The sequence below is a fragment of the Episyrphus balteatus genome, chromosome 1 (genome assembly GCF_945859705.1).
Source record: "Episyrphus balteatus chromosome 1, idEpiBalt1.1, whole genome shotgun sequence".
Taxonomy (NCBI): domain Eukaryota; kingdom Metazoa; phylum Arthropoda; class Insecta; order Diptera; family Syrphidae; genus Episyrphus; species Episyrphus balteatus.
In genome coordinates, this window is record NC_079134.1 from 122,265,883 (window position 1) to 122,500,516 (window position 234,634).

General features: G+C 31.4%; 10 protein-coding genes across 12 annotated transcripts; 4 read left to right on the plus strand and 6 right to left on the minus strand.

Annotated features, from left to right (window-relative positions):
* The first annotated feature begins 3,065 nt into the window (after positions 1-3,065).
* On the plus strand, positions 3,066-8,722 carry LOC129914763 (polyadenylate-binding protein). The gene is made up of 2 exons (XM_055994153.1): positions 3,066-3,926; positions 7,418-8,722. The coding sequence occupies exons 1-2, from the start codon at positions 3,375-3,377 to the stop codon at positions 7,640-7,642; spliced, it is 777 nt and encodes a 258-aa protein (XP_055850128.1). The 5' UTR covers positions 3,066-3,374; the 3' UTR covers positions 7,643-8,722.
* Positions 8,723-11,182: 2,460 nt separating this feature from the next.
* LOC129914737 (ribonuclease H2 subunit B) lies at positions 11,183-12,237 on the minus strand. The gene has a single exon (XM_055994091.1). It carries the CDS (start codon positions 12,140-12,142, stop codon positions 11,207-11,209), a length of 936 nt encoding a protein of 311 aa, XP_055850066.1. The 5' UTR covers positions 12,143-12,237; the 3' UTR covers positions 11,183-11,206.
* Positions 12,238-13,152: 915 nt separating this feature from the next.
* On the plus strand, positions 13,153-17,501 carry LOC129914662 (kinesin-like protein subito). Its single transcript, XM_055993996.1, has 3 exons — positions 13,153-14,765; positions 17,065-17,254; positions 17,328-17,501. The coding sequence occupies exons 1-3, from the start codon at positions 13,258-13,260 to the stop codon at positions 17,421-17,423; spliced, it is 1,794 nt and encodes a 597-aa protein (XP_055849971.1). The 5' UTR covers positions 13,153-13,257; the 3' UTR covers positions 17,424-17,501.
* Positions 17,502-17,617: 116 nt separating this feature from the next.
* LOC129914752 (clavesin-1) lies at positions 17,618-21,047 on the minus strand. The gene is made up of 6 exons (XM_055994115.1): positions 20,916-21,047; positions 20,397-20,591; positions 20,239-20,333; positions 18,122-18,466; positions 17,890-18,068; positions 17,618-17,818 (listed from the first exon to the last, which is right to left on the minus strand). The coding sequence occupies exons 2-6, from the start codon at positions 20,530-20,532 to the stop codon at positions 17,698-17,700; spliced, it is 876 nt and encodes a 291-aa protein (XP_055850090.1). The 5' UTR covers positions 20,533-20,591; positions 20,916-21,047; the 3' UTR covers positions 17,618-17,697.
* Positions 21,048-30,705: 9,658 nt separating this feature from the next.
* On the plus strand, positions 30,706-40,776 carry LOC129910573 (pickpocket protein 28). Its single transcript, XM_055988001.1, has 8 exons — positions 30,706-31,334; positions 31,405-31,659; positions 31,723-31,986; positions 34,458-34,704; positions 34,771-34,910; positions 34,969-35,099; positions 35,182-35,428; positions 40,472-40,776. Exons 1-8 carry the CDS (start codon positions 31,093-31,095, stop codon positions 40,686-40,688), a joined length of 1,743 nt encoding a protein of 580 aa, XP_055843976.1. The 5' UTR covers positions 30,706-31,092; the 3' UTR covers positions 40,689-40,776.
* A 1,770-nt stretch (positions 40,777-42,546) lies between these two features.
* Positions 42,547-76,552, minus strand: LOC129914708 (V-type proton ATPase subunit C). Of its 3 annotated transcripts, XM_055994071.1 has the most exons (10): positions 63,246-63,388; positions 63,027-63,180; positions 56,991-57,267; positions 49,401-49,570; positions 45,937-46,123; positions 45,773-45,871; positions 45,458-45,713; positions 45,290-45,387; positions 45,095-45,233; positions 42,547-42,951 (listed from the first exon to the last, which is right to left on the minus strand). In XM_055994071.1, exons 1-10 carry the CDS (start codon positions 63,375-63,377, stop codon positions 42,853-42,855), a joined length of 1,611 nt encoding a protein of 536 aa, XP_055850046.1. In that variant the 5' UTR covers positions 63,378-63,388; the 3' UTR covers positions 42,547-42,852. The 3 variants fall into 3 exon arrangements, with proteins under 3 accessions (XP_055850046.1, XP_055850036.1, XP_055850028.1); XM_055994061.1 differs by lacking the exons at positions 49,401-49,570; positions 56,991-57,267 and adding an exon at positions 76,353-76,552; XM_055994053.1 differs by lacking the exons at positions 49,401-49,570; positions 56,991-57,267 and adding an exon at positions 75,008-75,047.
* Positions 76,553-82,148: 5,596 nt separating this feature from the next.
* On the minus strand, positions 82,149-206,318 carry LOC129914743 (protein N-terminal asparagine amidohydrolase). The gene is made up of 7 exons (XM_055994105.1): positions 206,061-206,318; positions 131,958-132,028; positions 85,965-86,244; positions 85,666-85,848; positions 82,739-82,947; positions 82,470-82,631; positions 82,149-82,397 (listed from the first exon to the last, which is right to left on the minus strand). Exons 3-7 carry the CDS (start codon positions 86,215-86,217, stop codon positions 82,272-82,274), a joined length of 933 nt encoding a protein of 310 aa, XP_055850080.1. The 5' UTR covers positions 86,218-86,244; positions 131,958-132,028; positions 206,061-206,318; the 3' UTR covers positions 82,149-82,271.
* LOC129910583 (uncharacterized) lies at positions 91,489-97,494 on the plus strand. Its single transcript, XM_055988013.1, is given in 12 exon segments — positions 91,489-92,341; positions 92,401-92,611; positions 92,677-92,858; positions 92,917-93,055; positions 93,117-93,249; positions 93,319-93,544; positions 95,429-96,277; positions 96,338-96,548; positions 96,615-96,796; positions 96,855-96,993; positions 97,056-97,188; positions 97,251-97,494. Coding segments are annotated over 12 exon segments (3,450 nt in total). The 5' UTR covers positions 91,489-91,525; the 3' UTR covers positions 97,480-97,494.
* A 5,862-nt stretch (positions 206,319-212,180) lies between the features above and the next one.
* LOC129905117 (uncharacterized) lies at positions 212,181-216,385 on the minus strand. The gene is made up of 5 exons (XM_055980505.1): positions 216,291-216,385; positions 216,187-216,234; positions 216,006-216,122; positions 212,527-212,680; positions 212,181-212,457 (listed from the first exon to the last, which is right to left on the minus strand). The coding sequence occupies exons 1-5, from the start codon at positions 216,357-216,359 to the stop codon at positions 212,261-212,263; spliced, it is 585 nt and encodes a 194-aa protein (XP_055836480.1). The 5' UTR covers positions 216,360-216,385; the 3' UTR covers positions 212,181-212,260.
* Positions 216,386-223,324: 6,939 nt separating this feature from the next.
* On the minus strand, positions 223,325-230,883 carry LOC129907231 (cilia- and flagella-associated protein 61-like). Its single transcript, XM_055983331.1, has 17 exons — positions 230,770-230,883; positions 230,392-230,649; positions 230,170-230,324; positions 229,888-230,023; positions 229,690-229,822; positions 229,047-229,195; positions 228,890-228,985; positions 228,705-228,817; positions 228,393-228,643; positions 228,055-228,329; positions 227,792-227,987; positions 225,966-226,174; positions 225,702-225,911; positions 225,107-225,648; positions 223,901-224,073; positions 223,559-223,843; positions 223,325-223,468 (listed from the first exon to the last, which is right to left on the minus strand). The coding sequence occupies exons 1-17, from the start codon at positions 230,796-230,798 to the stop codon at positions 223,451-223,453; spliced, it is 3,228 nt and encodes a 1,075-aa protein (XP_055839306.1). The 5' UTR covers positions 230,799-230,883; the 3' UTR covers positions 223,325-223,450.
* Between the last annotated feature and the right edge of the window lie 3,751 nt (positions 230,884-234,634).

Genomic DNA, 234,634 nt, shown 5'->3' on the forward strand with positions numbered 1-234,634 from the left:
AAAATTGTTTTTTCACAAAAAACCAAAAATTATCTGTATATTCTTAGCTACATTTTAAGACCATGACCATTAACATTAGTTGCGTCGTTCTTGTGTTATAAGCGTTTGAAGGTAGCCATATTGAATTTTTTTTCGATTTTTTAAAAATCAAATGTGAAAACTTTTTTATTTTTATTTCTAATTTTTCGAAAAAACTTTGGTAATTTTATATACATATCTGTTCAACAATCTTATCAGGATCCATTTAAGACTTTTATCTGAAAAGTGCATTGAGTATATCTCGAGATATTAACATTTCAATGCAACCATGTCAAACAAATTTTTGATTATTTTTTTCTATGAGAGTTTTTTTCAAACCTCGTTTTCTCCGCTTTTTTTTTTTTGTTAATATTTTCAGATATTTTTGTATGAACACAACAAATAAAGTACCTTGGCACTACTGTTTTTATCGAGAGAAAGTAAAATCTGGATAATTATCTGGATTTTTCAAAAATCTATACAGATAAAGTTTTTGTTGTTTTTAACACGTAAATTGTTTTGATTTCAAAAATCTCGATGTCGTTTTTTTGCACAAAATCTATATAGATAAACAAAAAAACACACCTATTTATTCAAAAAATTATGTGTTTATTCAATAAATTTTGTATAATTTGTCAGCTATTACATGAAGCCTCAAGAGTCTTGACTCTTTTTTCGAATTTTCTTTTGATAATCATTCTGTGAGGCGCGTACTATTACACGATGCCTCTTGAGTCAAAGACTCAAATTTGACATTTCTCTTGATTTAAGTATTGTTGTTGTTGTATTCCACCAAGAAGCAAAAAGAAATGAAAGAGAATGTTGAAAAAAGAAAGAGTGGAAAAAGAAACGTCAAAAAAGAGTCTCAGAATTTTGGCCCACGACTCTCCGGTCGGATATTTTTTTGTTTTATCTTCTTTCTCTTTTGCACTCATTAGTTTTGAAAAGAGGCGCGCCTCTTGAGGCTTCATGTAATAGCTGACTTTGCATTTATCTTTATTTTTCACATGGATGTAATGGCCTTCCCACTTCGGAGCTAAAGCCTGGTACGCTGCTCGCGCTAAATTTTAGCCAAGATAAAATTCCCATACAAGTTATCGATAATTTGTATGGGACTCATTTTAGCTCAGCTAAAATTTTTCGATAATTTGTATGGGAGCTAAAATTTAGCGCGAGCAGCGTACCAGGCTTAAAATAAAAAAAAACAAAAGCAACTTTTTTGACAGACAAGCCTGGTACGCTGCTCGCGCTAAATTTTAGCTCCCATACAAATTATCGAAAAATTTTAGCTGAGCTAAAATGAGTCCCATACAAATTATCGATAACTTGTATGGGAATTTTATCTTGGCTAAAATTTAGCGCGAGCAGCGTACCAGGCTACAGCTGCCAAAGTATATGTACAGTGGTGCCAAATGTTTGCATGGATTTCAAAAATCCCGATGTCGTTTTTTTGCACAAAATCTATATAGATAAACAAAAAAACACACCTAATATCAGATCAAAAGATAAAATACATGATTTGAAACCAGTTAAAAAAGAATTCTTTTTTGTTTTTGTAGTTGTTTTTTTAATTTCGATAAGACATATATATTAAAGAGCTATACAAGCTCTTCCGAAGCTATCTGTCAAATCTCAAAGCTTCGGTAGAGCTTCGGTAAAGCTTCGTTTAAGATCCTTATAGAGGGTGAAACTTGTATAACGTTCTCCTTTTTCCATGCCCAACAACCTTACTAAAGTTTAAAAGAAGCTGAAATGTAACTTTTGTAATACCTTAACCGAAGCTGAAATGTTAGTTGGGATCTGACCACCCTATCGATAATTTTTATAGGAACTAAAATTTAACTCGGATCTGCATACCAGGCTACCTTTTTCTGGTAGGTTTTCGCTGCTCCGACTCGGGTACGACTTCGGCTCCGTTTTTTCGGAGTGAAGATTTTCACCACACCAATACATATACAATCGTCTCCGCGGTGATTATAATTTCCATACTAATTTCAGCCGCCGTGGAGCCCATTTCGTTGTCGAGCTCGGACTCACTTCGGAGACGATTCGGACCGAGGTCGGACTCGTTTGCTTGAAGGGATTTGCATTGAAAACAAAAAATATTTATTGCAACTGAAAAATATTTGCATTGAAAAAAAAATATTTATTGCAACTAAAAATATTTTGCATAAAAAAAATGTTTATTGCAAAAGCCTGGTACGCTGCTCGCGCTAAATTTTAGCTGAGATAAAATTCCCATACAAGTTATCGATAATTTGTATGGGATCCATTTTATCTCGGCTAAAAATTTTCGATAATTTGTATGGGAGCTAAAATTTAGCGCGAGCAGCGTACCAGGCTAAATGAAAAAAAAAATTGCATTGAAAATAAAATTTTTATTGCAAATAAAAATATTTTGCATTGAAAAAAAAAATGTTATTGCAAATAAATATTTTTTTTAATAAGTCATGGAGAGCAAAAATGCAGTCAAAATACAATGATTTTTTAGAACCGACCCTGGTTCAAATATTAGCCGTTTTTTATTATCACTTGATCCATATAGATCATTAATTAAAATGTATTACAACAACTACATGAGATCTTGCTTTTCATCAGGATCACGAATCGTGATCTTGCTTTTCATCAGGATCACGAATCGTGATCTTGCAAGATCTCATGTAGTTGTTGTAATACATTTTAATTAATGATCTATATGGATCAAGTGATAATAAAAAACGGCTATTATAAGCAGAAATTATTTTAATAAATTAAAAATTTCTGAATATGAACAAAAATATTCTTAATTTATGGAATAAATTGGATTTATAACAATTCAAATATGTTTATCACCTGTGATAAACGTTATAGAATAAGCCTACCTGGAAAAGCGAATGTCTCGTTGTCGCATCGAATATTTCGCGTTGGTTTACAACAGTCGCCATCCTACCGAACACACCCAAGTTCCACGCAATATTTCATACTCTTTCAACACATCCGTTTTTATTTATGAACTCACTCCACGAACAACACGAGAAAAGAAAATTGAAAATTAAGAAAATCGACCACATAGGAAAAGGCTAAAACCAATTTTTTTTGTGTTGGAGAGGTGGAAAATTTGTGCAGAAAATTTTCCAAACAAAATTCTACACTTATCAATAATGTTAAACTAATAAAAAACATTAAAAACCATAAGCAATATTATTAAAGTTTAATAATTTAACAAAAAAACCATCAAAACCATTCGAAAAATACCCAGAAAAAGTCTGCACATCATTTTCCAACTCCCCGAACAGAGAGCCACTACCAACGAGTAAATTTGTGTGGAAACACTGAAAACTGAAAAACAAGAGAAAGCCCCCCGCTGCAGCAAGAAAATGTTCGTAAATTCGATGACGTTTCGCGGAAACCCATCCAACCATCACCATCATCTGCAACCGCATCAATTGCACCATCACGTCAACAGCCATCATCACCACCAGCAGCACGCAAGTGGTCATAACAATAACAACCATCATAGCAATAATCATCATAACGCAAGTAGCCACCAGAAATCCTCGGATGCTGGCAAAATCTATATCAAGAATTTGGAGCGATCCATTGACAATGAGGCGTTGTGCGACACGTTCTCGATTTTCGGAAAGATTCTGAATTGCAACGTGGCCAAGGATGAGGAGGGCAATTCACGTGGCTATGGGTTTGTCCATTTCGAGACGGAGGGAGCGGCGAAAATGGCCATTGAGAGGGTGAACGGGATGCTCTGTAATAATCAGAAGGTTCATGTTGTGAAGTTCATACCACGACGGGATCGTGAACAGGAAAAAGCTACGCACTTTAAGAATCTCTATGTGAAGAATCTCAATGATGACTTTAATGATAATAATTTGCGCGAAATGTTCGAGCCTTACGGAAGAATAACTAGCCACAAGGTAAGTTTTTTATTTGATTGGAAAACTATGTTATCTACCATTCCTTCTATCATATAAAAAGTATATATAAAATATTTTAAAATATTTATAAAAGAGTTCAAGGGTTACAGTTATATTTTTTCAGCTGCTTGGTCAATGGGTTCACATATTTAGCTATCTAATTTTTTGCCTTCTTTTGTCTAGTATGCAGATCGCGCTAAATTTTAGCTGACATTTTTTTTCTCCGTTTTTCTTTTCTTCCCTTTTTTTCGTGCGCTAAATTTGGACACTTACAGTAGGAAACGCAAATACGTTTTATTTTTTTAGTTGGAGCTGCGCACAACTCGGCGAAATAGTCGTGAATACATTTTCGCTCGGATAAGCTTTCAGGAGATTTGTTTATAGTAGCTTAAATATCTGCATTCAAGACTTTAAGAACTAATTGTTATATAGGTATAATATATAGGTACGTATAGATATTTCAACCCTTAGCTAATAAAATTACCTATAAAATTTGAGTCTAAAAACGTCAACGTGCACTTAACTAATTTTGTCAAAATCGAATATATTCTCAAAAATTCATTTTTAACACATTTAGTTAGTTCAGTGAGTCTACATGTTTTAATATTGACTCATATGGGAACTGCAATTTATCTTAAGGGTAAGCTCGATCCACCATTTTGGATAAAAAAAATGCAAAATAGTGCACTTAATCAAATAACAAAAAATAAAAACAAGCGGATTCATATCAATTTATTTTTTGAAAATTGTGCATTTTTGCAAAATATTTTTTCATCTTAACAAGGATTTTTCTTAATAGATATTTAAAAAAAAAAGTATGAATACGATTTTTTAACACAGAGAGAGGTTGTCAATATTATGCAAAGTTCTGGATAATAAGTTTGAGGCTTAAATCGCGTTTTTGAAAACCGGATAAATAAAAAAAAAAAAAACAAAAACTTTACACACACGAGCTTCTTAAAGTTCTGTATAATACACAAACTTTAAATGCACTTGAACCATTATTATTTTGAACGCCTCATATATAAATGTCTATGGTGAAGACATTCAGGATAAACCCATAAATAAAATAGGTTTTTTTTTTCAAATTTTTCATCAAATAATTTTTGGCACACATGTCGTAAATACCTTATAATGAGGAGTGTGAATTTGGCTCATGTATTATCATTACTAATATACTAAATTTTCGTACGTTTCATCCCCCTTCCCCGAAAATAACCGTGTGTTTTGGCAATCTGATTTTTTTCGTGAGCAAAGATGTGAAAAGCAACAACAAAGTAACGTGGTGAATCGCTAAGTTTTGCCTCGTTTTTTTTTTTTTAATTTCAACTGGAGTAACTATTTCAGTAGAATAATGTCGTTTTCCAAAATTATGGGAGTGAATCACTCCTTTTTCGTGCAATTTTGGAATTTGTTCACGAAGAATTTGACAAGTGGAGTGATTTGACGTTTGCTTTGCATGTGTTTGTAATACGAAATAATGAATAAAATAATAACACAATCTTTTAAATTCACTTTTAGTGATTTTTTACAATACTTTATTGAATTTTTTTGTAAATAAATATAATTTCCTTCACAAAAAAAAGTTAAAGCAACCACCCAACAATTTGACAAGCAGTCCATGAAGTCAAATGTAGAAGTATTGGTATAGGTCGTTTCATATCAAAAGTCCCATGGAAAATTGAGCAAAAATAAAAAAAAACTCATTCGCTTACTGGAAGGAAGCATTTATGAGGCAGCTATACTTTTTCTAAAATTACGATAAAATAATGAAGAACAGTTCTTGATATCCCTATTTTAATTAATTTATCTGTCTATGAGGTTCACTGGGTTAGCCTAAGAAAGCAGAGGCAAGTCTCCCGGGCTTGCATCACTCCATATCCGCGGACAATACAAAAAAACATACAATTATTTAATTATTTATCATTTGAAGGCAGTTGGGATAACTTTGCCGAAGATATTATTATAGGACTAGGTGAATATGGACCAGAAATGTCCAGTTTATATGATAGCAATTCATAACTTAAAATTCTATTCACATCTTTTCATTTGTATAATTGGGCAGTAAATATCTTATTTTTATTTTTCTATTATTTTGGAGTCGTCACCACAGAAATCATAAATAAACAAATTCAGATTTTTCATTTGCTTATTTTTTTCTCTAGCATTTCTTTCATTCAAACAAGCATGATTTGTTGTTATAGGTCGTTTCAAATCAAAAGTCCCATGGAAAATTGAGCAAAAATAAAAAGAACTCATTCGCTTACTGGAAGGAAGCATTTATGAGGCAGCTGAACTTTTTCTAAAGTTACTATAAAATAATGAAGAACAGTTTTAATTTTATTAATTGATCCGTCTGTGAGATTCACTGGGTTAGTTTCAGAATGCGGAGGCAAGTCTCCCGGGCTTGCATCACTTCATATTGGCGGGCAACACAAAAAAAAACATACAATTATTTAATTATTTATCATTTGAAGGCAGTTGGGATAACTTTGCCGAAGATATTTTTATAAGACTAGGTGAAGATGGACCAGAAATGTCCAGTTTATATGATAGCAATTCATAACTTAAAATTCTATTCACATCTTTTCATTTGTATAATTGGGCAGTAAATATCTTATTTTTATTTTTCAATTATTTTGGAGTCGTCACCATAGAAATCATTAATAAACAAATTCAGATTTTTCGTTTGTTTATTTTTTCTCTAGCATTTCTTTCATTCGAACAAGCCTGATTTGTTGTTATTTTTGAGTTGACTTGTCGCAATGAGCCAATAAAATTGAGTTTTTTGTTTATTTGTTCTCAATTTTATTGGAAGGGAGAAAATAAACTCTGAGTCAGGACTTTTGATTTGAAACGACCTATATTTTTGAGTTGATTTGTCGCAATGAGCCAATAAAATTGAGTTTTTTGTTTATTTGTTCTCAATTTTATTGGAAGGGAAAAAATAAACTCTGAGTCAGGACTTTTGATTTGAAACGACCTATAATCACTCCGTCACTCCTTCAAAATTTTGGGAGTGAAGAATTCACTCCAAAAATTCACTCCATTTTCAATTTTGGAATTTGAAATCACTCCTTTTGGAGTGATTATATAGCTAGGAGTGTCACTCCTTGAATTTTGGAAAACGACATAAACAATGTGTTTCATTTGTCCAATAGTTAGGTAGAGAAATCTTACAGGTCAATGAAATGGTTCATTTATTCTTTCTATCCAACGGTTGCTGATGAAAGTAATTCGGACACTCAGTTTCTTTTCTAACTTTTACTAATTTCTGAAAAAAAAAAAAATGTTTTTAATTGGTCGGGGTTGGAATACGAAACCAGGCCTCTGGCGTCATAGTCCATTTAGCTTACTAAGTAACTACCTTAAAGAAAATTTGAAACAAAATCACACAAGAACATACAATTCCAATTATGTTGGGAGTATATGAAAAATGTGTTAACAGATTCTTCTTCTGCCATTTTATTTAATATTTATTTGGTTTTCAGGTTATGCTCGATGAAGAAGGACGCTCTAGAAGATTCGGCTTCGTTGCCTTTGAAAATTCGCAATCAGCTCTGGCAGCAGTTATTGCTCTCAATGGAAAGCAACTTGCCGAGAATAAAGTTCTTTACGTTGCTCGTGCTCTAAACAAGGCTGAGCGCCAGCAAGAGATTCAACGAAAATTCGAAGAAAGAAAACGTCAAAAACAAGCCCACGTTTTCTACTATTAAAAGGAAAAGGGGATTTCTACTTCCTTCTTCTGTATCTTGTAGTAAAAACGTAAACGTATTCAAACAAAAAAAAAAAAATAAATAAAATAAAAAAAAAAATAAAACACTTTTAACAAAATATTAAGCATTTTAAACATAAAAAACACAATACACACATTGCAGCAAAGTACTAGGAGTATTTACAAAACAAATTTTATTTTATTAAATATTTGAACATAGAAAAATGTAATAAAAACTTAACTTAACAAAAACCATTTGATACTGCAACAAATAAGAAAAAAAAGACAACATTTGTTGATCTGAGTTCATCATTATTATTGATTATTGTAAACAATTATTATGAAAAAGCGAAAACAAAACAAAAATTTAACTAAAAGAAATCAAGTATTATTGTAAAATTGCAACAAAACAAAAAAAAAAACATAAAAACAAATGAAATTATAAAGTAATAAGTTCATCAAATTTATTATTCAAGCAATGAACTTTTAAAACCAGAGAGAATATAAAATTCAACTCAGAATTAAAGTTTAATTAAATAAAAAAAAATACACTATATAAAAAAATATAAATCGTAATTTAAGGCAAAAACAAAAATATGAACAAATGAAAAACAAAAAAAAATATTAAATTTACTTGTAGTTAATGTTTATAATTTGAAAGAGAAAACAAAACAAATCAACAAAAGAAAACAAAACAAAAAATATAAATGCAAAGTGCAAGAAAAAGTAATGTTAAATCGATTTGTCGATTGATTGAGAAGAGATGGCAACAAAAAAAAAATATTATACCCACAGTTATGGTGAAACAAAAAATAGGGAAATATCCAATTTTAGAATTATATTTTTATTACATAGCGTTTATGTTAAGATACCTTATGAATTTATTTGTTTTATTTTTTACCTTATTATACACATGCAACAAAAAAAAAAACAAGATTTAACATTAACCATGTTTTATTTGGCAAACTGATAAATATCTCGAAAAAATAAATAAGAACACTTTTTAAATTATAATTTGTTAATATTTGAATGAAGAAAAGAAGAGGAAAGGAAACCGAATAAAATAATGCTTATATCCTTATTGAACGTTGTTTACGTTATTTATTTGTCTTTGTGTTGTTTTTTATTTTTATTTAAGATATAGTATACACATTATAATTATGTACCTAATCCGAGGTACGCACCAGCCCGAAGAATTTTCGTGTCGAACCCAGATGGACAACGTAGAAGAGGAAGACCTCATCTTAGGCGCGCTCAATTAAGGGGACCGATTTGGGGGTCTATTACGTATACGAAACGAGCGGCAAGTCAACGATACTGAAGTAAACGATAGTCACGACAAAGAGCGGTTATGTAAAACGAGAAAGTAGTTTGGCCAAACTAAACCAAAAAAAATATTTTTTTGATGCTCACATGAATTCTACCAGCAAACGCAATAATATTATGACAGCTAAACGAAAACGAAAGTTAAACGATAGGTAAATGGCAGTTAAACGATTATCGTAATACGTAGTCGCTTTTCAACGAAAACGAAGTAGTTTCAACGATAATCGTTTTACAAAATAGGGCCCCTGACTGGAGAGGTTTGAGGGTTGAGGCCCATATTCATCCTGGACTGTGAGCGCCTTATACCTTATGGCCTGTTTTCGGCGAAAAACTCGAAAAAGAGGAAAAACAATTGGGCCAGATATTAATTCATTTCTGGAAAAAAATGAGAGAATTGTTAAAGACTTGTTTGCCCAGCACCTACATATGGTTTGAAAATGTTTTACAATGTAAAATATGTTTATAAGTATAAATTGATATGGCAGCAGGAGTACCAAAGCTTGATCAAATAAGAAGCAAGGAGTGCAAGCCCAGTCCTTGTCTTAACAAAATACAACACAGTAGAATATGCTTCAGCCAAGTAACGTGCTTTAACCCCCTGGTATTGTAATGTACAAAGAAAATAACCTGTTAAACCATACAACCTTCGACCATAACTGCAAAGAATAGGAATGCATTGAAACTTCTGGAAAAAGCAAATAAAACGAGAGTTGCCTAAATTGATCTCATGCATGCAGCAATTCAAAATCGAGACACTTTCCGATGTTGTTTGAGGCCAATGCTGCGAACCCTCTAGGTGGAACCTTAGGGCCAAGCAGTGACATAAAAGTTATCATCATAGCAGAGTTGACCTCATAAAGCGGCAGCAAGCCTCCCGGTTCGATTTCTGAGGCGAACTGAATGTCTGGTGTTTTTGCATTTGCTTGTAGCAGTAGTTTTTAGGCCTACCTTCCTTCTTAGTTGGCGGTCGTTAATAGGTTAACTGAATTCTATATAGTATAGTTCTATAAATCTTTGTGAGCGAGAGCCTTGTCATTTGATGGAATTTCATTGTGACCATGCTTTGGAACCGAGGACGATGACCTCATCCTCCTCGGTTCCAATGCGAACCAAACCAATTTTAATTTCTTTGGGATATGGCAGATTTTGTTTTGGTCATGTAGACTTGGCTATTCAAATATGGGAATGGGCGTTTTATTTTATAATTAATTATTTATAATTACCGCGTTAAGGGGCTATGAATACTCTTAAGATGTTATAAAAACACAGTGCGAGCTTTTAAGAAAAGACGAGAGAATTGAGTAGAAGACACCGATATATCAATTTTACCTTAGGTTTGGACGAACGTAGGTCTTACAGATGGAAGGCAAATCGGAAGAAGTAAAGAATTTCCTTCACATTTTGAGCAAACCTAACAATTTAGACCATTGATTCTTTATTGAGACTTATAAAAAACTTTTACAAATAAAAGCTTTTTAAATTACGAAAGTATTTTTTTACCTGTTAGTAACATTGAATAGAGTATATGAGACTTTAATGTATGGCTCTCTCTTGTTTAAATGAATATGCCAACATGGCTATGGTTTTACATTTTTGTTAAAGTGAAAGCTCTTGCTCATGCAGCTATTATTTGTTCTTTTTGATGCGCATGGTCACATGAAAACGAATATGAGAAGCCTGAGTATTGAGTACGAGTAGTCGGCGAAAAAATTCAGTTTATTAGTGGTTTTGGATAAGAGATCATTTATGAATATGAGATATAGAGTCGCAGACAAAACCGAACTCTGGGACACACCAGCATTTTTGCAGTGAATATCAGGGCTTTCTAGTTTGTTTAAAAATTATAGGCTATTCCTTAGTTAAACATCCGAAGCTTACTTCTCTGACCATTCCATTTCTTATGCTTGATACTTTTTTATCATCAAACCTGCGTCACTATCAAGAAAGCATATTGACCAGTTAACGTTCCTAAAGATACTATTGTTGTTAGGCAAAATAATCTATTCTAAAAAGAGACCTAGACAGTGATATCCGCAGTATTGCTGTTTGTGCTTTTAAATCAATCTTCCAAATCGAAAAAGAAACTTCACAATGGTCTACATAAAACTAAAGATTACCTTTAACAAGTTAACAATAATTACCTAGCTACAATTACAAAGACAACAGCCAGCAGACAACATTTTCAAACATCAAAAATAATAAGTTAACGGTTTTTTTTTAATAATAAATATTTATTTTTCTATTTCTTAAAAAATGAAGATATACTCTTCGTTCCTTTGGCACCTTTTGCAAGTGCCTTATCCTTCGCAGTGACTTTTTTCTCTTTCACTGGTGCAGCTGCTTTAGGTGACTCTTCTATGTTATTCTCTGAACTGCTATCTTCCAATTTGATTTTCTTAGCCAAACCATTTTCAGAGTTGATAGACTTTCTTTTATTATTAGCAGCTTTGATCTCCATTTCTTTAATACCAAGATATTCCTTAAGTTCCTCGTGCACATTCAAATCCACATACGATCCAACAATATCACATGCATTCCTCAAATAGTCTACTTCTTCGACAGTTTGTGTGACTTCACTTTTCTTGTAGTTTTGTGATAGCGAACTAAAACCACAATATATTGATTCCTTTTTTAAACGCTCAGCTAAATTTTTTACTTTAACTGCCATCCATGCAATTGTCCTCTGTGGATTGTATTTGAAATAATTCATTCCAGATGCTGTTTTAACATCTGCAACGATTTCCAGATGATCTTTGATTACATACTGAGATAGGAACTTATGTACCGAAGGATCATCATCATCGATAATGTCATCCAGAGCCATGGCTCGTTCAGAACAAAACTTCTTTAGATAAAACAATGCCAAGAAGGTACTGTCAATGGGAATAGTTAAATAGGCTTTGCCATTGGAACAAACTTTATTATTAATTAACCAACTACGATGTGGTTCTGAGAATTGTTGAATTTCAAAAAGCTTTTTTGTCTTAATATCGACAATGAAGAGGGCACGTTTACCTTTTCCCGGGTGATGGAAAAATTCGAATTTCAAATTTTCGGAATCTTTGAGGAGATCCTTTTCAAAAAAGAATACTTTTTGTTTTGCATCTAGTTTTTTTAATTTTTTTGCTGAAGAAATTTCTTCAGATTTTTTTGTTGATTTTGATCGGGTGGTCATTTTTATAATTGTAATTAATAAAAAATAATTTAAACAAAAACTAGAAATAAAATAACAAATCAACAAACGAAATTTATTTCGCGGGAAGTGAAATGTCAGCAAGGTGTCATTTTGAAAGCTGTGTTCAGTGATGATGCTGCGTTGTGTTCAGCATAGAGGATATAAAGTTGTTCATTGATCAGTTCCTATGTTCTGTTAAATCTGCTCAAAAGTAGCCCTGTTTTTCATTTGGGAGGTGGCAAAGTACTACTAGCGCTTTTCAAAGGAACGCACTTTGAACGAATTCAATACAAATCGTATCTACTCGGGAAGAAGAACATGACCCCACTAACACAACAGCTTCTTTAAATTGAAATATCGCAGGTATTACTTGTTGTTTAAATACTGTTAACGAAACTTAACCGAAAAGAACTTGTTTTTCGGATAAGCTTGTTTAATGAATGTATAGAAGTATTACGGAAATTACCAAGTTGTATTTGATTTTTGGTTTTGATATTGAATAATCTAAAAAAATGATATAATTTTAAAATTATTATTAATAGATATCCCAAAAACTAATGGAATGTTATGTATAATTTCAGATTAAAGTCATCCCGGGGAGTTCACAGATTGAAATTTGATTCGGTTGCGGATCGAGTAGATTCCCGGGGACTGAGTCACTGCGTCTTCTGTAATAGGCATGATTACCTTATTGTAGCTGCGTTCCTTTGGAAATATTTATCTACTTTTTAGTACTTAAAACTACTTTGAACTACTTTTGCTATATTGAAAAAGTAGTTCAAAGCAGCTCTAAGTACTAAAAAGTAGATAAATATTTCCAAAGGAACGCAGCTTATGTGTACTGTGATACAAGTTGGCTCATTCGATAAATTTGTGAACGCACCTTTCAACTTGAATACACCTTAAAATTAACCAACATTTTCACAACCTACATTTCCATGAAAACCAAACCGATTCCTTGAACCGGTTAGGATTTTTCAAATGTCAAAAAATTCCCATTTTCAGTTTTTAAATTTAAAATTAAAATTGAAATTGCGCGTCTTTGTGTACTGTTGTTTTTTTTAATCAAGAATTTTATTTCAATTTTATTACAAATTTTGAAAAAAACAAAAATCATGCCTAATCCTGTTGATCCGGAAAAACGAGAAGTCCGTTCATTTCTCGTCTCCAGAGATCCAAGTATTGATAGGCGCTATCGTCCGTGTCCCGAACGTCAAGTAGCCCTATTCCAGAATTTAGAAGAAGAAGAGGAAGATGAAGATGATCAAGCTTCCGATGATAGTGTCTCTGTTGCTAGCACAGTTGCTGAACAAGAGGGTGCCCTAATTTACCTCCGCATGCGTCCTCTACCCAACGAAACACCCTGCACAAGTTACAGAATTCTAGGTAATGTTTTGGTCACCTCTCAACTAGACAATAGTGGCAATACTGTAAAAAATCAAATGGAAAAACATTTCACTTTTAGTGAAATATTTGACAATGCCATTGACCAACATGCAATATATGAGAAATGTATAAGAAATAAAATTGAGCTAGAAGAAAGCTTTACTATTTTTACATATGGAACTTCGGGTTCGGGGAAGACACACACTTTGCTCGGTGATTTAGACAAACCGGGTATAATTCCACGAGCTATTGAAAATGTATTCACTTTGTATGCTAGCAATTTGTATCCCCAACCAGCTGCCAAAGTGGTTAACGCTGTTGTAACAATTCTCGATGATGAATCGATGCGGAAAGAAATGCTTCTCCGTCAGACTATTATCTCTGCATGCAACGACGTTCAGTCGGTTTATAATCGTGTTCAGCAAAAGATTGCTTCTGAACATGGCTTTAGCACAACGGTGTTGGAAAATAACTCGGTAATAATATGGGTTTCCTTTGTGGAAATCTACAATGAGTTGGTTTATGATCTTTTGAGTCCTATTGCCCCATCGGCAACGACCAGAAGACAAAGTCACAAGATTGTCTCAAATGATGGAAAAGTATTTATTAAAGATCTTACTTCTGTCCATGCCAAAATGGCATCAGACGCTTATAAACTGCTTACATTTGGTTTGCAAAAGGTTAAATATGCATCGACAGCGATTAATTCGAATTCAAGTCGATCGCATTGTATATTTTTCCTTGATATTATTAAGTTTTCCCATCCGGGAACATTTACTTTGACTTCGTATAAATTTTGTGATTTAGCTGGTTCGGAGCGGCTAAGTAAAACGGGAAATGTTGGAAATCGTCTTAAAGAAGCTCAACGTATTAATACTTCTTTGATGGTCTTGGGACGTTGTTTAGATGCAGCTAATAATAATCAAAAGAAGAAAAATGCAGATGTGATTCCATTTAGAGAATCTAAATTAACAATGTTATTGCAATCTGCACTTTTGGGTAAAGAGAAATTATGCATGGTTGTGAATATTAATCCGTCGGATAAATATTTTGAGGAAAATATGAAAGTATTGGGTTTCGCATCGATTGCAAAGAATATTGTTTTTAAACAACCTATATCGAAGACTGAACGTAGTGCAAGGTATTCATGGTTTGTTGTGCATGCTGCACAGGATAAGAGATCGACAGCGGCAGAAGATACGAGTCAGTTGGATGCACTATTGGAGGAGAATTTTACGTGAGTATTTTTTTTTTTATGAATTCAAATGTTTTAGGTATCATTTTTTACTTTTACAAACTTGTTTCTTTTCTTATTTGCTTAGTTAAAGAGTAGGTTTGATTCGATTCCAAAGAGAGCCTTGTGCAAACTTTAATTTTTCCCCCTTTGTATTTGTTCAGTAACTAATATCTTATAAAACAAATTCTGAATTTATTATAGATTGTAAATCAGCACCACCTAAACCAACCTCTAATATTGCTCGTCTTGTGAATACTTACTAGAAACGTTGATTGTAGCCTTTTCAGCCAGTATAGTGCTTTCTGAGAGACCTCTTTTGCCAAAAAAAATCGTTTTGAAGGAATTATTCTTCTTTTGGTGTCTGCACTCTGCACTAATGTCATTTTGCCATATTTTAGTGGATTCCAGATAAATAAAATCTCAGATTATTTCAAAGTTGATTAATATATATTTAAATGTTTTAAAGATTTTATTTGTTTAACTTCCTATAAAATGTTTTTTTTGATACCAACATTTAAACCATTACTTAAATGATTTAATTTAAAATAAATGTTATTTATTTATTTTTAAATATCATCAGTAGGAACCTTCATCGGAAAGTTACCTACAACACGTAACTTAACTTCGAGAAAGATAAATTGCTAGATAAGTTCCATCTGAACTTAAAAAAAAAAATTTCAAAGTTATGTATGTCTCGGAACAGCGAGAAGATTCCATAGTCAATGGTTCCAAGCAAGGGAACGACTTTTTTCCTATTTCCTTTTTTAACACAAAGCTCACTTTTCTACATAGTGGATTTATAGGCAGCAATCCTCGGCTGCAAATGCTTGTCTAAATTCTAAATCGAAATAAGATACACATATTAATGATGGCTTTTTTTTTCACCTTTTAAAGAAAATCTCTACATTTGATCTTGTTGTTGGTCTTCCAGGAGATTAAGAGTAATAGTTATTTTCATAAAAGTTTATTGTCGTCAAATTTGGTGACCCCTTGCTCTAATTCTGAATCGATATGAAGGTCTATTTCAAAATGAACTTTAAAACATGGATATCGTTCAAGTCAAAAAAAAGAAGTCTAAGAGCCCACAGCAAATTTTGGGAGTAGAGGTATAACCAAAATATGAGTATGCGTTCCTGGTAACGAGTTCAAAAGTCTGGCAGATTTAATTCGCGGCTTCATATGGTTTTTATGGATGCAAAACATTGCTACTATTCCCAATTAACGTGAGTGGGCTAAATTCACAATACTTCGAGTTATAAACATAAGACCTCAATTTTGTCAATGCGATCAATAGAACTCAAGATATGGGCTGTTTGAGCAATTATGTTTTGCAGACTTTTCTGTTAAATTTTTTGTTTGTTGATTTGAAAACTCTCCAAAAGTAGAGCTATAAATAAAATTACAGGCTATAAATAAAATTACTAATACAATTCAATTCAAATTGCATAATATGTACATGGACAAGTTTTCCTAAAGAAAGCCTGTGCAGACTGATCACGAAAGTCGTATTTATTGGAAGCTTAGGCTTCGGCTGAAAATCGACCTTCGGTCGGACACTACTTCAAACACTCAAACATAGCACTAACTGAGCCGTAAATAATCAGCTTTAAGATTATTCTTTGTGACCTTTGAGGTCTTAATTTTAATTTTTGATTGTTATTCAATAAAAAAATTATTATTTTCAAATAATTTTGAAATTTTTCGGCACCAATTTTTACCAACTTTGTGAATTTAGGCAGGATATTTTGGCTAGTTTGAATTTAAATGCAAATAAAAAAAATTATTTCATCTTTTCCCAACGTATAGTCGTTATTTACGACTTCTTCAGGCGTTTTTATTGATCTTTTCACACGTTAGCAACATATTCTTCACATTTATTCATATTGCATTTTTTTCAACTGTAACAACCACTGATTCTTTCCATGTTTCAAGAGAATAGAACCGATTTTTTGGATTGATTGATTAAAACTATTGTCAAGAATTTACTCTGACTTAAGTGAGCAAAATTTATCTGATGTTCTACTCACCATGTTTGCAGACCATTCTATATTCTTTCTCTACTGAAAATTTGCATCGCGAGTAACTGGAGCTATATAATAGTTTGCATTAATCTAAGTGAACTCACTGAAAAACCGGCCCTAATTGTTAGAACTCATACTTAATTGTTTATTGTAATTAAAAAGTGAAGGCTTTTACACTTCGACTATAGTTTATTGATACTGAAAAAGTCTCCGAAGCTCTTCGGTCCCTGATTTTAAGCAAATTAAAAAAAAACTAATTATCTATTAAAATATTCCAGACTACGAAATGAAATTGAAAGTCTGACGGCTAAAGTGTCGCGCTTAGAAAAAGCACTGAGTCAACAAGAATACGATTTACGTAATCAATTAGTAAATAACTTCCAAAAATCTTTGGAACATAGAAATCGTGCTTGGGAAGATCGACTAGCAACAGAAATCGAAATGGTAAAGCAGAGATATGAGAACAAGGTGAGTAAAACAGTCGTTCATAGAATTACAAATCTTACAAGCATAATTTTGTTCATTTTTTTTTTTATCGCAGATTGAAGCTCTAAAAGCTGAACATGCTCGTGATTTGGAAGATTTGAACGAAGAAGAAGGTCAACCGAAGAAACGGAGAGCTACTTTGGGCGATTAGTATTGAAAATTGTCCTTAATTTTAATTTTATCAATGTTTTGTTTTATTTTGAATAAAAAATATATTTATTATTCATTATTACTGTGTTATTTCTTATTGTCCGTTCAGTTAATGTTGCTTTTAAGCTTAATTTTTAACTTTAAAACTTTGTATAGGTTTCATTATGTGTTATATTTGAGGCGATTAAACAAGTGTACAAATTAAATATCATATTTATTTTCAAAAAATGTTTAAATTCTTAATCTAACCTACATCTAATGTAAATTAGTGTTCATTAGCATTCGGAAACATTGTATCCAAGTGTTTCTAGCTCCCACCTAACCTTTTCGTCTGCTTTTAAGGAGTCTGTCCACAGCGATAATGGAAAGACGGAATGTTCCTGAAGACCGCCATATCTGAAAAAAAAAAAAAATTATACAAAATATAATTGTTTTCAAAATATGAACAAATTTAAGTTTAAAACAACCTTTTTGGTAAATATTTCGGGTTAATATGTTCATGAAGTGAGTTCATATCATTGCCATGAACAAATAATTTTTCTCTCATCCTTGCATTCAGGAATGGCTTGAAGACCTTTATTATAGTGCTAAATAACCAGCTTTGATTTACTATATGGATTGCGGCTGTTCTCAAAGGGCTGGAAGTCTTAAATTTGTATGAATTTTAAAGTATATACAAATACAAAAAATTTTGCTTACCACAATTAATGCAATTATTTTTTGTGCAATACTTGGAGTTAAATAACGAGCCTGATTTATAGTTAGTCCACTTAAATCGAATATTCCAATTCCTCCACCTATCTGCGATATAGGTTCCATTGAACCCAGCTCAAGAATTATCAATGTCAATCTTAGGATATCATCAATTGGCATATTATTTGGATCCCAAGTTCCGAAGCGTAAAATCATAATACGTCTGCCATTTTTTTCTCTATATGGAGTGACAGTAACAATTTCCTGTTCAGCAAGACTCATTAGATCTACACAACGAACGTCATCGTAGAGATTTTTGTTAGCATTTCGAAATGAATAATAATTGCTGAGCTAGAATTTAAGTATTGAAGGCAAAAATTTTATTATCCTTTTAAAAAAGTAAGTGAATTTTTATTATAAATAAAACATTAAACTGTTGTAGTAGCAGTGAGAGTCATTTTTTGTAACCTTTAAGTGTATTTTTGCTAAATAGAGTTTATAATAAAATTTAAGCTCAAACGGATCAAAAGCTTAGAATAAGAAATTTATGCCAAATAAATGTTGGTACCGAAAGTTTTACTTATAATTTGAAAAATGGAGACGGTAAAAAGTTTTTTTACGAGGAAAAATCTAAATCTTGAAAAGCACAAACTTGCTCTCAGAATTCAAGTAGCTAAACATTTTAAGACTTTTTATATATGAAGAGGTTCACTTCTGTAGGGTGTTCATATTCATTTTGACTTATGTGTGTGTATAATCACGAAATCAATCAATCAAATCTTCATAGAGATAGGATTTTTTGATTGTTTTTTTTCGGGAATCGTACAAAACTTCCGATGCGAATGGAACTCGTGATAATGCCGTTTATTTTTCAAATAATACATGTTAGTTTATGATGTACAAACATTTTTCAACAAATTTAATTTGTGGTTTTCATAGAATAACAACTTCGTCTGAAATATCTTGAGAATACAAAATTTTAATTCAGCTCTCTAAGTACAGATGTTATGGAATTTATAAAGCGTGAATCAACTGACAGTTTTTCTCTTAAAAGCTAGTTTGCAATAAAACTGACTAAAAACTTTGGTATGTATGCCAAGTCGCCCAATGTTTTATACATAGTATTATATTTCAAAGTTCTTTCAAGGTTCGTTGACGTACAACTGACAGCACGTTTCATGCTTTTTCACTTACCAATTAATGCAAAAGACTAAGAATGTAATTTAAAAATTACAATTTTGCTTGCAAAAATTTTCTTGCATGCAAGTAAATTAACTTTTATTTTTAGTTTCTTACTCTAATTGGTATTGGACAAGCATACAATTTACATTCGTGTTGATTACTGTGAATCGAAGACATTTATTAAAAATTAAAAAAAAAAAAATTTAACTACCTACTACAGTTTTGCAATTAATCCTTCAATGTAAGCAATGGGTCACTACGGTGTATGCGTATCTTTTTTATATAGAAAAATTTAATTTAAAGACGAAACAAATCAAGCCAATTGATTTTCTTACTTTTTCAAATGATATTCATAACTGTTCATAACAAAAAATTACCTGTTAGGTGTAAAAAATCGTAAAGCCAGACTTATGTAGGTAAATGCTTTATTTCCATAAAAAATATCGCAACGAAATTTTAAACGAAAAATTTCGTTATGATTTTCGTTTTTCAGTACAGATCATTGTACTTTAGTTGTACACAGTTATTTGGAGGAGAGTTTGAACTCATTTGTCACTTTTTACTTTTTAATGTCCTCGATATTTGCTTGATCCAAAAGAGCAGTGTTGGCGTTTTATCATTTTCTATTAAATTTTTTTTCAAAATTATTTTCTGATTTTTTTTTCCTGATCTTAATTTAATTTGGAAGTTTTGACCGGATTCTTGTATTAGTGGTTCCACTGTGCGGTAAATAAGCTACATTGAGTTTCATTAAACAGTTGTCAAAAAAATACAACTTAAGTAATGGAAATTAAGTGACCTTAAGAATAATAAATTCATATCTGTGTGATCCTATTAATGCTTCATTGTCATCAAAAAACTTGTTCTCTTGATTCACTAGACTTTCTTGCTCGCATCATAATAAGCTTCAACTACAATAGATTAAAAATAATAAAACTCACCAATTTGTAAGCCAATTCCACATTCCAATACCTAGCTCGAAGAAATTTAATGAGGTATTCGTCATCTGTCCGATGTGCGGTAAAGTCACCTTTCTCTGTAAACTTAACAATAACAAACATCATTCAAATAACGGTAAAGGTAAGTTATTGAAACCTACCAAAAATTAAATTTCGAAGTTGTTCAACCAGCTCACATTTGATATCATCATTCTCTCCCTGTGCGATGGCAACATCTTTTACAGCTGCAGGCAATTCAGGACTTAAATTTAATTGGTGTAAAACTTCTTCAGCCATGTTAAACTGCAATGCTCATCCTATAGCAAACACTTTTTTTGAATGGCTAACGTATTTTGCTATGAAGAATTTCAAGTATTTAATTTAGTTTATGAGATAGTCGTATGCAATACGTCAATAATAATATTATTTGAAACTAGTTCTAATGCTTTTTCATCTCGCACTGATATAGAAATAACATTAATTTTATATTTAATCGGGTGTAATTATATTCGATTTTGCCAGCTGAATCACAAACGAATCTCTAATCAATGCTGTTACCCTTGAATGACTAAGAACAGCATTCGCGTTTAAGATTTTTAATACTTTTTTTGTTTTAAATCATATTGATGATGAGTTTGTTCTAACACAACATAGACGCTAAGAAATCATTTAAGACTAACCTTTAATATTTGCAATTTATTGTCTGATGTCAAATTAATTCTTATATCAAATTTTAATCAGTAATGTTCAAAATTAAAATCGAGTTATCTTCTGTCAATGACTGATGTTGAAACTTGACTGAATTGATATATTTACAATCATTTCAAACTAATAAGAACTGGTATAATTCTTTGTGAGTGATATCGTGCTCTAAAAAAAATATTTTTTTCATTTTTATGATAACCTTTGGCAAGTACCAGTCTAGATCAGAATTCTAACAACAAAATTTAGAAGCTGGTAAAAAGATATTGAACTTGAAACAGTGGCGCCCGTTTGAATGAATATAAGTTTTTTTTTTATAAATCATTGCAATCAAGTTTTTTTTTTTAATTTTTAATTACTACGTGCATATTTGTTACTATGTAACAAATTTAAAACTTAAAAATTCATCATTTTGTTATTAAAGCATGATATTTTCAATATAAGAGTAGTAATTTGGAGATATTGCATCTGTGGAAGGGTAGATGTAAGAATTTAAATCTTTTGCACATACTTGGCTTCTTTTCAAAGTATAAGTTATGAAACTTTCTTACTCATATTATACAAGTTTTCAAGATATCTTTTATGGCAATCAATTTTGTAAAACGATTAGTATCCTTGAAATTACTTCGTTATCGTTGAAATCGATTACTTACGTATATTAATAACACTGGTCAACAAGGTTTTTGCCACAAGAACCAAAATATACTTTTACTTTTACTAGGAGTTTTTGGGGTGCTGAATCCGAATCTGAAGACAGAAAAGTTTGATTGGCCTTCGTTTTTGAAATATTACCGTTAGAAAATGTCAAAAAATGTAATTTTGGCTGTTTTCGAGGTTATGTTTTTATGTGGAGTAATTAATTTTGAATAAATTTGTCACGTTGCCTATAACAGCTAGTTTTATTCCTTCAAAAAATGTTTTAATCTTTCCGATATCTCTTTTATTGCCCGAGATATTTAAAATTTAAGTAGCGGTCTTTGAATCAGGAACAACACTGGCCAACCAAATTAAAATTTTTTTGCCACAAGAATCAAAATATACTTTTCTAAAGGTTTTTGCGTTGCTGAACTCGAATCCACAATCAGAAAAATTCTATTAGCCTTCGTTCTTGAAATATTACCGTTATAAAATGCAAAAAAATGATTTTTTTTATAACGGTTATATTTCAAGAACGGAGGCTGATAGAATTTTTCCATTTGCGGATTTGAGTTCAGTAACTCGAAAACCTTGAGAAAGTTATATTTTGGTTCTTGTGGCAAAAATTTTGTGACCAGTGACTTAAGCTTTAGATTAAGTTTAGTTTCTCTTTGGCTTATTAAATGAAACTTAAGATATCTCGAGCAATAAAAGAGATATCGGGAAAATTTAAACAGTTTTTGAAAGAAGAATATCTGTTCTTATTATAACCGTTACAAATTTGTTTAGGTATAATGAATTACCCTACATAAAAATAAAATCTCGAAAACAGCCAAAATGACGTTTTTTAGCATTTTATAACGGTAATATTTAAAAAACGGAAGCCAATCAAATTTTTCTGACTTCAGATTCGGATTCAGCACCCCAAAAACTACTAGAAAAGTATATTTTGGTTCTTTTGGCAAAAAAAAGTTAAATTTTGTTTACCAGTGTAATCGATTTATTTCTACGATACTCGATCTTTAATTGACAGATATTTTCTCAAGTTTTGTTGAAGAATAGAAAAACAGTTAAGAGGAAAATGTTAATACAATTATAGGAATTTTATAGTGACCTCTTCAAATAGTATATGTATATTAGACTGATTCAAAAATTTTTGTTTTGAATCAGTGTAATATACGGGGTGATTCAAGAGTAGAAATTGCAATCCCGGGATAATTTTCCGATCCCCGGATTTGAAAAATTGAATCCCGGGATCCCGGGATAATCCCGGGATTTGAAAAATATTTTCAGACTCAATTTCGGGATCCAAAAAAAAACAAGTTTTTTGGATTAAAATTAATGATTAATTTTTATTATTGAACAAACAAAGTTCAAAAAAATAATATTCTTCATAAAAAACAAACAAAACAAGTAAAACAAAAACAATATACATAGCTAACAAAAACTAATAGCGTTTGCGTTTGGGAATTCTTAGAAGCGTCCGGGACTGTCCGATCCGGAATGCCAAACGATCTGAGTTAGATACTTCTTTTTTATTCTGAAGTTTGAGTTTCTTTGTATTTGTGAAACATCAAATGCGAACGTCTGATGAAAGTTTTGTTTTGTTTATTTTTTTTTTATTATCATTAAGTTATCTATTTTTGTTTTCTTTCTTCACATTATTTTAATATAGTTTAAAGTTTGTGCATAGTTAAAAATCTTGAAATTGAGAAATGAATAACAAAGAATGACATTTCATTACTTTGACGTCTTAAGTGTTAACATGTGTGCGTGATTCTGGTTTTGATTCTGCCTCAAAATTCGGAATCGATTTTCTCTTTTTTTCAGAATTAGAACTGTCATTGAGTGCCAAACGATCAGTTTCAGAATCGTTCGGGAGAATTCCGGACAGTCCCGGACGACCAAACGAAAACGCTATAAATAAATATTTCTAATGGAATAAAATATATACATACATACTCTGAACATTAACTAATTGTACAAAGTACAAACTGAATGAAGTTTATTTAAGAAGTATTTAAAAAAATAAATAAATATTAAATTAACATAAAATAACACATTAACAATTTAGTGTTAATAAATCACATTTGGAATTATTTTTATATTTTTTGAGACTATTTTTATTTCATTTTCTAATTTTTCTTTCAAGAAAGATGTTCTTCGCAGCTTGGAACAGCAACAGGTTCATTTTCTTGAATATTGACAGCACACACACGTTTTAAAATTGATGTACATAATTTGCCCTATTTTATTTTGTTAGGACTCGAAAATAAATTTCTTACTTCTGGGCTTGAGTTTTCGAAAATTACTTTTTATTTGGCTTCTGTAGGTAAGCAACATTGACTTAATATATATGGACTGCTAGAAGCATATTCAAATTGGTTCCACTTGTTTCTTCGCGATACTAGCGCCCTAAAAAAAAGCGTAGAATAAGTGCAACATTTTTGACGAAGTGCGAAAGGAACAAATTATTATTATTATTATAACTGTCGTGCCTGGGCGAAACGCTTTAAAAATTTGGAGTTGAGGTCACTTGAACTTTAAAATTGAATTATATATAAATATATATAAAATTGGGATCTCGGAAACGGCTCTAACGATTTCGATGAAATTTTCAGGGTGTGTTCATCTAAGCGAGTAAAAAATTTTGGAAGTATTTTTGGAAAAATCCGCCCACTGCCACGCCCACTTTTTTAACATATAAGTTTTTTCGGGAACGGCTCTAACGATTTCGATGAAATTTTCAGGGTTTGTTTATCTAAGCGAATAAAAAGTTTTGGAAGTATTTTTGGAAAAATCCGCCCACTGCCACGCCCACTTTTTTAACATATAAGTTTTTTCGGGAACGGCTCTAACGATTTCGATGACATTTTCAGGGTTTGTTTATCTAAGCGAATAATAAGTTTTGGAAGTATTTTTGGACAAAATCCGCCCACTGCCACGCCCACTTTTTTAACATATAAGTTTTTTCGGCAACGGCTCTAACGATTTCGATGAAATTTTCAGGGTTTGTTTATCTAAGCGAGTAAAAATGTTTGGAAGTTTTTTTTGGGAAAAATCTGCCCACTGCCACGCGCACTTTTTTAACATATAAGTTTTTTCGGCAACGGCTCTAACGATTTTGATGAAATTTTCAGGGTTTGTTCATCTAAGCGAGTAAAAAAATTTGGAAGTATTTTTGGAAAAATCCGCCCACTGCCACGCCCACTTTTTTAACATATAAGTTTTTTCGGGAACGGCTCTAACGATTTCGATGAAATTTTCAGGGTTTGTTTATCTAAGCGAATAAAAAGTTTTGGAAGTATTTTTGGAAAAATCCGCCCACTGCCACGCCCACTTTTTTAACATATAAGTTTTTTCGGGAACGGCTCTAACGATTTCGATGAAATTTTCAGGGTTTGTTTCTCTAAGCGAGTAAAATGTTTTGGAAGTTTTTTTTTTGAAAAATCCGCGCACTGCCACGCCCACTTTTTTAACATATAAGTTTTTTCGGTAACGGCTCTAACGAGATCGATAACATTTTCAGGGTTTGTTTATCTAAGCGAGTAAAAAGTTTTGGAATTTTTTTTTGGGAAAAATCCGCCCACTGCCACGCCCACTTTTTTAACATCGAATTTTTTTTGGTAACAACTTTAAAGATTTCGATGAAATTTTGATGGTTTGGTCCTCTAGGCAAATACAACATTTTGGAAGTATTTGGAACGATTTCAATAAAATTTTGAGGGATGGTTCCATGTTTTACGCATTATTCTTTTTCATTTTGTTACTTCATGACTTTTTGATCATGTATTCAAACTTTGAAGTAATTTGTTGATTTGGTATCACTATGAACAAGGTTCCAAATTCTGAGAGCCCTTAAGTTCCACAATCAGCATATTTCGTTTGATCCATTACTTTTGGGACACCCTGTATAAGAAAGAAAAAAAAGAAATAAAGCAAAGCATCCACTGCTACAGAACAAAACAGAGACAGGGATAAAAATAGTATTTCTTCATACTAAGCTTTGCCGACAAGGCTAAACTTGAAAAAAGATTAACTTTATATTCACCATCCAAAACTTTCTGACCTGTAAATGAAAATTTGAACAAAAAGGGATCTCATTGCTGTAACATTTTCGATAATGCAGATTCCTGTTACCCTTCTATTCATTGCTGATCGTATATTCCAACTTAAATAAACTGGATTATAAAGTGGGAATGTGGTGTTTTGTAACCCGCGAAAAAACTGGTCATTGCAAACTCAAACCTACTCCAAAAAATTGTTTACATTTGACTTTTTTCACTGAAAGTTATATCATTTAAGGATACCGAGCAAAGCTCGGTCACCCAGGTACTTATAACTTTAAACGAGCTAAAATTGTTTATATATATATATATATATATATAAATATATATAAAATTGGGATCTCGGAAACGGCTCTAACGATTTCGATGAAATTTTCAGGGTGTGTTCATCTAAGCGAGTAAAAAATTTTGGAAGTATTTTTGGAAAAATCCGCCCACTGCCACGCCCACTTTTTTAACATATAAGTTTTTTCGGGAACGGCTCTAACGATTTCGATGAAATTTTCAGGGTTTGTTTATCTAAGCGAATAAAAAGTTTTGGAAGTATTTTTGGAAAAATCCGCCCACTGCCACGCCCACTTTTTTAACATATAAGTTTTTTCGGGAACGGCTCTAACGATTTCGATGACATTTTCAGGGTTTGTTTATCTAAGCGAATAATAAGTTTTGGAAGTATTTTTGGACAAAATCCGCCCACTGCCACGCCCACTTTTTTAACATATAAGTTTTTTCGGCAACGGCTCTAACGATTTCGATGAAATTTTCAGGGTTTGTTTATCTAAGCGAGTAAAAATGTTTGGAAGTTTTTTTTGGGAAAAATCTGCCCACTGCCACGCGCACTTTTTTAACATATAAGTTTTTTCGGCAACGGCTCTAACGATTTTGATGAAATTTTCAGGGTTTGTTCATCTAAGCGAGTAAAAAAATTTGGAAGTATTTTTGGAAAAATCCGCCCACTGCCACGCCCACTTTTTTAACATATAAGTTTTTTCGGGAACGGCTCTAACGATTTCGATGAAATTTTCAGGGTTTGTTTATCTAAGCGAATAAAAAGTTTTGGAAGTATTTTTGGAAAAATCCGCCCACTGCCACGCCCACTTTTTTAACATATAAGTTTTTTCGGGAACGGCTCTAACGATTTCGATGAAATTTTCAGGGTTTGTTTCTCTAAGCGAGTAAAATGTTTTGGAAGTTTTTTTTTTGAAAAATCCGCGCACTGCCACGCCCACTTTTTTAACATATAAGTTTTTTCGGTAACGGCTCTAACGAGATCGATAACATTTTCAGGGTTTGTTTATCTAAGCGAGTAAAAAGTTTTGGAATTTTTTTTTGGGAAAAATCCGCCCACTGCCACGCCCACTTTTTTAACATCGAATTTTTTTTGGTAACAACTTTAAAGATTTCGATGAAATTTTGATGGTTTGGTCCTCTAGGCAAATACAACATTTTGGAAGTATTTGGAACGATTTCAATAAAATTTTGAGGGATGGTTCCATGTTTTACGCATTATTCTTTTTCATTTTGTTACTTCATGACTTTTTGATCATGTATTCAAACTTTGAAGTAATTTGTTGATTTGGTATCACTATGAACAAGGTTCCAAATTCTGAGAGCCCTTAAGTTCCACAATCAGCATATTTCGTTTGATCCATTACTTTTGGGACACCCTGTATAAGAAAGAAAAAAAAGAAATAAAGCAAAGCATCCACTGCTACAGAACAAAACAGAGACAGGGATAAAAATAGTATTTCTTCATACTAAGCTTTGCCGACAAGGCTAAACTTGAAAAAAGATTAACTTTATATTCACCATCCAAAACTTTCTGACCTGTAAATGAAAATTTGAACAAAAAGGGATCTCATTGCTGTAACATTTTCGATAATGCAGATTCCTGTTACCCTTCTATTCATTGCTGATCGTATATTCCAACTTAAATAAACTGGATTATAAAGTGGGAATGTGGTGTTTTGTAACCCGCGAAAAAACTGGTCATTGCAAACTCAAACCTACTCCAAAAAATTGTTTACATTTGACTTTTTTCACTGAAAGTTATATCATTTAAGGATACCGAGCAAAGCTCGGTCACCCAGGTACTATAGAAAAACAGAGAAAGCACTACCTTTTAACGACAGATGTCATTCACTAAAAGTTTCCTCTTTTCGCCGTCTAAGGTTATACCGCTAGTAGAGCTAGAAAGATGTGGAATCATTTTTTTTCAATTTTTGTATGGAAAAGTCAAACGACTAGCAGTCCATATATAGTAGGTCAATGGTAAGCAAGAACACCAGATTTCTCTGCTCGCTGCCGTAAGCTCAATCGATTAATTAAAGCTCTCTTCAATTTGTTACTTATTGAAGTGAAGTTTTTGACTCTATAGCTGCTAAAAGAAATTTTAGAGCACCATCAGCCTGCTGTACACAAGTTAGAATCAGAACGGCAAAGAGATTTAAATGTTTTTTTTTGGAGCCAGTACTTGAATAGTCTCATTTATTAAATCAAAATCTGCATCTTCAAACCTTATAGGGTGATTCAGATCGATAAGCGATTTTTGAAAGCGATTTTAAAATGCAAAGCGGTTTATCATCGCAAGAAGGCTATTACACCTTGTTTTGCAATAAAGTAATAAAGAAAGTTATTTCCCATGTTCCATTTTTACATATTTTTGCAGAATTGTGTCATTTTTTGTATGCAAATATTTAGCCACCATTCCCGAAAATCCCGGGATTATAGCTGTCCAATCCCAGGATTTTCGGGATCAAAAAATGAGCCGGGATCCCGAATCCCGGGATTGCAATCTCTATTCAGGAGTAATGTGCCAAGAAGCTAGAGCGTATAGGTTGGGTCGAGACAAGAAAAAAATCGTATGGGAGGGGGGGCCTATATCCCCTCGTTCAGCAGGGAGGGGCAGTTAAAAAAAAAAGTCATGTGTTCAACTCACACGTGGTAGAAGTGAAACCTTAAAAAAAAAATTTCTTGCAAAAAAAAAGAAAAAATCTACCTATTTTTTATTCTATCTCCTTTAAATACATGTTTTTTATATGACAAACTACATTAATTTTATATCATCTGAAAGCTTATTGTTTCAGCTCAAAATATTTATATCGTCCATGTCTATACAAAATCTACAAAAAGAGCTTATTTTTTTCAATCACTTTTCATCAAAAAAGCAAAAACATCAATCTTTTTTCTCTTTTAACACTATTAAATATATTTTTTTAAATGACAACCTATAGTAAATTTTATATCATCTGAAAGGTTATTTCACCTTTTATATGGCGTATAAATCATATTTCTACACCATGCCTAGAAAAAAATAAGAATTTTTTAAAGCCAACTATGTCGAAAATTCAAGCTGGAGATTACGGTACTTCCTACCCTGGTCATCGTCAACAGATCTCCACAGGTGTTTTGAGGTATTTTTCAAGTTTTTCAATTTAAGATTGTGTAACTTGAAGAGCTCGTACAGTTAATTGTTATACACTTAAGAGCAAAAAAAACGGAATCAAAAAAGATAATTTTTATTTAAAACAAAAATTGCAATGGATAAAATAATGTTTCTTCAAGTTTTATGGTCTCATTTAAAAGCTTGAATTTTTTACTTTTAATTGTTGGTAAAAACTTCAAAATGCATACGATAGTATCATAGCTATCTGTCAATAAATTGCACTTCATTTTTTTCTAAATGTTAAATTTTCTTGATATTCTCTGCTTCAATTTCAGTTTTTTTTTCCTACCGTTACTATTGAAGTTATCTGTCAATAAATTGCACTTTATTTTTTTAAAATGTTAAATTTTCCAGATACTCTCTGTTTCAGTTTCAGTCTTTTTTGCTTACATGCTTCATTTATGTTGATTGGATCCTTATAAAGTGAACGGGTTTTAAAGTTCCTAGTATTGATTTAAAGCCTTTGTTTCAAGCTTTTTAATGGTGCAATTAACATTCATGTATGTCAATTACATCCTGGCCAATTAACGTTTTAAAAAAACGCAAAAGTTTGATTCCATATTTTTGCTCCTAAGTGTATATCAAATGAAAGGTTATGCTATCAGCATGCTTATTAAAGTCTCTCAGAATTTTGAATATGAAATTAATTGAAATTTTGTACATTTATAGTTTATTTAATTACCTATCTACAGTACAAATTTCATATATCTATCTATAAAAACAAAAAATTATAACAAGTTGAATGTTCGTGTCGCGTTTTCGTTTCATCTTGTTTCAAATCACTACGATACTAAAGAAGTTTTCACTTCAAAAATTGACTTAATTTGGAAAAAAAAAATTATTAAAAATCAACGGTTATACCTACAATAACGTGTTATACCTTTTTGTAAAGCTAAAATAGTTTGAAATTTTTTTTTCCAAATTTTTTTTCAAAATTTTGATTTTGAAAATTAATTTTTCAAAAACTATGGTATAAAATGGCTTAACTTAATTTTTTTTGTAAAAGACTAGGTTTACTCGTATGTAGGTATGTACCTACATACATTTTTTTTTATAAAAAAATTACTATAAATTTGGACTGCTCTTTGTAGGAACTTATCAAACGTAAAAATAAAATTTTGAAAAAACAATGTCCCATTTTCAAAAATTTAATTTAAAAAAAAAAATTATTTTTTCAAACCTTTTTTTTATCATTTATATTAATATTATTATTAAAAAAAAAAAAAACAAATTTTGGTCACTACTGCTTAACCCGTAAGACAGAGAGTTCAGAAAGTTTTGGTCCTTTATTTCTTTCTAAAAAGTTTTTGATTTTCGGGCATCTTTCTCCTGTTACTAAAGAAAAAAGGAAGTTGCTTTTTTCAAACATTACAATACTCTTACATTAACTTTGCCGATATTTCCTCTTTTAATTTTACTATTCCCCTCCTCCTCCCAAATATGAGAAATCAGACACCTGTCGCCATGGACTCTTTTTTTTTTTTGTTATTTCAATCTAACTAAAATAATTGCTAATTAAGACTTGAATCAACTCAAAAAGGATTCCCAATAGCAATTCATTATTATTCAACATGGGAGTGTTTTGTTGATATACAACTTTTTTTATGTCTTGGCTAAGCTCAAATCCCTTTCGTTTGGTTTAATAAAAATAATTTTTCGAAAACATCAGTAATTTCAATGATAACGTAAAGGTATCTGGAATGAACCAACAATATGAAATATCTCAAAGGACTAATTTAATTTATAAACATCATCAACCAACACACCGCCTTATCTACAAGTGCTCAGCGTCAGTTGCTTTATTCCGGTAATTGATTAACTTGCGATACATTCTAAAAGCTACTACAACAACCTAACACTAATTAAATGAATCCTCTCAGGGACATTCCCTACATTACACTTTTCACAGAATACAAAAGTTCAAAGTAGAAGAAAAGTCCTGACAAAGTTCATTGTTCAACAAGTATTCGAAGTGAAAACAAGTGTTCTCTAAAATTTTATTATAAAATGGAAATGAAAGTTAGTGATCCGAGTATTGCAAGGAGTACGGAATCAGTTTATTCTGACTTTGGTTCCAGCATTCCGACTGATGTTTTGAGTGATGTCCCTAGTGATGTGATTATTGAGTCACGCATTAAGTATGGCACAAAGTTGCAAATGTTTCAAGGATTCATGATGGAATACTCGAAGAAATCCTCACTTCATGGAGTCCGGTATATTTTTCAAAGGAAAAGGCCATTAATCGAAAGGTTAAGTCATCGATGAAAGTGATTTTGTGAATTATGAAAAAAAATATTAAAAGACTAAAATTGTGTCTAGGCTTTTCTGGGCTGTTATGTTTATATCATCTGTAATTTTCAGCTGCGTGGTTATCAGGCAGATACACATTAAATTTTTGGAATCTCCGGTAATAGTCAGTTTTGATGAAACTTTGATTCCTATCAACAGAGTTCCCTTTCCGACCATTACAATTTGTCCAGAATCAAAAATGGAAACGGAAGTATTCAATTTTTCCAATGTTATTGAAAGGTTCAATTTTGGAAATGATAGCGCGCAAAACATAACATTTGAAGAGTAAGTATTTCTGAAATTACAATGCCTTTTGCTAATTAAAAGAGTATTTGTGTGAAAAATCAGAATGGAAAAACTTTCGGCGACGCTTCACATTTGTGATTTAGAGGTTGCTGAAACAATAGCTGCATTTTTGCCAAAAGATTATGAACCTAATATTGGCGATGTCTTGAGAGAAATAGCAGTTTCAAAGAACATTACTGCACCTTTCTGCAAATGGAGCAATCGATTTTATTTCTGTGAGCATATTTTCTCATTGGTAGCTACGGACGATGGAATATGTTATCAATTCAATGGAATGCAACCAGCTGATATCTATCGAAATGAAAGGTAGGAATAAAATTTGTATGACAAATAATGTTTAAATTTATATTTGATATTTAATGTGCGGTTTTTGAAGGCCTTGCAAAGCCAGGTTTTTAGGATAACAGAGCGTACAAATCTATAGAAACGTTCAAAAATGCTGTGCAATAACACCTAAACCCTAAATCAAAAGGAATAATTATCCTCTGCGGGGTTTCCTCCATTTTTAACGATTTACTGCCGGTCGGGAAGTCTCGGCTGGTTTATGACTCTTCTTGTTTTAATGAAAATCCGCAAGGAAAATTAATTTGTTACCAAAGTCTGAGAGCCAACAAACAATATCCCTTCTATAAAGCTTTACAGGAGCTACATTACCACCTGTAAAGCTTTATAGAAGCAAATTTGTTAGTCGGGCCTTTAGTTGGTTTTTCAGCATACTTCTTTTGAACCATTACTTTTGGGACACACTATATGAGGCTATGAGAACAATAGTGGCGTAAGCCATAAAATTCAGTTTTGAGCTACGAGAGATTTAAGTTACACGGTTTTTTAAAACAACACTTTTCTAGTTTTGAGTGTATCTAGCTGCATAAATTTACTTTTTGTATTAAAAAAGTAATGTTAAGAGACCCATGTTTATCAAAAACTTGAAAAAAAGTGGGTTACGCCACTATTGTTCTCATAGCCTCATATATGTAGTTACTTTAGGCAAAGTTTAGGATTATTAAAAAAAATCGAACTCTAGATAACAATCGTTGATGGAGAATTTAAAAAAAACCCGTTAATTTTTAGTAATTTTGTATACATTTTTTTTAGATTCTTTCCAAATTAAGTCTTTTTTTTAGAAAATTGCTCCTCCTGTCTCGATCCAATGTTGAAGGTATAGCTTTTTGGCACAATCATCCTGTGTATACAAAATCATTTAAAAAAAAAAAAAACGGCTATAAAGATTTTCCAATTTGTTTCCTAAAAATTCCTTTTCCAAATGGAATACTTATTTCCGTGGTCAGAATCATTTAAAACGGAGTTTAAGTATAGTTTTAAAAACAAATTATATATAATATATAAAAAAGTAGGTATTACTTTTGAAATTTCTTAAAAAAATGAAATTATAATTTTACCTTAGGTTTGTTTTATAAAAACGTTTTAAATTAAAGTAACTTTTGCCACAAAAGCAAGTGCGTGCCACCCAGTTGTGCATTTTACTTTTTTATTGAGGATGAGTAAATAGAACGTTTGTTTTTATTGAACATTTATTGAAAATGTTTGGAAGTTTGTAACATTTTCGTGACGCACGATACTCATTTGTACCATGTAATTTATACTTTTTAAAATGTCGTATGTCCTGTAAAAAAATACAAATGATTAAGCTTAAGGTCTTTTTTTCATTCTTGATGCCAATAATCACCATCGAAATATTTAAAAAAAAATTTTTAATCAACCATTTTAACAAACGAAATAGAGTTTTTAACTTCAAATGATTATAAAAATTTGGGTCACTGTGACGTATACGTAACTTTTTTTTTATAAAAAAACAAACTTATGTCGTTTTCGATTGGCTCTCCGGAAGCGTCCGGAATCATTCAGAAGCCTTCTGAAAGCACGAATATGACAGGCAGAATGCTTCTCAGAAGAGAACTTCTCTTCTCGATTTGAAATCGGAATTCACTCAAGAAGCACTAATACATGAATATTTAAAAGTCAAATTAATCACTCAACTAATGTTTTTTTTTATTTTTTGAAATAAATTATTGTTTTCCGAATTAAATTTTTTAATTAATTTTCAAACTTACTTAAAATATTTTGAAAACCAACTTCCCCATTAATTTCTTGAAAATTACCAATTTTTTAACAATTTAAAATATTTCGTTTGAAAGAAAAATAAATTAATATAAATATTTGACATTTGAAATTTCATAGAAAAACACACAAACACAAAAAAAAAACAGAATTGAGTGGAAGCGATTTGACGTGTTCCATTCGATTTCAGAATGAGTGAATCCAATCGAAAACGACATTAAATATTTTTCAAAGAATTCGTTTTTTTTTATGATCATTTCATTTATGACTTACATAATTAAATTATATAACGAAAGAATATTTTCAACTTCAAATGATTATAAAAAGTTGGGTCACTGTGACGTATACGTAACTTTTTTTTTAATAAAAAAACACTTAAATATTTTTAAAGAATACGTTTTTTTATGAACATTTAATTATTCCTACAAAACATAAACATTACATTACATTTTATTCGTTTACCACTTACACGTGGAGGCTTTTATCACTGAGCCATCAGTAATTGATTTATTTATTGTTGACATAAAATGCACAAATACTAAAATAGGTAAAATCTGTTCTTGCTAAGTGATTTTATAAGATTTATGAATGTATTGCACTACAATAGGGTAAAATGTATTGGTGAAACGTTACAATATTTGCCAATGAACTCATGAAAGAAGTTTCAATTCAATCCGTTTATACATTATGTTTTATAGCTACGCAACTCAAATACCAGATGATATTGAAGTTGATTTCAACAAAAATGTTGATCGCAAACCGAATGATCCTCCTATTCAATACCAAGGATCTTGGTCAATAGAAGAAGGTTATATTAACCAGACCGAAGAGTCTTACCCACTTAGGACTATAATTTCATCAGCAAGAACTGCATTTGTTGCATTGCTTCAAGGCCTTGGCCATAATTTGGATTATAAGTGTAGAAGTTTGAGACAAGGTTATAAGGTAAGGTACCAAGAAAATTAATACTAAATGCTATCATGTAGTTCATGACACTGGGATTCCTTCTAGGTTTACTTAAATTCACCCCAAAACGTTGTATTTTCTACTAGCAATTACTTTCTAGTTCGACATAAACAGGAACTGATTGTACAAATTTATCCTGTTTATACAACGACTTCAAAAGGTGTGCGGAAACTCAATCCAGAAATGTAAGATAGATCGCTAAAAAAATGATTAATTTTTGATACCATTTATTTTATATTGAAGGCGGCAGTGCTTTTTCAACAGTGAACGTTACTTGAGATTTTTTAAACACTATTCGGAGAGTAATTGCCAGTTTGAATGCTTAACTAATTTTACCATTGCGAAATGTGGATGTGTCAAGTTTTCTATGCCACGTAAATAAATAAATAATATATCTATTTCCCTATATTTTTCAAAACTAAAAATAAAATTTATCTACATTCCTTTTTTTTTTAGAACCTGAGGGAATAAGAGTGTGCAGTCACTCAGACATTGCATGTTATCACGAAGCTGAAGATGACCTTCTCAAGGTGCAGCAAATGGAAATCCAACAATCACTCAAGGATTCTGCAATGTTAAAGAGTGGGTGCAACTGTCTACCGGGGTGTACATCACTGAGCTATAATTTTGATATATCCCAGGCACGCATGGCAGGATTGGGCACAATTCAGGCAACGAACGACTCATATGATGAGCATCCTGAGTATGTACCTTTTCTCAAACATTTTGTATACAGGGTGTTCTAAAGTCACCGCCTAAGACGTTTTGTTCTCCGCCTAAGTTTGTATATTTGTTGGTGTAGTTTTCTTTAAACAGTTCTATTTTTGCTAAACCTATGGTTTGCATCTGTGGCGGTGACTGAAGGACCCTGTATACATATATAATGTTTTTTTTTTTTAATAAATCTGTGTGTGGATTAAAACAAAAAGCTTCAGCTTAAACAGATGGGTCGAAGAGTTTTTGGGTTGGGATTGGCTTTTTTTATTGCCGCCCGTAATTTGGTACCTGCCATAATAGTAGATTAACTAAAACTCAAAAAATGACATTATTAGGGGACCCGGCCGAACAGCTCTGATTTAGATGATCTTTTTTTTTTCAAACGTCGGTAATTAAAAATACTTTAAAGTCTATAGATTAAAATTTGCCGCTGTTGCCGTTTTGATTTTTTAAATTGAATTGAAGTCTTTTGTGAACAAAAAAAAGAATTTTTTCCAAAAATTTTGCTTAAATTTCATTAATTTATTTATGCCAAAAGATTGTCTAGGCCAGGGATGGCGAATGGGATAAAATATTTCCGGCACGCCACCAATTGAGTAATCCAATTGCAATTTGAGCGACATTCAACGATTTTTCTTGAGATTTTGTTAAACTGTCTTCTTCTCAGAAGAAGATACTCACGTCTCTGAACAACGGATTTAATTTGCATGAAAAACCAGACGAAGTAAAATTAACTGAACAGTTTTTTATCGGTAATTAGGTTTTCACAAATTAAAGAATTATCGGAATTGCTAGATCTACTATGGACCCTGATACGACATCCTTTGATAAACTTGTCTAAATTTTACTGGTTGGAAATTGAAGAAATAGAAATGCAGCTGAACGAATTTCACACCTGTTTGATATGGAGCCAAAAAATTCGTCGAAACAAGGAAAGAGTTTAAATCTATCGAATTATAGAGAAGGGGGGCAATACGACGAACAAATTAATGGAAACATGGAATTGAAAAAGTTGGAGATCTTGACAATATTTTCACCTACTTACGCCTGTGAGTCATAAATTGTCCAAATGAATAACATTAAAGATTCGCTTAGAAGCAGATTGTCAGATGATTCCAAATTTTTCTTTCAGTTCAGCCTGCATTTTGATTTCATTTTTTGGTTTAAAAAACATTTTTTTGTAATTTTTTTTTTTAAACAAATAGCGCTAGAAAGAAAAATTTTGTAAATGTCCCACTTATTGCAAAAAGTGGCCATTGTAGTTATACCTAGTTATACCTAACCTAGGTCGCAGCTGAAGCGAAACGAAAAAAAGCAGCGAAGATGTTAATGAAAAAATACAATCGGTATTATAACAAAGTAAAAATAATATAAATACAAAAACTTAAGAAAAAACATCAGAAAATAAGTTTTAAAGCAAAAACAAAACAAATTTCATTTCGTTCAAGATTTCGTTAACAAAATTTTGTATGAAAATTTGGTTTCGCTTCAGCTGCGTAATAGGCTTTAATCTGGAATGTTGTTATGTTTTTTAAAACTAACTACAATAAAAAACTGTTACTTTCAAATTTTATTTAATGCGTAGTTTAAAATTACTTAATTAATTAATTAATTGCTTCTACTGGTCACAAAAAAACTAGTTTGAGGACCATTTTTTCAAAACTGTATGGCACGCAGAAGGCACCTCAAGTTGAAAGTAAAATAGCAAAAGTTTAATGTTCTTATTTGCAAAAGTCTTTGATTAAATCAATTATTTCAATGCAAAAGTTCAGTTTTTATCGAAAAATCCAATGAAGAAATGGGAGGAATTTTTAAATTTTTTTTTTTCAAAAATATCATATCACATTTTCTTCTTTGGACTTTAACTAATCATATCTATGGCCAAAATATTTTAAAAAATAAATTCATATTTTATTACGAAAAAGTTTGAAAAAAAGTCATTTAAATTTTTTTAATAAAATTTTTTTTTTTTAATTCTGAGTTTAAGGACCATTTTTTCAAAAACTATTCATTAAATTTTGTGGATGTAAATTTTATAGATAGAAATGAGCTTTTGGCTTTTTTAAAATGTGTTTTTTAATATTGTAGGTGTTGCCGTTGTGTTCAAAATATGTTTTTTGTGTTTGAAGTCAGTTTGTAAGAAAATTGCATTTATCGCTTAAACGATGGAAGATTGTCTTTTACTTCCATAAATATTTTTTCCTTAAATTACCTAGAGAATCTTTTGGTATAATTTTTTTTATGAAATTTAAGCAAACAAAATGGTTATGTTCAAAAAAATTTTATTTTAATTTAAAAAAACAATACGGCAACATCGGTAATTTTTAACCTATAGACTTTAAAGTATTTTTAATTACCGACGTTTGAAAAAAAAGATCATCAAAATCAGAGCTGTCCGTGTTTCCTAATAATTTGCTTTAGTAACTCCACTATACATCTATTTTGTAAAAACTATTTTTTTTCAAAGACGGGTTCAACTATTTAAATACAAATTCTTTGAATCAAGACTATCTCTCTTAATTTTTTTTTGTCTCTAAAAACAACTGATTAAATTAAAAGTAAATTTTTAAGACAAAAGCAAAGGCAATCGAAAAATACTTTTTTCAGGAGTGGGCACAAAGCCAAAACCACGAATCTGCAAAATTGTGTTTTGAGAAAAACGGCTTCAAAGTTTTGGAAACAGATATCTTCAGATCCAGGGGGTCAATTTCCGATCTCTGGAACTGTGAAGTGATAAGTTTTATCACGTTTTCATAATAAATTCGATTCTGGGGAGCTATTCAAAAATTTAAGACAAAAATTTTTCATATGAAAACTGAAATGATAAATTTTGTATCACTTCACAGTTTCACAGATCGGGAATTGACCCCCAGGCCTCGAAACAAATTTTAGTTCTAAGATATGAGTTTTTAGTGAGCATGCCTATCTATTAAGGTAAAAAATAAAATATATAATTTTTTTTTAATTTTCGAAAAATATACATTTCCTCCAAATACATCGAGCGAAACATCAAAAGATAGGTTTTTTAAGCTTAATTAACATAAAATATCCAAAAGTTCTTTTGAGGTCTAGTTACAGAGTTATTTGAAATCCAAATATTTTTTTTTAATTCGGAATGGGATATCTTCGAAACAAGTTTTTGTTTGAATATATAAGTTTGTAGTGCAACCAAGTGGAAGGGGACCTCAATCAACTTGGCGCGCGAAACTGGAAGCAGCTAGATAAAGATAGAGCTGGCTGGCGAAGCTTATTGGTTGAGGCCTAAATCCACAGCCGATTGTAGCCGCCTTACGGCGCACTGTTGTCCAAAATGACTTATCTCGTTGCAAAAATCATAACTTTTGAACGGATTGAGGTAGCGGTACAGTTTTTTTTTTAATTTGAAGGAAATTTCCAGGGCTGTTACACAAATGAATTTCAAGAAAATTGTTTTACAGGGTGTTTAGGAATCATCGGCCGAAAACCGATTTTCTTAAAAAAAAAAATATTTATATTAAAATTGGTATGCCATTTTGTAGAAATCACTAATTCACATCTAAAAAAAGTTCAGATTACACTTTTCCATGATATTACGATTATAGAGAATGCCAAAAAAGTTGGTCCCGGAAGTCCGTCTGTTTGTCTGTCTGTATAAGGATCTACAGCCTAAACGGATGGACCGATTGACTTCAAATTTGGTATGTAGCATTTTTTGGAGACCCTCCAGAGGGGTTTTTGGAATTAATTTTTTTGGGCCAAAAATAACGGTACTTGTCATACACCAATTTCAGTAAAGCTGTAATTGCTCAAAAACGGCTCCAACGATTTTGTTTAAAAAATTCAAATGTAAGTTTGAAAACAAGGTCTATCTTCTAATGAAAAAAATTTTTTTGGAAAATCATTATTAACGGTACCTGCCATAGAACGGTTTTTTTTAAATCCGATATTCTCCGAAACGGCTTATTCGATATCAACGAAACTTTTTTTGAAGAAGCACTTATATAACTCAAATATAGGCCAAAAATAAAATTTCAAAAAAAATAATTTTTGGATTTTTAAAAAAATTTTGAAATTTTTTTTTGAAAAATAAAATTTTCGGAAACGGGACATTGTATTTTTTTGAAATTTTGTTTTTAAATGTGGATTAGTGATTTCTACAAAATGGCATACCAATTTTAATTTAAACATTTTTTTTAAAGAAAATCTGTTCCTTCTGCCTTCATTTTTTTTTCAAAGTACAAAATCTCGGCAGTGCGCAAGCATGCGCAGCTAAATATTTTTATTTTGGATCAACAATTGATTGGTACACATACCCTATTCGGCTTAATGCATGGAACCGAATGGATTTTTTACGGTACCTGCCATAAAACCGTTTTTTTTTTCAAATCCGATATTCTCCGAAACGGCTTATTCGATTTCAACGAAATTTTTTGTGAAGAAGCACTTATATAACTCAAATATAAGCCAAAAATAAAATTTAAAAAAAAATAAATTTTGGATTTTTAAAAAAATTTTGAAATTTTTTTTTGAAAAATAAAATTTTCGAAAACGGGACATTGTATTTTTTTGAAATTTTGTTTTTAAATGTGGATTAGTGATTTCTACAAAATGGCATACCAATTTTAATTTAAACTTTTTTTTTAAAGAAAATCTGTTTTTGGCCGATGATTCCGAAACACCCTGTGAAATAATTTTATTGAAATTCATTGGTATAACAGCCTTAGAAATGTCCTTCAAATAAAAAAAAAAATTGTACCGCTAACTCAATCCGTTCAAAAGTTATGATTTTTGCAACGAGATAAGTCATTTTGGACAACAGTGCGGCGCTCGTCACCCCCTTAGTTTATATCTAAACTTATCGGTTGAAAACTAACGAAGCTGGAACTTTTGCTTTGACTGAAGGTCTAATATAACGTTTTTTCTCCTAGATCCAGACATTGGGGGTTTAAAGAAATTTGTACATGCCATTTCGTTTTCGGTGAATCGATACTTCATTTATTCAGAAATAAAAACGATAAACTTTTTATTCTTCTTATTTTTTCTTTTTTAGCTTCATGTGGTCAAGACTTACAGTTTATTTTAAGGAGAAACAATTCACAGCTATGAAACGAAGTGAACTATATGCCGTGACAACGCTTATTGCCAACTACGGAGGAGTTTTGAGCCTTTCTATTGGATTCTCTCTTTTAAGTATAGTTGAATTACTATATTTTATTACAATACGTCTGAAGAACAGCTTGAACAAAAGATCGTCTAAAGCTAATTAATAAATCATAAAATGAAATTAAAGTGCTTTTAGCTCATAACTTTTTATTAAAACATAATAAATTAAATAAACCTAATATTTTATTTTAATTTTTAAAATTGAATGAGAAAGTTATTTCGAATATTCTAAACTACATAAATCTATTTACTACCCCAACATAGTTCAAAATGAAGAGAACACAAAAATGTGGGTTTTCCTTAAGCGAACTTGCATAGAAAAAGGCAAAACACTATTAGGGGCTTCAAAAGGGGGCAAGTAACAAAAATATTCAGGACCAACTTCTTGTGAAACACGACAAGATTCTTCACAGCTGGTGACAATACAGTGACGTATACATATATACTTTCCAAGAGTTTCACCTAACGTAACAGTTGAAGAAGTAAGCGAAGCGGTTAAACACACCAAAAAAAGACAAAATCTAAATTTTTGGAAAAATTAAAAAAGATGGCTGATATTCGTGTATCCAAACCAAACGTAACACCTTTATATTAATGTCAGCGATGGTACCTAAATTATTATTTAAACGACTCCATTCTTTAACTTTCAAAACTTGAACATCTCATAAAATTCAAAGACCTTCACGAAAATTCCAATAGTAATAGTATTCTATCACTCACTCCCTAAGCTTGCCGACGGTTCTTAAACTATCAGAATATACTTACTTACACAATTCCGCACTCAAAACAAAATTCCAACTACTTCATATAAAAAACAACAAAATGTGGAATGTCTTTTTTCATATAATTATTTACAAGGATGGATTTTTACATATATTCAATTATCCTTTTCATATTTGTTTTGTTTGTTTGTATTCTCATGTAGAATTTTGTAATAATTATTATTGTTTCGATTTTTGTTTCTCACTTTTACAAAATATGTATGTAAGCATGCAAATATATCTTATTGTTCTTTTCTTTTCTTGTATGTTTTGTATGCTTGATTAATTAAATAATAAAATATCTTCTCTGAATTTATTATTGCAGTTATAAATCTAAAACATTGAAACTAAAATTTAAAATTTAAACAAAAATAGAAAAAGAAAAACAATGGCTAGTACAATTTAGTTTAAATTTGTTTTTAACAAACTTAATTTGTGCTTTGGGCGAAACAATAAAACAAAATGGGGTAAATTAAACAAGTGAAACAAGAAAAAATAAAATAAATTAAATTAAAAAAGATGACTAACAGAGAAAATACTTTTTAACATCAAGATAAATCTACATAACTTTTTGAGTCGTAATTTTTTTTGTTTTAGGTTTTTTTTCAAAAGTTAACTTCCGGTTCTTTTCATATACATGTATATAAATATATATAATAAATTTCATTTAACAGCGAACAACATCAATAGAAACGCTATAAACACTTGATTTTTATTTTTATAATTTTGCTCACTGAATGGTTTAGTTTGGTTTATTTTTTTAAGAGAAACTTTGTTTCGCGTAAATAAGCTAGAGTTTACTAACCAATATTTATATACACTGGTCATTTGAATGATTTTGAAAGAACATGACCAGGGGAATTACTGAGTTTATTGTATTGCATGCGGCATAAACGATTTATTATTTTTTTTTAAATTTAATTAATTGTTTTTATTTATTAATCTTAATTAATTGTAAAGTATGTATGTATATTCTCGAAAAAAGACACAAAGAAAAAAAAACAATGTTTGTAAAACGATAAAATACTGTATAACAACTTTTAAGAAATATCATTAACAAAGCGTTGGATTGTTAGGATATATCTTTTACATTTGTTCGTTTACCTGATCAACAGGATGACGAAAACATTTAACAAATAAGAATTTTTTTTTATAATTTTTTTTAAACAAAGGAAAATATTGGATTTTTGACTGTTGTTGGTGGAATTTTAAATTAGAACGGAGAGTTAGTTAGTGAGGAAAGTATTGGTTTTGTTTTTTTTTTTTTTGGGTATGGAATAAGAAAAGAAAATGTGTATAACTTTAACTTGGTTGAAACTGCAACGCACACACACTATTTTTTAAATATATTTTTTTTTATAGGAAATCCTTTAGTTGTTTGTTTTTTTCTGCTTCTGTTTGTTGTTATTGAAATTAAAATACCACTACGATAACAATTAAATTGGAGAGCGCACACAAATGACTCGCTTATGGTGGGAAGGGAGAGAATTAAGTGTGCTGTTTCCTTTTAGATCTTTGCTGTTTCCACCATGTCAATGTTCAGTTTATAGAACACATATGGATAGTATTCAGCTTGGCCGAATCCTAATCCGGGGATGTCCACATTCTAGAATTGAAACAAAAAAACACAAATTAGTTTTAAACAAGTCATTGTACAAGTCATAATTGTGATTTACAACTATCAATCGATAGTTGATAAATACTGAAATTTAGGATTTTTAAACCTAATTTATAGGAAAACTGGTTATATAATAACGGTTAGGACCATTTTCTGCTTTCAAAACTTTTCCTAATTAAGTAATAAGATATCGAAATTCAATTTGATTTGATTGATAGTTGCAAATCGCAATAAGGCTGTTAGATTAAATATAAAAACAGTAAAATGCTTTTCAAAATCGACTTTCTTCTGCTTAAGTAGATTCAATTAGCGACTTTATACTTCCCAGCATTTTTTCAACACACGATTGCTTATAAGTTCTGTCTTATACATTAAGCTTAAGCTTTTTCGCCAGTTCAATTTTCGTTGTTATAAGGTTTTCTGCAACTTTTCGCTTAGAAACTTTTCACAACACAAACAGGACATAATCCTTTCTTTAACATAACAAAACAACCCATGTTTTTCAATCAATAGTTAGTCAGATATATGAAAAATTTTTATTTTTTGCGAGACACCCGTCGACTTTGTCCAAGCTTAAAATTGAATTTAAACAAATGACGGGTCTCATTTCAATATCATTTTTTAAATAATTTTACTACGAATAGGTCTATTCTTGGTAATTTTTGGTTAGGATTAGTAATAAATGGAGCCCACAAATCCAAACAAATTTATTTTTATGAAAACGGCGTACATCCGAACACATTCCATGAACAAAAAAAAAATTGCCCCGCAAAAAATGCTATTTCATTTAAGTTGACTGGGCTATAGGGCGTATACGTAATATAAGCGTAGAAAAAGAGAAATTCAATCAAAATTTTCGTTTTTCATTTCTTATTTGAAATATATTTGTAAAATGTTCCCAGATTTCGGTTATGTTCCATTTTTCTTTCTGAATAATGATAAAAAACTATTGTTGTTTGTAAGACCCATCTTTAAATGAAGCGTTCAGAATAATAATGAGCCAAGTCCATTTCATATTTGTCCATTATGCACAACTTTGAGAAACTCTATTTTAGAAACTAAAGTATTTTATTTAAAAAAAGACCAATAGCTTTTTGTCTTTTATTTAATTTCTGAATTTATTTAATTCTAATCAATGTTAAGAGAAAAAAACTAAATTTATTTATAAAAACTCAGCAAAATATATACATAACTTATAGAGAAATGGACTTGACCTAATATTATTCTTTTGAGATATGTAGTTAGTTAACACTTATATTAATAGTGTTTTCGTTTGGTAAAAAAATAAATTTATTTTTTGATCTAAATCAAAACAGATTTAGATCAAAAAAATAAATTGATTTTTTTACCAAACGAAAACACCATAAGGGAGCATTTTATAGATTCTAAAGATATATTTGCTTGTCAGCGCCGACTGCTCGTAGTCGATTATTTTGTGTTGATTGCTTTTGAATTAGAAATGATTTTATTTAAAATTATTTCTCTCTTTATTGCTATTATAAATTTACTTTACTTATCTCGCTTCTTACCCTCGTATGGGCATTATGATAGCAGACGAAGAAACACTTTAAGTATTTTCGGTACACTTGCTTATGAAGCCTTTAGATGTCATAGTTTTTGTTACAACAAAGCAACTGCTGATCGTGCCAACTATCAAGTAATTTACTTTAGAAGTTTATTTTTTGTTTATTTTACTTTTTAACTCATGCACTAAGCGTGGCAATGTTGAAAGTGATACATTTTGTACGTTAATTGTGAGTATATAATTTTTTTTATCACATCAAGCCAATGCAATGGATAAGTACTACGAGTGTCAAGCTTTGAAGCGGGCTGGTTTTTATTAATTATTTAATTGTTTTGCAGCAATTAGTTAAGTGGTCATTGGTGCGAAACCTTCATATATGATTTCCACTTAATATACTTTCAGCACTCGAATTTTTTTTCTATGAAACATTGTGACTTGTTTTATTCGACAAATACCGACTCAAGTTTGGTATACACATTTCGGACATGTGGAACTACGATTTAGTCTGAGATGCCTTTGAGATCCTATCACCCATTTAAATTTTCTTCATTAATTACGGGAGATTAAAATATCCTTGTAAAGTTTAAAAATGTTTAATTAACTTACATCAACACTTCCACCAGCTGGATTCGCAGCAGAGCCATCCAAATGACCATAAAGTTGGTTAAGGCAATCCCTAAGACGTTTAATACTTTTCTTGTTTGGCTGGATAAGAATAGCTTGGAAATTAACTGGTAGTCCGTACCTAGAAAAAAATTAACTTTCAGATTTTGTTTATGCTTAGGTCAAATAAATATTTACCTCAAAACGGATTCCACGAAGACACGGAGGGCCTTAACGTGCACCAAAGCGCAAAAGGATTCGCTGAAATTAACCTTCAGCCATCTAACGAGAGGACCCTATCAAAATAAAGGAATTCAAATATTTTGTAGAAAGTTAAATCAAATCAATGGACATTCAGCAGCTTACAAATTGCTTTTTCTTATCAGTGACCAGCTTGGTTATTTCGTTTTTACCAGCAGCTAGTTCTTCTTCGTTGTACACGAAATCCCTCACCACGAATTTCTTCTCACGGGCGTGCAATTTAAATTCTTCAACAACCTTCTTGAACAAAGTCACATTGAATAAAGCATAATCTTGATCTTGGGTTATCAACGTGGAGGAACGTGGAACAATCATGTCTGTGATTTTTTCATAACCAACAATCCAATCATTGGAAAGAGCCCTAAGATAGATTTTTTAAATTAATAAAATATTTAAATAAATCAAAAATAAGAATATTACTTAGGTACGATGACCAAAAGTGTGGTCAAATACTCAGAGTCCAGAATAAAATGTTCCTTCTTCACTAAATCAGCCAAGTTACGTGTTAGCAAACTTCCACTGTTGGTAATAGTTTTGAATTAGTATCGCAAAAAATATTTAATATTCCGATCCGCACAACTTACGTTTGCTTTTTCTCCAAGTTTTGTAGACTTCCTTTAAGATTGTTGTAAGCGGTGGATTTCGTTTTTAAATCGGCATCGATTTGACCAACTTGTTTAGAAATAATATCAGCGATATTTCTAAGCGATTGCTTAATTGGATACTTGGCCATATCCCATTGAAATCGGGTAATGTACGATGGAAGATCGGCTGTTAATATAGGAATAATATATTGAGTAATGTTTAAATTATTAAAATTGTTAAAGGAATATGCTCTAAATATCCTAAGCTGCATACAAATGTTGTCAAGTTTTATATATGTCTTCAGAACGAATTTTATATTTAAGACGTTTGAAGTTTATATTCAATAGCGGAGAAAATACAAAATTAACAGTTAAAAATTTTCAAATTTTGTGGCCAAATTTATTGGGGTAAGCTACAAGTTTTCGAGCATAGGTTACGGAGGCTGATATTCTTCGTAAATTAAATTTATCCCACAATAAAAATAAAACGTTGACGAAATTTTTCCATCGTACCCGAATATAAATTGATTTCTGGAATGTAAGGGCTCTTCTCGAAAACGAGAGTGCCTCCTCCAATTTAAAAACAAATATTTAAACAATAAAATGTGGTAATTTGGAGGAAATGCGATGTTTTTGTTTTACCAGGTACAAAGCAATATCTACATCTCGAACTCGGAACAGGCTAATTTTGTCCAAGTGGCTTGGTAGCCATGCATATTCAGAAAGATATATAACGAAATTCATTTAGAGGGATTTGGTGGCCAACGTTTAACAAAGCCGAGAACTTAGTTAGCTCAGTGCCAAGAATAAGCCCAAAGTCGCGAACAAAGCCAACAACAGGAGCATAATAGATCCGGTATTGTCTTGGTGTTAGGGAGGAACGTTTGAGGCAGGAAAATTATGGATTGCTATTTGTTAATGTTCAGCTCAAGAAAAATTTTTGGGACCATCTTGATCCGCGTCTAGAACAACAAAAATTCTGCGTTTTAAATTTATTTTGAAATAATTTGTTTTAAGTGTGCCATAAGTCAGTGGAAAACGAGAGTTTTTACTTGTGCGTTGAATATTTGTTTGCCTAAACAAATACTTGCGCCAAAAGCGCAAAACTGCGGTTTCAAAAAGAATTTTAGATCTGCTTGCAAGAATAGCAAATGTTGAGAAGATGTCATTTGTTTTGATATTCTCATATCTTCTGGAGAATAAAGGTCAGAATAAAGGTCAGAAACACTAAATGGTGACCCTTGGGTACTTCGGAGAGAGCAGTAATAGATTTTCAAATTTTAAAAATCATTCGGTAATGTTGGCCAACTAAGTAAGAATAAAGGGCAAAAGCTATTAGCTGCGTTCCTTTGGAAATATTTATCTACTGCTAAGTACTTAAAACTACTTTGAACTACTTTTGCTATACTGAAAAAGTAGTTCAAAGCTGCTTTAAGTACTAAGCAGTAGATAAATATTTCCAAAGGAACGCAGCTATTAACGTTGGAAAGCTTTAAATAATAAAATTAATATATTAATATATAAATTTTTTTTTACAATTGCAAGAAGACCATTAGGTCTAGAAGAGCATATCTTTTATTTTATTGATTTTGTTGGTCATTGTAGTTAGGGAAATTTTGAGTTGCTAAAATGTATGTCTGAAAAGAAAAATTGGTCAGAGAACACCTATAGCTGAAAAAAAATGAAGATTTGCCATGTTATTAGAATCTAAGGACAGGAAATAATGAAGTTTTAGTGCAATCTGAATTTTTCTTGAATTAAAAAAATGGCCAAACTTAAAGGAGCTGATTTAAGGTCAGAGTTAGTAAAAAGTTCAGAACATTATGTACACGGAAGGTTTGAGTTTTTTGTATGGAATCGGACGCAAACTTTGATTTTATAATTTATACTGTAAAAAAAGCAATGCATTTTGTACAAATGTAGTTCATCTTTAGAATATAATATGAACTGCATTTTAATTCGTATTAATCTACGAATATTGAGGGATTAGAGGAGGGGTAAATCGTATATTAAGGATCATTCAACTGGGCCTTTAAGATTTTATAAAAAAGGATATTATAGTAATAGAGCTATAAACAAAAAATATTCTGAACAACCGCATTTATTCAAGACACGAAAATATAAAATACGCGTTTATGAAAACCAAAGTTGTGTGTCACGAGACAGTTTTTCAATTTATTAAATACTTTAAAACCCTGACACATTTAAGGCGAAATAACATTGTCTTTGAAAATGAAATTCAATATTATTTTGAATAAAGCAAAAACCAACTAAAAAATTTTATGTTTCAATAACGACGATTTTCAGTCATTTAAGCAGCAGATTCAAGATAATCGCCATCGGAAGCCTTTGACCGAATTTTTTTGCTGAATGTCGATAATTTCATAATTCAACATGGTTTTTCTAACTTTAAGGATTCTAAATAAATAATTCAAAACTTTGGTTTTCATAACTGCTTCAGTTTTCTGTGTGAAAAAAAGTTACAATTAAAATTTAATTAAATTTTCATTTCTATAGATTTTTCTAATATTAAAGACAACATTTTGGAACACTTTGCAGCTTAAGATTTTTAAAACCTTTTTTCCATTTTTTCATATTCAAAAATCTTAATATTATTAATTTTGTTTTACTCTTAATTTTTTTTTAAATAAAAATCGTAAGCAATTAGGCAGTATTTTGATGCAACATGTATGTATCAGTGTGTAAAAAAAGCTATTTTAACATAAATTATGCTAGCTAAGCGTACGCAAGCAGGATTAAATGTAGTGTATTAGTAGTGGTGTAAGACAAATCATCAGAGATATAAAACAAAATACAACGTTAATCTAAATCGATACATACACACACATTTACAAACGAAAAAAATCAATACACATTAATTTCTAAAAATAAAGTAGAAGATCGTTTTCATTGTTTGTTCATGTTGTTGTTGTTGTTGTTTTTTTTTTTAAATTAATTAATTTTTTTTTGTGAGGAAAGAATACACTATTCAGAAAGCATATTTACGCAGACAACAGTACCTGTAAAGTTTTTTTTTATATTTTAATCTCTCTGGGACACATTTATGTTCAATTCTTTTGCACACATTGAGCACCTTTTGTATAAGTTAACAATAAAATAAAAAAATTGGTGTAAAAAAAGGACACTGATACAAATTCTATGTTTTTTTTTTTTTGCTTATTCAGAAATTTTAAAACTCAACTAAAAAATAATAATTATTATTATTGTAAGGAAGGAAATAAAAATCGTGATCAGCAGCTTTTTATTTCTGATAGCAAGTTTGAATTCTTTATTAAAAAAAAAGAAAATAGAAAAAAAAAATTATAAATTAAATAAATAAAAATTCTTTTAAATAAAAAACACATCATAGATATATTTATAGAATATTATATAATAATAATTATGTATAAAAGAAACAGAATAGAAGTCTAGAGTATAGAGTGTTATTACAACCAGGGCCTAACCTGGACTTAGTGGCATTGCTGGCGGTTCAGCCCCCAATCCGTCGCCGTTTATGTCAGTGTCCGGACTTGATCGGCCTTGGCTACTACCACAACAACTACTCACTGGAGACGATCTATGAGTTGATGAATTAAATCCATTTGTTATATTTAATTGACTCGATGAACGACTTCTAGTTTATTTTTGATACAATGTAAAGTTTACGTGTTAAATTAGTCGTTTTGTAATTTATTTTTGAAATTTTTTTTGTTTGTTTGTTCTTTTTGTATTATGTTTTTTATTAATTTTTATGTGTTAATGGGATTATATATTTCAAATAATATTGGTGATACGTTCGATATTCATTTAATTTTTTTTTCTTGATTGTTTTTTGATTCGAAAATGAAAATGAAATTGGTAAAGTCTTGTAAACGGGCTGTTAAAATGTAAAATTGCTAAGTATTAGTGCAGAGAACGATGGGATGACAAGTGACTGATTTGAAACTAAGTGAATTTTGGGAATGTTTTTCTGGGCTGCTTTAGATTTTTGATTTCAATGTGATTAATGCAGTTAATTTTTTTAAATTTCGTATTGAATGCTCACGTTTGTTGAAAAATAAATTTCTTTTTGCTCCATGTTAAAATTATACAAAATATTCGTATCACTTCACGAAACATGATTTTTTTTTAAATACACAAGGCATTTTTATATAGGTACCTCTTTATAGGGAAGACAAGTCTTAAATACTTTGAACTTGTGTGCACGCCAAAAACTTTAAATGCTTGCAGTAAGAATTGTTTCACGGACACCAACCCGAATATCAAAATCCTTTAGCGATACTGTTACATTTGTTTGAAAAGACATGCCCTACATCATCGCTTCAACACTGCCACATGATAAATCCAAACCCATTACAAGATTTATTATAATTAAAAGTTTAAAGTATATTAAACCTACTAGAAGTTTAACAAGCTCAAACAATTCCTCCTTTTTTTCATTTTTGTATTGATTGATAATAACAAATTCAAATGGTTTCAAACGCAAATTTTAAAATTATCGCTTCCAGAGAGTTGTACAAATATTGAAATCATTGTTCAGCAAGTTGTACATATCTTCTGAAATCGGGAATATTTTTTAGGTGTAGCAATGGTTCAAGTTTCACATTATGATTTAAAGATATGAATCAAGGTAGAACCGTGTTTGTTTTACAAAAGGCAGTTACAGTGACACAAACGCTTGCGACAGATTGGACTTTATGGTTTAATGGTCATTGGAATTATCATAAGCCGCTGTGTAACGCGACTACCAAAAAGCGTTGGTTCTGGAGAGCCTTTAACTTTGACTTATCTTACAAACAAAAGTTCTGTTTTGACTTTATTCAGTCACCACACTGCTTTTCTGTGACACCAGTATCCCTGTTTTTTTTTTTTCAATTTGAATCCCTATTAGCGAGGAGCAATCAATTAAAACAAAATCATTTTGCAATCAATTGAAATAAAATCATTTTGTTTTTAATTTATTAGAGTTTTTGAAAACACCAAGCTAGCGCAATTGGTTTGTGAAAAAGAGTATGCATTTTTTCTTTCGTTCTAGGAAATCATCACAAAATAAGTTTGAAAATTTTCACTTTTAAACTATTTCACTGTAGTTAAGGACTTTCCATCGCCAAATAGTCATTTCTGGAAGGCTTTTTTTTTTTATCTCATTTTGATGTTTTTTCGTTCTGCAAAATTTATTGAATTTGAATATCATCTCGGAAGTCGGAAATTTATCCAACAAAGGAGATGAGCAAAAATTATATGACACTAGGGCCTAAGGCGAACAGAAATGAGACTTTTGTCATATCCAAGCAGAACGTTACGGTATAATAACTGTGAAGACTTATGAAAATCATTTGAGGGTATATTGAAGTGAAGGTTCCAGGAGGAAAACAGCACAAGTCCATTCCAACTCATTCTGAGAAAAACGAAAATTTTTTTTTTGCCCAGTAAATACTACAAGACCTCATCATTAGTCTATTTTTTGACTAAAAGTGGACATGAGCCATTTTTCCTTTGGACCCTATAAGTATTGCCATGTGAATTTCACAATGCGAATGCTTTTTCATTAGCAGCGTAAAATGCACAGTTCACACAGGTCTTTCGAAGCTGCAAACTTGGTTTTATAAAATTGGTTTCTTTCATAGCAAAACAACATCCACACAAAATTGGTCGATGCATGTGAACTAGGATAGTTAATTTTTAATTTTTTTATGTATTACCCTAATCGGAAAACGTAGGTCCATTCCTCATATTAAAGAACTAAAAAGCCAGTAATTTTTTGTTTGTTGGTGTCATTTAACACTTTGTGTTAAAAGACGCGAAAGAAAAATTATGTTAAATACATTTTTAAATAGTTGCTTCCGTTATATTTAAAGTTTGAAGACTTCAGTATTGAAGATCCGACCAATAAAGAATTCGTAATGCATATTATGGAACCATAGATATGTAGATAGATATATTAATTTGTTTATAAGCTTTGCTTTTACAAATAATGTAACCATATTTTAATTTATTTTGTGGTTTGTTTGATTCAGAACCGAAAAAAAAACGAAATAGTTCATTCAAAAAGCTTATAATATCTTAAGCTCTAAGGTCGAATCTTCCCCGTTTCTGCCTGAACCACGTATCTACATAGAAAATTTTGTTCAGTTCTTAAAATAAATATACATTTTTCTCAATATTAAAAAATATGAATTGAACAAAGGGAAATCAAGTTATGTTTAAGACATATTGATTGAGTTGTTTCTACACTTAAAGCTTTGTATCTATTATTCAATTTTAAAGTTCAAGTGACCTCAACTCCAAATTTATAAAGCGTTTCGCCCAGGTACGACGAAACGCTTTATAAATTTGGAGTTGAGGTCACTTGAACTTTAAAATTGAATTATATTCAATCGCTCCACTTAAAATAGAAATAATTTAAATAATTTTTATTATTTTTGTTATTTTTTTCTTCGTTACTTTGTATCTATTCTTCCTCTAAGTTTTAGAGCAATGTTTAACAGAAAAAAAAATCTTTCAAAAAAATGTACATACGAGGTTCAAGCAGAAACGGGACGATATAACATTTTGTGCCGGACGGTGCACATGAGGTAGACCCTTTTTTCTAAATTTTAAGCCTTGAGGTGGAATTGTACAATAGTATTTTGGAGTTCGAAATTTCGTTCAGCTTCAGAATAAAACTATATCATTAATATATAATGTCATCACTTTATACTTCTTTTCAAATGAACCAGACTAGAATTATATTAGATTTATATAAGATACCATTTTTTAAACATTTTTAATTTCAGAACTTAGAACTTTTCATTATTTTAGATTTTGGTAAAAGATTGACCTAAAGATTTCTTAATATTAAGAATACCTTTTTTGTTCACAAAATAAGATTATTTATATTTTTTTTTAAATACCACACGGCAATCCAGTGAAAGCGTTAGATGCCAAACGCTTAAGCAATTTACATTTAAAATATAGCTCACAAAATATATAGTATAGAAAAATTGTTGTCAAAAAATTTTATTTTCAAAGTAGAGAAACAGGAACTGCATTTTTATATAAAGCATAGTTCAAGTTCAACTTAATTTCAATGTTATCGACATAACAAAGAGTTTTTTGATAAAAGAAGTAAGCAAATTTTTGGCGAAAAAATTATTATTTTATTTAATGTACTATAGGGTTGTAGTTGTAGTAGGTAGTATTGATTTGTAACGTTTTGGAAGTAGTTACGGTTAGATTATATAGCAGTAAATGCGGTAGTAAAAAAATGAGTAATTTAATTTTTTGTAAAAAACTTACCCGCTATTACTTTTGGCGCCGATGCTTTGTTTTCTTTTTAATTCGATTTGCAAGGCAAACAAGAAGGAAAAATAAATGAGAAATTCAAAAATATTTATTTTTGTTTTTAGGGGGAAAAAAAAATGTATGACTTTTGTAAAATTAAATGAGCTGCAAGGAAAACAAGAAACTGGCGGCAAAGAAGCCAAAAATCTTCGGGGCTTAGGTTTTAAAGTTGTTTTTTTTTTTTAATTTTTTTTATCAAGCATAAAACGGTCGCCTGAGGGCAGTCAAAAATTCGATTAGTTAAAAACAATTCTTACAAATATGTATTTTTTTTTGTATTAGTTGCTAAGATTTCAATAATCCTACTCAAGCACGCCAACTTGGAAAACAGTTTCTTATAAAATATAGACTTTAACTAAACACTACCAAAGGGAAAATTATTTTAAAATCAAGTGCTTACTAATAAATAGCTATCTAAGATATGTTAAAATATTGTCTAGCATCTAGATTAATTAAAAATATTGTTTTGTTGATATTTTCATTTTAATTGCATAATCGATAAGGAATAGATTTGCGAAAAGGGCTTTTTTTAAACGGTGTCATACGTATTTGAGTCACATGCGTTTTTAAAGCGTCTTTTCTAGCTTTCTACTCGAGCATTTGATACTTTCGGAAACAAGTCCATATTTTGTTTATATCTGATATTGCGATATTATGTTTCAAAGTGATAATATTTGTTGTCGTTTTCTTTGTGAGTTATCCATAAGCTGAGTCATATATCGAAAAATAATTTTTATTATCAGTGGACCTAATTTATTTCATACCAAAGTAAGTGATCGTCAGGTGTTAGCAATAGTTGATATATACTTTTGTAAATAAAATAAATATAATAAATTACCATTAGTTTCCTCTTTGTTGTTTTTAAATAAATCTAACTTACAATACTTGAACAATATTGGGCAAGTCACTAAGAATATTTAACAAAATAAACAAATTTAAATAAAATTAAAATGTTCTAAAACAAGGACTCTTAGAATACATTTTTCAAATTTTTCCTATTTTTTACTTAAAAAAAAATTAAAAAGCAGGTGCGTCGATTTAATTTGTTTGATATTTTTATTGGTGGTTACAAAAGAAGTAGAAAAAAAAATTATCCATTTTATCTTTATAGTCGTTTTTTGTAGAAATTAGTTTTCACGTCATTAACTTAAAATCTTCTTATTTTAAGTAGTGAAACAGGCACACACATATGATTTTATAAATAATTGAATTAAGATGTTCGAAAAAGCGAATCAGGGAACCAAATTCCAGCAATGAATTATTTTCATGGCAAAATAGTCGTCATTTTGCAGACTTATTAGAATTCAATTTGTCTATGAAATAACGGTAAGTTGAAAATGGGTGTTTCCATGGAAGGGTTTTGTCAGATTTTTGCATGTTTTTCACTCTTATTTATTTAACTATTCACTAAGTTAAGTATTTCAATACTTTAACACTACATCATTAAGTTTTTTCATTGTTTTTAATTTTGAATGTATACAACTATTGTGCTATTGTATTGCTATTGTACTTCTTTTTAATCCATTTTTTAAGTTCTAATGGTATGTAAAGTGTTTTAACACATAAGACTCATTTCAATAATTGTATGAACTAACAAAAAAATATCAAGTATATCATTGTCAGCACTCAAATTAAGTTTAAAGATGAATAAAAATGACAGTTATTTTGAAAAAGTTCTGAAAATATTGCACATACGAACATTTTTAGAAAATGTCACCTGGAACATGGTCAATATGAATCTCACACATTGACTTTCTATAAAATCAAATATGAGTCCACCATCAACATTTAATACTCGCCATCTAGAATTTTTTTAAACAAAAAAGTTAAAATTGCCACTGAAATAGTTTGTTTCGTAAAGTTAACTCTGCACTGTATTTTATGAATTGTATCAACTTTCAATACTTTTAAAAATTTAATACACAAGAATTGTGCAATAATTAAAAAAAAAAGTATTCTCAAAGATTTAGGTATAAGTAAAACAACAAAATTACCTAACAGTTATTTTGAACTGCATAAACTTTATAGTTCTACTAATTTACTCTCTGAGAATGTTGGCTAATTTTGGAATGTTGGAAAATTTTCAACTTTTAAAGTTTTACCGTTTTTTAAACTATCTGTCAAATCTGAAGATGGGGTAGTCGTTTCTCGTTTGTTCACAAGTTAGGCTATCATACTTTGTTGGTTTTGTACAAAACATCTATACTTCATTTTTCTACAGCCCAAAAATTAATAGACCAGGGTCGATAATTTTTTAAACCAAAAAAATCTTAGTAGGATGAAACCCATTGGATTAATCAATGTTACATGAAATCTTAAGTTTTTTGAGTAATTAAAGTGTAAATTTGAATAAATAGGCCAAAATTGTAAACAATGATAAAAATTTTTTTTCGAATTCAAGCTTTTTTCATTTTTTGAATTTTACTAGAACATGTTCTATAGTATACTAATGTAAAATTTTTTTTACACCATCAGAAAATAGACATTTTAACGAACGAAATGCCCACCGACTTTTTGAAAAAAGCTGATATTTTGACACGTGAATTTTCGATTGAAAATTAGGGTGTTTTTTTGGTATTAAGTCAAAATAAGGTGAACAAATTAATATTTTAAATCAAATAAATTACAGTGTATTTGGGACATAATAAGGTAAGTTTTCACCAAATTTCGTAGAAAAAAACATTTTTTTGAAAAAGATAAAAATAAAAAACCAAAAACTCGGTTTTTTTGAATTTTTCACATAAATTTTGAGGTTATGTGAAAAAATTGTTGATACAAAAGTTGTAGATCTTTTTATTACCTACAACTTTGCCATACAACTTTTTTCTATAGGATTTGTAGTTTTGCCGGAAATCGAGATATACCATTTTTTACCATTAAAAACTCAACCCACCCACTTCCCGAACTCGGCTCGCCCGTAATTTATTTTTCCTTTCATTCTTATCATATTCCCCTCCTTTTCCAATGGGTTTCATCCTACTATGATTTTTTTGTACTTTTTAATGTTTTTGAAGGCATCGGCACTGGTCTATAAATTGAATCTTGTAACAATTTTTTGGTTTCGTTATATTTTGCGAATCTCGTGATTTCAAATAATACATATTAAAAAAAGTTTTTGTAAAACACTTTACAAAATAGTTGATTGGTTCAAACAATAATTTTGAGTTTATGACCCATTATTATGGTTAAAATTTTAAAACACATGGTTTACGCAGGTGTGTTAAACACAATTTTTAACTAATCATCTTTTGAATTCGGAAAAACTATTGAACGTGGATTTTTTCAACAACTTCAGCAGGATAGTTCACACAACACGACTCAAATAATTTTTTTTCGCTTAACTTATAATAATGTTTAGTTTCCCTGCCGTTCACAAAAAAAGCTGTTTCCAAAGCTGACAAAAGCCAAACAACAGAATTAATCTCAAATATTTAAAAACTTATTAATACATTTAATTAAACATTTATATCCAACATCACTAAATTACCCTTCAGTAGTTCGACTAAATATTACACAAGGACATTTTTAACAGTAAATACTTTCTAAAACTTTACCAATTTCATCCCATAAATCAATCTGTCTATTATTATTTAAAAAATTTCATTCTTCAAAATGGTTCTTCCGTTCTATTATTTTCTTAGTTTTTACAATTTTGTGTTTTTCTTTACCAAAAAAAAAATAATAATAAAGACAAAAAAAAAAGAAGTATTTTGCTATTTTATTTTTAATACCTGCTCTTATTCGAACCTCTATGCCTATGAAACCACCAATCGAATGTATCACTAAAACTAGTGTTATTTTTTAAAGCGCAATTATTCGTTGAACAATCACAATCACAATTGCACGAAGTAGTGTCAAATTCACGTTCGGAGGACTCTGAAGAATTGTTAAGGCTCCCGCCGTGGCATGCTGAACAAGTGGTTGTTGTTGTGTCACGACTATTTGATAAATTTGATGATTTACCCGTTAAATCCGAATGAGTATTTTCATCGGGCGGACCAGGACCTTCTGGGGCGGGCATATAACACAATTACACATTTTCGGGTACACATTGTTTTTGAATTGTTTGGATTTGGTTTTTTGTTTTTGTTAAGTTAACAAGTACATTTTTTTTGTTTTATTTGGTTTTTTTTTTTTTTTTAATTTTTTGTGAGGAGAAAACATTAAAGAAAAAAAATAAACATTATTCATGGTATTCTTGGCATTCAACATATCCTGTTTAAGTTCTGCATTAAATAAATTAAATATAAATTTGTTTCAAAACAAACTTAAAGTAAAATAAAAAAAAAGTTATAAATTTAAATATAATTAAAAAAAAAAACTCAAAAAGATAATAATGATGAGTTGGAAGCATTATTAAACAAAAAGAAAATTGTTTACTAAGCGGCACATTGACACAGACTTTATACAAAATTCACGATAGTCTTTAAGATTTTTTTTTACAAAATTTAAAAATAAATTTTAAGAACAAAAAAAAATACACTAGACAAATGCCACAAAAGCACAAACACAAAAAAAGATTTGAAGAAAAAAAAAACAACAAAAACAAAATTGTATGGATGCAAATTAAATCTGAAGACGTGTTACACCTGTTGTAAGATCGGCAAGCCTAAAAACATAAATTATTAGAAGCGTAATCTAATCGCGGTTTGAAATTGCAGAATTTGATAAGAAGATTTAAAAACTAATTGGTTTTCTCTCCATCTAAAAGGATTTTGATGTTAATATCATAATTATTTTGATTTTGATTAAAATTGAATATGGTGGATGGATCATGCAATGAAATTATTGAAATGAAAAGAGAATCAACACAAAATTTAATTTAAGTAAATAATTTATATATATATTTATGTTTAGTGTTGCGTGTTAAGAATTTAATAATTGCGATACATATTATTATGTGAATATGGTGAGAAGTAAAAATGCATAAACTACGAGTAGGTTCTAACATTGCAATTGAGAAAGTCATCGATTTCTACGCAAAAAGATGAATTTAAGGAATTATTAAGAAGAGTAAAGAGAACTTCTTTGACGGTTTTTGTGGCCTGTTTATCACTAAATAACTTTTAAAGTCGGCACAAGAAATTCCCATGTGACGCTTGAAAAAGAAATGACTGAACTTAATGACTGCGTCAACAAACACGAGCGACTGAATCCAAGTGGTTTATTTTTGTGTTAAAATAAAGTTTCAGAAAAGTATAATAATCGGATAAGTTTTCTGGAAAATTGTGCACAGGACAATGACTGCCGGATCAAATAATATTATAAAATTCAAGTGTTTATGGAATGTTCTCCATGTGTTGGCCAAAGGAACAATATGCCCGCCTACTAAAAAAAAGGTTAATCTGGTTCATAAATTCACTGCTTTACTTATTTTGCTACATTAGGTTGTGGAGATCTATTAAAATAGTACCTACATTTATTTTCCTAAAAAACCATTACAAATCTATTGGCGGATCGTTGTCAGGCGCCACTATTCTCTGGCAAAAATTTAAAAGCTTAATAAATATCTTTTTTTTCACCCCTATGCTTTCCTTTATGCTCGGAGGCGCCGAGTTTAATGGAGCTTGCATAAACAGATTATGGTGAACAGAAAAAAGTCTAAAATCTAAAATAAACTAGGTTTAAGACAAGATGTGTGTTGGCCAGTTCAAGCCATGTGATTTAAAATAAAAACTGCTGCATTGTCCAAGCTTTTTGATTGCAATGAATATCAAAAAAAAAAAATGTCATTCGACATTGCTTTAAAACAAAAAAAAAATGACAAATAAAACTAAGCATTGTATGCATAAAATGTATGCAAAAAAGTTGGCATTATTAAAATCTCAGAACGAGATTGAATGCAGAATATGTGCAGTAAAACATCTTCTTGTTTAAGACCTTGGAAGTTTCAGCTAAGGTTTTGTAATTTTCTGACCCAAAGTACAACACATCCAAATACTTTTGTGACGAACATATTTGTCGTCATCATCAGGCAGTGCAATAAAATAATTAAACAAAATTTTAAATCGTCTATTAACCCTGTTATTTCGTTAGCATTTAGACTTTTTTACTTGCGATATAGGTACTATAGGGCAAGTTTAGGATTCGTAAAAAAAATCGAACTCGAGATAACAATTTTACATGACATTACGATGATGGAGAATGCCAAAAAAGTGGGTCCGGCAATTCTGTCTGTCTGTCTGTCTGTCTGTAAGAACCTCGAGCTACAGCCTAAACTACTGAAGCGATTTTGTTCAAACTTGGTAGTTAGCAGTTTTAGGTGATTCCCTAGAGGGGAAATTGAAATTTTTTTTTTATGATCAAAACTAACGGTACCTGCCATATAACGGAAATAGAAAAGTTAATTTTTTTCAAAAACGGCTCTAACGATTTTGATTAAAATTTTTATGTGTGGTATTACACATAAGAGCCAACTTTTGAAATAAAAAAAATATTTTTTGTACCGTTATTAACGGTACCTCTCATAGAACGGTTTTTTTGGTTTCTGAATATCTCGTACAAAATTAACCCGATTTCAACGAAAATTTTTATGCAAAAGCAATTAAATAATAATAATATTAAAATTTTAGAAAATTTTCAAAAAGTGCATTTTTGGATTTTTAAAAAATATTTCAAAATTTTTTTTTGAAAAATCAATTTTTTGAAAACGGGTTGGTGAAAAATTTTGAAATTTCGTTTTTATGTGTAAATTAATTATTTCTTTAAAATGGCATACCAACTTTTTTTTTGAAAAATGTTAGAAATTTTTTATATATAAAAAATTATTTTTTTAAAAAACGGCTCTAACGATTTTGGAAATTTTTTTTTTAAAAATACCTTTTTATGCAAGTAATAAAATGGCATACTTGGTTTTTTGTAAAACATAATTTAAAACGGTGTTTTTTGAATAAAAAGCTTTAACATTAGAGTTACTTTTAGCATAAGAGCAAGTACGTGCGACCCCAGTCGTGCATTTTATTTCATCAAGTACATTTCTTTACACTTTAGATGCCAGTGGCAAAACATCGTTTGAAAAAAAAGTTAACGAAATACAAAACTACCTGAAGTCGCACAACGAGCAACTACAAACCTATTAATTCTCCCCTAAAGATATAAGGGGTATTCACGATCCGATGCAACTGGTCTAGTATCATTGCAAAAGTGCAAAAGTGTAAAATCTTGCAACACTACAACAACAAAATATATGGATTGAAATTTTACAATGGTCTTGCACTTTTGCTATACCCTAACCCTATTGCAAAATAAAAATACAATGGTGTAAAATTTTTTTGACAGATTGCAGCTCGCCGTCGCGTGTCGCCCATGATGAACAGTTTATCTTTTTTATTCTTATTCTTTTTTATTTTGTTTCTTTTGATGTAATTTGTGAAAATAAATTAACCCGAACACAACAAAGAATGAAATTATAAAAAAATTGAAAAAAATAGAAGAAGCATCGGTGGAAAGACAACTCCGTAAAAAAATGAGTGAAGCTGATATAAATCAGATCATGGATTCCATTCAATATTTACTATAGATAAGAAGAGGTGCGTTCACGATCTATTGTAAAAAAATAAAATTTTACACTTTTACTAGGCCTGTTGCACCAGATCGTGAATACCCCTATAGAGTCGATTGAGAATTCATAAAAAATGCATTAAATGAGAAATTGAGTTTTATTACAAGAATAATGGACATTATGAAGTACATCGAGCACATCGACAAAAAGCTTCTGCTTTTGAATAAAGCTACACTAAATTATAAAAATTTGAAATACAATTAAACTTGGAAGAAGTTCTTGAACTACATTGTTCTATTTTATTTACATCGATTATAAGTAAATATAACTTATTACCAAAAAGTAGATCGCATGGAGAATTCAAGGACTTTTGATATTAGGACAAGGTTTACAAATAGAACGAAATCTTATCATAGAACACTTGGGCTATTATTGATATGGAGGCACTAATATCTTTTTTACAGAGCTTCAAATAAGTAACTTCTGACATAAAAAAAACTTCAAAATTAACAACATCTTTTCGCTTTAAATACAAAAAACAAAAATAAAATTTTTGTGAGCTCCATTATCTCATATTAAAAAAAAAAAAAAACAGAACCATCAATTTCTTAAAGCTTGAATTCTATGTGCACTGACTACTTTAATAATAATACATTGAACCGGCCATTCCAAGCACTACATCCACTGCACACCTATAGTCTATCTTATTATTTGTGAATGCTATCTTAATATTTTGTCTTTTGAGACTAAAGTCAAAATTTTTTAATACCACACATTTCGGCATGAAAATGGAGTTTATACAATAATTTAAATTAGTTCTTTTTATCAAAGGTAATTTCAACTGATTAATCAAATTGCAAATTTTGCTTAAATATTATGTTAAATGAAAAGGAGAGTCTATACCGACACTACACATCAAAAGCATTGACACAAATTATTTAGGAAGGCCAAAATAAACCCTGAAAAACCGGTGAGAAATAAGGAAATAGAAATGCCGTTTAAAAAAACAATGAAATTTGTTTTGCATACAAAGAACTGATTTTATATCTCAGGAAGAATTTATCTTTCAAAAAGTGACCCAAGCAACAAAAGTGACAAAAAAATATTGAAAACCAAAGAAGGTTTTTTATCAGCCTCTAAAATTGACTCGATATGCATTTTGGAATTTGTTTATCATTTGAGCAGGCTCATTACATTGTCAGTACATAAATCCAAATATTTCCTAAATCACTAAAAGCTTTGATTCTCTTTATATCTAGCTTGTGAAGTAAAAGTTAAATAAAATTTAACATATTAATGCAAATGAAATAAATGTATGTTAATGTTAGTTATGTTTTTTTTTCTTTTTTTTTTTGAAATTAACATTTCTTTTTTCCTCAAAGACAGTTTTTATAAATGTACTAGAATAAAATTCTGCTTATAGTATGTATTTTAGTGTGTCAGCTTCAACAAAAAAAATTGTTTGTTAAAATCAAAAAACATTAATTTAAAAAGCTTTCTCTAACTAAAGAGACATGAATTTGCTGTGATAAATTAAGATTTCAAAAAATTAAAATTAAATTAAATTATAAAATAAAAACATATAATAAATAAAATATAAAAAAATAAAAGATAACCAAAACAAAACATACAAATAAATGAAAAAATAAATAAATAAAATAAATTATTAAGAGGGGATAGAGTATATATCAATATATAATTAAAGATAATACAGAAAATCGATTAGTTTTTAAATCCATTTCTAAAAGTGTAATGAATCACAAATCGATGTCATTGCAATTTTAGATTTCCATTCACAAAATTTGCAAAGTCGCACTTTGAGTTTAATTTAGATCTAAGGATATATTGTGTTAGCATTCCCAAAAAAACTACTTTTTAATGTAATGTTTGTAAGTAAGGCACTGCTTGGAAACATCAGCAAAAAACAACATTCACCAAAAAATGACAACAAAATGTTTGCAATTTAATAAAAAACAAAAAATCTCGTAAAGTATTGAATTTGGAGACTTTTCATTTTGCAAATTTCATTGTCATTTCTGATGTCTCCAAACAAATCCACTATAATAATAAATTGATGGGAAGTTAAGAATATATATTTATATAAAAATGTATATATATTTATGTATAACATATGAATGTCTTAGTATTCGAAAGCATATTCTGAATTTATAGGAAAAATGGACTGCCTGCTTTAAATATTTATGCGGATTCGGTTTGGAAGTATATATTTTTTTTATATTTAAAATTTCACACAAAATCAACTCACTATTGTTGGCGAGCAGATTCTCGTGCAATTTATCCCTCTGATCCTCGAGTACTTCACCCAAATAAGTGGCAACTTTTCGGGTGATTTGCTCAACATAGACATCCAATTTACCCAAATCATCAGAAAGACCAACCAGCTGATCCAAAGTACCGACCTAAACGAAAGATCAACAACATAATTTACAATGATGCATATTAAATCTTTTGCATTCTAACTTACCTTCAAGTCGGGAATATGAAATTTAAAATTGACACACAGATTATTCTGTTTGTGGGTGAGATTGTTCATTGTTTCATAGGTTTGCTGGCAGGTTTTATCCCCAGGAGCGGAAATGAGCCAATATTCAGACATGTTGGTGTTTTCTATAAATAAATATAAAAATAATTAAACATAATTTCTTAAAAAAAAAATATTCTTTATAAATTCTAAAAATAATACAAATGACAGAGATAGTGAATACACGCGAGTCATTTATCGTTAACTCTATTCATTTATCACTGGGAAATTCAATTAAGAAAGTAGGTATGCATTAATCACCAATATTTACACTGAAACCAATGTTCTTCTGGGATTGACAGGAACTACTACACATGTTTTATCAAAATTGTGTTAAAACATTATACATTTTGAGGGAGATATTTAGAATAATATGTAGTTCTTAGGTTGGTCGCGTTGAACGTAAGAAATAATTAAGTTTTTAATTGACCAAGCAAATACTATAAATGATTTTATAACATTTTCTCAGAATCAAATTAAACCTAATTAATAGTAGATATATCTACTATATTTTTTCAAATTGAATTCGCTCTTTGGCAATAAGACAAGTCTATAAAGAGATACAATATTTTAACAACTAAAGTTTTCAAAGCTGTACTTGACCATTACTGAGGAATCCTTGTTCGAGCTGGAATGTGCTCAGATAGAAAAAAGGAGATGGTGGGAAACCGCTTTTTTTTAAAGAAAAAATCAGCATGAACACCGCGGGAATTACTTGAACAGACAAGTGATTAAATCAAAATAAAGAGTTACTATTGCCCATGATCAATACTAACTACTAAATGACAAAATAAAAAAAATAATTAAACCAGTCAGCAGCCAGATCACCTACACCAAAACTAAGGTAGTCATAAAGAGAGTAGTACCATTTACTACAAACACATTTTGTATGGAAGAAGAATTTACAATTTATTTGTAAAAAGTATGCCGGGTTAATGGAACCTTAATATCACTGACTTTATTTACCTCAAAAAAACTCTTTGTAGGTCGATTACTCAGAAAATTTTGGGAGTGATTTTTGGGTAGGCCTTTGTAGGTTATTAATGAAATGTGAAATTTTTCAAGACTCTCTTGGGGGCAATAGCCATTTACTGCAAAATCAAATTAATTTTTTGATATAATTAAATTAATAAAAAAATTTCGAAAAGGATTCGTTTTTTTCGAGGTTTTTGCAGTATATGGTGTTAAGAACTTTATTATACTCTTTTTACACTTTTTGGGACTACTTATACATACACAAAAATTTCAACCGTGACTAAAGTTTCAATCTTTCTGGTGCGTGGGATCCGCTGCTACATAGATTAAAACAAAAATCAAACAATAGAACAAGCTGATGCTATAAGTTTTGTCTGCTCTCAAGCTAACATAAACGCACAACAACAATTAACAGCACAACAAACAATAACAGATCAATTACAACAACAATCAACATCTCAAATGCAATTGCCTCTACAGTCAGCACCCCGGTACAATTTACGTAGAAGAGAATGAAGAAAAAGAAAAAAAAAAGAAGAAACAACAACCACCCACAAGCCATCAGTCTACCCGTGGCCACGATAAGTGGAATCTTGTCGAAACGTCGTCGGGAATAAGTCCGTTAAGTTAATAAAATAAATACATATATGTACATATTTGAGTCCAGAAAAAATCTACCATCGCAGGGATAAGGCACATAATGCTCCATGGAAAAACACGAAGTTTGAATAACTAAATGAATTTGATTACTATCATGCAATGGTTGAATACCTACTATTTTCAATTACACTGGGCAACAAGGTTTTTGCCACAAGAACCAAAATATACTTTTCTATATGTTTTTGATGTGCTGAACTCGAATCTGAAGTCAGAAAATTTTTATTGGCCTCCATTTTTGAAATATTACCGTTAGAAAATGCCGAAAAACGTCATTCTGGCTGTTTTCGAGGTAATGTTTTTATGTGGCGTAATTCATTATGAAAAAAATTATAACTTATGAGAACTGGTTTTATTCTTCCAAAAAATGTTCTCTCTTTTACTGCCCGAGATATTAAAATTTTAAATACCGGTCTTTGACTCAGAAACATCACTGGCCAATCAAATTAAACTTTTTTTGCCACAAGAACCAAAATATACTTTTCTAGAAGTTTTTGGGTTGATGAACTCGAATCCGCAATCAGAAAAATTCTATTGGTCTCCGTTCTTGAAATATTACAGTTATAAAATGCAAAAAAAAAGGTTTTTTTATAACGGTAATATTTCAAGAACGGAAGCTAACAGAGTTTTTTTGATTGCGGATTCGAGTTTAACGACCCAAAAACCTCTAGAAAAGTATATCTTGGTTCTTGTGGCAAAAAAAAGTTCAATTTTGTTGACCAGTGTTATCAATCTTTGCTAAGTCAAGTAAATATTCGAAGTTTCATTATGTAAATCAATAATTCCATGTAAATCATTGTTACTTTTGTCATTCATAAATTGGGTGAACTACTTCTGGTTTCAATAAAAGTATACATATACATATAGGTGCAAATGACTTTTTGTCATAACCTCGTTCTTAATATGCATATCAGTACTTTTATTGGTAATACCTATTTGAAGTTAAATAAAATTATGTTTGTTTTGTACAGATATTATTATTAGACATTGGAGTGAACGGATTTTGTCTTCAAAAAATCCATTCAATATGTTGATGAATGAAAACGACGTTATGGTAAGAAAGAACTTGCTATTTATGAATGCGCTTTTTCAACCATAGAGTTGTTCAGTGACAAGAAGACAAGGCTTGGACATAAACGCTATCATCAATTAGAATTATTGTTTTCATTTATGCATGACTATATACATAGGAATAAATTCGATATGATAGAAGAAGTTGGCTTTCAAGACTATCCGAAAATTCTATCAACGTGAAAATCTACGATCATGAACATAATGATAAAAAAAAAAACAAAAAATTGCGAAATTTGAGATAGTTGGCTAGAGATCAAAGTAGCTGGAAGAGGTTATAGAATGCTGCTTATGGAGTTGTGCCACTCAAAAGTTAATTATGCATTTGTTCTATACTAAACTGCACTATTTTTATATTCATGCAATCGATCCCTTTACGCCATTGAATTGTCAGCGAAATTATCCTAAATGACAAGAGTTTCCAGAAAAATATCTTTTACTTTTTGTTCTTAACAATTTTTTTGCGCTTACGATAAATTACCGGAAAGTTATCAAAATGGCTTCATTGCAAAAAAAAAATGTTATTGTTATTGTAAAGCTTTGACCTCTTTGGTCAAGTTGATAAATTATTTTATTCGTTTTATTTAAAAATCTTATCATTTTGTTTTTCACTAAAAAAAGATAGGTTTTAAAGATTAGATTACAGTCTTGTCATCAAAAATCTTATAAAGGTACAAGGAAAAGAATTAAGAAATTTGAAAGTGTGTCACATTTAAAATATCTTGAACGCTGACGTATATACAAGCATAATATAAATCGCTGCAATCACCCTCTTACATAATTTTCCACACAGATATATAAAAACTTCTAATAGTTCTCTTGAACGTCTTTAGTTATTGTCTACAAAATGTCGGTTTGTGTGGTACAGCAACATCTTCAAAAAAAAAAAAAGTAGACCAGATTCTTATTTTATCGTCCTTACAGTAACTTTTTTTTGTTATGAAAAATCAATGCGTGACCTTTCTCTCCCACTACATATCTTTGTTTTCGTGTGTAAATACAAATTTAATGTACCCTAACTTCAAACCGGATGAATCGATTTTCTTCAAATGATGTTGATGTTTTGAACTTTTTTCATCTTAATTTAAGGGAAGTTTTGCAAAGTGTAACTTATAAGAAAGCACAATAGTTCAATGTATCTAGGTCATCTGTTTTGACATTAATAGACAACAAAAAAAAATAAAGTTTTAAGAAAACGTCGCAATTTTACAAAATGATAATCGTAAAAATCCTTTATACGTTATGTAAACACTGGCGTCATTTAAAAAAAAAACCTAGGATTTTGCATCAGAGTCATGGTATTCTTCGTGGAGTTATGAAACGATTTTGTGTTTAATTTTTTAAGGGAGTTATTTTTAAAGAATTTAAAATGAAAACATGAATATAGTTTTCACATTCCTTTATAGAAAGCACAAAGTTACGAATTTTCATTAAAGAAACAAAAGCAAAAATCAATCAAGACATTCAAATCTGGAATTTAGTAGGCACAATTTCTTTGTAGGCCAGTTTTGATTTGTTTTCGTAAAATTTGGTACAAAGGATGTTTTTTTTCAATAAGACTCTTACGATTGATTTAAAAACGTGTATTATGGCAAATAAGGTCCTACTTAAAAAAAAAAATGTTTTCTTGACCGTTGTTAAGGGTACCTGCAATAGAACCGTTTTCTTGCCAAATGGGGCAAAAGTCTAAAAAGTTGGCATTTAATCAAATCAAGAAGTTGAGCTTTGTTTTTTATAACATCATTACTCGCTCAATAATGCTTAATCCGCGGTTTTTATAGTCAACTTCAACTTTTAGTTTCAAAAAAATATTAACAATAAAAATAAAACAAAAACTGCTACAAAGGGGCGGTTGGAATGGCTAGCACAGTCTCTATAGCTGAAAACTCAATTGAAAGCCTTGCGTGCGATGTCAAAAACAAAGAAAGACTACAAACAATAGTAAACGGGAACCTTAAATGGAAAAAATGCAATATTATCACCTGTACTTATTTCTTAAACAGTTACCATTGCATTTGTAATCAAATTCGGAACGAATTTTCAACTGGGTTATCTTTGAACATGTTGCAAAAAATACCTTCAGCTCTATCTGAGATACGAGTTTATTGCAATGGTAAACAATGTTTAAAGAGGTTCGAGAAAGTAAGGAATTTTGATTACTGTTTTGCTTTTGTCCCAACTTTATAAATCTCCAATTTTACTCAAACCTTAGACAAATCTTTTCTATAAATGTAAGGGATTTTTAAAAAAATTTGGTTGAATGTCGACTAAATTTTTTTTAAGTCTTTGACAAATATAAACAAAAAATAATAACCGGACTTCGAAAGTTAGTTCTTAATGAAATTGCTCATTTTCAAACTATCCCTACTGTAAATTAAAGAAAAGTAGCATTCACAATTTTCTCAACCAAATTTGCATAAATTCTATTTCAAGTTCACATAAAAAACAAAAACACTATCGTTACAAATAATCGTAATTTAATTAAAATTAATTCCAAAAATAATAATAATTATTAAAAGTAATACATATTCCTTTTTGCAACATTATGTTAATTTGGTTAAAGTTGGTAAATAATTAATTACACACAGTAATCAACCTACTACATTTACAAGGCTACTCATTTTTTAATTATTCAAAATATGTACTCATCAATGATTCAATTCTAGGCCATACCATTCTAATATTATTATCGATTGGAATTCGATGCACTTCAATGAACTTTTTTTTTTAAAACTCTTTTTCAAATTTCAATAAGCCACATAAATTCGAGTATATTTTTTAAGATAAACAAAAAATACTTAATTATTGAATTCCACAGTATTTTTTTTCATATTCACACCACAAACATAAATTAATGTACATGAACTTGAACAAAAATTCCGATTACATTAAAATGGAAAAATTCTTTGAAGCAAAATTTAAAAAACGAAAACACGAACGAACTGTTTCACATCGAACAAATCCCACAAAACTGAACTGAACTGAAACCACATTTGACCGGAAGCATGGAGTTCACTTACTATACAGAAAAGAGAAACAACATGTTTTCATCTATTTTTAACCTACAAAAGTTCGTTGTTGTTGTTTGCCAACCCTTTTTTTCTGTTCATAGCCTTCACTTTCGACCGTTTCGAGCAAGGAAGAGCATATGGTAGAAAGCTAGAGCCAGCCCCTGACCAAGAACTTTATCCTGCCTTTGCATCGACATCAACATCGACACAGTTGTTGTTATAGTATTGTGGTAGGCTAATTAATTAATAATGTTTGATTTGGGAAGCATTGAAAGACAAACGGCTGCATAACATTGAAAAGAAAAACAAAACATTTTCAAGGACAATTCCGTCTGTTTCGTTTAATATAATGATTCACATCGGAGCAGAGCATTAAAAACATCAGTCATTGATATACTCACGTTAGCCCCGGCCACGGCCCGGCATATTAACGAAATGCGTATATTTATTACCAAAAGATGACAACAAATTACAACTCACAACAACAACCCTTATAACATACAATTGGGCAATGGGGATGTGAATGAGAATGTGGGAAGTTCAGGAAAAACTTGCATGTCGAGTAGTAGTTTCTTGCGCAACGTGGGATGTTATATACAACAGTGAAACACACACAGCTGATTATCTCATTTGCTAGGCTAATTGAAGTTTAAGTAGAGAATTCTGAGAGAATGGCGATGGCGAGGCCATCATCAAGTCAAGTTGGAAAACTTTTTGGGAGCACGCATTAGTAGCAGGTTATCACATGAAAATCTCCACACTTTGGTATCGATTGGTGAAATTTCTTTTCAACAATCCTGAACTGAAATGTGAAAAAAATATTATATATTTGCCATTGAATATGAAAATGAATTCCAAAAAGAGATATTGGGTCACACACAGCCAAGGTAATGACTCTTTTCTTTTTTAGTGGTTTTTAGGTTTGGCCAAGGCGTGGCTGCACAAAATAGTTTGATAGATAGACTAATGACGTAACGGAGCGGAGCAGGAGTAGGAGCTTTCTGAAGGTCGAAACGAGGCGAGGTCCTAACTCAGATGACTTATGTACTATGTGTAAGGAAAATAATTAAAAATGGACATTTAATCTACAAAATTGTTTAAATCAATGAACCTGTTGTATTTGTGATTCTATTCATGTTAAATAAATACAAATCTGTACTATGTATAGAGAAATGTAAATACAAATATTATTTTCCTATCCAAACGTTAAGTGAACGGAGGAGGAGATATTATTATGGACCCAAGTTTCTTCGTTCTGGTTGGAGGAATGAATTTCTCAAAAGGATAATAATAAAAGAGATTGCGTGGTGCTTTATTTGTGGAGAGATTATGACATCGTTGTTATGATATCGTTCTGAAAACAAGATTGAGTAAGCAGAAAAATATGTGAATTATTTTATTTGTTTTATTTTAAGACATAGAAAGAAACCATTCACTTTTCAAAACCTTATATGTTCTCAAAAGAAAAAGTTTTTTTTATCAAATCACGTAAGCAAGGAAATATGTTCAAGTAGAAGTATGAGCGTTTTTACTGTTTGGAATCAAATAAATACCAGTATTAAAATTTGTATTCATTGCTACTAAAACGCACGTTTATGAAGAAAGCTCTATAGAAAACAACAGTTTTCTTAGATTCCGGCACAATCAGCAGTTGGATATTGAAAGGACAACGAGTTCTAAGCGAGTTCAGTTGCCAATAAAATTAAAAATTCTGATAAACATAAAATCAAAAAAATAAACTTTTCATTGGAATTCGAAAAGGAAAATGTGGAACTTTGACTAGACTTTAATTTCGAAGATTATGAACTTTTAAATCCGATCACCTTCAAATCTTCGTTTTATCAAAACTAGACTGCCGGAGAGATATTTCAACCGGGATATAAAGGTTCTTGCAGCCAAAAACTCATTTTTAATGTAAAATATAGCAGTGTTTCATTGGTACTCAGTATTTTACTGAGTTGACATTTAATGCTGTAAACAACACACGATTACTTTTATTTATTATTAATAATCTGTTTTTGTTGAAGGGTAAAAAATGTATGAGTTTAGAAAAAAAATTCTTTTATGATATATTTGATAACAATTCCTTAAAGGTTTTTAAATTTAAATTTTTCTTTACGTTCACCAAAGTCGAATTCGAGTAGTTGAAGAGTTCGAATTAAGTTCTCGGCTTTGTTGATGTGGAAGTTAAAAACCACGCAGTTATTAATCCTGCAAAAAGTGTTTAGTTCCAAAGTTAGTTTCAGTGTTCGATTTTTTCCTTTTCTATAATTTTGTTTTTGGCAAAATTCCCATTGCATCCACGCAATTTGTACAAGATAATATATACATTTAAGAAATTTTAGAAGTTTATCGTTTTAAAATCTACGACAACGAGATAGGATGATATAATTGTAATGCTTTTGAAACTTATTTTTTATTTCCAATTTTATGTTACATAAATCAAGAAAAATCGAATTTTTGTTAATTAGAACTTAACGGTTTATTGGCAAATCCTAATCGTTTTGTAGATTATCACTACTTGTGTTTATAAGAAGAACAACAACAACCCCCATTTGGTGTCGGCTTCTCTATCATATTTGTTAATTTTGTTTTTCTTTTGCATTTTGTTGACATTGAATGTTGTGGCAGTGAATTGCATATTCTATCAAGAACATTGCCAAGAACAAGGAAGCGTTGGTTGTATTGTTTTACTATTCATGGCTTTTTGTAAATTCATGCTGGTGCAATTAATCTTTCGATTTTAAATTATAAAGCATGTTGTTTACAAAAAAATCTTTATATTCCAAGCTTGTTGAATTAATTTTCGATTGAGAACTCCTATTGAATTTCAGTAGGACAGAATGGTAACTGAGAATAATTGCAATTTGCTTTTTTTTAATGATTAGCTAATGGGCGTTTTTGACAGTTTAAAACTTATTGATATAAATTAAATATCAAATTAGCACCAACTGCCAACAGTTTGTTTATCCATTCAGCTACAAAAAAATGAGCCTCTTCAATGCGATAATCCATCGACTCGAATATACGTTTTGAATTTGGTATCTTTTACCGAAAATAGCAAATAACAATATACAATACAGAGAAAAGCGCTTTCTGATGTTCCGTTATTCGGTTGCTTTTTTATAATCCAAGTGCTCGATATTTTTGGACTATCGATCCATAACTAAAGAAGGGAAATAATTGATTTGCGAAAAAGCTATCCGTTAGGAATTAGATATTCTATACGACAGAAGCTCTAAGCTCATATTGTACAATTTTTTTTTTTTTCGTTTCACTGCTTATTCAGATCAGAGGGTAAATTCTCGTTCTGTGAAGCTGTGAAGTGATAAAAATAATATCATTTCAGTTTTCACAGCGTTTCTTCATTTTATCACTTCACAGACAACCCTAAGGCGATTCTTAAATTCAATGTGATAAATCCTTGAAAAAGTTTGTACTAAAAAAAGTACTAAATATAAACAGGTTTTCAACAAGAAACATTTTGAAAAAAAAAAAAAAATAAAAAAACTGAGTTTTGTGCAAAAGTAAACAATGACTTCTAGTATTTTTTAATTTCAAATTAAGGTAAGAGACATTTTTATTCCATCTTGTCATTTAATAACACAAATGTTTTTGGTTATTAATTTTGTATCTACATTTAAATCTGAACATTTATATTTTCGTTACCATTCTTAGCCTTAAACTTATAACAACATCAATGCTTCGATATATCGGTATTTATTTTACGTCGTTTGCATCCCTATTTTCACCAATAGAAAAGTCGTAAAAATAACTTTGGTAGGTTTCATCTTTTCATTGAATTGAACAAACTACGATTTCCTAAGATACGTATGGGAATAACAGGCTGTTTGGCATTTTAATATATTTGACAGTTCGGGAGAAGGGTATTTAAGATACAAGGTGTTCGAGTCACCCTCTCAGACGAAAACTTTGGATTCACGAGATGTTTGTAAGCTGACAAATCTTTGAAAAATCATTTTTTCAAATTTTCCAAATGGTAAAATGACTTGTTTGCTGTGTTACGTTTTCTATTGTCCGGAAAAAAGAAGATCTGTGTGATCTAGAATTAGAATTTCGTGACATGAAAATGAAATTTATAGTCATCTCATAACTGTGAAACGTAAATGAAAATTTTTGTTGGTAGACGAGTTCGGAATTTGATACCATATTGAACATTTAAACACGGTTTCAATCGTACTTAACAAATAGACGCAGTATACAATCTTCAAAAATACAAAATCTGATGACATGAGAGTAAATAAAGAAGTCCCACAATGATCCCTTTTTGAGACATTACACTATAATATTTTTGAAATGAGTATTGTTATTCGATGTGCGAAATTGAGATTTTTTCTCTGATGACTCGTTAGTTTATGTATATTTTCCGACAGCGATATTCAGTTAATGTGTGTTTTCAATCACCTATCGGACAGGCTATCTGAGATACCCGTATATCTTTTTGAACGAAACAGATATCTTTTATCCATAGCTTGACAAAGCAACTAAAAAAAATGTATTATAGTGAAAATAGAAAATTGTTTTATTTGAGAAAATTATATTTCTTTTTTCTAACAATAGTCAACTATGGTTGTTATGTCAAAAAATATTGTTGATGTGTCATTGTTTAAAATTTTTGGGGTTTTTACAAATCATTTAACGATTTATTGTTAGATATTGTTAAACTGTCAAACCACCAGCTAAAATTTTTTTGAGAATATTTTTATTTCCATTATTATAACAAAAAATCATGTTTTTTATTCAAAACAAATTCTCTTTCATCAAAAAATACAAAACTCTTTTTTTTTAATTTTATTTTTTTTTCGCTTATTTCAAAAAGAAAAAAATCTTTGAGTTTGTTTTGTAAACAAAACATACACTTTTGACACATCAACAATCTCATCAGGGTTCAACTCACATCATGGAGGTGAGTTGGAAATAGTTACGATTTGTAACTATTTGACACTTCAAAACGAGTTACAAATCGTAACTATTTTGTAGTTAAGGAACGACAAAAGTTAACGATAGTTAACAATAATTGTCTAAACGTCTAAATGTTCAAATTTGAATGTTTACATTCAGTTAAGTAAAACCAAATAAACGCATTGAATTTAAATTTCATGAGAGATGAGTAATAGTTTTTCTATAATACACCACAGTGACCGACAAAATATTTAGTAACAGGAATGACAATTTCAGTGAGATTGACTTAAATTCAATTTTAACATTAATTGTTATCATTTTTAGTACTAAAGAGTCAATATAAGACAGACGCATTTTTCTTTATTTATAAAATCATGGATTGGGAAACAAATGATAGACGAGTTGATAAAATTTAAATTTTAGAGTTTATTCTTACGTAAAGCTTAGCTATTACTGTGGATATCATGTAATAAGACCATTTCAGATCATTTATAACTACATTAGTTTTGTATAGTTTTAAATTCATTTATTGGATTTCAAAACTTTTGGCACTCATAGTCTTTTCTTTTTTTTATGCTTCAGAATATCATTTTATAAAAACGCTGGAATTGCCGAATTCCTCAGAAAAAAAAGGATTTAAATCTACGTCATCTCTTTGGTGACAAGGAGGAGCCAGAATTGCGTAACTATTATCAACAACGCATATAAAAGCAATTACTACATCTCGATTCGTCAGATTGTCAGTTAACTTGAACGTCATTAGCAGGCCCTAAGGTAATAACAGTTAAATCAAATAGAAAAAATAAGAACTCCAGGTAATCTATTTACCGAATTTTTTGTCATTGCTTATTGATGTCAATAAATAACATTGACAAAAACGAGGATACCTTACACGTTTACTGCAATATTACATAAAAATTACAAAAAAAAACATTCAAATGGGTCAACCATCTGGACACTATCCAAATATTACCAATTCTCTAAAATTAAATTTAAAAAAATTTAAAAATACCTCATCCCTTAACAAAAATAAATAGGTACTCTTGAAAAAAATGCTTCCATATTTACCATGTTTATGAGGAAACATATTCATTTTGAATGATGTTGATGATGACGTCCTCCGGAAGAAAAAAGGTTTTTGTGTACCCAGGCTTTGTGTCGTCGTCGGCGCCCGTTAATGGTAATCAGAAATAAAAAAAAAATAAATAAAACAAAAACAACAACAAAAATAGGTACAATAAAAACGGAGATAACACGCTTTTATTTTCTCAACAGAAGCTCAAAAACGTTGTCGTCGTCGTCGATGATTATAATATATCAATAAATCCATCAGCACCTCTCAATCCTATTGACGATGATGTCCCATATCAACTGCACTATCTACATTTCGCACAGAAAAAACACCAAAAACGTTGGTGGAGGAGGCCCCACAGATCTCACGTATATAATTTGGAATTAAATTATATTACACATCAATTATAATTGCCTTTTTTTTTGGTATTCTAACAAAAATATGAACAGAAAACAACAAAGTTCTTCAAACGAGCGAGTAGCAAAAATGAATAATAAAAAAAACCAACCACTTGGCAGAAAATTGGGGAGCACACAAAAATGCGTGTTCGTCGACACCGAGCCCCAGCAAAACTTTGACATTATAGTCAAACTATCTTTGTCCACAATCCCTACATCATCATCATCATCATTCAGATTCACCCAACAACCACCCTCTGTCGACTTGTAGACGCCGCGCAAAGCAAAAACCAAAACCAAAAGCAAAGCAAGGCAAGTCGACTATTACGAGTAACGAATACGAATACGAGTAGAACCAGAGTCAGCTGTTTGATGACAGTCACATGACAGCTTCGATCGATAAAATTTTGCTCACGGGTTCATGAAAATTTCTTAACAAATTGTAATTTCGGGACTCAGAGTCTCAAAATGTTGTAGATTTTTTATCATTCAACATTCCAATCAGATTGTTTACCTTTTGGTAAAATATCCTTGAAGAGAAAACAGGGATTTTAGGGAATATTAATTGGACCTAACGTCACTTTTTTCTATGAGCTAAATTGCAGTCGATTGTGATTTTGCAAGGGAAACTATAGAGTGACAATTTATTTAATTTTGAGACATCTACAAGGAAGACCATAATAATTCCAAGGACAAAACAATCAAGAGAAAAAAATTATCAAAAAATGTTTAAATAAAATTTTTGAACTACAGCGCGACGATGGCTATGGAATAGAAAAAAAAAGCAACCTTTCTTCGTTTTTTCTTTTTTGGCAAAGTTCGTGTCTCGACGAATATAATAAAAAAATATAATTTCACTTGAAGGAACGACGAAGAAACGCACGCAGTTAATACATTTTTTTATTTGCATCTTATTTTCTTTTTGTTTCACAAAAACACTTACGGTTTTTTTAAGTTTTCAGTTTGAATTTGATGTTTTTTTTTCGAGTTAATTTCCAACGTTAATTATTTGTGCAGAGGAAACGAAGGAAAATTACTTTTTTAGAGAATTTTTGTAACTTTTTTTCTGCTCAAAATCAATCACCATACAGCCTTCTTCCAACACAAAAAAAATCTTTTTTTTTTTTTCTGAGAAAATTCACGTGATAATGAGTCTGCGCACTCTGCTGCCAAATAGAAGAAATAGTTTTTTCTTACATTACGTTTTTGACAGTTATATTTGATGTATACATAAAGTTTGAGAGGTTTAGGTGGTTTTTTGGTTTGTGTATTGGATGGTTTACGTTATGTTATGTTATTACTTTGTGGAAAAGTATACTGCTGAGAAAAAAATTAGTGTCGATTTTTAATTATAAGCCCTGTTCCTTTCGGAGGTGGCAAAGTTCTACTAGTAGTTTACTAGCGATTTCCAATGGAACGCACTTTTAACGAATGCAATACAAATCGTATCTACTCGGTAAGAGGAGCATGAGTAGATGATAGTACTAGATTACGAAATATCTACTATTAGTAGACTACCTCCAATGGAACAGAGGCTTTGTCTTTTTCCTTTCTATCATAACTGTTTATTAAAAATGTACAATAAAAAACCAACCAATCAAATCAAATCAATTCTGAGGAAAACAAATGCATACATGCATAATACATAAACACATGCATGTACAAGCATATACATATACGCCACTTTTCTTCAAAATTGAAATGTCAAAAGTTTTTTTTGTTGTTTTTTTTCTTCGACACTGACGTTTGGCTTAAAAGCCCAATGGTTTTGCTTTTTCACAAGCCTCAAAAAAACTAATTGCATCTAAGTAAGTTTGTTTAGTCCAACAACAATTTAGACCCAAGTGATAAGTTATGGTGTTTTCGTTTGGTAAAAAAATCAATTTATTTTTTGATCTAAATTTGTCAAAAAAACAATTTTTAATCTGTTCAACTACAATTAAGTAGTCACAACAACAGTTTTTTGACAGATTTAGATCAAAAAATAAATTGATTTTTTTACCAAACGAAAACACCATTACTAAAACACAAGAAATCTCGGGGCCTAAATTTTTGTACATGGAAGAATCTGTGCTAGGCATTAAAATTTCGTTATGTTATCGATTAATTGTATAGAAGCTTTAATAATATCGATGAATTGCATGAAAACCCGAAGTTGGGGGGAAAGTTTAGATGTGCGGTTCAGAGTGCATGTTCCATATGCTTAACGAAAGTTAACGAATTGCGCATATGCACAATATAGCTATCCCATAAGAGTTGTGTCTTGTGTGTGTTCGACAACTCACTCATGCCATTTTGACTTAAGCCCATATGCGATATAAGCCTTTTTTTTATTATCCCACTTGATCAGAGATCAGAAATAACAGTAAACCTTTATTTTCAATTGGTTTCTCTCTGAGAATTACCACATTACTTTAAATAGTTTCGGTTAAGGTTTGAGATTTATTTTAAAAAATCAAAAATAAAGGTTATCGGTTGAGATTTATTTTTTATTTCTTAAAATATCTCTCAATGGTTGAGATTTTTACCAAAAAATAAATGGAAAAGGTCAACCTTTAACCGTTTGCGCTGAAAATAAATCAAACATGGTCAATTCATAGGAAAATGTCGAATAGGTCAAGAATGTCTTTATTTTGCAAAAATAAATATAAAGAGCATGTTTTTTCGCCCGCCCAACTTCAAACGGCTATATCTCTAATTTTGATAAAATGAAAAAAAAAATTGTTTTGATGCCAAAAGGTAGCGGGGACTCTAACCTAAATTTATGTACAACTCCTATCCCTGTAGGTGCACGCATTCTCAAACAGGGAGAACTTAAAGTTAAACAAAAAGTTAAGCCTGATTCTGAAAAAATAGGCATGATGTGGCGGTTTAATAGGAAGATGATTTTTTAAAAATCTGACAATGTGCAAAGCGTAGGCCCATGACACAAGCTATCATTTGGCATAACTCCCAAAAATTGCTCTCAAGCGGTTTAGCTTTCAGGAGCGTTCAAAGATTCGGGGATCTTGCGAAAAAAAATTTTACCCCAACTTTCAAACGCGATTTTCTCGAAATTTTGAAAAAAATCCAAAAACCCGATTATACCAGTATCTGGTAGCTGACAATATAAGCTTTCATATGGCACCACTCCCATGTCTCTAGGAAAAGAATTGATACATTTGCAGATGAGATTTATTTTTTTCTCTCAGCGATAAATCTCAGTGGTTGACCGAAACATAAAAAAATACAAAATGAAGGTTTCTCTCAGACCTTGACCGAAATTTTTCTTTTTTAAAAATAAAGGTTATTTTATGACCTTTATTGAAAATGGCGACAAATAAGAGTTATTAAGGAACCTTTCAAAAGGTTGAGATTTATTTCTGATCTCTGCTTGTGATGACGATATCAATCATCGCGTAAGCGTAGGGTGGATGAAGTGGCGGGAAAATTCTGCCATCTTCTGTGATCGAAAAATGCCATCTAAGCTGAAAGGAAGACTACACCGCAGTTGTGCGTCCAGTGCCCATGTTCTGTAACTTTTATCACTGGCGATAAAATATTTGAATGACTTGAAAATCCATTTTATCTCATCGAAATAAAAGAAATTTCGTTCAAAATCCTAATTTCTTAATTCAAAAACTCCGAATTTGAAAGAAATTTTGCTTTATATATGGGAGAAAATGGATTTTAGAGACGTTGAAAAACGCTTATCGCCAGTGATAAAGTTACAGTACCGGGGCCCAGCACTCACATACGGTTCACAATGTTGGACAATGTACAAAAAGTATGAGAGTAAGTTAACGGCAGCTGAGATGAAGATGCTTACGAAAACCTACGAAAAGATGTCCTAGCGTGAACAACTATTCGCCCGGAAATTACAATAGGGGAATAGTGAAATTAAATTTTTCGGGGTGGAATATTGTTCAGGTGAAACTCACGATAGGGCTGAATAAAATTAATTGTTATAGCCTGGTACGCAGATCGAGCTTAATTTTAGCTCCCATACAAATTATCTATAATTTGTATGGGATACATTTTAGCTCTCAAGCCTGGTACGCTGCTCGCGCTAAATTTTAGCCGAGATAAAATTAAAATAAAGTTATCGATAATTTGTATGGGATCCATTTTAGTTCAAATAAATTTTTTCGATAATTTGTATGGGAGCTAAAATTTAGCTCGATCTGCGTACCAGGCTTATATGACAAACCCTACATTTGCTAAGGCTTACAATATAAACGGCTGCCTACATATAAAGGTTAATGTATGAAAAAAGTCACAATTTGATATGTTTTCAGTCCAACTACTGTTAAAATAAAATGCACGACTGGGGTCGCACGTACTTGCTCTTGCAGTTTAAAGCACTTTTATGTTTGTCTACTTGTAGATTTTATAAGCTGGTTCAAAATTTAAAAAAAAATTGATATTGGGGAAGAGCCGACATTTAGGGCATGAAAAAAAAAATTTTTTTTTTTATTTGACTTTTTTGAGAAAAAATAAAAATGCAGTTTTATTTCCACTGCTTTAAATATTACGTATACAAAGTTTAATCAAAATCGTTAGAGCCGTTTTCGAGAAATTCGCAATATCGTATTTTTTTGTATGGGAGGTATACGTTCTAAACGAGATATAAAAAAACAAAAAAAAACCAACTTTCAGAATTCCATAAAAATCATCTGTACCAAGTTTGAAGAAAATCCGTCCACCCGTTTAGGCTGTGGAAATGTGTACAGATGGACGCACAGACGCACAGACGTACAGACGCACGGACGGAATTGCGAGACCCACTTTTTTGGAATTCTCCATAATCGTAATGTTGGTTTTGATTAAAACCTCAAATTTTTTTTTCGACACGAAACCAATACTTGCCCTATAGAGCAAGTAAAAAGTCTGGAAGTACAGTTCTTTAAAATTTGTAATATTTTTTGGTTTGAAAAGAAGATGCATAATTGGAGTTATATCAATTGTAGAGGACACAATTATACAACTATTTCTTACAAAAAGTAATTTTTCGAAGTATTAATGAGAAAAATGTAGTTTTTTATTTGATTCCATACTAAAATAAAATGCACGACTAGGTCGCACGTACTTGCTCCTGCAATTCAAAACACTTGTATGTTATAGTTTACTTGTAGGTTTTAAGAGCTGCCTCTATATAAATTTTAAAGAAATTTTGTTGATGTTGGGGAAGAGCCGACATTAAGAGCAAAATTTTTTTAAATGAAAAAAAAAAAATTTTTATTTGATTTTTTTTGGAAAAAATAAGAATGCAATTATTGCAATCGCTTCGAATATTACGTCTGCAAAGTGAATTCAAAATCGGTAGAGCCGTTTTCGAGTTATTTGGTATACATTGAAAAATTTGTATGGGAGGTTCTAAGCGAGATATAAAAAAACAAAAAAAAAAACAACTTTCAGAATTCCATAAAAATCATCTGTATCAAATTTTAAGACAATCAATCCACCCGTTAAGCTGTGGAAATGTGTACAGATGGACGCACGGACGGAATTGCGAGACCCACTTTTTTGGAATTCTCCATCATCGTAATGTTGGTTTTGATTAAAACCTCAATTTTTTTTTCGACGCGAGCAAGTAAAAGTAAAAGAAAGGTCTTCGAGTAACAATAAATTATTTCCTAGAGTCTAGACTTTGCATCGGTTCATATTAGATTTTAAAACTTTATATGTTATGGCCATCAAGTCATGTCATTAGGTCATGTTTTTTTTGTCATTCTCCTTTTAGCTACATATGTATATCAATATATAAATAAATTTTAGCATTTCAATAACTTTCGATTAAAAAAATATGGTGTATGAGTAATTTTTATAGTATAAAATTAATTCCTCCGAAAATTCTTGGCTCCAAAACAGTGGCATCCAATTTTATTTGCATTAACTAAAGTTGTCCTATGTGCGACGAAGACAGCAATTGCACAGCTGGAAAATAAATCTTAAACAATAATGAAACAAATAAAAATTAATCGATTTTCGTTTATATAATAATAATGATTTATTTAATTCAATTTACTTAAATCATAGTAGCCAAGCCATATATTATTTAGTGTATAAGTTATCTTCACATAGTATATATGTATAGGGGATTGTTTTTGTTTTTTTTTTTTTGTTAATAACAGTGTCAAGTAATTTTTATATTATTTTAATTGCATGTCATTTTTTTCGAAATCTCCTATCGTCTTCATTTTTTTCTTTAAAAGTAATTGATTAAACTTCAAAGTTGTAAATATATAAAAATTCAATTCGAATTCTTACATTATTTTTATGTATTAATGTTCGTCGCATCGCATTTACATTATCACGTTTTATAGATAAATTCACTATAAAGCAGTTGTGGGAAAATAAAGTTTCAATTCAAATATTTTTTTGCAATTCATTTTTTTAGGAGTTAAAAGTTATAACTATGAAAATTAAGAGATAAACAGCATTTCAAACTGTATTTACAGATCGATATTAGCAATAACATTAATCAGTTAACAAATACTGAGTTCAAAATTTAATTAATTTAATTATTACTTCAACAGAGCTTTGCTAAAAACTTTAGGAAAGTACAAAAAAAAAACTAAATCAACAACAGCTAACAAATTCAATTATTCTGCTCATCCAATAGATTAAAGTTATACATAGATCCAATAACAAAAAGAAATCTTTAATTCATTTGCAATTCATTTTTTTTTTTCAGTGTAATAGTTGTTTTTTTTTTTACTTTTTTGTTTTATTTTTATAAATAAATATCACCTTGCGCTTTGCAAAACAACAATTTCGCTGGCTTTAGTTTTTATTTTAGTTTTCTGTTTTTTTTTTTTTTAATTAATTAATAGATGTCACACAAAGACGCCTCGTTTTTTGTCGCAAGCGTCGTCATCTTTCAGTATCTAACAGGGGACCAGCAGCCAGTGGTTTCGTCGCGCCGATAATAGCGTGGACGATTGTCCCGAAACACAGTGATGGCGGGAAATTGATTCTCTTGAATGAATTTAATCGTTGACCGCATCTACAAATGGAACGCAGTACAGATATTGATTAATTATTGCGGGCAAAGGTTCGGACAGATTCTTTAACTCACCTGCATAGCAAAGTGGGCAGGCTCAACATCAGGACTCGATGATAAATGCTGCAAGAGGAATTCATCGGTTTGCGCTAGCCATAGATCGACACCACGCAACGGGTCATAGTTGAATGGGCCAATACGCAACATGCCAATTGATGAATCATAAATATCTAAAACCTGTTAACATGGAAGAGAAATGTAGAATTTTTTGTTAGTTTCATTAATTATTTGGATTTGTACTGTATGGAATTTTTTTTTCAAGGAAGAAGAAAGTAATATTTTACCGTTTGAGCTCCCAAGAATGTTCTTGCCTCCCTCAGCTGTAGGTCTGGTCCTCGTTCGGGGAATGTAGCTGGGAAGATTTCACCGGTTTTTATATTAACGCCTATGCCATAGATAATTGGGAAATTGATGTCACCGCGAAGAATTGTGTTTAATTCACCAACGCAGGCTTGAGTTAGATCGATCTCAAGATGATGTTTGTGGAATGATTCTAAAAAGGAAAGAAAGAAAGAAAAAATAATAAATAATCCAACAATAAAATTCTAATATCTGAATTAATTTCTAACAATCTACATAATCAAATAACGAACCAAAGAACAATTTTATTGTTGCCATTCGACATGAACTGCCGAATATTGACTAATTGTGATGGACATAAAGTCACTTAATACGATTCCAATAAAGGTAATTAATTTGAAAAAAAAAAAAAAAAAAAATTACACTGTTTTACAAAATAAAAATCATGTCAATTACTTTGGAAGCGACCTAGCAGAGGTTGTAGGTATTACTGAGTACATCATATTTCGGCACTTGAAATTTTTCGTAGACCCTCAAAATTTCAAGTTATGGTCAAAAAACCGTTTTTCAATGTTTTCAGATTTCAACTATTTTTTACACATTTTTCGGTCAATTTCAGGTTTTTTTACAGTTATAAACAGAGGAGTACTTGTTCTTTTTGAAAATATTTTTTTATTATTCTCAAGCACCAAATTTGGTGTAGATTTTATGGGCTGAAACTCAAAGTACAACATTTTTTCACCGTTTTTTAGAGTTCGGAGACCTTTTTAAGCTACATTTTGTGTTTTGAAAATTTTTCTTTATAAACAGTTTTATTGTTCTATTTATGCTGAATAAAAAAAGTTTTAATTTATCAAAATAAGTTAGACATTGTGGAAGTTGTGATTTTTTTACTCGAGAAAGAAATTTCAATTTTTTGGGACAATGAAAGAAATTAAAAATTAATTTCTCTGTTCATAATAATGGTAGAAAATTTATTATGGTCTTAATTTTTAGAAAAAATTTTATTCTTTGTAACTACGTTTGATAAATTTTGATATCATTTTTGGTTGCTTAGATATAAATTTTAAATACTGTTCATTTTTTCTTGCCCAAAAAAAAAGTGCCAATACTTTTGACCGGACCTACCTATCTTTATGTATTTTGACGTGCTAAATCTGAGGTCAGTTTTGCCCAAACACCCTCAAAATTTTGATAAAATTTCAAAAAATCATGAAAATTGGGTTTTTTTTGCAATAAATTGAAATTTCTTTCTCGAGTAAAAACACCATAACTTCCACAATTTCCAACTGATTTTAATGAATAAAAGCTTTTTTGATTCAGTATAAATAGAACAATAAAACAAATAAACAATAAAAATTTCAAGTGCCGAAATATGATGTACTCAGTAATACCTACAATCTCTGCTAGGTCACTTCCAAAGTAATTGGCATGATTCTTATTTTTTAACACAGTGTTATTATTATTTAGATTTAATGGAAATCTTGTCAGATTAATATTAATGTAAGATGTATTTTTCTTGGCATGGAGTGGAACCTTTTTATCGGATAAAAAGAACAGCTCCTGACAGGTTTTACGTCGGAAACATATTGCAAAGTTTCATATTGATGTAAGAACAGAATAATATTCCTTTTAGCTTTTAGGTGGGTCTTCCATAAGGATAATGATCCAAAGCATACTGCAGCCGCTTTAAAAAACATTTTTAACTCTAATTAAATTGATATTATGTTTTTCCAGGTACAGCCACCGACCTTATACCCACTAAGAATTTGTATAGCTATGTCACAAATCGTATTCGAAAAGAAAAATTTAGAAATCAAGATAATTTCTGGAAAAGAATTCAGAAAACATGGGGAGCAGAAATTTGTCTACGGTTTTTTTTTTGGGATTTTACCTCGTAGGTGTCAAGCTTTTATTTTGCGAAATCGTGCACATAGTGTGAGTGAGAAATATATACACTCAAAATCATTTATTAGTTGCGATCATTTTTCAAAGAAAGTTATTAATTTCATGTATTTTTTTTTAGTGATTTTGAGGTTACTTTTATTATATGGTGAGCTTAGCAAAATGTTTTTGACAAAAATTCAATTTTGGAAAATGAATCTTTGGAAATCCAACGCCACTTTCAAGTCTTTACTAACCTTAAAAATATGACCGCCACTAATTAAGTACGTCTTTGTACCAAACTGTTGAGGAAAAAAATGATTTAAGATCAAAGACAATCCGAAAGTCTAATTTTTTTATTTATCCCTACAGTACTCCGGACCAAACAATTTTCTAAAAAAAAAAAAAAAATAAAACGAAAAGCTTATCTTCAATGGGGAACTGAACATATAGCTCGGTACATTGCTTTTATTTAAATGAAAGGGTGTAAGCTTGTTTAAAAATTGAGGTTCGGAATTATGTAGGAATATGAATACATTTTTATAAAATTCTAACTCATAAAATAAACTCTTTTTTTATATATCTCTCTTTTTTTTTTATATATCTCGTTTTGAACCTCCCAAATTTCTAACTTGTTAAGCTCAACTGCTTTTAATCAAACTTTGTTAAGCTTAATTTTTAGTCTTTGTACATAAAAATAAAATTCTGAGTGGAGGTTTAGAAAGGTTAAAATATGGTCCGGAAATATTTTTTTTTTAGAAAAACGCTCTGCGTTTCTATAGTAATAAATAAAAGCAATCGTTTGTTGTTGTTCACAGTATATGTAATACAACAAAAACACGGCTACTATTGTTAATGGGCAATAACAATAATATTGAATAATAACAAATACCTATAGCAACCTTTTACATTTTGAAGTAAAGACTCGTCGTTTATGATATTCTACATTTCAGAATAGGAAACCCAATACATCAGTGCACATTGCACATAAAGATACAAAATCTTAATTAAATATGTATGTACGTACGCATTATACTAAAGAAGACATCCTCTCCATATCCTTGTGGATCTCTGTATCCTCCAATTAATTGAAGTTCAATTCGTCCTTCCGGATAGCCCAAAGCCAATTCTTGGACACGAGTTACCATTGCAGTAACTGCCTCATCGACACCCGTTCCATCAAAATGTGCCAAAGCAACTGCACCCGATCCTTAAAATAAATAAAGAAAAATAAGGATATTGAAAGATTCTTGGTATAAAAGATATAAAATTCATATCTAAGGAAAACTCTTTGACAAACTCAGTATCTTAAACTTCTTTGCTTACCGGAATGTCTTACAACAACAATTATACAAGTAGTTGCATCATCAGCTCCAATTATGTTAACATTCTTGTCATGAGGTGCCACCGCAGCCATTTCTCTTTGCCCAACATACAAAAGACCACAAGGACCGATTGGTTTTGTAGGTATCGACAAAAGCTGTGATGCATAATCTCTATAAACTGGATGTTGAAGGAAGAGCGTATTCGTATCCATGGGGCAGTCATCTTGTATAACTCCGTTTAGTACTAGAACCATTTTGTTTTCGACTTTTTTCTATTTAATCTGCAAAATAATAAGAAAACTTTAATTAAATTTTGAAAATTTGAGATTATAAAGAAAGTTATCATATAATTTAAGTTTGTTGCAGGAAGAGTTGATCAATGTAATCTCGGTTTATGCAAAAATTATTATTGGCTTGATACAAGCAATTTGCCACAAGGAAACACCTAATAATCCAAAACTACAACATGATAAATGGTTACTTAAGTCCCAGCGGGAGGTCTAGTGTCGTCAAAGACCAGTGGAGAGCTTTGCACCAGTGTGTTTTTTGCCAAAACTCGAAAGGATAATCTTTATGGGTGTCGAATGTCAGAGATAAATTTAGTACAGTATGTTTAGCAAAAATCCTACAACTTACAGTTTTCTGTTATACGAATTTTCAAATAAACCTCCTCGGGAGTGTTGACTGTTCCTTGATTATAAACAATTATTGCAGCCTATGGTTCCAGAATTAGAATATTTTCTGTGCGATATGTGGTTATGAGAGAGCAAGTTTGTCAAAAAAAACTCTTGATTTTGATTTACGATGACGAACTTTTGCTTATCATTACCATTGACCAAAAACTCTAAAAATACCACGGAACAATTACTTTATGTTCCGGATGATTGGATTATTTAAGTATAATTAACGTATCAGACCGTGTTCAAATCTGGTAGTTCGGATTTTTGGCAGAGTTGTTTGTAGTTAGGTATGATCCATTAAACATCCTTAAATGGTCAAAATTCCAAAAACAGTTAAAAAATACCTGATATATTTCTTTAAACTTTAGCTTTTAAAAACGGTTTTTTTGACAAATTGCACCTATGTGGCGGGCTATTGATTTATATATGTACATAGGTCTCGTTTATGGAAGAAATTTGAACCAATTTTATCTTTTAACCGGTTAAATCGTTAGATCGTTAAAAACCACAGAAATTTAATTTTAATTTAATTTACTCTGAACTATGGAGAAACTCCTTGAAACCAGTGCGTGGCCCAATTCCTCAAGATTGAGTTTCTCTGTCTACACGAAAAAAAAGTGTAAACTACCTTGCAAACAAGGCATAAAAAAACTCACACAGAAAAATTCACTCTTGCAGAATTGGGCCCCAGTAACCAGATTTTTAATGTTAGTGTACAAAAAGTACGTTTTTGTACATCATAATGTTTTCTTTCAAAACATACTGTTTTTTTTTTTTTGTATGAATAAGGAGTAAGTTTCTTTTTGTATATCTGCGAGTCTCATGTAATTTGTCATATTCGACAAATTCGACCCTTGAAAAAAAGATCGGGTACTGTACTTGCACCCATTGTACACCGTTCCAAGATAATTAATTAGTGTTTTACATTTTGTGGCATCTACCACCATTCGTACCACACCGAACAGGTCGAGCAGCTTTTTAAAGGCAGCACAGCACCCAGCAGCATGCAGTGGGTGATGCTGATAGATAAATGTACGTTTGGGTCAAACTTTTATCCAAGTGCCATTTTATTAGGACGCAAAAATCGAATCCGTGTCTCTGTGCATTATGATTAACGCCCCTTCTGTGTGTATGTGCCTCTATGTAGTTACTTGATCGAATTCAAAGTTGGAACACACTCTTGGCCAACTATACCATCAACATCATCGATTGTATAGTTTTTTTTTTTTTTTAACGTCATTTGCCGTGTTGGTCGTAAATAATTTCATGCAGATGATTTGTATTTATACCTCGGGACACGGGAGTGGGCTTTATTAAATGTGAATTTTGAAAAAGGGACAACACAAGAAGGAACATAAAAGAACTTTAAGCCTGGGCCACGAGAACCAATATTGGTAATTTGAAAATTTCAATTTGTTTTTTTTTTTTCGGATGTGGGTGCGTGCTGGAGACACAGTTGTTATTGTTGTTTTGTTCAGAGGAAATGTATTTGGTTTGTTCAGCAGGGCAGTGGCTGGCAAAGAACTTATATAAAACGCATCCCAAAGTAGAGATGAGCAAAAAATCACGACCTGTGATTTTTAACCTGTGATTGACAAATCACAATCACTACCTGTGAACAGTCTTCAAATAACCTGTGATTACCTTAACCGTGAATTGGATATTCACTTTTTACTTTACAGTTCGCACTGAAGTGAGGCAAATTTTTTTGTTAAAAGTTAATTAAAGTGCATTTGCGGGTTCAAAACAATTCCCTTTTATACTAGAACTGTTGTAAAAAGTTATTTTTAAAAAGTCATTTTCAATGCGTTTTCGTGAATTCCGCGTAAAATAATTCACGTTTACACTTGACCTGTTGCAAAAATTTTCCAAAATCACAGGTCAAAAGTCATTTTCAATGCGTTTTCTTGAATTCCGCGTAAAATAATTCACGTTACACAAGTGCTTTAGAAATTCAAATTATAACCTGCGATTTTTCAAAACAGCTATTGCAACAGTTCTTTATTAAAAGTGAATTGGTTTGACTGGAATTCACGCAATTGCTTTGGATTTTTTTTTTGACCTGTGATTTTTCCCAAAACAACTTTTTAACAGTTCTTTATTAAACGTGAACTGGTTTGACTGGAATTCACGCATTTGCTTTCCAATTTTTTTTAACCTGTGATTTTTCCCAAAACAACTTTTGCAATAATTCTTTTGTAAACGTGAATTGTTTTGACTGGAATTCACGCAAATGTTAAGGATTTTTTTTAAACCCGTGATTTTGTTCAAAATAACTTTTGCACCAATTCTTATGGAAACGTGAATTGTTTTTATCGGAATTTACACAAGTACATTGGAAATTATAACCTGTGATTTTTCCCAAAACAACTTTTCAACAGTTCTTCTGTAAACGTGGATTGGTTTGACCGGAATTCACTTCACAAATGCTTTGGAATTATTTCTAACCTGTGATTTTTCCCAAAACAACTTTTCAACAGTTCTTGTGTAAATGTGAATTGTTTTTTACCGGAATTCACGCAAGTTCGGTAAAATTAATGTTTTGTTTACCCCTCGCAATCACGTATGGCTCCAGAAGAATCACGGTTTGCCCGCAAATATTGGCTGTGAAATCGCAGGTTGCCCTGATTAGAATAAGGGTTTTCAACGCTACTTTTCCCGTGATATAATAAATTTCTCCCGTAAAATCAAGAGTCGCTTAGACAAAATAATGTTTTCCCCAGTATAATCACGGATGGCTTTGGTAAATCGCGGATCTGTTTGCTTAAACCAGGAGTTTTCCTCGTAAAATCAGCTTCATTGTTTCAAATACACTCGTATTTGAGCTTCATTAGTACTTCCTACGTGAAAAATCGTAAAGAAATGTGTATATTGGAAAATACAAACGTTAATAATGCTACGTGTAATTTTTTTTGTTGGGATTTTCATTAAAAAAAATTTAAATCACGGTTAAAAATCACAGGTTACAATCACCGTGAATTCAAAATCACAGTCACAGGTATACCTGTGATTGAAAAATCACGACTTAGCTCATCTCTATCCCAAAGTTGTAAATTCGTAATGTCTTCATATTTAATTCGTTGGATATATATTTAAGGGCATTCGGGATTTGGTGTGAATTTATGATATAATTGCCAGATTGGGGATCTGTATATCCTGGGTTAGTACCTACCGACAGGACAAGGAGATATGCAAATGTTATTTATTGAGTGTGATTTTTTGCGGCGAGAGGCATATAATTTCTTTTTGGTTACCAGATGCAGGCTGCAAATGGATGTTTGTATAATAATCTACAGAAGCATGACGGGATAACAGATTGGGAGGTAAATAATTCATGGAAATGTGTGTATATTTTTGTATGGTTAACGCATTTGAAGCAAAAGTTCTTCAGTAGTAGTAAATATATGTCGTCAATGTCGTTGAGTTCTAGCCTTCTATATGCGAATGCTAGAAGAAATTATTTCAATTAACGGGTATTAAGCTATGCGGGTATAAGTGAAAAAATGTGAGGAATCCTTATGGACTTGCTATTGATATGAATCCGATATCTCTCACGCAAGAAATCTGTTTTCAGGTCTTAGATAAAGCAAATTTGTATAAAGCATCTTTCTAAAATAATTTCTTCGCATGGTTAATACTTTATTATGGAAATCACAGCACAGCATAGAAAGAAAGAAAAATAGATTGGTATTAGAAAAACATTTTGTTTTTGTACTTACTTTCATTTACAATTCATATCAAGCACAGAGCCCAAAGCTTGTATACTCTGCTCATGACCTACAATATTTTGCAGTTAACTTAAAAAAGAGTAGGATACCTCAAAATACATTATGATAAAGAAAAAATGTGTTTCACCGAATAATAACCAATATTTACTACTAAAGAGATAAACACAATGATTATGAGGATGACACAGAAATACAAAAAAAAAATTGTATTATTTCTTCATGATCCAAAGACCAAAGAGATTTTATATTTTCAAGATTAATGACAGGAATTTTGTTTTTACCATTTAAATATTTTCAATGACTTTTTTTGTGATAACAACAATAATATGAATTTTGTAAAGTTGTTTTTAAACTCGGATTCCAGGGCATCAGAAATTGTTTTATTTACATATGTACCTATATAGAATTTCTCAAGAATCAAGATTGCTTATTATGAGATAATGGGATTTCCCCAAGTTTTCATTTATTTTGAGTTATCAATATTGGTGCAAGGAATATTTTCCAAGTTTAAAAATGTTTACCTTTTCGTTTAACATCTGAAGATAATTAATCAATTAAGCTTTAAATTGATAAAGAAGAAAATGTAGCTATAATCTGGAACTAAACATTATGAAAAATACAACACAATGTTTCAAAGATCTTAGACAAAAAGCAATAATTTGGATGTAAGAAAAAATGAGAAAAAATAAATCTTTTGTACTTTTGCAAAAAGTGACCTACATTTATGTATATAATTAACCCAGTTAATAACCCAACCAATACTAATATACACAAAATAGAAGTTTTTTCACAACTTTTTCAAGGTGCACTTTAAATTTATGGAATGCAATTTTCTTCTCGATCTTAAAAAAAAATATTATTCCAAGAAATAAAAGCTTGTCGCCTAGGTGGTATAAATATTACCTTTACGGAAAATTTGTTTCTGTATCTTTTTCTTTTGAACCTTCACCTAATTTAATGCACTCATATTATCTTCAAGACTTAAAGCGAATACTAATGTTTTTGAATAAAGATTACAAAAATTTGCACATCACTTAGTATTTCCAGCGAATTTCATATAGGCACAGGTTCTTTTTATGCAATGGGATTTCCCCACAACAAAAAATCTATAAATTAATCCCATTCCATCATAGAGAGCTCAGTCATCAGTCACAATGATAGCAGGCTACATCGTGTTGATAATCGGTTTGACTTCTGCTGCGGCTGCTATTGATGCAGTTGAAGTCACTACAAGTCTCGGTGCTATCCGGGGAACAATATTAAAATCGCGTTTGGGAAAAGATTTTTACGCTTTTCGTGGCATTCGATATGCAAACTCACCAGTAAACCAATTTCGCTTTAAACAAGCTCAGTCTGTAAGCCCATGGAAACCAAAAGTATTCGATGCCACAGAAGATGGACCAATGTGTCCACAATTTCCATTCAACTCGACTGACTATTCTGAAGACTGTTTGCGTTTGAATGTGTATTCAAGGAATTTGGATACAAAAGCTTTAAAACCGGTAATCATTTATCTTCATCCGGGTGGCTTTTATGCAGTCTCTGGTGACAGCAAATACTTTTCAGGACCACAACTTATCATGGATCGTGATGATATTGTTTTTGTTACAATCAACTTCCGTTTGGGAACTTTGGGCTTCCTGGCTTTGGGTACTTCAGATGCACCAGGTAATGCTGGATTGAAAGATCAAGTTCTAGCACTGAAGTGGGTGAAAGCACACATTCGCAAATTCGGAGGTGATCCAAATTCTGTCACACTCGTTGGGTACAGTGCTGGAAGCTTTAGTATAGGCTTGCATATGGCTTCACCAATGTCCAAGGGATTGTTTCACAGAGGAATAACAATGAGTGCTTCACCAGTTTCCCAGTACAGGTATCCAAAGGACCAAATTGAGTTGGCCAAACGACAAGCGGAATTGGTTAATTGCCCAACAAACAGTATAAATGCTATGGTCCAATGCCTAAGAAAGGTAAGTTAAATTAAATTCTAATTTGATTGATTGATGAATGGGTGACTTTATAAATTTAGACGCCAGCTGATGAATTTGTCAGAACTCATACAGCTATGTTTGATTTTGGTTGGAGTCCAGTTTTAAACTGGATGCCAGTTATTGAAAAGGAACTCGGACAAGAGAGGTTTATAGTTGAAGAACCATTAGATTCGTTTCAAACAGGAAACTTCCAAAGAATTCCTCTGATTGTTGGAATGACCAAAGACGAGTTTGTTGGAATTGGACATGGTAAATGCGAAAGAGACTATATCTTTAAGGAGTTGTATTTTTAAGTTGCACTTTTCTCTAAACAGATGTTATGGCGAATGAGACTATGCTTCAGCAAATGAATGACGATTGGGACAGATTGGCACCAATATGTTTTCTTTATGAACGGAATACACCAAGATCGAAGGAGATAAGTGCAGTTTTGAAGAAGGAATACTTGAATAACCAGCCATTGAAAAGTGGAGAATCATTCGAACCACTGGGGAAGGTTGGTTTAAATTTCCTAAGGCTATTTACACTTTTCTAAAAGTTTATTCATTCTAAAGCTTTTTAGTGATAGTCTTATTGGTTTTGCGGTTCATCGATTTGCACATCTTGCAGCCAGATACGTTCCAGTTCATTATTATAGATTTTCATACAAGGGTCGTTATAGTCATTTCAATCATCCAGAAAATACGCCATATGGTAAGCCAGAATCTTGTCTCATTACTTCAAAGTAATAGTTCTATTGTTTTTATTACCTTAGGAACGGCTCACCACGATGATTTGATTTATCTACTTCATATACCAGTTTTGACTCCTCTGTTCAAAAAAACTGATCCTGAAGATACAACAATTGAGCGCATGACTCGAATGTGGACACAATTTGCCAAAACTGGGTAGGATTTTTTTTTTTAAAAATAGTTTAAGTTTTGTGAAAATAACTTGGACCTTTTTTTTTTGTATAGTAATCCAAATAATCCAAAAGATGAATATCTTAAAAATTTAAATTGGACACCATTCAGTTTGAAGGATGAAAATTATTTAGATATTGGTAATGAGATGGTTATGAAGAAGAATCTCTTCTTAGAACGATTTAAGATTTGGCAAAATTTGTTTCCATTGAAGTGGGATGATAAGCCATGCAAGCGAGGCCGTGGTCAAAGTCCAGATTATCCTGAACCATTGGATGATTAAAATGGTTTTCTTTTTCAATTATGGAAGATACAGTGCAATGTTATGCAAGTTCAAGTTTTTGTTTTATAATAAAATATTTATCTTAAGAAGAAAACAAACAAGTTTTTTTTTTTGTGATGGTGATGGGAAGAAAATCGTTCCATGGGATGGATATTGACATAGCCAAAAGGCCTACAGCGACTACTAAAATTAAATCAACAGACAAAAATGTAGAATATTTGGTTCGAGTAAGAGTATATAGACGCGGCCTTTATGTGAACGCTGCAAACGAGATCATATCTGTAGGTGAGCTGTTGGTGCTTGAAGTTTTTACTCTCCGAAAAGCTAAAAGTATGCTACAGTAGCACTAAATTTTCTATAAAACTCTTCAAATCTAGGTTCGGTATAAGCGCGAATGGTTGTAAGGTCGTCGTCAATAATTGAAACTCGACGACTATTACTCATGCCTCAAAATTTTTATTCTCGCAAACTCCAAAGGTTTACCATGTGTAAATTTGAACCGAACAAACGAAATCTCACTCTAAAAGATCCTAGGCCGCAATTAGACTTGCCAACTTTTTTTTTAGAAAGAATAGAGTATATTTAATTTCAGAGCCGAAAAAAGAGAACATTTGAAAAAAGAAGAGTATGTACCATTTATTTCAAGTCTTCTAAATGTGTTTTTTTTTTTTTGCTTCTTGCAGTACATAACAATTTTGTGTTGTTTTTGAAATATGTGTATGACTTTAAACATTCAAATTCAAGATTCCTATAAATAAAGAGCTCATTTCAAGGAAGCCCCATTCCTTTCCTCTCGCCACTTCATATTCATGACCGAAAATACTCTCTCAGTGAATGCTGAAGTCGAATGAACAGATTACATAGCTTAATTTTATTTTTAATAAATAAATTCATCGGGACATTTTTTAAAAATATATTACCAATTTTTTGCAGTATATTTTTGCATAAAATCTGCATTGATTAATAATTCGCTTTGAATTTTGTTTAATAATATCATTTCTGAATATAAACTGCCAATGTCTATATGTATTAAGTTTTTGTAAATTAATGTTCCTTTTGATTATTTGTTCAGAAACATCTGAATCATGCTGAATCTCAGGCTGGAATCACAGCAGTCGGTCCTTTTTATGCATGGAAGGAAGAAAATACATCTTGTGACATTTGTTTACGCAAATGGATAGGGAAAAAGTTAATGAAATGGAGTTAGAAATACCAACGATAATAGGGAAAAAGGATAATTAAGTAATAGTCCAGTAATTTTAGGTTTTATCTGCGGAAAAATTTCTACTGGGCTCGATTTTGGTATAGACCTTCGTTACGGCGAAGATGTGAAAAATCGACAATGTCGTAACGAAGGTCTATACCAAAATCGAGCCCAGTAGAAATTTTTCCGCAGATTGGGGTAAAAAATGCCTAAAATTACTGGGCTATAAGAAATTAGTATTTTGACGTACTCTATCAGAGTTATAGATTATAGAGTACACCTACTTGAAATAGAGTAGATTTAGATAAGATTAATTTTATTTATTTTTTCGATTCAAAAATTGGTAAAATAATAAACTTTAGAATAAGGCAGAATAAGGCAATTTGGCGTCTACTCTACTTGAAAAAGAGTACAATTCACACCTTGCACACCCTCACGGGACGCCACTGTCACATACATATGAGTGAATGTCGGGTAGATGGTATCTTTTTCTTTTGAACCTTCACCTAATTTAATACACTCATATTATCTTCAAGACTTAAAGCGAATACTAATGTTTTTGAATATAGATTACAAAAATTTGCACATCGCTAAGTATTTCCAGAGAATTTTATAGGCACAGGTTCTTTTTTAAGAAATGTGATTTCCCAACAACAAACAATCTATAAATTCATCGCATACCATCATGGAGAGATCAGTCATCAGTCACAATGATAGCAGGCTACATCGTCTTGATAATCGGTTTGACTTCTGCTGCTGCTGCTATTGATGCAGTTGAAGTCACTACAAGTCTCGGTGCTATAAGGGGAACAATATTAAAATCGCGTTTGGGAAAAGATTTTTACGCTTTTCGTGGCATTCGTTATGCTAACTCACCAGTCAACCAATTTCGTTTTAAACAAGCTTAACCTGTGAGCCCATGGAAACCAAAAGTATTCGATGCCACAGAAGATGGACCAATGTGTCCACAATTTCCATTCAACTCGACTGACTATTCTGAAGACTGTTTGCGTCTGAATGTGTACTCAAGGAATTTGGATACAAAAGCTTTAAAACCGGTAATCATTTATCTTCATCCGGGTGGCTTTTATGCAGTCTCTGGTGACAGCAAAAACTTTGCAGGACCACAACTTATCATGGATCGTGACGATATTGTTTTTGTTACAATCAACTTCCGTTTGGGAACTTTGGGTTTTCTGGCTTTGGGTACTTCAGATGCACCAGGTAATGCTGGATTGAAGGATCAAGTTCTAGCACTGAAGTGGGTGAAAGCACACATTCGCAAATTCGGAGGTGATCCAAATTCTGTCACACTCGTTGGGTACAGTGCTGGAAGCTTTACTATAGGCTTGCATATGGCTTCACCAATGTCCAAGGGATTGTTTCACAGAGGAATAACAATGAGTGCCTCACCAGTTTCCCAGTACAGGTATCCAAAGGACCAAATTGAGTTGGCCAAAAGACAAGCTGAATTGGTTAATTGCCCAACAAATAGTGTTAATGCTATGGTCCAATGTCTAAGGAAGGTAAGTTAAATTGAATCGTGATTTGAGTGATTGATGAATGGGTGACTTTATAAATTTTAGACGCCAGCTGATGAATTTGTCAGAACTCATACAGCTATGTTTGATTTTGGTTGGAGTCCAGTTTTAAACTGGATGCCAGTTATTGAAAAGGAACTCGGACAAGAGAGGTTTATAGTTGAAGAACCATTAGATACGTTTCAAACAGGAAACTTCCAAAGAATTCCTCTGATTGTTGGAATGACCAAAGACGAGTTTGTTGGAATTGGACATGGTAAATGCGAATAAGAATATATCTTTGAGGAGTTATATTTTTAAAGTTGCACTTTTCTCTAAACAGATGTTATGGCGAATGAAACTATGCTTGAACAGATGAATGAAGATTGGGACAGATTGGCACCAATATGTTTTCTTTATGAACGAAATACACCAAGATCAAAGGAGATAAGTGCAGTTTTGAAGAAGGAATACTTGAATAATCAGCAATTAACGAGTGGGGATTCGTTTGAACCATTAGGAAAGGTTGGTTTAAACTTTGTAAGGCTTTTAACACTTTTCTAACAGTTTATTGGTTCTAAAGCTTTTTAGCGATGGTCTTGTTGGTTTTGCGGTTCATCGATTTGCACATCTTGCAGCCCGATACGTTCCAGTTTATTATTATAAATTTTCGTATAAGGGTCGTTATAGTTATTTTAACTATCCTGAAAATACGCCATATGGTAAACTAGAACCTTGTCTCATGCATTCAAAGTTATAATAACTATTTTTTTTATAACTCTAGGAACTTCTCACCATGACGATTTGATTTATCTTCTTCATATACCAGTTTTGGCTCCTCTGTTAAAAAAAACTGATCCCGAAGATACAACAATTGAGCGCATGACTCGAATGTGGACACAATTTGCCAAAACTGGGTAGAGTTTTTAAAGACCAGTTTAAGTTGTTTGATAATAATATGAAATATTTTACACCATAGTAATCCAAATAATCCAAAAGATGAATATCTTAAAAATCTTAATTGGACAAAATTGAGTTTGAAGGATGAAAATTATTTAGATATTGGAAATGAGATGGTTATGAAGCAAAATCTTTTCTTGGAACGCTTTAAGATTTGGCAAAATTTGTTTCCATTGAAGTGGGACGATAAGCTATGCAAGCGAGGGCGTGATCAAAGTCCGGATTATTCTAAACCACTGAATGATTAAAAACTTTTATTAAGGCAAGTGGTCTGAAATTTAAAGATTGTGTTTTATAATAAAGTGTTTGTCTTGAAAAGAAAACAAACAAGTTTTTTTTTGGTGATGTGAATCTTGATATGGCCGAAAGGCCTGTAGCGACTACTGAAATCAACAGACCAAAATGAAGAATACTTAGTTCGAGTATAAGAGTATACGGACGCGGTCTTTATGTGAAAACTGCATGTTAAGTAAACATTTTTAGTATCATTTTAAGTAACCATATGACCAATAGTATTATCACATTGCATTGTTGCTGACGCGATGGGAAATGATTTCTTACCAGTTCCCACTGAGTGTTCTTTTTAAGTATAATTATGTATTTTTTTGTATTCTATCACCCATTTTTACCTTTCCTACCATATCATATTTCCACCCAACTCCTACTTCTGCGTGAGACCAGACGAAATAAGATCATTTAATAAAAGTTCAATGTTTAGTCTCACGCGCTGAGTGTTCATTATGCTGACTTGTCATTTTTGGCAAAGTACCTTTAAATGATCGGCATAATGGGCACTCGCTGTCCAACCACTTTCAAGTGAACATCAAATAAAAATTGTAATCAATAATAATAAAAAAAGGTGTTTGTATTTTCAAGGTTCTAAAGTTTAAAGAACATTTGGCGACCGTGACAGGACCTACTAAAAGAGTTTAGTGGCCTGTAAATTAATAAAACAAAACAAAATAAAAGAAAACAGTGTTGTGAAGTGAGTCGTTATTAAGAAGACTAAAAAAGAAAAAAAAAAAAGAAAAGAAGTTCCTTTCAATTACTAACAATTCAATATAAAAAATAATTAAAATGGTGGCTACAATTGAAGAACTTACCAATCAGCAAGAAGCTGTAGGAAAAGAAATCTGTACACTTGCTCGCAATTACGGAAAGGATGGTCCAGGAAGGAAAACCCTGGATTATTTAAATGCGCGGTGGACAAGATTAAATGAATTATGGGAAGTATTCGACAATGTTGATAGCGAGATAAGAGACAATTATCCGCAGGTAACTGAACACGAATACTTCACTAAAGGTTTTTACGATGGGGTAAAAAAAATTCATGATCAAATGAAAGATGACATCATCAAGCGGTTTGCAGTAGCGGAAGAAGAAAAATCTGATGGGGCTATAGAGGAGACCGCAGCAGTCCATCCTCAGCCGGAGCAGCTAAAAGAAGCCCTCTTAGGACCAGCAGCCGTTAAGCCCCCAGCAGGGCATTCAGAGGGAGTTACCGCAGCAATTTCCAAATTTAACATACCACCAGGGCTGACAATAAAGCCCACTTTAATAGATGACACCAGTGTAAAGGTCAACAGGATGACTACGGATAGCAAATTCCGATTACTCTGCAAAATATTTCAAGGAGGTCTTAATAAGTGCCCATTGAAATTGCGGGAAACTTTACCGCAAGAATTTAACCAAAAAACAAAAACCCTAATGACCAATTGGGATGAAATAACAACAACATATAGACGACTTGGAGGCGATGCAGCTGTAGAAGATATACAGCTTTACTTTGAGCTCCAGGATGAATTAGATTTGAGGATCACCTGGCTACCAACTAATACATTGCCAGCTGAAACAGTTCAAATGAATCAAGGACGAGCAACAACAATCAAGCTTCCAAAAATTGAGATACCCAAATTCGATGGAAGCTATCTTAATTGGCCGCAGTTCTTCGATCTATACAAACAAATGGTGCACAACCAACCAATTGCACCGGCTCAAAAATTATACTTTTTAAAGACAAATCTTACTGGAGATGCCCAAAACCTCATTCAACATTTCCATGCCACTGATGACAATTATGAATTGGCTTGGAACACTCTAGTTGACAGGTTCAACAACAAGCGGTTGCTGTTATCCGCTCAGTTAAGCCGATTGTTCCAATCAAATACCATCGTAGACACTGTCAGAAGTCTCAAGAGGCTGCATGATACAACAAAGGAAGTCATTCAAACCATCAACAATCTCGGCTATGACACCAGTGGATGGGACCCATTAGTTGTACATCTATTGCTGGAAAAAATGGACAAAGACACCCGAATGCTTTTCGAGGAATCCCTACAAGCACCAAGAATAACACCAACTCTAACCCAATTACTAGAATTTTTCGAATGCAGGTTCCAAGCCCTGGAGACGGTGAAATCAGATGAAAGGAAGAAAGCGGTAACCACCGCATCTGAAAATAGGGAAGTTTCAAATTGTCCATATTGTAAAACTAATAATCATAAGATCTTTAATTGTAAAAAATTTATTAATCTTTCAGTTGAGGATCGCAATCAGCAGGTGCGGAAGCTTCAACTTTGCACCAACTGTTTGCAAGGACATCGTTTCCCATCGTGTCAACAGCAACGTAGATGCAAGGTTTGCAACGGGAAACACAACACTCTACTACACTATCCAAATAAAAAAGATGTCAACGTAAAAAACCCAGCATCCGGTAAGTGTGATAATATTATTGGTCGGGTGGGTGAGTTTCCTTCAGGGTCCCATAATAACAATTCTCTAGGGGTCGTATTAAAGGGTCGCGAGGTATATCTCGCCACGGCGATTGTGAACGTCGTGAGTTCAAAAGGAACGCGTATTCCTTGTCGTGCTATGTTAGACTCGGGATCTCAATTACATTTTATTACAACATCCCTAGCCCAGCAATTAGGGAGCATAAAGCGAAGAAAGGACATTCCGATTAGCGGAATTGGAGGCAGGGAAAGTCAGGCCAATTTCGTAATAAATGTTCATTTAGAATCCAGAACTTCATCATATAAAAGAACTATTGAGACCAGTATAATGCCAAAAATAAGTGATTATATGGCAACTGCATCTCTGGATAGGCAAACTTTGCAATTGCCCTCCAATATTCTTCTTGCTGACCCTAACACAATTAGTTCCAACCGCATAGACTTGTTAATTGGAGCAGAGTTATTCTTTGAGCTTCTTTTGCCGGGAGAATTTAAAATCTCAAACAATCTTCCTCTATTGCGGAATACTAGATTAGGATGGGTTTTAGCAGGAAGCGCTGTAGATTCTTCCCAAAATTCTCATTGTCATTCAGTGTCAAAACCTAGTCTGAGAACACTAGATAAAATGGTCCGATCACTGTGGGAAAGTGAAAATTTTGAAGTTGAATCGAAGGTCTACAGCGAAGAAGAATTTAAATGTGAAAAACATTTTAATGATAACGTGGAAACAACACGCCAGGGTCAGTACATAGTACGACTTCCTTTTAAGAAAGACCCAAACCAAACATTAGGAGGTTCAAAAGAAATTGCAAAGAAGCGTTTTTATTCATTAGAAAGAAAACTAGAAAAAAATGCAGACCTCAAAGAAAGTTACACAAACTTCATGGAGGAATATGAGCGTCTAGGTCATATGACTGCAATTCAAGAGCTTGACATACCAAAGTCAAATTATTTTCTTCCACACCATTGTGTAATTAAACCCGAGAGCTCATCAACAAAGCTCAGGGTGGTTTTCGATGCTTCTGCAAAGACGACATCTGGGTATTCACTTAATGACACCCTCATGGTTGGTCCAACAGTCCAATCAGATTTATTTTCAGTTATAGCCAATTTCAGATTACATAAATATGTATTCACTGGCGATATTAGCAAAATGTATCGTCAAATACTCATTCATCCAAAGGATAGAGCATATCAGCACATTTTATGGAGGCCAGATCCTAAGAGCACATTAAGAACATACCAGCTCAACACAGTTACGTATGGAATGGCGTCTGCATCTTATTTATCTACAAGATGTTTGGTCAAATTAGCAGATGATTTTCAACATATATATCCTAATGCATCAAAAATTATTACAAAAAATATCTATGTGGATGACTGCCTAACAGGAGCAGATTCTCTTGAGGAAGCCAAGTTGCTTCTCAATGAAACAATAAAATTATTAAGTCAAGGAAATTTTAATTTAACCAAATTTTGTTCAAATGATCCACGCATTCTAGAAAATATTCCAATGCAAGATCGAGAAAGAATGTTAACAATCTATCAGTCGGAGGTCATTAAAACCCTTGGTTTGGTTTGGGACCCAATTGAAGACACATTCAAATTTTGCTACAAGTACAATGCACCCAATGATTTAAAGATTACCAAACGCCGCGTTCTTGCCGACTTGGGAAAATTCTTCGATCCCTTGGGATTGATAGGCCCAGCCATATTACTAGGAAAAATATTTTTACAAGAACTTTGGAAATCTAAGATATTGTGGGATGAGAATCTGCCTCAAGAACAGGCTTATAAGTGGGTAAACTATTTATCAGAATTTTCTTCTTTGTGTGAAATTAATATCCCACGCCTTATCTTAATAGACTCAGCTACGAAATTAGAAGTGCATGCATTTTCCGATAGTAGTGAAAGCGCATATGGCGCATGCATTTACTTAAAATCTATTGATAATGAAGGGAAAGTTTTTGTTCAATTGTTATGTTCAAAATCTCGTGTCGTTCCCTTAAAGGCGACAACTATAGCTCGGTTAGAGCTTCAGGCGGCTGTCCTAATGGTGGAATTAGTGCAAAAAATCCTTCCAATAATCAGTAGGACGATCACATCAGTCAGTTATTACACCGACTCTACAACGGTTTTAACATGGGTAAAGGCACCTTCCTATACTTGGGAGACATATATAGCAAATCGTGTAGCAAAAATCCAATCTAAATCAGATTTGAATCATTGGAATTATGTAAAGGGAGTATTAAATCCAGCAGATCTTATATCGCGTGGGTTAGGAATGCCCAATCTTGTAAGATCAACCATTTGGTTCAATGGCCCTGAGTTTTTAAGACAAACTTCAAGTATACAAATGGAGTATTCGATTCCAGAAGAAATCTCTGGGCATCGAAGGCCAAAGACAGTGCTAAATATGTCAATCCAAAATGATATAATAAATTCAATCAACCATAAAAACTCGTTTTTTACACTGCAGAAAATTTTTGCACATTGCTATAGATTCATGATGAATTTTAATATTCGCTGCAAAGGAAACAGAAGAACTGGTTCTTTAACCGCGGAAGAAATCCAGAAAGGAACGCATTTGTTATGGAGGATTGTTCAATTAAGTGTTTTTCCCGAAGAGTATAAGGCACTTCAGGCAGGGAAACCTCTCCGCAATACCTCTAGCATAATTTCGTTAAGCCCATATTTTGATAAAACAACAATGTTAATACATGTGGGTGGAAGACTTAAAAATGCTGAAATTCCTTCCCAAGCAAAAAATCAAATATTACTCCCAAAAAATAATATAGTTACCACATTACTCTTAGATCACTTACATAAAAAACATCTACACGTTTCCCATAGAACACTTGTATCTATCTCTCGGCAACAATTTTGGATTTTGAGTGTAGGAAGAGAAACACAAAAGGTACTTTCTAAATGCATCCAATGTTTCCGTGCGAAACCCAAATCCATAGATCAATTAATGGGTAATCTACCTAAGGAAAGAATCGTACCTTCTCGCCCATTCTATTATTCAGGGGTGGACTTTTGTGGGCCAATACGAACACATTATAATATTCGAGGGAAAACTCCAACAAAATCGTATCTTGCAGTATTTGTATGCTTTTCAACAAAAGCTATTCATATTGAAGTTGTATGCAACCTTACTACTGAATCATTTATTAACTGCTTGAAACGATTTATAGGAAGACGAGGTGTATGCCATACTATATTCTGTGACAATGCCACAAACTTTGTAGGGGCAAGAAACCAATTAAAAGATTTTCAAGATTTTCTTGATTCGTCTGAAACTCAATCATCGATTAATTCAAATTGTTTAAAAATGGGAATTAACTGGAAACACATTCCACCACGTTCTCCCCATTTCGGAGGCCTTTGGGAGGCCGCTGTTAAATCCGCAAAAACATTGTTGTTAAAATATTTAGGAGAAGCGTCTTTAACTTATGAAGAGCTTTCCACAGTTGTGATTCAAATTGAATCTATCTTGAATTCACGCCCACTTACACCTAACTCCTCAGATCCTAATGACATGCAGGCATTGACTCCCGGTCATTTTTTAATTGGTGCTCCGTTGACATCGCTTCCAGAACCTGACATAACTGATCATAACATCTCAAGATTAGACAAATTTCGTCAGATTCAGCATATTCAACAGCATTTTTGGCAAAGATGGTCAAATGAATACCTCCATCTTCTTCAACAGAAATTAAAGTGGAAGGTGGAATCCAAAAATCTAGAACCTGGAACAATGGTTGTTTTAAAAGATGCACACCAGCCTCCAATGAAATGGAAGCTCGGACGTGTAATCGAAGTTGTCAAGGGAACAGACGGATTAGTACGAGTGGCATATGTTAAGACTGAAACCGGCACATATCAACGAGCTGTTCAAAATCTTTGTCCCCTACCGATTGACCATAAAGAGCAGCAAAAGGATGCTGCACAAATCCCAATAAAAAAACAACCCCTGATGAGATTAAGAAGTGGGAGATACCTCCTTAACTCTTTAACATCATTATTATGCTTCATGTTGCTATTGTTTCCATTAGCTGCCTCTTCAGATACCGAACCAATAAGAATAACCCAATTTGACCATCCCACAGGGATTTATTTTGAAGATATAGGTAGTGCGAGCACCGTTAATAGTTTTTGGAACATTTATATATTTTATAATTTATCATCATATTGGCTAGAGCTAGGAGAAGTGAAAACTTATTTACAGAGAATGGATAATATTTGTTTAGATGAATTGAAAATTAATCCGTACTGTTTGCCTACAGTAACAGCTCTCAAACAAAGAGTTATAGCAATCGAATCAAACAATGACCTCATTCATAATTATCATACTTCTTACAATAAAAGGATAAGAATTGCTAGATCTCCTTTCGATTTTATAGGAAACGTGGCACATAGCTTATTTGGGGTATTGGATCAAGATGATGCTAAGGACATACAGCACCAAATCTCTTTGGTCAACCAAGATGAACAGCATCTCGTGCATCTCTTTAAAAAGCAGAGCTCAATCGCAGATTCAACCGTAAATCTGCTTAAACGAAATAATCTGCAACTCAGTCAGCAATATCAAGGTTTTAAAACCATGTTCGAAAAATCCTTAAACAGCATTGAAAAGCATCAAGAAATAATCGATGTCAGTCAGCGCTTTTCTGCATTAACTTCATATTTGATTTTGTCAATTTCAAACCTCGAAAGAGTGCAAGACACATTACTTGACGTTCTTCTTAGTCTTAATAATGTCAAAATGAATCCTCATTTTATTTCGCCGTCACAATTTACTAAACAGCTCCAAATTATTCGGAACAACATTCCATCCCATCTTAACATTCCGACAGCATCTGTATTAGATATTTTTAAGCTGTCATCTATTAAAGGACGAAGTCTTAATGACTCAATAGTATTTGAAATGATGATCCCTTTGGTTGATAACCAAGAATTTCAGCTTTTTAATTTAGTTCAGTTTCCTCTATTTCAAAATGATTCAAGTTTCATAATAGAATTATCATCCCCTTATTTAGCAGTCACTGCAACAAGAGATAGGTATTTTGAATTAACAGAAAATCAGCTATCATCATGCCACTTCCTCTCAACGAAAAATTTTGTCTGTAACCAACAACTACCAACAATGATTCATCGAGACAGCGGTATAAGTTGTGAAGTCTCGCTTCTGAATCATTTGAGTAGTGCTTTAAGTCACTGTTGTTTAACGAGATCCATCTCTCAAGATCGATGGGTAAGCCTAAGAAGTTCCAATACTTGGATATTTGCTCTTAAGGAGGCTGTAACTGGTTTATTGGTGTGTGAAGGAATAACAAAAAGTCTTACCCTAAGTGACAGTGGTTTTATAGAATTTTTGATACCATGTATTTTAAAACTTCCACACATAGTGATAAATGGTCGAGTCTTTAGCAATACCACCTTAAAAAACTCATTTGTTCCCTCTATTAAAATTTCTGAGTCAATTAAAGGTAAAATTCCGATGAAAAATATGAACATCATAACATCCCCGAGCAATGAGACTAATTTTAAAGAGATAGAAGATTTAAAAGGCAAAATTAGTGAAGTTGATAAAGACCTAGATAATGATACCTGGGTAAATTCTATAAATACGCACGATTACCATCATTATAGCATGAGCCAGAGCCGTCTTTAACTATCCTGGGGCCCTTGGGCACACAAGAATTTGGGGCCCTTTTGGAAAGTAAAATTAGTACAATTGTTGGCTTAAAGGCAATGGTTATGGTTAAAAAGAGGTGCCAATATATCGTTTCATATAAAGTACCTATCTAGTGTCTTTATTATTGACAGGGGGTGCCAATAATACGTGCATCGAGACATCAATCGTTGCCACTGCCAATAATTGTACCCTGTATCCGTTATAAGTTTCAGTTTGAAGAATTGGAAAAAAGAGCTCAAACGGATTGATAGATTTGCTAAAAACTCGGACCAGACGATTTCTACGTAATTTTCAAGAGCCGTTTTTTTTATTTTTTGCCTTTTTGTTTAAATGGAATTGGAAAAAAGAGCTCAAACGGATTGATAGATTTGCTAAAAACTCGGACCAGACGATTTCTACGTAATTTTCAAGAGCCGTTTTTTTTATTTTTTGCCTTTTTGTTTAAATGTCTCTTTTTCAACGGATATCTCCAATATAAAGTTTTCGAGATATTGCAATTTTCTCAAAAACGGATAACGATTTTGCTTAAAAAAAAAATATGTTTTGCTGCAAATAAGGCCGCACTTTTGAAAGAAGAAAAATATTTTTTGGACCGTTATTAACGGTACCTACTTGCCATAGAACTGATTTCTTAATGAAAACGACACAACCGATTTTAATAAATTTTTTTTTTTGAAAAACAATTTTTTTGAAAGTTATTTAATGAATCTTATGTGTCAATCTTCAAATACGAGAGCAATTCGCAATTCAAATTAAAACCATTGTACCATGGCGTTTACCATTGAACCAAAACATTGATGTACCGTCGACGAGCCGGCAATAGTTTTTTCTCAAACGTTTTACAACGGAAAAAGAATTGATGTTTTTTGCCGACGAATTGATTCTTTTTCGTCTTTTAATACGAATCTACACATATTTTTACACTGATTTTAACACGCACTACAAATTTGACAGTTTTGCAAACTTCAAACGAAATTATTATTTAAGGAAAAAGATAATGGAAGAGAATTCGTTGTTTTTATTAATAAATAATAAATAATCTTACCTACAGTGGAAAAAAAGGTATTTTTCTTGTTTTTTGAAAATATTATTGTCTTATTTTTTTTTTTTTTTGAAAATTGGCGCATACAACGCCACATAGTTTGTTTTCTTTTTTAAAACATATATTTTCCGTATAGGTGTAGAAAAAAATTTATTTGATTGTTTGGTTGCCATATAAAAACTAAAAATTTTTGGTAGATGGTCTGACCGACAAAAATGTTTTGAGAATATAATATTCGTTCCTTCGGGGCCCCCCTGAGAATGGGGGCCCTGGGCACGGGCCCCGTGTGCCCTTATGGTAAAGACGGCATTGGCATGAGCTTCATATTATTCCTTACAATGATTGGCTTCATTATTTTTTATTTTATTAAAAAAAGAAAACCCAAACCACTTCCTAGAAGAAGCGCTCCTCGTTTTGAAATAGACACACAATTTTAAATTTTTTTTTTTTTTTGAGGGATAAGATCCCTCAAAGGGGGGGAGTATGTTAAGTAAACATTTTTAGTATCATTTTAAGTAACCATATGACCAATAGTATTATCACATTGCATTGTTGCTGACGCGATGGGAAATGATTTCTTACCAGTTCCCACTGAGTGTTCTTTTTAAGTATAATTATGTATTTTTTTGTATTCTATCACCCATTTTTACCTTTCCTACCATATCATATTTCCACCCAACTCCTACTTCTGCGTGAGACCAGACGAAATAAGATCATTTAATAAAAGTTCAATGTTTAGTCTCACGCGCTGAGTGTTCATTATGCTGACTTGTCATTTTTGGCAAAGTACCTTTAAATGATCGGCATAATGGGCACTCGCTGTCCAACCACTTTCAAGTGAACATCAAATAAAAATTGTAATCAATAATAATAAAAAAAGGTGTTTGTATTTTCAAGGTTCTAAAGTTTAAAGAACACTGCAAATGAGATCCAAATTGCTGATAAAGCAGTCTTCTTAAAAGGAAACAATTTCATAGACAGAATCTCAACATCTCTGTCCCATCTCTATGGGATTCTTTGATAAAAAGTGGCTACTTGTCATACAACATTAAATTTTCTCTGCTGAACCATGTATACCTTGATAAATATAAAAAATAAAACATAAAAAATTTTAATTTAAATGACCTTTTCTTTGTACTTCATCAACATAACTTTTGATCGAATAAGTCTTTACTACATTTAATAGTACCATTTATTGTCACCCAACAATCAGTAGCTCACTTAAATAAGATAAGTGAATACCAAGAATACCACAGACAACATCATCTTCATTTTCAGCTTCACTGACAATTTCAAATCACGAACACCCATAACGATATGATGTTCCTCCATCGCTCTGTCTTCCACTGAAATAACAATCAAATTTGATTCGTTTTAAATTAAATTACAATCAAATCCAATAAATAAAATCGAACCCATTCAGATGACAAGTGCAATTGAATTATTTACTCCATCGATTTAAATCGCAGTAAGGGGTTCATAAATATTCAACTCTTTGGATTGCTATGGTTCGGTTGAGATGGTATGGCGGGCGCTCAAGCAGCGCTAGTTTGGATGCCTTGCTTTTTTTTTTTCTAGGTCTGTAACTCTGTTTGGTGCCTACTAAAACAAAGTAAACTAAGACAGCAACAAGGCATTAGCATCATCTTCGGCACTAGAAAACAATGCCAAGTGCTCCTTTGGAACATGATATAACTCAACGTTAGCGCTGTGCTGTTGCCATTATCATAGAGAGAACGTTGCTACCCATAAGAAGACGAAGCTTCACCATCACTATAGAGAAGATGCCAAAACTAAGGTAGGCGATGACGATGTTGCATATATATATAGCAATCGAGAGGTATGAAGAGAATGAAATTCTTCTGAAAATCAACAGAAAAACGGTCCACTAGACCAGAAAGAAAGAGCGAACTCTTTTCGGGCACGTAATGCACACGGATGATCCCCAATTCTGATCATGCATGGATCGCGATTAGATATTCAACCAGAAATAATTTGAAAATGATGACAGTCAAAGATACCAGGACGACGACGACGTCGTCGTTGTTGTTGTTATTGTAGTATTGTGCCTCGTAAAACTATAACGTCGACAACTATACGACACAAAAGCCCAACCAACAAGGAAACCATAAGTGGAAAGGTGGTATCGCGCATCACAAGATTGTTTCTATCTTCGATGTGCCGGTAGGCTATATAGACAAGCTGGCCAGCTCGTAATGCATTTTCCTGGCCAGGCTTTAGAGCGGCTTCGGCAGCTAGAGTGCGACACATTATTAAACGTGAACAATACCGAAACTATGGCAGCCACAACATTGTTTCATCGTCATCGAAGCTAGCTCTTCGACGACGAGAGACACGGGCAGCGCGACGAGGAAAACGACGACGGACGACGATGTCGGCATCGGTTGTCGTTGTTGTTGATTTCGTCTTTCTTGCGCTAGTCGCTATGTTCGACTACAACACACAGCTCCTCCTAACCGCCAGTGATTGTTGTCGTAAATAAAGAGCATCACGTCTTGAATAAAACTCGAACTAGATAGATACTTCTTACTCACAGCAGCTCTTGTTTTTACTTTTTTTTTTCCTGTTCGTCCGAAGCTATTTCTATCTATAACGGTGGTAGGGCTATATAGCAGGAACGTAGTAGTTAAGTGGATAACAGCCACGGTAGTTGGTGGCGAGTTGAATTTTGAGTTAGGTATACCGAAAAAGATTAGTCTATTGCTTATGTGATTGGACTTGAAGTAAAGCTAAACAAAAAATGATCTATCAATGTAATTTGCATTGAGGAGCTGGATTTTATAAAATTATGTCCTGTTAAAAGGAGAGATCCTAATCACATACTCGATTGCTTAAATTTTGATGTACCAAATTAAAGTGTTTAGGGTCCTTAGTAGTCTTCAGGCAACAGTCAAGTCTGCTGACATTTACCATTGTTTTGAAATGGCTCAAAGGTTTTACCGACCGATGAAACTCAACGAAATATCGGGAACTAAGATATTCCACAACGTCAAGAATGCTCAAAGAGTAGAAAAGCTTTATATCAAAAAATATTAAAAAAAAAAAAAACAGAATAATCGAGTTTTTGCTCGAACATTTGTTTGAAATTTTTTTTTTCAAAATTTTAATTTCGAAAATTAATTTTTCAAAAATTGTGCCAGAAAATAGCCATATTAAACATTTTTGTAAAAGACGAGGTTTTTGGCTTTACAAAAAGGTATAGCACGTTATTGTAAGTGTTACCGTTGATTTTTAATATTTTTTTGTTTCAAATTAAATAATTTTTTTTTTTAATTGCCCCTCCCCGCTAAACGAAGGGCAGTAGACCCTCCTCCCATACGATTTTTTTCTTGTCTCGACCGAACCTACACGCTCCAACTTTTTGGCACATTGCTCCCTCTCTTTTGGAAATTGCTCCCAGTACTTTACTTCCAACAAGCATGTAAATTTTCAAGGGCGTTGTTAACCCTCAAGATATTTTTTGATCGGCTGAGATTTGGTATGCTCTTTTTTGATGACTAATGGCACCCGTCTTTGGTAGGTAGAAGAAGAAGAAAAAAAAAAAAAGTGCAGTTTCATTCCACCCTAATGTACATATATCGTAAAGCAAAATTGTTCTACATCCACTTTTTACCGAAAATGAGTTAATGATGCAGTTTTACTAATTTGAGGTTCTCTTTCCGAATTTGAAAACCGTTTTTGTCAAAAAAAATTTCATTCCGCAGATAATATAATTTAATGGGACATAGAACAATAAAAACAAGGAAGTAGCCTTTTGAAAATGAACCTGAGTATTCTTGATTGTTCTAAGTCCCATCATATTTTGTTCTAAGTCCACTTTTTATTTAAGGAAAAAACGTACTTAAAATAGGAATTGTTCTATGTCCAATTTTGGGGTTTTAGTTTTAAAAAATATTTTAAAAAAATATGCACCTACTAATGAGGAAAACTTGTATATTTTATTCAAGAGAAAAGAACAAACCTTATAAAAAACATACATAACTTGAATGGCAAACAAAATCGTCCCCTGTAAAATTTGCTTTTTGTGACTTACAACAATTTTGCTTTACGGCGACGATATATGTACATGTTTGGTAGTAATTTTTTTTGTCCTACCATTGTTTTTGAGTGTGTCAGCGAGTGGTGGCCAACAATGCGGAAAATGTTTGATAATGGAGTGATCAGTTTAAGCAGTGAAAATTAAAGTTGTAAAAATGTTTAAGTTTAGAAACATAAAATCTTCAGCAGGTAAAATAATAAAAAATTAACTTATTTCTCATACAGTAGAAAGTCTCATTTTTACTTGCGATATAGGTATTATAATATGTATCAAGTTATGCATTCGTACAAAAAAAAAAGTTGGGATAACATTTTTTCATGACATTACGATGGTAGAGAATGCCAAAAAAGTGGGTCCCGGAGCCGGAAGTCCGTCTGTCTGTCTGTCAGTCTGTCTGTCTGTCTGTCTGTATAAGGAGCTACAGCCTAAACGGATGGACCGATTAATGTCAAACTTGGTATGTAGCGTTATTTGGCAACTCTCCAGAGGGGTTTTTGGAATAAATTTTTTTGGACCAAAAATAACGGTACTTGTCATATACCGATTTTAGTAAAATTGAAATATCTCAAAAGCGGTTCCAACGATTTTGTTTAAAAAATTCAAATGTTAGTTTAAAGCTAAGGTCTATTTTTTAATAAAAATATTTTTTTTGGAAAATCATTATTAACGGTACCTGCCTTTTTGAAATCCGATTATCTCCGAAACTGCTCATTCGATTTCAACGAAACTTTTTGTGAGGAAGCATTTATACAATTTAAATTTCCAAAAAAAATAATTTTTGGATTTTAAAAAAAATTTTGAAATTTTTTTTTTGAAAAATAAAATTTTCGAAAACGGGACATTGAATTTTTTTGAAATTTTGTTTTTAGATGTTGATTAGTGATTTCTACAAAATGGCATACCAATTTTATTTTAAAACATTTTTTCCAAAAAATTATTTATAAAAAATTAGTTTTTTAAAAAATGGCTCTAACGATTTAAAAATTTTTTTTTTTCTAAAAATGCATCTTAACATATCAATCAAAACTGCATACTTGTTTTGGAGGGCAATTTGATTTCAGATTTTATTTTATATTTAAAAAAAAAACGAATTTTATTTTTTTTTTCCAAATTTCTATATAAAAAGTCTTAAAAATTTAAGCAACCTCTAAGAGCAAGTTCGTGCGACCCAGTCGTGCATTTTATTTAAATAGGTAGGTACTCCTCAGTAGGAAACTTGAAAAGATGTTTCCATAAAAATAACAACTTCGACCCTTTATGATCATTTTTATTTTCATTACGTTTTAATTTACGTTGCCGGAGTCTGAAAACCCTTTTCCAGGTTAAAATTATATTTAGACTTTTTATAAAGTTTTGAACACTTCATTTTTATATGACCCTACCTAAAAAAATCTAAGCGATTTTGGTAAATTCAACCAAAAATGGTATTGTGTTTAAGTGCCTTAAACTTTTTTTTTTTAAATTGAAATAAAAATGTCTTCACCACATACATAAATTAACTTTATTTCTAAAAATTAAAAGATTTTCTTATTAAATTAAATGGATTTTTTTTTTTAAATTTAAAACACTCAAGAAATAAAGAAGATTTATCCGCTTAATTTAAGAAGGAATTCTAAGCAAAAAAGCAAGACAAAATATACTTAACTTAATACAGATTCTTTATGTTGTTTTTTTTTTTTTTCATCTGTGACTAGATCACGCAGTACAACGCCCGATGACTCAGAAAATTCAACTACATATGTGTGCATATTAGTTTGCAAATTCTAAGAATGGTGGGAACCGGGAGCTTATAATTTTCTGCTGACCCAACGCTATGCAAGGAATTCCCTTTTTAGTTTCAAGTAAATCGAGATCATATAATTGAAAGATGGTCTACATTATTTGAAAAAAAAAAAAAAAAATTAGAGAAACCGGGTATGAAACTGTCCCAAAATCTCTCGAAAGAGCAGATTAAATCAAAATTTTAGTCCAAAATGAGTAATTTGAAGGACCAACTGCATCAATTTAGAAGACATTTTGGTACCAACTGCAAACAACACGTAACGATCTAAGAAAAATGGGTTGTATTTCTATTCTATTTCTACTCCTATTCATAAACACTGATTAAGAGATGCCATAAAAATACCAGAGAAAAAACAGCGAAGGCAAAAAGAAGACAAAAAAATTGATGATTTACTTTCATGCGAGAAATCCCTGAGAATTTCAAATTAAAACGTCAAATCGATATAAAGGTCAATTATTTGTTTTGAATTTTTGAGCAGTTTTAGCGAAAATATTTTTGAATTTATTTTTAATTTGTGTAAAAATATTAAATTGATATAAGTGAGATAAAATCCCCTTTTATTCAATTAGTATCGTGTTAAATTAAGTTGTATTTGTGTTTTGTGAATGTATTTGTGTGTGTCAAAAATATGTGTGTTCCTATATAAAAAAATATAAGCATAGTGGTGAGCATTGCTCCAAAAATATGTGCGGTAATTTTTACAATTTGGAGATGGTAAATTTAATTTAATACTGATGTAATACTGTTCATTTTACTTCGAATTCATATTTTTCTAAGCGGGATTCTCCCTTTTTTCAGAAATAAATGTGCTTAGGTAGAACATATGTAAATGCTTAAGTTCAACTATTTCCTCCCCCTAAGTTATGTTCTACTTAGAACGATTTATGAATAAGATTGAATTTCGTGCAAACCGTTATGTGGAACTTAGTGCTTTATGTTCGACTTAAATATTTAAGTATCGTATGAGCAAATGGGTCTAAGATATTCTAATAACATTCGGTTTCATTTACGTTTTGTTTTATTTGAAAGCAAAATCTAATTTAAATCACTTGTTTTGAAATAAACCAACATTAAGAGTTTCATGTAGACAACTACTATCAATCTCAATCGAACAAAACCCAACCAAAGCATACAAGACTTGAAACAAGTTTACTTATTAACTTGTAAACGTTGTTATCTATATCACCTTTCAGAATAGATTCATTCAGCTTAACAACATAATAACTGTCTCTGGGCATTATACGAGTACCTATATCTATACTCTTCCAAATACAACTAAAAAAAAATGCTTACTTCGTGTTCTATTCCCCGTTGTCCCTTCAAGCTTTTATCAAGAAATATTCTCTTGCAACGTCGATCTTATATACAGCAAAGATCTTCCAACGATCTTTTAACGTGATCGTGATTGATTTTGTGGCGAGTGCTTCGGTTGTTCTCCTCCACACACCCCTTTTGTATATCTCCTTCAATATATTGTGTTGCATACAGCATAATCCAGCATACCACATACGAGCTAGCAGGGAGTTTCCAAAGCCATGTAAATTTACTTGTTGCACAAGTCGCCCGTCGTTTTCAGGATTATAAATGGCCAAAGAAATTGTTTTAACACAATTAATTAACCAGTGGCCCAGGCTTGAGTTGTACCTACCAATGTAAGAGAGATCATAATACAAGAGGGTGCATGCTTAAAGCATCGGCACACATCATAATGTAACTGGTTCCTTATGTGGCAATATATGCATCACATATAACAAACACACACTATTTATAGCTGAATCTTGATGATTTATTAACTCTTTGTGCAGCTCGCTTTCAGAACCAAAACTCACGATTCATTCTCACCTATCTCGTTGAGTAGGTGCACAAGAAAAAAATCTCTCTCAGCCACCACAATACTCTTTATAATACCAACAAAAGCCTCACTAACGATTTAATCAACTTGGCCATTCAATGAAATTATGTCAGAGCTGATAGGTATGCAATATAGTCTCTCATTTTACCTAGCTGCGCGATACTAGATACTTTGTGACCAATGGATAGGGAGCTGCAATGTGATAAATCAACCATGCTGCCGCGTCACCGCTGTAGCCGCCGCCGCGCCGTCGGATGGTGCGCCCATGATTTTAAAATAATCATACAATCAAAACGGGCCATTAAAAGGACTTTTTGTCCACTTAAATTGAAGGCTCGGCCGTTTATAATTTAGCTATGATCTGCCAAATAACGTGCCGTGAAATATTTATTGTGCTTCGGATCGGATGACTCCTCTTGTGGCGATCATCATTTCTTGAAAAATGAGGCCAATACCAAGGAAAAATACTTATTTGACAGTGCCGCATTTTATACAAAAAAAAAAAATAATAAAAAAAGTTTAACCGGGTTTTGGAGGGGCCTGCTTGTATTGATATTAGTTTCAAAGGTTCAACCCAAGATAACAGAGCATATTTCATCATAAGACAACTGATCATGAGAAAAGTCATCACAAGGTTTGGTTGGAAACTTCTATTTTTTCACGTTTACCAAAATAAAAGAGTTGACGCCAAAACCAGACTTAAGGACAAACATCATGTTCGGAACTGAAGACAAGGACCAAGCTGGTTGGAGGAGTTTGTTACCAAGAAAATTAAACCTCCGTAGGAACACCTCTTTTTTGCGAATTTGGTTAACACTTTTTTATGTCGCTAGAACTTTTTTCGGTCTCACTATTTTATAGAGATTTATACATGAAATTGATGTAGAATTTTCCGAGGAATTCGAATATTGTATTCACAATTCCAAACAAAATTATTTTTACCCTTATAAAGACACTTTTTTGTGACCACTTTTTATTTTTGTCCTGCCAAATTCGCACCCGTGTGCTTACAGAGGGTTAAGTCGCAAGTTTTAATATTAACCAGTTCAGATGTATTTTTCTTAATCTTTTTGAATCTTGTACAATAAAACAAAAATAAGCACTTTTACCTGAACGGGCCTTCACGATTTCTGTGTAAAGTTTGAATCTGGTGATAAAGTGTATCTATCTTTTTTCTTTTCATCAGATGGCTGTCATTGTAAAAGCTATTAAATATGACAGAGTAGATAAATTCGTAAATTTTAAAATTTTCGTTGAGTTTTTCAGCTTTACATTGGATACTATCGAATTTTGAGAACCAATATAAAATTAATGCAGAAAAAATGATAAAAAGATTCTTTTCGATATGGATTATTGTTAAAAAGATGCATAGTACATATTGAGATGTTTCCTTTTATATTTAAAGCTGTATCTAGTCTTCTACACTTTTCTCTCTCTACAGTTTACCATCCAATAAGGATTACCCCGACTTTTATTACATTTTACCCAAAAGGTTCATACATATATAAATCTTTGTTCCGAGTATATATTTCCATAAATTGAAACCACAGAAGATGACTTGACCATATTTAGCTATAGACTCGATGAGAAATAGCTCGAGTTATTAATGTCCAATTTATAAAGGTGCACACTGAAGGCTGAATGGATGGTTATTCATGGGTTTTTTTTTTTTTTGTATGCAACCTATTAAACGATGATATGTGTATGTACCGCCAGTGTGTTGAACAATATGTGAACATATAATAATATAATTTTTAAGTTCTTTTTGTTGTAAGATTATGGTCTTGAGTTGAGTAGAGACGATGGAAATTCTTTAAAGTTCTTACAAAGCATTTGGAACTTTAATAAATTTATTTTTCAATTTTTTAATTGCTCGCATTGTCACGATGATCACGGTTGGGAATTTTATTATTGGAAAAATATGGGTGAATTATGTAGGTTTATGCTTAAAAAGTAAATCCTTGATTTTCGATTCGCTGATAAGACAAAAAAATGATTAATTTTTTGGTCACTGAGAATTTTCATCTCGTGTTTAGGTTTTTTTTTTCGTAAGGCTTGAATTTTCTCAGCAATTTATTAAAAGTTCAATAGTGATTTAATAGAAATTGACAAACCAAAATGGTGGATCGTTGAGAAAATTGCTTTGAGTTCCGGTTTTTGATTGATTAATTAGAATAATTGTCGAAGTAAGAAGAAAGATAGGCATAAAAACTCCTGGTACAGGGAAATGCAAAAACACCAGGGGTAGAATCGGCTATTGTGATTTTAATCCAGTCAAATAAGGGTTTAACCTCGGAATGAATGTTAGTAGAAATTTTTTTTGCTCAATATCTTCCTTTTGCCATTCTATAACATATCTCAAAAGTCTAGAAAAATCTCATGTCCGCTTGTCGCGATTTCAAGGTCAAATCGCGAAATGGAGATTTTCAAAATTAGCAAAAATAGGCTATGGTATTATATACACATATGATACATGATTTCAAGGTATATTTTAATGCTGATTCCAAAAAATCTAAAATTAAGACAATCCGACGTCTCTGGAAAAAGTTATACCTGTTTTTCATCTGTCAACTCATATTATTATAACAGTTGCAAACTTACTGCCTAAAAACCCTTAAAAGTTATGGTAGATGAACTAAATTTTGCATAAAGATTTTTGAATCCATCATTATTAAAAATCAAAACAATCCATTACAAAAAATATATACACCTACGAAATAATGGTATTTTTTTATGGAGGGGCAAATTTTAGAATATGCACTAAAGAAGATTCTTGTTCATCTTAGGAATAAGTGCAAATAGGCTAATTTTTTCATTTTAATCTTTGTTTGGATATTCTTTAATTACCCTCAAAAATCTAAAAAAATCTCATGTCCGCAAGACCTAATTTTCTTGGTTTGAAAATAAGGTGCAGATTTTAAAAAATTGGAAAACTATACACTTCATATATTTGTGTCAGATCAACATGAATAAGGTGCATTACTTTTCAGGGATGGTCAGGTTGACTTGTTTGTGAGTTTTGTTGGAATTAGTGTTAAAAAATACCTTTAAATCATGTCGCTTATGTTGGTATACATATAAAAATTTAAACTTTTCTTATTAATTTTTTAAAATCTGCACCTTCTTTTCAAACCAAGAAAATTAGGTCTTGCGGACATGAGATTTTTTTAGATTTTTGAGGGTAATTAAAGAATATCCAAACAAAGATTAAAATGAAAAAATTAGCCTATTTGCACTTATTCCTAAGATGAACAAGAATCTTCTTTAGTGCATATTCTAAAATTTGCCCCTCCATCAAAAAATACCATTATTTCGTAGGTGTATATATTTTTTGTAAGGGATTGTTTTGATTTTTAATAATGATGGATTCTAAAATCTTCATGCAAAATTTGGTTCGTCTACCATAACTTTTAAGGGTTTTTAGGCAGTAAGTTTGCAACTGTTATAATAATATGAGTTGACAGATGAAAAACAGGTATAACTTTTTCCAGAGACGTCGGATTGTCTTAATTTTAGATTTTTTGGAATCAGCATTAAAATATACCTTGAAATCATGTATCATATGTGTATATAATACCATAGCCTATTTTTGCTAATTTTGAAAATCTCCATTTCGCGATTTGACCTTGAAATCGCGACAAGCGGACATGAGATTTTTCTAGACTTTTGAGATATGTTATAGAATGGCAAAAGGAAGATATTGAGCAAAAAAAATTTCTACTAACATTCATTCCGAGATTTACCCCTTTTTTCTCCTTATTTGACTGTATTATTTGTGATCGGTGATAGTCACAAGAACCAAATTTGTACTGCGAAAATCATATTTCTCAGAGCAAATTGTTGTTTTGTGATTATAACCGATAACAAATCACAATAGCCGATTTCACCCCAGTATTCAGTTGGCCTCAGATATGGAACAATACAAAACCGGGAGGCTTGCCGCCAATTTCTGGAGGCGTGCGAACCCACCTTTCACCTTTCGGCCGCCATCTTGGATTTTAGTTTTTGTTGAATATCTCGATTTCTTTTTATCTTACATAAAAGTTGTGTATACAAGAAACGTAGCAGAGTTGTAGAGAATTTTAAGGCGAATAATATTTTCTCGATACGTGTTTTCATAATTTTGATAAAAAGTGCTCAAATCCTTAAAATTGTCAATTTTTTTCGGTTTTTTTTACTTTTTTTGGCTTGTAACTTTTTTAATATTCAGAATATCGAAAAAGTGTTCTCAACATAAATGATGCGAAATTTAATTGCCTACGTTTCTTGTATACACAACTTTTATGTAGGATAAATAGAAATCGAGATATTCAACAAAAAATAAAATCAAAGATCGCGGCCGAAAGGTGAATTTCGCAAGTGCGAAAAATCAGGGTTATGATATTCAGCCAATGCTCTATCGAATGAGCAAACAAAATTTGGGGGTGGTACAAACTGCTGGGTCGCCCATATATGAACATCATAAATGCACTGGACTAATAAGTGGGAGAGTAATCTCGAGATCATAACAGAGCCGAGTAATAGGAATAACAAGATTGGAATCGTCGATAACTTCCCAATCAAGCTTGGTGTGCAGTGCACCAAGGAAGCATCTTAAGTCCTTTTCATTTTATTACGGTTCTTGACTTTCTGGTTTAAGTAGACAAGGTAACGGATCCGAAAATGAATCAATTATGCTTTGCAAATGATAGACCCATCAGAAATGAAGATCCAAAATCATTGCAGCGGGCGATTGATGTACGGTTGGATGTTCTGGATCGGAATGGATACTTCACTAGCGTGTAAAACACAGGCCATCTTTGTATGCATTTTCTGTCCATTATTATTTCGGTTCATTTATTTGAATGGAGTATTGCTTCGCGTGAGCAAAAACTTCAATTATCTTGGGTTCAATAATCAAGCGCAGTGTGGATGAAGTGGCAAGAAAATCCTGCCATCTTCTGTGACCGAAAAATGCCCCAGCAGCTTAAAGGAAAGCTGTACACGACAGCTGTTCATCAACTTTAGGGGCCAGTGTTTAGATGTTTCGCTTTACATTTATAAAAACGCAGAAGATCAAGCGAAGTACTTTTGTTTTGGTTTCAAGAAGGCAATATAAAGACATCGAACAAGCTAAGATTTACGATACAAATGTCAGTACTCCGTAAACGATTAGATTCCGACTAATTTAAAAAGCTTTCAAAAGATTTTCTGGTATTTTTATAAATGTTTACATCTGTTGTTCATAGGTTCAACAAAAAGAAATAGTTCCAAGCTATCTTCTTCTATATGGTGAACAAAAAATTCCAAAACCATTATTTCTGCAAAACAAATCTTACTAACATATTTAAACCTAAGTTAGGTTAAATTTATTAACACATTAACCAACAAGGCATTTTGTTAGTGTCTCTGCACAAAAGACATAACCATAACATTTCTCGAGAAAAAAAACATCTCAAATTTGTCTCAACAACCACACTAATTAACCTCTTAATGCAATCGAATTGAAAATTCATTGCTTGCTAAAGAACGTGTAAGTAGATACAAGTATGTTACACAAAATAGAGGCCAACATTCCTCACAGTCAGTGAATGCTAGTTTGACTATACCTACAAGATCACGATATTGTTGTTGTTGGCTCCATCAGAACTCACTCTCATCTTAAAACAATCTTGTCTACTACCATTGACGATACTGCGCATGCAGCATATGGTTGCCATGGGAAAGAAAATATATAAAGAATTTCAATCACAGGACAAAAAAAATAAATAAAATTAATTTAAAATTAGAAAAAAAAAAACACAAGATCATGGAAGTTTTTTATTATCTTTTATTCCACCAAACAGCTTCACCATTATTTATATCAAAAGCTTTTGAAAGCGTTTTTTTATCAATTCAATGCGGTCCCGATGATTCTTCGTTCTAAATAAACTCAGGTATTCCCAAGGTTTCCAGTTTGTCTACAACACTTGTTCTAATTATGATTTTCTGTGCAGAACTTCTAATCTATCTCTGTTTTTTGGCGAATCACTCTCATACTTTAATATTCGTTTCTAGATTTATGTTTCCCATTTTGCGTGTGGATCTTCAGCAGCAGCGCTGCAGTGTTCAATGGAGAATCAGAGAATTTAGTAATTTAAAGCTCACTGGAACAAACCTTCTGTATCCAGATAACCAAGAATCTACACGAAAACCCAGTATCACAAAAACACGAAAAACAGAATTCTATATAATTTTTCGGGATTCCGACTACGGAGTTTCGGGATTTTTGGTTTTCGCGATTTGGGTATTCAGGATTTTGACCTGAACACCACTTAAACAATGCTCTTACATTTTTTTGAATGACATACATAAGCAAAACCGAAAAAAAGCCGATACAACCAAATTTCATATAAATTTTCAAGATTCCGAAAACGGGGTTCCGGGATTCTGGGTTTTCATGATTTTAGATTTTATGAACTCTATACACGACACGATACCAAAGTTTAGAATCCCAGAAGCCCAAAATCACGATCATTAAAAATTGCGAATACATCAACAAATCCATTGTTCAGGATGCCGAAAATTCCGGATCTCGAAAATACAAAATTGAGAAAATTCAAAATCCCGAAAATCAAGAATCCTGAACACAACACCCAGAATCCATGAAACCAAAAATCTCGAAAAACTGTTTAAAATTGCGTTTTCGGGATTTCGGGTTTTGGAGTGCTCGGGATTTCGACGTCTATTTCGGAATTTTGGGTGTTCGGGATTCTGTGTTTGAAGGATTCAGGATTTCTGAATTTTCGAAATTTCGAAATTTTGTAATTTTTTGGTTTTCAGAATTTCTTTTTTCGGGATTTTCATCCAAGCTCCTTTCAAACACCTTGAACTCTTTCTTTTTTATCCATATAACCATAATCATTCTCCCCAAAACAATTTAGGTGTTAATAATAAAAATTGGTGTTCATCCCAATTTTCACCCAGATAATTAAGTTTGAGGAGCTGTGATTCAGAAAGTAAAGAGTCATTTTAAAGAATTCTTTTCTTTTTTTTTATTTCTATTTATAACTCTATCAATTTCTGAGAGAGCTTATTTTTGGTCGTTTTGTTAAACGTTGGAATTCTTTTTTGAGCCACACTGCACGAATGTGGACATCTTTATCGAACTCTGTTTTGATCAAATTTCTTTACTAATAATCATTTTTATCGAAAAATAGAACCGACTTCCATGGATCAAAACTGTTTTTTATGGTTTTTCTAATAGTTTCTATAGCTAACTAAACCAAATTGAAATGGGACCACACTGCTGTTCCAATACTTTCCAATACAAGAAATCAAAATTGGTTTACTCAGTCCAAAGTTATCAGGTATCAAACGCAAAAAAAAAAAAAAAAAAACAGACAATTTTAATACCGCCTCCTTTTTGCAAGTCGGTAAAAAATTCAAAATTGTTTTTAGAAAAATCAACAAAAATGGTAACCATGCGTTAAAAAACCGACAACGAGACATCGGACGAAATTTCCTTCGTCTTCTTGCGACAATATCAGTTGGTTTGGGAAGCCAATTAAATTGTCCGCCTGTCACCGTTGCTAGTTGCATGCTTCTGTCGTGTATGCAATAAAGAACGGTTGCTCTCCGTTTCTGTCCCACTGCCCAAGAAAAACAAGCAGCCCAACAAGATGGCCAAGAAACAGAATACTTTTTGGGGAATATATTCCCCCTTCGGTGATGGGGCGATGGGACTGTAAGTACAGCACATCAGCTACAATTATTTGTGAACTATCCCAACCAACATTGCATCGTCGTCGTTGTAGTCATAGTCCTAGACAAAACCAACCAACTTAAAATGCTTCGGTTAAAGCCCAGCAGAGAGAAAAGAGAAAATCACGATCCCGGAAGAATCACATGGTCCTAAGCTGTGCTGCAGTATAAGACTATATACACACACCGAACCCGATTTGACGATTTGATTTCTCCTGAAACAAGTAGACGCGACCCAAAAACAACCAACCAAAAGTCTCCCAAACCCAACAGCCGCCCGCTGCAGTCGCACTCGCAACCATACCATCCCGCCACTGCTGCTGCTGTCTTGGCAGCCAAATAAATACGCGCGCACAGCTATATAGCTGATGTTAGGGAAAAGTCCATAATTTTTCCAGGGAAAAAACCATGTGACTTAGCCGCATTAATTCATGTTTACGAGACTTTCGTTTGGCTCTGTGCTTTGAGGACCATATCTAGATCTTGGTTTGACGTTGAAGGCAAATGCGGATGCATCTTTTGAAGACTTTAGCCTATGTTTTCTAGCGGAGCATAGCGCACCGAAAAACCACAAATCTTCATAGAGATGGGCTTTGCAATATTATGGATTTTGTTGTTGTTGTTATTGTTGTTTTCGTTTAAACGATTCCACACCAACAAACACTGCAATAACAGTGAGTGACGACAGATATCAACTTCGAATAAATGTCGTGCAAAGTGTTTTTAGCTCGCGCGACTATGCTTTTTTTTATACATCTTCTGTTTGTAACGAGTTACCGTGAAAACGAGTGACATTATCGATTTTTGTCGAAGAAAAAATAAGTTACGGTGGTTTGATGTGTTTTAAATGTAGACACTTTAAACAGATGTTTTTTAAAAGTTATCATGAGGCATCGGTATGTTGGTCGTGCCGTTTAAAATGACATGTAGAGAGCTGTCAAAATCATGAAATCGAAAGTTTAAGTCCCTTTTTTTTCATGAAAAAAAAACAACATATTTTTCTGACCTTTCTTAGAAATTTAGATCTGTTAATCGTTAAAAGATTTTAAAGAGCTTTTTTAGTTTTAATTGATAGTTTCGGACACAAGTTTGTATCAACTGAAAATGAACGACACCATTACCAACAAAAATTTCAAATTTACATCAGGTGTTGAAAAATGTATTGAAAATTAAAGACTTGGATCAACTGGCCCCTACTTCTGGCACCGCCTTCAGTCACTGCATCAGAGGTTACATTAATTAGAAGATTGCAGCAGATCCACAGCAGGAACTGTGAAAATCCAACCTCTTACATCAGGCATGTCAAACTCAATGGTTACGAGGGGCCAAAACAGCGAGTTAAAAATTTGTATGGGCCGCAGATAAAAACTAGTAAACATTTTTTTAAAACAAATTTATAAAAGAAAAAACAGGAAGAATGATAACATTAAAGTTTTCCATTGACCATTTTTTCTCAGACCAAGGTTAGTTAGGCTGAAACTTATAGGTAACTCATTCTTCTTAATGACTGAAGTAACTATGGTCGTATCGACATGTAGATACCTTATCCCTACTTTGACAATCGCAATCGATTTTATATGGCAGTTTTCAAGTGTACAAAATACTTACATATAAAATCGGGTATACCAACTTCAACGATTTGGAACCTACAACGAATCACACTAAAAATCGCTTGGCTTTTTTTTCATATTATTCGTCATTTATTCTATGTTACGGAAAAAAAACGAAGTAAATCAAGAGAACTTTTCTTTCAAAGACATAATTCTGCGGGCCCTTTTTATATTTAGTTTTTAAGTTTAGATTTTTTGTGGAGTATTTTTGATCGACGGGACTCACGATGCAAATTAACTTAAATTTGACATATTGCATGTAGGAAAGTTAAATCCTCGTTTTTCTTTTGATGTCCCAAAAGAGGTAAGTTTCATTTGAATGCTATAACTTGGTTACATGTTCGTTATATTATGAATTTTCCTTGTAGTTTTAAGTTTTGCTACATCTAGGTATCATGGTTTATAAACTCTGTCACAATTCCAACAATATATGCTGGTGTAAAGATTTTTATCATCAAAAACTAAAAAAATTCCCAAGACCCAGAATCGTTTGGTAGCTTAAACCTTAAATCAGAACATTCGTCTATAATTCACTTCAAAAAATCACAGAACTTACCCCGATTTAAGCCACGGGATCTAACAAAATTTGTGATTTTGTTTTTAGGCACATGTTCAATATTTATTTGTTGATTAGAAAAAAAGGAGGTGAATGCATGTCGAAAGCTGTGGACACAAAATCTAAATTATTAAAATCAACTCAAAATTATTAAAAATATTGACTGGGCCGCAAAGCTACCCGTTGTGGGCCGCAAGTTTGACATGCCTGTCTTACATCAAGCATCAAAAAACGCAAGTTTGAACTGCACCTGGAGAATAGAAGCAACAAATAATCGTATGGAAGCGTAGAGGCTTTATCTCTTTTTAAGATGGACCCCTCTTTCTTTTTTTGCTTGGACCCAATATACACGACTTGAATGCCACTTCGAGGCCGAAGTATGTTCCGAGTCAATGAAAAGTCACAGTAGCAATAATATTTTTTAAATTTTGCAAAGCATCATGTGAAAAGAAATTTTAAGAGGCCGATTTCTTTGAGAGAATAGGGAATATTTCATTAGCTTTTTCTGTCAATTACCGAGCAAAAAGCTCTGAAACTCCCTCTATGATTCAGAAGGAGCACTCGACTCATGACAAAGGGCATTGATTTATCCAATAAAATTGAGAAGAAAATTCAATTTTGATGTGTGGAAACAAAGATTCGCGCGCATTGGCTGTATTTCTCTTTTTAAAATTTAAACAAGGCCAATTTTTTTGTTTTAATTTACTTGGGATTATTTCATTGCAACACAAAATAATTTTATGAATTACTTTGTACAGTTTTTATTTTATTCAGGACTTTTCCCATTTTCGACTAAAAAATTCAGGACTTCTGTCTCAGTAGAGTGGGACATAATTCCCAAATTCGATTAGGGACTTATGACCCAGTAAAATGGTAAATTAGCCCCTAAAAAAAAAAAAAATCGTTCGGGACTTGTGTGCCGGGGACTTAAATCCATAAGCCACTCGTTTGTCCACCTCGAGTTCTTGATATAATCAAAAGAAAAGTCGATAGCAGTAAAAGTAGAAAAAAAAAAAAAAACAGAGATTCCTCAGGGCTGTTGGCAATCTGGACAGATTCTCACCAATTTTGACAAAAGCTTAACCTGCATCCTTGCTTTATTTATGTTGACTTAAGGAAAAGTTTTTTAGGAATATCAAGCACCCAGAGAGTATTTGGTTTACCTAACGCACTAAGTCGACGATAAATATATTTATGATTTCTCAATTAAATTTAAGCCAAGTCAACAAAATAACTTCGAGTGATTCTGTTTACATACTTCTCTTGAGTCACTTAAAACCTTTTTAATACTTCTTCGACTATTGCAATGACCTCAACAGACTCTTATTTATCTGTCTTTGGTAAGCTCATAATTATGCGAGAAAATTTTTCACAAATGCGATATCATATCTCCGCTATTGATTAATGATCATTATACGATTTATTTAAATGATTATGACACAAAGTTCATATACCTCCTCATCTTCAGATGTAATAAACTCAACTTTTATTGGAATGTGTGTCTATAAATTGAACAAGAAAATTCAACTACATGTGGACGGAAGCGTCATGATGGCAGTCTCCGGACTCTATACAACCAACCGATTTACATTCGGCATTTGTAATTAACCACAATTCACATAAGCCACTCCAACTCCAATCGAAGAATTATGAACTTGGTCGGAACGGAGCGGAGCCCGAGATAGGAGAGAGCAGCACGATAGCAACTTATGATCTGTGCATCTGCGGATCACTGCATTAGAAATGCTCGATGCCTACAAAGTCTATTATCTCGCGATTGGAATTCACAAAAAGGAGCTGCTCCATCATCAGCTATGCATACAACTGTTGCGCCAGTAAAACAACATCTAATTTGCATTTTAGTAAGCTTAGTTAAAAAAAAAAAAAAGGAGAGGAAGAAGGAGGAGCTGTTGGTTGGAGTTGGAGATGGAGCTGGGGCTCCAGCTCTCTACCATGGGTGAAGTGCATAGAAATAGACAATCAGCAGAGGGATCTTCTCGGAACCCACTATATGAGCCAGTATACCATCATACAAGAGAGTGCCAAAGGTATAAACGTGGCTAGACTGGTTAAGACTGCGCTAAGAAAAGGATGTCATCAACCGCCAATTATAAATTGTTGTATGATTGTGCAATATGAGAGCTAAACTCAAGACGACGACGACGACTACGAACGACCGACGACGACGGACGAACGAACCAAGTTCATCAAGTATAGAGACACAGCGTTCTTTTGATGGTGTTATAAACTCGAGGAAGGCGCTGCTGCTGTTATAGTGCAATTTTAAACGTATTTTATGGATGACTTGAGGCAGATAAACGAATAAAGATACTTTGAGAGAACCAGAGAGAAAAGAGATGGTATTGCAAAGATGATTTTATCACATTAAAATAAGATGAGTTGGTACCATTTCTGTGATAGTTTTTTTTTTTTTTATAAGAAATGTAAAGCAACGGACAGGAACTGCATGATTAAATTATTTTGATTTTTTTGTATTGCATCATTTTTGAATTGATATATATAAAGTGATTACTTTTTATTCTTTTCCTAAGTCGATTTATAGTCTTCATAAAAACAATCAAATAAATTCGGCAAGTTGAAAATGATTTCGAATTTTTCATTTTGATAAACTATTTTTGGATGTTCTTGCTTCTTATTCGATCAAGCTTTGTTGCAATCAAACCGGAGCCGCTCAAGGATCAAGATTGGGAACTTTCGTTTATGGTCTGATGACGTTTCGCTAACCTAAGCCTGTCAACAATGCCAGCCTAAGCAACCTAGAGAGTCGAAGCCATTATCATCACAATTTTTGACTAAACTATAATAAAAAGCAAATCCGGATCAAGTCAACCAAGTCAGAACCGATTAACAGGGATAAAAAATCGTCTTTGAGCATTGTATCGAAAATGAAATAAAAAGTTTACCGAATTGTACTTTTTGAATTTTTCAAATTTCAAACAATTCGAAAAATCTATTTTTAATTAACGAATAACTTTAGATGAGATAAACCAAAGACCAATTTTTTTTTTTTTTTTTTAATTTCGAAAAACTTTTGAGGCCCATTTTCTTTGTTACTGTGATAAGGAATAGATCTTTTACAACTCCAAAACACTGATATTTCATTACAATTCAAAACATTGGTCTTATAAAAAAAAACTTTCGTGATATGTAAATTTGCAGAATTATTGCTGGTGTGTTAAAATTCAAAATATAGGCTTTAATCTTATCGGCTATGAAAATTGAGGTAAATTTTCCAAAAAACCTAACCTGTGCCAATTTTTTTTTAATAAATATCACATGTCAACAAAAAAGTCCTTAAAAGTAAATTTTATTTTTTCGAAGAAAATTAAATAAAGACTTTAAATTCAACGTTGACCGTTGAATGTTTTGTTCAAATCAAAAGTGTAATTGACTAAAGTTATGTTCAACGAGGATTTTTCTAGATCAGAACAGGACATCACAGCACAGTTTCGTGAGAAACGTCAGAACAAGTTAGAACAGTTATTTAAACGTCAAATGTCAATATAAAAACAAAAAAAAACAATTTTTTGTTTATCGTTTATTTTTTCTATTTTTTGTGTTTTTACTGAGAAAAATATAATTCAAAATTGTTTTTAGTTATAAAAACCACGAGCACCCGAGAAATATTTGCACAATTAAAACAAAAAAGGGACAACTTTGCTTTTCACACTTCTCACGAATCTGTTCTAACCTGATCTGACTCAAAAGCAAGAAAATCCTGATCTAAACTTTGTCAATGAACAGCAAAATAGAACAGTTCAGCACAGAAAAAATCTATGAACAGCAAAAATCTGTACTTTTCTGCGTAGAACAGTCCAGCACAGCGTCGTTGAACACAACTTAATATTGCAGTTTGAACAATATCTTAGGAGAATCGAAAAAAAAAAAATTGATTCGGGTACCTTTTGCATTGATATAAGCGGAAGGACGAAACTGTATCAAATTTATTAATAGTGTATTTGTGTACTTTAACCAAGCCAAATGTTTCGAAAAAAGTACAATCGTATCGACTTTTGCAACCCAGCCGATTAATTCATTCAGCAGAAACCTGCAGATATACATTATGTTAGTGAGCAGTGTTGCCAGGACCGGCTATTTATAGCCAAACCGGCTCCTTCAAGTTTTCTCCGCCTACTCCTTGTCTCTAAAATTCGCTGGCAACACTGTTAGTGAGGCTTCCGGAGGAACTTGTATTAGCAGCCAAAAATAACGTGAAGTATCTATCTATCTCGGGGTCGCCTTCAAGGAGTTGTAAAAATTGAACCCGCCTCAAAAATTGTGAAGTTTGACTGGTTTTGTAAATGCTTTAATTTTAAGTAGTGCATTCTAGTTATGTCTGATAATTTTGCCCTGTAACAATCGTTTGTTAACCATGTCCTTCACATATCTTTACTAAGAAAAACAATTTTCTTTGTCCTTAATAAAAGCCAACACCGTTCACATGCAATTCTAATTCACGGCACCTCTGAATGATATCATTTAAGATTATTTCCGGTACCACCTATGTATTTTCATACATAAATACACAAAAACCTCCTATGTTTAACAATTGCAAAAAAGTACTTATAGATGGTAAAACATACAGTGCTGCTAAAAACATTCCGGATTTTTTTGTCATTTTCATCAAATAAAATTGTATAACACAAAACTAAAACAAACAATTGTTTTAGTATTTTTGCTAGGTCGTTTATATATCAGTTAAGCAATTTCAACAGAAAATAATGACCTTTAACACATACAAAAAAATTAAAAATTGAAAAATGAAATAAAGCCAGAATTTCGGTTGTGAAAAACTAACCGGATTTTTTAATGTTTATGTTCAAAGTTAATAATTTGTTAAGAAACCTTTATTTTCGAAAACTGCTCGGCACCAACGAGGCTTGGACTCGGCCAAATTAAATAAAATAGAACTAGGAATATGCTCCTAGTCATTTTTCAAAGCCCAAAGTACGTTAGTTGCTGAGATGTGCTTTTTCTTCTCTACCTGTCACTTAAAGATGGCTCACAAATTTTCAATGGGGTTTAAGTCGGATAATTGTTACGGCTATTCCAAGCCAGGAGTATTGTTATCCCGGAACTACTGTTTTACGATCTTTTAAGAATTTTTGGCTTCATAACGTGCAGGAAGAGCCAATGTAAAGGCATTTATTTCTCCTTTTATGGAGCCATTACACTGCACAACAAGGTTTTGGATGAATAAACTATACAATACTTTTCCAATGGTTTTTGGTGTGCTGAACTCGAATCCGGTTTCAGAAATATTCTATCAGCTCTAGTTTTTGAAATATTGCCATTAGAAAATGCAAAAACACGTTTTTTGGCTGTTAGCTCTGGTCAACAAAATTTTACTATTTTTATTATGAATAAGCCAAACTATACTTTTCCAATAGTTTTTGAGGTGCTTAACTCGAATATGAAGTCAGAAATATTCTATCGGTCTTAGTTCTTGAAATATTGCCGTTAGAATTTGCGAAAAAAAACGTGTTTTGGCTGTTTTTGAGGTTATGCTTTGATGTGAGGTACCTTATTTTGGCAAAATTTGTAACGGTTTCTATAAGAACTGTTTTTCTTCTTTGAAAATCTGTTTAAATCTTTCCGATATCTGTTTTATTATCTGAGATATCTTAAGTTTAAGTACGTGTGTTTTGGCTTATTTTATCAATAACGTTGTTTCAAACTGCAGTAACTTCAAATTAAAATATCTCGGATTATAAAAAAGATATCGCAAAGATTAAAACAGATTTTTAAAGAAGAAAGGCAATTCTTATACAAACCTTCACAAAAAGTGTTGAAAAAAATCCCCACACATTGCAGCATAACTTCAGAAACAGGTGTTTTTGCATTTTCTTACGGTAATATTTAAAAAACGGGAGCTGATAGAATATTTCTGAATTCGGATTCGAGTTCAGCACACCAAAAACCTTTGGAAAAGTATTGTTTGGTTAATTCATCATACAAAAAGCTTAATTTTGTTGTGCAGTGTTATCGACTCCAACATCTCTCCATTCTGGAAATGATCCATAATTCCGTTGATTTGGTGTAACGGGGTAGAGCCTGCAGCTAGAAAAACCCCAAACTATCAATGATCCTCTGCTGTACTTCACGGTAGGGAGCATATTGTTTTGGTTTCAAACATGTCCATGCTGGAGCGCCTGGCTGCCATTTTATAATCGGAATAGAACAAATTAAAATTGCTTTTATCATTGAAAAACATATTTTTCCGTTTTGTTATCGAGCAATTCAGATGATTTTTTGTAAATACAACCATGATGAAGTATTTTTATTTTAAAATTTAAAGTTCTTCTTAAGATCCTTTAATTGCCTACCTTTTTAGACAATGCTTAGTATTAAGGAATGACTTTTTTCCGAGCGGAAAGAGATTAAGACCAAATCTCTCAAAGCCTTCCTTACTGTACTTTATGTTGAAGGCAGATTACGCTACTCAACTCTTTATTCGCCTATCAGTTTTTAGGGATATTTTGTTATGGCATCCACCCAAGTGATCTGCTTCAACTGATTTTTCTCTTTTCTACTTTTTGACGATATCATACTCACTTGACGTTGTAATTTACTACATCCCAAATTGATAACTTTTGTTTTATTTCGGTTTGAATGTGTTCTACGATTTAGTAACGAATTTTATGACTAAAATGCGTTTTTTCCGTTATTCCATTAAATAATTTATACAATTCACAAAGCTTACAACTTTGTTTGTCACCACAAACAAAAATTTTACAGCAATGGCGCTTAAAACTGTTACCTCAACACCAAGAATCGAAATCCTTGAAAAATCCGGTTAGTTTTGCACATACTAAATTCTGACTTTCCTTCATTTTTCAATTTTTAAAATTTTTGAATGTATTAAAGAACATTTTTTTGTGTTCAAATTCCTTAACTGATATATTTACGATCTAGAAAAAATATTAAAACAATATTTTGTTCCAGTTTTGTGTTATAAAATTTCATTTGATGAAAATGACAAAAAATCCGTAATGTGTTTCACAGCACTGTACATAATCATCTTGCTGTTATACTTATTTGCCAAAAGGTGTTGTGCTTGTAGAAAGGTATTCTTGTCATTCTCCAATATGGACGCTATTGAATGCAGCATAAGTACAATATATCATTTCAATGGAGTAACGCCTATCTATCGAAAAAAAAGATCTAGTTTTGTTGTGTTATGAGGATCGTCAATACCTACATATGTATGTAGTTGAAATGCAATTGAGTGTCAGAATCAGTAATGTTTAAGTTGATATGTTTGTATAGGTTTTCAAGTGTTTATAGAAAGAGTTGGCTGTGGTCGAGTTGTTTTCATTTAAGTTCCATAGCAAAGTTTAAGAAAATAGCTTAATATGATATCTATACTAAGATTATGTCTATTTTGTTTTATTTTTAAACTTTCTTTTTTTGTTTTTTTTTTTCCAAATGACTCCAAATGGCTTTTGCAGTCTTAGTTATAAAATTTCAATTAACGCAATATTTTGCGAAGACTTTAAATAAATTCAATAAAACAAATAGATTTTCCATAAATGTTAAAACTTCAAACCCAGATTCCCCATTGTTTACATTTTTTTTCTTGTCTAAATTTGTTTCTTTTTTAATGCATTAATAATAAAATAATTAAATAATGCATTAAATACATACCTTTAACTTAGTCTAATATTAGTTTTAAATAAATTATTGAGGTTTTCTTGCGGGCATAGTTCCTTCAATATCTGAAATGAAACAAAAAGAAAGTAAAAATTATTATTTTTTGGTCATTTGATATTTTAATTAAAATAAAGGTTCTATCAATATTATCCGGAAATTAAAATTTCCAAATTTTATTAAAAAAAAAAAAAGTTCATCCATGTAACCTTTAATCTCATATTGTGTTTGCTTTTAACTTCCATTACAAGTGTTACATACATTTTCAATTCGGTTATTATCAATTTATGAGTAAGGTACATTGTGCGGGTATATCAACGTGTATTTTCTCATCGACAAAATAATGTTTTAAAAAGGTTTTCAATCTAAACTAAAAAAAAAAACATTATTGCCATGTTAATTATTATAAGACAATGAGTAATGTTTTAATATGTAAATATTTAGATTTGTTCAAAACACAATTGATAAGATATGCAGTTAATCCTCTTTAACTTTGGTAGGATTATATATATTATCCCCCTTATTTATAAACTTTGTATAACTTTATACAGCTGTTTAAATTTGGAAAATGTGATCAAAAACCTTGTTTATTGTTGTCTTATAGCTGTCAAACTTATACAAAAGAGTAGATTGTCTTAACGGCGAATAATGTGATTATTATTTTTATTAAATAAAGCATATTTCCAACATTTTGAAAAAAGTTATGTAGTGTATAAGTAGACAAAAATCTAATAAATAATTAAAAAATCTAATAATAAATAAAATCTAATAAATAATATGTATAGTAGGGTGAGTCAAAAAAATCGAAATTCTTTTTTTTTTTTTTTTGATTTTGCACTCCAAAAAATCGATTGATAGACACCTCTAGAATATACACACCAAAATGAGCTCTTTATATTAATGGGAAGGTCCTCCGCTTCGCAATTTTCTATTTTTACATCAAGCTTCTACTAAAAAAATCATTTTTTTATTAATTGACTTTTTAGCAAATTTCTTTTCATATTCTTGTAGGAAATTGAACGGTCTACAAAAAAGGCAGCATAAACTTTTTTCGTTTATATAACCGTTTAATAGATATTTAGGGTCCAAAAATCGAGAAAATCTTTAAAAACGAATATAATTTTTTTTTTAACTTTGACCTCGAATATCTTTAGAATGGTTAGATTAATAAAAAAAGTTAACAAAACCGTTTTTGTGGAGCAATCTATTTCCTACAAGAGTATGTCTTGCGCGTTTGATTATTATTATTTCAAATTTGTTACAAAATTAAGAACAAAAAACGAATTTTTAAAGATTTTCTCGATTTTTGGACCTCAAATATCTATTAAACGGTTACATAAACGAAAAAAGTTTATGCTGCCTTTTTTGTAGACCGTTCAATTTCCTACAAGAATATGAAAAGAAATTTGCTAAAAAGTCAATTAATAAAAAAATGATTTTTTTTAGTAGAAGCTTGATGTAAAAATAGAAAATTGCGAAGCGGAGGACATTCCCATAAATATAATGTGTATATTCTAGAGATTTCTAGCAATCGATTTTTCGGAATACAAAATCAAAATAAAGAATTTTGATTTTTTTTGACCCACCCTAATGTATAGTAGACTGATTCAAAAATTATTTTTTATTGTTCATAGTTATATCGAAAATATTGTTGGAAATGACGAAAAAAAAAATACTGTATAAGTTACAGCTCTTAATATTAATATATTAAGTACCTACTGCCGCATCGCAAATTTCTATTACCCATATGATTTACATGCGAAAGATTGTGTTTTTGAGTTTGGAATTTTATAACTTTTTAATGGTTTATCAATAAGGCTGGGCTAGTCATTTTCTTGTATAAAATTGAACGTTCTACAAAAAAGCTCTTATTAATTTTTTTTTTTTTTGATAAACTGCCCCGTTTCGAAGCTATCCAACTTTAAAATATAAATTGTAATTTTTTCTTCTTTTTTTTTCAATTTTTTGACGAAATTATTAGGTTTTCCAAAAAATTTGGCAAACGTTTCGAATTTTTTGTACACCATGTTGTTTTTTGGTTTCAAAAATCCTTTTATTTAACTTTCAAACTCCTAATACTATCAAATTAGCCTTTGGGGAAAAAGGCTGAATTATAACTTTAACTTACATATAAAGAAAAAAAGGATTGAAAAAGCTCTCACTGTTTTGGTTCTATTCAACAAAGCTTCGAAACTTTTGGATTTTTTTTTAATCTTTTGCTCCAATTTTTTTTTTTTTTTTACGAACTATCCGATTAAGTTACTTGATTTGACAAGAAGGTTTTTAACTTTAAAAAAAGTTTAAATATCCTTAATTTTAGATTCACATACAATTGAGATTAAAGTTTTAGTAGATATATAAAACTTGCCCTGGCCCTGGGGCCTATTTCACAAAGCATACAACACGTACAACAATGGTTTGTACCAATAATATGATTGATAAATGTCAATGATTAATACATATAACCACGAGAAGAAAGTCTCTTCATAATCATATGAAATAATATCTTTCAAAAACAAACTTTTTCATTAATTTCGACTTTATGAAAATAAGCTTTGTACATAATATTTTCCTGTTGTGGACAGGTGACAAAAAAAAACTGCAAAATTAATGTTACAAAAGGAAAACTTTCTCTTTTATTTTTATTTTTACCCTTCATATTTATTGGTAAGTATACTTCTAAAATTTCTCCCAATACTGCACGTAGGTTGTTTTTCTAAACTGTTTTTATATAATTTGAAATTTCTTTCAACAAATATTTTCACCTCAAAATTAACCCCACATATTATACTGAATTATAATACCAAATAAGAGAAGAAAAAAACGTTCTCCCGAGTGTTTTACATAAATTTAAAGTTCGAATTGCGCTTGCGTTCATAGTCAATTTTTGCAATTTGAATTATTCGGAGGTAGGAACAAAATTAAATAAATTGACAAACAAAAATACTATACAAAAAAAAAAAACCCAATCTGAAAATACCAAACACGACAATGATTGAGTGTATTCATGCATGTTTCACCGAAAAAAACATATGTTAAGTGACTCGAAAGTGGAACTCTCAATGCAGACGCGAACGTCAACTTTGGTTAAATTATGGAAATTTTATTGCAGCGCAAGCTGTGAAAGGGGACCCAACATACTGACATCGCGGTATAATACGGCTAGCGTGCTGAGGCTGACTTGGCTGGCACCAAGTCGTCGTTTAGCGTCTATATCGTCGTCTTGATCGTATATACTTTCGGGTTGTATAATAATTTAATTTGCAATTTAAGTGGCTGCTATTGGTTGGTGCTGCCATCCAATCCTATCGGTTTCAGTTAGGAAAATAAACATTATATATAGACACGCTGTTCTCTATTTATAGAGTAGGTAATTGGTGTTTCGGTATGCAAGTTTTGTTGTTGTTATTATTTTGTTTGGGAACTTTGGTTGGCCCGATTTGAAACTGAATGCTTGTATATCTTAAATAAATGTGTTTTTAGCGAGCTATTTAGATTAAAATTAAATTGTTCTACCTATTTGATGATAATGTTGGACTTTATTGGACTTTGAAAATGTTGATTATATGCAATTAGACAATAAATTGATGACAAACGCTACGTAACTAGGTAACTAATAATGGAGTTTTCTGATTAAAAAAAATTTAGGTAAAAAAGGAATGTAATATCGAACTTTTGTTTTTCACATTGGTTATACAGTGCCACAGCTTAACTTGGGCTAATAACCAAATTTTATAAGGGTTACGGAAATTTTGTTTTAAACACCAAAATTGTCAATACCAAGTCATGTGCAAAAAGATCTCAATGTTGATATTGCGTGTCATTACAGATCACAAGCCTGTCATGAAAACTGGCCTATTGGAGTTAAACACAATATAACTTCGAATAAAAGAACGAAATGTTTGGTTGTCGACTGAAATCTTTAGGAAACATTTCAACTTGGAATAACAGCGTTTTGAAAGCCTACCTCAAATCCAGATAGACAATAGACTAGCTTACTAGCTATCCATGTTTTAATTTAAAGAAATCAAGCCTAAAACCATAACAATTATTTCAGATTCATTTCAATTTCAACTCAGTTCAATTTATTTCTTAATCAAATTTCGACACTTAAACTACGAGAACATCAAAATTAGAAAAAGCATTCAAAATATATGCGCGAACGCATTAACCTTGTTGTAATGTTTCTGTCGGGAGCGGGTCAAAATTATGACTTCAAAATTCTGATTTACAAAATTCTGCTTTTTTTCAAGAAAATTCTGTTTTTTCAAAACTCTGCTTTTTTTGTATTCTGTCTTTCAAAATTCTGGTTTTCAAAATTCTGCCAGCATTTTTTTTTTAACAAAAAAAATTCTGCTAATTCTGCTTTTTTTTAGCAAAATACACCTCATTAATTTTTTTTTAGGTTGATATTTTCTTAACTGCTTGCTGTTTGACCATCACAAATAATTTTCAAACTACTTAGAGTACTTACTTTCCTATAAATAACTCACATCTATAAGAGTATACCGTTGAAAACTAATTATAGAAACGATGTTGTGTCACTTCTATATATAACACTGTGCAAGTCGAAATTCTTGACAGGCGCGCGAATAACTGTTTCGCCATATTTCGGACCCGAGAAATCCATTGGCATCATAAGTTTTTCGATTTATCGGTACGACTTCGAACAAAATTTTTTTTGAAAGTTTTTTCAATTATTTTGAGAATTTTCCACTGTTTTTAGTCATTTTTCAATCAAAAACATTGTTTATATTGCTAATAATTCTGCTCAAACGTTATTTGCTACCAGTAGAAAGACATTGTAAACAATTTTGAACAATTTATTTGAAAGTTTAGTGATTTTTTTTTTTTTAATTTAAAAAAAATCGAAATTTTTTACATTGTTATCGTTTTTTCGCTGTTTTTGTTCTCTTTTGCACAAATACATAGCATGTTTTCCATTAAAAATTAATTTAACTGTTAATTTAGTGTTGGTTAAACTTTGACATACTATCGATAGCATCGATAACAAAAAAATATCGAGTATATCGATATTTCACAAAACTATCGATAGTTTCAACACTTCCAAATTATTATACCACAAGGCTACCGATATTATCGATAGTTTTTTCTTAAAACTATCGATACAATCGACAATGGAAACTATCGATATCTACCAAACACTATGTTAATTCGTTGTTTACATCCAATGTCAAACGAAAACTTAACTTGCAGTTCAAATTGTGTTTAATTAATTTCAAAGCTATCGATAATATCATTAGCCTTGTGGTAAAATAATTTGGAAGTATTGAAACTATCGATAGTTTTGTGAAGTATCGATATACTCGATATTTTTTTGTTATCGATGCTATCGATAGTATGTCAAAGTTTAACCAACACTAAATTAACAGTTAAATTAATTTTTAATGGAAAACATGCTATGTATTTGTGCAAAAGAGAACAAAAACAGCGAAAAAACGATAACAATGTAAAAAATTCCGATTTTTTTTTTTTAATTTCAAAAAAAATCACTAAACTTTCAAATAAATTGTTCAAAATTGTTTACAATGTAGCAAATAACGTTTAAGCAGAATTATTAGCAATATAAACATTGTTTTTGATTGAAAAATGACTAAAAACAGTTTAAAAATCTCAAAATAATTGAAATAACTTTCAAAAAAAAATTTGTTCGAAGTCGTACCGATAAATCGAAAAACTAATGATGCCAATGGATTTCTCAGGTCCGAAATAGGGCGAAACAGTTAATCGCGCGCCTGTCTCAAAAATTTTTTTCAAAAAACTTGCACAGTGTAATTATTCAATGGTTGTGTGATACAAGTATATATTCCTTTTCTTATTTAATGTTTTGAATATAATTTTTTATTTGACTATTATTTTTCGAAGATATTTATCTTTAAAAACCTTTTTTCAATATTGTTAAATTTATTAACATTAATATTTCAAACAATTGAGTAAGTAATCTCAAATAGGCAGCAAATTTAGCTAGAAGATGATTTTTAGAAAATTCTGCCAAAAATTAAAAAAGGATTTGGAAAATATTAAAAAGTGCGCGCTTTTTTTAAATGTTTGGCATAATTTCGTAAAACAGAATTTAGTCCAGTGCATTTATGATGTTCATATATGGGCGACCCAGCAGTTTGTACCACCCCCAAATTTTTTTTTGCTCATTCGATAGAGCATTGGCTGAATATCATTACTCTGATTTTTCGCACTCGCGAAATTCACCTTTCGACCGCCATCTTGGATTTTAGTTTTTATTGAATATCTCGAGTTCTATTTATCCTACATAAAAGTTGTGTGCAAAAAAAACGTAGGCAATACAATTTCGCGTCTTTTTAGTTAATAACACTTTTTCGATATTCCGAATATTAAAAATGTTATAAGCCAAAAAAGTAAACAAAAACGAAAAAAATGACAATTTTAAAGTTTTGAGAACTTTTTATCAAAATTATGAAAAAACCTTAAAATTCTCTACAACTCTGCAATACAACTTTTTTTTTTTATATCGCTTGAAATACAAAAGTTATTATTACTTTTTTGTTAAAAAATAGCCCTTTTTTACGCAATGAAGAGTCTTGAAAATAAAAAAGTTTCAGGTCCTGAATTTTCTCTTGTTACACAAAGCTATAAAATACTCACTAATCATTCAAAATTCAAGATTTGGTAAAAAAAAATTTAAGAAAAAAGTAAAGATAAAACACAAACAAAAAAGAGCATTTTTTAACAAAAAATAAATTTTATTGCCTACGTTTTTTGCATACACAACTTTTATGTAGGATAAATAGAACTCGAGATATTCAACAAAAACTAAAATCCAAGATGGCGGCCGAAAGGTGAATTTCGCGAGTGCGTAAAATCAGGGTAATGATAATAATTTTCAGCCAATGCTCCATTGAATGAGCAAAACAATTTTTGGGCTGCACAGTGGGTCCCGCCATAGGTCAAAAATAAAAAAAGTAAATGTCAAGTTTTTAAAATCCAATGATTAAACAACGTTCTACAATCTCCCATCGAACCAAAACCAAAAAAAAAATTGACGGTTACCCTTTTTTTCATTTCTTAATAGCCATTCAAAGTCGGTATATAAAAAAAGGTACAGTTTTTTTATCGCTGCAGTTATAAGGTGTGAACTTGCGATAGTGATAGCGGGTGTTAAAAATTGTGAACAGTATTAAATTGTTATGGATATTAAACGAGTACTTTAATACTTTCTAAAAACATAAATTATATTGTTAAATAACATTAAGGCTAATTGTAATGGGGCTCGTTAACGAAGCAATTTTAACCATTTTTATTTAGCTCAATTTTCATTAAATTAGAGATTTAGTTGGTTTGCCTTCGAGTGCCCTCTACAATTTAAGTTCTCAAATGAAGAATACCATTCTACCTTTCGAAATAATAGCACCGTTTTTTCCCCTTTTTTCCCCCTTTTTCCCCTTTTCGAGTAATACGAGTTTAAATGACGATACACGGAGAAAAAAAAATACAACGTAAAACTAAAAAAATTCGTTTTTGGTACTATTATTTTTATTAAAGACTGAACTAGAGGGTAAGGGTAAAGTGCTCGACTGACAGGCAGGTCCATTTCCGGCATTAACCATTTTTTTTATTTTCAAAAAAAAAAAATTTTTTTTACCTTTTTTTATTTTTCTTGAAAATAACCAAAATTTTAAAAAACTGACTTGATGCATTTTTTTGCAATAATAAATCATATAAAATGATAATACAGGTGTTTCATTAAAAAAAAAATGGTCATTATAAAAGTAGTATTAAAAGAATGCGAAACCACAAACGACATTTTTTTCGATCACTGAAAATACCAGGCTTATTTTACGACATCAAATCAATCGATTGCATTATGATGAAGATTGAAAAAATATTTAATTCGACAAAACCAAAAAAGAAAGCAAAACAAAAATTCAAGCTTATAACTTTTTTTTTTGCAAAACATGAGATCCTGAGTACAACCTTCTCGTCTGGCCACTGTCTTAAGCCGTTTGGATGGACGCCAGGCGCGGCAGATCGGTTGGCTGTGGTATATGTACAACAACTGTCCGACAAGCACATATTGTGATGTAAACTTTGACTTGGACACGGACACTCATCTTGGATCTGCGCGAGTGAGAGGTGCCTGAGTGCTGTTCTGCACGCGGCAAGATTCAATCATTTGTGTCGATCGTTGCAAGGATTATATTCCATGAGGGCGATTTTTTGTATCTACCATCTGAGCCAGTACTAGGTACATGGACGGGACGTGAACGTGCATCGAACGTTATATTAAATCCTTTGAACGTGGGCCTATGCACCGACGTGATTCGCTTAATGAATCCGATCGATCCATCGGATCGTATCACATCGATCGTTGTTGATCGTCGATCGTCCGACCGATGATCTGAAATGCGCGCGTGTTTGAGTTGTGTAGAAACAATGACGCTGGGCGGCTCGAATCATTAATTATATTAATAACATGTACACATGGCATGAGACATGCTCTTGCTGTTGCTGTTAGCGGTGACGACGACGGTGATGTTGTTTGGCGATCGATCCGGGGTTCGGTGATCATGGTTGGTGGAGTTTGTTGTTTTCCTTCTCTTAACAAATTAAAACATCAATTTAAATGGCAGACATTTTTGCGGACATTCGATGACAAAGTGCATGTATAAAATGCGAATTGGTGGTGGGCTTGTGGTTGTGGGGTAAGGTAGTGTGAGAAGGGAATTAATTGAGTTTGGATAATGAATTGATCAAATGCCTTTGAAGATGGCGACACGTGGAGTAGAAGGAGAAAGATTAAGTTGAAATTACACACAAGTTCTACAATCATAAGTAATTTTATAAATCAGATCAATTGATGATCGAAGGTCGCAATCAGAGAAAATTGTACTCCAGCATTGCAGTCAAAAAATGTCGAGGGCTTTAAGTTTGTATTAAAATTATGATTTTTATTGCTATTATTGGGTAGTGAATGATTACACTGGTCAACAAAGTTTTTGTTACAGACACCAAAATATACTTTTCTATGAAACGTTTTGTCAAAATTTGAAAGCGATTGGCAAAGAACTTTTCGAGATTTGCCGATCTGAAGCTTTAAAGGACATCAACCAAATTGTTGGACAGAAATCACCAATGTCGGAAATTATTAATACTAAAAATGGGAGGGCCAAAAATATACCTGGAGAAAGCAGAAGCATTTGCACTGAATCCTTAAACAGATCCAGTCTTATCCGATGAAGTTGAAGGATCCATCCAAAGGACCTTACTCCTAATTAAGATAAAACGACAATCAGCGACACTAATCCTGCAATTAACGTATGACATGCAGTTCGGCACTCCAAAATGCATCCGCTTCTAAAGTTTCATCAAGGCATCACCTCAGCTTTAAACAAAACATCAAGCTAACGACGCATGCTTTCTGGATATCGGGAAAGCATTTGACATCGCATGGATAGAAGCCCTTATACATAAACTCCATTTTACAGACCTTCTTTAACCAGTTATCAGCAATATTTCATTAACTTCTTTGTTAAAGTGGAGGATTGTAAATGTACAATAAAGTGCACAAGAGCTTTAGATGCCCAAGGATCAAAACTTCCTCTTTAGCATCCTGACGTGAGAGCAATTGTCTCCAAGTGAGTTCCAGTTTCCAAAGTCTTTCCTACACCGACGATTTACTCATACATATAATTTAAATTCATTTAGCCACCGCTGATCGCTAGTATCTGAAAACAGTAAGATGTATAGTAAATGAAATGGGCTATGAGGATCAACTCAGATTAAAATGGGAACACGACGACACGTTGGCAGACAAACGCAACGTCAAGTACTAGGAATAAACTTTCCGTACCTTCGCCTTCGCCCCCTGATAGTAATAGAGTTATGAATTACAGAGTTATGTGCGTCAAAGTTATGAAAAACCGAAGTTAGGAAAATCCGAAGTTAGGAAAAGCGAATTTATGAAAGACCAAAGTTATGAAAAACCAATGTTAGGAAAAACCAAAGTTATGAAAAACCGAAGTTATGAAATACCAGAGCTGTGAAACGTGGGTTTTGGGTTGGCAACCATAACGATATACGGGAGAAATGTACCAAAAAACTAGAGCGTATAGGTTTAGTCAAGACAAGAAAAAAATGTTATGGGAAAGGAGTGTCTATTCCCCTCCGTTTTAGCCAGGAGGGGCAATTTTCTAAAAAATTTACTTAATTTGAAAAAAAAATATGAAAAATCAACAGTTACACGAATAAAAACGTACTGTACTTTTTTGTAAAGCCAAAGACTTGTTCTTGAATCTTGTTTTAAATATAGCTGTTTAATGGACCAGTTTTAAAAAAATTAATTTTCAAAGAAATATAAATGGCTTTTTAAAAAAACAAGTAGCTTTGGTTTTTTTTTTTTCTTAATTTATTTTTGGATCTAGTTTTCAGTTTTTGTTTAAAAACAAATAAAAGCATTAAATATTGAAAACTAAATTACTACTTATTTACAAAAAATTTTACAAAAACTAGTTCGAACATTTTTTTTCACTTTTTTTTTCAAAATTTTGATTTTGAAAATGAATTTTTCAAAAACTAGTCCATTAAACAGCTTTATTTAAAAAAAAAATATTAAAAGACATAGTTTTTGGCTTTACAAAAAGATAGTATGTTATTGTTGGTGTAATTTTTTGATTTTTAATATTTTTTTTTTCCATGAGGGAACTTCAAATTTTTGAGAGAAAAATAAAAAAGGAACTGCACCAGGAGCGCAAAATTATAAGATCAACAAGTATTGTATCCTCAAAGCACCGGTTTCACATTCGATGGAAACATTTTAGTAATGAACGAGTCTATGAAAACACTAAAATTACACCACAGGACCAGTATCTCGAGCAATCAGTAATTAAACTTATTATTAACATCAACCAACACCCCTAACAACAAAGAATACACTTTTCACAAAATAATAAAATTCCATCTTTCAAAGATAAAAACCATCACTGAGTCACTTATTTATAATGCAATTCTATGGATTACCATTAAAAAGATAACCAAAGAAATATATTTGTACATTATGTCTTCAGATTATCATGGTCTAACACAATGTCACACACTGATAACAAATAGTTCTACGATTCAAGCCAAAAATAAAAAAAAAAAACTCTATAAAAAGTATTAAAATCTGGAAAAATCCTACCCCTGTCTGACAGAAACCCGAAGAAAGATCTCTTTGTCCCGTTCAATGTCCAATCACACACATCACCCTCATAACAATTTATTATCTCCCAACAACAACAACAAAAACTGTCGATTGATGATAAGTTCTCTTGCAGCAAAAGAGAAAATTCAGACATAAATCCCACATCAATCCAATGATGGGTTGCATTGTCCATTGATCATTATTCATTTCGTTACGATCGCCGCCGTCTATGATTGGAACTTGTACAAAAATAGGGTTTCCAAGATAAAATAATTTATATTTAGCATTTTTATTTTGTGAACTCCTTGAAGCTTCAACTCATTTTATTTGAAGAGAATTGAAAAGATATCGATAAGTAAAGATGTTAAAAACCTTTGTTAAGAAATTTTAAAATAAGACTTCATTTCTTATTAAAGTACCTACATGTTTGTGTACAACTTACTCAATGAAAATTGAGCTATTTTGTAATCCAAAACTTTCTTAATAAGCCTGGCAACTCTGTCGATGATATCGAAGTTATAAATTACTGCATATAGATTGACAAGCCACTTACATTTATATTCAGAAAAATGCCAATGGAAAACAAAAACAAAAAAAAAAGAAAACATACTCGTTAATTTAATTTGAATTTGTAATTTAAACTTAATTAATTGAGTTAACGTTGTTGTTCTGTCCATCATCTTTATTTGTCATAATTCGATCATTGTTGTTCTTCAATCTTTGTCAAGAAATATCTCTGTCATCTTAATTAATTGCCAGTATTATTTTAGTCTTCAGGGACTGATGGGACAAACTTTAAGTGCCATCAATGTTCAATGTCGTACGCAAAATACCTGTTTACAAATGGAACCTCATCCACCAAGTTGAAATTGGAGAGCTTAAAGGATAGAAGACTATAAACAGAAATGAATGGCGGTCAATGAGTGTCCATTCACCCGAATCAAATCAATCTGGATTGAGAGGTATATGGTGTATAATATTCAGAGGAAGAAGAAGGTATACTCTCGTAGTACAACATTGGCATATTTGATTATATTACCAGTTAAACCCTTCTGCAATTTTGTGTGTTGAATAGAGAGAATTTGAGCTCGAAGGTAAAGCTTTAAGTTATTGTCCAGTTGTTACACAAGAAGACTTCTGCCTGGCTGATGGTGTGTCCTTTTTCCCTCTTGCTCCAATATATTAGTCGATTTGTAAGGACAATGTATTTGAGTGACATATTACACAAAGGTATCTGCCGCCTCCTTACAAGTCTCTCGAAAGGAATATGGATAGATATATTTATACTCCAGAGATGGACGACTCACGCAGCATCAAAAGACCACACACAGGTTTTAATTAGTCGAAAAGGGGTTTTGTGAAAGATACACACATTTGATAACTTGACATTGTTCTACCAAAGGTACTTGGCAGTTGGTTTTGGAATAGTTAAACTTAGTTTTGGGAATTAGTTTAAGGTGTATACGATATGTCCAAATGTAAATGCCTGTGCATATGAAGAAACCTCAGCAAAAATATCATCAGCACTTAATTTGAATTTGCCTAACTTCTACATAAAAACTTTTAAATTGCATTTTGGAAAATTGCATTCACACAGAGGTCAGAGGATATATGGAAGTAAGTTTTAAAATTGAAAATTTTGTTTGAAATTTATTTTCCCTGAATGTAACATTAAATTGAAACAATGCTGTCTAAATATTTATTTTGAAGAAGTTTTGTGTATGTTGACCAATTTAATTTTTAAGTAGCACTTGATTGATGGAAAATTCAAAGAAAATTCAATTCGGAAAAATTAAAAGTCAACAAAACTCTTTTCGTTTTGGTTTCGAATATCATTGAACTTTAGGAAGTTTATCAAAACAAAAGAGATTCATAAATTTGAAAGCTGTGTTTGTACTGGAAACCCAGTGCAATTGGAGTGTGTTTTCAACAAGACTTTACACAACCATAACGTAGTTCTTGTCTGTGATTTCTCTCATGTCGGTGTTTAGAAGTTAGACCCTTCAAAAGTTTTCTTACTGTAAATTCAAAATATTCTTAAACTTCCTGGCTCTCAGCTTGTTAAAATGTTATTGGTTATTTCATCATCTTTATCAATGCATCAGTTAATAAAATCATTGGTTCAACATCTAGTAGATTTTTTGTATTCGACATTGCTGCGCTCCAGACGTTTGAATCCAAATCGAAAAGAAGTATCCGGAGCGAAAACTATGCAACAAGAAAAGTGAAGCGATACATTGAATGCGATTACAGTTGGTCCTGCAATTCTGCCTGGAAAACAGTGCGTCTGTATCTACCTACCTTCAAATACAATCTAAACTTTTCTAGCAATTTTTTTTTAAAACACGGAGGGGAGAGGGGTGAAATTGAAATTTTATTTTTAGGAGCAAAATTAAGAGTAACTACTGTATAACCTAAAAATTTATACATTTACATTTTTCAAAAACGACTGTAACGATTTTGAAATTTTTGTTTGAAATGTTGCAAAAAAATCGTTGTTTTGAAGTATAAAAATAAAATAACAGAATGCAACGAACATTTATATTGAAGGCTAAAAGTTGTAGATAAGCAATTTTTGTCCAAATCGAATGCCATACTCTGCGTAGAGCTTTACTTTTTTAGAATCTGCAAGGAGCTGTGTCAAAAAGTGTTTATTCAGAATACAAAAATTGAATAATTTCTTAAGTAATTAAATTAAAAAGTATTAACTACTTGAACTTTTTATTTCTCGGAATTCACTTTTTGTGACTTGCTGTAAGCACTCCATTAATTAATAGCCATACTAAGCTCTAATTTTTTTTTTTTTGTGGACAACATTTATATGATCAAGATAAGCTAACCTTGATAGGGTTCTTGTACAATATCACAACATTAGCTATTTTAATTAATTTAAAACAGATTTTTTTTTCCAAATTTTATGTTTGAAAATTAATTTTTAAAAACTTGTCATTGAAAGTCCTTTTTTTAAAATTAAACAACATACTTTACTATGTAGACAATCGACCCTAGCGAGGTATCCGTCGTTTTTATTTTTGTTGTTTTTTTTATATTTTGGAAATTTTATCTTAATGTTGACATTAGGGTAACTCAAATGTTTTTGTACAAAAATTTTCGTTGAAATCGGTTTCGTCGGTTATCGATGACAAGATCGTTCATAATTAAAAAGACCGCCAAATATCTCGATACAGGTCCTTTTTACGAAAAAAAATAAAATGCACGACTGGGTCGCACGAACTTGCTTTTAGATTCAAATTGCTTAAATTTTTAAGACTTTTTATATAGAAATTTGAAAATTTGGTAGGTACAGAAAAAAAAAATAAACTTTGTTTAAAAAAAAAAAATAATATAAAATCTGAAATCAAATTGCCCCCCAAAACAAGTATGCAGTTTTCATTGATATATTAAGATGCATTTTTAGATAAAACATTTTCCAAATCGTTAGAGCCATTTTTTAAAATACTAATTTTTTATAAATAATTTTTTGGAAAAAAAGTTTTAAAATAAAATTGGTATGCCATTTTGTAGAAATCACTGATCAACTTCTAAACACAAAATTTCAAAAAAATCAATGTCCCGTTTTTGAAAATTTAATTTTTCAAAAAAAAATTTTTCAAAATTTGTTTAAAAATCCAAAAATTATTTTTTTCAAAATTTTATTTTTGGCTTATATTTAAATTATTTATGCAAATGCTTCTTCAAAAAAAGTTTCCTTGAAATCGAATAGGCAGTTTCGGAGATAATCGGATTTGAAAAAAACGGTTCAATGGTAGGTACCGTTAATAATGATTTTCAAAAAAAAACTTTTTTCATTAGAAAATAGACCTTGTCTTAAAAATCGTTGGAGCCGTTTTTGAGCAATTTCAACTTTACTAAAATCGGTACATGACAAGTACTGTTATTTTGTGTCCAAAAAAATAATTCCAATAACCCCTCTGGGTCGCCAAATAATGCTACATACCAAGTTTGACATTAATCGGTCCATCCGTTTAGGCTTTAGCTCCTTATACAGACAGACAGACGGACTTCCGGGACCCACTTTTTTGGCATTCTCTACCATCGTAATGTCATGGAAAAATGTTATCTCAACTTTTTTTTTTACGAATGCATAACTTGATATACATACATATGTATAGAACCTATATCGCAAGTAAAAATGTAGGAAGGATTTTAGTATAAAGTTGATCTTATGAGACCAAAACCCTATTGTAAATAGTGGCAACTACATACATTGATTAAATTTAGCAGAAACTCTTGGGGGAAACGTATATGATACTAAAGCAGTATTGTGAATAAAAAATAAAACTGTATATTTCAATAAAAAAACAAAAATAACTTTATTTTTCACTTTGAGTAGTTCAAATTTTCAGATCAAGTACCTGCATTTTGTTTCGTCACATTATTTCAACATAATTCTATTTTTACTAATTCTCACTTTCATTGACGTCAATAAGTAACTTTTTTCTTTAACAAAATATTTTTTTTTAAAGGTTCATTCGCGCAGTAGCTGTCATAAATTGCTATAATAAGGTACGTACAAAAAAAGACCACCACAAGCTTAACGATGTTAGTTAGAGAATTCCTCTTCAGTGTTTTTTTTTTTTTTTTCCTTAATAAATGAGGAAATTTAAAACAAAAAAGTGGACTTTACTCTATACTACAAGCATCATCATCATTACGACTTCGATATCAACATTAGTAATAGTCTGGGAGATATGTTTGCTTGAAATAAAAATAAAAATATGTACTGCTTTGAAAACATTTTATTGACTTTAAAATAGTTTTTTCCTTTTTTTTTTTATTTCAAGACTAGTGACCAATTTTAATTGATCAGCGAAGAAGTGTGAAAAAATTTTACGAAAGCCTCTGAATAGAACCAAAACTTTTTTTCAGGCCAAAAAAAGGTATTAATAGTATTTTTTCAATTCAATTTTTCCATAAGTCAGTAACTTTTGTGAACAAACAAATTAGTTGAGGTTTTCAAGCATTTCTTAAAAAAAAATAATATATACAATATCAGTGAGAATGTGATAACTAATTTTATAATTTGTAACTCTATCTACCAGACTATTACAATAACTACACCTTCATTGTATCCATTGAAACTGTTGCCGCGCACAAAGGTTGTATTACAAAACTACACACTTGCCGGAGCTATGTCCGAGCGGTGTCCATTACCTTAATGAAGCTGTTATGTTAATTTATTGCAAAAATAAAAATATTCACAAGAAAATATCTTGTAGAGATTTTTTTTTCCTCAAGCAGCTAAAATTAAATCTTCTCTTTTTACCTGTGATTCTAGCAGATAGTTTACAAAAGGACAACTTTTGGAATTTGTTAAAAAAAATTGTAACTACAGAATTCATAATTATTAATTAAACTAAGGAGAAAAGACGAACTACTAAATGACGTGAGGAGTAAGTGAAAAGGGCTAAGAGATAATTTTGCTTGTGTAATCTCATATTAATAATATTAATAAATTAATTCAGATAGAATCATTATCATCAAAACAGAAATTATGTGGTTGAGATTGTATTGAAGTGTCATCACTGCAACGAATGACATGATTTGGCGCCAATGGATAGCGACAGATTTGGAAATTAATTTTGTTGTTTTTTTTCTTTTTCAGAATTGCTTGAGAGATAAGAAAGACTGTTTACAAATAAATGTTAAATAAATTAACGTATTTTTGTGATGATTTAAATTAAAAAAAAAAAAAGATTTTATTGCATGCGTCTCGAAATAAAAATAAAATTTTCGTTTTTCTCGGAATTTATTTGATTATACTGAATTTGTGTTGTTTTTTCCTTAGACTCTTCAAGTATTACAAACAGAAATTGAATAAAGCATCCATGTGCTTTTGTTTTAGTAAAAGTTTAATATAAAAATTATCAGAAATAAGTTTCGTCTTTTTAATAACAAAAACAAAAAAGATTTCAAACAGAAATGACGCACTAATTGATAGGAAATCACTGAAAGAATAAGTTTTGAAAAATTAATTAATAATCCAGTCAAATAAGGGTTTAACCTGTTTTTCATCTGTCAACCCATATTATTATAACAGTTGCTAACTTACTACCGAAAAACCCTTAAAAGTTATGGTAGCAGAACAAAATTTAGCATGAAGGTTTTTATATCCATTATTATTAAGAATCAAAACAATTCAATGAAAAAAACATATAAATCTATGAACAAATGGTATTTTTTGATAAAAGGGGAAATTTAAGGTTATGCACTAAAACACATCCTGGTACAATCTTGGAATTAGTGCTAATAGGCTAATTTTTTGGTTTCTATGTTTGTTTGGATATTGTATAATTTATGTCAAAAATCTATGAAAATCTCATGTCCGCAAGTCCTAACTTTCCAGTTTAACTAAAGTTAGGTACAGATTAAAAAAAAATAATAAGAAAACTTTAGATTCTTATATGTATACCAACATAACCCATATGATTTCAATTTATTTTTTTAACGCTGATTCCAACAAAACCAACAAGCAAATAAATCTGACCATACCTGAAAAGTAACGTACCTTTTTCATGTTGATCTGACACAAATATCTGAAGTGTAGTTTTTCAATTTTTTAAAATCTGCACCTTATTTTCAAACCAGGAAAATTAGGACTTGCGAACATGAGTTTTTTTAGATTTTTGGCATAAGTTATAGAATATCCAAACAAAGATAGAAACAAAAATAGCCTATTAGCACTCATTCTAAGATTGTACCAGGATGTTTTTTTAGTGCATAACCCAAAATTTCCCCTTTTCTCAAAAAATACCATTTGTCATAGATATGAATGTTTTTTGCATTGCTTTGTTTTCATTCTGAATGATAATGGATTAAAAAGCTTCATGCAAAATTTGGTTCCGCTAATATAACTTTTAAGGGTTTTTCGGTAGTAAGTTAGCAACTGTTATAATAATATGGGTTGACAGATGAAAAACAGGTATAACTTTTTTCAGAGACGTCAGATTGCCTTGATTTTAGATTTTTTTGGAATCAGCATTAAAAAATGCCTTGAAATCATGTATCACATGTGTATATAATACCATCGTCTATTTTTTCTAATTTTGAAAATCCCCATTTCGCGCTTTGACCTTGAAAATCGCGACTTGCGGACATGAGATTTTTCTAGACTTTTGAGGTATGTTATAGAATGCCAAAACGAAGGTTATGAGCAAAAAAAATTTCTATTAGCATTCATTCCGAGGTTTACCCCTTTTTTCACCTTATTTGACTGTATTATAAGATTTTCACTCAAATAAAGTTTTTACATCAAAACAATTATTATTATAAGGACTTTGATTGGCTTTATTCCTTGAAGTCTAAGGTGAAAAATTAAAATTGAAGTGTTCATAATTTAATAAGTAAACACAAATGTATGTCATCCGAAAACTGTTTTTGTTTATAAATCTATACTTAGGGATCTTAAGCTGAGTGTTTCCAAGTTTTTCACCTGTGTTGCATTTCGAAAAATCTATTTTATCTATTTTAATATCTTATGTGACCAAAACTACGTTGCAAAAAGTGGTGCAATGATAGAACTTGGCATAAATATGTATTTCACTTTTTGCAATGAGGTTTTGGTGTCATAAGATATATATTTACTACACTAAAAACCTTCCCACAATTTTTGAGATGCTTGTACCTACTAAAAACAATATTAAAGAAATTAATTACCTAGAAATACGGGAAAGGTCGACATTAGTGCCCTTTTTTTTTTTAACTGATACATTTATAGAATCATCACTAGTACCTACTATAAATTCAATCAAAATCCTAACACCCGTTTTCGTTAAAATTGCAATATCTCGAAAATGTTATATAAGAGGAGGAAGGTATGTACATTAAGGCGTTCGTTATTTTTGAATCAAGTTCCTAAGTAGAAAGAATGTTTCTAAATAATAAAAAAAAAATTCTCTAATTTTTTCAGATTTTTATTTTGACACTAGATGCTGATACCGCAAATCTCTGTTTTGAACTTCTTTATCGTTATGTTGGTTTTCATTAAAACCTCTATTCTTTTTGACAAAAAACCAATACGAACAAGTAAAAACATTAGATAGACAAACACAAAAATTGATAAGGGTTTAACTTTATTTAATGCAACTAAGCATTTCAGAAATCTGAGCGGGGTTGACCATGGTAACGTAGGTACTATCAAGTCAAAACAAATGTTCACAAATAGCCGAAGAATTTCTAACCAACGTTGTTTTACTAGGAAAGCGCCTTGAGTTCTTTGCTCTTTATTGCAATCAGCTCGCAGATAAGAGGACGGACTCAAAAGTTAAAAAACTGACTTTGGAGCAGGGTTGTAAAAAATACAATAAATTATGTCGACAATATTTAAAGAAATATTTTATTAAAATGGCTAAGTACACTCAACGTCTTAGAACTACTTTATTGAAACTTTGAAACACATTATGATGAAATCTATAAAAACACGTTCATAAATATTTTATTCCGTGTTCTGCCTACTTGCAAGATTCTTAAAGTGCAAATATTTCAATACTATCTGCAAGAAAATCCTAAGATTCTTTTAATTTATCAGCACCATCACATTATACACCTTAATCCAAGAATCATCCGAAGAATGTGTGTAGTGTTGGTATTTTATTATTATTATTATTATCGCTATCACAGCAACATGTCTTCCTTGGATGAACGGATAATAAAAAGCTATGCTGGATTGTTTATATTTTACAACAGGTAACGTTCTTTTACAGATTCTTTAGTTGCTTGTATTCTTGTTTTCTTTTTCAAATTTAACCTCACAAATATTAGTGCGCTTGAAATAGTTATAACTCTTTTCAGTGATCCCACTTTTAAAGAATCAATTGTAGTAGATTTATAAGAAATCATCATTGCTGCAATTCATTTCTTTTTCTAATCCAACGAAAACATTTTAAGGAAATAAATGAGCTATTATTTGTCAGGCAGCTATTTTGTCAAGTTTGCTTTTAGTGACATTTGCACCAACTAATTTCATGGAATAAAACTATACAAATGTAGTAGATCTACTACTATTACATCATACAAAATGTGATCCCTGGATTCTTCTTTTTTGTAGTATTTGTTCTTTTGACTTACTACCATGTTCAATACAGCAGCTGTGCTGGATGATCATAAGCGCTGAATCTGCGTTCGCACAACTCTCTCCACCTCATCTCCTTCGCCATACAACAGATTAGTCGCATTGTTGTAGATGGCGTAGCGCATGTAACGCAATACCCGAATACCGTGATAGTCATGTTAAAGTTGGCTTATTTTTGTAGAAGAAGTTCTGCATTGTTGTTTTGTTGTTGTTGCTTTTTATATGACCGACAACGATGATGGTGTTGTGGTATATTTCGATCTTGCTGTTTGCTTCGCCTTCTTTTTGGGCCTTGTTTTCAGCTCTAAGCTTTGAATCATTCCTTTACTACCAAATGATAAAAATCTTTTGCCAGTTTTGTATACGATGTGTGAGAAAGCGGGAACCTCAAAAAAAAAAAAAAAAACAGCAGCAAAGCAAACGTATCTTACCTAAGTAAAAGGCAAAAGGAAAACCTACAAAACGGAATCCAATGAAACTTTTGTTACAGCAGAGCAAGCGTCAACAAAAACAACACCAACAAGTACCAAAAGACGACAACAACATTACCATTTTGGTGAAACATTGGTAGTTGGGACATTTTATCGTGTAAGACGGAACAAAGTTGGTTCATCTTGTTTAAGGAAGACAGAGTAAGAGAGAGAGAACGCGCGCACGCGGTAAATAACTTAACAAACTCAAATAACAGAAACAACGACAACAGCGCGCGGTGATGGAGGACAACAACAAGTCGACATCTGCTAGGGCTATCACGAAAAATCCAAATCCAACGATCAGAGTTCTATAACTCCTGCTTCAGCAGCAGCTAAGCAAGGCGTAAAGATATGTGAATTCTGGAATTAAAGAAAAAAAAAAGTTGAAAATAACTCACAAGATTGAACAATGTACCCGAATGTTTATGCTCGAGCTGGAAGATGATGTAGTAAATGTTACAAGGATTTGTCGTCGATGATAATCTGCCAAATTCTTTTTTGATCATTTCATTACTGCCGACAAGTATTTGCCGAGAGTAATGAGGAGATGAACGGACAATGTCCACGCATATCTTCGTTGACTCATCAAAAATCAAAATGACAAAATTCAATACACTTAAAAACATATTAATACGTTTTAAATAGTATATTTTTGTATTCCAACCCTTCTCGACTGCTTTGTAGACCGAAGGCCTCGGTGGAGAAGCGGTAGGGGGATACTTTAGCAAAATTTATTTTAAATTCACAGACTAAGGGCTACAAAAAAAGAACTCGGAGGATTATAATAAAAATCACTCTAGTATGGTTACCAGGACATAATGAAATTCAAGGCAATGAATTTGCTGATGAACTAATAAGGCAAGGTTCAGTCTATTTGTCTCTAAGGCGGAAAAATCGCCTTGAGTCGTAAAGGGAAAAATATATAAACACTTACAATCTCGATCTCGAGCCACGACAAAAATAGATTTTAGGTTCTGACCGATAAATGAGCACGCAGCTTTAATTGGTTCACCGAGCGCATTGTAGAAGTTTCAAGTTAAGAAAGGAAAACGAGACATTTCCTAGGCAACAACCCAGCCATTTGCATTTCCCAATATACCTAGACATCAAGTCTTTAGTGCTCCGTTCCTAGACGATCGATCGTCTCTTATTATATTAAGAGAGTCCCCAAATGGCAGCTATTAGTGCCCTTAGATTGAAGGAGGGCAAAAACTGGAAAGGGGGCCACTTGGATCATAAAACAATAATGAACTTTGTTGAAAGTAACACTCAAACAGACTATACTCTTCCATTTAATGATTTTAACCTAGTAGCGCCGACACACTTCCCAACAAGGGAACTCTGGCAGTCAAACAGGGTCATTATTGCAGATCATGTCTCGGTTTTCACTGACGGGTCTAAAACAGACCTAGGAGAAGGGTCAGGCATTTTTTCAGATTACCCTCCCATAAACAAAACATTGAAACTCCCGGACTTCTGTAGTGTTTTTCAAGCGGAAGTGTTTGCAGTTTGCGAACCAGCAAACATCCTCTCCGCACTTAACTTAATTGACAAAAATATTGATATCTTCATAGACAGCCAGGCTGCAACTAAAGCCATTTCCTATGTCGTCACGAAGTCCAAACTAGTTGACCAGTGTCGAAATACACTTAGGTCCCTAAGCACAACGAACATAGTTAGGTACCCTTCGATGGGTCCCAGGACATCGTGATATACAGGGGAATGAAAGGGCAGATGAACTGGCCAAAACAGGATCAACACTTGATCCGTGCCAAACCGTTTCATGGGTGCTTATGCCAATGGAGCACGAAAAAAGCAGACTAAAGCAAAGCTTCTTAAACTCTGCAAACGACAGATTGTTAGCTCTCAAAACCTGTCGAGTTTCAAGAAATCTGTGGCCGATCCTTTCTAAGAACAAAACCGAAACCATACTTAAGCTAAGCAGGCCTCAATTGTACCTTTTGGTCGGTATCCTTACAGGTCACAACTCACATGAGTAGAATGGGTATTGTCTCATCAGACTTATGTAGAGGGTGTCAAGACGAAGAGGCAGAAGAGGGCTCATACCACTTACTTTGCGAATGCCCCGTTTTAGCAAACTAAGTAGTTTGTTCAGGGTTAGTACCTGTTGTAAAGAATTGCAAAAACCTCGAAGAGTAGCATTTTCATGAAGATAGGAACAGTTAAATTTTTTTGTTTAACTACTTTTGGATTTTTGTGAGTACTTTATAAAATTAAAAAAAAAAATTCATACAAAGATTTAAACCAACAAATAATGACATTTATTAAATAACTTAACCAAAAAAAAAAAAAAAAATTGTTTTATTGCACTTTCCAAGTTACAAGCAAATTCTTTTCGTAATATTTTAAGTCAAAACTTTGAAATATATCTGGGCAGCTAAGGTATAAACATTAATTAATAACATCTATTTGAAAAGACCGATCTATGCCATAAAATCTGAAAATAACCTTATGATGTTCAGTTCAGCAACAACTTGAAAATTGAATAGTTATGGCCATAAAAATTAAGAAAACAACAACGTGGCGCAATGTAACCATAAAAGATGATTTACATTGCTTGTCAACCCTAACTACCATACTCTAGTGGTTTGAGGGAAAGACAAGGATTATCATCAGCGACCATGTCGTCCTCCGGAGGTTTCAACAATTTCCAGTCATGTTAGACAACAACTCTTCGGCGTAGCATTGACAGTTTTATGTTGGCGATGATTGTGGCAGTGGCGGCAGGCAGCCAGAGCGATGAGAATAAACAGTCGTCCAAAGAGACACTACCACCGACTGTTATGCAGGGACCGGCACTTCTTCGTCCTTTTGTTGTCGTTTATGTGTTGCCCTGTGTCTTCAGCGGTGGCGGCGGCGTCAACAATTATTTTGATAGTCATTCTTTTTTTTTTTTTTTTTTTTTTTGTTTATCAACAAGATTGTTTCAACTTCTTCCATGCTGCAAATACATGGCGGTGTCTGGACCAACTCTCGATACTGATCATGTCGCATTAATATTAAAAAAAAAAAGGAAAGACAATTCTGTTTAAGATAAAGTCATGTTGTGGTATAATCTTTTCGGAGAAAAGGAAAAAGATTCATATGGGCGATAGGAATAAGAATTTTCAATTATAAATTTATGTGTATTTTCATGATCGTAAAGCGGTTAATTAATGCATTTATGCATTCTAAAGGATAAAATCGGTTTAAGATGTTTTTTTTTTTTTCTTTATTTGATCTTTGTTTACATTACCTATACGAATTTCTAGTTGTTTTAGAGTTTATGAATAATTTTGTTTTTTCATTTTGATTTTTGATGAAATATAGAAATCCTAGAAACGGATTATAAAAAGGAAGGTTTTTGATTATATAATAATCCTCACCAGGGCTGCCGAAATCGCTACTAAGGGAGTATTTGTACTCCCCATGCGTAAGCCGTACTCCCATACTCCAGACTCTTCAATTTTACTCCCCTCAAAAATATTTCAATGTTTATTGGATTAATATTATTTAAATTTTAATTTTTGTATCTAAATTCTATATTTCCATTAGGTACATGTGGTCTAAATTGTTCTGCACGTTTTCATTAAAAATGCTATAAATACATCCATTTTTTTTATACAGACCTATGCCATTGTCGATGTGGTTGGTATCTAGGTAACAGTATCTGTCAAACTTTAAATTTCAAATGTATAAACTTGTAGCAAGCTAAATGAAGACGCTATAAAATATAATGTAAAATAAGTTTTTACTTTTTTTTTCATATTATGTAAATTCCAAAATAAATGACAACCTTCAAAAGAACTTTTGAAAAAAAAATTTTTAAAGAATATTATGACTTTTATCTTTTTTAAAGTATTTTGTTTTTCACTTTAATGAATTTATTATTTATTTCAACTTTTGAATTATTTATATTTTATAGTATTTTTTTTTTTTTTATTTTTAACATATTCACCCTTATTCAGATTAACAACTATCAACTGATAGTTGATAAAAATTAAATTTATATATCTTATTATTTAATAAATACAAACGAGAATGGTTATTAATTAAAATTTAAGTGAAAAATTATATTAAAAACATTTAAGTTTTCCCATAAATGAAAATTATTCCTATTTCCGTGACCCACTTAGAGGATCATAATGTTGAGTTTTTACTAATTTTTTAAAAATTAAATTAAATGTGTTTAAAGTTTTCAAAAATTACACGGAGAAAAAAGGCGAATGGAATAATGTTTTTAATGTATTTATATTAAATGGATTTCTATATTGTTTTTTTTATAAGAAAACTTCCGTCTTCAAAAAAAGTGACGAATCTTCTGAATTTCTTGAATGTATTAATTTAATAGAATTCGTTTAGTTTAATAAGAAAATCATTTTATTTTTATACGGGAAAATAGGGTAATTATGTAAATCGCATTAATTAGATGTGGGATCCTATAAAAATAAAATGTTCAAAACTTAAAAATTACTCGTTTACCTGGAAATCGTTTCCTTTTCAGATTTCTGAAGGAAAAATTATATAGGAGATAGTTCTATAAAAATTAACCTGATCATTAAGGATCGGAATTGTTGATTTTATGAGAACATATGGTTAATTTGTTTGTTTTGAGAAATTTATAAAAATGAGACTCACATAAGCACATCCACATAGAATGATTAAGAAATCTTTTATGTTAATTCGAGTTTTTTAAGAATAAATCTTTTATAAAAATTAATTGTGAATCTAGCACAATTTGTTAATATTTTTATGTAAATAATAAAAAGTCAATTTTTTTTATTTTGCATACTCCTCTTGAGCGTGAAATACTCCCCTCAAAACATTTAAAGTACTCCTCAACGCAAATTCGAAACGGCAGCCCTGACCCCACACTACGGAATTATTCTCTTCACGGAGAAACGCAATATTTCGGACTTCAACCCTCTTAAAGTTAAAGATGTAACACTCACTCAGCTCACAAAAATTTGATATTTTCCGTTAAGGGGGATAATTTAAACAAATCAACAAATTGAAAACTTGAGATGTTCTACTCTGGGGGCGTGGTAACCCCCATTTTGCTGAACTGTTTTCATAAAATGTGGATCACTTTTATGTATCGTACATTCTTTGAACTGATCTTACAAAAAAGAAAAATCAAAGCAAAACGGGCATTTTGGAATTTGGACGATAGGCGGCCATTAATGAAATTGGTATCAAATGAAAGAACTATAACGTAGGAAAAACTTTTTTACTATGACCATTTTGCTGTATTGCATTTAGAATGGAAGATATTGCAATATCAGTGTTGTTAATGCATCGTTCAATATGAGAAGGACAAATTGAATTATATTTTTATTTTAAGTATGAAATAATAGACCAGTGCTGAAGCCTTTAAAAACATTAAAAAGTAAGAAAAAATCATAGTAGGATGAAACACATTGAAAAAGGAAAATGCAAAAAAATTAAAAAAGCTTAAATTAAAAAAAAAATTTTATAATTATTTACAATTTTAGCCTATTTACTGAAATTTACACTTTAATTACTCAAAAACCGTAAGATTTTATGTTACAATGATAAATGTTACGGATTTTGAATAATTAAAATGTAAATCTCAATAAATAGACCAAAATTGTAAATAATGATAAAAATTTTTTTCGAATTTAAGCTTTTTTCATTTTCCGAGAACTTTTAGTATGCTATACTAATGTACATTTTTGCTTACACCATCAGAAAGTAGAGATTTAAACGAACAAAATACCCGCCGATTTTTTGAAAAAAGCTGATATTTTGGCACTTGAATTTTCGATTGAAAATTAGGGTTTTTTTTGGTATTAAGTCAAAATAAGGTTAAAAAATAAATATTTTAAATCAAATAAATTACTGTCTATTTGGGACACAATAAGGTAAGTTTTCACCAAATTTCGTAGAAAAAAAAACATTTTTCTGAAAAGGATAAAAATTAAAAACCAAAAACTCGGTTTTTTGAATATTTCACCTAAATTTTGAGGTTATGTGAAAAAATAATAATACATAATGTAGATCTTTTTATTACCTACAACTTTGCCATACAATTTTTTTCCATAGGACTTGTAGTTTTGTCGGAAATCGAGATTTACCATTTTTTACCATTAAAAACGCAACCCACCCGCTTGAAGCAAAAACTATCAAAACAGGATCGAAATTGTTGATTTAAGCCAATATTTTGGATTCTATTGGTTGGACATCCAAGATAAAGATCTTCATACTCAGGAAAATGACAGCATCATATTTTGCACTTACACGTTACAGTTATAACATTGAGATAATCTACAAAAAGTGTTAAATGCAAAAATGCATTTTATCCGTTTGTGAAGTACTTCAGAAGGACAAGACTTCTGCACAATGTATGTAAGACTAAATTGCATACAAAAATAACAAATTCATTCCTGGCCTCGGAACGTCCACATTCAATAAAAATTCTCCTTTCAAATATTCAGCTAAAAAGAGGTTGTCTGTAAAGCCGGTTTACGGACGATGATTTTACGTGATAACGTCGTCAGAAAACAGGTTGTGTGCTTTTGTTTAAAATGAGTCAATTGAAGCGTTTACTTTTTTCAAACAATCATAATTTACAAGAAAAAGCTGAAAAAAATCTTTTTATTTTCTCATTATATTAATTTTTTTATTTTAAAAGCTTACAAAAAAATTATGCAATTTAAAAGTCAAGTAGGTATTTCTTCTTAAGAATAAAAAAAAATTTTTAAATTTTTACAATACCCAAAAGTATAAAGGATAATTTATTGAAAACAATCATTTTCATCAAAAAAAGCAAAAAAAACATGAATTTTTATCTTCTCACGTCATTATTTACATTTTTTCCCTAAAGTTTATTGTCTTAGCTCAAAATACATATATATATCTATCAGGTCTATGAGATTTATTTATTTATGTCCTCACGCTATGGAATCAATTTTTTTGTTTGACAACCTATATATTTTATATATAAATTTTATACCATTATTTATTATTTCTTATATTTCACCTTTCATATGACGTATCAATCTCATTTCAAAGATGCCTACAAGAGAAGTTAGAATTTTTTAAAGTCAACCATGTCGAATTTCCAGACTGAGATTACGGTACTTCCCACACTGGTGGCTGTTCGGGGGGCAACTACAGATCTCCACTGGTATTTTGAGGTTTTTCGCAAGTTTCTTGAATTAACATTGTGTAGCTTGTAGGTAGTCTACCGTTATATACGTACCAAATGAAAGGTAATTGTATCAGGATACTCATAAAAGTTTAATAAAATTTCTATCTGCTCTTGGTCAAAAGTTATAACCTGTTGAATTCTAAAATTTTATTTTACCGTTATCTCAAAATTGTGTTTACGAAAATGATTGAAACTTCGCACACATACATACATATAGTCGTGTCATGGTCTATCATTACTCTATATACTTTATTCCTGTATCTATTAAAGAAAAAAGATAAAAATAAAAAACGATGAAAATTGGTTAAAAACGGTCAAAAAACGTGTTTTTTAAAAACTTGTTTCTTCCGTTATTCAGTCAAAACTCACGAAACGATTCCAAAAAAAAACCTACAAGTCCTTTAAGTTTGAGATTTTTTGAACGCTCCAAAAAAAAAGCTAAAAATCAAAAACTATCCAAAAATACCCCTAAAAAACAAGGTGTTTTTCAAAAATTCATGTTTCGAAACGCAGAGTGTTGGAAAAAAATTTCCCTCATCTTTCACTTGTTACCTTTAGAATTGTTAAAAAAAAAATGTCCCCTACCCAAAATCATCATTTTGTCATAGCCCCAACACGTGTACAACGTTCAAACAAAACGTTGTAGCTTAGTTTCAAATTTTTTTAGAATTTTTTCTTAAATGTAGTTATTCTTAAATTAGTTTTATCTATCTATAGCAGAAAAATCAACTCTAGCGTCTAGCCCAAACTTCATCTTTCCGTTTTACCCCTGTTTACCCTATTAAATGACGGAATTTTTAAAAATCCTTCATATTGATTAAGCTTTAGGTTATTACCTTTCAAATAAGCTATAGAAGATTTTTGCACCTCTAATAGTTTATTTTTAATTTTGTGGTGGCTGTCATGATTCATCGATTTATAAGACGTTATCACGTCAAAAAAAATTCAAGCTTAAATAAAGCTAGAGGGAAATTGAAGTCTTTATTATGAAAAGCTTGTGTTCTTGCTTGCTTAAAAATGAGAAACCCATGAAAACTATTAAATCTGAAATTTTTTATAAAATTATAATTGGTGAAACTCTCTTGTATCACGCGTGTCGGCTCTATTTGACGTTAATCTAACATTGGGAGATATTTTTTTGAATTTATGTTCACACGCTTAAGCCATTGAATTTGAAGTAAAGAGCTTGCTATTAAAAATTTACATACAATATTTTTTTTTTATTTTAATAAAAACAAAAATCAACAACTGATAACAAAAAAAATCATAAAAAATGTTCACACCAAAACGAAAAGCATGTCTAAAAATTGGTGTCTTAATTTATCAATAGCATAATTCAAGCTGTGACTATTTCAAACGTCAAAAATGTTCAATGTGTCAATGAAAAAACTATAATATTTTTATGTCAGTAATGGAAATATATACAAAAAAAAAAACTCATCTCAAACGGAGATAAGAATATCTCTTAATTAAAGCAAAATAAAATCCACTTTACTGATAAGAGTAAAAACGATGTATATTTAAACATGCCTTAAGATCCAATAATTTATTATTATTTTTTTTATATTTGAATCCATGCCTCATGTCTGGCATTGCATGGATTACGCTGATTATTATTTATCGATGAAATATTATATATTTTTTTTATTTTTTTTTTTTAACTGTATGGTATAACGCCAGCTTAGTTAGTGCCTTTTGTCAAGTCGTTGTTTTGATTATTTTCAGAATTGTTTTTAAATAAGGCATATTAATAAAATGAGACATTTGTGATAATTTTTGCAATCAGTGGTAATGAATAAAAATGTATGTTTTTTTTTTCAGAAAACAACACGGTTTTAGATTTATTTAAAGACAATGTGCTATCATATTTTTATTTTAGGATGTTTTTTTTTTATTGAGATCTTTACTTGTATCTAGAAACTACAATAAAAGATTAAATTGGCGAACAAAGTCATAGTTTTTTTTAGATGCCTAAGGTTTTCATCTGCTTTTTTAAAGATCAGCCACGAATGATTTCAAAGCTGATAAAGATTAGCACAGTTATCGTAATTTAGATCCCAAAAGATTCATTTTTGCCAACAGCTTTATCAAAAAAAAAAAAAAAATCGTAAAATGTACTGTATTTGTTTCAGAATACTGTATCTAGTTTTCTGTCCATGCTGAAAAATTGTACCTACTGATAGTCAATATCAAAACAATATTTATGCACAAATATTTGAACGAAATCACCTTTTGAACGGCAAAATTCACCACTGAACAAAACATCCATTTAAAACAGTATTGAAAAAGTTTATGACGAAAGTGACAGCATTTAAAGAGCAATATCTTGGAAAATATTTGTCCCACATTGATTACACTGGTCTGCAAGCAAATTCTCCTTTTAATAAAACAATACTTTTCTAAAGGATTTTTGTATGCTGATTCCGAATCCGAAGTCAGAATTGGCTTACCACGTCAAGATTTTTTTTAGATATTCCCGTTAGAAAATTTCAAAAACCCATTTTTTGCTGTTTTCGAAGAAATATTTTGGCATAATGTAATCTTTTTCAATTAAAATTGTTACGGTTTATGAAAGAACTAATTTTTTTCTTTCAAATTCAGTCTCAATCTTCTCAATATCTCTTTTCTTCTCCGAGATATCTTAATTTAAGTAAGTTTAGTAGGTTTGGCATATGTTTGCATAAAGAAACTGATCTCTAAAAATTCATAATTATATCTTTCTCCCTAGAACAAAAGTATACTTTTCTAATGGATTTTAGTGTGCTGATTTTGAATCCGAACTCAAAAAATTTCGGTCAGCTCTGGTTTTTGAGATATAGTAGTAGTTTTTTTGAGATTTTCTAAAACTTTTGCAAAACGTCATTTTCATGTTACTATAGTTTTGCGTCTATTGAAGATATCGAGTCGATTTAGGATTTATTTTGTTGAAAAATATCTACATATATTTAATATTTGGTAAGTATAAGCCTCCTACATAATAATAGCCAAGGTTCTGGATCCAGTCAAAAACCATAAAAGATCTGCAAAATTACCAGTTTTTCAAAAATTGTTTTTAATTCAGGGATAATTAATATGTAATTTTTTAATATTAATTCAAAATGCCGTTTCAAACAAAAAGATATCTTCAATAGACGCAAAACTATAGTAACATGAAAATGACGTTTTGCTAAAGTTCGAATGCGGGTAGCGGGGAGACCACGCAACTTAAAATTAAATCATCATGGATTTGCTTCCTTACAGTCCTAGAGAACATCCCTAGAAAGTTTGAGCAAAATCTAAAATGAGACAGCAATTCCGATTGAACGCTTTCATAAGGAATGTTTACGGTCCTTAAAAATTTTTGTAATCCAGAGCGGTGAAATTTATTTTTAATTTTCTTATTTGACTTTTTAATAATGCAGCCCTATACTAGTTTTACAGATTCATCGACTTTCCCTGGATTCCGAGATTTTACCAATTTTATGCTTAATTTTACTCGACTACCATTTAAATCATATTTCCCATATGATTTAAATGGGAAAGATTGTGTTTTTGAGTTTGGAATCTTACAACTTTTTAATGGCTTAAAAAGGCTAGATTTTCTTGTGTAAAATTAATTGATCTAAAAAAAAGCTCTTATTAATTTCTTGATAAACCGCCCCGTTTCGAAGTTATTTAGCTTTAAAATATAAAATGTAATTTTTTTTTCATTTTTTCCAATTTTTTGACGAAATTATTCGGGTTTTCAAAAAATTTGGCATACTTTTCGAATTTTTGTATTCTATGTTGTTTTTTGGTTACACAGATCCTTTTATTTAACGGTCAAACTCCTAATACTATCATATTAGAATTTTTCAATAAATTCGAATTATTCATTTTTTCAACAACGAAGTTTTCGTATCGAACTTTTAAAAAAGTTGAACAAACAAGTTATTTTTCAAAGTTTTTAGACCACAAAAAACCGAAAAAAAACGGTATTCAAGTGGATTGAGCGGAACACGTAGCTCAAAATTTGTTTTCATTATAAGATCTCAAAACTAAGGAAGTTTCATTCATATTCATTGTATATTTATTATTGTTTTAGCTAGCCTTGTTTATAATTTTTTTGTCTTGCTAAAAAGACGAAGAAACTCGACTAAAATTTCGAGGAAATATGTTTTCTTTACAACTGAACTTACAAACGGATGCAAGAAAAGATTTTATTTAAACAAGAACTATAAACCTTACACGCTGCTAGATCTAGGACTTCGATCAATATTGTTCTTCTCGATCTACAAAGTTCAATGAATGTTTGTTTTAATATTTGAATATTTCATGCTTGACAAGAGACTGAGAAGAATTTTGTCAACTGATTTTTTCTGGTAAGTTACATACACTTCGCGTCACTTGAATAGAAACAACATTTTTTCTTTAGAAAAAAGCGATTGGCGCTTTGGTGAGGTAACTAAGTAGATTTTTGGTTTTGCATTTTCAAAGAGGAACTTTTAACAAACAATGTTGTAAAAACAAAAAACCCAAAACAGAAACCGTATGGCTTCTAGTTGCGTTTTTTCGCAATACCTCATAAAAACAGTGTTTTTTTTTGCGTCACTTGAATAGAAACAAGCTCTTAAATTAGATAAAAATGATGAAAAATCATGAAAAACACTAATTATAGTAAAGCAATATTAAGCTTTGACATTATTTGCACATTATAACCAATTATGGGCTACGAGCTACCAATAGGCACCACAGAAAATGCATGAATAGCAGCTAACATTGGAAATGCACCTGCACTATGTAAAATCGAGAAAGATATTGGAAAATTTGCCAAATTTGGATGAGATAATTTTTAAAAAATCGTAAACTAGTGATCAAATCAAAAAATAAGACAGGTGAGACCCAAGTCACGAGCAGAGAAAAAAATAACTTAAAAACTAGCTGCAATTTTCTTCACTTTGCCGCTAAAATCGGTCAAAAACGTGGTGTTAGCGCGATGGAAACGTGTTGGTTTGTTCCATCCTGGAAGTTATAAAAGGTGCACAACATTAAAATAGCCTCAAAATGCAAAATAACAACATTTTAAGCTCTACTAAGATTACAAAAAAGTTAACTATTTTATAGTTGCATTCGAACTGAAAAGTAGTGGGGTAAAGAGTGGTTTTTTAAAGGAAAACATACCAACTCAGATGGACCACGTTAATATTAGCCCTATTTCATTGGTTTATAAAAGAATAACCTTTATCGCATCGCCAATAAAGGGCACAAAAATGTGTTATAGTATTACGCTTTGTTTTTATGATGTGCCATAGCAAAATTAAAGCTTCACGCTTCAAAAACAGATGCTTACTTTTACAAAGAAATAATGGTAGAAGCTCTTGGCAAGTTTAGGAACGTGGAAGAACAACCGTCTTAGAGATTGCACAAGGATAGTTCAAGAAAAAACAACACAATAAAAACAAAACAGATGCATTCCGGATAAAAACGAAAGTTTATTTCACTTATTCAATCCTTAAATTGTATAAAATGTCATTTTCTTAATTTGTAAGAAGTTACCAAACACTTTTATCACTTTCTCCAATTAGGTCCACGATTGTGTACAGTAGAAGTGCATTTTCAATGTTAAATTCTATTTATGCATTTTCTGTGGTGCCTATTGGTAGCTCGTAGCCCATAATTGGTTATAATGTGCAAATAATGTCAAAGCTTAATATTGCTTTACTATAATTAGTGTTTTTCATGATTTTTCTTCATTTTTATCTAATTTAAGAGCTTGTTTCTATTCAAGTGACGCAAAAAAAAACACTGTTTTTTATGAGGTATTGCGAAAAAACGCAACTAGAAGCCATACGGTTTCTGTTTTGGGTTTTTTGTTTTTACAACATTGTTTGTTAAAAGTTCCTCTTTGAAAATGCAAAACCAAAAATCTACTTAGTTACCTCACCAAAGCGCCAATCGCTATTTTCTAAAGAAAAAATGTTGTTTCTATTCAAGTGACGCGAAGTGTATATGTATTAGTTTTTGATTAGAATTAGAATTATAAAAAAAATATTTCGTTTGAAGAATCACCCTTGTACAAAAGAAATAACAACTTTTGAGCCTATTTCATAAATATTCTGGGGTCTGGAAAGCTTTATTCGTTGTTAATACCTAAAATAAAAATAAATTTAACTTAACTGAAGAAAAAAGCACCTTCTTTGGCAAAAAATAAGAAATTTTGAACTTTGTTGATTTGGAAGCACCTTAAGCCCCAGTTTGTTGACAGTCGATTATCTTTTAATCAAGGATTATTCCATACAAAAATGCTTGATTAAAAGATAATCGGCTGTGAACAAACCGGCCCTAAAAGTCTTTTTTTTTTTTAATTTAATAATTATCAACCTATTTGTTTTCAAAATTGTACAAATAATCTTGTCGAAATTTGAGTTATCAAAAAATTGGTTGAGAAGCTCGAAGAATATAATGCACGTATTCAATTTTTGACAATTTCAGGAAAATTTGTATAAAAAGTTTTAAAATATTTACAAAAAGACTTACACACAAATTTAAGATTTCAGCAGTAATGGGAGAAATTGTACCGACACAAAATTTAGGTATTTTTTTTTTGTTCGAAAACAAGTTTTCTAACTTTTCATGAATTTTTTTTCTAAATGTAACAATCAGCACTTTTGTAGAAAAATCTAAATTTTTCGTTTTTCAAAACTGACAACTTATTTTAAATAGAGATAAAATCACTGCACTCAGTTCCTTAAAAATTTTGTTTACCGACGGCTTCGATTAAAAATCAAAAACAACTTCGATTTCATCAAGATGATAAAAAAATGTATAGAAATATTTTGCGACCTGTAACGTCTCAAACGTGTTCGCAACGAAACTCTCAAAACCGGACTGAGTGGCGCACGTCGTCTCAAACTGGGAATTCCTTCTGCTTAATCCAAAGTGCCGGCACTCTTCTACACAGATACTCCATACAAATAAAATTCAAATACCCACAATTACCACCACTGTCTATTTTTTCAAAAAAATAACCACCACCACAAGTCAAATCAACCAGCTACCAGCTCCATACACAGCACACAGAAGAGCTCACCAATATTCATTCAATCGAAATAAAAAAAAGGTTGGGTAACTGAACACACACACACACACATTTGTGCTCACCAATAACAATGGGGAAGTGCAACACGAGATTCAATGGCTCCCCCAAACCGACAAGAGAGGGTGACAAAAACATCTGATATTCCACTGCAAAGGCTGTCCGTCGGTCGTCAGTCGTCGTGACTCGTGATACGGTTGCCTTGCCTAAATGGACTTTGCAGATACTTTGTCGAAGTCTTCACTTTTTGAACGCACTCGCATTGAGTGAAAATAGCTTGATCCCACTCTTGTTTTTGAGTGGTCAACTCTTTCGTTCACTTGGTCAGAAATGAGGTTTGTTTTGCTCCTTTTGCGTGTTATTGTAGGCTGAAGGAGTGTGGTGTGGTTCAAGTGGAGATGTGTGGTTTTGGTCCAGCAGAGGTGCCTCTGGTAACTGGTTACGTTGTCAGTGGATGATGTTGGAGGCAATGTAAATGGTCTCATAACGCCACAAGAAATTGTGGTAATACATTTTACTGGATCTACACTTACTGCTTTGCTGCTTACCTGAATATGGACAACCGAGTGAAAAAAAAAAGAGTCTTAGAGGGATTGGGAATCGAGGAGATTCATGAGATTGTAGGAAGAGATGTTTTTGGTAAAGTTGTTGCTCACCCTCGTCTGTCACTGTGCGACGACGACGACGACGCGCCTCTGTATGTGGTTTCTTGGTTTTCTTTGTTGCCTCCAATATACGGATGCAGCACGTCGAATGTGCCGAATGGTCTTTGAAGGAGAGCAGGCAGATTATAAATTTGAACCAAGCCAAGGAAGATGAAGTGAGGCACTTTTCAATGAATGGACATTGGCAGCCGTTGCGGCTCGCAACACAGATTGTTAGCATAGGTAGATATTGGGAATATGATGCACTCAGAAATTTTCATTTTGAAATTCGGGTACCGGAACAAAAAATTTTAAAACAAGACCAAAATTCCAGCTATCGTGTCCAAAGCAGAGTTATTATACGCAAATTACGACCACCGCGACCCAACTAGAGCTGTCGTCACTCTTTCCATACTTGCAGCAACACATTCATTCAGCTCTTATTTTAAAGAAAAAAAATTAAGGTATAGTACCAAATCGCAAGAGCTATCGTATCCGACTTATTTAGCCGTGACAACGTCCACTTGAATACGATAGCCAATATGCGGATGTCGTAGCTTTATTTTGCGCAGAGAACCTATGCAAGATGTATCGTACCTTACCAGAACTTCGTTTGTGATAGCTCTTTAAGCAAAGAGTCATCATAGCTCCGTCTATGTTTTGTACGATAGCCAATATGAGGATATAGTAGCTTTACAAGGTGTATCGTAGCTTACAATAACTTTGTTAGTGATAGCCTCAAGCGAAGAGGCATCATAGTTCCGTTTGCGCTGCTACTGTATACTTAATAACTGAAATAACCTACTACTAATAATACCCTAAATAATGAATATTGTTGCTTCTATGCAAATATGAACGATTCATACTTAATAGGCTTGAGATTTTTGGAATTTTGTTTTCAAAATACAAATTAGACTGGTCAACAAAATTAAACTAAAGCATTGCTCTACCACGTCGGGTTTTTGAGATATACCTGTTTTAAAGTTTTAAAAACCTTATTCTGTGCATGATTTCTAAAAGTCATAATTTTCTTCTTTAAAATCCAGTTTAAACCTTTCCAATATATCTTTTACTTTGGGAACAATATCTAGTTGAAAGCTTTGTATTTGTTTCTGCTATTATACGTACGATATACCTAAGCATTTTATTTAAAACTACATACCTATATGTACTATATGTAGGGAAAAAAAGACAAATAAAGATTTTAAGATTTAAACTGATTTTGAAAGAATAAGATTAGAACTTTTAGAAAATATTAAAAATTTTGTTGAAAAAAATTACCCCACATTGCTGCACAGCTTCAAAAATTGCAAAAAAACCTTAATTTTTTAATTTTCTCAAAAACCTGACGTGATGGAAAAATTCTGAGTTTGGATTCGAATTCAGCGCACTAAAACTCTTCGTTGACCAGAGTTATTAATCGTTAATCGAATCTTTATTTGCTTTTTTCCATTAAAATATTATTTTTAAAATGATTCACAAGATATGTATCTCCAGATTAGCAAAATGTTACTTGAGGCTTTATTTTATTTCATAATATTATTATACTTTTTTTTTGAATATCTTGACGTGTGTGCATAAATGCCTCATCAGACTTTTTGACGCTAAACACTCTGGTCGAAAGAAAATGTCAAAAAAAAATCCATACATTTTAAAATTTTTTAAAACTTTATGGATTTTTTGTGACTTTTTCTTCGACCAGAGTATCTAAAGTCAAAAATGTAGACACCGTCATAGAATTTAATAAAATTTTTAAATATTTGTTAAATTTGCTGAGCTGGTTATTCACTTTTTCAAAAAACACGACCATTATGTGAATTGCTGATTCCAGGAAAAACAAATTTGAAAAATCACTATTTTTCACTTTTAATTTGTTTAAAGTGTTATGAAAAGTTGTTACGACTTTATCAACAACTGCGATAGCTCAGTTAAAATATATCACATCTCTTTTAGTGATAACCATAGCTCTGTGAGTATATTTAAAAACCTTATTACTTAATTCAATATAAGTTCAAGTGACCTCAACTCCAAAAATTTATAAAGCGTTTCGCCCAGGTACGACAGTGGGCTCATCAGTTAGATCTGTCGTACCCTTACTAAGACGCCTTATTTTGGTCGATGTTTACCGACACTACCACGGTCATACATTTTCTAAGTGTCTGAATTTAAACAAATTCCCTTAGAATATTATAATTCACAGTATATTCATGCTGTGAGTTTTATATAGTGTCGGTAAACATCGACCAAAATAAGGCGTCTTAGTAAGGGTACGACAGATCTAACTGATGAGCCCACTGTCGTACCTGGGCGAAACGCTTTATAAATTTTTGGAGTTGAGGTCATTTGAACTTATATTGAATTAAATTCAATCACTCCACTTAAAATAAAAATAATTTTAATAATTTTTTATTATTTTTGTTATTTTTTTCTTCGTTCTTATTACTTAAGCTGATAGCTTTATCAAGAGTTTAGATAATTCTTGAAAAATTGAGCACAGCTAAATTCAAAATGAAGGAAACTCTCATTGTACTTATGATTACTCTGACAATATATATGATGATGCCGTCGATACTGATGACAGCTCTGCCAGTACATTTGGAAGTTCTATCAGCATTTTTAATGCCTTTGCTAATATAAATCATAGCACTTTCAGGAAAAAGTACAACTTTGTTATCACCTAATATAGCTCTGCGTATGGCTATGGTAACTCTGTTGGACTCTGCTTTATATAAAGATATCTTTCTGGACAGTTATAATAGCTCTTTAAATGTTTGTCATAGCTAAATTAACTATAATGAGTAGTCTTACTACTTTTACGTAAACTCTGTTGATAACTGTCCATATTTACAGCAACTCTGCAAGTCTTAACAATAGCTCTGAAATTAATTTTAACAGTCATATCAGTATTTATAACGACTCTATTACTATAAATGATAGCTTTATAAATATTTGCTATTGATCTTTATAAGTTCTGATAGCTCTGATGCTTAAAAATTTGCTTTTGACAATACATCCGATAGCTCTTTGCATATTTATCGCAGCCCAAATTTAAGTAATAATACCTCATGCATCGCATTTGGTCACTCTTACTGAGGTTACATTTCTCAAATTTACCAGAGCTCAGAGTCCCTAAAAAAAAAGAGCTGGCGTGTTTAAGAGGTTACGACAACTCTTAGGATTTCTGAGTGTGGTGGTGTGTGGACGTCGACCAAGTAGTCGAAGAATGGATTCGTGATGACATTGTGTAATAATAATATGGACAACGACCAACAGGCTCTTGTTATTTGGATTTATATATTTTCTTAATTTTTTGTGCCCAGTCAGCACAAGTGCACAACTTCTGTGGTTGTTATTGCTATTGCTATTGCTATTGCATGCACTGCTCATGCACACTTTGTATTACGAGTGTTTATTTTTTGCAAATTTTATTTCGGAGTTTGTGAGGGTTTATGTAGAAATAATTTGCAGGTAAATGAGGTTTTTTCTACCTAAGTAGTGATTGTTTACTAAGGAATATAAAATTTCGACGTTATAATTTTCGACTATTGCTCAATTAAATTAAAAAAATAATAAAAGTTATTTAGAAAATTGAAATGCATGTCAATGATTTGTGTAATTTTCATATTTAAATGTCTATTTACATAAATATATCATACCTTTCAAAATATGTATAATGTGGACAAAGACTTGTCAGAAATATTCTCACCTGAAAAAAAAAAGAAATCGATATTAATTAGATGTTAAATTTTGTTATTTATTAATAGTTTTTAATAAAAAAAACTCGACACCTGAGCTTCTTATAAGCACTTAAGTAGAGTAGGGTAGTAGAATTTTTAAATTTTTAACTGCATACATCCTTTTTTACTTTATTTTTTACAAGTGCAAATTAATTAAACGCACCCTAAAATGGTTGATGCTTGTTAGTCACAAGGCCGTGGTGCCTAGGATACGAACCCAGACCCCTGGCGCCATAGTTTATCGCACCAACGACGGGTAGCCAAAATACGATTGCGAATATCCAGTACACTGCCATCATCAGCAGCAAGTAAAGAGACTCAACAAAAAACTCTGCCAATGAGCCATGAGATATGCTGTCTCAGAATTGCTGGGTTTCACTTAGCCACACAACGAAAACTTCGGTTTGATGATGAATGCATAAAAAACGGCGCTGCAGAGACGGACCAGAGCTGCTAATGATGTCTTCAAACGAAAAAAGACTAAGAAACATCGGTTTCTCAGGAGAAAAAGGAGGCGACATGACGCTGTTGTCAAAAAAGAACACTCAACACGTATTGGACAAAACGTCACTATGGAGAGCAATAACTTTGGGGCAATAAAGGCCTTCGTCTACCTAGGCTCCACTATTAATACAGATAACACTTGCGTTGAAATCAAACGAAGGATTTTTCTTGTAAACCGGTGGTTCTTTGGTTTGAGAAGGCAATTGGCCAGCAAAGCTTATTTCACCTCAAGAGCAACAAAAGTATAAACTTTGACAAAGGCTGATGATAACTCAAATCCAGTCTACAGCATGTAGAATTTTTTTTTCAAGATCCTTGCAAGTAATTGACAAAGCTTTCAAGACTACACTTTCATGAACAAGTGGATAAAACCTTAGCTCAATTCTACTATATAATTCTAGCCGTTCCGATTAGGCAGAAAATTCCCTAATCTGAATAATTTTAATATTTTTTTTATTTTATATTTAGTCATATTTTTTAAAATAAAAAATGCATGAAGTTAGAATTTGATTGTATTTCGTGGTTATAGCCGCTGCGCCGATTCTTAAATGATTGTTTGCCAGAAAATGCGATTGAAGTTTGAGCTTTTTATCAAAATCGACGAGTTTTTTACCATTGATCCGTTTATTTTTATGGGAGAGAGCTGTTAAAGCTGTTTTATGAAATAGTTTTTGAAAAATTAATTTTAAAAACAAAAATTTTGATACAAAATTACAAAAAAAATTAATGGAAAATGTTAATTCCTTTCGGGTGAAACTTGCAATATCTTTTATAATTCCGAAAGAACAAAAAAAAAAATCCGGGTGATTGACACCAAGAAGAGTACAACATAATAATGTGGTACCAAGCTCAATCTAACACGTATTAGTGTCAAATACAGAATTGGTTACATAATACGGTTCTTATTCAGACGGACTTTATTGCATTAAGTTTTTTCCATCACCTCTCTCAGCATCATGTTAACTTCAGGTGATTTGTAGGCCAACCATTTAATCAAGAATGCAGTTGTTCTTACATGTTTGAGAATAGGTACTCTTATTTCTTATTTATTTGATGGAATCAGCAGGATTTCTTTTGGAATAATGGAGTTAGCTGTTTTACTCATCACTCAATTTGGCTGACTTATAAGTGGAATTGAACGAAAATTTTGTTGTCAGACGATGCGCCCTCCTTAGACCTTTGAAACTGCATACCTAACTCAAATTCGCCCAAAAGTGGAGTTATCAGGTTTACACTCTAAGCCGACGAAATGTATGTTTTTGATACCAAATGAAATAAAATAAAGAGCTTATTCCTTTTTCATCTAAACCCGAAAAGTGCTATTCTGTGACTCAACCCCTTTGTACCCGCATAGAGAGAAAATAACGCATGGATTACTATACTTCTTGTGTATTTAATTTTGTTTTCTGGGTGCGGAGGCATAGATTTATATACTTAAAATTTTTTAATGTGTTTATCTACTTTGTAAATTTTAAATATAATTTGTACAGTTCAGGTCAAAATAAAATATTTAGTTGGACAGATCCATGAGGCCAAATATAAAATAAATAAATTATTTTGGGTTGGGGTCAAAATTCTGCCGGGGTCAAAATTCTTTTGTCAAAATTCTGCTTTCAAAATTCTGCTTTACAAAATTCTGCTTTCAAAATTCTGCTTTTCAAAATTCTGTTTTTCAAAATTCTGTTTTTCAAAATTCTGTTTTTCAAAATTCTGCTTTTCAAAATTCTGTTTTTCAAAATTCTGCAAAAAATTAAAAAAGGGTTTGGAAAATGTTAAAAAGCGCGCACTTTTTAACATTTTCCAAACCCTTTTTTAATTTTTTGCAAAAATTTGTAAAATCATCTTCTTGAAAAATTTTCTGCTTATTTGATTACTTACCTTCATAATTTGTCATTCTTTGAAAGCAAATTAATTTTTGTTTTATAAATGAATAAATTTGAAAATATTAAGAAAAGGTTTTTAATACATTTCCGAAAATAATTAAAATTTTTTTAATTTATCAAATAAAGATGAATATTCAAAAATTTGAATAAGAAAAGGAATATTTTGTATCAAACAATATCGGTTCCAATAAGTTAAACATAGATTTTATTTGAAAGAAAGTCAGTCTATGCATTTTAAAAAATATATTTGCGACACTTAAAAAAAAAATTTAGGAAAGTACCAATGTTGAATCACATTAATGACGTGTATTTTTCTTTAGTCAGCGCATATGCTATAAAAAAAAAAAACAGAATTGGCAGAATTTTTTTGTCCAAGTATAATGCTGGCAGAATTTTGAAAAGCAGAGTTTTAAAAAGCAGAATTTTGAAAAGCAGAATAGAAATAAAGCAGAATTTTGAAAAAGCAGAATTTTGAAAAAGCAGAATTTTGAAAAGCAGAATTTTGAAGCCAGAATTTTGACCCGATCCTAATTATTTTTCCTGATGGTAAAAATAATTTAATATGACAAATGATGAGTACTTTACGTTGCTGTGCATAACCAGTTGCAATTAATAATAAATGTGAATAGTTCCACTATGTGTCTGTATGTAAATAGCCCGCACAAGTCTTTGAGATAACATCAGAAATTTTTTAATTAGCCTTCCCCCGGCGCAACCGGAAAACCTGGTCAAACCTTCAACAAACTATCAAAATAGATATCTATCGAGTTTGTCTTCAAACCACCCATTACTAACTGGATTAAGTAATCACTCGATGAAGGTGAAATCACAAGCTGTGCATACAAAAACATGAGGTGGTCATCACTGCGGGATCCCAATCGCTTCTTCACAATCATGTGTGCCTCTAAGTGATTTCTTCCTTAGTCATCATCATCACCGCCAACAAAATACTACCACACACATGGTTGAAAAAAATCATAAATCTGGGCATGCTTGAACCAAAGCTTTGAAAAGGCAAAGCCGACTCAATGACCACTGTGGTGGCAATGCGGCGGCGGCGCACTTAGTCCATTTTGCATTTAATCAAACACTTAATTGCGATGATAATTGCCATTATACGGTTGAACTATAAAATCTATCCTTCCTTCTGCCAATGGAAGCTAGCATTATGTTTATTCTTGGCTGTGCAACTCCCAAAAGGCCATATCTTCGGTCTTCTTGTCGTATTTCGACTTTAGTTCAAATCGATTTATTGTAACTGACTATGCGCGCACAGCACAGCCGATCTGGCCAGTAATCGTAAATTCTTTGGATCCCTTTTACGGGATGTGCCATCACAGAACGTTCCATAAGTGGCCTGGGCACTGTTAGTGTGATCTTTAAAAGTCGATTTGGACTCTATAACTACCGTGGAATAGAGAATCGACGGACTTCGATGTTTGCATCGTCGTCTCATGATGGTAGTGAGCCATATGCGCCCACCAAGCGTGTTTGGCCACATAATACGCTTTAATTGATTTTATTACCAAACGCAAATTATATTCCCTTTGACGATGCTTTTGGCTTATGGGCAGTGGCGGTGATGGTGGCAGAAAACTATAGGTCTCTGAGATGCACAGACACTAAATGTCCTTTGTTCCTTTTGGTCTTAGCGTGTTGTATATAATTGTATTTGAGACTGGCTGGATCAGAGATCGAGTTACGGTCTCCATGGTATTGGAGAAGGAAATCGAAGGATCACAAAACAAGTCACCTGAGCCTGAGCATGGTGTACAAAAGAGAGTTGACTCCTCCATGTAATAGAGAATGGGAAATAAGGTGCAAAATGAATCGCACAAGTCTTGGATAAGTTGTTGGGGAATAGGATCTGCCGTCATTTCTGTAAGTTGCAAATCGACATATGCCCATATTAAGAATGAACTTCTAGTTTATTGGACGTTTCATGCATCCATGTGGATTATGTATTTCCTGCTTTTTCGCCTTTGGGTGGAATATATTTATGTACCTACATGTTGTTGGAACGATGCAATTTTTAAGTCTTTATTTTTGTTAATTTAATAAATCATTTATTGAGATTTTATAAATTTTTAATAAATGTTTGGATGGAATTGAAACGGGAGTGCCTACTACGCAACTACCTACGCACATAGGAGTATTTTCATCAAAAACCTAGCCATAATTATTTTTCGTGGTTTTTGTTAGTATTTCTGTTTAAAATGAATATTCCTACAAGAAAATACGATACAAACCTATAATAGTCCGGTCAAATTAGACTAAAATAAGGGGGTGAGGTTACATTAATTCCCAGCAAGCTGAAAATTGATAGAATTGTTGGAAACACCATCATAAATTAAATCTAAAAAGTCCTCATCTATCCTATGTCTGGAAAAAAATTTACTTGGGGTCAAAGGTCACAAAAACTTTCACGATTTTCAGCAAAACTGTAGGTCTATTCAATGCAAGAATTGAAGACCAGATTATTATACATAAAAAGTGTCATGAAACTTTTTTTTCCTAAGACCCACCGTTTCTTAGGTATAACGGTTCAAAAAGTTGACGTTGAGTTGTAATCATAATCAGACCTATTCTGAAAAAAAAAACTCCTAGCTGAAAAGCTCCTGAAATTTCATTATTTTTTTAGCTAGAATTTCGTTCTTCAATGGTTAACCCTTTCGAACCCAAGCTATGAAAATCAATATTAAAAAATGTTTTTTCAGTATTATCGTATCAAAAACATCACAACTAAGAAATATGAATAGCAAAAAGGTATTTTCGAAAATAATAAATAGCAAAACTAATGTGGTACTCTCATGTTACATGTTAGTAACATGCACTGCTTATGACCACCAAAAAAAGTCGGACAACTGAGAATATAACTTTTTATAGAACAATAATATATGCTACTTCTTCTAAGCCAAAAAGCAAAACACTTTCTGGATTAACTTTTTTTAAATCTTTTTTTTTCAAAATTAAGACCATATACAGGGTGTCCGGTAGAAAATGGATAAGCCTAAAATGGCTGATAGGTGCACTTTTGACTGTTCTGAAACCGAATAGAAAAAGTTTCTATCGCAACCAGTTTAGAAAATATTAGCTTATTTTCGTTCAGTGTACTTTTAATTTCATCATCTTACGTTTTCTTTAACCACAACCACGAATGAATGAATTTTATAAATTTCTTATTTTTATAATTTTCTACAATAACACGGTGTTACAAAAATGAGGTTTTAAAATATACGCGGGCGGAGACCTATCAGGTTTTGTAGAGCTAGTCGCACTGAATACGAAACCGTATTTGAAAATCCCCTAACACCCCCAAAATCTGGAGTTACGGGCAAAAAAACGGTTTTTTGGACCTTCACCCATTGAAAAAATTCTAGCTTCGACAATTTTTTACCCATTTTCGATTTTTTTACAGTTTCTGATAGAAGATAAATATACCATTTTAACAATGTATAAAACATGTACCTCGGTTAAACCGCTTAGAGTTTATAAGATGTCAAAATTCAAAAATTCAATTTTTTTTGTCATTTGCCCAACTTCGGCATCAATTTAAAATATATGTTTTCAAAACAACATGCTATTTAAAAAATATATTCTAAAACTATATCTATTTCCCAATTGATCGAGGTATTTTTTATGAAAATCACTTCAAAATTGGCTTAGAAAAAAAAAATTTTCGATTTCAACCCACATACAGAAATTCGAACTTTTAGGTATAGAACAAAAATGTTGTTTCGGCACGTAGTAGGATAAGTTGGGCGCCAGGATTTGATGAAGGGTTTTTGTAGAGGAGCTCAATACAAACATTTTTTTTCTTTAGGAGGGGGGTCTATCTCCCCCCGTTTAGGTGGGAGGGGCATTTTTTAAAAAAAAAATTATCAAAATAAAAAAAAATTATTGAAAAACAACGGCAACACTTACAGTAATAAATGATACCATTTCCAAAAGGCAAAATTGTGCATTTGATTCTAATTTTTAAATCAATATAATATTACCAATAGTTTTTGAAATAATCGATTTCAAAGTTAAAAATAGGGGAACAAAAATTTTTTAAAACTCATTTTGTACTATTTTTGTCCACACTGTGAATTTTAGTAAAAAAAATTACTTACACAGAAAACTGCCTCAATTGATTCCTTATCGAACCGTGAAAACTATATGTTTCTATGTCTTCTAGTTTTTGGGAAAATTGAAAAATTATTTTATCAGATTTTTCTTTTTTCAAAATATTTTTTGTTTTTATTTGTTTTTATTTTTCAATTTTCTCAAAAACTAGAAGACATAGAAACATATAGTTTTCACTGTTCGATAAGGAATTAATTGAGGCAGTTTTCTGTCTAAGTAATTTATTTACTAAGATTCACAGTCTGGACAAAAATAGTATAAAATGAGTTTTTAAAAAAAATGTTTCCCCTATTTTTAACTTTGAAATCGATTATTTCAAAAACTATTGGTTATATTATATTGATTTAAAAATTCGAATCAAATGTATAATTTTGCTTTTTGGAAATGGTATCATTTATTACTGTAAGTGTTGCCGTTGTTTTTCAATAATTTTTTTTATTTTGATAATTTTTTTTTTAGAAAAATGCCCCTCCCACCTAAACGGGGGGAGATAGACCCCCCTCCCAAAAAAAAAAAAGTTTGTATTGATCTCCTCTACAAAAACCCTTCATCAAATTCTGGCGCCCAACTTATACTACTACGTGCCGAAACAACATTTTTGTTCTATACCTAAAAGTTCGAATTTCTGTATCTGGGTTGAAATCGAAAATTTTTTTTTTTCTAAGCCAATTTTGAAGTGATTTTCATAAAAAATACCTCGATCAATTGGGAAATAGATATAGTTTTAGAATATATTTTTTAAATAGCATGTTGTTTTGAAAACATATATTTTAAATTGATGCCGAAGTTGGGCAAATGACAAAAAAAATTGAATTTTTGAACTTTGACATCTTATAAATTCTAAGTGGTTTAACCGAGTTACATGTTTTATACATTGTTAAAATGGTATATTTATCTTCTATCAGAAACTGTAAAAAAATCGAAAATGGGTAAAAAATTGTCGAAGCTAGAATTTTTTCAATGGGTGAAGGTCCAAAAAACCGTTTTTTGCCCGTAACTCCAGATTTTGGGGGTGTGAGGGGATTTTCAAATACGGTTTCGTATTCAGTGCGACTAGCTCTACAAAACCTGATAGGTCTCCGCCCACGTATATTTTGAGTGTTACACCGTGTAATTGGCTCACTACATAAGAACTTAAAAGTTTTTACAACTGTTACATCTTTTCTTTAAAAAAATTTTGAAATTAGTTTTTCGATGCAAAATGTAAAAAAAAATATTTTATGAAAATTTTCAAACACCTGTAGTATAAAAAAAATCCATAGGAACGTAGGTGGCCAACTTTTTTAAAAATATGCGCGTCCAAAGGGGATTGCAGAATGGTAAAAGTTTTTATCAAATCTAGAGTTACTAGGAAGTTATTGGTACCAAAGTGCAAAAAAAGCCTATTAATTTAATAAATTATTTTAACTGTAAAATCTTAAGTTTTTCACATTGCTGCCTCAAATGCATGGATTCCATTAGTTTTTTTAATCAGTCATATTTTACAATAATTCTTCTTACACATAACTACTAAAAATAAGTGTTATAACCGTTGAACAATGGCTATAAAAAAATAATTTAACTTTTTTTTTAATTCAAAGTAGAAAAAAAAATATTTGTTTGCTAATTCGCTAATAACCAGTTTAAAAGATAAAATAAGAAGTGGCTCACCATATTAACTGTAAATTAAATTGCATCTAACAAATATTGGATGTTTTACGTAGCCCAATAACATTGGGAATTACAAAAATTCGAAAACATTGCAACATTTTCGATGAGGTTGCATTGGGCCAACGGGACCGAAAATCTCAATTTTTCTTTAAAACGAGATCATTAAGAAGTCAAAACTCAAAACAAGCTGTCCCGATGCACAATTGTATGCCCATGACTTAAACTGAGCAAACAAATATTTTTTTTTCTACTTTGCATTAAAAAAAAGTTAAATTATTTATTTTATAGCCATTGTTCAACGGTAATAACGCTTTTTTAATATAATAGTTATGTGTAAGAAGAATTATTGTAAAATATGACTGATTAAAAAAACTGATGGAATCCATGCATTTTAGGCAGGAATGTGAAAAACTTAAGATTTTACAGTTAAAATAATTTATTAAATTAATAGGCTTTTTTTGCACTTTGGTACCAATAACTTCCTAGTAACTCTAGATTTGATAAAAACTTTTACCATTCTGCAATCCCCTTTGGACGCGCATATTTTTAAAAAAGTTGGCCACCTACGTTCCTATGGATTTTTTTTATACTACAGGTGTTTGAAAATTTTCATAAAATATTTTTTTTTACATTTTGCATCGAAAAACTAATTTCAAAATTTTTTTAAAGAAAAGATGCAACAGTTGTAAAAACTTTTAACTTCTTATGTAGTGAGCCAATTATTGTAGAAAATTATAAAAATAAGAAATTTATAAAATTCATTCATTCGTGGTTGTGGTTAAAGAAAACGTAAGATGATGAAATTTAAAGTACACTGAACGAAAAAAAGCTAATATTTTCGAAACTGGTTGCGATAGAAACTTTTTCTATTCGGTTTCAGAACAGTCAAAAGTGCACCTATCAGCCATTTTAGGCTTATCCATTTTCTACCAGATACCCTGTATAAAAAATTTGAAAAAAAGAAAAAATGTGAAATTCAGTTCCTTTTTCGATAAAAAAAATTAAAGGTATGATATTTGACTAAATTTTTGTAATAATCCAGTAACTAGGCATCATTATCTTTCAATTAAGCCATCGAAACCTAAAAAAATATTTAATGAAATATTTTTTAAGAATTTTTAAAAATATGTTACATGAGAGTAACGCTGGGTCCGAAAGGGTTAAGAATATGGCTAAAGCAAAAAAAATAAATGGAAATTTTCGCCATTTTTCCGATTGGGGCCCTTCTCCAGAAACCATTTACCTGGGAATTTTTGTTTAGAATATGTCTGATTTTATACAGGGTGTCCAATAGAGAATGAACAACCCTAAAACGGCTGATAGCTACACTTATGACTGTTCTAAAAACAGATAGAAAAAAGTTCTATCGCAACCAGTTCATAAAATATCGGCTTCAGTGTATTTGAAATTTTATCATCGTATGTTTTCGTTCCTTACAACCACAAATTAATGAATTTTATTTATTTCTTTTTTGTATCATTTTCTACAATAATTGTATGAGTACATAAACGCTTTAAAAGTTGCATAGCTATTGCATATTTTCCTAAAAAAAAATTTGAAAACTGTTTTTTGATGAAAAATGTAAAAAAGTATTTTATGAAAAATTTTAAACACCTGTGGTATGAAATAAATCTATCGAAACCTAAGTGGCCAACTTTCTTAAAAATATTCCCCTAATTTAAAAATAAAAAACGTTGCATAACGTAAAGATTATTTTCTATCAGAAAGTGAAAAACCAATTGACCCTCAATTTCTCTTAAGAGCACCCAATTTTTGTTGCATTGGTTTAAGGAATATATTAACTAACTCATAAGTTTCAATTCATCGCAGAATAACGGGGTATACTAAAACAAAATCATTAAAGTTCAAATAATAGCTTAACAAAAATAACAAGTTTTTATATATCTACTTGTTCTAAGCCCGAATTGAAATAGAAAACACCATCAAACATTTCCAAAACTTTATTAATATCGTTGATAAGTAACTGAATAAGAATTCTCCATTTAGTTTTTTTTTAAGATTTCTATCACAACACTTCGATATCGCATATTGAATAACACTTACCAAAGTACTTCGCATTGATATAAAAATGAGGTAGATGTAACAGTCAACTTTGAACTCATACAAGACTCGATCGAAAAACAAAAAAATAAGTGCAGCATATTGAAACATGTTTATTTTGCACCCACTTTGCCAAACTTCAAAAGTCAATTTTGATTTTCAGAAAATCGACTTATGACCAGGTTTTTACTGCAAATACTCCTATGTGCTACGTCTTCTGGATAGTTTTCCGAAAAGAGCAATAAAAATTAAGAGAACCGAGCTTTAAGAATGTTTTGAATGGTGTGCCACAAGGATCTATTCTTGGATCCATACTTTTTTTTTACTTTATATCAACGAGCTTCCTCTTCTTAAAACTGACCATTAATCTCAAAAAATGACAGTTGCATTCTTGAAAAAAAAAATATCTTCAACTAAATCCAGTCGACCTCGAAATTCTATGTCACATAAGCTATAAGATCCAATTCGTCTAACCTAGTCATGCACTACCTGGACTTTTTTCTTAATTTTTTTTCTTGCAAGTTCATGGATTTATTTTTCACGAATTTTTCCTCTTCACCACAATTCAAACAAATCAACATCCCCAGCGAGGTCAATGTCAAGTTTGACATCAAACATTTAGAAGATGTCAACTTCAAGAATCTTCCACTCTTACCACAAAATAACTACTTCTATAAATCAAACGTTTAAACAATGTCAACTATTAAATTTGCATAAGCTTCAAATGAGAGTTGTGTGCTGATGACAGCCCATACATGCTCATACATAATAGTCATACTGACATAACCCTGTCTGTTGATTGACAACTGAATCATGTTTCATTTAGTAAACATATACATATAAATTCTCTAAATGTTGACTTTGATGGACACTTATGCGTGCCTACTTTTGTCGTAGGACATCTCAAGACAGGAACTATGGTGTTTTCAATGCAATTATGGATGATTTAGCTTGGATGTGGGAAATATTTTGTAGGTTAATAGAAGTATAGGTCGTTTCAAATCAAAAGTCCCATGGAAAATTGAGCAAAAATAAAAAAAACTCATTCGCTTACTGGAAGGAAGCATTTATGAGGCAGCTGAACTTTTTCTAAAATAACGATAAAATAATGAAGAACAGTTCTTGATATCCCTATTTTAATTAATTGATCCGTCTGTGAGATTCACTGGGTTAGCCTCAGAAAACAGAGGCAAGTCTCCCGGGCTTGCATCACTCAAATACAAAAAACATACAATTATTAAATTATTTATCATTTGAAGGCAGTTGGGATAACTTTGCCGAAGATATTGTTATAGGACTAGGTGAAGATGGACCAGAAATGTCCAGTTTATATGATAGCAATTCATAACTTAAAATTCTATTCACATCTTTTCATTTGTATAATTGGGCAGTAAATATCTTATTTTTATTTTTCAATTATTTTGGAGTCGTCACCATAGAAATCATTAATAAACAAATTCAGATTTTTCGTTTTCTAATTTTTTTTCTCTAGCATTTCTTTCATTCAAACAAGCATGATTTGTTGTTATTTTTGAGTTGATTTGTCGCAATGAGCCAATAAAATTGAGTTTTTTGTTTATTTGTTCTCAATTTTATTGGAAGGGAGAAAATAAACTCTGAGTCAGGACTTTTGATTTGAAACGACCTATAATAGTTCAGCTTAGAGTTTTATTTTGGTATTAATACAACAAATAAAGTAAAAAAAAAAAAACAGAATTTTGTATAAAGCTGATTTCGACAGGAGGGTGCCATCCCAAAAACCAAGACTTCAGCTTTTCTAATAAATTTCGTTTTGATTTGAAAAAATCTGCCATTTAAAAAATAAAAAAACGTTACACTCATGAAACTTGGCAAAAAGTTTGCTTTTGGGATAAGAACCAACAAAAGTTTATAAAAAAAGTTGGGTGGAAGGGTGTTTTTTCGCGGACAAGAGGGAAGGGATGAAGCTTAAAAATATAGTGAAAAAAATTGTTTGTAAAATATCATCATATGACACATGTTTCTAAGGTATTTTTTGCTGAGGTATTTGATGCTGAGTCTAAAGACATTAAAATAAAGTCAATACGATTGCTCTAAGAAAAGTTATTGCCGATTAAAAACAAGGGTGCTTGTTTTTTGACCTCAACAGGTAAAATATAACCGAAACCCATGTGAAAAACATGCTTCACTGATGAAATTAGTGATGAAGGTTTTAGATAAAAGATGGACAAAGGATTCAAATAGTTCTTAAAAATATTTTTGGTGAAAGGGTGTTTTTTTGATGGGTTGAGTTAAGTGTGAGAAAGGTATCATAACAACTGACATATATTTTATTAATTTTTAAAACTTGGTGAAAAAGTTTTGGTTGGTATAAGAATTAGGAATCTATAAGGTGTACAAAATTATCTTGGGTGAAAGGGTGTTTTTTGATTTAAGAAATGATGAAATTCGGAATTAGTACCACAAAAACTGGGAATTAATTGTTGCACCAATGAAAATTGGTAAAAATGTTTCATGTATAACAGAAACCAAGAACCCAAACAGTCTAGTCTATACAAATATTTTAGGTTAAAGGGTGTTTTTTTTTTTGGAAAATAGGGAAAATCCGCGATAAGTCCGATAAAATCAATGGTATAAAAGTTACCCTTAAGAAATTTATTAAAAATGTTGTCTTTTCCATAGGAATTACGAATAAAATAAAACTATAAATTTTTTCATGTGAAAGGGTGTTTTTTTTTAGGTGTAGAGAAAATATGGGTATATTTGAAAAAGTGTGTAATACTAGAGTAATATTAGTGGTAACCTATTGAAATTCAGCAATTATTTTACTTTCAAGATTATAAACAAGAATCTAAAGTGTCTATACAAATATCATGGTTAAAAGCATGTTTTTTTTTAGTGAAAACAAAAATTATGGGTCACCCTAATGAAATTTGGTGAAAACATTGAATTTGCGATAGAAAGCAAGGATAAAGAGTTTTCATAAAAAAAAATTAAGGTGAAAGGGTGTTTTTTTCGAAGAGACAGTAAAATCTGTAATTGGTCCCAAAAAGCTAATAATTCATTTTATTTTTGGTTTTGATGACAAATTAAACGTTTATACTTAAGTTCTTAGACGTTTTACACGCATCATTGGACTTTTTCAATCCTTGGTTCTTATTTCAAAAGCAAACTTTTTGCCAACTTTCATGAGTGTAACAATTTTTTTTTTTATTTGTTGATTTTATGTACTATTTTACCTGTACTAAAGTGTTTTAAAAATAATATCAATGTGAAACTGTTTATCATGATACTTTAAAGAAAACGTTTTCTAGATGGATAATTGAATCATGGACTAACTTTAGTCATGCCAAACTATCCAGTGAACAACTAAGCTTTATAAAAAACGGCATTCAACGGCCCTTAGAGCTTTATCAAGGATCAAGCATCAAGTGTAGAGATGGAAATAATGGCAAGGCCCATCATCAAGGCGACCAAAATGAAACCCTTGAAAACCCTGGACTAAGCAGTCTGATAGGTCTGAACCCTACAAGAAAGTACTCGTAGATGATCATTACTGTACCAACACCAACATTGCCTTAACAATTCTTTGCCGCCGCGGGTACAAAGGGGTTAAGTCACAAAATTGCACTTTTCGGGTTTTGATGAAATAAGAATAACCTCTTTTTTTTCTTTTATTTGGTATCAAAAACATAAATTTAGAACAACTCTTTCCTATAAAAATAAGAGGATCAATGCTCAAAAATTCATCGATTAGCTCAACTTCGCATTTTCTGGCAAACTATTATTTATGACTTAACCTCTTTGTACCCGGCGGCAAAGAATTTTGTAGACTTTTTGTTTGCCCACTGAAGGACGTTTTACAAAGCAAGTGCAACAGTCAGAATTACTACCTACCCAAAAAAACGTAGTCTTGAATTTCGATCAATTAAGATTATTGAGTTTTAAATAACCCAACAAATATCAACTATCGTGCATAAACAATCAGTAGTGATGTACATTTGTCAACACCATCTATAACAGTCTTGATAAAAAACTATTTTAATTTGCAGTTAAATTTAATTTTATAGACTCATTACATAGCTCGCACAATAAAGCTCAATTGTAATTGAATCTGGGTACACGATCATTAACTATATCAACGTCAATTAATTTAAATTTAATCCAAGACAACAATTAATTATCACTTAAGAGAGTTAATTTGCTCTCCACACTCTACTATCGAGAATTAAATGTCAATTAATGTAACTTATACAAAAGCGCATTGTGCAATTTACTCTGAGAAAGTATGTTATTTTCAAACTCATTTCATATCAATTTAAATTTTTTTTTTTTTAATTTGCATTGCAAATGACATTTAAATAAAATTAACAAATTGATTGTTATTGTAATAAACTTGCTCTCGATTAATAAATACCAAAAAGTAATTTACCCATGTTAGACATTATTTTATTTATCACTCTCTCAAGACCAACCGACTTTGGCTTATAGAAAAAGCCCCACCTGTTTGTTGGTTGGTTACAGAAAATATATATTCACAAATATGTCATCCCCCAAAACCCAACCATTTAACTATGACCAAAGTGACCACTGTTGACCAAGATCTCTTGTAATCCCTGAAATATTTTGACAAATCCCCTCAATTTGTAATATCATTTTTCAAAGTGGCTAGCTCTTCCTGGCCTGGCCGAGCCTGGCATGGCGCATCGGTTATAGTAAACCAGGGGTTTAGACATACCAGATAGAACCACATATTGGTAGGTATGTTGGTCATTAATGGACATTTACTTCAATTCAGCCAGAGCCAGCTTACTAAATATAAAAAAAAGAAAAGAAAAAAAAAAAAAACTCAAATTTATATACTGATTTCATAGTCGATAGGCAAATGAATTTATCTCAAATGCTCAGAGCTATTCGTTACGTGGATTAAATTGTTTCGAAGATTTTCACTCCTAGCTTTGAAGCAAGATAGTATATAGTGGGTATATGTCTTTGAACGAAGTGTGTACTGTGTACCTACTCGGGGCATTGCAAGTGGTAATTTGTTATATGCCATTGCGATAATGTTCGCGAAGATTTGAAAGATTGTGGCTCCATGTATGATGCTCCGCACTTTGCAATGCATATTTGACTCAATAGTCTGAGAGGACCCGTTGGATTTTGCCATGAATTTTATCTCCAAAATTTTAAAAACTTGGCAAGAGCTGAAGGAAGCTGAAGTACACCTCCATGAACAGTCAAACATGGCGCGCAGAGTACTTAAAGCCTTATGTGCTCCAAGGGATCACCCAAGCACGTAATAGATCTAAAGGAAATAAGTAAGACGGTATTGACGCTGAAAAAAATTATTAGAGTCGTCTGAACGTCAGAAACTTAGGAAGGGCGGATATAAACCTGGCCCAGGTGAACCAACTACACCAAAACACAGCTAATAGTCTGTAAAGCCCAAGCCAATAGCAGAATACCCGATCATTATATAAAAAGACAATACAAAATATTTGGCAACTCTACTTTACAGACTGTAGGTATGAATAGGGAAAATATGCGGATGCATTTGAATAAATGTGCGGGTGCATTAATGTAAGAAATTGCAGGAGCAGGTGATCCATGCATTTAATTAAACTCTGATAAGGAACACATGTTTTGGCAGTGGATAACCTTTAAAGCATGCGATTTTCTTGTGTTTTGATAATGTGCAATACATTAGTCATTTTAATATCACAGAAAATGTTCAACAGGATTTCAAATTTTGATAATTTTTTTTTAGGTGAAGGATAAAAGAAGTTGTTATGTATGAACAATTAAAAAAATCGATGTAGCAGCTAAAAAAATGAGGCTTCTTTCGCCTAACTTAACTTATACATAGAACTAGAACCAATATAATCTGACTGCTCTGAAAAAAGTTTTGGCTGAAAAACCACTATAGTTTGAATTACAGTGTTTAGGCTTTACTTCGATCGAAGTAGATTTAGTTCAGTTTTGGGAAAAAAATAAAATCTACTTCACTACATCTCTTTTTTAGGATCTACTTTTTTTTCGATCAATACATTTAGAGAAGAAAATTAGAGAAGGGGATTTAGCTTCAATTTTGAATATGGTTGAGGCATTGAGAAATAAAGATGAATGGAGGTCAATTATTATTCGAATTTAAGATATGTATAAATGAAATGTATCAAAGTGATTTTGACTGATTTTGAAGAATTCCTGTTCAAAAATTTGTTAGATTATGCTGAACTAACCGTTTTACCAAACAGCAGAGTTGCAACCCCTAGATGACATGTTTTTATGGAAATAATAAAAAATAAAAAAAAAAAGTTAAGAAAAATAATTTTGGTGAACAAAATTTTTTTAGAATAAATTTTTGTAAATAATGTAAAGATTTTGAAATCTACCTCACTTTTTTTTTCAAAGTTGCTTCGAAATTTTGAAATGGAAGTCCAAAGACAATAAATCCACTACAAAAATCTACTGCAAAAATCTGCTACAAAAATCTATTACAAAAATTTACTACAAAAAATCTACTGCAAAAATCTATTACAAAAATCTACTACAAAAAATCTACTACAAAAATCTACTACAAAAATCTATTACAAAAATCTATTACAAAAATCTATAACAAAAATCTATTACAAAAATCTATTACAAAAATCTATTACAAAAATCTATTACAAAGATGTATTACAAAAATCTACTACAAAAATCTTTTTGACACAATCTCTTAATCTACTACAAAAATCTACTACAAAAATTTATTATAAAAATCTACAATCTCTTTATCTACTACAATAAATATACTACAAAAAATCTACTACAAAAATCTATTACAAAAATCTACTACAAAAAAATCTACTACAAAAAAATCTACTACAAAAATCTATCACAAAAATCTATTACAAAAATCTACTACAATAAATCTACTACAAAAATCTATTAACAAAATCTACTACAGAAATCTACAAAAAAATCTACTACAGTAAATCTTTGTACTACAAAAATCTACTTTAAAGAATCTTCTTTGTAGTACCAAAAATCTACTACAAAAATCTATTACAAAATTCTATCACAAAAATCTACTACAAAAATCTATTAAAAAAATCTACTACAAAAATCTTTTTGTCTCTTATGATTAGATTATGTGTGGACGGCAAACAACAACAAATGATTGCTAAGAATAAACAAAAGTTTTTATTATTTGTTGGTTTAAAAAGAAAATTTTTTTCTAAACTTATACATTTGTGACCCTTCAACAATAAGGAATAGGAATTGTTAATGAATAAACAAATTTATTCGTTTTGCTAAAAAAAAAAACTGACCCTGGTTCGTTTGGTTTAAATCCAGAACACGTGTACAATGTACATATCATTTACATCGCAAAAATTTAAAAGTTCAATTTTATAGTTACTAAAATTAATATTCTTTTTCTGAAAAGATATCAGTTTTAATACTTAATTGCACAGGTGTGCATTTCCATAGAATTTAAATACTAAAAGAAATACACTACTTTAGAAGCATAAATTAGTTAAATCTACTCCCATAAATTTCCGATTGATAAATTAATTTAATTCAGTCTTAACCTCGACAAAAAGAACTAATAAACGAAAACCATTAAAAAGGAAGCAATAAATTCATGAGCAATAATCGTCTCTCAAAACCGATAAACTTCACTTGCGATTGTTATCGTCGTCGTCTTCGTCATCAGAGGGGAGAATAGAAGAGCAAACGAAGTGTTGATGGCTTTTGAAATGTGAAAATAGGGTTCGAGATGATTATCACCTTCGCTGCCGTTTTCAATAACGGATGCAATCAACTTAAAATTTTCAATTGCTTTTGGTGGTCTGGCAACCAAAAACAAAAACAAAACAAAAAAAAAACGGTCACACAGAGTGCACAACTGCGGTCTAAGTGCGACCATTAAATCACCTCACCTCGCATCAAATAGGACACTCGCGAAGCCAAGAGAATCAAGACGAAGAAGGTTCCTTCTTGATGGTTTATTTCTCAACGAGTTGATCCAGCAAATTGTGTTTCTTTTATTTCACAACCGATTACCCCAGTCGAAGATCATGTATTTTCCAACAACTGGCAACACTCACAACAACAATTGCACAGCTACCACAGTATACAATATCCCAGAAACAAAAAATGGGAATGTTGTGGTTTTTTGTGGTTGCACTGGAATCGTCGCCTTCGTCGACGTCAGCATTTCGTCGAATGCAAATCGATCTTTTGTGCAATCATTTGGCAGACACTTTGGCCCTAGAATTTGTTGCTTCTACACTGGAGACCTCTGCGGTGAACCCTTTGGATACGCGTCGGGTGAAAGCGCAAGCAACCCGTTCTAAGTTTTGATTTCCTTCCAGACAACCAAAACTGTGGTGTATGATTTTCTGATTTACACCTATTTGTGTTGATTGAATCGTGCATTGCCGTAAAAAAGGTCTGCTCATTGGCGCATATAATAATCAAATAGAAATAATGATTGGTTCGGTCTTTGGTTTGGTGTTTGAAATTGTATTCCGGCCCTGATTTTATGCAGAATTTGATTGGATTTTGGAAAATAAAGTTGATGTGTTAATAAAGAATTGTAACACAATTTGTAGCACATTTTAATATGAGGATGATCTATGGTATGGAAACTAAACTCGAAAAAACTTCCTCTTTTATTTTTAGACATGATTTAAAATAGCTTTGAAGATTCTCAAACTGTGAAACGATTATCGTCTATTAGATTATCATTTTCAAAATTACGGAATGATCCCCCAGATTTAAATTGAAAAATTGATTTAAAAATACTCTCTAAGGTACATTTGCAATTATACATTAAATGTTATTTATCTTTGCAAGTACAGCAAGTTATTTTATAATAACATAAGAACAATAAGAATATTGTTTTTGGTGAACCGCCGAAAAAAAGACTCTAACGTGATAAAAAAAAATATATCGATAAGATCTTTAAAGTATTTTTTTTTATGGAAAGATCTCGTTCATGCAAGATGTTGCACCTTATGACAAGCCCCTTCAACTTGGTGTTGGTTTGTCCAAGACTTCATAAATATAATGCTTTCTCAATCTCCCACTATTGAGCAAATCAATCAATCTTCACTACTAGAATGCAAATTGAAATGTGCTACATATCGTTCACCTAATCCACGTTCAATAAAATAAGTTACTTCATCGATTTTGTTTGGTAAGCTTACCCAATATATGTATTTCATATAATGTTGCATTGAACTCCAAGAACTCGAATAGTTGAATCAAAACAGGTCGAGCAATTTAACTGATCAGGACCTCGGTTACATTCTTGCCATATCCCATCTTGCCAATGGTGTTGTTTTTGTGTGATTTTCGATCGTTCGTGTCAGTTTATCTTTCAGAAATTGATTATTTGCTCTTGCACACTATGATTACGCCTGTGTGATGGATAAGTTGCACCGTGCTGGTTGCCAATTGACTTCTTTATTGGTTTTTCTTCAAATTGCTGATATCTTCTTTGGAAAGACAAAGGGCGCAGGGAGTTCTTTTTGAACAATTTGTATGAAAATCATCTTCTCATCAAATTTCAATTTGCATCAAATCGCACTCATGGTTGTTGCCGCAATTAAATAGGAACTTCCGATTTCAAAACCGACAACATTGTTGGGAAACATCATCACCATCATTGCTGATTAATTTAAACGACATATATGGCGGCTATACACGGAACATATTGCGTTATTTGTTCTTTTTTGTTTTCTTCTGTACTGATGAAGATGATGATGATTATTTCTTAGCTCTCCGTGTCGCACCCATAATTCTCTGGTCGGTTATTGAGATACTTTAAAACAAAACCTACGCCGGAAGCATTTGATTTCATCTAATTTAGGAACAGATCAAAGTGTTAATTACTACAACCGGTACGTATGTACGTCCGTCCGTCTGTTTTTCCGCTTCGTTTTGGATGTTGCGAGTTAAGGAGACAGCGAGTCGGACAATTGCCAGGCGTAGATACTCTCATCCATTCAATTAGTTAAATTAGTCATTGATTTCAATGAGATGGTCACATTCGAGATGCAATCTTTGAAATGCTTGCCCGCCCTCTTGGTGCCTCCCAGCTGCGAGGTACTACAACAGTGGTGATGACTTGTAAACAATTCAGTGGTTGATGAGTTGTGCACATACAATACATACATACATACACCCTTCTAGCCACTTCGATTGCGGTCTATCAGATTGATAATACTATGTCTGTGGCAAAAGTGCAATTTAAATTGAGCAAAACATAGTCAGTTGTAAAGGCTTAGTTGAGATACAAGATGTATATCTTTGAAGAGACTTACATCAGGGCGAATGTAATTAGTGTCCAGAGTACAGACAGAATTAATACAGGCTTGACCGCCTTGTCGCCGGTCGCGACATCGGCAATGTTGGCACTAGTCCGCTGTCAACCAGAAGCTGGAAGGATGTTCATAATAATAATTATTATCGAACGCATGTATCTTTTTTTCTCTCGTTTTTGCGATAAAACTGACGCGAGCCAATTATGATTTCCGTTCTTTTTTTTATTTTGTCATATTACTTGGAAGCTAATTTGGTATAAAAATTCTTAATTAAGTTCTTTTAAAGTTGTAATTTTTTAAGAGCCGATGGGAGTGATCTAATAGAGCCTAGTTTCTACTTAGTCAAAAAAAAAAAAAAAATATTTTGGAGAACAGAATAAATCAAGAATTCTTAAGGCGGGTAAGGTATTGAATTTCGTTTTACATTTTTTTAAGTGTATGCATAATATCTCAAGAAAGAATATTGTGTCAAAACTTCAAGATTAGAGCAGCCAGTCGTTTACAAAATTTCACATCATTAAAAATTTTCACATTAGCCTATTCAGCTACCTATGGATATACTTGAACAAACTAAACAAACTCCAAAAGAAAATAATGTTTTTCCTTTGTTTTATACGCTGATGAAAATGACAATCGATTTCGTGCTTGCAAAGTGTTATTTCCCCTTAAATGACCATTTTGATAATTTGCAAATGCGTCAAAACGACAACATTTTCAAAATATTAACGATTTTCAAAAAAAAAACACATAGAAATACCCAATATTGGTTTCAAATGCAGGGTATTTTCTTTTTTCAAAGGCGTTCATTTGCGCAAAGCGGTTGGCTAATATTGAATATGCGTTGAATAAATGCGAGAGCTTAAAGTGACAAATTCTAAAAATGATGATCACTTAACTGTAAGAAGAAAGGACAAGCAAGCAATTCTCTGAAGAATTTTTTTTTTGAATTGAATTTCTTTATTGAGTCTTTTAGGTTACAGTTGCTGTCTTAGTCTAAAAATAACAATTCTTTACTACTTTACTTAAGTTAAACTGGCGGCTATAGCAATTCTCTGAAGAATGAACACATACATTGACAGTCAATAGAATAGGCAAACCGGCTTTAGTTCCGAAAAAAAAAATAAACTCCGAATCTGTTCCACATTTTTACTAATGAACAGCTTTCTGAAACTTCTAATCCACTTAAATGTTTCTCTTTTCATATTCGTTTAATGACTCACATCCATGTCCTTCTAATGTAGACCGTGAACGGCCAAATATGATAAGTCCATTAAATTCCGTTTACACGGAAAAACCTTCATGTCCTACAACGATAATGTGGAATTTATAACCTACCTCATTTTTTCCGCCCATTTAAATGTTCAGAAATTCAAAACTAATATGCTTCAGAATCTAATTTTAAACCCTCCCCTAATTTCATAACGCTCCCACCTCACTGTGTCAATACATATTAAGGGTAGCCGAAAGTCTTTTAATGAGCGTAGAAACTTAAAAAAAATTTTTTTTTTAGTTCTCGTGGTCACATTAAAGTCCATTTTGCCAATTTTAAATTATTTCTCAATTGTAAAGGTAAGTTATCCTAAAAATGTAAATCATAAAATTTAGGAACTTAAGCGTAGTACATACTTCTGGTGAAGAAAATTGAATCTATGTATGCGCTTAACGACTTGCTTCACAAGTATATGCTTGGCTTTGACTGAAATAATAAATAAAACTCTAAAATGTATCTTATATATTTTTGCTTCTCTTAGAAAGTTCTTTTAATTTGGTTTAATAGCACTTTTGGATCGTATAAATAGTTCTTATTTTACTTTCTGTTGTTATATATTAAGCTGATGCATGCCTACCCTCATTCAATTAACCCCTCATTATACTGTCCATCCAAAAGGGTAACCGCAATAATTATTACTTAACATCTAAAAATTAGAAATATATATTAACACTAAGATGCACGCATATGAACTATTGTTGTTTTTAGTGCATTCAACAAATTATCACCCCTATGTCTATATATTCTCTAACTCTTAATGTACACTTTCAGACAATGCACTCTATGATCTTATCAATAAATAAATTTTTGTTGTTCTCTAATCAAATCACCATTAGCATCTACGATGACCATTTATTTCTAGTCCTAAGCAGAAACCATTAACCAACACCAGAGCTTACTCTTTTGCCCTCCCTTTTCTCTATAGTTCAACAGTAGAAGACTTGTTACGATAGATTTTCCAGAATTTTATTTAATTAAATCATTTGTCGAAAGAGTGTCGCTGGGTCGTATACGCGGTTGGCGGTACATACCCTCCTCCTTGTGTTTTTTTTTATGGGGTTCTAGCATTGCGTTTCATTAAATGGCCGGATGATGAATGACCCGTACGTCCAACGGCCACCACCGGTTCAACATTATTCAGTTGCTTGTTGTTTGTTTCTCAATTAAGGGACTTTCTATAAAAATTCACCCGTCATTTTACAAGCAAATTAAAACAAAACATACCTAACAAAAAAAAAAAACTTACTTAACTTTACGACTTGAAGATGCTGGATTTTTTTTTAGTGAAAAGATGATGTTTCTACAATCATTGCGGTGTGTTGGTCCATTATTATCATGCAATTTGTCATCGCACCCGGTTTATGGCATTTTAATTACGCTTCTCAAGGTATCTTAGGTCAATTTAAAGTAGGAAGAGAGAAAAGTTGCACTTTGTACGCAATAGTCTATGATGATGACTTGATTTTATGGTAGGGTAGTATACAAACTTTTTATTGTGATAACTTCTTTTGTAAAAATACACATAGTATGAGTTATTGTAACTTGGTATTAGTTCTTTAGCAGCCGAAGTAGGAAGTAATGTCTTCTGTCTAATTTCTATATGCTCACTTTAGCTTAACCTTCAAATTTATCATCGGAATCTTTTAGCTACTATTAATTAGGAGTGGTCTGAAAATTAGTTTGAATTTCTTCACATCGATCTAAGTTTATAAGTTGGTACTACGAACTAAATATGTACGTCTAAAATGGTTTTGTCAATAAATAATTTTTTAATAAACTACATTCTTATTGGATTTGGAAACGTCCTCCAATACATGCCGCAGAGGAATGTACTTCTTGTATTCACAAAGAATGGATCGGCGGAATGAATAGATAACAATAAGGTATCTCTTGCGCAAGAAAAGCTATTAGATTACATTGACTGTTTTAAGATGGGTGCCGGACGTTGAGAAAAGCAAGTCTTTAAATTCCACCTTAAAGAAAATTTTTCTTGACTTGATTGTAACCTTTCAAATGTTATCAAGCTATCCAAAGAAACCAAAGCGCACTGCAGCTATGCATATCAATTTTCCTTAGAAATAGACAAGCTACTACGGTAAATTACCGAATGAACAAAATAAATGTTCAATGTGTGTAATTTGTGATAAAATGAAAACTTTTGATACTCACCAAAAAAAATTAGATTTGAATAATTCAACGACTTGACAATAAATGATAACGATGTTGACTTAAATCCGAAGTTGAATTCAAATGATATGAAAAATCTATAATTAAAATTCTGTTAACCTTTTCATATGCAGGTTTTATTAACCTTTTAACACTTCCCATATCTAAAAAAATATGTTTTAATGGATACCAGCGTAAGGTTTAAGGATTAAAAGAGCTGTTGTTGCAAACTTACCAGAAATGTTTTCAATATTAATTCAAATTCAAATTTAGATTTATTGAGACTTATTTTTGATAAATCTAATAATATGTTAATTCAAATTCAAAAAATGTAAATGAGCTTTTATTGAATTAATTATTTAATTTTCTTTTTCTTCAGAAAAAAAATGATCAATTAATTCAAAGAAAAGTGATGTAAAAATTTATTTTAGAAATTAAGTTGCTTTTCTCATTAAGGGTATTCACGTAACGAGATAATTTTCTACTTTGTAGAAAAATAGAAAATTCCGCAAAAGGTTTAAATGAACACCCCAGCAGAAAATAATTGCGTAAACAAGGGAAACAAACAGCTGTTTGTTAGTCGTCAAATTCTTCTTCTTCTTCCTTTTTCTCGGCGCTGTTATGATCTCGATGTCGAGGGGATCATAACTATCCCACGTAACTGCTTCACACTAGTGATCCGCCTGTGGGGTTCGCCGGGTTGACCTCAGAAATCGGCGGGAAGCCTCCCGGTTTTGTATTGTTCCATTTCTAAGGCCAACTGAATGCTGGTGGTTTTGCTTTTGCTTGTACCAGGAGTTTTTAGGCCTACCTTTCTTTCTATTTCGTGTTGGAACGTTGTATGATATTGCTTTTTTGACGGGGTTCTCAGGATCTCTCCTTTGAACATGGCAATACCAACTGAGTCGGTCGTGTTCAATTTTTTGGGAGATGGTGTTTTTAACATGAAGGCTTCCTCGGATCTTCGTACTTCTAATTCTATCAAGCTTTGTTACTCCTGCTGTCATACAAAGCATCTTCATCTCAGCTGCCGTTAACTTACTCTCATACTTTTTGTACATTGTCCAACATTGTGAACCGTATGTGAGTGCTGGACGCACAACTGCGGTGTAGAGTCTTCCTTTCAGCTTAGAGGGCATTTTTCGATCACAGAAGATGGCAGAATTTTCCCGCCACTTCATCCACCCTACGCTTACGCGATGATTGATATCGTCATCACAAGTACCTTCGTTATTTATCATAGACCCCAGATATTTAAACTTTTCACACTTGGGAAGCACTACACCATTCAAATAAATGTCAGGAATAGGCCTGTGTGGATCAGAAAATGGGCAGCATAGGTATTCTGTCTTTTTCGCGCTTATGCGGTACCCACTACCTTCTAGAACATCCACCCATACATCAAGTGCTCGTTGCAGGGATATCGGGTCTTCACTTATGATGGCTCCATCGTCAGCAAAGAATAACTGATGCACTTTTGGGTCCGTCACTTTGCCTTCAAGCAGGTAATCAAGAACGGTAATAAAGAGCAGAGGACTCAAGACGCTTCCCTGGTGTACACCTACTGTGATTTCGAATTCTTCGGTGACTCCAGCTGCACATCTTACTTTAGTTACTGCTCCATCATACATGTCCATAATTATCCGCACATAGGTTTCCGGAACTCCTCGTTGTCTGAGGGCCACCCATATCAGATCTCGTGGTTGTCGATCGAATGCTTTTTCAATCAAAAAGAAAAAATGTTATTTGCTCAAAAAAAATAATATTCACTTTTCAATATTAACATATTTTATTTGTGTTTATCTGAATAATAATACATAAATCGCGTTCAAAAAGATATTCCAGATACGGGGATCCCAGATAGCCTATCCGATAGGTGATTGAACACACCCAAAGTTTATGAGATTTTTTTTTCTACGGTTTCTGCTTCAAATTTGTGAGATAAAATTCTATGATTTGCGGAATATTTTTCCCATACAAATTTTGACAGCTCATTTCTACCGATAGAAAATTCTACGGTTTCTATGGGTTTTCCGCGTTTACGTGAGTACCCTATTAATTTTGTCACACTTTTTATAGCGCAACAAACTAAAATGTAGAAAAATGTATTCTGCTCACAATTGGATCATTTTATATAATTCACATAGATTAATTCCTGGAAGTTATACAATTAAGATACGAAATCACAAGACATAGCCGAAATAATATGTAACTTCAAACCAGATGCACAGAGAAAAGCTGTCAATACTGACCAGCAAACTAAGAAGCATTTGACCTAAAAAACTGGACAAAATTATTTAAGACCATTTTTTGGTTGGAAACTAATAAATGCACATCGTCACTGTTTAAGAAAACCGGCATAACTAAAAAATCCTGTTTTTTTAAGATTTTTTTTTTTAGATTTTTGATTCATGCCTGTTTTCTAAAACAGCGACGTTATGATTAAATATAAAAAAGTATATTTTGGAAAAAATAGCTTCTCTATTCAGAAAATTTTAAATTCGGTCTTTTACCAGTGTTTGAGGGTAAATGCTCCTTAGTGCAGCAAGGAATTGGTATACCCTACTCTACACTGACGATTAACTCAAATAGGGCACATATTGGGTGTAGCCAACAGCTATTATACGGTTTAAATGATAACAAAAGACGAAACATTATAAAGGTCCATAGTTTGTTTTTTAAATAGCAAATTCTTTCTATTCTTTCTAACTAGTGACCTTCTTTGGTACAGTATAAGAAGGAACTCAATTCATTTGTTATTTTTATGATTTATCTAATACGGAATAAAATTAAATACTAGATTTCGCTCCTTAATAAGACTAGCTTAGACCTAGAAACAAACTTTATTTAAGAAAAAGTTATGTAATTCATTCTTTTACAAATATGCATTGATGTTTTAAAGAAAATAGAATGCAGTCAAGTTTTGAAATTCAGCTTTTTGTATTTTTTACATTATACATGGAAGGCATTCGGCATTAAATTAGTATGTTTTTAAAGATAAAACCAAAATTTGTAGTTAGTAAGCCATTGGCCCATTGCCTTTTTGAAATGATTTCGGTTTCTGTTAGTCAGGGAGACAACAATATTCAGTTTAAAATTCTAAACATTTGATGTCCTGATTTATCAAATGGCCCCACTCGTGAGCCAAAAATCAAATCAATCAAAATTTTTAGATATTATACACACTCCGGTGCGTTCACAAGTGTGCTGTGTATAAGCCACTTGCTCCATAAAGTTTTTGCTATCAAAAATATTGATTTCTTGGCAGTATTTCAAAAATTGTTCTGCATAAACAAAATAACTGCAAGTCATCAACATCACAATCATAATAAATGTAAAATAACTATCATCTTAAAACTGCGTTACACCACTAAATTTTTAGTACACTTCGAGGAAATATCAAATCTGATCGTAAATATTACCTGCAATCATGCCTTTTGGCAATTTAATTAAATATCTAACGGTGATCCGATATCGAAAAACTTACCATTATCACCATTATGTCTTCCCGCACATTAATTGAGTATATCTTTTCCAATAGATTCCTTGGTCAATACTAATCACGGAAAAACAGAAAAGCCCATGGGCTCGATTCGAATCTCATCATTGAACATTGAGTTGAACTTCAATATACCTTTTGCATCTGTTGGACTCAGCATAAACTTCAGCACCGACCGCGGTCGTACTTATGGAATGTTAGAGATAAACCGCACAAAAAATTGATCGCTTATTTGTTTTGTTTTAGTATTGTTTTTTTTTTTTTTTTTAGTTGCGATCGAACACAACAACCTATCATTTCCTTTTTCAACCAAGATCATCTGAGCCTCCTCCAAGCAGGTAAGAATGAGAAAAAGATAGATTTTCATGTAATGAGTTTTTATTATCTACGATAATAGTTTCCTCGATACAAAGAGTACACCATTGTGTAGATAGGTTTTTTACCTGCACAGTGCCCATAGATTGTATAGTAGCGAAGAGAGAACTCCAAATTCCAGGTGTGCTTAAGCCAATGATTCTAATATGCTTGGATTAGATTAAAGAGAGATTTTGTGTGTGGATGTGGAAAAGAAATTGACCGAAATAATTTTGTTAAATGTAAGAAAACTAGCACTCATAACGCCAAGCCTATGTGCGTGAGATATAAACTGAGCTTAGATGAAACGTGAGGAACTTAACTTCCTGGTTTTTATTGATCAATGATGGTCAGGGCCGCATTTAGACATGTTGTGGCATACAGTTTGATCAATTTTTTTATGAAACATTTAACTTGATTAATATTATATGTGATAGTTTGATGTGGTAAAAAAAAAATATTTATGTTTTTCCAGCTAAAAATGTTGTTTGACGATAATTCGACCAAGTTCTTTTGCCAATTAAAGCAGATATTAGTCAAAACGAAAACCTTCACAAATGCTGCTTTTTTAGTTACTAAATATTAACTTTTTTAAGATATTCAATTTTTTGTTTTTGGTTAGAGAATTTATTGAGCAAGAGGTCATACACTAATTTTTGAGTTTTGATTTTATTGGAACAGAGTATAAATAAAAAAACAAAAGGTTTCTTGGTGTTACCAGTCGTCCTACGCACTAATCCATTCGCCACTGGGTACTAAATGCTACTACAACATATTATTAATTATATTATACCAGATATATTAGACCAGATATACATTAGTAGCTATCATGGAATTGCATCACTGAATTTTTTTATTTCCGATTTTTGTATAGTTTTCCGGGCCGTTTTGCCGAAATTTGAAGTTACCCACACCCTAATAAAATGCTTAAACCGGAAATGTAATCGATTCATCTCGGTCTCGGTTACTTCAAAATCTGCAAACAAAATTTTAGAATTTTGCATTTTTTCGTATTTTGAAAGTTGTGTAACTTTTGAGCTAACTTATATTTATAAAACCTTAAATAATTGAAAAAGAAAAGAGAGAGAGAATTGGGGTTTGAACCGTAAAAGCTTTAATTACTAACAAAGAAAAAATTAAAAAAAAACAGGTATTTTAAAAAAAATTTCCACTGGCCGAGCAAACCGGAAGTGTATTTATTAAACTTAAAATTGAAATATGAAACCACGCATATTATTTACAAAATTGATTTTTGGACAAGAAATTAGCATTTAACTAGTTTCAATATCCGAGATTAGTTTTTCTTTGATTCCACCACAAAGGATCCACCAAATTAAGGGACGTAATAATTTAGCAAGTTCTTTTATGGAATAAATTTAAGCACATTTTTAACCCTCTGTAGGCACACCTCTTTTTTGCAAATTTGGTTTATACTTTTTCATGAAGCTAGAACTTTTTTCGGTTCCAAGTTCATAGAATAACGGATGTAATAGAAAAAGCATTAGAAGAAAAACAAGTCTGTTCAGCTATTTTCTTAGATGTTGCTCAAGCCTTTGACAAGGTTTGGCATGAGGGACTTGAGTACAAACTGCAAAGGGATCTTCCCAGACAGTACTATGAAATATTAAAATCGTACATCTCAGACCGATTGTTTAGAGTAAGGTACGATCAAGAATATTCGGAATTGAAGAAAATAGAAGCCGGTGTACCACAAGGAAGTGTCCTAGGTCCTACCCTGTATTTACTATACACAAGGGAAATCCCAGTTGGGAATCACACCATAATGGCTACTTTTGCAGATGATACCGCAATTTTGGTACCCGACAAATGTGTCTCTAGGGGAGCAGTAAAGCTGCAATATGCCGTCGACACAGTCAGAGATTGGACCGAAAAATGGCGTATCAAACTCAATGAAACAAAATCTTCACATATAAACTTTACAAATAAAAGATAAACAATATTCCAATATTCATTAATAATCAAGCTGTACCTTACGCCAATACGGCCAAATACCTTGGAATGACTTTGGATGCAAAGCTAAAGTGGAAAGAGCACATCAAAAAGAAAAGAGAAGAACTAAACTTGAAATATAGAAAAATGTACTGGTTACTTGGTAACAACTCTGATTTATCAACCCAAAACAAAATAATGCTGTATAATCAAGTACTAAAGCCTGTTTGGACCTATGGTATCCAATTATGGGGCTGTACAAAGAAAACAAATACCGAAATCATCCAAAAATTCCAAAACAAAGTCCTTCGTGGAATAGTTAATGCACCCTGGTACATAAGAAATAGCGATCTACATCGTGACTTACAAATAGAAACGGTTACAGAAGTTGTTAAAAAATACGCTGTATCCCATAATCAGAGACTGCAATGTCATACCAATTCTGAAATGGTGTCCGTCTTGAATACAAGAAACCATATTCGGAGATTAAGAAGAACCAAGCCTCATGAGCTTATGGTCTAAAAAAACATGGGAAAGTATTAAAAAATGAAGCTAGAACTTTTTTCGGTCTCACTATTTTATAGAGAATCACATATGAAATTGATATAGAATTTTCCGAAGAATTCGAATATTGTATTCGCAGTTCCAAAAAAATGTATTTTCACCCTAAAAAAGACACTTTTTTGTGACTACTTTTTATTTTTGTAATGCCAAATTCGCACCCGTGTGCCGACAGAGGGTTAAAGCAAATAGTTCCTCGTAGACACAACTGGAGAGTATTTTCTACCAATTTTGTTGACTTCAAAGCACGATTCCGAATTTTAAATTCTTACTTAATTACTTCTGCCAACTTATCAAAATAGATATAATAGATAATATAGATACAAAGGAAAAAAAAATATCCCAAAGGCACATGTACAAAAAATGGTTATCATTATCAGAAAATGTATAATACTCAATTTTTTGGGGGCCCCTATATTTCGGAGGCCCTGTTACATGGATACAGGTGGTACAGCGGTAGCTACGTTACTGTTAACAACACCTACGGAGTTAGTGAGCTATCCTAGACCCAAAGTTACTTGATTGATGTCCTCGGACAGCATCCGGTTCCAGTCACCCTTAGATTTGGTCCACAGTTTAGTCTGATGCACGATAATGCATGATAGAGGGGTTTGAGAACATAATCAAGATTTCAATATGCCGACTTTGGATTGACCACACAGAAATCCGGATTTGAACTCAATAGAACATGTCTAGGAAATATTGAAAATATGCATTCGCGACCGAAACCCACCTCCAAGTAGTCTTGATCAACTGAAAACTGCAGTAAAAGAAGTGTTACAACAAAACCTTCAAAAGTTAATAAGTGGAATGAACAGACGACTCACCAAGTATTGAATAAAATTACACTGGTCAACAAGATTTTTGCCACAACAACCAAAATATTCTTTTCTAGTAGTTTTTGATGTGCTGAATCCGAATTTGCGAGTTTATTTTCGTGGTTTGTAAAGTGGTAATTTTTGCGAAGATTTGTTCTTCTCAAATGCTTACCACTTCTGACAACCCGTTTTGCCGTCGTTAAACTGCATTTCATACCGGTTTTCAGCTTAATTTTTAGCGCGAAGTCATGCTGTTCAGATCATTTCACATCTATCGGCCAATGTTGTGGCTAAGCAACTTCGATTGTAAATGTTGTTTCTATACCCTTGGATATTGCGCAAATAACTGCATACTAAATTTTAACTTGTGTTAATTTTTGTCCCAATGCATCGTTGATTTCGGCCTAATTCAAAGACTTCTTTTATTTTCGCCATTTTTTCCGCACCTAATGATTTTTTCCGACCCGTTTTCGTCCTTAGAGGTTATACACAATCAGATTTATTTTATTACGAATGTAAAAAAGATGTACCATTGCAATAAATACCAAGCTAGGCTAAAAATAAGATGGAATAAAATGTGGACGTATTCAAGTGACCGGCAGTGTAGGTACTATATATTAAGTTATGCATTCGTACAAAAAAAAAAAGTTGAGATATCATTTTTCCATGACATTACGATGGTAGACAATGCCAAAAAAGTGGGTCCCGGAAGTCCGTCTGTCTGTCTGTCAGTCTGTCTGTATAAGGAGCTACAGCCTAAACGGATGGACCGATTAATGTCAAACTTGGTATGTAGGGTTATTTGGCGACTCTCCAGAGGGGTTTTTGGAATTAATTTTTTTGGACCAAAAATAACGGTACTTGTCATATACCGATTTTAGTAAAATTGAAATATCTCGAAAACGGCTCTAACGATTTTGTTTAAAAAATTCAAATGTTAGTTTTAAGCTAAGGTTTATCTTCCAATGAAAACATTTTTTTTGAAAATCATTATTAACGGTACCTGCCATAGAACCGTTTTTTTTTTTTCAAATCCGATTATCTCTGAAACTGCTTATTCGATTTCAACGAAACTTTTTGTGAAGAAGCATTTATATAATTTAATTATAAGCCAAAAATAAAATTTTGAAAAAAATAAATTTTTGGATTTTTAAAAAAAATTTGAAAATTTTTTTTTGAAAAATCAAATTTTCGAAAACGGGACATTGAATTTTTTTGAAATTTTGTTTTTAGATGTTGATTAGTGATTTCTACAAAATGGCATACCAATTTTATTTAAAAACTTTTTTTCCAAAAAATTATTTATAAGAAATTAGTTTTTTAAAAAACGGCTCTAACGATTTTGAAAATTTTTTTTCTAAAAATGCATCTTAATATATCAATCAAAACTGCATATGTACTTCTATTGGAGGGCAATTTAATTTCAGATTTTATTTTATTTTTTTAAAAAACGAATTTTATTTTTTTTTTTTTTCAAAGGAGATGGCACATTTTTCTATGGAGCTTGGGCCCAGTGTGTTCACTAACGAAATTGGTATCAAATGAAAGGTGACGGTAAGCACATTACGTGGGTAAAATATTTTCAAATTCGTTAGTGGGGTTTTGGAGATATTTGAGTTTGAAGTTTCGGATTTCACAATCAAGATTTCAGCTAATTTTTCGAACAATTAATCGTAGAATGCGTAATAATGGGTGTACAGAAATAATATTGGTATCAAATAAAAGGTATTTCTCTTGTCTATAAATCTGTATCAAAAGTTTTTTTCTTTGTTAAAAAAAAATAATACATATTAGGTATTTACTTCTCAAAAGGTGATTTTTTTAAGCGAGGCATTTGGCACATCGAAATATCAAAATATTCAGTGGTGACATGCACTTTTTTTTGTAATTTTTCGATAGCTTAATGTGTTACCTTTAATTCTATATATAAAATAGTTCTATAAAACATACAAAAACCTTATAATAAGCAAAATACACAAAAACGCGCTGAAATATGCCTATTAAATAATAAGAATAGAAACTATAGTTCAGTCAATGGGGAAAAATCTGGAAAAAGCTATGACGTCAGCTAAGTTTGAATGCAGTATTGAAGAGGGGTTTATCCCAAGTACAAATCTCAGATTGCGTATTGTTGGGTCTTGTGGGGCGACCGCCATTTTGAAAAACGCATTTGTCTCAATATCTCGAGAACGACTGGTCGGACAGAAAACTAGAAAGAACTTTTTAGATTAGAAATTAGTTAATCTTTCTTTTTCTAGTACATCATTTTTCTCTAGGAGTTATAATTTCAGAGTTACACTACCGAAAATTGTGTGTTTTTTGATATTTTAAATATTTTAAACAACCCTTAGAGTTAAGTACGGAATTACTGAGAATGAGATACTTTGCGGTTCTGTTACTCTGAAAGTATAACTCCTAGAGAAAAATGATGTACTGGAAAAAGAAAGATTAACTAATTTCCAATCTAAAAAGTCCTTTCTACGCATTCTACGATTAATTGTTCGAAAAAATAGCTGAAATCTTGATTTTGAAATCCGAAACTTCAAACTCAAATATCTCCAAAACCCCACTAACGAATTTGAAAATATTTTACCCACGTAATGTGCTTACCGTCACCTTTCATTTGATACCCATTTCGTTAGTGAACACACTGGGCCCAAAAATGTGCCATCTCCTTTCTATATAAAAAGTCTTACAAATTTAAGCAACTTTAACTCTAAGAGCAAGTTCGTGCGACCCAGTCGTGCATTTTATTTCGACTTGCTAAACAAGAAGCAAACACAAAAAAATACACCAACGAATTTCAAAGCCATTTTAAATAAGATAGGTACTAAAGAAGAAAAAAGTGTGCGTTAATTTTGAGCAAAACAGGCAATACAATCAAGGCTAGAATACCAACTCTGCCTTGAAGTTGAAAAGCGAACTTCTAATCAGTATTATACTGTCCCAACCCAACAGAGTAATTCCCAACTGATTCTGTGCGTTTTTAGGAGTCTAAATGTAAATGCCCAGTTTTGTTAAGTTTGGAACTCGCAGAATCACAACAAACATCTTCAAATTATGATACTTTGATCGAACATGCATTAGCCCTCAATAAACCTATCTTCTAGCAACTTACATATCTATATAATGTAACTAAAATAGATTATCTATGTTCTATGTACACAATCGCTGGCAAACAATTAGCAAAAGCCGCCAGCCTAACCACAACTTCATCCAGTGTAATTTTTTGCAGAATTAATTGTTCTTTTCTTATTTGATTGACATTTAATAACTCAGAATTAACTAAAGTTGATATTTTTTGTTCTTTTGTTTAGACTTTACCTTTTGTTATGAGGTGACCAAGAACAAGAATCAAGAATTTATTATTCTAGAAGTTTAATTTATTGCCAGCATGTTTTTTGCAAAAATCAATTCTTTATAAACTATCAAAACATGGACAAATTAGGACGTAAATTAAACGAATTTTGTGGTCAATTTGTCCTATTTTGTATGGAAAACATTAATAAAACAATTATTATATTTATTTTAGGTTCCAACTTTATATATTTCAAACTGTAAAAATGCAATTTTTCATAACAAAATCACCTAAAAAAAACACATTTCACTCACCTGAAATTGCAATTGTTGTTTGTACGTACAAAAAATATATAATGCCTTTTTATACGATAGGCACACTTGAATTCATCACACAAATGGTTACAAACACAAAAATAAATAAAATATTTTGCAATAAAATTATTAAAATTTCTATTAATTATAGAAAAAACACATAAAATTATAGATTTACACAAACTTTTTAATGAAAAAACAAAACAAATCTTCCAGAAGAGAGCAAGCGACCGCGATGTGTGAACTTGTTGATTAATCAAAATTGACAGTTATTTGCAGAAAAATGACAGCTGTAGTTTTGAAGTTTGTCTGTTTCGGAGAGTTGACGTCAGTGGTGGAGAATAGCAATGCATTGGGTTGTGTAATGTGCTAGATTTGAAAATGGTTTGGTTCTAGGGAAATAATTTTTGATTTCGAATTAGTCAAAAGGTGATGCTGTACAAAGTACTAAAAATATGATGTTTCCTATATCCGGTTGCTGACGGTTGGATTCAAAATTCAATTTGAAAAATGTTTTTCATTTCAGTTCGTTAGAAATTTGAATGTTTGTTTTTTTTTTTACCGAAATCCGATGTATTGTATAGTAAAGTAAATTGATTTAAAACAAAATACTTGCTATGGAATGAAATTGACAAAGAAAGCTTAACACAAAAAATTATTTTTGAGAATAAAGAATAAAAATAAAAAAGTGGATTTGAAGGTTGTTAAAATGGTTTGAATGAATAGAAAGCATCAAAAATTTTCATTCAATAAGTTGGCTTTTTTTCTCAGTAACTTGTTTCAGATAGATATATATATGTATATATTTTTTAATACCCAATTGTTGGTGGTGGAAAAAAAAGATAAATGCTTAGCAACTTTTCAAGATTTTTATGTTATTCAATGCAAGTCCTTCACATAAATGTACTCTTATACGAAAATGCTTGTTTGTTTAGAACCAAAATCGAATTTTAATGTTCTTAATTCAAATCGGAAGTAAATAAAAATTTGACCTAACGTTTTTGAAATATAGAACTCGAAATGAGTTTTCATCTTCGAAAAGGGACGACTTATTTTTTTTTTTACTTTGGATCCGAATTATATGAATATTTAAATCTATTAGAAAAGTATATATTTTGGTTCAACGAAGAATTAAATTTTCCTTTTTGATAAGCATCATTGCAATTGTTTTTTACTTAATTTTTCTTATTTTTTTTTGTAATATTGATGGTAACAATTTTATACCAAAACAGCCATTTCGAGTAAGAGTAAAAAAACAAATTTTTAGTATTCTTCATACTTGTACCAAATTTCACAACTTTTCGTCAAGAATTGGCCGTACAATTGAATATTGGAGCCAAAAAACCAAAATATGAGATCAAACATTTTTTAAGTAAGTAGGTACATTGGGCACGTTCAAAGAGCTAACATAAAGCTATCGGATAGCTTTTTGTTGTTGTAAACAATGTTAAAAATTAGCAAGGAAACGAACCATTTTCTGTCAAAAAATAATCTGAAGGTATCCCAGAATTTATGGTATACCTCAGGTATCCGAGTGATCAGCTGATATACATTTGGCTTTTTTTTATTTTGATTACTTTTCGGGGGATTATTCAGCTTCAAAATAAAGAAAAATTGCAAGAAATAAAGTCAAAGCGATTGTGCAAGTACTATTCAACAATAAAAAAAATGTAATTTGCTCAAAAGAAAAAGTTTCCTCATCTCAATATTTACATATTTTTTTAGTAGCTGCTTGGGCAAGCTATCTGGATACGTCTTTGTTCAAAAAGATATTCCAGATACGGGTATCCCAGATAGCCTATCCGATAGATGTTTTAACGTGCCCATTGAGAAGCTTTTCGAAAAAAAAAGAATTGTGTGGGTTTTCTGGAAAAGCATACAAAATTATTGGAAACTCGATAGGGTAGAGTTGCCTAATTGCGGCCGTCTCCAGTAGCCGGCCACCTTTCAGAAAAATCGTTATAACAAGTGATTTCGTAGGATTTATTCCAAATTTTTGATCTTATGCTGTTCTTTTAAATGTCTTTCCTTAAAGTTACAATAATCTTATTATTCTTGTTTGTTAGTCAGTCTTCTTCGAAAAAATAACTTTTTGTGCCGTGATCCAATCAAGCAAGGTTTTTTTTATAATTTTACTGCTGAAACCTACTATCGTAATTAGTGCTTTAACACTGAGTTAATGCTTTGAAATGTTGTTATTCTTATTAAACATATATTATTCTTCAATTAAAAAAGGGTTTAAATATAGGAAAAACATGTAAATTTTGTTAATTTCAAGGGGGGCCGGAGATAGAACACAAACAAAAGCTTTGAAATTCAAGGATTTTCTGTATTCGGCCTCCTTTTATTAACAAAAGTTTAAAAAATGGAAAAAATACATACATTTTTGAATCATTTGATGTTATTACTTATTAATATTCAAAATTGTTTCTTAATTCTTAAAAAAAAAAAACAAAAATTTAAATAAAAAACATTCAATTTATTTAAGCTTGACCTAATAAAGTCAAAGGCCGGAGATAGGACACTAGATGGCCGAAAATAGGGAACAAAGGCTGGATTTAGGAGAATCGGTCTTTTTTTGAAAACCAGAGGTCTTCCAAGCCACATCTTGACATTTCACCCCCCCAGCCTGGGGGAACGTTATAAGTGAAAAACGCTCCTAACCTTAAAACAAGCTGCTTGACCTAACTTCCAATTTTTGGCTTGGAAGACCTCTGGTTTTCAAAAAAAGACATTATTAGCCTTAATATGAAATTAAATTCGCCTTTTTATTCGATAAGTTGTAAGGGGCGCAGCGTATTATTTGAGACTTTTTCGCGAATTATTCGTAGTTTTGCATATGCTTTGGGTCATTGCACAGTGGTACCGGTTTCTAAGAAGGGCGGCCATAGGGGATTATAGTTAGGATAGCAAAAAAATATACTTGAATATGTGTGAGAATATATTTTTTTAGCAATAAAAAATGAATTAATTTAAAAACAATTGTTTTATAAAGTAATCTTGTATATATTTAATAACAAAATGTACAAACAAATGATAAGTTATTTTTTTTTATTATTTATTTGGTTTTTTTTTTCAATTTCAGTCATAATTTTTGTGTTACATTTCAGATTTAAAGCTTGCTTAATATCATATATTTTTATAAAAATATGTGCAAAAACTTAAGGAAAACATAAAAACTCAAAAAAAAAAAAAAAAAAAAAATTTTAAAAAGTTTTAAATATGAGAAAAATGGGTGAAATTGAAACAATGAGTGTGAAAGAGTCAGTAGTACCCCGTCGCACTTATTCGCAGACAGATTCAATTGTTTAAGAAACTACACATGCTAGAGAAAATGTGTGTATATGAATCATGTATTTATATTGATGACAACATATACTACAGTCAAAGCGTCATTTGACCTTGCGCAGAGAGGCACTGTCAGTTTTTATTTCATTGATCGATAAGGGTATATTTAAAAGGCTTAAACCAAATTTCTCACCACCTGATCATTCTTTTTAGCGGAGTTATTCACAAAAATGCATTTTTTGGGATATTTTACTTCTAAGCTAATATCTTTGCTCCAGATTGTCGTAGACCAAAAAATAAACATACATTCTCTTCCTTATAATATTTTCTATCGTTGTATGTAATTTCATTGTATTTGAGTGAGTAAATACAAAATGGCAGCCATTTAAAGTCAAATTCTTGCTGTTAAAAAACACATTTTTGTCATTATTTCGAAAAAAGCTTATTTGACATTTTTCTAATTTATTTTGTAGCCCTATTCATGTCCTGCATTTTACAGAAAAAATCAGCTCTTTATCACCAAAGATGGCCGAGCAATTGATAAATGAACGCATGCAAAACCGGTGCGAAAACACCCAAAAATATCGTTTTTTGGGAATAACTCGGCTTCAAAGTGTCCTACGACAAAAAATAAAGCTATTAATTGTTCGTTACAACATTTTCTATCGATTTGGTGTACATTATTTTTGTTGAAACAAATAAAAAATAAGTTATATTAAGTCAAAGACTTTTTTTTGTTTAGCAAACTTTTTCCTTATTATTTTATAAACAAATGCCCAACGAAAAACATGAGACAAATCCTCTTATAACAAGAAACAATGAAAACAACCCCTCTCACTGAGAACTATTATTCGACTTATAAACAAGAGAAATTTTTTTAAATTTTCTTACGGAATGATGCTTTCTTAAAATTATAATAACTCGGCTCGTGTGGGTCGTAGAGAGCTAATTTTTTTTTTAAATTGTAGATAATTTAAAGGGCTACAATAGTATTTTATTTTGTTAGCCAATACTTGCACTGTTTATAAAATAATAAGGAAAAAGTTTGCTAAACAAAAAAACGTCTTTGACTTAATATAACTTATTTTTTATTTGTTTCAACAAAAATAATGTACACCAAATCGATAGAAAATGTTGTAACGAACAATTAATAGCTTTATTTTTTGTCGTAGTACACTCTGAAGCCGAGTTATTCCCAAAAAACGATATTTTTGGGTGTTTTCGCACCGGTTTTGCATGCGTTCATTTATCAATTGCTCGGCCATTTTTGGTGATAAAGAGCTGATTTTTTCTGTAAAATGCAGGACATGAATAGGGCTACAAAATAAATTAGAAAAATGTCAAATCATGATATAAGCTTTTTTCGAAATAATGACAAAAATGTGTTTTTTAACAGCAAGAATTTGACTTTAAATGGCTGCAATTTTGTATTTACTCACTCAAATACAATGAAATTACATACAACGATAGAAAATATTATAAGGAAGAGAATGTATGTTTATTTTTTGGTCTACGACAATCTGGAGCAAAGATATTAGCTTAGAAGTAAAATATCCCAAAAAATGCATTTTTGTGAATAACTCCGCTAAAAAGAATGATCAGGTGGTGAGAAATTGGGTTTAAGCCTTTTAAATATACCCCTATCGATCCATGAAATAAAAACTGACAGTGCCTCTCTGCGCAAGGCGAGGCCCTTTTTTCCGACGCTTTGTCTGGAGTAATAGTTAAAAGTTTCGGTAAAGTGAGAAGAAAAACAAAAGTATGGAATTTGAACCTGTCCTTTTCTAGTCTGTTTTTTATTGAAAATTTTAAATAAAATAGAATTGTAAACTCTTTACATAAAGTACATACCTTCAACTTTAAGTTCCATAACAAAAAAAAAAACTTTAAAAATAATTTTAACCGAAAAATACACTTAAAAGTTTAAGTTGATTCGGGACCAAAAATAAATCATTGAAATCAGACTTTTTTCGACAACTTTTCATTGTCGATATGAAAAGTTCCGTTATTTTCTCAAAATGTCTGTTATGCTATCTTAAAGAATAGGCTTTTTATAACAAATATAACGAAAAATAACGTCATTATATTGACATCGATATTTCGGCCTATCTCCTACTACGGAACCACTGTGCATTGTTAAGAATCTATGAGGCTCTTTCCAAAAAACCGTTTTGTATTTAAATGCTGATGACTCTTATTTTTATTTTATAGTGAAAAAGTTCCTTAAGTCATCGACCAACATACCAAAAAAACCAGACTTTATGAAAAAACTCACCTTCATCGCTTCTAACACTAAAATGGGCTGCATGACAAAACTGCCAGACTTTCATCCGGAAGACCTCTAAATTTTGATCGCTAATAATATCACCTTTAATTTGACACCAATATTGTCTTTTAACTCTTTGAGATGCACAATGCACTTTACCACGCCAATCGTGCCATGATACGAACGGGAAGACCTGTGGTTTTCGTAACTACTAATAGCCCTCTTTCACTTCCCATTTGAAATTTTCTTTTTTCTTTCTTTTCAGTGGCCGCCCGCTCTACTATTAAACCGAACAAATAATCGGGCAGCAATAAATGATTCACTTGATAAAGAACACAAAACAAAAAATAACTGAACATGAAAAATCACAGGTATCAGAGAATCATCCATATATTTTTTAGTTAAACTTAAAAAGGACAAAATGTAACAAAATTAACTTATTTCTAAAATAGAATTAGATACCTACTCTAAGTGTCAATTTACTCACTCTCCACTATAGTTAAAGCCGCAATTGAAAATTTAAAATCTGTAAGATAGCATTAAAATTTTAAAATTTCTTCTTTTAAATGGCGACTTTAAATTTAATGGAGTGGGAATAAATAAGGCTTGAGTACGTACATCATGCATGGGTTTATAAGTTGGTTTTTTAAAAAACAGAACACTTTTGTAAGAATGCTTTTGCTATTTCACATTGTTCACTAGCATTCCAATGTTTAGCAGGACAATTATGAAAATATTCCGTATATGTGCAACCAAGAATTATACCCGAAAATGGACTACATTTTCTTTGGAAAGCAATTGAACCCAATGGTGATCTTCGAAGTTCTTCAAGTTTTCGTTGAGCTAGAATTAATTTAAAAAAACAGAGGTGATGATTAAATCCTTATGATAAAAAAAAAACAGAATTCTTACCAATTGGAGTACATTTCTGATAAGATTTAATCATTGCTTCAACATATCCAGGATCTTGTGGAAATTTCTCCTGCAAGTCAGCTTGTATAGCAGCTATATTTAAATCTTGGCCGATTAAGTAGTTCGATTCAGTCAAAACGCATTCAGCGAGGCACTAAATGAAACAAAATTATTTATAATATTACCTTTTATAGTAATTAAAAATTTAAAAAAATAACACTGGTCGGCAACGAAAATAGAGCTTGAACCAAACCCTACTTTTCTAAAGAATTTTTGTGTGCTGAGTCCGAATTTGAAGTCAAAATTTCACTGACACGTCACGTTTTTGAAAAAAATCTAAATATTAACAGGTCAAAAACGCGTTTTTTTGTGTACATTTGACGTCGAGTTACATAACATTTAAGTTATTTTTTTGAACCAAATTACAGTTTGCGTCTTATAATTTCGAATTAAAAAAAGACAAAACATCAAAAAGAACTTAATTGAAAATTAGTTTTTGGGAGTTTATAGCGAAAATAGTGATGAGTGTAGCTTAAAAACTAGACGTGATAGAATAAATACGTAGACAGTTTTGAATTTAGCACACTAAAGTCAACTAAATCACCTAACAAAGTTCTTGCTCCCGACTTTTTTTTGTTTTTTGCCGACCCAGTGTAATCGAAAGATTTTGTATATAAAAGTTAAAAATAATTAAAAATAAACCAGACAAACTAGTATATTTTTCGGAGAAGTTTCTTTTTAGTAACTAGTTTGTTTTTGTTTTTTTTTTTTTTTTTGAAATGAAAACTCTCCAAGTTTCTAAGGAGTTCACAAAATTACATAATGAACATTTTTTTTTTAAGCCTAACAAAGATTAGTTAAACGTATTTGCTCTAGCTTCACTGAAAAATGTATTATTCTTAAAAACTAAATTTTTAAGAAATATTCATTAAATTTATGCACGAATTCTTAAAAAAAAAGAAGAAATTTTTAAGAAATATTCATTAAATTTATGCACGAATTCTCAACTTTGTAGTGAGTTCAAATCAGAAAATGTTGAAATGGTAACGGAGTTACGAATAACAGAGTTACGCGCGACAGAGTTACGGCCGTCAAAGTTACGCGAAACCGAAGTTACGAAAAACTAGAGTTACGAATTCTAAAGTTATGTTAAGCTATGACATGCGATTTTTGGGTTGGCAACAATTGCAACAACAGTTCACCACACCAAAATAACGTCTGTAAAAAAAGGGGTGGTTTGGTTATTATTTTAATATAAATAATAACAAAGTTCGTATTACAAAATACGCTATGAATAATTATATTAATTAATAGAAAAAAAAATACGTATTTGCAATATGAGTTGGACAAATAAGAAGTTAAATTCAATTATGTCCCCCAAACTTACATAAGTATACTCATGTTTTTTTTCTATTTAAACGATTTTGCGATCTTCTCACAAAAACAAAACCATATATGTATATCTATACCTATCCAATCAAAATTTTACAAGATTAAATAACACCCATTTTCGCTTTACTTAATCTCTTGTTTGTAATTCCATAATTCCATGTCGTTCCTCGCAATTAGAGCTGTAGCAAACCGTATGTATTCGTTACTTAAATGCGGGTATTCACTTCAGTAACGAGTAACGAAACGTTACTGCCCAAATAATTTCGTTACTCGTATGTTTCGTTACTAGTACTGAACAAGTAACGAAACATGCGAAACATACGAAACGTGCGAAACGTGCGAAACATACGAAAAATACGGAACATACGAGTAACGACGATACTCCAATTCCAATACCAATTTGGAAATGCGAAACGAAAACAAAATGGTACACTGCATTTGTCGTGTGCGCATTATTTCGCATCTCGTGTCGGTTCGGTATCATCATTTATGTATTTTATGATTTTGTTGTTCTGTTTTTGTGTATGTTTATCAAAAGGGGTAAATAAGAATTCTGTTTCTTTCTCTTTCGTCCCTGTTTTTTATGGACATGTGCGTGTGGAGTGAATTATGTGAAAGTGTGTTTGAGTGTAGTGTAGATACATTCCAATTAGAATACCAATTTGGATAGGTATACGAAATGTGAAACAAAAACAAAATGGTACACTGCATCTGTTGGGGCGTAGCCGTACTTGTATTCTGTTTTCTCCTTTTTTCCTTTTGTAATTAATAAAAAGAATTTTTCTTTTCCTTTGTTTGATTTGTTTAATTTATTTTATTCTTTAGTTTGATTCAAACAAATAATTACAATTTTGGTTTTATTCGTGGTTTAAAGTTTTTGTTTTTTTTTTCTTTTGATTTCAAGAAGGTACTACTTTCGTGCTTGTGTGTGGTGAGGTGGTTTCTGACATGAGTGACGACAACTTTGAATGAGAATATGGAATGAATGTGATTGAGTGAAATGATTGAATGGTTTTTTATTTTAGGTTGGCTGCAATGACAATTTTTAAGTTTGGATCGGGAGGAAACGAAACATGGGCGTGTTCGTATATTCTTATTTGAATCTTGAATTGTTTGGTTTCTTAATTATGTTAGTTATGATTCTATTTAACTATATCTGGTAAAAACTTTATTCAGCACCGGCACATTCATATCTTAAAAAAAAAAATTACTTTTAGGTACATCGAAAATCTGATATTGAAAGCAGATTCTTGAAAACTTTACTCTTTGCTAAGCTAGTTGAGCTAGAGAATATTTGTATACCATTTTAAAAAAGATTTCTTGTAATTCAAAATCTTGCATTATTAAATTTTTAATGTCGTTTTTACTTTTAATATATGTATATTAAAAAAAAAAAAACAACCAAAATAATAAGTTCTTAACGTAAATCGTGAGACATAACAAAAATACCAAATGTAGGAAATATACGAAATATACGAAACATACGAAATATACGAAATATACGAAGCATACGAAGCATACGAAACATACGAAACATGCGAAACATGCGAAACATACGAAATATACCTAAAGTAACGAAAGTAATGAGTAACGATATCGTTGATGCGGGTACTAGAACCAAAAGTAACGTATACATGCGGGTACTCATTTTGTCGTTACTTTTACAGCCCTACTCGCAATTGTTGCCAACCCAAAAATCACATGTTATAGCTTAACATGACTTTAGAATTCGTAACTCTAGTTTTTCGTAACTTCGGTTTCGCGTAACTTTGACGCTCGTAACTCTGTCGCCCGTAACTCTGGTATTCGTAACTTCGTCGGTTTCCCGAAAATGTTTAACCGGAAAAATGTTTGTTCTTTTTTTTTGAAAAAAAAAAGATTTCTAAACTTAACTAAATAGTTTTTTTATATCAGTTCTTCTCCGCTTAGAGATTCTTCGAGGTATGAAATCATTCGTATGAAATCAGACAAATTTTAGCTCCAATACTAGAGTCGATTACTTGCTCATGTTTGCAATTATAAATTATTGAAATTTAAAAGTTTCTTCAACCTTGAACAAAAAAATAAAAAAAAAAAATTTTACTTACTGTGGCAGTTTCAATGTTCATTCGAGCTTGTGAATGAGTATCCGATATATCAAATCTTTTTGCGCATTTTTCAGATACTTCATCTCTCCCTCCATCAGTACAGCACATTTGTGGATCCTTTCAATAATAATTCGAAATGTAATTTTGTATGAATAATGATTTAAAAGATATTTAAACTTACAACCAATGGTGGTGGACGATTACAATCGATGTTTACGGCAAGGATATTCTAAAAAGCAGCTTAATTAATTTATATATTTTCCTTAAAATGGATTAGTAACTTACGTTAATAATAACTGAAAGAAGGACAATGCAAATTATTGTTTTCCATGAATTTCTTCCAAAGTGATCCATTTTTCTGTTCGTTGTACGTTGTTCGTTATAGAATTACACGGTGTTACAAAAATGAGGTTTTAAAATATACGCGGGCGGAGACCTATCAGGTTTTGTAGAGCTAGTCGCACTGAATACGAAACCGTATTTGAAAATCCCCTAACACCCCCAAAATCTGGAGTTACGGGCAAAAAACGGTTTTTTGGACCTTCACCCATTGAAAAAATTCTAGCTTCGACAATTTTTTACCCATTTTCGATTTTTTTACAGTTTCTGATAGAAGATAAATATACCTTTTTTACAATGTATAAAACATGTTATGTCGGTTAAACCACTTAGAATTTATAAGATGTCAAAGTTCAAAAATTCAATTTTTTTTTGTCATTTGCCCAACTTCGGCATCAATTTAAAGTATATGTTTTCAAGACAACATGCTATTTAAAAAATGTATTCTAAAACTTTATCTATTTCCCAATTGATCAAGGTATTTTTTATGAAAATCACTTCAAAATTGGCTTAGAAAAAAAAATTTTTCGATTTCAACCCAGTTACAGAAATTCGAACTTTTAGGCATAGAACAAAAATGTTGTTTCGGCACGTAGTAGGATAAGTTGGGCGCCAGGATTTGATGAAGGGGTTTTGTAGAGGAGCTCAATACAAACATTTTTTTTCTTTGTTAGGGGGGTCTATCTTCCCCCGTTTAGGTGGGAGGGGCATTTTTCTAAAAAAAAATTATCAAAATAAAAAAAATTATTAAAAAACAACGGCAATACTTACAGTAATAAATGATACCATTTCCAAAAGGCAAAATTGTGCATTTGATTTTAATTTTTAAATCAATATAATATTACCAATTGTTTTTGAAATAATCGATTTCAAAGTTAAAAATAGGGGAAAAAATTTTTTTTAAAACTCATTTTATACTATTTTTGTCCATGAATTGAATTTTAGTAAATAAATTACTTAGACAGAAAACTGCCTCAATAAATTCCTTATCGAACAGTGAAAACTATTATGTTTCTATGTCTTCTAGTTTTTGAGAAAATTGAAAAATAAAAACAAATGAAAACAAAAAATATTTTGAAAAAAAGAAAAATCTGATAAAATAATTTTTCAATTTTCCCAAAAACTAGAAGACATAGAAACATATAGTTTTCACGGTTCGATAAGGAATTAATTGAGGCAGTTTTCTGTCTAAGTAATTTATTTACTAAAATTCAATTCATGGACAAAAATAGTATAAAATGAGTTTTAAAAATTTTTTTTCCCCTATTTTTAACTTTGAAATCGATTATTTCAAAAACTATTGGTAATATTATATTGATTTAAAAATTAGAATCAAATGCACAATTTTGCCTTTTGGAAATGGTATCATTTATTACTGTAAGTGTTGCCGTTGTTTTTTAATAATTTTTTTTTTTATTTTGATAATTTTTTTTTAGAAAAATGCCCCTCCCACCTAAACGGGGGGAGATAGACCCCCCTAACAAAGAAAAAAAATGTTTGTATTAAGCTCTTCTACAAAAACCCTTCATCAAATCCTGGAGCCCAACTTATCCTACTACGTGCCGAAACAACATTTTTGTTCTATGCCTAAAAGTTCGAATTTCTGTAACTGGGTTGAAATCGAAAATTTTTTTTTTCTAATCCAATTTTGAAGTGATTTTCATAAAAAATACCTCGATCAATTGGGAAATAGATATAATTTTAGAATACATTTTTTAAATAGCATGTTGTCTTGAAAACATATACTTTAAATTGATGCCGAAGTTGGGCAAATGACAAAAAAAATTGAATTTTTGATCTTTGACATCTTATAAATTCTAAGTGGTTTAACCGAGTTACATGTTTTATACATTGTTAAAAAGGTATATTTATCTTCTATCAGAAACTGTAAAAAAATCGAAAATGAGTAAAAAATTGTCGAAGCTAGAATTTTTTCAATGGGTGAAGGTCCAAAAAACCGTTTTTTGCCCGTAACTCCAGATTTTGGGGGTGTTAGGGGATTTTCAAATACCGTTTCGTATTCAGTGCGACTAGCTCTACAAAACCTGATAGGTCTCCGCCCGCGTATATTTTGAGTGTTACACCGTGTTATTATCTGTTAATGTGTTACAATTTACTTTGACCAAAGGTTTTATATTACTGACCACTCATTGCGACATAAATAATGGAGTTCCGCATGTTTAATTTATTATTCTTGTTTAGTACGGAAATTAAGTTGACTTTGTGATTTGGAGTTTAAATCTCTATCAACAGAGCCAACGACGCATGACAATTTCACAGTGAGATGAGTACAAATTATTGAGTTTGTTTTGGCAATTCGAGTGATAAATTGATCTTGACCTGCATTTTTATAAATACAGAGCATAGAATAGCAATGAATTATGATCAAGGTTATGGATATTTGATTTAGAACCTCAGAAAAAACGTGTCTAGTTTTTTTTTGGGCAAAGATTCATAATTACAAAATTTAACAGTTTATTTTTGTAATTTTGTAAATAATTTAATTTAATTAATTGCATGATGTGCCCACACAAACTATAATGTACATAAATTAGTTCTACGGTCGGTATAAGAACGTTACTTCAAAATTTGATGGCTTGTCTAGCATCTCCTCAGGTTTCAATTATTTATTGGGGTATTTATTATACACTGAGGGAAAAAACGCAACGCAAAATGTTCAACGTTGATTTAATGTTGAAAAAAACTAGCATGAAACATCTTTAAATTAAAATTGAAACAACGTAAGAAATTTTTTTAATTTTGTCAGACTTCAGCTTTTGTTGCATTTGTGTGATACACTTATTCCAACTGTGAGATAGCACGTTGGTAAAGCATTCGCCTAGTAACCCAAGAGTTGTAGGATCGATCCCCAGTTGGATGCTAATTTTTACATTTCTGTAGCAAACCGGAAAAGATCGCACAAAAGCTGTACAAACTATATTTTTTTCTTTTGAAGCTTCTAACACAATCTTTAAGTATTGGTTTATCGAAATAGTACGCCATATTTCTAATAATTTTCACCAAAAGTTTTTAATTGGCAGTTAATGTTGAAAGTTTGGCTTTTTTTGAAAATAGGAAAAGGAGATGGCACATTTTTCTATGGAGCTTGGGCCCAGTGTGTTCACTAACGAAATTGGTATCAAATGAAAGGTGACGGTAAGCACATTACGTGGGTAAAATATTTTCAAATTCGTTAGTAGGGTTTTGGAGATATTTGAGTTTGAAGTTTCGGATTTCACAATCAAGATTTCAGGTAATTTTTCGAACAGTTAATCGTAGAATGCGTAATAATGGGTATACAGAAATAATATTGGTATCAAATGAAAGGTATTTCTCTTGTCTATAAATCTGTATCAAAAGTTTTTTTCTTTATTAAAAAAAATAATACATATTAGGTATTTACTTCTCAAAAGGTGATTTTTTTAAGCGAGGCATTTGGCACATCGAAATATCAAAATATTCAGTGGTGACATGCACTGTTTTTTGCAATTTTTCAATAGCTTAATGTGTTACCTTTAATTCTATATATAAAATAGTTCTTTAAAACATACAAAAACCTTATAATAAGCAAAATACACAAAAACGCACTGAAATATGCCTATTAAATAATAAGAATAGAAACTATAGTTCAGTCAATGGGGAAAAATCTGGAAAAAGCTATGACGTCAGCTAAGATTGAATGCAGTATTGAAGAGGGGTTTATCCCAAGTAAAAATCTCAGATTGCGTATTGTTTGGTCTTGTGGGGCGACCGCCATTTTGAAAAACGCATATGTCTCAATATCTCGAGAACGACTGGTCGGACAGAAAACTAGAAAAGACTTTTTAGATTGGAAATTAGTTAATCTTTCTTTTTCTAGTACATCATTTTTCTTTAGGAGTTATTATTTCAGAGTTACACTACCGAAAATTGTGTGTTTTTTGATATTTTAAATATTTTAAACAACCCTTAGAGTTAAGTGCGGAATTACTGAGAATGAGATACTTTGCGGTTCTGTTACTCTGAAAGTATAACTCCTATAGAAAAATGATGTACTAGAAAAAGAAAGATTAACTAATTTCCAATATAAAAAGTCCTTTATACGCATTCTACGATTAATTGTTCAAAAAAATAGCTGAAATCTTGATTTTGAAATCCGAAACTTCAAACTCAAATATCTCCAAAATCCCACTAACGAATTTGAAAATATTTTACCCACGTAATGTGCTTACCGTCACCTTTCATTTGATACCAATTTCGTTAGTGAACACTCTGGGCCCAAAAATGTGCCATCTCCTTTGTGTAAAAACTACGAAATTTAGAAAAAATAGTTTTTCTGGATAAACCAACGGGGTTTTAATTTTTTTGCTCCCTAAATATCGAAATAACTTAGTAAATAATGAATTTATCGAATTTTTGAAAAATATGTGTTTTATTATATGTAAAGGCCAATCGATTTAAAGCTTAAAAGATGGAGTATTTTCCTGTGCTGTCACAAGGTTCTTATTTTTTTAAAATTTTTTTTGTTGTATACAGGAAATTAAGTGGTTAAACACCAAAACCATTTAAATAGATTTTAGACAAATTTTTGAAAAATATGTGTTTTATTATATGTAAAGGCCAATCGATTTAAAGCTTAAAAGATGGAGTATTTTCCTGTGCTGTCACAAGGTTCTTATTTTTTTTAAATTTTTTTTGTTGTATACAGGAAATTAAGTGGTTAAACACCAAAACCATTTAAATAGATTTTAGACAAATTTTATATATTTTTTACATTTCTAATAAAATTAATTAAAAATTAACCTTTTATATTTATTTTTATAACAAGCTTTGGCAATCCATACGTTCTAACACGTTGTGCATCTCTTGTGGGGTTGTGTCTCGTCTAGTTGCGTTGTGTTGCGTCGTCAGTCGTGTCGCATTGGCCGTACGTTAAGCCAGAGAGTTCACATTTTTGACATTTTATGCGTTTTTGACAATGCGTTAGACACTTTGTCCGAAATTTAAGCTTAGGATGTTCAGTAGACTATAACCATAAACAAATCAGAACTAAGAGATTTAAATTACGGTCTGATGTATAAGGTTACTGTACTATAAAGTAGTTTAAAAATAAATCTATTTTACGAATTGGATAATTCTGTGCTGTCTACCAATTTCTAACAATAGGTTTTTAATAATAACAAAAGATAATGATACCTTGCTATCAATTCAATTAGGTGGTGGATATGAATAGAATAAAAAGATCATTCATCACGTCAGTTTTCATAAACCACAGCAGTAATTATTGAGTTAATTTAAAAATAGACTAACTGCTGCTACAGATAATGAAGAATAAATAATAACATTAACATCCAATCATTTTGTTGAACATCCCAAATTGATGTCCAAATGTAGGATAGCGTGTTGCTGAAGTAAAAGTTTGCTCATCTTCTGTTTTTTGTTTTTGCTATATAGCTACAAACTGCAAAACTACACAAAGAAAACAAGTCCACCTAAAAAGAAGCGGCTTTAATTGCTTTTTTTTAATTCAAGACGAAGATATTCCTACTTTTATGTGGAGACTACAATAATAAGAAGATTTTCCTCATAAATTAAGTGGATTTCATCCTAATTTAAGTCGGAAGTCATCTTTGCAAAAAACCATATAGAAATCCGCTTGTTTGTTCCATATTGTTCTTAAAATTTTTACTTGACTCATTTTGATATTGTAAATTCGGTTGATTTAATCGATTTAAATTGAACCCATTCGAAGAACTGTTGATACTGGCTTATTTAAGTCACTTAATTTCCGTCCTGAAAGTATTGATTGAATCTCACCGATATTGCCAAATTAACTTAATGAAACTTGACGAAGGCTGCATAATTTATTATTATGGCGGAAAACATTCTAACGATTTAAAATCTTTCAAAATCTAAACACTTTATCACATTACATTACTGTTTCCAAATCTGTATTTTTTTAATTTAATGTTCTTTAGAGATTAACTTCTCTTTTTTTAAACATCAACACTCTAATTGAATCATATAAAATACAAACTGAATCAAATTATGCCTCTATATTAGATTGTTAAATTAAAAGGTATTTCCTTTAATTAAATAAAATTACTCTAATTGAAACAGTAATTTAATTTAAGGTTGTTTCAAAAATATTAAATTGCTAAACAAAACCGCAAATAAAAAACTTAGGCTTTTATGCTTGAAAAATTCATAACATTTGATTTCTCTATTACAGTGTTAAGCCTTCCCAAAATAATATAATACTTTCATATTTCATTTCATGAAAGAAAAATAAATATACCGAATTATGGATTGAAAATAGTATAGAAAAGTTTATTTATGTATTTATATAAGGAAGTCATAGTCAAAGAAATTTATTTGGTTAATATGTATTATATGCATTTTTTTAAATCTTGAATTTCATTACTTTGGAAAATCATCAGGAAGTGCATAATGTGAATGAAGTGATTTCCAGTGCTTTTTAATAAATTCGATCACATCATTTTGCATTACTTCATCCCTTTTTTCCTTCTTGAGTAATTTAAGGACTTCAGTCTTTTCCACCTGAAAAGATTTTATCATAAGTAAAGTAACAACTTTTTGTATACCATATAGACAAGACATCTATGAATGCTAAAAGAAAAGAAATGTATAAATTTTATCATCACAAAATTATAACAAGACTTTTTTGCTTTTCAAGAAACAATCAAATGCAAAGAAAGCCATGTGCATGATGAAGCCTCGAACTTTCATCTTATTTGGCTGTTTTATAAAACACTAGACCTGATAACGAAAATAAGGGAATCATATACCTTGAAAAAATTTTAATATACTTAAGAAAACAAAAAAAAAAAACAGTAAAAATTGCAGGGAAAATTGCTAGAAAACGAATTTTTAATATAAAGAAAACTCGAGTTTCAATCTACTTTTAGTGTTTCCATAGTGTACCTACCTTCCTTTTACCTCCGAGAAACTCTGTCACACTTTCGAGATTCTTTTTTCGAATAGTTTGTCTCAACAATTTAAATTGATCATGCAATATAGCTGAATATTGATCCTGATGGAAATGATCCAATAAGCTTTCGATCTCTCCGCTATCGCATTTGGTTTTTAAATTTTTGAAATATGTTTCATGTAAGCCGTATATTCTGTAGATAAATTCAAGGTTTTTGTACTGTAAATTATATTAATTTATAATCCATTTGAAACTTGAGAATATTTTTTCCAAATAAACTCACCTTTCTAGTCAAACAAGTAATTTCAAATATAATGCCATTTTGATCAAGATTTAATCGGCAATATTCACCCTGCTTGCTGGATGAAGTTATATCTTGACCAAGTTCAAGTAACTGATGATCCATTCTATACTGTCTTGAAATATACCGACCAGGTTTTCTTAAACCTCCATACACCCAACCATTTAAAAGTTGAAATTGACGAAAAATTGGCTTGACGAAATTTACTTCAATCATATTTAATTCTGATCCAGTTTCTAGTTTTTCTTCCATAAAATTCAATGCAAGCTTTAAGGAATCAAACTTGTAGAAATGAAACTCATAAGAGACATTTTAGATTCTTACTTGATTTCCAACTTCAGATTGATTAAGAAATTCTTGTTGGCTTTGGTTGGCTAGTAAAGATTCTTGGTATTGAGTTATTCTACCACATGCATAAACAAATGGAATATTTGTCTTTGATTTCTCATCAACAACAATACGGTTGTTAAGAATTTCGATTTGAGATTCCATCAAAGCTGTTGAAATAAAAATGTTGTTTTGTAATGAGTAAATTGTCCCTATCATTTAGGTATACAAATTAAAAAAAATTAAGCGAATGTCTAATTTGAATGTACTAAATTCCACTTGTAAAAAAAATGATAGGTTAGATTAACGTGACTATCAGCAGGCGAGCCGATGCACTCAGACCATTATTTAGTCTGTTGTGATACCACAATGAGTCTTTTATGCGCGGATCTAAAAATTCGGTTTGAGGGGGTCACAGGATTAAAAAACTTACTTGCAAAATAAACAACAAAAATGGTCAAGTAGCCAACTTGATTTATTTTATTAAGAAGTTTTTTTTAGAAACATACCTAAATTTTTAAAGTCGTTAGAGCGACTTTTAAAGAAATTAAAAAATCACGATTCTAAAAATATAGTTGGTATGCCATTAATTGTAATAATTTACAATCTAAGAACCAAGATTTAAAAAAATATTCCGTTTTCGAAAATTTAATATTTAAAAAAATATATATAGGTATTTTTCTTAATCCAAAAAATTAATTTTTCAATATTTAATTTTTTTTATTACCTAATACAATCAAATTTTTGTTTAAAAAATCTGTTGAAATTATTGAGGTTGTCATTTAAAAATAAGTAAGAAGTTAAGAACCGTTCTTCACTGTGTGAATCTAGTTCAAATGAACGGAAATCACTTTGATTTAACTGTTTTTCGGAATGATTTTGCGTTGAAGACCATCATTTTAAAGTGTAATTGCCGGTTTGGAAATAACCTATATTTTTGCAAAATTCTTAAATGGAAGATACCTTAATTTTTGGTTCAATTGTACTAAAAGTACTAAAAATAAATAATAAAGGTGCTACGAATGCACCGTTTTGGGAGCTTCTTTGAAGCGAATAACTTACTGAATTGTACATGTTCTTCAGCAAACTTGTTTCAAAAATACTGTCATGTACCTAATAGTTATTTTATCATGGAATATTATATGATTTTTCAACTTTTAAGAGTTTTAATTTAAAAAATGTGTAAGAAATCAAAATACTTACTTTCTCGCAGGCTTTGTGGAAAATTTCTTATATGGAAGCTTATGAAAGCTAAACATTTCAGAAAGATTTTACCAGAATTGGATTCAAACACAACACTTTCAATCTCTTCTTCATTTGGATAAAGATTCCAGTCAAGAAATTTTAGATTTTGATAAATTTTGACACCAACTTCTGTCTCTTTTTTATAAATCCAATTTGTCACATAATCATCATCCAATGTTGCGGGAAAATCATCTATTTCGTTGGTTGGTATAACAAGCAAAATATTTGATGGTTTTATTCCCAAATCAATTAAGGTGCCAACACATGAATGAGCCATCACAACAGATCCATAAATCAAGAGTGGTAGCTCTATAGAATTCTTTTTCAATTGTTGTATTTTATGGTAAAATATTATCTTTTCCAAGCGATTGTTGATTTCTATATAGTTGAGAGGTGCAGTTTTGAACGATTTTGGAGAACTATACACTGAACTGGACATTAAAAACAATTGATCATATGGAACTTCTGTTCCATTTTTCAAAATTAATCTCTTGTTGTCCCTGTAATTTTTATGATTGTAAAGAAAATAATTTGAAATTATTGTATTACAAACCAATTGATTTCTTCTAATTCTCCTCCAATAAAACTAACCCATGTTCTAAATTCCAGTTTTCTTAAAAAATCTGCAGAAAATTTGTCATTAGCTTGGAAAAACATCGACTTTTGCTCTTCAAAGGATCTTTTGTCATGTTCAGCTTCAATGAATCCATTACATTCAGTTATTACTGTTATGTTTAGACATTGAATGCGTTGACAACTTTGGCTTTAAAGTAAAGTTTAGCATTTATCAAGTTGAACAAAATGTTTGAAAACATACGAAAAAAATAAAGTCTTGAGGAATCCCTTGCATGTTTCGTTGAATCCCACAATTACTATTTTATTTTCAACTTGAGTTCTGGCCATGTGACACATTTTTATGTTGATGTAGTAAAGAGCATATGGATCAATAAAGGCATCGTAAATACGTCTTCTTGGAAGCAGAGGAAACATGTTTAACAGAATACTGTTAAGTATTGGTTTGTTGGACTAGAAAAAAAAAAAATAAACAACCATAATAAATATTTAAACTTAAATTCAATCACATGATCGGTACACCCACAGCAGTCACAAATGTTTGTTTTTATTAAAATTCTCAGAATGACAAACAAAAGCTGAATAAACAAAGATTTAAAATAGGCTATTAGCTTCTAACTTTGATGATATAACTCAGATTTTGATCTAACTTTTTGGCAAATGCTTCAATTTGTATATTATTTAGGTTCCAGAAGTTTTTTTTTTTAATTTTGTAACTAATAAGCCAATGTAGGCACGCGAAGATTGTGTTAGGCTGGGCTCTGAAAACCGGTTAAAACTGAAAATCGTATGAAAAATCACAATTTTGCTTTTAGTTTTTTTCGATTTTCTGAAAAATGACTAAAATAATTTTTCATACGATTTTCAGTTTTAACCAGTTTTCAGAGCTTGATTAACGTGATTATATTGCTGTTTTTATTTAACTTCATTACATTGCTGTTTTTATTTAACTTCAGCTGGTTAAAATTGTGCGTTGGATTGTGGAGAATAGAGCTGAATACTTAGTTTGAAAAAAGTGAAAAGTGATTTTATCCACTTTTGAAAAGTCAATCCCCATATATTAGTTATAGGTAAGTTAATCTTACAACAAATTGTACATATCGCACCCTCAGTGCAAAAGAGCGAGAACTCAAAAAAGTTCATTTCGAGAAAACGCTTTTGCAAAATACATACTGACTCTAAACTTTCCCCTATAACTTTCCATGGGACAGCAATTTCCATAATGTCAAAGCTCTATTACAAGAACCATTATGTTTATTTTGTAGTTTTAATAAATTTATTTTTTAAAATTGTTTAAATTAGGAAAGAGTTTGACTTTTAATATAGTAGGAATTGGATGAAGACAGTCATAATCTTTCGAATTTTTCGTTTACGTTAACAACAAGCCCTTCAAAAGAAAGATAATTTAAAAAGAAACATTTCCTCATCATTATCTCAAAAATGTCATTTTTTGACTTTTCGCTCTTTTGCACTGAGGGTGCGATATCGTCGGTCTCATGAGAAAACCTCGTAACTCCCAAAATCAAAATTTTACAGGAGAGACGAAAGAGTAAACGAACAACAGAGTAGTTGGGAAGAAAAACGCTGTGCAAAATTTGAATTTAAGTCTATTTAGAGTTTTCGGAATGACCCCAAATTTTCTGGGTTGCTCCGCTGACATATTTTCTAAAGAATGGCATTCAAAAGTCATTTTTGAAAAAAAAGTGGAGTTACGAGGTTTTCTTATGAGACCGACGATATATAGAAAATTTGCAATGAAACTACGTTAGAACATTATTATCTTAGAGATAAGAAAAGGATTTCCAAAGATAAATCTCATTTACCTATTCACATCTGTAATGAACATGGGTCACTGTGGCGTATGCGTAACATTTTTTTTTATTGTTGTCTTTATTCGATGGTGCAGCAATTGAAGTAACCAATAAAGCAATTGTATTGTTATGCAAACTAATAACACGTAGTTGAAGGAGAAAATACGACACTAAATTACCTTTTTTGTCGACGTTTCGAAACATAATTTGAAATTACGAAACTGAAAGTTTTTTTTTTATTACTTTGAATTGAAATTACCTCTTGTCTAAGTTTGTAAAATATTGAACAGCATCCAGTTAGTCGAAATATTTCACGGGTAACATGTACCCATTCCCATATGAATGCCGGATGCAAGTGTAAATACTTCAATTCTCCTGATTGCCATTCCGGATATAGGTCATCATCATTATGAAGAACATAATTTCTTCTAAATTCATTCATTAAACAGTTTGTTCTGTTAAATAAACAAATTTAATTGATATTTGATTTTAAAGAATTAATTGATTTTTGTTTATAAAAACCTTAAAACAACAAAACCAATAACACAACCTCCACAACGGATTGTAAGTACGTTAAATGTTGACCATTGATTAGTCAGATATTCCTCAATTGACTGCATTATGTCGGCTACATTGTATATGCGGCTTCCCTTGAACGCTGAATAACACAAAATACTTTCTACATCGGCAATATCTTGTCTGGTCAATTCTGAAAGTTCTATTTCAGTAAGAAATGAATTTCTATGAGCGACGTACAAGCAATCGGAGATTTTGCATCCAACTCGAGGAATAGCACGCTGGGGAAATAATCAACTTTTACATAAAGTGTTATTGTTGAAAACGACATCGATCGGTCATACCGAGAAATATTCTAAAAGAAACCCATTCAAAGAGTTTGATGAAGCCTCAGTTGAGGGCAGCGATATAATACAATAATCCTTATCAGGATATGCAGAAAAAGAAGACCCAATCAGATCATATATTCTTCGAGGATCTATTGTGCTGCTCAATCCGAATAACTGAATAGCAAATACATTACCTAAATCGGATTTTTGTGGTGCTTTGATGTATTTTTTGGTTTCTTCTACGTATGTGTAAGGAGATCTCAAATCTAGACAGAAAAGAAAGCAATTTTTAGGAAACTGGTTGAAATTTGGTTTACAATATTATACTAGTATTTATTTGATTCCATTTTCTGAAAAGATTTCTTGGGTATTCTTCTTCAAATTCATTAGAATCATCGTTTGAGTCATTGGAGCTCGTATTAATGTACATATTGTTAAGACTAAAATGTATCAGTAAAAGGAAAAAGATTGCGAAAAAAATTCATTTATTTTTTTTTTTATTTGATTTTTACCTTAATGGCTCTTTTGGGGAATTGATGTTCTGTTTTGTTTTTCTATCATCATAGATACTATCAAAAAAAATATCAGATCGTTTTCGAATTAAATCTCTAGAAAAGATAGAAAGGTTATGCAAACATATTTAACCTTTTATACCAATCTTATACAAACATAACACTTTTTGTTTTTATCGTATCTGTGTGTTGATTTTGAGATTTTTTTATGAAGTTACCAAAAATTGTAGTTTCAAAGTTTTCTCCTAAAACCTTTTGGTTTACACGTGTATTCAGCCACATCATACCAACTGTATTGTTTAAAATCTAAAAATAAGTTTAGAAAAAATTGTATACTGAGTAATGAATAAATTCATGGAGAAAAAGACCACATAAAACAAAGCGGATTTCTGTATGGTTTTTTGTCAAGATAACTTCAGTCTTAAATTAAGCGAAAATACAATTATTTTTATAATGACAATTTTCTTATTTTTATGATAAAAAATTTTCATCTTTAATAAAGTGGATTTCCGCTTAATTTAAGACGGAATTTATCCGAATCTGCATTTTTGGACATTTTGACTTTAATGTGTCATTTTACTTGTTATTGGTCCCTCTATTCACTGCGTCAATCCCAATCCTCCATCTGTTGCCTAGAAGCCTAAAATATCATTTTTTGATGCACGAGTTTCCATAAGATTGCATGTGTTTCCAAAACTTTGAAGCCGTTTTTCTCAAAACTACAATTTTGCAGATTCGTGGTTTTGGCTTTGTGCCCACGATATTACCTATGTATACGTTCATTAGAAAAATAATCATACCTCTGCAACAATGATTGCTTCCTCTGGATCGTTGCGAATTACTTGTTCAGCGATATAGTATTCACCCAACTCTAAACGAACTCCTTTTAATTTTTGATCAATTATTTCAACTAAATCATCGTTATCCTCGACTCTGAAATGATAGATTTTAAGATGATAAATTCTCGATTAAATAAAGATTTCTGAAAAAGTTCTTACAAAGCACGACGCAAACGCATTCTTGGAATAATGTTATATCTTTCGCAAACGAAAATTGATTGGCTCAACCTGTTTATGGATTTATCAAGGGAAAATATTTGTTTACTATGAACAGCCAGTATGTCCTCGTAAATAGCTGAAAGAATACTATTTAACTCAAAAGTCCAGAATCTGAATTCAAGGTTAAGGATCAAGCCAAAAAGAGAACTCAGGAAAACTGAGCATTCAAGGTCTTTTTTTATAGTAATATCGACTTGTTTTAAAATTTTAGCTTAAACTTACAATCAATTGGTGGTGCAACAGTGCATATAAACTTAATTTTTGGTTCTCGAAGAAACATTTCTTCGTAGATGTCTTTTAGAATACTGTTGTTGTAAGGATCATCTACTACTAAGTACGTCAGAAAAAGAGTATTCCCATAGGTAATCTGTGTTAGCCTTAAATCAAAACGAAATTTAATAATGTCGTCGAAACGTTTCAATTAAAAAAATAAACATCATTTACTTGAAATGAAATTGTATCCATTCCAACCAGCATCCTTTTGGAAGAGCACTTACATTTGGACTGTTTGCAATATTCACATAAGCAGACATTTTTCCAGATTCTTGTTCAACTACTAACGAATAGATTGAATCTCTAAATTCCAGTTTCAAATCGAGATCGCCAAAAAATTTTAAGGTGCTGTTTTTGATACATGTTCTTATGACTTTTAAGTCCTCAAAAGTTGCATCTCGAACTTTAGTCTTTGGATTTATAAAACATCTATGTAAATAGCAGAAAAACAAAATATTTTACAAAAGACGATTTATTTGTACATATTAAGGCACTATTTTAGAGTCTAAATGCAGCAGCAAGGAGAAAAACAAATTTTTTTTAACATACGTAGTAGATTTTTTACGAATCCTTGACATATTTTAGATGTTTATTTAAAAAAAATTATATTTGGTATTTTACTGTTGTTTAATATTTATTTTTGATTGATTTTTCAACTGTATTTTTGATTGCGCAAAAAAAACATAGTTAGATACGTAGTTAGTACCTTCTATGTACTATGTAATAATCGTACCTGTGACGCACTGCTAGTATCACCCGTTTTAGTGCTAATCAGTTAGATAAGTGCAAGTGCTATGATCTGTTAGATTAAGTTTTATGTCAGAAGAAACTGTTGACATACTTTTTTTCACTTCAAATTCTTTGATGAAGTGCAGTGATAGAACATTGGATCCGAAACAATACATTTAATCCAATTTTCGTCAAACTTAAATCTAAGGATAAATGGTTCATGTTAAAAAGTTTCCTCATGCTCATTTAGAGGCTATATATACCATAATTTGTTCTATGAAAGCCAACAAAATCTAAGAGGATTTATATCCTTACAAGCTAATAGATCAGAATCAGAATTTGGGCATTAATAAGCTGATATAGAATAATAAAATCATTGTTAACGCGTCTTTGTACTTAAGATTGTATCTAATAAAGTTGGATACATTTTTCAAATTGAAATAATCGGTCCAAAGAGTACGAATTTTACCAAGTACTCCCTGAAAAAAAGAAATGGTAGGTTGATAAAATTTTGTGTGGACGTTTCATATACCTATACCATAGAAAAATAATAAAATATGCGCATCAAAATATTTCGGGTTAAAGGGTGTTTTTTTTTTAGTGAGAAAGAACAATTTTAAAACGGTACCATTGCAGAAGAAGCAAAATATATGTATTTTTTTCAACTGCATAAAAATGTTATACATACTGTGAGAATCAGAAATAAAAACAATTTTAATTATATTTACCATCGAATATTTACTTTTCATGACAAACTTAAAGAGCTTGCTATTATTTTTAATTAATTCTAGGTAAAAATTAAGTGAGGGTTTTATATATTTTAGTAAGGGTATGGTTTGTTTCGCTTTACTTATTTCGGTTTTTGGTTGTTTCGTCTAAGTCGATTCGCTATTTTATTGTTTCGTATTTTTGTTGATTAGTTTTTTATTTATTTCGTTTTTCCTTATTTCGACAAACTTATACTCCGTTTTCTTATGACTTCGTTTTTGGTTTATTTTGTTATTGATTACTTCGTTTTTTCATTATTTCGTTTAGGAATTAAGTCGCCTTTAGTTCACTTGGACTTTAATTATTTCGCCACTATTTGTTTCGCCCATTTTTTTGTGGATGTTAATAGCCTAAGGGCGTTAAAATTCGCGCGAATTTTAACGCCCTTAGGCTATTAACATCCACAAAAAAATGGGCGAAACAAATGGTGGCGAATAATTCGCGTCATTTTGAGTTCTTGCTTATTTTAAAAATGCCCAAAAAAGAAAAAAACAACGAATTCGTTACAATTTAAGGTAACAGATCTCTTATATTATAAGGATTTGCATAATTTAAATCCAAAAGTCTTCAAAACCCAAAACAATCCACAAAACTGAAGACGGAATAACCAGATGCCAAAACAAACTAAAAGCGAAATGAACCTTGGCGAAACAACTAATTGGACTTGTAATGAAAATGCGAAATAAATAAAAATCAAGAAGACACAAGGCGAAGTTATAGTTGGGCGAAATGATCGAAATACGAAGTAAACGAAAACCCAAATAAAGGATGGCGAACTAATAAAAAAAAGTTGTGTCAAAAACGAAATAACAGAAATCGAAGTAAAAAAGGCGAAACAATAGGCACCCATTTTAGTAACAATGCTATAAATTTGATTCCATTGTCACAAACTGCGCAATTATTTTTCATACTTTTACTTAGGCTACTTCAAAATATTAATTTCTACGAAAATTCAATTAAAAATAAAGCTCTTTAAGTTTGTTATGAAAAGTAAATATTCGATGGTAAATATAATTAAAATTGTTTTTATTTCTGATTGTCATAGTATGTATAACATTTTTAAGCAGTTGAAAAAAATGCATATATTTTTTTGTTGTGCAATGGTACCGTTTCAAAATTGTTCTTTCTCACTTAAAAAAAAAACCCTTTACCTAACCCGAAATATTTTGATGTGCATATTTTATTATTTTTTTTATGGCAAATGAAACGTCCACACAAAATTTTATCAACCTATTTTTTTTTTTTTTTTCAGGGAGTACTTGGCAAAATTCGTACTCTTGCTCTTTAAGTAAAAGACAATTCATAAAGAGTCCAATAACTTTTTACATGATTGTCGAAACATTTTGGTATTGATTTTATTCGATCGGGCGTTAGAAAATACCTCGAAATCATGTATCATATTAATAAAAATGTTGCATCGCATATACTATGATATGCAACAAATCGAGTGCAACACAGAAAAACTCTTGTATCTACCCTTCCGGATGGAGTACAAGGTGACCCAATTTCTAAAAACAACTCTTATATTAAGTACTACCAACGATTTTCATTTCATGCTTTTATCACAAAGTGCACGATTGAATGCTTTTTTAATGCTAACCCGCCCCACTATAACACTGCCCTAAGTGATGAGCCAGATAACACACTTTTGTGTTGGCAAAAATGGTCCCAAGACGGTGCTTGCCATAAGCGCTCTTCGGCTATGATCTGATGTAAAAAAAAAATTACCTGAGGTATGAAAGTAAGCGTATGCATTCTTAAAAATAACCTTGGATGAAAAAATTCTTGAAAAAAAAAAACAAAACAGAGGAAAAATAAAAAGCTCGAGGATACAAAAATTTTTATTTTTTGTTTTTGTTCTACACAAAATTGATAAGAAATATCTGCCTATAAATTTTGGATGAAATTGGTTTAGAAAATGAAAAAATATACGAGATCAACTAAATAATATGTACAATTATATAAAATACGACAACGCCATATTTTTTTTTTTTTTTAATAAAAAATTAAATAAAACCGTTGGGACAATTTTCGAAAAAATGGAAATACCTCAAAAACATTTGGCAAAAAAGAAGACAAAAATGGTGTTGAAAATTTATGGCAAAATCATCTAAGCTCAGTTTCAAGAAGATCCGCATCCATCCATTTTTGACAATAAAATCAGAATAAAAATAACCTACATATTTTAACAAACCAAGCGAATTATTATGAACCTAATAAATTTCAAAAGGCATGCTCACACAAGTAAAAAAAAGTTAGTGAGAAGGAAAACATCAATCGCGTGTACCTGTACATGTGAACAGAAAATCTTTTTTTTAGTTACGCATACGCCCTAGTGAACATATTTAATAAAATTTTAATTGATCTTGACATAAAGCACGTGGAGCAAATGATCATCGGGGTTCTATTTCGTAAAGTGATATGTTGTGTCAAAAGCTCAAATGAATGTTAATCTAACTAATACAATAGTTATGCTTCCGCTTAGCTAGAATCGAAGCATTAGTTATCACATCACTATGTTATATATTATCGCTTTAACATGTACAAATAATAATTTTTCAAACATATTATGCATTTTTATTCCACACGTGCCAATCAGAATGACCTAGTTTTCCATTTACAATAAACCTTTCAATTGGCTTCTCCCACAGGCAATGTATGCTGCATTATGCAAAAAAGTCTTGTCATTGCAGCTTGAATAAATACTTTCACTGATAGTGATAACACTCTCATCCTATTTGACACAATTCCACTAAATAAATTGAAGTAAAAACAAACAAATTGAAACGAAACGAACGAAAAATATACAATCAGGGCAGCAGGGGTTTGATGGTCGCGTCTCAGTTCTTTTGTGGTTCAATTTTGTGCACATACTCCCGTACTGAATCCAATGCACCAATAATCTTTTTTTTATATA

Bases quoted from the DNA above. Each gene is read 5' to 3' on its own strand.
- LOC129914743 (XM_055994105.1), bottom strand. From the start codon at position 86,217: ATGGTTCTAGTACTAAACGGAGTTATACAAGATGACTGCCCCATGGAT. The intron at 82,632-82,738 runs GTAAAATATTAC...CCATGTTAACAG, and splicing joins CATTCTTGGGAGCTCAAACG to GTTTTAGATATTTATGATTC. The intron at 82,398-82,469 runs GTGAGTTAAAGA...TTCCATTTGTAG, and splicing joins CTGCCCACTTTGCTATGCAG to ATGCGGTCAACGATTAAATT.
- LOC129907231 (XM_055983331.1), bottom strand. From the start codon at position 230,798: ATGTCAAGGATTCGTAAAAAATCTACTAC. The intron at 230,024-230,169 runs GTAAGTTTAAGC...GTATTCTTTCAG, and splicing joins TGTTGCACCACCAATTGATT to CTATTTACGAGGACATACTG. The intron at 228,330-228,392 runs GTATGACCGATC...TTATTTCCCCAG, and splicing joins TTCTTTTAGAATATTTCTCG to CGTGCTATTCCTCGAGTTGG.
- LOC129914708 (XM_055994071.1), bottom strand. From the start codon at position 63,377: ATGTCTGAATATTGGCTCATTTCCGCTCCTGGGGATAAAACCTGCCAG. The intron at 57,268-63,026 runs GTGAGTTGATTT...TGCCCGCCCCAG, and splicing joins GAATCTGCTCGCCAACAATA to AAGGTCCTGGTCCGCCCGAT. The intron at 45,714-45,772 runs GTAATATTCTTA...AATCTATCTTAG, and splicing joins CTTTTGGTCATCGTACCTAA to GGCTCTTTCCAATGATTGGA.
- LOC129914737 (XM_055994091.1), bottom strand. From the start codon at position 12,142: ATGACCACCCGATCAAAATCAACAAAAAAATCTGAAGAAATTTCTTCA.
- LOC129914763 (XM_055994153.1), top strand. From the start codon at position 3,375: ATGTTCGTAAATTCGATGACGTTTCGCGGAAACCCATCCAACCATCAC. The intron at 3,927-7,417 runs GTAAGTTTTTTA...TTTGGTTTTCAG, and splicing joins GAAGAATAACTAGCCACAAG to GTTATGCTCGATGAAGAAGG.
- LOC129905117 (XM_055980505.1), bottom strand. From the start codon at position 216,359: ATGGATCACTTTGGAAGAAATTCATGGAAAACAATAATTTGCATTGTC. The intron at 216,123-216,186 runs GTAAGTTTAAAT...TATTATTGAAAG, and splicing joins ATCGTCCACCACCATTGGTT to GATCCACAAATGTGCTGTAC. The intron at 212,458-212,526 runs GTAAGAATTCTG...AATTAATTCTAG, and splicing joins TCAGAAATGTACTCCAATTG to CTCAACGAAAACTTGAAGAA.
- LOC129914662 (XM_055993996.1), top strand. From the start codon at position 13,258: ATGCCTAATCCTGTTGATCCGGAAAAACGAGAAGTCCGTTCATTTCTC. The intron at 14,766-17,064 runs GTGAGTATTTTT...AAAATATTCCAG, and splicing joins CTATTGGAGGAGAATTTTAC to ACTACGAAATGAAATTGAAA. The intron at 17,255-17,327 runs GTGAGTAAAACA...TTTTTATCGCAG, and splicing joins AGCAGAGATATGAGAACAAG to ATTGAAGCTCTAAAAGCTGA.
- LOC129910573 (XM_055988001.1), top strand. From the start codon at position 31,093: ATGGAAATGAAAGTTAGTGATCCGAGTATTGCAAGGAGTACGGAATCA. The intron at 31,987-34,457 runs GTAGGAATAAAA...TATGTTTTATAG, and splicing joins GATATCTATCGAAATGAAAG to CTACGCAACTCAAATACCAG. The intron at 35,100-35,181 runs GTAAATAAATAA...TTTTTTTTTTAG, and splicing joins TGTCAAGTTTTCTATGCCAC to AACCTGAGGGAATAAGAGTG.
- LOC129914752 (XM_055994115.1), bottom strand. From the start codon at position 20,532: ATGGCTGAAGAAGTTTTACACCAATTAAATTTAAGTCCTGAATTGCCT. The intron at 20,334-20,396 runs GTAGGTTTCAAT...TTAAGTTTACAG, and splicing joins ACTTCGAAATTTAATTTTTG to AGAAAGGTGACTTTACCGCA. The intron at 17,819-17,889 runs GTTGTTTTAAAC...TTTTTTTTTCAG, and splicing joins CCGAAATATTTACCAAAAAG to ATATGGCGGTCTTCAGGAAC.